The 237,500-nt window shown below is 43.8% G+C and overlaps 8 protein-coding genes and 1 pseudogene across 8 annotated transcripts; 4 read left to right on the top strand and 5 right to left on the bottom strand.

The window, feature by feature from the left end:
* The first annotated feature begins 4,510 nt into the window (after positions 1–4,510).
* Positions 4,511–10,669, top strand: arl9 (ADP-ribosylation factor-like 9). The gene is made up of 4 exons (XM_056600994.1): positions 4,511–4,909; positions 5,647–5,824; positions 6,511–6,686; positions 7,306–10,669. Exons 1-4 carry the CDS (start codon positions 4,682–4,684, stop codon positions 7,480–7,482), a joined length of 759 nt encoding a protein of 252 aa, XP_056456969.1. The 5' UTR covers positions 4,511–4,681; the 3' UTR covers positions 7,483–10,669.
* Positions 10,670–19,522: 8,853 nt separating this feature from the next.
* Positions 19,523–23,433, bottom strand: hopx (HOP homeobox). Its single transcript, XM_056600465.1, has 2 exons — positions 23,097–23,433; positions 19,523–19,752 (listed from the first exon to the last, which is right to left on the bottom strand). The coding sequence occupies exons 1-2, from the start codon at positions 23,244–23,246 to the stop codon at positions 19,675–19,677; spliced, it is 228 nt and encodes a 75-aa protein (XP_056456440.1). The 5' UTR covers positions 23,247–23,433; the 3' UTR covers positions 19,523–19,674.
* An 8,838-nt stretch (positions 23,434–32,271) lies between these two features.
* sec24b (SEC24 homolog B, COPII coat complex component) lies at positions 32,272–55,115 on the bottom strand (the record flags this gene model as incomplete). The annotated part of the gene is made up of 23 exons (XM_056601120.1): positions 32,272–33,572; positions 35,648–35,751; positions 36,376–36,468; positions 36,832–36,936; positions 37,237–37,374; positions 38,010–38,185; positions 38,639–38,749; positions 39,764–39,937; positions 41,773–41,931; positions 42,540–42,663; positions 43,012–43,218; positions 43,845–43,900; positions 44,499–44,617; positions 45,371–45,483; positions 46,462–46,571; positions 47,397–47,523; positions 48,761–48,863; positions 49,137–49,321; positions 50,449–50,612; positions 50,741–50,824; positions 52,549–52,677; positions 54,282–54,446; positions 54,812–55,115. Coding segments are annotated over 23 exons (3,165 nt in total), but the record flags the coding sequence as incomplete, so codon positions are not given.
* Positions 55,116–57,219: 2,104 nt separating this feature from the next.
* On the bottom strand, positions 57,220–62,454 carry LOC130390671 (thiosulfate sulfurtransferase/rhodanese-like domain-containing protein 2). Its single transcript, XM_056600753.1, has 9 exons — positions 62,051–62,454; positions 61,678–61,976; positions 61,483–61,591; positions 60,581–60,703; positions 59,906–60,011; positions 59,163–59,278; positions 58,716–58,874; positions 58,366–58,504; positions 57,220–57,659 (listed from the first exon to the last, which is right to left on the bottom strand). The coding sequence occupies exons 1-9, from the start codon at positions 62,171–62,173 to the stop codon at positions 57,421–57,423; spliced, it is 1,413 nt and encodes a 470-aa protein (XP_056456728.1). The 5' UTR covers positions 62,174–62,454; the 3' UTR covers positions 57,220–57,420.
* Positions 62,397–78,717, top strand: LOC130390669 (nuclear cap-binding protein subunit 1). Its single transcript, XM_056600751.1, has 23 exons — positions 62,397–62,642; positions 65,514–65,602; positions 66,483–66,583; positions 66,758–66,914; positions 67,226–67,333; positions 67,700–67,821; positions 67,978–68,047; positions 68,961–69,176; positions 70,438–70,535; positions 70,868–70,931; positions 71,097–71,207; positions 71,605–71,669; positions 71,777–71,839; positions 71,958–72,032; positions 73,347–73,450; positions 73,617–73,739; positions 74,063–74,165; positions 74,516–74,609; positions 74,709–74,812; positions 74,971–75,088; positions 75,816–75,956; positions 76,170–76,283; positions 77,783–78,717. Exons 1-23 carry the CDS (start codon positions 62,609–62,611, stop codon positions 77,894–77,896), a joined length of 2,388 nt encoding a protein of 795 aa, XP_056456726.1. The 5' UTR covers positions 62,397–62,608; the 3' UTR covers positions 77,897–78,717.
* Positions 78,718–79,051: 334 nt separating this feature from the next.
* On the bottom strand, positions 79,052–89,692 carry slc49a3 (solute carrier family 49 member 3). Its single transcript, XM_056600752.1, has 10 exons — positions 88,692–89,692; positions 86,720–86,878; positions 85,818–86,034; positions 85,068–85,144; positions 84,591–84,728; positions 83,845–83,961; positions 82,518–82,670; positions 82,019–82,176; positions 81,811–81,923; positions 79,052–81,299 (listed from the first exon to the last, which is right to left on the bottom strand). The coding sequence occupies exons 1-10, from the start codon at positions 88,848–88,850 to the stop codon at positions 81,067–81,069; spliced, it is 1,524 nt and encodes a 507-aa protein (XP_056456727.1). The 5' UTR covers positions 88,851–89,692; the 3' UTR covers positions 79,052–81,066.
* On the top strand, positions 89,627–128,306 carry LOC130390672 (polycomb group RING finger protein 3). Its single transcript, XM_056600754.1, has 10 exons — positions 89,627–89,831; positions 107,937–108,064; positions 109,776–109,893; positions 110,706–110,802; positions 111,211–111,266; positions 111,434–111,541; positions 115,249–115,337; positions 119,383–119,520; positions 120,791–120,871; positions 122,623–128,306. The coding sequence occupies exons 2-10, from the start codon at positions 108,050–108,052 to the stop codon at positions 122,668–122,670; spliced, it is 750 nt and encodes a 249-aa protein (XP_056456729.1). The 5' UTR covers positions 89,627–89,831; positions 107,937–108,049; the 3' UTR covers positions 122,671–128,306.
* Positions 128,307–164,483: 36,177 nt separating this feature from the next.
* LOC130391074 (5S ribosomal RNA) lies at positions 164,484–164,602 on the top strand (annotated as a pseudogene).
* Positions 164,603–196,976: 32,374 nt separating this feature from the next.
* LOC130390843 (complexin-1) lies at positions 196,977–234,782 on the bottom strand. The gene is made up of 4 exons (XM_056600995.1): positions 234,666–234,782; positions 233,642–233,749; positions 204,155–204,330; positions 196,977–200,609 (listed from the first exon to the last, which is right to left on the bottom strand). Exons 2-4 carry the CDS (start codon positions 233,670–233,672, stop codon positions 200,412–200,414), a joined length of 405 nt encoding a protein of 134 aa, XP_056456970.1. The 5' UTR covers positions 233,673–233,749; positions 234,666–234,782; the 3' UTR covers positions 196,977–200,411.
* Positions 234,783–237,500: the final 2,718 nt, after the last annotated feature.

Genomic DNA, 237,500 nt, shown 5'->3' with positions numbered 1-237,500 from the left:
TATAGGTGATTAACAGGGTCACTTGACCTCAACAATTAGTGCAGGACACCACCAAATCAACACTCCAATCTCACATACAATACAATCCAAGGCTCACACATCACAAATAACAATGTTCACATATAATACATAACACATCCAAGGTTCACATATCAATAAGAATGTTTAAAATTAAGCACATATACGTTGAAGCTTTCACAAGGATAGACTACACTTAAATATCATGCTCACATATCATAAATAACAATATGCAAATGAAGATGCTCGAACACCAAGAGATTTAAACTTACACAAGAATACACTTAAATCCTGTGATTCATTGAGGCCATTGGGTTCCACTGTGTTTAATTAATTTATCTAGTAGGCCTCTCTCCTTAAAACTTTTTTAATCAAGTTGCCCCCTTGTGGGCTGGGTAGCACTCACTCTATGCCAATGAATTATAGGGAGGTGGCTGGTCTATGGTTCTTTTTTTTTTGTCTGGCAATGGCATACTCCATATTGCCATTTCTTATTGCCCCTTATGTTTTGCAATTCTCAGTTTTAAATTCTGTTTGGTTTAACCGATGTATATCAACCCACACGGGCATTTAAGCAGGTATTACACATGTGTCGATAGACCATTAATGAATTATTGTGTGTGGGTGACTAAGTGTTTTTGTGTCAAATGTATGGGTACAATGTGCACATTTCCCAAATCTATCATTTCCGTACACTTGTTGAGCAAGCCAATTAGTCACTCCTTATATAGTAATTATTTGGTGTTTCCATGTATGTAGAGCTCACCACCATATTCCTAATATTGTTTCCTCTTTTAAAACATAAGAAAGGTTTCAGTGATGATAAATGATTAAGACTTGAGTCACATTTTAACTTTCCAATGCTTATTGACAATTAGTTTGACCTGCTTTGATGCAGTGGAGTATTGAGACACAAAAGTCACTCTACTTTCTGAGTGTTTAGGTGTAGGGTTTAGTAGTCATTTTCTGTCTCTTTTGTAGGCCTTTTCAACTGCAACAACAATTAGTGTTTTTTAAACGTTGGGACATTTCATGTACTCTAATTTCATGATCTTTTTCATTGCTACATATCCTTCTTAGTCTGACAAACTTACCATGAAAAAGAACATGAAATTAAAGTAGATGAAATGTCCCAACGTTTGAAACAAAGAGGGTATGATGAAACAGTAATTGATTGACATTTGACACACAACATTTATTTCACTCAGGTGCTTCTGTAAATGAACACAATTTTCAGCTGTTTGTTATTATTATTTTTAACTAATGATGACAAATTGTTAAACCCTGGTTCTTCAGCCACTCATCTTCGTTTAACGCCGAACAACACAACTCGTCCCTTCGTAGTGTTTTGATTGCTCAGCCCTTGTGTTCTGTCACTCGCCCCAACAATCACCTCCCTATGGAGTGTTGCTGAACCCTCGCCTGTACGCAGTGGCGAACTTAGCCCTTTGGGGGCTCCAGGCGAACAGTCATTTGGGGGCCCCTGCATCTACCGGTCTCAGTACCTTATATCGCATAATGAGATACTCCATACAAGGGATGAACAAAAGTCACTATCCTTCTTTCATGCAAATGTTAATTATCTATTTACAAATTGAGAATAACATACAAAACAATAAGATTAGTTATGTTGACACATTACACTGACTGTTAACCTTAAGTCCTCATTTACCTGAGGGTTTCCAGTAGCTCACAGCAGCTATCTGCTGTGAGCTACCACTACTGGAAACCCACTGATGATTTCCTGTGCTCTTCAGACCTTTCATGGTTGATTAGATGCATTGCAAGGTTATTCCAGTGTTTAAATCCTTCCTCACTCAGTTGTTTTTGTTTTCCAGAAAGGCAACAACAAAAGCAAAAAACACGGTCTGCACTTTCACTGTAGACTAACCAAGACCTGTTCACCCTCTCACCATTTTTCATTGCCGACCCCGCAAGTGGGCGGGGTCGGCTGCGCCAAAGGGCCGTGACGTATTTTTGTACGCGACGCAAACAACACCTACGTAACCCACACATGGACAGAACCCACATAACAACAATGGAGAACATCGATGCGATGGTATTCGTGTTCGTATTATTAGCTGGCATGTTGAAGAAGTGGAATATGTTGGCTGCGGCGCTGCTATGGCTGTTACCAGCATGGTTGCCATGTCGCTCTCGTGACTTCGTCACACTCTCTGGCCAATCAGTGGCCGGCCGTCTGCCGACGTCACCTTTTAGCATCGGCTCAGCCGCTTGGAACCTAGAGCGAGGCAGTACTAGAAAAAGCAGCCACTTCAGGTACCAGATACCATGTTTTCGCGGTGGAAACGCAAAAAAGGCGAGCTGAGTCGATTCGAGTCGAGTCGTGTCGAGCTGGTACCATGCAGTGGAAAAGCGGCATCATGCACCATAACCCTGAAGTGAAATGAGCCTGAAATAACAGGGCATTTCCTTTTAAATTGAATCCAAAATCATATGTAATATGTCTCATATTGGAAACTTTGGTTGGCTTTTACTTTGAAACTCCACATCAGAATGTTCTGAAACTTCTTGTGTGACCCCATGGGGTCTTGAACTATAACCCTGAAGTGAAATGAGCCTGAAATAACCGGGCATTTTCTTTTACATTGAATCCAAAATCATATGTAATATGTCTCATATTGGAAACTTTGGTTGGCTTTTACTTTGAAACTCCACATCAGAATGTTCTGAAACTTCTTGTGTGATCCCATGGGGTCTTGTTTAGAGTAAAGGCGCACGAAGATTTTGTGTGACGGCTGGCTTAACCGCGTATGAACGAATAGCGACTCACTTGACCGCAGTGATATAGGTCTCTATATAGAGACCCATAGGCCTGTCTCTGGTATAAATACTGATATTTTGTTTCTGATCCACCGGCCGGCTTAAACGGCCCACGAGTGCTGCCCGACTGCTTACTAACTCCCCCTCCAGAGAACACATTACTCCCATCCTCCGTCAACTTCATTGGCTTCCAATAAATCAACGCATCAATTTCAAGATTCTCCTCCCCACCTACAAAGCGCTAAACAACTTTGCACCCTCGTACATAACAGATCTCCTCCATCGCCACCCCCCCACTCGCCGCCTACGCTCCGCTGATGCCAACCTTCTCACCTCCACCACCAAGATAAGTAGGCCTATCGCACTCTGGGGGACAGAGCCTTCGCCATCGCCGCCCCTACCCTCTGGAACTCCCTCCCTCTGGCCATCCGAAACTGAAACACTCCGTTCAATCAAAGTCAATTTAAAACCTATCTCTTCAGGACCACCTACAACATTTGACTATCATCCTACGCCATCTTCCTCTCTCCCGCTCTCTTAATGTGTTGCCTATTGTTGTGGTGTTGTTTATTTATTTATTTTCCCTTTTGTTTGATTGTGTGACTGTCTTGGCTGATAAATTATTATTATTATTATTAACCCATCAACCCCGTATTGCTAAGTGACGTCAACGTCATTGGCGAACCTATTTCTCCTCTGATCAAGAAATACCAATGGTTACAAATAAATTGTGAAAAGACACACCTTGTGAAGTTATTTTTTCTATTTGGCAAGTACCGTGTAATAAGCGGGATAATGCCTCAGGTCCTGTCGGGGCTTATTTTCCCGATAATGACCGGCGTTCTATAGCCTACATTAGCCTATCCCTTACTTAACGTCAATATTACGCTGCATGTGGAAGGGAAAATAGCTTTATTTGTAATTAAAATATTATGCTGCTGTATTTTCAGAGACCCCGCAGATATTTGAGTTTGCTGCTTTCATGGGAGCCAGACCTCCCTCTATGGGAGCTTGACTCCCACCCAACTCGAACCCTGCTTCTGGGAATTTCAAGACCGAATCGACCGCGTCTGCGTGTTTGGGGATGTAAGTTGGAAGGTAGACCTACCACCTTCAGTGGCACAAAACATTCATGAGACTGAGAGAAATAAAATATATGTGCGTTCTATTTAGCAATTACCTTAACATGAAAAGGGTGCAAATTCTCACAATTGTGTAAGAAACCACGGCCTGTGCTTCAGGCAACTGCCATTAAAAATATTCCTCCTGAAACTGACGACATTTCGGTGTTTCTGGATGTGCCTTTTCACGGATTCTCCTTTCTCCTTGTCATATTTAAATCACTAATCCATGTTCTCGATTTTTTCTTTTGCCTATTTTCAGTTTAATTTTCTTTCTTTCAGGAGTACCCCCTGCAGTCAACGTCAAAGTAACCCCATTAGAGAACCACAGGTCTATCTTATCCATGTTTCACGAAGGAATCTTGAAGTCACTTGAAGTCTTTGGACTTACTTATGTTGAAATGGCAACCTCATCTCTTGCAGGAACATGCTTCTGGGCTGTCTGGCTTTGCAAAGGGATGAAGCTATGCGATGCGGGGGCACCATATCGCCATGGGAACTTAATATTGACTAACCAACCCAGCAACTCAGAAGAAGATCGCCCTCTGTCGGCTCCCTCTTTTATTACAGCACTTGTTACTTCTTTGTTTTCGCCCGGAAACATCGTGCGGACAAGTTGTGGCTAACTTCCTGTTTTCGTAATCCACTTGTGGAGCAGTGTAACAGATGGTGAGGCAAAGTCGGCAAGGGGTTAAAATGTGATCAACGGACGCGTGTGGAAACCAAATTAATCGTGTTTGCAAAAAAGAAAATATAACATGTCTGGGTTTAGGGAAGCGGTGTTTGTCGGCACATCTATCGCACTTACAGGCGGACTTGGTTATGTAATATGGACGTACCTGAGCTCGGGATGCAAGCAGCCGAGACAAAAGGAAGATCCCGGTCTTCAAACGTCAAAGCCTGAAGCAGTAGACCCCATTGCCAAAACAGAACCCTCCACTGTGACTGCAGAGGCAGGGCAAGCCCAGAAAGCTTCGGTAGCCGAGGTACAGTATGCATGTACTGTGGTGTTGTAGAATAGCACACCTCCTTGACTACGATTGACGCTCTCCTTTTCTGTGCGCCGACTTCTCTTGCTCCATTCTTATTGCAGCATTCTTTATTTTTTGTGCCCAATTCATTTTTGAAGTGAAAACAACATGCATGTTATTTGGACAACATACTTAAAGCAGGCATGAACAATATGCTCAATGTACATCAAATTAGGTGATACTTGGATGCATGATACATGCATACTTTCATCTGCTTATACTGTGTATGTCAAGTGGGCTACTGCTAAACAAATGCCTTTTTATCACAACCTCTATAAATTAAATCGTATTTCTACAGACCTTAATCACGGTTATTCTAAAACCCTCATATTGAGACCCATATGAGGGTTAATAACTGACTGAGTAATAAACAATGAATCATTTTTAAGTGATTTAGTTAAGAAAAATAAACGTTGTCAATGGTGATGATGTGCTGGCCGGTTAGCATTCTGGTAACCATGAGGGGAGTACAGTCACAGTCACCCCACAAAATCAGGTATCCTGTCAGTCACCGCAAAAGACCAGTCGCAGTCACCGCAACACGAAAAAAAATAAATAATCTGAATAGAAAAGATGCAAGATGGAACGAATGGCCAAAAAGAAAGGGAGTGAATAGCAAGAAAATAGTAAAGTAAATAATGCCGTACCATGCCTCCTTGAGTTCATCAGTGTTTTCTATTTCCCTCACTCAGTCCAAACCGGGCCAGAAGGCTAGTAATCAGGTCCTGGTACTGGGACTGGACGGGTCCGGGAAGACCAGCCTGCTCCACTGCTTCTCCACGGGCGGTCTGGAACAGGACGTGGTGCCCACCGAGGGCTTCAACGCCGTCTCCATCAACCGAGAAGACCTGCAGATCGAGTTCCTCGAGAGTAAAGCTCCACTATGAACTCATGAAATTATATACGTAAATAGATGGACTCTGACTTCCTTTATGATTGTATTGTCCTCCAGGGAGGAAGTTAGGAACAGCAGATCAAAATACACAACAAAGCATCAGTGCCTGTAGTTATCAGGAGTGGTATCATTATGTTCTCCTCATTCTTCTATGACTCCAATAAGTTGACAGCTCCAAGACGTTTTTGTTCAGAGAACGTATTGCTGCAAACATTTTATGAATTAATGCTTCCGATATGAAGCATTCATTTTTTACAAGGACCTTTCACCCCCGCTTTTCCTGCAAAAATATGCAGCCTAAAAATTAGCAAACTCTACAATTCTCATCTCTCCCTCTCTTCTAGCACTAGCATAAAGCACAGTTTATGGTGGTCGATATTGTTCTCCACACAATCCATTTCAGGCTGACTAGGCGCCTTAAGACGGTTCCCTCCCCCACATTTTGTCAACAGAACGATATATGGCATAGTTGGATAATTATATATATATATATATATGTGTGTGTGTGTGTGTGTGTGTATATATATGTATATATATATTACACACACACACATAAACACTTCTCAAAGAAGTCAACGACTTTATGAGTGATTAGTAGAATTGTTCCTGGGCATAAGTGCTTATGAGTCTTTTGTGACGCTGGGACATTTGCGTTGTGCAGTCGGAGGAAAGGAGAACTTGCGTCCCTACTGGCAGAAGTACCTGGGCAGGGCGGCGGTGCTGGTGTTCGTGGTGGACTCATCCCGGGCCGACCTCTTCCCCACGGCCAAGACACACCTGCACGAGCTGGTGGCCCGAGACCCGCTGCTGCCCCTAGTGGTGCTGGCCAACAAACAGGTGAGAGGAGGGGGGGTTCAAATAAAGGTCAGTAGGTGCGTTTCCATCCCCCTGATTTTATTCAAACTTTGATGTATCGAATCAGTAAACGGGGATGGAAACACCAAAATTCGCATAAAAATCCTCTAATTCGCAAAAAAGTTTATCCGCTCGCTTGAGGTGGTTTTTGAGAAATGCGAAAGAGTAAATTCGCAAAATGGGAGATGGAAACACACTTTTCGAATCAGCTGTGACGTAGCGAACTTTCAACACACAGGACTGACAGTCTTTCGAATTTCCGCATAACGACCGGCCATAGCAACCCTGCCGACATCAACGTGTAACGTCATCTCCCTATTCCGCTGCAACCACTTGATGTAAACGCACCTAATTCGAATTACTTTTTTGCGAACTTTCTAAAGATTCGCATCACTTTTTAGATGGAAACGCAGCTAGTGAAGAGTAGTTATGGTCAGGCTGATCTGTCCGTCATCTGGGTGGACGATGCCAGTGTGATGTCACTGTAGGGGTTGCTGATGTAACGGCCGATCGACTTCGCACCCGTTCTTCCTCATGTCCCCGAGCAAAACCCCTCGGCTCGGGTCTCTGACCGGCTGGTGGGGTCCCCTCTCGTGCGCAGGACCTGGCGGGGGCGTGCAGCATCACAGACCTCCACGAGGCCCTGGAGCTGAGCCGGGTCGGGGACCAGCGGAAGATGTTCCTCATCGGGACGTACGTCCAGAAGGGCGAGGCGGAGCTGAACTCCGGGGCCGAGGACGCGCGCGACCTCATCTTCCAGATGGTGTGTGGCGTGTGACGGCGCCGGTGGTTTGGTACCGGGATTTTGTCCTAAGGGCGCCGTTTACGATTGTGTGTTTCTTTTGTTGCTTTGTTATCCGCAGTTTATTTTGCACTGGTTAGTTGTCTTTTGTGTCATTTGTTTTTCGCCCAGGTGGCTCAGGCTGTGGCATTTCAGTTGAATACATGGAATCAGATGAGACACAATCAAAGACCGGCACATACAAACACCAATGTTTCTTGTTTTAAACTACTTGACTGTATTTGCGTTTGTTTTGTTTTTTACTAGTGTTTATGAAGGTAGTTCAGGGTTTGGCTTGGTAGATGTGTACTACTTCACCTCTTTGCGGTTTCTATGCTTTCCGGCAGACCGAACCAGGTGACATCACTTCACTATTGACCTTGTAAAGTAATTTTGCTCTGGGAAAAGTGTGTCATTGTCACCAGAGGTTTATTATTACTTTTTATTTATAAAAGGCATCGCAAATATTTTGGGGAAAATAATTTAACTGACTTCTTTATAATTTGAGCTGAACATGTGGATTGTGGATAAGAGAGCTTTTATTGTAAAACACTCAACACTAGCGGCGCCAAAGAATTATGATTGTGGGAGGTAATGGGGGGAGGGGGGTAGATTGTTTATAGCAGGTGCTAATATATTTTGCGGCAAACAAATAATACTAAAAACTACAATACGATACGAATCAACCAATCAAATCACAAGCAGCAACGGTCATCATTTACAAATGAAAAATATGACTTCATAGTCAGAATTGTTACATATAGGGCAGTCCGATATCTTCATGTATATATATTATATTATATAAGTGCCGCAACGGATCCTGGGAGTTGTGTGTGGTGTGTTTACATACAGGATACTCGCAGGGTCGTTCAGAGTGGGGGCCACGAGAGTTCAAACTCCTGTAACTTGGGCACCCGTCTGGTCATTCATGTGCTGCTCCCCACATTATTTAAAGACGTTCATATTTTCGTCACAAAATTACTGAGGTTTTTTGGAGGGGGGGGTTTGAGGGGTTCAGCCTTTATGAGGGGGAGCTTAAGCCCCCGCTAGCCCCCCCCCCTCCCACCGCGCTGCCGCTGAACACCAGCAAAGTCTTAAATTGAAAGTACAAACCATGAATACCTGATAATGATATACATATTATATGCATATCATAGACTGTATATTAATTTGAAATGAGAAACTACATTTTATGTATTTTTATAGCAAAACATAGTTGAGCCAAAGTTACAGACTTCATATGGTTTACTCACCAAATAGAAAAGGTCATATTGAGTGTCACGTTTTTAAACAGGTGTTTCTACTTATTGTGTCTTTTCAATTCTTATCATTGGCATTTGAAATGATCATATTTGTAAAATGAAAATGGCTTTTATTTTGGTAAGATTGAGGTTAAACACAAGTTCAGCCTTTTTAAACGCATATCTTCCTCATATACCAGCTTTGTAAATGTCAGGAGTTTGATTGTTGTGGTATAATTTCATTGAATATATATTAAAAAAAAGTGTAGACCCCAATGTTATGTATAATTCCCAAACAAACTTTAAAGAACAAATCAACTGTATAACTTAACGGGTTAAATTATCAACCCACAGTTTTAGCATATCAGTAATGTATTTTTTTACTAAAATAAAAGGCTGAAGACACTAGGTTGAATGTGTTGTATGTATTCTAACCTTACAGTATAGTCGCAACTCGTCCACCTCCGCCTGTTCCAACTGTCCAACTGTTAGGGCCTGTAAGTTTGAAGTTCAAGTAGGCCATTTTGAGTAACCAAACAAAGATATCCCAGCCCTGACTTCAGGTCTCCCTCCAATCAGTCCCCTTGTAGAGCGCATCAGTCACTATTTGAACAGCTCTGGTTACCTAAGTAAATGTCCCATTCATTTTCTCCATTGATATTTCAGAAAAATCGTTCTAAAGAGTTTTAAGCCTGTAACCAGGTCAATCATCAATCTGGTTAGTCATGACCATTCAACATTTGATCCGGGCAAAATAAAAAATGGAAAACGGAAAAAAGGCAAAGGTACAACTTGTACCTTTGTTCTTGTAGGCCTACAGTCTTTTACCATACAAAACTACGTTGGACACAGCTGGTCCCTACTGCAGGCAGTAATTTGGAGAAAAAAATCCATCTGTGTGTACTTCAACCTCTGCGAAACTGGCTGGAAGATAGTTGATGGATAAATGGTGAAATTCCCAGAATAACTTCAGTGTTAAAGGAACACAAAGGAAGGTGGAATTTTGTTGAAGAAGGGCTGGAGCAGCGAGCAAAGCTAATCACAGACATCCTCCCGGGAACGACATGCCTCTCTTCACTCCTCTCAAATTTCTATAGAAGAAATAACAATATAATCTGAATGATTGTTTATACATTTACAGTTCTTCTTTAATACGCAGGTGACTCAAAAGGCCAGACAAACTGTGTCTGATCCTGTTCATCCCCTTTTCAACAAATTCAGCCCCCTGAGACGCTACAGAGCAGCTAAAGCAACCCAGAACGTCTACAAAGTATTTTATACCAAATCCATTAACTTTTCCATGGCTGTTGTTGCTGTCTGTACTGTGGATGTGGAGTTATTATTCTATTGAATTAATTGTGATTTACTGTGATGTATTTTAACTAGCCTGAGAAAATACATTTCCACATTTGTAGATGTGGTGTGGAGTAGTAGTTATGTAGGACTTCTTGAAATATTAGTAGCCTATAATGATTCTAATAGGCCTACTATCATATAGCCTGATTTAATTAGACTAATATCTAGATGCTAATTGGCACGTTAGTCATATTTTTATCATAGAATCGCTCCCTTCTATAAAAACATCCACTTGTAAACCCAACCCGACATGGACGTGTAACTTGAGTTATCACTTCCCGTCCGACCAGTGGTGAGGGAATAGGTCGAGAGTCTGTGAGACGCAGCAAGTGGCTTGGGTTTCCGACTCTACTCACGGGTCCACGGCGAGGGATTAGTTACCTCAGGCCGACGTTACTGTGACGCTGACAGAAGTATCGGTTGTCGACACCAGTTTCTGTCAGCTCGCTTCTCCACTTGAGTCAACATGGTGTCTGCGTCTGGCAATGGTAAGTGTTTTCTTTAAGAGCCGATTGGTCACTTTTTTCTAAGAGGAAGCAACAAATGTTTCCATCTGTTTTTTTAGGGATGCAAGGCACATTCTCACCTTCAAACAGGTAAACATCTTTGTGTGTGTGTGTGTGGCTTTAACCTTTTTGTCTTTAACTGATTTGCAAATAAATAATCATGAACTTGTAAATAATCTGCGGTTCCATAGTTAGTGTTGTTTGTTTAATGGCTGTAGTATATTATTCTGTGTCCTAGAATCTTGGAGTTGGCCTGCCACAAATGTTCCAAAACAGTTTTTGTTACTACACCTTGGTACGTATAGCTAAAAAAGAAACTACTTATCTTGTCGGATAACAATGAATTTTGAATCATATTGGAAAAGAACAGGTAGACAATCAAATATGTCTTTGTTTGTTGTTTTTGCCAATTCTTATGACTCCCTAAAATATTACAAAATAAGTCTATATTGGAATGGTGTTTTGGTCTGAGTACTAGTAGTGGTAGAAATAATTATTTTTTTGAGCAATTGGGGTGAACCCCTTGTGTGAACAGATGTCTGGCGTCACGTACAAAGATTTCAGCAAAACAATCTAGTACGAGGGGAACAGAAGGACCATTCTTCTGATAAAGAAGAATTACCCTGTAAATTAAGAATTACCCTGTAAATATAAATGTTTTTATTTTTGTTTCTGTAATAAAAACGGTTCATTTTATTGGCCAGTGAGAAGCTAACCTGGGGAAACCAGGAGCCGATATGGCCTATCTGTCGCTCTGCCCTGACCGCGCTTCCTTCCAGAAGAACGCAACGCTTGGCCCGGCCGAAGAGAGATCTCACAGCAGGGGGCCCCGACCACAACAGGTAGCCCCCCCCCAGTGACACACACACTATTATTGATGAGCTATTAGCGAACCGTGACTCAGCACCTTTTTGTGGACCTCGGCCCGCTGGTCCAAGACCTCGGCCCGCTGGTCCAGCTACAGATCAGCTAAGGCTCCTACATTGTAACTACAAACAACAATAACATTTTGGTCGGGTGTTTGACTCCCAAATAAAAGGTGCGGGGTTCGATCCCCAGCGTCAACAGCTTAACCGGGAGGCGTTCCTGAGCAAGCTCACACATTCCTGCTCATATCTGACTTGTACCTGAATTCATCGTTAGTTGCTTTGTTTGGATTTAAAAAAAGTCAGTGGTTCAATTTTTTTTTAAATTTGGTCTCGGGTCACTGGTCACCATGTACATCCCCATCTCCTGTGCTTCCATCTGCACAGGAAGAGCCCTCGACTGATAGATGAGCCTATTCCTGGATGGAAAATTAAAAGCGCAGCAGCACACAACGTAATTGAATCAGAATGGCAAACCGGAAGCATTACTCCTTAAACAGTGCTTTAATTTGTGTCTCCATAATAATAATAATGATATTAATAAATATAACCGCAAGTGGTGATTAACGGGGTCCGAGCAAAATTAAAAGTCAAGAACACACTAATGGAAGATATATACATATAACCTAATTGTCATATTTAAGGAAAGATGTTCCACTTATAAACCTGAACTGCAGCCTCATTCACATGGTCAAAATGTCTATTGATAACCACACACCATCAAGAAAACTCCAAGCACACATTTCACAAGAGAATTAAGGGCGTTCTTAAAATAGCACAAATTTGAAAATTTGCACTGTTGATGGTATCCACCTAATGATAGCCATATGGTAGTTATACAATAACAAAATAAACGTTTGGCTTTTATATGAAATTGTGGGAAAAGTAAACATTTTTAGAGCAGAAGACCAGGGTGAAAAAGATGCATCTGATTTTAGAGATTAACATTCTGAAAGAATTCTAAGTCCAGGTCAATCTGTTGAAGAGAAATAAGACTAATTTATGATATTTTACAATAGCGCCACCTTTGGGTGCAGTACCACCAATTTGGTAACCATACCTGACGGTATACCCTTACGGCATAGGCTGCAGTTTGACTTTTACAGAATTTGAGGAAAAAAATAACGTTAGAGATACAATAGGGGACCAAGCAGGTTCGCTGCTCAGACCCCTAATAATGTCTAACTCCTCTCTCCCTCCTCCTGGATACATGAACGCCATCTTTACGGCAACTTCATCTCAGGCATGATGTCTTCTATTCCAATGCACACTCACACACGTGTCACTAACGCGTGCGTGTGTGTGTGTGTGTGTGTGTGTGTGTGTGTGTGTGTGTGTGTGTGTGTGTGTGTGTGTGTGTGTGTGTGTGTGTGTGTGTGTGTGTGTGTGTGTGTGTGTGTGTGTGTGTGTGTCCTGTAGAAGAGAGGAAGGGAGCTTCTGGAGGAAGACTCCCCCACTATGTCCTTCCTCCAAGAGGTCCCAGGCTGAGCTGGTCACCCGTCTGTCAGCCCGTCGCCCGCGGCTCAACACCTCAGAGGAGCCAGGGTAACCACGCGCTTACCAGTCCGGGACCCTAACCCAACCAGGCCTAGCAAACCATCAGGCCCAACTACAGCCAGATAACATCAAGCTATTGGATTATTTACAGAACCGTGGTCCGGTTCACTATTTTGTGACTTCATTGTGAGCTGGGTCCGGTTCATTGCAATAGATAGGTTGGTATTATATTCATGTAGTCAGCTAATTTATCATTTGGCAAAACAAGGGAAAACTCAAGGGAAAACTGGTCTGTGGGCAGCTGTGTGTGTGTGTGTGTGTGTGCGTGTGCGTGTGCGTGCGTGCGTATCCTGCTGTTGTGGACAGACGACAAGCTGTTCAAGCTGTTGAAAAAACCACCATGGGCTTGCTCTCTTCCTTTCCTTTATGTATGCACACAAAAATTCAGAGAAAAGGAAGTTAAAGTAGCACAGAAAACAAAAACCTCTTGTTAGGGCTGATAGGTTACAAAGTGTGGTCAATACAATATACAGGTACATGTTACATCTGAATGGTTAAATTCACAATCCGATGACCCCTTCAGGGGTGAGGGGGGTTGGGTTGTTGGTGATAGTGTTGCATGTATTGTCAAATGTATTGCTTCTGGTTTATGATTTTTTTCTTTAATCTGTGTTCTGATTGGTCCAGCACACTTTACGGCCACACCCCGGAATGCGGGCCCACCTGTCCTGTGTGGCACGTGGACCTCCGGATCAGAAACCCCAAACTGTCCCCCCGCCTCCTGGAACTCTCCAGGCCCAAGACCAGCCACCTTCACGTCCAGAGCAAGAGGCAGCTGGGGGCCCCAAACACACAGGTAGGCCCCTAGACCACAGGTAGGCCCCTAGAACACAGGTAGGCCCCTAGACCACAGGTAGGCCCCTAGACCACAGGTAGGCCCCTAGACCACAGGTAGGCCCCTAGAACATAGGTAGGCCCCTAGACCACAGGTAGGCCCCTAGACCACAGGTAGGCCCCTAGACCACAGGTAGGGGCCCTAGAACACTGGCAGGGGCCCCAAACTCACAGGTAGGCCCCTAGGCCACAGGTAGGCCCCTAGACCACAGGTAGGCCCCTAGACCACAGGTAGGGGCCCTAGACCACAGGTAGGGCCCCTAGACCACTGGCAGGGGCCCTTAGACACAGGTAGGCCCCTATGACACAGCTGGGCCCTCTAACACAGCTAAGGGCCCAAGTGCACAGGTTTGGACCCTAGGAGACAGATAGGGTTACATAAAACCAGCTGTAAGTTAGATCAGAGTTAGATCACAATCACTGAGTTATCGGACAAAGTAAGGAGTTAGTGAATGAAGGGAGCACTTAATTGCATCTCAGCTTTTCGGCTTAGCTCAGGAGGTAGAGCAGTTGTCTTGTAACCTATAGGTTGCTAGTTCGATCCCCGGCTCCTCCTAGCTGAGTGTTGATGTGTCCCTGAGCAAGACCCTTAATCCTAACTGCTCCTGACAAGCTGGCTGTCGCCTTGCATGGTTGACTCTGCCGTCAATGTGCGTATTAACCGATGTAAGTCGCTTTGGATAAAAGTGTCTGCTAAATGCCCTTATTGTAATTTTGGGTTTAAAGGTTTAAAATATTTGTTTTGAGGGTGACAATTTAATTTCTCCTTCCCACCCCATATTTGATTCTCCAAACAAACTGTTTTGCATTGATGGCCCTCGATGCATGAAGCTTGATTTGAGTGGACCCTTGTCCCCCAGGTCTTGGAGAAGGGGACCCCAAAGACCTCCAGAGCACGGACCAAGTCCCCCCGGCTGGAGCATCTGTCTCTCCCCCGGCTGAGGCTCAGCCAGGTCTGCTACCAGCCAGGCCCACCCGAGGAGCCCATCCGCACGGTAAGAGACCTGGTGTGGACGTTACTTATCTCTAGTCACTCGTTCATTTACCCAGAATACCTGGAATATATCTCTTTTTTTTGGGAGAGCTCTGTATGATTTTTGGCTGATGATTTTAATAATTTTACGTTATGGTTTTATGTATAGGCCTATACTTTTTTTTTAAACATACTTTTTGTTGTTATGGAGCCTTTCTGTTAAGCACTTTTAAATGTTGTGCAACTTTTTTTGTGTTAAAGGGGCTATATAACCTACTTACTAACAGTCACAAGATTAATTAGTAATATCAGTTAATTAATAATTTTAATTTATTATAGAACTCAGAGCATTATCTGTTATACTTTAGTATTATGTGTCTGTTCTGAACTATATATACTGCAGTATTGCGTGTAGTTATTGTAGTATGTGAATTTACAGGATTATCTGTATACACTGTATCATTATATCTTTAACATCTTCTGGGTATACTGTAGTATTATGTGTAATTGCTGCAGTATCTTTCTATACTGTAGTCCTTTGCATAATGCTTCAGTATAATCTTGATATACTGTAGTATTGTGTATATACTGTAGTATTATGTATAATGGATGGTGTTGTCTTCCAGGTTTCCATGGCAGCACGGAGGGCTAAAGCTTCCCCTCGCATCGAGCGGCTGGCGACGCCCAAGCAGCTCTCTGACGGGTACGCCCCCCCTAGGTGAACACCCCCAGATACCCCGCCTGACCCCCACGTACACAAACTGGCCCCAAGGCTACATGTCAAGTAGCTGATTAGTAAACCAAAATACAGTGTTTGTTATGCTGAGGCAACGTTTTTTTTGTCTTTGGGTTTGATGATTATCTTTCTGGTCACTTATATTGATTATCTGTGAACTGCAGACTGAAGCAATACAAATGATTCCTGTTCCTGTTCGAAAGACAGTTTTCAAGCATTAAGCTTCTACCGGGAGTAAACCGGATATGTAGCAAGCACTTAGTCTCTAGCCATAGAAACGGGGTTCCCCGCACTCAAACGGCCGATATATAACAATTAGGGCTTTTAAAATTAGTGCGATATTAACGCGGAACGCAATCTTAGTTTAATTTGATTTATAAGATGTATGCGTCAATGCACATTCTCTTTTCTTCCTTCTTTTTTGGTTCCACTTTAATTTGAATAACACGTAAGTGACTGCCTGATTACAATTTCCAAATTTGTGGTGTTATTTATTTGAATTTAACTACATTTGTAGTAACTGTTGGTTTACAATTCCCAAATCGGTGGTTTTCCGTCAATTTCATATTCAACCCACGCTGAGTGCGTCAATAAAACTCCCTGAGGATCACTTGGTCAACTTTTAGCTTATTAAATACATTTGGTATGAATGATAATAATCTAAGTTGACTGACCAATACTATGCGTTTATTCCCTATTTAAAACGCTAATAGACTGTGTGAAGTCATAAAAATCGGTGGGTGTGAGGCAGGTAAGAAATTAAACTGATACTGAAAAAAGTATAAATGCTATATAAATGCTTTTTGATTGAAGATACAAGTGTGTTCATTTGTTAAAAGTTTAATGAAGGTTAACAGTTAAAAAATGAAGTAACAAAGTCTGAAGTAGTTGAAATGGCGTGCACGTAGACCCAAGGTGATGCTACAGCACCTGCCCTTTGACCCCTGCTCCAATCAAGTGTCTGTCTCTATAGCTCTGGCCTGCATTAATGGAGACATTTTGTAGCTTTCATAGCTTTTAGCTTTTTATAGCTAAATAGTCAAAAAGTCGAAGTCAGCTTTAAGGTAAATTAAAACAAATGTACAAGACAAATAGAAGAACCAACACTGTGTTCGTGCATTAAGCATGAAATAAAATTGGTCAACGAATTAAAATAAGATAAGTAATATTTACAATAATAAATTCGAAATAGTGCAAAAAGGTCAGTTTAGTGCAGAAGAAGAGCAAAGGGTTCAGGGATCATGGGGGCAGATGGGAGGGGGTTTCACATCCCAGAGTTCGTGGGGGCAGAGGGGAAGGAAGGAGAGAAAGAGAGGGGAGAGAGTAGAGCTTCCGAACAGCCTGTTGGGAAAACAAATGGATCCCAGTCTGGTGGAGCCGGCGAGGAGGAGTGCTACCGTCTCCCAGATGGCTCGAGGCTCTGGTGGCGGTGTGCGGGCTGGCTGGGGTCACCCACAATGCTGGTGGCTTTGCGGACGAGCTGGGATCCGTCGATTTCCAGGAGGGAGGGGAGTTGGACACCGATGATCTGAACAGCAGGCTTCACTGTGCTCTGCAGGGTCTTGCCGTTGGATGCAGTGCAGTCCGTATTATTCAGTTTGCAGCAGTATTTCACAATCTGTCCGGTTTTCTTCCCACATAATTGGAAACCAAGCAGCAGGGCCACACTAAGTTTGCTCAAGGAATCATCAGGAGGTCTGTTCATATTTACAGGACCTTCACGAGACCTTTCAAAGATTACCATCTAAAAGGACGTGGAGGGGTTGGTAGAGCTCTGACCAATCTGTTCATGGCATACCAAGACGTAAGGCGAAACAGTACCCTGCTGATAAACCCAATCTGGGATTCAACCTAGTGATCAATGACCTGGGATTACCGAGTAGGGGAGACAGTTAGTCGAGGGAGGAAAGGAAAGAGAAAGGAAGGAAAGAGGAATGAAGGATGAATAGATTGATTGATGGGTGAATTGGCTCCTGGGAGGGAGATAAGGAAGGAAAGAAAAACACAGAAGGTTAGATGGAAGGGAATACTGCAGGAAGGAATGAGGGAGGGAAGTAAAGTAATGAATGGAACGGAGGGAAGAAGGTCAGGAATAAGGTTAATGAAGGAAAGGACTTGAGGGTTCCCTCGCATCTTTTTCAAACAGACGCCCAACGTATATCCTTAACTTCTCTGACTCTCAGGCATCATTAATTGAAATCAATGAATTCATTAAATATGAGTCACTTCGACCTCTCCCAAAGTTATGGGATAAGTTAACTTTATTCTTTCTTGCCAGGAACTGGTCCAGGACACATGGTCCGGGAAGTGGACCACCACAGGAGCTGTGAAACATCCAGAGGGACAGATTTCTCTCTGTCACACAGAGTCTGCCTAGCAACACACAATACAAGCCTCCATTCACAGTCCACACTTTGGCCCGGCGCTCTGATTGGCTCCAACACAGAGCGCACAGACGAGCCTTGTTCCTCACTTCAACCGGAGAGACGTTGAATGAAGACACTTGTAATTCACTGACTTCTGTCTGTGTGAGGCTCACATACACAGGCATGCAGGCAAGCATCACATTAACACACACACACACACACACACACACACACACACACACACACACACACACACACACACACACACACACACACACAAACAGAGACACACACACACACACACAGAGACACACACACACACACACACACACACACACACACACACACAAACACACCTACACACATAAACATACATACAATATTATTTCTAGAATGTGTACATACATTTGTGTGTGTGTGTGTGTGTGTGTGTGTGTGTGTGTGTGTGTGTGTGTGTGTGTGTGTGTGTGTGTGTGTGTGTGTGTGTGTGTGTGTGTGTGTGTGTGTGTGTGTGTGTGTGTGTGTGTGTGTGTGTAAATATATATATAGATATATGTAGGTGGGGGTGGTGACGGGGATAGTGACTATCATAGTGGGGGTTGTGCCGCTGCTGTTCAAAGAGCTGGGAGTTCCATTTAATGGACAGACAGGATGTTGAAACTATGGCAGGCATGAAAACAGCTTTCTGTGTCAACACGCTGGTGTACTGCGGGACCCAGCAGGGACCGGGCTATCATCCGCTCCCGACAGAGAGTTCGGTCACCGTGGGTGTGTGTTTGTGTTTGTGTGTGTGTTTCCCACTCTAAGCAAACGTTTATAGAACAATAAACAATTATTCTCATTTTCTCAGGGGAGGAGGAAAATGCCCATTGGCCCAGAAACCCAAGACTAGGAGTTCTGTTTATTATTCCTATTTATTCTGATAATGGAGCTTATCAATTTTCTTAATTTATTTCAATTAGTCAAGAAAATTGTATTAGTATAGCAATTAGTCAGTTACAGTCTCAACAAGCTTAACTTCATTATGGAACTCCCCCTGACCCTGAGTCCACCAGTGTAAGCCACCAGACACACAGATTTATATCTATGCACACAAAAAAACAAATACACAACCACAGGCATTCACACACACACACACACACACACACACACACACACACACACACACACACACACACACACACACACACACACACACACACACACACACACACACAGCATGTCCAACCCTTCCCGCCATTGTGACCAACGTCCGGTCTATATTTTTCGGCCCATTCAGACATATCTTCAGAGTAACAAGGCAAAAGACAGTCCTTTTCGACGTAGAATAATAAGAATAATATTAATCATGTTTATTAATTTCAGCAAATAAGGTATTTATGTGTTGGCAACGAAAAACAACTAAGACAACTAAAGCACACTTCACATTCCCGTAAGCTAAAATAGCTTCATAGATATGGAGACAGAGGAGGAGGAGGAGGAGCAGGAGGAAGAGGAGGAGTAGGAGGAGGAGGGGGGGAGTAGGACGAGGAGGAGGAGGAGGAGGAGTAGGGGAGGGGGGGGAGGAGGAGGAGGACGAGAAGATTAGGAGGAGGAGGAGGAGATTATGGAGGAGGGGGAGGGGGAGGGGGAGGGGGGACTGGTCTCAGAGCGTCGGTTCTCCTGCAGCAGGTCTACGAGGAGCTGATTGGTGCTGACCGGGTCCTCGCGGTTCTCTAACCCCGTCCCCTTCGGACAGCCACACCCTCGCCCCCTCAGTCGTTTACGGAGCCCAGCTCCGCCGGCAGTCCCTCGGCTTGGCGCCACAGAGCGTTACGCCACCGGAACCATTTCTACGATAGAGAGAACATTAGAATATGTTGATTCATAGCGATTCATCAAAGTAAAAGTGACAATTAAAAAAATATTAAAAATACATTGTAATCAGATGGGTTTATTCTTTGTAGACGGCGGTGACGAGGATTTTGTCTGCCAAATCATCCTACTAGTCTGAACCCGGGTGCACGGGGCGTGTCCCCATCGTTTGCTTCGTCTTTGTTTTGATCCGCTGGGGGCGGATCAAAGCGTGTGATTGGCCGACAGTGAAAACTAACTCAGTAAAGCCCGAGTAAAGGGCTTTACTAGTCTAGTAAAGCCCGAGTAAATTCAACTTCTGCTGCAGGCGGTGTGAAGAAAAGCCTTTATCAGAAAGAACCTCCTGTCCCGGACACCAATGTTCCTACAAAGTGTCATAAAGGTTTGAAATAAACACTTGGAAGACACTTTTTTAGCGAGGACAATGTATGAGGATATCTCTGAATTGTAGGACTGCTGAATGCCTGATTGGGTAATCTTAGTCCTGGCCCGGTTCACAGACAGATACCAAAACCTGAGTGAGGTCATTGTTTTTAGCAGCGACCATATCCGACGGCCGTGACATCTATATTCCTGAGAACCAGCTAAGGTGAGGCAGCTCAGCTGTTTTGTCAGCGCTGGACGTCTGTAAGCATCCATAGAGAGAGAGAGAGAGAGAGATACTACCAGACCTGGAGGCAGCAGAGAACTCGAGACCCACAAGGTTCTGTTTATTCATGATGTCACTGTGACCCGAACTCAGCAGAACATTGCAGCGGTCTAACATCATGCTACACAGCGACGTCTAAACGGAGGACACAAGCGTCTTGTTGTATTTTGTGGGTCCCTCCCTGAATCGCCACAACAACGGTAACAGAGATGACATCGTACCCCCAAACTGCCGGACTGCAGGTCCATCCACTGAATGACAGACTGACCGACTAGCCGGCTGACTGAATTGCTGATTGACTGACCGGCTGGCTGTCCAAATTACTGACAGTGGGGTTTTGGCAGGAGTATCAGAGCAGTCTGTGTTTTTAAGCAGTGGAAAATGAAGTGATTTCTTTCAGTGAAGAAACGGATTCTGAACTTTGGACCCCAGGATCAAAACACTGCGCCCCATTCTGTGGTTTATTCTGTGGTTCGGTCTGGTTCAGTATTGCCTCATATCTTCCCTGCATAATGCAGTTCTAAACACATTGCTCTTGTTAATCGGTTCTGCATAATGAGTTGATACATATCTTATTGCTGGAGATGGGAGAGAGAGAGAGAGAGAGAGAGAGAGAGAGAGAGAGAGAGAGAGAGAGAGAGAGAGAGAGAGAGAGAGAGAGAGAGAGAGAGAGAGAGAGAGAGAGAGAGAGAGAGAGAGAGAAGGAGAGAGAGAGAGAAGGAGAGAGAGAGAGAAGGAGAGAGAGAGAGAGAGAGAGATTTTCACTCTTTAACAAACAGTATCTATATGAAACATAACAAAACATGATGACAGCGGGTGTGTGTGTTTGTGTGTGTCACATAAACAAACGGATGTGAACCAATCCCTACTTCTCACGCACCGCAACATGGGTGACAAATGTGGGTAGGGAAAAGTGACAAAACCAATTTCGAGTTACACGAAATATTCTAATTTGATCGAGAGAGAGGGGTTTGAGGGCAGCCAAACCAATATTCTACATTCAGATTATGTTTTGAGTAAAACAACAACAATGATTGTGTTATCAATTTGCCTCATGTTTTTTTTTTTTTAAGATTTTTATTAACATTAGGATTCTATTGAGGTGAGGGAGAGAGAGCAGCAGGTATAACGGGTTTGTTGGTGAAACCAGCTTAGGGCCTATTGGGTTGTTATATTAATATTAATAATACGTCTCTCTCACGCTCTCTCTTGCCATTCCTTTCTGTCTGTGTGTCTCTCTCTCAGCAACCAGAAGATGAATTTGCAAGTCAAATGTTTAGCTTACTTTTCATGATGTAATCTCATCGCAACAGTTCAGGGATGCTTCTGGGCTAGTCCGGGCAGATAAAGCCGAACCAGCGATCAAGCTGAAAATGGCCAAAGGCCAACCAATCAGGAATTGGCTCTATAGGCCCTACTTTCTGTTTTTAAACCTAAGAAATATTACTATAAAATCACCATTCTTAAAGAAGCGCAAATAAGTCGTTTTTCCTCTGCATGTCGTTCACACATGACGAAAACAACACTGGTTCAATCCAACATAATTCACAATGTATGTCCAGGATAGACAATCTGGAAAAAAGTTTATTAATTTAATGAAGTAAAATTTGTTCCCTAACAAGTGGCTCCCCATTTCTAAGCGTTAATCATTTGTCTCGGGGCTGCCAGGGCATTCATGCAAGCTTGACTTCCTTCGACGTCTTGTCCCTTAACATTTACAGACATCTGCCACCTCTGTGCATCCAGTAGGGTCTTTTCGATATGCACGCTTCCGTTTAGTGCAGAACTGCAGAATGGGTCAAGTAGAGGTGGAGTGGTGATAAAGCGTGACAATTGTAGCTGCACATCTGCTTTCAAACAGGCGTCGTCTGTTTACAAAGGGCAAAAATAATTTCCAACTTTCCTACGATTCAGAATACCACAGATAAGGAGAGATGGTTTGGAGAGTTCATCACCAGAGCGAACAATTAACTTGTTAACCCATCATTTGTATAGTAGGGCCGACACTAAAACGAGGATGTGGTCCTGTCTCTAGTTTTAAAACGGCTCATTTCAGGATACAGCAGATAACTGCAACAGGTTTCGTCAGTTGAGACTTTGTAGCTTCACGTAAGAAGCTACAAAGTTATTGTCTCTGCTCACACATGGCCAAAGAATGCTCCTCTTGAATTGACAAAAATGGACATTTATCATCATGTGTGTGTAGATCTTTCGCAACATTGTTTCCCCTATTAGCATCATTTGGGATGAATAGTGCAGGCGGAAAACAGCCCAGCCTTGAAAACTATTGTAGGCTATTCCAAAAGTATGGACAATTAATTGTACGCACATTGATCCGTTCAATATTAGGCTCACCGCGAATCAAGTAGCCCACATCTGATGACCACATGGTGTGTTAATACACAGATGATCTCATTGTCTTATCTGGGTTCCAGCAGGTTAATGACGTGGAGATTCCAGTGGCAGGTCTGGTATAGGTTTAAAAAAGTTGAACTTGTGGGGGGGGGGGGTAATGAATAGCGGAGGCGCGTTAAGCCAGAATGAAACTGATATCGCACAGCAAGTGGCCAAAATCCACACACGCAGGATCGATCATGCGAGGACGTTTGATAAAGCTGTTTAGTGAGACCAAAGTCGGTGGTTAAAGCCGAGAGCATCCAATCAGATACTCACTTGCGTCTCCTCCTCCGTTAATCCACACTCGGCTGCGATCAACATGAACGTTGTCTCGTCGGGATGTCTACTGACTGTAGCAAAATTATGCTCCAAGATCCGGATCTGATCATCCGCCAACTGCATACTTTCAATCGTCCGAGAGGCCATGTCTATCTTCAAAATAATCGACCCGAGAAGAACGTTGGTCGCTGCTGTCAGGAGAGCGATGCACTGCTGGGCGGCGGAGTTCCCGAGTGAGAAAATAGTTTATAACATCAGCTGGTGAACTGAACTCTTACACGCCTGGGTGGGAATGAGAACCTCTCAGCTCCGTGTGAATGTTATCCTGCTGTCTACACAGAGAGGAGGAGGAGGAGAGAGAGAGAGAGAGAGCGAGAGAGAGCGAGAGAGAGAGAGAGAGAGAGAGAGAGAGAGAGAGAGAGAGAGAGAGAGAGAGAGAGAGAGAGAGAGAGAGAGAGAGAGAGAGAGAGAGAGAGAAGCCTTCCTCCTTCAAGTAGGCTTACACTCATACACGAGTTGACTTGGACAATTTAAACTTCTCGTCGGAGGAGATTAAGCCGACTTTATGCTCGAATTATAATATTTCGTGTAACTGGCAATTCGTTTTGTCACTTTTTCCTACACACTTTCATCACCCATGTTGCAGTGCGTGATAATAGGGAGGGGTTCACACCCATTTACGTGTGACACACGCGCACACACACACACACCCCCAGGTGTCATATCTCTCTCTCTCTCTCTCTCTCTCTCTCTCTCTCTCTCTCTCTCTCTCTCTCTCTCCTCTCTCTCTCTCTCTCTCTCTCTCTCTCTCTCTCTCTCTCTCTCTCTCTCTCTCTCTCTCTCTCTCTCGAACTGAAACTGTGTCACCATGACAACATCTAACCCCCCCACACACACCCTGAGTCGATGCCTCATTTTCCTTGACCTTGAACCCAACGCCTAGATATGAGTTGTACTTCCAAAACAAAGATTTTCTGTGTTTACTGTAGAAATAAACAATGATATAACATGCTTTATGTTTGTTAACTTCATGTAGAGGTTGACTGTAATCTACACCTAACATTTATTTTAGGTTAAAAGACAATAAAAGGGAATGTGTGATTCTAATAATAAAACATTTGAGTTAATTAGATGTAACCCATTAACAACATAATATATGTCTCATATATATCTTCTCTGCGTGTTATTGGTTCTTGTGCTGAATGACCAAGAGCATTTTATAATTAACACTTAGCCTTTAACGCTTCACTTCATAATCAAAGAGGCGTTTGTCTCCTAAAGTGTAGCTGATGAGCCAAAGTTGACCAGATTGAGTTCCTTTCAACCATAGGTGTATCCAGACGATCAGGTCATCTTTATCCCTCCAATGAGAATAGTTACTGAGGTGCTGCGGACCGGCAGGTTAATACTGCTACCAGTTTGGTGCAGGTGTTGTGTTCAAACCCTCTTTCACTGCTTTAATCTAGAATACTTTGTGTTGCTTCTACCTAAATCCACCAGCATAGCACCAGTGGTTAGGTGGCCAATTCTTTCAAGCAGGCGTTCTTCGTTGCAACTCGAGCTCATTACACTGTCGTTTTAACAATGACGTAAATGTACACTATGCATTTGCGTCCGCACCTTAGCTAGCCTTTTCTGTTATATGCGTCTGTTGTTTCAGGTTGTGGACGGTCCTGTCCTGTCTATTATTACTAAGTTCTTTAATGAAGCAGCTCGTCCATGTCCAACTCCTTTGTACCCGACCCGGGACTCCTGTTTGATTGTTTCTCTCATTCTGATGAATCAGGGGTCAGTTTGGAAGGCGAGCGTCCGTGGCCCGTAGCCACATACAGATGCTTTGTGTATCCAAAACTCCCAGAATCCTCTAGTAAACAAACAGAGAGACTGCTGAGTCAACACACGCACACACACATGCACGGATGCAGATACAAAGCATCTGTTTACATCAGACACAAAAAAACCAGCGAGGGAGAAGGAACACTATATTTAACAATGTTAGCATTATTATTTCCTTCTATGTCTGAATTACTTATCTGCTCTGGCATTGTAAATGCTTTTGTCCATGAAATTGTATTTGTTCATTAGTTCATTTTACTTTCTATTCCTTTCAATTCTTATTTTCTTTTCAATTCAATCTTATCTCTTATAATCCCTCGATCTAAACATAGAGTTGCTAAATGTGGATCTAGGTAGGAAGGATCCGACGGCATTACAACTGTACCTGACGGGTTGGTCATGTGACTTCCATCATTTCTTTACAAGCTGTATGAGGTTGACATTACGACACTCTGTAATGTGGAAAAACCAGTGTGGGTCGTTTCACACATAATTACAGACAGAGGGGACCCACAAGAGGACACACACACACACAAACACACACACACACACACACACACACACACACACACACACACACAAAGATCACCTGACCACTCCCTCCCACATACACATCGCATACACATAAACTTTGCTTGATTCTGTGTGTGTGTGTGTGTGTGTGTGTGTGTGTGTGTGTGTGTGTGTGTGTGTGTGTGTGTGTGTGTGTGTGTGTGTGTGTGTGTGTGTGTGTGTGTGTGTGTGTGTGTGTGTGTGTGAGAGAGTGAGTAAGACGCCAACGATGCCATAAGACACCAGCATATGTGTATGATTGTGTTGGTATCGTAGCTTGTTGAGCAACAGACAAGACCAACAAGACCTCAAAATACCATTTAAAGACCGGTTAATCTGTCAGAACATTCCAGGGTGGAATGCCAACATGTGGAGTGTTCAGAGGCATTGTCCTGGATCGTAGCTAAGAGAGAGTTTGGACGGAGGTGGACCATTCCTCGTCTAAGGCGATTCAGGCATCGGCAAGGAATGAAACTAACTGTGTTGAATTCAAAAAATGAAGAAACGTCTGAGCACTATAATTCACAAGCTGCAATATTGAGTAATCTAACGATCAAGCGCTTCTCAAGCAATTCTCGTCGGTCAAAGTACCTTTACATTTTGCCCCTGCATTGAAATTCCCATTCATATACACACACGGGCACAGGCACAGACACGCACACACCGACACACCCCAGCGGGAGTACAACCATACGAGGTAGCAACCAGCTTGACGGGACCAGATAGGAGGTTGTGTTCCTCGACCAAATCCTAAATTAGTTTTCCAAGGGTTCCTCTAGTCCTCGAGGGCCAATAGAGACACACCCCGACTGAGCTCCGTCCTCGCCCACAACACACTGAAGACAAAGCCTGGCATCTGAGTCACCCGGCCAGGGGCTATTCACTCAAACTTAGAGCCATCCTTCCTACCGCTGTACTCCTCTGAGCCTCAGCTTTCATACGGCATATCGTTTGTGCATGCCGTGACGGCCTGCCGTGAATAAGATTGTTTAAGCATTGTTGTTAGCATGTATCTTACCGGGAGTAAACCGCATATGTAGCAAGCACCTAGCCTCTAGCCATATAAACGGGGGTCACCACAGACAAACGCTCGTTATATAACAATCATATTTTCAATAGCTTAATCATTTTAGCGCCAGTAACAAGAAATAACGTAACCGTTTAAGCTTGACATTGTGTTTCTAGGTTAAATATTGACGTTGTTTGGGCTCTGAGACGTCCGCAATGGTTAGCTTTTGTGATAGCCATGCTCGGTGGCGAAAATATACGAAGCGGTCTTGTGTGTCGATTTGTTTTTTTTGTGTCGAGGTAGTGCAAGTGTCAGAGAATGGGACTTCTATTATAAAAAATATATATCAAAAAACTTGTTGCTTTGTTATTCTACAATGTTGTCAAGTGTGTTTCAAGATGGCGAGCTTGATATTATTAACTTTAGAACAGGTGCGTAGCCACATAAGGGCCAACGTGGGCCAGTGCTACTATGATTGACAGCTGGCCCACCCTATCAGAAGTGCCCAGCATTAACTTGAAATTCAAGGAACGAAAAAATAGCCCATATTATAATGTGATACAAAATTGTGCGAGATGATTTTTTTTCCAATTAAGTATCATTATCTTACCAATATTTACAGAAATGCTATTTTGTTGTGTCCACGATTCTGTTATAAATGATCGCCTGAGTCCGAAAGAGGCTTCCCCTTGTGACCGCCATGTTTCTGTTCTGCTGATTCATCCTCAACCATGGCCAGTCTCTACTTGTTGTGGAAGTACCGAGACGTCAGGGAAACCAACGCGGTCGTTTAGGATTTATAACATCATCCGTGTTCCCTCTGGGAGATCTCTTTCTCCTCCATGTCGCGGTACGATCAGGACATCAGGAAGTCAAGGCCAAAGTTCCTTTCCCCCAATTCCTTCTCAACCATGGATGCATGCATGTCGTGCCTTAAATTCCCCCCTGGGATCAATATTTATCATTTATCAATGAAGCCTATGATCATTTGCCATTAATCGTCTGATCTGCGATGTAATTACGTGTTGTTTAATCTTGGGACAATTGCTAAAAAATATATATTTAAAAAAATAGATTGAACCCCTTCCATGCTGGAACTGGATGACTACAGCCCTGTTTGGAGAACGTTTGCTGAACTTGCATATGCCTGAGCCAGACTGAAGTCTCGATTCCCATTTAAAGGTTAGACTCAGAATCTGGGGAATGAAACCAAGAACCTCATGGCTGGGAGTCGAACACCCAAGGCACAAGGCTGTCCTGCCCTTTGTGATGGAACCCTGTCTGTTGAAGTAAGCTTCTCGTCCTGGCTGTCTCGGAGCTGAAATGAAGGATTTGAGATGCTAGAAGCACAAACCCGCTGAGCGTCACTCCTAAAGTCTCCCTGGTCAGAGACCGCTGCTAACACTGAGCTATGGGCCTTGGCCACCCAGTGCTAGTCCTAGCTCTACAAACTAGCTTGGGGATGTATGCAATCACTCCCCCATCCAGCAATTTACTTTCTGGATGTGGGAAGTGAATGCATTCAGATTCCCACATGAATAGCCCCACTCTGCTAGTTCAGCTTGTATTAGTAAATGGCTTTGGTGTATTTCCTTGAACAGGAAATGCTAAAACGTGTACTTTGGCCAGCTACGGAAGTCTAGACTGAGAGCTAATGTCTATTTCCAGAAATACTTCAAGGACCCCACCAATCACAAGAATTTGAGGAGTTCTGTTGTGGGTAGTAGGAAAGGAAGGAAGCGTTAAGTAACCGTCCTTTTGCATCCGTATGACGTCAAACAATGGCATCCGCTCCAGAAGGGATGTACTCGGAACAGAGACCTCTTACAGGAGGGAGCGAGCCGCGGGCCTATCACAACAGTCCTTGCTGAAACGCCACCACTGTTTTGACAGACAGCCGTTAAAGGAGCAGGAAGCTCCGCTGGACTCCATAAACCAGACCTATGAAAGCCGGGCTTTGTCTTCCCTCAGCGGCGTCAAAAACAATCAACTGACTTTAACTGATTTATTTGTTGGATGTTTACGTGTCATGTTGGATGAAATCAATGGCTTGCCTTACAAACATGTGTTAACTGTATATCCCTTTATGTTATAAGAATAATTTCCAACTTAATCTTTAAAACCGATGAGGCTATGAGAGAACAAGGAAATATGCAGTGTAAGAGCTCAATTAAACAGCCTACTTTAAAACCCACAGGATAATACAATAACAGACTGACTACCGCGCAGCCATGGGAGTTAGCCAATAGGCTCATTGCCTGCAGTCTGTTTACCAGCTGTTCAGCCAATGGCAACACTTCATTTTCCCTCCCATTTGAAGTGGCTCCACATGTGTTTTAACTTCAGTGTTGCAGAGGCTGGAAGAGAGGCGCCCGACACACACACACACACACACACACACACACACACACACACACACACACACACACACACACACACACACACACACACACACACACACACACACACACACACACACACACACACACACATTCTCTCCCTCTGACGGTTGAAAACAGGAGTGGGTGGGTCGGATGGCAAACGTATTTACAGAAAGCAACACACTGTGTCTCTCCATGCCTTGCATGACGGAGGCATGCAAAGACAACCACAGAAAGCGCACATGAGGGAACAAAACAGCCTGATGTATTCATGCATTGTGTTAAGTGAGATTTACGTTTGCGGTAACACAGAAAAAAAGAAATAGAAAGGAGAGCTATTCACCATGGATATGTGAGGTAGAGTAGGGTTTTAAACCAGACACTGAGGTTTGAACCCCAATGCGTAATTAAAGTTCCTGGAAGAGGATAGGGGTCTGCTTTAGGAAGTCATAACACCACAACCACATGAAACCGAGCCTCGTCTGGCGCTTTTGTAGCGGGGTTAGAGGTTTCTGAATCTGGGCTGGTTTAGTCTGATCCCAGAAAGGGGAAACACAAGTTCCTTTTCTGGCAGGGAGCTAGATTCTTTCCCTTCACCAACTACAAGAGTAATTATTCCTCTGTTTTCACTGTCAACCCCAAAAATCTGTAGGATATCAATCGCAGGGGTTCAAAAAAAGTTTTGGTATGTATTTTTTTATTATCATGGAATGTATACTATATAGAGAGAACAAGGACTACTGAAACAAAGAATTTTCTCTACTGCAGTATAGTTCTTTGCTAGCCTGTAGCGCTATGCTGTTAGCCTAGCAAGCTTGAAGGCAGCGCTTCACCAACTAAATATAATATTTAGAAATATAAGATTTCTATGATACATAAAAAATTTCAACCCGGTATTATCACGCAATCTCATGCTCATGAAAATGACTCGATTGAATCGTGTCCCAGAGCATGATTGTCAGTCTTTTTTCGTGCTACACAGGACGAAATGTAAACCCATAGCAACCACGATAGCAACCTTGACAGTCACATGACAAGGACGCGGACCCATTGAAAAGAATTAGCCCAAAAAACGTAGGCATGTCACATGTTATACTACATTCTGGTGCGAGACTGGGTGCAAGGGACGCGGTTAGTTTCAGTTCTGCTACAAAAATCGGAAAAATCAGGTTGTGTGTGTGTGTGTGTGTTTCATAGTCTATTGAGGTGAGTGTGAGATTGTGAGATCAGTAAGTTGTGTTTGTGTGTTAGTCCAGTGTGTGCATGCATTGGGGTATGAGTTAAGGTGGGTTTGTATTGAGGAGCGTGTGTGTGGGGTCTGGTAACATTCTGCTAAATTCTGTTAACCTTGTCATTCTGATACCTATTGGCCACTCTGCACTCTGGCCAGCTGTACTTTACTAACTTGCTCAGGCAGCACTGTAGACCAATCTCTGCATGTCGATGATCAGAGGAGTGGAAGGTCAACCAAATGATATATAGCCTTACACAGTTTGGAGGGTGCAGCATATATATATCCCCTAGCGGTATTGCAGCAGACTGTATATATGCTTTATGCGAGAGACTGACTGAATAGTGGCTATGGTGTTCGAATCCCAGCCAAAAGGTATTGGTATGAATGCCAATGCGGTCTACCTGATGCCACCTACCAGTACCTTCTAAATTACATTTTAATTAAAAAAGCAATGCAAGTCACCTTGGATTAAAGCATCGGCTAAATGAATAAAATAGTAAAGATACTCACAGCCGGAGAGAGAGAGAGAGAGAGAGAGAGAGAGAGAGAGAGAGAGAGAGAGAGAGAGAGAGAGAGAGAGAGAGAGAGAGAGAGAGAGAGAGAGAGAGAGAGAGAGAGAGAGAGAGAGAGAGAGAGACCATTGGAGAACATCTTGCATACTTCTGTACACACAATTTTGGATATGTTGAAAGTGTGCAAAAGTTCACAGAACGAATCCCACATCCACACCCCACTACACCAGCATAGCCAACGATCGATTCACCTCAACCTTTACTATAAAGAGCAGACAACAAGCTGCTACTCTAGGCCCAGGCTTGTTGAGGGCGAGGCTACCAGAGACTAAACTAGGCACGTGCTACCAGAGACTAGTCTGTGCCCAGACTAGTAGAGGCTACTGTAGGCTTGTCTAGGCAAAGGCAACGTGAAGCTAGTCAAAGCAAACTAGTGCAGGTGACTAGAAGCTAGTATAGGCCAAGGATACCAGGGGCTAGTCTAGGCTAAGATTACCAGAGGATTATTCAGGCCCAGGCCAGTAGAAGTTAGTCTAGGCTCAGGCTACCCATGAATCTATTCGCACTGGGAGTAGAAGCTACTTATGGAGAATAGCCCTAGCACGGTAGCGTGGCAATATGTTTAAAGACTGCACACCTCAGTGCAGAGTAAAATGGCTACTCCTTTAAATAACTCAAGTGGGAGAACTACATGCATAAAGCCATACTGAAAGGTCAGAGGTATTTAAGTGACAGGGAATGAGGTTGAGACAACTATGCACCGGACATGTGTCATGCCATTAATGTTCATGTATGACTTCACTTTATTTGCAAACCCAACCCTTTTTCCAGCTTGTAAAGTTGAATTTGGAAAAACTCGAACTTGAAATTCCATTGCTTCTAAAATGTAATGCAGCAAAACAAATAGGCTTGACAACAAATCCCAAATATGACTAAAATAAACCCAAGACATCCCACAAACATGGGCCTAATATCTGCAAAAATGTCAGGAATGTGCTAATGTAACCCTCCTCCTCCTCCTCCTCCTCCTCCTCCTCCTCGCGGGGGCAGCAGCTCAAGCCGGGGGTCCCCAGACTTCCCTTCTTCCGGGAAACATTGACCAGCTCTGACGGGGGGATCCCGAAGCGTGCTCCGGCCAGTATTAAGATACTAATCTCTCCACCTAGTCCTGGGTCTTCCCCGGGTCTCCTCCCCCCCCCCCCCGAGGTACTTGAACTCCTTCACTTGGCCTAAGGACTCATTTCCTACCCGGAGTAGGCAATCCACTGGTTTCCTGCTAAGAGTAATGGCCTCGGAGTTAACCGTGCCGATCCTCATCCCAGCCGCTTCGCACCCGGCTGCTGCCATCATGACCACATCATCTGCAAGAAGCAGTGATGAGATCCTCCGACCAGCGGACTGCAAACCCCCCCCCCCCCCACCATGACGACTACGCCTCGAATTCCTGCCCATGAATATTACAAACAGGATAGGTGACAAAGCAACAGGCCAACACCCACCGGGAACCAAACGGACTTGCGTTGCGGAGAACACGAACACAGCTCTTGCTTTGGGAGTACAGAGATTGGATGGCCCTCAAGATCCACAAAACACCTGCAGACCTGATCGGCGTTCTCCAAGGCTCCCTCCAGGATCCTTGAAGAGCGAAAATCTGGTCCATATTTCAGGGACTATTTCTCTTTCTTGATTTTTCATTGGGGTCTTGGTGAACCATTCTGAGTCTGGCCCCTCACCTGACACCACTCCAGGCAACACAGCCCTTACGTTCACAGGAACACGCAAACCTCTCCACCACGATAAGGTGATGGTAACAGGAGAGCACTTCACTTAACAAGAAATGTTCCCACTGCAGACTCAATAAGTTTAAATTACAAATCAACAAAAATATAGAAAAGAAGTTTATAATTTTGTATACGGCCAATTAGGGCATCAATGAATGAATCCGTCAAGTAATTAATTTCTCTCTTTTATTTATTAAGCTTATTTCATAAATTATCTCACATAAAAGTTCCTTTTCAATAGTTACAAAGTTGGCTTCTTTATGTAGCGCCTGGAAAAATAAACAAAAGACAAAACAAACGAAGGTTGACTGAAGGTCGCGGGAAAAGCAGATTGATCCCAATAAAAAGTTAGCTTAGCAGCCGTGTGTCAACGTCATGCTAGCAGCAAATAAAAACAGTTACATAAACGGGGGTTGTTCTTAAAAGCACATGCTAAAAATATTACTGTAGAAGGAATGCTAACTTTAATTCTCCAGTGTATTCAAAACAACAAATTCAAACAAGGAAAAGGAGGAAAAAAGTACTTACAAATAAAAAGGTGAACAGTTCTAGCTACAAGGGAGGCTCAACAAAACAAAACAAAACTCAAATTGTTGGGAATGGCATTTCTTGTTGCTTGGCTCTCCCGGTTACTGCCGGGATTAGCGTGAATAGCTACATGAGGCTAACGATAGCTGAGAAACAGCAAACTGGTGGAGGAGTTTTGACACTGCGCCTAGGAAACAATCGGATCTAACTAGATCCAATCCGTTCTGGGCCAGGCGTACTGGTTCCTTGCCTGGTGTTCTACGTTTCCCTCTTCAGCATCGTCATGCCACCTCCTTGCTGACCACTTAAAGCAGAGGACATTATCCATCCATTTGTGATCCTCAAAAGGGGTAACCCACAGTGTTTCGATGCCACCCGCCGACAGCATTATTGGCCAGGGTTGTAACGTCGGTATGCATGGCTGCCTGTTCCGTCTCTCTGTGGTCCCAAGGAGGGGGCAAAATCTTGATCACATTCTTCGTCCTGTTCCAGGGGGCCGGGACTTCCTGTCTTCACCAGGAGGACCTACTTGGACATCTGCTGCAGGAGATTCTGGAGGAACTCGTGGTATGATAGGCCCATCTCCGAGCGGTCCTCGACCATGTTCTGGAAGAAGTCTAACTTAGCAGAGGCGTCCTCCCTAAAGAGACACAAACACGCCAGGCATTACAGGGAGATTAGCTCAGATTGGTCTCATTCATCATGGCAACATGGTCGGTCTGAACCAATGGTTCCCAAACTTCGTACCATCATATACTCCCCGTGACAATTTACATCCTACCGAGATCCCCCAGGTACATGGATAGCTCACAAACAAGTTTTTGTTCTTAATTCTGCTGCATAAACAAAAGCGAACACGCGTTACGTACTGTGGCGTCCGGCCCCCAGAACAATAGGGTTCAGTTATTGAAGGCTGGTACATTCCTAATCGCTATCGCTGGCCATGCCCATACATGGTCGTCTTCCTCTGCCACCAAGCGGCGAGGTTCCTGTTCCAGCTGCTCCTCATTTGGATAACGAGGGCGGTTAAAAGGCAACAGCACGCTGCTGAAGGCCTGTGCCACAACAGGGAACCCTACGGAGAGCACGCTGGCCTCGACCGACGACGTTGGAGGACAGGAGTACGTAGTAGGAGACGACGGGGGTATCCACTCGCTCGGGTTTCTTTTTGCCCCCTCATCAAGAGGAGGTTGGCTTTATCGTCTGGACCCTTTTCCGGGGAGGATTTACCTTCATACCGTTTCAACTTTATTTGAGCGCCACCACTTCCCGAGCCTATTAATAAAAGCTTGTGGCTTTCTTTCCTTTTGGTTCTGGAGCTTGTTAATTATCCGGTTTCGCCACGTGAGCATCGCCCGTCCTGGGGGTGTGCCACAGTACACATGTATCGGGAAAATAATTAGCTTGGTTTTGTTTATCAATGACCAAGAGCAAGCCGCGTAGATCTAGACCGAGTGCTGTTACACCGGATTGCATACTTTTATTTTTGGGTACTGAGCCTTCAGTCAGCCACAGCCCTGTCTGGGAAGGTAATCGCTGATTCATTTAGCGAACCCCCGAGATCAATCCACGTACCCCGCGGGGGAAAGGGTACCCCGCCTTGACAGCCGTTGGTCTAGACAAATTATCCCCATTCCGTAATGTACCAAGTTAACCAATAGATGGTTCTAAGTATTAGCATATTATTTATCAAAAATGTCCTGCTATTTGCTGCAATTTTAATCCAGATTAGCTACACACCAGGCAGCCATAATATTACACTGCTAGCATGCTAGTCAACGTTAGTAAATCCTGAGACTGTCAGAATGAAAGTCTGCAGCCCTGCAGTGCAGATTGCGGTATTGTTGTACAATAACAACAACAGCAGTTGAAATGCGGTCACCATCCGTCAAACCGAGTCCATCCTAACAATGTCACGCGACCCGACTGCAGATTTTCACATTCCACGTCCTGGCAGCTAAACGCTAATTGGGGGCACTTAGCTCCCCGTCTGTACACCAGTGCTCCACAAAGGCTGGGCTGTGTTTTCTCTCTCTCTAGCTTTGGGTCGGGACCTCAAGTGGGTTGTCCTGTCGTCATTTGGTTCTATATGTGCCTTCATCCAAAGCAATTACAAATTCTTTGTATTGTAAAAGCTCCCCAGGTATATGAACAGACCAATTATCACCTAAGGATTTGGGTACATTTGTATATTATCTAAGCTATAAATTAGGTAATTACAAGAAAGCTATGCTAAAAGTTTACCTTTTTAGTAACTCTAAATTAATCAAGACTTTAATTAATTTAGAAATGTAAAAGTATGGTCTCTTGGTCTGACAGGAAGGGATTATCGTCCCTAAACTAGATTATCCAAACATCTATTGATATCACTGGCAGCAGTGGACGAAGTCAAAACGATCCGTGGGTTTTTTTCTGACAAAACAGATCGGTTGGGGACGTCAGGTTTTGTTTTACAGTTCATTACATTTCAGACAGAGCGGACCGACATTTGTGACTCACTCCCAAATAAAACAGCCCCCACAGACAGGAAAGCCAACCGAGCTGCTCGAGGGACTCCTAGCCTAGAAGGTTCTGGGTCCCACTCCCACGTGCACCGTCCAACACCTCTTTCAGCAAGAGGCAAAGTGTAAGTCGTTCCGGATAAAGCGTATGATTGATGACCACAGAGAACCTTGCAGCGTAGAGGAGCGATGTCGAGGGGCACGCGGGTCTCACCTGACGACGTAGAACAGGCAGCTGAACGCCCGGTTGTCCTGAAGCCAATCGAGGAACGCTCTCACCCTCTCCGAGAGCTTGGTCTCCAGCTCCGGGATGTCCGTCTGAGATTCAGGAGAAACTAACTTTATTCACACAGCACTTGGCGTGCAAAATAGTACCGACAGAGAGCTTTACAAAGGAATTAACACAACTTAAACTGAAAATGGACAAGTAAGTGATTATAAGAAAGCTATAAATTAGGTAATTACAAGAAAGCTATGCTGAAAGGTTACCTTTTTAGTACCTCTAAATGAATCAAGACTTTAATTAATTTAGAAATGTACAAGTATCGTCTCTTGGTCTGACAGGAAGGGATTACAGTCCCTAAACGCTGTCTCAGTAGGATGAAGGAGGACAGCGCTAACCGTATCCTACTTATTGCTAGACCAAGAGGTCGGGATCCCTGGAGGAAACTCATCCGGAGCCAGGCTCTGGGCTCTGCGGTCGAAGGAGGAACAGGCACCAGGGCTGGCATGGGGACTACGGAGGAGGTTTAGGTTCCCAGCCCGTCGACCCAGATATGTTGTTACTATGTATGACCTTCTTACTTTCCCACCACGGTTAGGGGGGAGGGAGAGGGGGGGGTTAGGGTGGGGAAGAGGAGGCAGGGTGGAGAAGGAGGAGGAGAGATGTAGAGGCGGAGGCGTTATAGAGGCCCAGAGAGGTCAAAGTTTAGGGGTACTCACCATATTAGGAGGTATGGAGGCATAGTTGGGACACCCCAGGACATCTCTGATGAATATCTCATTCACACACTTCCCGACCCAAAGGTACAACACCTGCAGAGACAAGAGAGGGAGCGTCAGAATGAAGGCATGTGCTACAGAATGCCCCATCACCCGGGTTGAGCCATCAACTTAGGCCGAATCCTTTGGAGCCTGATGATGTTATGGTCAGTCTAACCTGGGATTCCAAAGCTGCTAATAACAGGTCACAGGTAACCTCTAACGGGCAATTTGAGTCACTATATACATCTTATCCTGCTTTCAATTGACTTTAAAGTCGAGATATGGAACCAGATCGATCTAAGCTACACTACATTACCCACTCCATCACTTTAAACAAAAAAAACATCAGAAAAACAGTTTTTGGGTTTGGCGTTGCTTTGACATCCGTTGGTGGGAGGGGGGGGGGGGTCTTACGCTGCCACAGTCCAATAGGAAGGCTCCGTCTCGGCTCAGCCTCTCCGCTGAGAGGTGGAGCAGGCGGGGCTGGGGGACCACCGTGTCGTTGAGGTGCAGGGACCCCTGCAGAGAGGGAGGGGGAACAGCGGCGTTAACCCCTGAGCACCACCAGGCTGACACTGTTCACCGTCTAGCTCCCGTCTGAACAGCGGGGGCTGACGGCGAGCGCCCAGACGGTGGCGCTAAGGAGCCGGTGGGGTTGGGGGGGCTGCTCACCGACGCCTAGAGGTAGACGAGGACATCAGGGAGCGAACTGAAACCAAACCCCCCCTAGATCTCCTAAGCTACAATCACTATAATAACCTTTATTGTGCATTAATCGTAGGGGTCTGCGGCGGTGGGGGTGTGGAGGGCGGGCGGTACCTGGTCAGAGATGGTGTCCATGCGGTACATGTCGGGGTAAACCATGCGCATCATCTGCTGCAGCGGCTGGGTCTTGAACTCACACATGGCGAAGACGCGCTCGTCCAGACGCGTGCTGGTGCCAGTCCGCAGCGCTTTCTGTTGGCAGACACAGACTCAGTCTCTCTCTCTCTCTCCCCCTCTCTCCCTCTCCCTCTCTCTCTCCCCCCTCCCTCTCTCTCTCTCTCCCTCCCTCTCTCCCCCTCCCTCTCTCCCTCCCTCCCCCCCTCCCTCTCTCTCTCCCCTTCTCTCTCCCCCCCCCCCCCCCCTCTCTCTCGCTCCGTCCCTCCCCCACTCGCTCTCTCTTCCCCCCCCCCTCCTCTCTCTCCCTCTCCCCCTCTCTCCCTCTCCCTCCCTCCTCCATCCCCCTCTCTCTCTCCCTCCCTCTCTCTCTCTCATAACGGCAGCTTTTAACGGCAGCTGTTTCAAAAAGGCAGAAGTGTGTTTTACTGAATCCACAGCAGTGAAGAAAAACGAGTCTGCCGTTAGAAAACACAGACACACCCTGAGTAAAGGAACTGAATACACACGTATGGACAACGCGGCTTATAGACCGTATGACTGAAACATAAATATGTGCGAGTTTCCAGTTATGGGTGTGGTGTACTTTGTGAGTGTGTGGTTAAGTTTAGGGTGCGGTTCATTGGCTTAAGAGGTACAAATGTCTAAAAATAAATACATTGTGGCTTATTGTGTGCAGATATATATCTAAACGGCCCGTGCAGCATCAGCACCTGTTTGAGCAGGGCCAGGATGTAGAGGGGGAAGAGGCGCAGGTTGTCGGGGGCGATGAGCCCGTGCTGCTGCAGGGTGGACACCGTGTTGCGGTACACGCCCAGGCCGTCCACCACCGCGTTGAGCAGGGCGTCGCGGGCGTCCCCCAGACTGGACGACACCGAGCGGTCGATGGCTGGAGGAAGACAATGACGCCAGAACACCGTCAAGACCAGGGTTAAAGGTATAGTTTAGTACAGATTATGAAATAGCCTTTGGGTTGGGAGACATTGCTGGCTTAGGAGTTGCAAATATTGATATATTTGATGCTCATGTCTTTGAAGGGTAAAGGGCCCTTAGATAGAATAAGAACGGACTGCCTAATGATTCGTATCAATGAGCAAACAAATACTAACTACGTGAATTTCAGATGGTATAGAAATAACCACGTCAAAACATCGATTTTTAAAACGGAGGATAACAAATGCTCCAATGAAAATGTTAACTATGTTCCAGGCGTCTGTAAATAATCAATTGAATCATTCAGTTTCACAGACTGTCACAACCAATTCCATTAAAACGTAGTTATTAAAATGAAGCAACATTTGCCATCTTCTTTGGCCTTTGGGGCAGTGGTGGTGTGACTGACCCATGTTGGCCAGCAGGCAGGTTATGGCCTGGACATCAGCCCCAGCGAAGACGTCACTCAGCTGGCTGACTACTGGCAGACACAGAGTGTGCACCCGGATTCGCCTCTTTCCTGCACACAGTAGGGGGAGAATCACATTGGTTTGCAGTTTGTACACGCATGAGTTTTAATTTATGTGGTTGTGTTAAATAATTAATGAATTCATTAATAAATGAATGAAATGAATGCATTTAGTATGCGTACATTGGTGTATGTATCTGTATATTTGTGTATGCATCTATGGGCGTTAGGGATTTGAATAACTCAATTTGTCATGGTTGAATAATCAGTGGGTGGTATGAACGGATAATTGATTATTCGATGTGTGCCAACATTCACAAAGGCAGCCATGGATCATCGGCAAGAAATCACAAAAAAAAAACTATCTGCTAAGAAGTTCCAGTCAAATTGTCTGTTCAGCCTTCAAAACGAGAGCAGGTAAATTGTGAAAAATTAATTAAACTGTAATCAGACAACGCGGTTACATGCTATAGACCCTAGAGTATCTATGGAATAAAGGCTGGGACGAATTACACATAACGTTAGTTCTCTGGCTCATAGCTGAGCGGACTAGAATACCTCCCGTTGCCAAGTCGTAGCTATGGTCCGTCCTATTTACTGGAGGAGTGAACAACGTTTCCGTTGCATAAGAACCTTACGGGAGGGTAGTGATTGTTCCAGGTATCAGTCAAACCCTCAGGCGTTACCAGGGTAACTAAGTTATGGCTTGTGAAGAACTTGAAAATATAAATGAATGGTCTTAATTTATTTTCTTTGGTAAGTGACAATGGTTTAAGCGGGATAATGCCCTTCAAGGTGACCATTATCAGGAATCAATGGACTTCGTGGAGGCAACCGTTATCGTCGTCCATTAATTCCTCATAATGGGCACCTCGTTAGTACCGTCAGTTAATTCTTGTTTATTTGAATGGGAAAAAAGGTTACCGGTCCAAATGTTCAAAATCGGCTTTGACCCTCGGGAACGAATAATCGTTGGTGGTGTACCTTTGCTGGAGGTGTACAGCAGGGCAGCCTGGGTATGTGTATCTAAACGTGTGTATCTAACATGGTGTGTCGGTGGTGTACCTTTGCTGGAGGTGTACAGCAGGGCAGCCTGGAAGCAGGCCAGCGAGGAGTCGACCAGGGAGTCGTCGATGGACATCTGGACGGCGAAGGCAGAGTCCGGGTTCACGTTGGCCAGGGAGAGCAGGTCTGTGGAGCGCACGAAGAAGTTCCCGTGGAACGTGTGGATGGACAAGCCTGAGGAGGAGAACGGTTGTTAGAGGTCGACGAGAGCTTTTAAACCTGTGCGTTTAGGCACAAACTAATGATCTATTTTAATCTGGTACATTCAGTCACATAAACAATAGGCCTATCCCCAACTGAGAATTTAAACTAGCGGAAATCCATCCAGACTATTAGATGTTTCCGCTATGCCGTCCCCACAATTTACACATTATACTTCTTATCTACAGTTTTAAAGTTACATTGATTGGAGACATTTTGAAACGCAAGACGTATGACGATCTATCGACAGAAGGGATGCAGCCTGATGGCTTTGCTAGGAAGCACACTCCTTCTCAGCAGGTGGACACCACAGAACACACTAGGAAGGCTGTTTGGGTCTTTACTTTGCAACGTCAGATCACTGTAATCGCTGAAACCCTTCACAGCCTCCAGTCTGAAACCTCATCTGTTCAGAATGCATCTTGGCCCGTGAAATGAAATGACTGAATATAGCAGATTGCCTAATTTATAAATGTTATATACTTGCATGATTCTAGCACTTTCTGGGTTTTATTTTTATGATTTAATGCACTTGTAAGCATTCAAAGTTGCTTTGGACAAAAGGATCAGCAAAATAAATGTAATACAGAGTGTTGGACATATCTGTTGATTGTCCAAATCTTTCAAATTACAAAAAAAAGATTTTCACACTAAATATTTTTTTTTTATTGAGGCTTATTTTAATTAAACACCACTGCAGTGCTATGTTGCTTTAAATTTCATCTAGATATTGACATCAAGGTGTTCCTGGCGGGCGCTCATAACTGTAAAAACACTGAGAAGCCAGCCGGTGAACGCTGGCAAACCAGCCGGTAAACGCTGGTAAACTAACCTATAATAGTTTCAATAACAATGAAACATCGGGAGACTATAATAAAGGTTAAACCTGGGGAGACTAATAATGGGGAGACTGAGGACAATGAAACCTGGGGCTGTGCCTTTGATCTCGAGTAAGTCCCACAGCTAATGTGAGGTGTTGCGGAAGGATCATATATTTATCTAATTTAGACAAATGTATCTGCAACACTATACATAGACGTCTTTAAAATAACGATTTCTTATGTTTCAAACAAATAACCGTACACGTTGCACATCTAAGGGAATCGGTTTATTCCCAGGGCATAATGTGGTAGAGAAGCGTATGGCGTTGCCTTCCAATCTACGGCCCAGCCCATGACCGTTCCGAGGGGATTTGCATTTTCAAAGCAGGTTAGCCAAGCAACAGCTTTTCAATGCCTCAATACATAATCAATAGGCAGCGTCAGACAGAAAGATAAACAGGCTTTATTTGTTTAAAAAAATACACTGAATCCAAACTACCCGCCTCCGACCTTTCACCCCTTGACCCCTGACCCTGGGTACCTTTGGTGCAGCGTATCCTCATGACGGCCTCGAAGCCGATCTTGACCCCTGACCCCGGGTACCTTTGGTGCAGCGTATCCTCATGACGGCCTCGAAGCCTCCGACCTTTCACCCCTTGACCCCTGACCCCGGGTACCTTTGGTGCAGCGTATCCTCATGACGGCCTCTGACCTTTCACCCCTTGACCCCTGACCCCGGGTACCTTTGGTGCAGCGTATCCTCATGACGGCCTCTGACCTTTCACCCCTTGACCCCTGACCCCGGGTACCTTTGGTGCAGCGTATCCTCATGACGGCCTCTGACCTTTCACCCCTTGACCCCTGACCCCGGGTACCTTTGGTGCAGCGTATCCTCATGACGGCCTCTGACCTTTCACCCCTTGACCCCTGACCCCGGGTACCTTTGGTGCAGCGTATCCTCATGACTTGACCCCTGACCCCGGGTACCTTTGGTGCAGCGTATCCTCATGACGGCCTCGAAGCCGATCTTGCGGCTGAGGTAGCGCTCCAGGTCCTTCCTGAACTTGTCCCGCTGGGCGGGGTTGTGCACGTGGTGGTAGGACGGGTAGTAGAAGATACTGCCCGCCGAGTACTTGGACACGCAGGCTGCGGAGGGCAAGAGAAGAGGAGATAACATTAGGACATGGTTTAGTTAAAGTTAAGGCTGCTTTCAGCCCATTCCAGTTATAAAAGATAGAAAAGAGTTCATAACAAGGGGTAACGCCTTTATTAAGGTCCTTGTATTAAACCTTCGTTAATAGGTAATAAGAACGTTATATGCTTATTAACATTGCTTTTTGTTAAGACTATCTATAAGTATTAATAACATAGTAAACATGTTTATCATGAGCTTATAAGACTCTTTTAAGCACGTTTAAGAAACTTGTAAACTACTTATTGATAATAAAAGTTAGGAAAAAAAAAAGGCAGCCCTTCAGATGACAGCGCCTCCTACAGGCCGATTGCGTCGCTCGGCGTTAACCGGAAATTACTTTCTAAAATATTGTCTGGAGGCTCCAAGACCCATTGAGTCGTAGTTCTTGCCATAATACATAAGGAGGCTCCTAAATCGTATTCAGAATAGTTCAGACCAAAGCTAAGCACGCAGAATGAAGCAGTACTCGTAGTGCGTCTGACGATGCACCCTTAAGACAGTAAGAACACACGTTGAGACGGTAAGAGATACACGGTGTGTGTGTGCGCGTGCGTCTCACCAAGGGTGGCCAGGTCAGCGTACTGGGAGCTGAGCAGGAAGAGGTCCACGGCGATCTGCTGCCCGGAGCAGTCCAGGGCCAACTTCTTATAGAAGTCAGTAGCTGGTCCGAGGTGCTGAACCCCCTGAACACACAGAGGTAAGACACTGAGGTGAACGCAGCATCTTAACCCTCTAAACTACGCTCAGCCAACTATCTGTATCTTGACACTGGAGAGCAAAGGGTATAGAGTGTGAAAAGCTGGCGGCTGTACGTGTTTACATCCCCTTTCACTCATGCAACACATGCCAGAAATCCAAACAGCCTAGGGGCAAGGCCGATACCGTAACGCCAGCGAACCCGTTCCGCTTATTTCCCAGTATAAGCCGCAACGTTACTGGGAAAATTGCCGGCACATTCGCGTGCGAACAAATGCTGCACGACGTGGGGTAGTCTGACGGACGGCGTGCGGACGGGGCCTATGTCGGGGTACCTTGCTGGAGGAGCGCTGGTTGGGGTCCTCTCTGGACGGCAGCAGCCCGGCCCCGAGGGAGGGCAGCTGGGTCTGGAAGACGGAGATGCGCCCCCCCGTGGGGGCCATGAGCTGGTGGGCCGCCTGCAGGGCGGGGCCCAGCGCGCTGTGGGTCACCCGGCTGTCCCTGAACATGGAGGGCAGGGCGCCCAGCAGGTCCTTCACCAGCTGGGGGGGGGGGGGGGAGGAAGAGGGGGAAATGAGGACCAATAGGAAGAGGTTGAGGAGAGAAAGGAGGAGGGGGGGGGAAGGATGAGGAGAGCTATGAGTAATGCATCAAAGCAAGCATGAAATAAGCGACTATGACAAGTATGTATACTTGTCATAAGTATACATAAGTATACTTTATAAGTGTGTATGCGCTCCGCGCGCACACACTTATAAAGTAGAAGCGCGTTTTCACCAAAATGACCCACAACTTTTGGTCCCAGATATTTTAAAGGGCCATAAAGGTTTGTCTGTGTTTCCACCGCTCTCTAAAGACCCGTGAAGATTGGGCAAATTAGGGTAATTTTACATCAGGCACATAACGGATAAAGGACATGGATAAGACAGACATGAGAGAAAAATCTGACCAACAAAAAAGAAATGGTCCCCCCCATTGAAACACATATCCAAAAATGTTGTAGTTCCTGGTTAAGTTTCTGTGGCGTAACATATAACCTTGCATTAATTACAAAACACCCATCTTAATACGTGTTGCGACAGTATGGTGCAGTGATCGTGATTGACAAAACGAATTGATACGGCATGTATTGACTCATAAACAAGTCGATTCTGTCCGCAGTCTGCACCTCCAAGCTGTCCTTCAGGTTCACCATCAGGCTGTCGTGAGACGGAATGAAGATATCTGCAACATTAAAAAACAAATAGACAAAATCAACACATGTCCAATCCGAGTTCCCTCACTGCGAATATAGTGGGTGGAACAGCCGCAGAGAAGGAAGGCATAACAGTGGCCATAACAAATAGGAAACAAGAGATTTTTAGGGTATTTGTGGTTCTGGGAGAGGCCCGAGATTTAGGGCTTTAATTCAATATAAGTTTTGACTTTGTTTTTGTTCTGCAGCAGACATCTGGTGTTCAACGCCCCCTGGCGTTGTAGAGGTGAAGGTTTGGCGTTAGAGGAAATATGGGATCAAGCAGTGCTACTAGGTTAGGGCAGATCGTCTAGGGGGAGACAGCATAGCGCCTGGGCCAGAAAGTAACGAATTAGCTGCGCCTGGTTACATTTAAGGAGATTTCTACCGAGGAGAAACTAATAACCTTGAGTGGCTGAGGCTTTGAGAAGTGGATTTAATACGTTTATTCCTGCAGCAGCCAGGCTTACAAGGGGTGATTTGAAACCTTTGACAAATTATCTTTGTTTTCTAGCAAAGATTTTAACCTAGATTTGGAGTTGGTCATTATTTATCTGAAGTTCGATTTTTGAGGTCATGTGGTCGTACCGTCAATGTCTGAGACCACCAGCATCTGGGGCTGGGAGAGCCCCAGCTGCAGGTTGTAGAAGTGGACCGTGCTGTCGAACGTCAGGAAGCCCACCCGCATGCGCGTGTCTCCTGGCAACCTGGCGCCAAACACACACAAAAATGTAACTCGCACCTAAAACATATTGGGAATAATGTCCTTTGAAAAACTCCAGCCAATGATTTCCAGAACCACCGAGTGGCATCGGACAGTAAGTACGTCAATCAAACGGTCGTACTGCACTCCCCCTCCCCCTCCCCCTCCCCCTCCCCCCCCCCCTCCCCGGCTTCCCGCGTGTGACCCCTTCGTGCACGTACTCAAAGCTCGTGACCCAGAGCAAGCTTCTGTTTGTTGTTATCCTGCGGTAGCTACTGGAGCTAGCTAACTAGCTGATCGACATTTGGACCTAGCACTAGAAGACAACCCTAAACTCCAACCTAGCTGGCCTGGCTCGCTCTCGTGTTCGCGCTCGTGCATGATTGCGCGTCCAACTACTGGGAATGGTAGGACCATTTGAGTTGTGTATTTTCAAAATCTGCTGGCGTTTCGCAAATCCCATACCCAACCTTTAAGTGTACACTGTGTTATTGAGTCTACACAGACACGAAGCAAAAGTAAGCAAAACACTCTGCCAACCACGATGAGAGCTCGCCTGCCCTCAGACTTTAGATATGATTCTAAAGACTGATTTGAGTGACTAGTCTATGGATGAATCTATAATGTTAAAATCAAAGCTATTGGATCGAGGTCACAGGAAACTCTTCTACATAGTGATGTCCCGATACCACTTTTTCACTTCTGATACGGCAGTTTTACTCTTGTCATCTTATCTGATCGTAAACTTGACACTCACTTATCCAGGTTGTCGAGCAGGGAGTCGCAGAAGTGCTGGAGGTAGCCGGCCTCCACGGCGTTGTGAGACACGTCCAGCACAAACAGGTAGACGGCAGGCTGGGGGGGGCGCAGCTGGGACACACAGAACCAGAGCAGCGTCACATTGGGCTGAACACATTAAACAAGATTGACCGCATTAGATGTGCACACAAAGAAACTGATGTGACGGCCCTGAGCAGTCCTGCTTCTGCTGGCCTCTGTTCTCCTTCCAGGGAAGCTGACTGCCTGGCCCCTCCAACCTCATTGAGGGGTCCAATGTGGGCTCGCTCTCTCCCACCTGATAGGCTTCTGCCTGCCTGGGGCCCAACTGGGTTTGTTTGGGCTTTGGGTTCCGTTCCTCTAGCTTTTGTTGTTTAGTCGTAGTTTGGCCTAACATTTTGTTTCATATCACTCAAACACCTCGGTACTACAGATTTATTGTTTTCAGTTGTTTAAAGTGAGTTATTAAATACATTTAGCTGCCATTTAACAGTCTGTGTGGACCTCCCTTCTTGGTTGTGCTCTTAAACGAGCGAAACACAACAGACTTTACGCAATGTGACATAACGTAACGTTGAAGAGCCAGTTCAACGTTAGCTTATTTTCTTAAATGGAAATTTGTCCGACATGATCGTCAACATAGTAATCTATGAAAAAGTCCCACATTTTTAGAAAATGTCTATTTTCGACGTGTGTAGCACCAAATTATGTGTCAACACCGGGTCACATTAAGATCTTATGAAATCTGACCACGTAGAATCACATAAAGACATGAAAACATGAAATCAGATTAAACCAATGCATGTCTCTGTGTATGCACAAACACTTTGGAATAAAACCAATGCACAAATGTAAGCATGTTTACTGGATGTTCACAATACGTACATGCTATCTACTGGACAACCTACACCTTGACACAATCACTCCAACACAGCTATTAAAAAGAGGAGAGGAAAGAGAGCAGAATCGGAGCGGTGAAGAGAACAGGAAAGAGGAAAGAGGAGCGCAAAGTGAGGTGACGAGAAAGGAGAAGAAGAGAGGAGAGGAGACAGGAGAGGAGAGGGTACCAACCATGTAGTCTGAAGAGGCGATGAACTCCACCGTGGCGTTCTGAACCTCTGGTCTCTTGTGGGGTTCACCGTAAGACCTGGTCACCGGGTTATACATGAACTCATCTGGGACTGGAGAGAGGGAGAGGGAGGTTTATCTTTAGAGATCATCCATTGCAGAATTTTTTATTATTAATATTTACAATATTAATAATCAATATGGAAAGCGAATGGGGCAAAAACGCTAAAAATCAACCACTCCAAAACATAACACCTGAGAGTTGTCTAATTAATTTTGCATACGAAAGGACGGAGGTGTGCAAAATGTTTGGTACCACTCTGACCACAGGGGGCACTATAACCCTGGTCTTACCGTCATTGACCCGGTAACAAAGGTTACCGGGTTACCGCTCTGACCACAGGGGGCACTATAACCCTGGTCTTACCGTCATTGACCTGGTAACAAAGGTTACCGGGTTACCACTCTGACCACAGGGGGCACTATAACCCTGGTCTTACCGTCATTGACCCGGTAACAAAGGTTACCGGGGTACCGCTCTGACCACAGGGGGCACTATAACCCTGGTCTTACCGTCATTGACCCGGTAACAAAGGTTACCGGGGTACCGCTCTGACCACAGGGGGCACTATAACCCTGGTCTTACCGTCATTGACCCGGTAACAAAGGTTACCGGGTTACCGCTCTGACCACAGGGGGCACTATAACCCTGGTCTTACCGTCATTGACCCGGTAACAAAGGTTACCGGGTTACCGCTCTGACCACAGGGGGCACTATAACCCTGGTCTTACCGTCATTGACCCGGTAACAAAGGTTACCGGGTTACCGCTCTGACCACAGGGGGCACTATAACCCTGGTCTTACCGTCATTGACCCGGTAACAAAGGTTACCGGGGTACCGCTCTGACCACAGGGGGCACTATAACCCTGGTCTTACCGTCATTGACCCGGTAACAAAGGTTACATTTCCAGCGCCGCTGGTCCAGAAACGACACAAAGGGATTGATGTACGTCCGACACGACCGGCAGCGCACGATGGTGTTGGACGTGATCACCGGCAACTGCTGCGAGAGAGAGCAAAGGTCATGCGAATCATGATTTTAAGATTCAGTTTTAACGCATTGCTCAATATATATTTATTCAGCATTTAGTATTTTCGTGGTTTAAATAGTTTTCCACCTCAAATAAAAGATACAGACAATTTGGTAGAACTCCAGGGAACATAGTCTTAGCCGTCTTCTTTGAAAAGAACAAACCCTAGGACATTTTCTCGTTAATGAGTGTGCCTTAAGCAACAATATATTAAATATTAAGCTGCATTATGACACAGCGAACAAAACCATTTCCAGAAGACCTGGAATTGTATAATGTTTTTTGTTGTTGTTATATTTGCAACATGGGATTACAAATTATAATTACATATGTCCCATCTTAAAACACCACTTTCAGAAACTCAATAAAAAACATATTTGCACTGTGAGAAAAGTAAAATACGAGGATATATGAGGATGTTGGAACCAACCAAATCATATCTTTAAGACATGTACAGCTTTGCAAAACCATGCATACAGGCCACTTGCAACAATATTTTAAATATCTTCTTCTCTATTACTCACAACATAGGTTTAGGCTACATACTATTAATTGATCCCATTTCAGAACACTGCTTTCAGTAACTCATTTAAACATATTTGCACTGGGAGTAAATGCCCCCATAAAGTGCAAAATAAAGTGCAAAAAACAGAATAAAGTGCAAAAAAAATAATAATCGGTAGAAACAACAATGCATTGGTTTTTTTTCTCAAGTGTGCCAATGATTATGCTGCCAGGTGCCGGTGGTGGCACGCGTGCCTAGGATTGCCGACCGTTGCTCCAGGGCAAACCTCACAGTGCGCTGCACCAGTTCGACTTTGACTGGCAGACTCGTGCAGGTGCACATTGTCTTTCTTTTTTACTTTCTGGAGAATCATATTTAATCCCTTGTTTACTAGGTATGCATATTTGTATACATTTGTCTACATTGTACCTTGATGCGTTTATATTTACTTTTTGTTCTATCCTTACATTGCACTTTTCATCAGAACACTCAGAGAACGACCCTCTTGGCCAGGTCATTCTTGTAAAAGAGATTTTAACCTCAATGAACTTCCACCTGGTTAAATAAAGGATTGACGATGATGAATTTCCCCCAGGGGTTAATAACGTGTCCAGAGTCTGAACCCAGTCTTAGGTGTAATGGGTTGGGTCTCCCCTGTGGCTCCGGGATGCACGGGGTGGGACCAGGTCCAGGTCCGGTCTTACCTGCAGGTCTCTGAAGGGGTGGAGCAGTAGACCCAGGGGGAGGCGGGCCTTGTTGAGCAGGGCCTGGGTCTGGGGGATGCTGCTCAGCGTGCAGCGGAAGGTCCTGGGAGTGGAGAGGAGGGTCAAGGGTTAAAGAACCCTTCAGGAGGTCATCGGGTACAATGTAATGCACTACAACGTATGTGTAAAATAGAAAAACTAAGGTAACACAATGTCCATTTCATATTTAGTAAGTGAACACATGGTAACGCCCTGGTAGTAGTCAGAAACAGCCCATGGACATCAAGTCAGGGATGTTTCAGACTAATGTCAGCCATCGCCTTTGAACCGTGCTGCTAAACGGCTCTGGCCGTCCCGCGGAGGGGGCAGTACTCACTGAGGGCTGCAGTTGACCTTCCTCAGGTCCGGGCTGAGGTTGGGCTCGGGGGCCTCCAGGGGCCGATCAGGAAGCAGGGAGCGCTCATGAAGCAGGTTGACCGGCATCAGAGCCTCCAGCTCCAGCTCCGGCACGCCGCTGAGGCCGCCCAGGGCCGCCGACAGCGTGGACATGTTGGGGAAGGGCTAGGGGACGAGAGGGACCCAACCAGGTCAGGGACTATCGTGGTGTACACACTAAAAACGAACACACACCAATATATGCTTTGTATCATGCGAAAAGAGTGCATTTTTATATTTAATTGTAATAAATAAGATAAACAACATATTAGCAGGGGAAAATACATCACTAATATACGCTTTGCAAGTGGCATTTAGTAATTTGAGGTTTCCCAAAGCTTGTAGTGAAACCATATACATATTGTCACGATCCTACTGTTGGGTAAGGTTAAGCTGGTTGGTAACTGGTGGTCATGGTAACGGTGGGAGTGGCTCCCTTGATTGGTTGATTGTGGTCACCTGGCGGATCCAAGATGGGGGATATACACAGCATGGTGGCCAGTGGTTACACCCCAGCAGGATAAGACTTTGTAAAGCCATTCACCCATATGCCGTTACACACCAGAGCTAAGGAGTCCAACGGGGGAACGTGACCGCCCCTTCACCGTCTTTGTTTGTCAAGTGTTGGTCTAAGTATGTAAAACCATAACTGAACGAGACAGCTACCGTTCACCCCAACGCTTGGGCTATCTCCATAGCAAGAGAGAGAAGGACCAGCGCTCACCAGGATCCCAGGTGAGTCACTACACACGTGCCCCGGAAGCTAGTTGCCTGCCAGCTGTGGTTATACCACTTATGTGTCTCGACTCCTGCCTAGACAGAGAGCCGTTTTCCCTAGATACCAGTGGGGTCGTGACAATATATACCTTCATGATTTACACATAGACCCGTCGCTCTGATCATCAGAACAGATACCATATTCAGCTAAGGGCCCTTGTCCACGCAGCGCAAGTGTCTTTTTTTTTTTTAATCGCTCCAAAAGACGAGCTTAGGGTGGAAACTATCTCAACTTTGAGCGCCGTGGGTGTCTTCACTGCCGCTCCTTTTCAGGCAGCCAATAATATATTAGGCGGGCTCGTCAGCCTTGTAAACAAGGAAATGAAGGATATGCAAAATATAGATTACAAAAAGGAAACTACACAACGCTAGTCTGTCATCCAACGGCGGCTAGAGTGATGTGATATTGTGTTCTCTCACGGCACAAGCTCTTCTGCGGAGCGCTCCACCAGCGCCCCGGGCGGGGGTCGACTCACCTGAGCGTATTGCTGGGGCTGCTGCTGCCCGTACAGATCATGGGAGGGGGAGGAGTCACCGTGGGAGGCTGGGCCCTGCTGATAGGCTGGCTGCATGCCAGGGTAACCGTAGTTATTGTAGGGGGGGCTGTGATTGGGCATGTCACCGGAGGGGGCTATCGAGTCTGGATGAGGAACCAAGAGAGAAACAACAGAAGAAATAATTGATATTTATTATGTGAATTTATGCGTAGAGAAACTGTAACAGTATGATGATAAGTAGTTTATATGAATGTAACAGTGGTGAGTGTACCTGGATAACTGCCCCCCTCCAGGCAGTCGAAGTTGTTGGGAACAGGAGAGGCACTGCCTGTAGTAGAGGAGGACGTATCGCCTCCTAAGGGAGCGAGAGAGATGGTCCATCAGAGAGGACGGCGAAACGGAAAGAAAAGAAGGAACTTGAACGACCTGAATAATTACATTGTGAAGATGAGGTTTTACAACACATTGACCGAGAATGACGGTAGATTAATGTAAGCATTTAGCACGAGGCTAACTAACTAGTGTGTGCCAGGCGAGAAATAACCTTTGACCTAGTGGAATAAAAAGCTTAAACGATGGTGCAAACACAGAGCAATAACTCAATGAACTAAGGCAGCGTAATCATCTCAGAGCGAATTGGCTGGGTCATGGTACAATCCTATCCTGCTAATCCCATTGGTACCTGGGTCCAGGATGATCTGGGAGGGACAAGGGGACGCAGAATTATCAAATCCTACCATGGCCACGCCAATATCCCGAAAACACACGCCTGCCACTATTTCTGATCACACGTCGCCCCTATCTTTGATTCTACTGTCTATAGACTACCACGCTTTTACTGGCTTGATATTAGCTGCTATGGTTGGGGTTAGGGTTAGGGTTGGGGTTAGGATGGTTTTGTGACGCTCTCGAAGGCTCACAGCGAGGGTACCGTAGAGTTCTAAAGCGTCCAGTTGAGTTGCATGCAAGCCGGCCAATCACAGAGTAGGGCGGGTCTTGGCGTGGCCACAGTAGGATTCGTATATACGCCGGGGAGACAGGGTTAAAGATGAGGGACCTACTTATCTCTTCCCCTTTTACCTCCCATTTTATGGAGACACAAACACACAAACAGTCTTGGGGCTTAAACAAACTTAATCTGAGATGTGAAAGGAACTGGGTACCGAGAGAAATCACCGGGGAACAATGGTATTTACAGCATAGCGCTTTGGGAGTTGGAAACAACATGCCAGCCCTGAACAGGATAGCCCCAACGGGACTCAGAGCATCTTGCTCTGGGGAGCGGGACAGGGCTAAGACGAGCACATCTATTGTTACATCAGATGCTAATTAAGAGTCAACTACCAAGGGGGGATTCTGTCATGGGTAACAAAAACAGCCTAAGGCTACGTTTACATGATGACGGTCTGAACAGAAGACGCAAAAGTGGTGTCGCGTCTTCACTTTTTATTCCGCGTTTAGACAAGCGTTTTTGGGGGGGGAAATCTGCCTGCATACGGTGACCCAAAAGTGTGTGGTTTTCGATAAGGTATGCATGTCAGGTGGCTAGGTGGTGCTGTGATACACTATCACACGACACCGCCATGTCTGAGCGCATGCGTAGAACCCTCCTTATCTGTGCCGCGAAAACCAAAACATGATTACAGATCCTTCTCTGTTCCGTAATACTATCTGTTCATATCCTGTACATTTCGTGGAAAGACTCCTGTAAGATTATTAGAGCTGCCAGAGCAGCTTGTCGGTCCGACGCATGGAAATAATCCAACATGTTAGAGTGTTTCCCTGCACTGGCGCTGTATGTGACGTAAACGCGTACGCAACGTGAGCAGATCTGAGCAGAGTTTTGCGTCTTGGCAGTGTAGACGGAAACGCTACGGCGGAGCGTATTCAAGTTTTCCACTCTGGAGGGTGGTTTCAGATTCTTGCGTTTTCAGGCCCAAAAACACCGTCACCGTCTAAACGAAAGGCTCTTCCAATAAAATATTTGGTAGTTTTTACCCGCAAGCGTCCTCGTGTAAACATGGCCTTAGTAGGATATGGAGGGGGAGGGGAGAAGGAGGTTTGAAAGCTACAGCAGACCTGCTTCCTCATCCTCATCTTCATCGTCGTCGTCCTCCTCCTCAGAGCTGGAATCTGAGGGACCTGTGGCAGGGCTGGGTTCACATGCCAGGCTCCCGCTTCTGTTAGCATCATAGCCATAGTGCACTCCTGTTGGGAGGAGGGGTACAACAGTCAAGGTTGGAGGGCAGGAGAGACGCGACCAGGTGTGTGTGTGTGTGTGTGTGTGTGTGTGTGTGTGTGTGTGTGTGTGTGTGTGTGTGTGTGTGTGTGTGTGTGTGTGTGTGTGTGTGTGTGTGTGTGTGTGTGTGTGTGTGTGTCGTTAGTCCCTTTGGTTCAAAGTGTCAGTCTAACGACTAAATCTATCTAATCCAGACTTTTTAATCACTTAAAGTAAAAAAGGTCTGTCCCACAGCCATCCACTAGCAAGTAAAAGCCGTCATTAGAACCAGACAATCATCACAACATCACTAAGGGTATGTGTCAAGGCCTCCCACTGCTATACTCAACACACCAACATTTGCATCTTGGTTGGTGGTGGAAGCAGGTTTCCCAGTCAACATCTTTTGCCAGAAGAGAAAGAAAATAATTAAAAAACTCTGTTTAAATGATACATAAAAGCCTGTCAGTGATATTCAGACCTACTATATGAAGCAGTGCTAACAGTAAGAAAAAACCCAATCGCAACCATTAGAATTTTGAATGTGAAATTACAATTAAAAAAAAAAAAAAGTAATGTACAATAATTTCAGTGTCAGGCGCATTTGTGGCACATCTCGCATTCAACTACGCTCATACACAACAGTACTTTTTTTTTTTAATTACAGTATTTAAAATTCCAGCTAAAAGAGCATTCACTGGCTCTTTAAATTGACAAGCTAACCTTATCTACCGCATAATTACTTCTATGAAACGGGCTGCTTGCAGAGTGGAAGTGGAGCTAGCAGTTTGCGCGAGCAAACGAGCGGCACGAGAAGGTCTAGCAGCATCAGCGGAGTTGAGCAGACAGAGGGCGAAGTCATGGCCCACTCTACTCTGCCTCACATCTGCTAGTACTCGTTGATACCTTGGATGACAGGTCATCAACAATAACGTCCGTCCGTCCGTTCCCCAAAAGTTTGATGGAAGATGAGTTCAAATCTGGGTGAACGTGGTGATTTAATTAATTTAGCTTTAAGTAATATCTAGCAATCATGTTGCTGGCGGTGTGGATTTGCATGGACCTGTAGAAGTGCGGTACATAGAAGGGGTCTCTACTGGAAACAACCTGACCAGTGGAACCACGACAAACGTGTATAGCTGACATTAATCTTTGATCAAGAAGAGGATTGATGACTAAAACGATAGCATCGTCTTCCCATCGTCAGTATCCCTCCTTGGCCAAAAGCAAACTCTGCCAGCACTTTCCCGTAGCCGGTGGGAAGACTGGCCAAAATATCCTGTCCAGACACCAACGTCCTTAGAATAAGTGTTTATAAAAGGTTTAAAATGTTTAGACTGGCCACTGCAAGAATAGATATGCTCAAACCCTTCTCCTGAATACTCTCGCACATGCAAATTAGTTCATCTTCACAAGAATATGTAACAAAACAAGAAATACTGCATTACTCTAACCGTCTGGTTTCAAGGCCAAGGCGCTGTGAAAGAAGTTCAGCTATACCATTTATTAACTTCTGGATCCACGATCAGAAATAGGCTAGCAATACCATTCAGTTTGACCTTACAGCGTTACAGAGTTTAACCTCTTGCTTTACCTTGCTGGTGCCTCGGGGAGGAGTGGACTGAGGTGGTGGTGGATCCCGACGGGGGTCTGTCTCCGTCTGCCGTCATGTTACCGTAGGGGACCCCTTGGTAGGGGTCATAGAGGGCAGCTGCGTGGTTGTTTTGGTCATAGTGACGTTGGTGCGACGTGGGTTGGTCTGCTAAAGACGTAGAATCACAAACTACCGTAAGTCAATCAAATTATTAGGTTACGAAATTGTTCCAAGTCTTAATTTAGTCTTAACTTTAACAAGACGCTTTTATTCAAAGTGAATTGCAAAGAATTTTGAAACACGTAAGCCAGTGCGGGTGAGGGTATCTGGTTCTAGCACACCTACAGATGCGGTTCATATACATCGGGCTTCAAACACAGAACCCGCTGTTCTAAGAGCCCTCCAACAGTCAAACACCCTTACCACTAAGAGTATCCAATATGACCCAAATCTAAATCAACACCATGGCTACCGTCAGAACAACCCCCCAGGATGCACCTGGGTTCAGGCGTTCAAGGGGTAGCATTCACCTGGGTGATGCGCCGTCCCGTTGTAAGCTGGGGACGTCTGATTTGTGGTCGGCGCCCCGCAGAACTGCTGCACTGCTGTCGTGGAGAACGCGGGGGGCAGCGAGCTAGTGTCGGCTGACGTCTGGGGATGCTGATGCAGCGGCGCCCCCACCAGCGTGGGCACAGCCCCGGGAGCCTGGCAGGGAGACTGGGACGACCGCAGGGTACCATACTGGCTGCTGCCCGGGGCCGAGGGGTACGATACAATCGGGTAGAGGGGAGCTCCCACGCCGTTGACTGGTGGCTGATGTTGTTGTTGTTGTTGATGGGGCAGTTGATGCTGCAGTTGCTGTGCTTGGGGGGCGTGGTACGTCTGCTGTCCGTAGTACGAGTCAGGCGTGCAGTACGTGGCCTGCTGAGGAGGTGGGTCGTACAGAGCGTTCGTAGGCAGGGCGGGGGTGTACTGCTGGGCAGCAGCCGCAGATGGATGGGGCGGTCGGACGGCTGGGGGTGCTACAGTTGGCGGTGGGTGGTGTTGAGGGAGGTGGGGTTGGAGGTGCTGGTTGTTTTGTTGGTGAAAGTAGTTGGTAGTGTGGCCAGTGTTAGTGAGGGCTTTGGAGGGAGGGGCTCCGCTGTGAGTTTGATGCAGGGGTGGGTGCGGATACGGACTGGTCGGTGGGTACATGGCCGGGTATGACTGCTCCGTACCTGAGGAATAACAAATGGAAAGACTCAGTTATCCTATGGGGGTCTACATACAAAACATATCCAAGGAAATCTAAAGCCCTCTAACTTTATTCACATTTCGCAAATGCAAACATGCATGGGAAACAAGATCTAAAAAAGTACATCAAATAACCGTAAACTGAACGACAGAAATGCAAATGAAGCAATCAAATGACAGAAGATGGCATCGTTATGTATTCCATCGGGTAGAAATTATAATGAGCTCAAATAATGACAATAGTATTACCATCACACTGAAGGCACGGGTTATGTCATAAATAAAACACATAAGCGGAGTGAAGGGATGCTAACTAACGCTACATTAAGATAAGCTATGTTAGTAATACTGTAATAAACGCAATAACAAAACAGACATAGAAAATGTCTGATGTGAGTGCTATGTTAACCAATATATAATGAGAACCATAATCGCATGATGCGCAGTGTGTGTCAAGGCACCTTGCAGGCTAACAATTAGGCTAGCTACATCATCTATGCCTGACCGGAGCTAGCACGCATTAAGCCCGCTAGCAAGCAATTAAGATGCTATCTGGCATTAGTTTATTTTAACGCTAAACAGAGCTTTAATGCTATGCTAACGTTAGCAAAGCTTTAAAGCTCCGTGTGAGTGTATACTTCTGCCAAAGGCTGTCTTCCTGAATTCATAACACAATATTGGATGTATTGAATTATATCAATGACCGTTATATCATACAACCAGGACTTGGAAACATATAGCAAGACAATTCACAAAGGAACAAAACAATATTTTTGGATGAAAAACTGGTCAATTTAAAGTTATTTAGCTTATCGGCTAATCGCTATCAAGGCGGCCTGGTTTACCATTCCGGTAAGCGGGCGCAGCGGCGGCTGAGCTCGGCGTTGAGTTCTGGTTGTAGCCGGCGGAGGTGGAGGTGTTCCGGTTCGTAAAACCCGGAGCAGACATAACGCTCGGTGCTCCTTTCCTTATGGCCGCAGGGGTGAATACGAATACATGAGAAACGGCTAAATAATTATTGATTCTCCACAAAAATAATCCGGTTGTCGAAGTGTGGGAGTCTTGATTCTGGGGCTATCCTCTTATCGGAAGCGGCTCCGGCTGTGGGCTTGCCCCGGTTGAGGATGATGGACTCTTCTTCTCGCTGGGATCCAAGTTGTTGTCACTCCCCCCTGCGGATCTTACAATAGCTTGCCAAATAGGGCTTTAAAGTACTTATTTTTGAGTTGTTTAAATGCCTTCAAAGGGTAAATTATCTTTTATTTGTACCCAAACTAAATGACCAAGTTATACAATAACTAAAGGGATGAGGATATAGAGTACATTGTCCATCTTTATTTTTCTTTTGGTTTATTAGTCACTAAATAATTAATTATTGTCTCATGTTGTGGGAATATCCTTTGAAGCGGTTTATGAAGTTAGCAGAACAGTTGTTCTCACCAAGCAGGTAGAACAAATGTTTATACATTTGTGTATTTTAGAATGTCACATATTGTACAATAAAGCTTTTATTTTGACTGCTATCATCACCAAACAGTATGGACGTCATCGCGATCCCCGAGCAGTAGATTGTGTCATTAATGATTTTTCCAAGAAAAAACTAAATTATGATTTAATGTTTATGTTCAAAGGAATAACAGTCAAAAAAAATAGGATTATGTTAGTTAAGTAAGATTTTCCAATTAACCACAAAGACAATTTTATAGTTTCATGAGTAAAGGTTGTTTATTAAACGTGTGTAGTCAATGTAATAACAATAATAATACATTTCTTCATAGGCCTCAAAAGAAATTATTATGCAGTTCTGATTTGTAATTTGGCATTTTCTTTTTCCATATGACCCACAGTCTCGGATCATTTCGCTCGCTCGCTGGTGAGCGATGCCCTGATGGTGACGACCTCTTCCTCATAGCGCATCCTGGGGAATTCTGGGCCGTCGGTCGGTGCACTCACACTTCTCCTTGAGCACGGCGGGACCAATTGCGCAAGACTCCTCCCCCTCTGGCGGGACCTTGCTCTGGCACGCGGAGCAGCAGGCCGTGCGCCCCACGCCCCTGCATGCTGGGCAGGACAAGACCAGCTGGCAGCAGAACCGGGTGGCACACAGCTGGTACTGGTCCCATGGAGCGCCGCAGTACCTGCACTCTGGACACGGGGCAAAACATGGAGGGAGGGGGGATTCATGTCACAACACTGGCCGAAAGGCCTGCTTTATGGAGAGACGGGATCAGAAACTTGCGATTGACGTTGATAAGGTTATACATACCAACATAAAGCTATGAATAAAGCTATCTATTTAAGATCCATCAAATAAATCTATACAAAATATCTATTGAAGGATATCAAACAGGTGCCAATACATTTATCTACTTATACATAATATCCCATTGTAAAGTACTTATCATTTCTTTCAAGAGAGGTTACGATAAAAAAATGTCCTTCCCTATACCGATTACGACACCTGAATTTGGGTATCGGCCGATACAGAGTCAAAAAAAAAGTGGGGATATACTGTACATTATTACAGCTGTATACTAACGTATGGATATACCGTAAGAGCATCTAGCATTGCAACTACTAATAGTTCTTATTGAAGTGTTCTCTTACGATGACAGGAATGTATAGTCGGTTCACTTACGGTCAATTTTTTTTACTAATTGTAAGTTGCTTTGGATAACAGCCGGAGTATCGGAGCCATTTACGATTCTGGAAGGTATTGGAACAAGTCTATTTCTTTCAAACTAGGTTTTTGGGATTGGTGATATAATGCAACATTGTAGCTTTTCAGATATTTTCCTCGACCCTACGAACACTACAGGGTTCTGAGTACAGCCCTCATGGCCTCACTGACCTGAGAGGATGTCTGCGTTGGAGGAAATAGCGTATCTTCCGTCGAAGACAAACAGCTTTCCTCGATAGAAGCCGTCCGGGAAGCGCTCCAGATACTTGTGGATGCCTCCCTTTAGCTGGTAAACCTCTTTACACACTTCCTGAACATACCACAAGACAAACAACATCTTCTGCTATAAACAGAAGCAGCCAGAATATATTTTCTCCAGCAGTAATAACAATTTGAATAATACTCAAATGAAAGCAAAAAAATTTAAAAACGTACATCTACATTTCAAATGAGCTTATAAAGGATAATAAACATCTCAGCTGCTCGTTAAAAGAGCGCCTTTTTAATACGAGTGCATGTACCTTGGAGAGGAGATATGCGGAAGCCCTCTCACAGCGGATACCCCCGGTGCAATACATCAGGACCTTCTTGTCCCGGAACAGGTCCAGGTTCTGGTCAACGTATTCTGGGAAGTAACTGAACTTCCGGATGTTGGGAGCCAGGCATTGACGGAACTGGCCCTAGGATCAGAAGGAAGTGACAAACAGATCATTTATCACTACTACTCCTATTATTAATCTTTTTTTCGATTCTGTAATTTGGGATCCATTTCTTTTCAATCTTTCCCTTCTTTTACCACTGGGAAACATAACTTTAGCCTATCTTTACTAATTCAGCTAATTGTTAAAGATTTGCAGAAAAAGGATGTGTACACAAAGATGTAACACACACACCATATCCAGTGGAGACAGAATAAACAGGAAAACGTTGTCATTAACAGAATATAAAAGAGCTGAGACGTTACGTACGATTTTGCTCTCATAGAAGTTTCGACAGTCGAGGAGCACGGTGTCCTGAGAGGACTCTCCTTCAGACTGGAGAGATTCTACTTCCTGGTGGAACTCCTCGGGGTTCAGATGAGTTCCTGACAGACACACAGAAACATCTACTCTGGGACACTTTATTTTAATCATAAAGGGTAGGTTTTTATTTAAGCCCATCTGAGAAAAACTATGTCTTGTTCAAATAATAATATACACATTAAGGAGACAAATAGACAAAAGATGATAGGAGTGCTTTTACCAATCAAACATCTACTATTACAGGTAAGACAATTAACTCTCAACACCCCTGACCTTAAAGTCACAATGTGGAACATTTAAACTAGCTCGTAACTTAAAATAACCTGGATATATCTGTCATCAATGCTGATCGATTGTTGTCAATGTCGATATTATCAATTAAATCACATCCTAAAACTTATATATTCTAAAAATAAAAAAAGCTGGCCTTGTGTATATCTCTTTATTTTCAGGAATCTTACTATTGTCACTCAAACAAATAGTAATAGTAAGATTCCAGTTAGAGTTGAACCCAGTTAGAGTGAACAAAACCAAACCATCAAGACTACTTGTATATAGGGCCTAGCATTTGTTGCTACACCCCTGCTTGGAATATTTGGATTTCTTAAATATAAAAGGACACACAACGATACTGTATGGTACCGTTATTTGCATAAGGATAGTTGCCAGTGATATTAGCATGAGGCTACCTGCCAGCTGATAGGAGATGACATCGGGGTGGACTCCCATGGGAACAATCTCCTCGTATACCCCCACCCTTAGGTCTGAGAAACACTCTGCTCCACCATCACTAGACTGGAGAGCCCACACACACACACACACACACACACACACACACACACACACACACACACACACACACACACACACACACACACACACACACACACACACACACACACACACACACACACACACACACTCTCTGTTTATCGTCCATATAAAAAGAGTGTTTCTAATGATTCCAGAATTGCTTTTAATATTAATAAACACTACTGGGAGAAAACACAAGACTCTTTGGATCAGAGATGCTCCGATATAAATATATATAAATTTAAATACACACACATACTGACAGTTTTCTTCAAATTAGATGAAAGCTTTTGGATCTTTAATCATAGTGAACGTTAAAGTATGATGGATCCAATCGATAATCATACGGTCATAGAAACCATAACTATCCTTTTTTAATATTTTATTACATTATTTGATTATTTGACAATTACGACATAACATCAGGCTAATCAATTATGATATGTTGTAAAGTGATTATAAATCAACGATCAGTCAATGTCTGATTGTGAACCAAGCCTCACCATGCTGTCTGAGCTGTGACTGCATTGGTTTTGGGATCTCCATCTCACCTTAAAGTCGTCCTCTTCCATTGAGTTGAAAAGCGCATGGGCGCACATGGTCTTAATGTAGATGTCAGTTGCCAAGACGCTCCCACCAACTGTTCCGTTAATGCCTTCCGTCGACACCCGTACCTGAAAAATAAAAATAAATTACAATACGATAAATATATACAGCCGTTACCTTGATGTATATCAATAAAGCTTCATTTTAATTGCAAATTGCAAAACTCCAAAACAAAGTGCTTAACAAGGGAAAACACATAATTATTATTGCAGTATTGACGGATTGGGGCTCAGCTCAATGTTCCAACATTTCTAAGGAATTTTTTTCACTTACATTTTTGACAATTAGGCCCCATTTTCCCACAGCCTGTGTTCCCACATTTCTGAGAAAGTTTTTTTCACTGAACATTTTGAAAAAATGAGGCCCTATGTTCCCACATTTCTAAGATTTCTTATTACTAAGATTTTCTCAAAATGAAACCCTATGGTCCCACATTTCTAGGACATTTTCAAAATTAGGTCTTGTGTTCCTTATATTTCCTTTCAATTTATGCCCTAACCTCCCACAAGATTTTTTGGATTATAGTAAATTAATGATTACTTTTTTTCCACAATATTTGGTGAAAAGCAAAGCAGACAGGGTTAGGGTTAGGGCTAACCCTAGCTCAATTCCGACAAGATGTTGTGGCTCAAGCGGGGCAGGATCCAACGGTGCCAGTGAAATGTGGGAACATAGAGCTGTGAGAATATAGGGGAGTGGGAACATAGGCACGCTCCCGACAGATTGTGATGTCGTCCATTCATCTGCCAAAAGAGAGGCCAAGAGACCCTAAACATTGCCAAGCTGTAGGTCTTGCTCCTCACCTGATAGGAACGATGAGGAGTAGGAAGTAGTGGTACGTATTTACCTTGCCAGTTAGATGAAGCTTCTCACACAGAGCCTTTTGCCAGGCGCAGATGGTGTACGGGTCGTCCACCCGAAAGTAACGGTAATAGAGAAGGACTTTACCTGGGCCCCTGACGAGCAGATGGATGTTACAACAACATACATACTCTAAATTGCACAACACAGAAAGAGAGTAAAGTAAAAGCATGATTGTTACTTTTGAAGCTCTTCCACTGTTAGGTAACTAGTATCAGGCAGCCATGAAGAGATTTCCACTGCTTCTTGATTGTGATCTCTGGGGAGCGGTCTTTCGCATTTTTTATCCTCCAGCTGGCTCAACAAACGCTGAAATGTTACCTCTGTGAGCTGTTGGACTTCGTTTTCGTGTGTTCTGGCCACATGCTTATGAACAGAAGATGGTTCCCAGAAGGTTTGATCACAACAGTACCAAACTGGTTGTGAGATCGAATCCCCAATACTGGCATTTCGTTTTGACGCCACATATGACGAAAAAGCCTGCAAAAAACACATACTTTATTAATCTGGAAGTATGGAAACCTGCGTCTCTGATTGCGTTTTGATTTACTCACTTGTCTTCTGCAGAAGGTGTTCAACTTTCTAAGTGTGGTAGGAAGTTGGGGCTTCTCTTGTTTTGATTCATTCCGTGTGAATGTTTCCAATTCTAAGTCAGCGAAAAATTCGTCTGAAGCCATCAGACACTTTTAATAGCGCTAAATCTCCTAAAAATACTATTGTTTACTGTAATACAGGTTCTGCAGCTTGGCAGGTTACGTGCTACATGTTGGATATATACACTTGTTTCAGAAGTATATTTTCTGTGATTCATAAAAATACTCATCAAGACAAAACTATGCGGAATCGGTAAATAAAATCTTGATATTTAGTTTTATAAAGCCAACAATCCCCTGCATCTGTATGAACATCGGAAGACAAAATACGAAGGACCGGCAGCTACAGCCGCCTGACCCCCCGCTACACCGGATGTGCATCACTTGAATTCGACCGCTATTATTTTCTGCAACGGCGACTGAAACATCTAGAAGCCTTAAAAGTTGGTTACGCATTTTGCAAATTATTCCCTTTTGCACCAGTCGCTCAAAATCTGTTAGCATAACGGCATTAGGAAAATGTCAAGGAGACGACATAGTGACGAGAGTGATGGTAAGTAGATGTTAGTACACCATTTGATTTGATGCTGGGCTAAACAGCGGTGGCTAGCTAGCGTGCAAACGCTAAGCATTGAATGGTAGCAGCGTAGCATGTGTGCTATATTTAGCAAATCCAAATATTGGAAGAAGCCGTGGAAATTTCAAATCGTCACTTATAATGCGCACGTGTTGGGTCTATTGCATGCTTCCTGTTATTGACTGAACTTGACTGACAGCATTTAGCCTTATCTCCAGTGACTTAGCCTAGCCGCTAGCCTGTGGCAAAGCCGTGTGGATAACCATGGGGGTGTGACTCAAACAATGATGCGAGTGGTACCGTTTTAATTAAAAGTTAATGTCATAGGCAAGTGGAATTTATATATCCATCGGCCTTATTTTGATCACTGAAAGCAACGAATATACATTTGAAGTAGAGACAAGCGGCTAAGAAGACATTCTTTCTTAGTCTTATCTGAATGTATTGAATGTTGATATTAGGGCTGCAACAACGAATCGATAAAAATCGATTACTATAAGCGTTGGCTACGAATTTGGTCATCGATTCGTTGAGTCGCGCGATTAATACGTCACTCGTAGGCGCGGCACTGTTTACAGCCAGCCGCCGACAGTTTCATGGTTCATGCACACCCACAGCGAGCTTTAGTCTGAGCGACCACAGCTTGTATTTTGGTCATATCTTAACATCAGACTGTAGGCCTATATACAAGTGTTGTACCTTCACTGTCTTTGGGTTAAAAAAAACTCCTTCAACTCAGTATCCGTCTAGTCCAAACAAAAACTCTTGACAGCTGCTGCTGCTGCAGACGGGCTCGGAGTCGGCACCGCTTGCATCAACAGTCATTCAAAGCAGCGGTAGTGAAAACACAACCGGACGGTGTAGAAAGTCCCGTCAGTTAAAAATAGTAATCCAGTTTTTAAATCCATGTTAAAATCGGCAGGATATAGAGCTAGTTAGCTTAAAAAAAAGTTGCAAATAGTGTCAAATGTGATGTGTTCAGGTCGGCTCAGTAATATGATTGATGTGTTCAAATGCAACACAAGAAAATTGAGATTTTGGCGAAAACTTGTTTTCCCAGCAATATAAAATATATAGTAAAGATGGAATTATGACCTGTTTAACGTCCTATCTTGAGCTATGATCATCTTATCAGCAATTAAAGCAATAATACCAGTTATATTTCAACAAAATAATGGATAAGGTTAAGGAGTCTCGAATATGGCATCAATATCAATAAAAATTAACGATCTCCTGTCGGAGAGAAACTAAGATGATTTAATTTATTTTTTAACCGTTAGTATTTACCAGTTAAAGATCTTATCGGTTAACCATGGACCTCCCTTATATACTGTGTGTATGTATGTATGTATGTATGTATGTATGTATGTATGTATGTATGTATGTATGTATGTATGTATGTATGTATGTATGTATGTATGTATGTATGTATGTGTGTATGTATGTATGTATGTATGTATGTATGTATGTATGTATATATTGTATTGTTTTTTTGTGTTATCCCAGTTATGTTTTTTATTTATTTTCATTTAATATTAGTTTTAATAGTTTCAGGACGATGGGCAATAACCTGGTGTTTTTACTCTTCAGTCTGCACTGTGAATTTGAAGTATTGTTCAGTTTTTGAATAAAGATGCGGCAATTACAAATGTATCTTTTTTTATCAGATTCATCGATTAATCGATTATTAAAATAATCGTTAGTTGCAGCCCTAGTTGATATAGCTTTCCCACCTCGTTTCTATATGGTATTACTCAAAGCAGTTTTCTTATTTTATACATTTTATGTGGTCAAACGATTCTTTCACCATTTTCGACAGGGATGTCCCGATGCCACTTTACATCTGACTGATACAGCAGCTTTGACTTATTATTTCCGATACGGATTGTTCTGCCCTCTCTACCCCCAGCGCCGTGCCAGGGTCGACAGATAGTTAAACTCCTTTCCAACAAACCACGCAGACGCCACTTTCCAGTTCACTCTGTGATGAAGTAGGGTAAAACGATGTTTTCAAAGGCTAACTTGTAGCTAGAGAAGTACCACAGAGAAGACGAGTGCGAAGCACCTTGCTTGATCCAGTGTATAACGGTAATGGATGGTAGATCAGATGGCATCAGTGGACCATTAAAAAATAAATAAAAATGTTCTACTACATTTATGAGCACAGGGGAAACATACATGTAACAGGACTCCCGAGCCGCGGTTCGGATCGGGACATCCTTAATTTTGGTTATATTTTTATTGTTCAATGCGCTGATGTATGTCACTTTGGACAAAAGTGTCAGTTAAATAAATCTAATGCAATGGCTATGAACAATATTGCACCCTCTACGGCCATTCTCCTTATGTTTGGATGTCTTTTGTTGCACAAAAAAAATCATGTTTGTCGTGCATGAACTTTCTGTCAACAATTCTGTGAAGTGTTCAATCACTTCAGAAAACGTTGAACATTGAAGGCCTTTGATTCTTTGACAGAATGTTGAAGTATCTTTTTGTACTGTCAACCAAAGGCATGCCGGTACAAAGAGGATTACCCAAGCTGTCCATAGAGGTGCAATATTGCTGAGTTAGCGCCATTAAATACAAACAATCTAACTTTATGGTTTATATTTTCAGGTATAGGGGACTCCATGGTGGGAATTGTGACTAAAATGTGTAATGTCTAGTAATGTGAATCAGTCTGTTGTTGATTGTTGCTGCATGCTGCAGGCTCCTCGTTCTCTCACATGGGAGAGTACATTTCACGTCAAGTTATGGCTCTCTCAAACGGATAATCCTGATAATGTCACCGTTCTAAGTTTGATTTGGTTCTGCTCTCATTATCCATCTCCTCACCCCTTCATGTAGGAGGCCAGGCCCACAAGAGGAGGAGAACATCGGAGCCCACTGAGATTGAAGACCGCCTGGAGTCGTTGATATGTCGTGTGGGAGAGAAGGTATTTCCCGATATGTGACCCAACGCTCTCTACAGTAATGCTGGGTCACTGGGTCACACAGTGATCCCATTCAAAACAGTGATTTACAATATGTTTTGCCTGATGCATCTTTTGCCCATCATCCTCGTTGCTGACCTTGCTTTGACACGCATGTTAGAGGCGAATTTTCCAATCCACAACAATACTGCTGGTGACATGTTTTACAGCACATGACGAACTAGAAACATGTATTTTACAGGTGTGTGCATCCCCTTTTATAGGACGATTCCATACGCATCTAGATACATGTGCTACGATACAGGGATGATGCATTTTAACATGGAACGATTCGATGTTCCTACGATCCGTTGCGTTTTGATCAGATATGATTTAATCCGATAGATGCGGTTAATATTCGTTCAATGTTTCTATTAATTAAAATAAGCCTTCTATGAAAGAGCCATTGCCTCCTTTCAAATGGATATATGGTATAGTAAGTAACATTTATTTAGAAGGCACATTTAAAAACAATTTTCACTGGCCAAAGTGCCGTACATGGTGCAAAAAAGGCATATAAAAGAACGCATACCACATACTGTACATAGACAGTACATGAAAACATAAAACTAACAGATCACAAAAGGGGAAGAAAGGCCAGGGAGAAGAGGTGTGTTTTGAGCCTAGAATTTAAGATGGTGACGGAAGGATTGAAGGCGGCAGTTCGTTCCAAAAAGATTTATTGACAGATGACAGATTATTCGATTCTCTTTAAGGCCATGCACATTCGGATAAGTGACACGGTGCGTTCGAGTAGCAAAACTGGTATGAATCCGATCTCGCTGTCCCATGTAACCGCACTGAAGGTTGCCGTGTCTGATGTCCGGGTTCCCCCCTCCCACAGAGCACCTCCTCCCTGGAGAGCAACCTGGAGGGCCTGGCGGGCGTCCTGGAAGCAGACCTCCCCAACTACAAGAACAAGATCCTGCGCATCTTGTGTGCTGTGTACGTTCCAATGAAATGGCTTTTTATGGGTGCATTGAATGCATCTCATTCATATTCCTTCCGTAGTTTAACTTGTAGTTCATTCATAAAAAAATTGTTTTGTCAATTCCGTCTTCCCTTTCCTTCAAAGTCGTAGTCCTTACATTGGACTGATCCTATATATTTGTGTTTCAGTGCTCGCACCCTACCAGAGAAGCTGTCCGTGTATACTACGCTAGTGGGCCTCCTCAACGCCAGGAACTACAACTTTGGCGGCGAGTTTGTGGAAGCCATGATCAGACAACTCAAGGAAACGTTGAAAAACAATTTCTACAATGAAGCACTTTACCTGGTCAGTTGTGTGTGTGAAACGGGGAGCATCACTGGTCACTCCCGAAAGTATCCAAGTACACGGAAACAACATGTCGGCACAATGTATTTCAGCATGCGAAACATCACATAAGGCAGAAAGATACTGTATTTGATTCCCAAAGCCAACGCCCTACCTGTGGGCATTATTCTGCTGAATTGCCCTAACCCCTTTCTTACACATACTAATGTATGTGTAATTGTTTGTATTCATATTTTGTAGCTACTTGATATTATCCTTTGATTGTAGCTTTGAATCCAATTGTCTGTTAAAATGTTAACGTCTATTCTCAGGTGCGTTTTCTGTCTGACTTGGTGAACTGTCATGTGATCGCGGCTCCCTCCATGGTGGCCATGTTTGAGAACTTCATCAGCGTGACGCAGGAGGAGGACGTCCCTCAGGTAGAGCAGCGGCGCACATACCGAGGACAGAGTGTTGGGGGCTGTGTTTAAGGAGCGGCAATCCAAAGCCATTTGAGACTTTATTTCACATTCTTTCATGTTAAAAGAATGTGTCTTGGATACTCTTCCAGAGTTAAACTTTATTTTGGCAGGATAGTCTAGTGTTGAGGGTGATTGACTCAAAGCCAAAATGTTCTGGGTTCAATCCTGATGTTTGCATTTTTATCCTGCCTTCTGTTGGCCTAAAACATCTCTGGCTGTTCAAAACGTAAGAACCTAAAGGTTGCCGACATAGACGTTAGTGCTTTAGGCTCCTCCCCTCCTGCAGTATAAAAGTCGTCCTGTTGGACCCTTTTGTGTTCTCAGGTGCGGTCGGATTGGTTCGTGCACGTTGTTCTTTCCTGTCTGCCCTGGGTGGGGAAGGAGCTCTACGAGAAGAAAGACGTCGAGATGGACCGCCTCCTCAGCCAGATCGAAGGATACCTCAAGTAAGGTCCTTCGAGTGTTTTTAAAAAGACCAACTTGAAATTAGAATGTAAAGATGACCTCACATGAAAGGCTTTGTTTCAAAGTGTGTCTGTAAGAAGTGATTTGAGGGAGGGTGTTGGAGCCTGGCCATGGCCTCATGGTTGTTTCCTCTGCAGGAGGCGGTCAAAGACCCACCTGCCCATGCTCCAGGTGTGGACGGCGGAGAAGCCCCACCCCCAGGAGGAGGTGAGGGAACACACCGCTCCTCCACCTGTCCCACGTCCATGTTGATCTGTCCCACGTCCATGTTGATCTGTCCCACGTCCATGTTGATCTGTCCCACGTCCATGTTGATCTGTCCCGTGTCCATGTTGATCTGTCCCGTGTCCATGTTGATCTGTCCCACGTCCATGTTGATCTGTACCGTGTCCATGTTGATCTGTCCCACGTCCATGTTGATCTGTCCCACGTCCATGTTGATCTGTCCCACGTCCATGTTGATCTGTCCCACGTCCATGTTGATCTGTCCCATGTCCATGTTGATCTGTCCCACGTCCGTGTTGATCTGTCCCACGTCCATGTTGATCTGTACCGTGTCCGTGTTGATCTGTCCCACGTCCGTGTTGATCTGTCCCACGTCCATGTTGATCTGTCCCACGTCCATGTTGATCTGTCCCACGTCCATGTTGATCTGTCCCACGTCCATGTTGATCTGTCCCACGTCCATGTTGATCTGTCCCACGTCCATGTTGATCTGTCCCACGTCCATGTTGATCTGTCCCACGTCCATGTTGATCTGTCCCACGTCCATGTTGATCTGTTCATTCTGAAAACACCCGATCAAGTGTCGTCCTCCTCTCTTTTGTTGAAATCATACCTTCTGTGATAAAGGTTTTTACTGTCATTTTAAGTAAATGTCCTGATGTGTTGCCCTAGTTAAGACGATAATTCAGGTGTAGAAGAAGATACATTTCCATACTTTATTAATCCCATGGGGAATTTAATGTTTATTAACACTCGGATTATGAACTCTGCATGTTATGATCCATCGTGCCAGGAGCAGCTGGCTGCCATGCAGTGCAGTGCCCCCTAGTGGTTTGATGATGAACCGTTTGGTTCACTGTATGACTGAAGTCTGATCTGACCCTGGCTCTTCCAGTACCTGGACTGTCTGTGGGCCCAGATCCAGAAGCTGAAGAAGGACCGCTGGCAGGAACGCCACATCCTGCGGCCCTACATCGCCTTCGACAGCGTCCTGTGTGAGGCGCTACAGCACAACCTGCCCCCCTTTACCCCGCCGGGGCACATGCCCGACACCCAGTACCCCATGCCCCGGGTCATCTTCCGCATGTTTGACTACACGGATGCCCCAGAGGTAGGAGACAATAGCCTCCCTCGGCTCAATGTTGCGTGTTTGCTTAGTGTCCTCGCTGTGCACGTGGAAAGGCCCTCCAAATACGGCCTTTCACATCCTCTTATATACACAAAGTATGTATAATATACATTAAATATCAAACCATATCACTGCCATCACATCTCCTCAAAGAGGCCAAATACCATCACCAGCTAACTTCTCTTCTAGTTACAACCAATTATGTCTTCCCTTTGTTATTCTTTTCATCAAAGTTGTGTTTGATTCCACGAAACCACTAGCAAGTGATGGTCTACTCTTGGAACCATTTAAAAAAAATTGCTTTAGCTAATGGAGGGTTTCACAGGAAATCTGTAAATTGCCTTAAATTAGGACGGGTCTTTATCTCCCTCTGGTGGCAGTATGGTGCAATGGTTTGATATAGGGGGCAACGTTAAACAATAGGTACTCGAGATATCCACTTGTTTGTGTCTCATCATGTTGATATTGTACTTTATGCATCGGCTTGGATCAGATTAATTGTTTTTATTTTTAGGCTTTAGGGCTTATGGTCAATTGTTTGGTTGCCGACCAGCACATTGGTCAAATCCATGGTGCTACTTTCATAAAGACGTTATCCATTATAGTCGATGGGCGAGGGACATTAGCAGACCAATTAGTTTGTATATGTGATTAATAGGCTATATTGTTTTAGAAATTAAATATGAATACAACTAATACTCAACGCTCCGCACCTTGTGTTATAATAATTGTGTGCTATAATGGTGGATACAGACTTGTAGGACTGGAGGTGAAACTCTGTCCGGCACGTTGCTCTGTGGCTCGTCTGGTGTGAACCGCTTAACATTGAAGCTCTGCTGTAACGGAGTCTAAGAGTGGATCTGAAACCCCACTGACCTCCTTCAAACAGTTCTTATTAAGAGTCGAGTAGGAAGTTAATCATGAGATAAGGGGACAAATGTTTTAAAAAGAAAATCCAATCGATAGGTCGTAGAGTTGGTTGTGTGAGTGTAATGATCAGAAACGCCTCGATACTGCCTCTGTGGTCTGTTAGTGAACAGGGCAGTGGAGTGAGAGCACTGTGGGTTGAGAAAATGAACTGATGCTAGACAGCAATCAATTCTACACTCACCATTTAAGCATGGGTGAAGTAAACCACAAGATCACATGTACTGTTCAATAGTTACGCTAGCTTTCTGAAACAAATGTCCTCAATGAAAGTGTTTACCTTTGACTCACTCCCTGAACCCGTCTCGGTGCCCAGGGTCCAGTGATGCCCGGGAGCCACTCCGTGGAGCGCTTTGTGATCGAGGAGAACCTGCACAACATCATCAAGTCTCACTGGAGGGAGAGGAAGTCATGGTGGGTCTGCCTGACTCGGTTGTATATATGCTCACAGAAATACCTTTTGTAGCGTGCCCAGTTCATTGATAACACGGTATACTTTTGGGGTTTTGAAGTACGATTATATGCCAGAGGTAGCTCCTCACATTTGTAATGGTTGCCAAAAATTGATTGTGGGTTTCTGGGGTATATTGACATTGGATATTATATTTAATGACCAAAACAGGTTTGGCTCTGTCCTAGCCAAACATAAATAAAATATAGTGGATGTTGAATATTAACTCAAATACTTTCCTGAGTTGTGATTGGTCAATGTAACTTCATAAACGTTGCCTCCTTTCTCCCCTCAGTGCGGCTCAGTTACTCAGCTACCCTGGGAAGAACAAGATCCCTCTGAACTACCACATCGTGGAGGTACGCTGGTCTCCATCACGGCCGTGACCCAAGAGAGACTGCGACCTTAAGATACAGATTGAATTATCCATCGCACAAAACTTTGGGCGGAATTACAGGAAGAATGATTAAGAATATACTAGTTGTGTCTGCTTTGCCTTTAATAAGTCACCACCCCTCCCTCAGGTGATCTTTGGAGAGCTGTTCCAGCTTCCCTGTGCCCCCCACCTGGACGTCATGTACACCACGCTGCTCATTGAGCTCTGCAAGCTGCAGCCTGGATCTCTGCCTCAAGTCGTATCCTCGCTCCATTCTGACGGGGAAGGGTTCGCACGGGGAGAGGGCTAGATAACGGCAGATGGGAATTCATTCACCCCAGACGGGAAACTTGGGAATCTTATTCAGTTAATGGTGGACAACTAGGGAACAACAAAGGAAAAGTTAGCATTGCTCAAATGAAATGCAAATGCAATCATTTATAAATGGCAAATTAAAGTAATCCCAAATGATGACTTGTGGAGTATATAGCTTTTGTAGGCAAGCAGATCAGATAAGCTTCAGCGTAACCTACCTAGTTGCTAGATAAATAGCCATTCAGTATTGTTATGTCTGATGTTATTATAAATGTAAGGTCCCCTATGGGTACTTCGGGGTGTCTTCTCTCTGACCTTTGACCTTGACAGTTTCCAACCAGCTGGCCCAAGCCACTGAGATGCTGTACATGAGACTGGACACCATGAACACCACCTGCATAGATAGGTGAGGCCTGGCTTTAAACATGAGGTTAAAAGGATTTCAAATTGGCTTTTTTTTTGCATGGAGGAAGCTGTGGGACCTTTGCTCATATCAATGAATTTGTTTTTCAGACTGATCAACTGGTTTTCGCACCATTTGAGTAACTTCCAATTCCGATGGAGCTGGGACGACTGGTAATCAATACGTTTAATTGATACCAGAGTTATAATATTTAGAACTCCACAGGCGTTGATAATCATGTAGTGTATACAAGGGCTGCTCTTGAATCTGCTCACCCATTCTCCTCTTTAGGGCAGACTGTTTGACGCTGGATGCAGAGAAACCCAAACCAAAGTTTGTCAAGGAAGTTCTTGAGAAGAGCATGAGGTAAGGAAGCATTAGGAGACTTTTTATTGCCTCTTCATTTAAATTGTTCTGGTATAACTAATCTTACTATTTAGTCATGTAGCAGACCCTTTTTACCAAATGCTACTTAAAGTGTAATTCAGACGAAAATGGAACCCAGGGTCTTTCGGCATGAAAACAGCTAAAATAAGAATTCAGGACCCTTGTTCTCGTTGATCAACCAGTGTAGGGCTTGCCCGGAGCAACGCTTGCAGCCGAAATGGCGTACATTGCTCTGGGGTCTGTGTCTTACTAGTAGCTCCATGTTTACAGGAAGTCCACACAAGTCAATTAGCGAATGCATCGGAGTTCAGTTAAAGGAGGAAAGTTGTGGAATTTATAATTCCATGGAAAAGCATGTTAAACTCCAATAATTGTTCTTACACAACTTGTTTATTACAAGCTCTCGACAGCATAACAATCCAGCTATACAACGGCTGGAAACAACGTATCACTATGCGATCCCACGTTAATGGCTTCCGTAAATCATATTATTTACGGAAGCCATTAACGTGGGAGTGCGCATAACAGAGGCGGCAACAAATGTAGCTTGAAATATATTTTGCCTGTAACTTGCACATGCAGCTCCATTCATTTCCGTGTCAACACTCGCTAGATTTTTTCACAAACAGCCAAGTATCAAGAGGGGAGATTGTTAAGTTAAATTGGTTGGTGCCTCTATTATATTATTATTATACGGTAGCCATTTTGGTCGAGCAGTGATGTGTTGTTTCCAGCCGTTTTGGCGAAGCTGGATTGTAATGCTGTCGAGAGTTTAGATTAAACAAATTAAATAAATTGTCTAAGAACAATTATTGGAGTTTAACAAGCATATCCCTGGAATAATAAATTCCAACACTTTCCCCCTCAAACTAAACTCCGGTGTATTCGGTAATCAACTTCCTGTGAACATGGACCGACCGGTAAGGCACAGACTTGTAAAACAGTACTTTTAAATAAACTCCCTGTACACTAACTAAGTCGTTGATGCATTGTTTTATGTGAAGGGACCTTAGGCTTATTTTATCTGTTTTCATGCCGAAAGAGACCCTGGGTTAAATTTTCGCTGGGATTACACCAAAGCTAATTCAGATGGAGGTCATTAAGGAGCAGCTATGGGGACAGACATGTACATCGTTCTCTAGTAGGACAGCAGGTATTCAGGGGATCTGGTGCATTGAACCCGTAACCTTTCAGCTGAGAGACAACACCCCGTAGCCGTCCAGCAGCTGCTAGTGACTAATAAAGCGTAAGGCGGTGTTCCGTGAGGTCCTCATATTGCTTTGTGTCGTGCAGGCTGTCCTACCACCAGAGGATAGTGGACATCGTCCCCGCGGGTTTCACCCCCCTTATCCCGGCCGAGCCATCCTTCTACTACAAATACGGAGAGGAGTCTGCCGGTAAGATGAGCGCACCCCTTGAATAGCAAACTAGCGCTTAAAGCCCAACTATATATTGAAATTAATGCAGAAAAAGGTGTGAGTTTGGTGTGTGTATTGAGATATCAAATCCAACGCCCAGACTCTTGTCTATGTCTCTCAATCTGTCTCTGTCTGTCTGGCGTAGCTTCGTTACCGGGATACCAAACCTCCGTCACCGTGGGCAACGCCATCAAGAACCGAGCGTCCAACGAGGAGATCCTGGCTATCCTGAAGGACATGCCCAAACCCAACCAGGAGGAGGACGACGGTGAGCCAGTTATATCAGATCTCTGCAAAGCCTTTCACTGATGGGGAACTCATGTTGACCTAGGCTACCTGTCACTTCCTCTCTTTTTAAACCCACGTTTTTACTGCCCAGTCTATCAATGCAGAAAAACACCCATGCAAATGTGCATTTATTCTAAGAGAATATCATGTTTTTGAGGTTTGTGGTCCTATCTTTTTCCGGAACCCCATCCACAAAGCGAAACAACGATTGCTGAAACGGCATATAATGGTCAATGGTCTGTTTGTCCTTCTGTGTACTGAGGTCTGTTTTCTTCTCCCTCTCTCTGCCGTGGTGGTTGGTAGACGAGGGTGAGAGCTTCAACCCTCTGAAAACGGAGGTGTTCCTGCAGACGCTGCTCCACTTGGCCGCCAAGTCCTTCAGCCACTCCTTCAGTGCCCTCGCCAAGTAGGTCGACCGTCGAGTGACCAAACTACTCAGAGACTAAAGTCGGATGCTAACAGCCTTCTTCAGAAAAAGTTTCAGTGCCACTCTCTAGACAAGCAATGAATCGATGTTTAATGAGAACATGAACACGGGAGGATTTACCGGGATTCTGTACAATTACTACAATTATGTTAGTTACACTGGTCATAGAGAGTTGGTGAATCCATTATATTTAAGTATGTTACTATGTATATATTGTAACTACGTTATTTCTTTCCGTGTCAAAACTACTCTTAGGTTGGGCCTGTTCTATGTTGGACATTGGTTCCACCAGGCTGTGGTCTAACGTGTGTTGTGGTTCTACCCTCCAGGTTCCATGAGATTCTGAAGGTGCTGACTGATAGCGATGAGGGGAAGTTACACATCCTCAGGGTGGTGTATGAGGTGTGGCGGAACCATCCCCAGGTACTGACCCGATGCGTGTCGTGTTTTACCTGCCATGTTCTCTTCAGTCTTCCCTCCCACTCCACATGGATGTGTTTTTCACTTCCTGCTCTGTTCCAGATGATCTCGGTGCTGGTAGACAAGATGATCCGCACCCAGATCGTGGACTGTGCTGCAGTCGCCAACTGGCTCTTCTCCCAAGACATGGCCCACGAATTCACCAGGTAGGTCACGTCATCTAACACTTTAACATGGAGAATATCTACAAGGTGTTATAGCAATAAAATATAATACAATGCATTACATTGGGTCTTCTTAAGGTGATATTTCTAAAACGTCATTTGCTTCAATGGCCTACCCTACGTTGTTGCTCTACCTCCAGGTTCTACATCTGGGAGATCCTGCACTCCACCATCCGCAAGATGAACAAACACGTCCAGAAGATCCAGAAGGAGCTTGAGGAGGTCAAAGCACGGCTGGACAAGCAGCAGAACAAGAAGGTTGGGATGGCAGCCATGTTGGTGGTTTATGTTGGTGGTTATCCTGGTTGAGTTACAGTGACATTCATGGTCGCATTGGTCTTCTGGATTTAAAAGTGGCCGTAGCTTCTGAAAAAATGTACAGTACACATCAGGAGGAAGCACGGCCTGCTTTGTCTTTCTGGCTGTTTTTTGGTTAATTTATGAAAGATTAGTTAAGGAGGTTTGCATATGTATGTGTATATATGTACATCTCACAAAACTGAGTACACCCCTCACATTTTTGTAAATATTTTATTATATCTATTCATGGGACAACACTGAAGAAATGACACTTTGATGCAATGTAAAGTAGTCAGTGTACAGCTTGTATAACAGTCTAAATGTACTGTCCCTTCAAAATATGGTGGATGTTGGAGACCTTCCGTTTGAGGACGCTCAATAGGGTTTAGGTCTGGAGCCATGCTCAGCCAGTCATCACCTTTACCCTCAGCTTCTTCAGCAAGGCAGGGATCGTCTTGGAGGTGTGTTTGGGGTCGTTATCTGCCTCTGATCGTGCTGAGCGTCACACCCGGAGGTTGTCTCTGTGGCGTGGAAGAGGGTTCCAGTGTGACGGGTGTACTCACGTTTGTGAGACGCTGTATATACAACGCGTGTCTATGCACTTGGAGTAACCGACAGAAGCGTTGATGTCGCTCCACGCGTCGTCATCCCTCTCAGAGCTCTAATGGTGCGTGTGTCTTACCAGCGGGACAGCGGGGATGAAGAGGACATGGAGAAGAACAGCGAGGACGAGGAGGGGCAGCTGGAGGAGCAGATCGAGAGGCTTCAGGAGAAGGTGGAGTCGGCCCAGAGCGAACAGAAGAACCTCTTCCTCGTCATATTCCAGGTAGCTAGCCCCACCCAAACACCCACGATCACCCTTACCACCCTGACGTCCCTCAGCCCTACCCCCACCAACCCAGTCAGACCCCCCGTGTTTAAAAGTATTTTAAAAGTGTGCTGATTTCAGTTGTTTGTTCAGAAAGTGCATTGATGCATATGGTCTCAAAGTGCGCTGATTTAAGCGCGCTGTGCTCCCTGTGTGCATGTCGTTGTGTAGCGCTTCATCATGATGCTGACGGAGCACCTGGTCAGATGTGAGACGGGCAGCGTGGACATCAACACGCCCTGGTACAAGACGTGCACCGAGAGACTGCAGCAGATCTTCCTGATGGTAACACCAACACACCACCACTATGTAGCTCGACAAAATGGAACGACACAGATGTACTTAGACTGGGGATGTGAATATCTACCTTTTTTTTTTCATGGTCAAATAATCGGAGGGTAGTACGAACGAATAATCAAATATTCGACATTCACAAAGGCATCCATGGATCATTGGCCATAAATCACTTAATATCTTATACGCGCCATGAACCATTTAGATTAAAAACGACTGCACATTTAGTTGAGTTTACTTGTATCAGGTCACTGGCGCTTTGAGGGGGATTGAGTTTCCCTCTCTGATTGGACCCGTCTATGTATAGTTGTTTACCTTGGAGCTGCGTTACTGTCTGCTGTTCAAGAAGTTGTGTGTAAATGACAGATGTTAGTATAAGTAGTATATCTATGTAGGTTGATGCTTGTTCGCTATGGCTACTTACCAGGGCTGGGCGATAGGGACCAATAATCATATCTCGATATTTTCAAGCAGAATGTCGATATAAGATATATATTAATTAGGGCTGGGCAAAGATTAAAAGTTTAATCGTGATTAATCGCATTGTATTGGTGAGTTAACTCGTGATTAATCACACTTTTAAAATTATATTTTAAATCCACTCCAATTGAGGTTAAATGAGATTATCAAATGGAATGACAGATAATCATTCATACCAAATGTACTTAATAAGCAAAAACTAGACCAAGTGATCTCGAGGGAGTATTATTGACTCACCCAGTGTGGGTTGAATATGAAACTTCAAGTCAATTTGTATTAATCGCGTTAAAATAAGATTGCGTTAACCCCTAATATTTTTGCTTGTTTATATAGGGTTTTTTTTGGGCATGATTTAGAATAAAAAAAATTAGAAAATGGATTTCCTGCAGAAAATGAGGCGTTGTAATGCAAAGTGAAGCTGAATGTTTTAATAAAGCCACAGTAAACGGTGTAAAGACATGTGGGATCGAATGGTTGAATCAAGTGAAATAATTGACCAGAAAAATTGTGTGTGTGTGTGTGTGTGTGTGTGTGTGTGTGTGTGTGTGTGTGTGTGTGTGTGTGTGTGTGTGTGTGTGTGTGTGTGTGTGTGTGTGTGTGTGTGTGTGTGTGTGTGTGTGTGTGTGTGTGTGTGTGTTCTTTCACATGTAGTTAATCGAGATAATCTCACAAAATCAGGAGGCTTATACCGTGGAGTCACAGCTTTCATATGACAATATATTTTCTGTAGATGGCATGATTTAAAAAGAGAAATGTTAAGCATTGTTGTTAGCATTAAGCTTCTAGCAGAAGTACCGGATATGTTGGTAGCCCTATAAACGGGGGTCCCTACACAAACAAACGGCCGATATATAACTATCATACTTCCAATCGATTTAATAATTTTAGTGCCAGTGAAACAAGAAATGTATTGCCAGTGGATAAAAGACTTTCACTGTGGATTCAGTTGGTTAATGGCTGAATCAGCTGATACGGGTCGAGTACTGATCTGTGGTCTCTCCCATCATCAGCACCACGTGACCATCCAGCCCTACGTGGGGACCCTGGAGAACCTGTTGTTCACAGCCGAGCTGGACCCCCACATCCTGGCCGTGTACCAGCAGTTCTGTGCCCTGCAGCTCTGAGACGCACCACACACACCAGCTCTTGCATCAAGATTCTCATCATAACATTTGATTTTTATTTTTATACTTTGTTTGCTATGGAGTAGCTGACTGCATAGTAGCCTGTTGTTTAGGACATTTTCTTTGAAAGAGCACAAACAGGAAATGTGAAAAAGCGATTTTTCTGTAGTGTTTTAGTTTTTGGTCCCTTTGTTTCTTTTTACCATATACTCTTAGTCCTGTGAGTGTTTTAACCCATCGCTCATCACTGTGAGCCTGACTGACAAAGGAGATGGCTTTAGATTGACTCAACCCTCTACTTTTTATATGTATTTTATGTAAACTGGGAAAATATTAAAGCTCTTTGGAGTCTTCACATGACTTTTTATGTGTTTGACTGCTATCGTGCACATTGCAGCACACACACTTTCTCTACTATACAGATTAATCCTGCTCCTCTGATAGGGAGATATTTTATCCAGTTCTTTCATAGCAGCATAAATTGCGGGAAAAAAATATATTTTTATAATGTTTACAGGTTCAAACGGAATTCATATTTTTATTCTGTGGTCCTAAATCCACAAGAAATCCTTATACATTGTGATTTGTCTTTAAGCATTGCTTCTTTGATGCAGCTGATTTTAGAGTTGTTAAGAGGGCAGGAAAGAGTGAAAGCAAGGAAAACATTTTCAGTAGAAATGGAAATAAACCAGGGGCCTCATTTATCAACCGGGAGTAGAAAAGGCTCTAAATTCTCTGAAATTTAGGATGTGCAATAGCAAGTACAAAATTATCATCAAACGTGTGCAAGGCAACCGTACGCACATCAGTAAGTAATCAGTCTTGATAAATTCCAACTGTTCCAACAGACATTGATTCGAACCAAGCCAGATATCTGCACTGGCTGCCGGCGCTACGGAATAGCTATAACGCTAACCTATGGGGGCAAGCTCTTTATCCACTTTTGGGGCTTCTAAACATTCAGAAAACCATTCCAAGACCTATGTAACACGAGTTGGTTCCTTACGAGACACGACCGTGTTTACATGCAAAAACAAAGTATATACTGTTAACGCACTGACTCATTGCGTTTACAATATGACACTCAAAATCAAATTGTCAGTGTATTAGTTTAAGCTATGGAATAGTCTTATGTGGAATTACAAGGTATGATAAGACATGGAACTGTATAAAAAAGTAGCATTGATGAAATGTTATCTTTCACAATATTTAGATTTTTTTATTCATTAAGATAATAAAAATAACATGGTATGACATTTAAAAGTATGATGGGATACTATTATTTGCTTCCCTATAAGGGCATGACACTCAATCAACCTTTAAGAGTACAAAGTTATCCAAGTATTTGTCCTACTACAGCCATCATAGGAGTACAGTATCGAGATTAGAAAGAGTTTTCATTTAACAATTTACAGAGTAGTAGTACAATGCCACATTAAACAACTTTCAATGTGAGGTTGAAACAGTTTGGTCCTAATTGCAGTATAGTGATGACACAAGAGGGAAGAGTTTTAAATGGCCTGTAACTAATCACACCTGGTGGAGGAATATGCTCTTTGATGATATATATGACATGACATTGATGGTACATGATCCATGGTAATATTTACTTCCAAGTGTACTTTTTCTTGTAATTATATTATTTTATTTATTTAGTTAGGGACAATCCTCATAAATAAATTAGCCAGAGTTAGCTGCAAATGCTAATTTCCATCTGTTGGCCCAAGCCAGGTCTTAAAAAGCACCCTAAAATACCAAAACAGATAAAAGATCAAATAGTAATTTAAATTAAAAATATAAACACACCCTCAAACAGACGCAGACACCTCACACTACTCCCTCCACATATTTATTGCAACACACATTAAGGATACAGTATGAATACAGAAAGAAAATATATACATTTATATTCATGGATTTAAGCCTTTGGTCTATGGTTTTATACCAACATTTTGGGTTTGTTTTTAAAAGTTGTATGGTCGTTGCATTCCCTTATTTCATTGGGCTGACTCTTCCAATAATTGTTGGGTCTGATTGAGAAGGCTTTGTGTCCAATCTGGCTTCGTCTTTACTGTACTATGCAGTCCCCTCTGATGGTTGCTCTGGTTACTCTTGCCCTTATCCGTCTGTTTTATGAACTGGCACAGTGGTGGTGGAGCAAGCTCACCAAGTACCTTAAAGATGAGACAGGCACCCGAGAAATGATATATGATATAAACAAAGGCCCTCCTGTCTGGTAAACAGGCAGATTTCACCATTCAATCTTTTAATATTAAGTGGTTTGAGACGTGTGAATTCTGCTATTAGCATAAAAAAAATAGAAAATTTGAATTCTTGATCTGTTAAAAGTTTCATAGAAAATAAGAAAAACACTTGAAATAACATTTTCATAGGAAAGAAGCAAACAACACATCATACAGTAGTTGTGCATAGAGCCAGAAGATGACATAACAGTAGATTATTACAAACAAATCTTCCTCTGCCATTGACCTTCATGTCACATTGCCTCATCCCAGATGTACCAAACTGTTCTGTACATGGGAAAACAGTTACACGTTCTTTCACTATACTTTCATTATTCAGAGACAGTTCAGATTATGTACCATTTAAGACTTCTTGGATTTCTGTTGTACATCATCTCATGTTCTGACAGTAGTTGAAGACGGGTGCAGGGATAAAGTCGTAATCCGAGGTAAGGATGAATTGTGCAAAATGTGCCTCAGGTGAAGAAGGAGAAGTCCAGACAACGCACCACAGGAACTGCACCTGGCTGATAAAAACAAGCTTCTGGCCACATGACCTCATTTTAGCGAATTATCCTCCTTGATGCAATTTGGTTGGTTCGGAACCCTAAAACTGAAAAGATTTAAACCAATACTCATACCCTTTGCAGGAAGTCAGTCCCCGAAGGCCCATTTAAAAGAACCATGTACTATCAGTTGAACAACTTCAAGTAAAATCAGATACAGTGTATTCATTTGGCTTTGGCGTTTCAAAGTGGCATGAGAGAAATAAACCTTCTTGGTCTGTGTTCTTGGTCTATGTTCCGTGTATTTTCTCCAGTCCTAGAACCTTTGTCCCTGTGCTGCTCATGGCTCAGACAGTCCACGGCCGTAGTTCTCTGATTCTTAAAGTTTCACTATGGCTCTTGGTGACAACGTTGGCTGGTTCTAGCAGTCTTTCCCTGGATCTAGTTCTTCATTTTCTTTGGTCCCAATGCTGGGTTCTAGTGTTCCCTGACACACGGCCTGGCTCACGGTGTCGATGCAGTCCGCCTTAAAGCTGGGCAGGCCACTCTGGGCTGCCTTGGCCTCAGCCAGGATCCTGCGGTACGGGGAGTTGAAGATGATGATGAAGAGGCAGCTCAGCGCTGCAAACACACCTGCCATCACCAGAACAGACACTGCCAAGAGAGAAAGACAGTGGGGTGTTGTCATAGCCTGGCATTGCTAGACGACTTGCAAACTGCAACTAGAAAATGCCTTTCCTGCAGAAAATGCAGTCAGTGCTGTTGTGCAAAGTGAGAGGGAAAATATGTTTTAGTAAAGCCACATAGTTTAAGACGTAAAATGTGGAATGGCTTAAATGAAGTGAAAAGATTGGAACAGAGTTCAAACATCTAAATGGAGTAAATGAATGGTTGGAAACACATTAAATGTTAGTGATAAAGTTTGAACACATTTTTGTGTGTGCGTGCGTGCGCGTGCGTGCGTGTACGGAAGTAAAGAACCCAGAAAGAGCTTCTGGGTTTAAACGCCCAGAATCTTTGGGCTGGACCAGTAGACAGCGTCCTAATCCCCATCGATGCAAGTGAATCGGATAAAAGGGCCTGCTAAATGACTGAACAGTAAACTAGTGAATGGATAACAGGGCCTGCTGAATGACTGAACAGTAAACTAGTGAACAGTCCGTACCCCTCCAGCTGAGTGCGGGGTCTCCCCCAATAGAGCAGGTGGAGAAGGGGGAGTCCGCCAGAGGCCTGGTCAACGCCTGCAGTGCCACCATCAGGACGACTGACTGCACCTGTCTGCAAACAGAATGAGGAGAGTGAGCCGATCGCTATTACAATCTTTCTTTTAGCTGCTTTTTATACATGGTAGAGTGGCCGTTTGTACACGGTACCCTGATACGAAGATGAGGCCCGTGGACGTGGCCTCGCCGACCGGATAGGTGCACTCCACACACAGCTCCATGGCAACGGGGTAGATGGCGAAACCAAACAGACCGAAGAGGGAGCAGGCAGCCGCCACGGCCACTTCCTGCTGACGCATCTGAGAGACCTGAGAGACGGAAAGGTAGAGAAAGACAGGTAGGACGGAGAGAGACAGACGGGGAGAGAGAGACAGAGACAGACTTAAAGCGCTTTGCTCTCTCCAATGACCTGAGATTAACCACTACTAACTTAATAAACCTAAATGTAACTATCTTCGGTTGAATATACCTGAGCTTAACCATCTCCAACTTAATAAACTTCAACCTAACCGCCTCTAATCGACTACCTAAACCCTTCCAATCCATCCGCTGACCACTGGAATACGCCACAAAACGTTGTTTGCATCCCACTTGTGTGACACGTCAATGCCCAGCAGTTGACACGCAGGGACAACAGAGACCGACTCACCACAGCGAAGGCGATGCAGGCCAGCGCGCTGAGGGCCATGTTGACCTTGGTGACCTCCGTGAACATCTTGGTCTTGTCCACAAAAAGGCCCAGGACCCCCGCGCCGACCACACCGAACACGATGAAGAGAGAACCGCACAGCCCTGCGAAGAACTGCCACACACACACACCACCGAGCGTCTACAGGTCAGGCTTCAAAATAAGAGCGCGCCTCCCTGGAATTAAAACATCTCCATTCATGCCCCACACATTGTGTTTTTATAGTTCAGACTTGGAAATAAGAGTTAGCCTCTTTGGGACTTCATCGTTTTCACGTTGGCAATTGGCAATTGGCTTGATTTGCATATCTGAAACAGTGTGGAAGTATCGTTGACGCAGGGCTTTGGAATAATGAATGCTGCCATCAAAACTGGCAGATAAAAAGGAAATCTAGCCTACGATATATTTAGAAGTGCTAGAATTGGTCTGTAACCTTGCACATCTTATTATAATTATCATTACGTCAACATTTTATGAATACAAAAAGAGGTGCATTTTCTGTTTATTTCAAGGTGTCATGACAAACATCATCTGGTAATGACATCCTGGTTAATGTCAAGTTGTCATCATAAGACAACCCAAACTATGTAAACTTGTCATAACAAAAACCGATTAACTCCATATAGTCCAACGGTCACTTGTTACATGTGTGACGAGGTAGCAGCTTTTACCACTTTCGGCATCAAAGCAGTTTATGCGTGGGTGTTTCGTCAAGTTGTAGCCAATGCATTAAGTCCAAATGGTCTGGCCGTATGGGTTGAGGTTTGAAAGTGGTTCATCACAAATGGTGCATGTATAACAAGTTCCATGCATATTGAGCCTTCCTAGTGGCAACGGCAGACTGATGAAATGCTGGACTTCCAGGCCTTGTTATAGCGCCGCCTGTGTGTTATTCTGTCCCATCTTTTGATTCCCTTACAAATTGCCCGAGTTCTACAAGCCTGCCCATTTTTATAACCATAAAGAGCCAAAAAGTCAGGTTAGAAATAATAATAATATAATATTAACGATTACAATAGGGTTCCTACGTTTTTCGTAGGACCCCTAATAATAATAACGAAATAATAATAATATATAATAATTATAATAATTATAATAATAATAACGAAATAATAATAATATATAATAATAAATAATAATAATAACGAAATAATAATAATATATAATAATAAATAATAATAATAATAATAATAGTAATAATAACAAAGTCTTAATCCGTTCTCGCCTTTTAAAAGGTCTTTTCCACATTCCTGACGACACATCATAATGGGCTTTGAAGCGTTCTTACGTTGCTGTAGCCACGCACGCACAGGATCTGTTCCAGCAGGGAGGAGAAGCAGGTAAAGACGGCGATACCACAGCCGAAGCACACCAACAGTACTAGGTAGGGCCGGTTTCTCAATAGCTGGGAGGAAACAGAGCAGACAGAGATCAGAGAACCACAGCAACCTCAAGGACATGTAGGGTCAGTTCCCTGGTCGTAGGGTCAGTTAAAGAACTACAATAAAGACTTTAAGTAGACTTACTGCCATATTCCTGTCTGCCTTCTTTTCGCTTGCTTCCGTCAATCTTTTTGTCCATAGGTTGTCTATATAACCTATAATCGCCTGCCTGCCTGCCTGCCTATGTTTAGGTCTTTGTTTTTCATTTGTCCCTCCATTTCTCTTCTGCTGTACCTCTCTGTTTCTCTCTTTACAAGTTTGAGGCTCTGCCTGTCTCTATACCTCTCTCTATCCATCCGTCCGTCTCGATACAAGTCTGTCTCTCTATCCGTCTATCTCTCTACTTACCTGTTTGAGGTTCTGTATGAGAGGTCCTGAGTAGTGTTTACCAGTTGGAGGTCCTTTCTGGAGGGTTCTGAGGTGTGTTTACCAGTTGGAGGTCCTGTCTGACAGGTTCTGAGGTGTTTACCAGTTTGAGGCACTGTTTGAAGGGTTCTGAGGTGTGTTTACCAGTTTGAGGCGCTGTTTGAAGGGTTCTGAGGTGTGTTTACCAGTTTGAGGCCCTGGAGGAATGGTTTGGAGGCATGCTTACCAGTTTGAGGCCCTGGATGAAAGGCTCAGAGGTGGAAGACTCTGCGCTGGCAGAGGGCGGCGTCGGGGGTCCACTACTCCTTAAACCCACAGTTGCCAGGAAACAGACCAGGCATGCTGGGATAGCATACACCAGCATCTAGGGGAGAAATAATAATGACTGTACGATGGCGAACGATGGTCATCATTGCATAGTTAATCATCATGCCCTGTCACTATGTCCAATATTTTTTTAATCCTTGCTAGAGTAAATTCTTAAACATCAGGAGTGTATTGCTTTAGGGTTTGTTGGCGCTTAAGTAAGAGAGGACCAGTTGTCGGTTTATTAGTTAAAAGTTAAATGTCTCCAACTTTATTGTCATCAAGTATTGTTCTCCACACTCTTATACACTAGAATTTGTACATGAGTGTACAACATATTGGTACCGGGTGTATTGGTACATACCTTGGTACCAATACTGTCAACTGGGTAACTCACCAGAAGAGGGATTCTGTCGTTGGTAGTGACAATCAAAGGTGAGAGAATGTTAGCAAACAGCAGCCCGACAGGATTGGCTGAAAAGGGAACCAGGGGGACAAGATTGGCGGAAATGGTGACTTTGTCTCAAAATATCTCTCACGTTCGGTCCGATTTCACTTCCCTTTTTTTTGTGCCGTAATAAAGATCTAAGTATTTTAGTACAACAGAGAGGAAATAGAAGTCCTTGTTATGGAAATTTGAGCTGCTACATTCTGCTGACTTAAGGGATGATTATGGTTCCACGTCGACGCAACGCAAGGGGGTTTAGGGACCCCTTACGTCCTTGTGGACCCTCCTTGCGTCCACTGCAAGGCCCTGACGTGCGCCTCCCAAATATTGTAACATTGTTGTTACAGCATGGGCTGTGATTGGTCTGCCACCTCACACCTGACGCAGAACCGAAACAGGTTCACGACTGCGTCAAAGCGTTTGTGTGATCCTTGCGTTGCGTTGAACTGGAACCATAATCACTCCTATAATCAAATGCATGTGAACACATAGTTGATTCTGTTATATAGTGGCATGGTAGGCCAAACCAGATAGTACACTTTACTTGAGATTCCCTTTCCATTTAATACACTAAATACTGTTATTTAAAAGGGATGGAATTGTTTTTTGCTATTGTGGTATCGGTCGATATATTTAGGATTGGCTATTTATTGGCTATTACAACATTCTTAAGAAAGAATAAAAGACATAATAATTTACACATGGAGGCGATCATGTTGGCAGTGGCGCGTTGGTTCTCCGAGAACCAAAGGGCGGCCATCTTGGTGGGCGCGAAGATGACCAGGGGCTGGGCGACGGCGCAGAGCGTCTGTCCCGACATCACCAGGGGGTACGGGTCGCTCAGACCCAGGCTCTCAAAGGTGCCGAACAACCTCAACAGCGCCCCCAGCATGTTGAGCCATGAGCCAAGGATCAGCTGTACACACAGTGGTAACATCACAGGCGTTACAAGCACTCATACTATTGATTCATCGAGACGAAAACCAACAGGTTTGTAAAGACCAACACCATAGGTCTGTCGGGACTCACACACTGCTTGGGTCGGCTAAGCTCAGGAGGTAGAGCAGTTGCCTTGTAACTGAAAGGTTGCTAGTTCGATCCCCAGCTCTTCCTATCTGATGTGTCCCTGAGCATGACACTTAACCCTAACTGCTCCTGACGAGCTGGCTGTCGCCTTGCATGGTTGACTCTGCCGTCGGCGAGTCAATGTGTGTATTAACCGATGTAAGTCGCTTTGGATAAAAGTGTCTGCTAAATGCCCTAATTGTAATTGTAATCACACAACAAGCTTGTAAGGATAACTCACACCAAGGTGGATCAAGCCTAAAACAACTGGTTTGTAAGGACTCACGCCACAGATTTAATATGACTCACACCACAGGTTGTTAAAGATTAACCTCCACAGGTGGAAGAAAGGGGAAAAGTGTAGCAGGTAGAGTGTTCAGTGTTCTCCCAGCCAAACCTGGGTTCCGGGTTTGATCCCCAATGTCCCATCCTTGAGCAAGGTGCCCTAACTACATGCTCTCTAAGGAGATGTTGGTGTTGAGGCCAGGTGGGCTCAGTCCAGCTACACATGCGTCGGAAATGCCCTTTGTTTTTACCGTGATGCGCAGGCCCAGGCTGTCTATCATCCAGGTGGTCCCGAAGCTGAGGGGGATGGCCACCACCATGTAGACCAGGGACAGCCAGTTGACCTGGTCCAGAGTGGCATGCAGGTACTGGGCGGACTGGTCGGCAACCGGGGCGAAGGTCAGCCATAGCTGGGAGAAAAGAGGAGAGTGTTTCAGTGAGTCAAACCGAGCGGTAAATGTTCTACTAATCAGTGTGTGAGTGTGGGTGTGTGTGTTGGTGCCTAAATGTTTCTCTCGGGATAAAGGCTTTAAAACTGTTGAATATTGCAACCGGCGTGCCACGCCGGTTGCAATATTCAACAGTTTTAAAGCCTTTATCCCGAGAGAAACATTTGAGAGTATTGTTGGAAAGGCTAGCGTGACCCGAACTGATGGCGACATACGAAGAATGTGTGTCACATGACTCTGGCTTGAAAACAGCATCCAGAGCTCCCCTACAATAGCTTCATACCCCAAAATAGATATATCCACACCACTTGAGATGCAGCGACATGGAACGGGGAGCAGCGTGTGAAAGAACAATGTGTGTGAAATAAAGAGTAGACGATGATATCATGAAGTAACCGTCTACAATGTAGCATGCCTTTGGAAGATACATTGATCTCAACACATCTTCAGAAGTAGGGTTTAGACATTCGAGTTGGCCTGGTTTAGGGATTCAATTCTACATTAAGATAATATTTAAAGAAGATTTTCTCATTTTGATCCCAAACTAACTAATAGAATAGTGGAGCTCTGAATAGATTCAAAATCAGGTTATGGGCGGTTGAACTGCACAATGTGTATGTTAAGTTTGGTTAAGGATAAATGAACCGATGGTGTCATAACTTTGAGCAAGATATTGTCAGCTTGATATATGACCAATACCTCCTCTCATAGACTCTGGTCAAAACCAATCAATCAATTGAATACAGCACCGGGCAACCAAACCACAATGGTAGTGATAGTGACACACACAGTGATTTTGCTGAAATTCGGGGGCCATATGAAAGAATTGATTGTGTACAGGAATAATTCTCCCTCGGCTTCGACGCCGAGACAGAATGCGACCACTGTCCGTACCCGGACGACGTTTTACCTCTGCTCCATCAGAAATAGACAAGCGAGGCTTTATTACTGTAAACCCTCAATCTTGTTAAACATTTACACTTCTTCGTGGTTTGTTCAAGTTTAACTTTTGTTCTGCATATGAAGCAGTCATATTTGATGTACTATAATTGCAATATAGGCTAAGACCCATCGAAGATTATTAAATGTTTTGACATATTGTGAAAGTCATGTCCAAGTTTTGGAGATGGATTTAAAGGACATCATATCATTGTATTCTACATAGTTGCATCACTTTGAATGTAAAATGCAACAAAATGTAGTAGTTTGATATACTTGGTTTAAACGCACTCGATGTTAACGCACACACCGCAGACTATTAACTTGTAATATATTTACAAAATAAGTACTACACCTTTAATTACACCTAAAGTGTTAACCAACGTGCCGTAGCCCTACAACGAGTTTACCTGTCAGAACAAGCGAGCAGAAACCTGTCAAGCGCAAGGATTCTTTGATAACCTTTTCTTTGAGCTTTGATAACCATGTAATACCTGCACTTTGTAGTTAAAAATAAAAACATGTCTAAACCCTTAAACAATTTACTAAATCTAAATCTTTCTTTATTGTAGTCTAGTACAGTAGCCTACATAGCCTATGCAAGTTGATCGTCCGTTCTAGGCCTATTCTATTGTATCGTATTGCATGGCATTGTATTGTATTGACTTGACTTTTCACATTAATTTTTCTAATACTCCCGGATTTAAAGTCGTGGATAAATAAAGAATTGTCATGTATTGTAGAATATAATATAGGCCTACATGCAGTTCTTGTCAAGCTTGGCAGATCCTTCGTTATTCTGATTCATTGCCATATCTTTCAAAGGCTTACTTACTGCAGCGTTGGAACTGTTGAGAAGACACAACACCAACAGAACGAACCATCGTCTCTTGTATACTTTAAATGTCGACCTTGTTATCAGCTCTCTTGTAGGCTTAATGCAACCAGAGACATTGTCGTTTGGGTCGTTCAGAAAATCTCCTTCATAGTCCATGATTCCGCTCCTTACATAGGAAAAAACAATAGCGAAGCAGTCGATCTTCAGGTAGCTAAAGACACAGTGGAAACTCGAAAGCGATCATTGCAAATGGGTTTTCTTTTTCACAGCACTGTTGGTTTTTGTTTTGGAGTCCGCCTCTGGACAACTTGTCGGGTGGGTATGGAAGAACTCGTTCGACCACAACATCCGAGGGGTAATTTTTCCCATCCAAGGGTCCGAAGGTACAGTGGGAGGTACGTCCATCCGCTGCTAACAAATCAGGGATCCAAACAGTACAGTGGGAGGTATCTCTCTCCATTACCAACCAATCCGGAACCCGCATAGTACGGTCGGCGGCGTCACTAAGACGTAGCCTGTACATTCGGACTCTTGGATGGTGTGTGAAGCTATGAAGCCGGTATGACGGCTTCCCAGATGGGAGAGGCATGGGTCTGTCCAGTAATATTAACCCCTTCCCCTTTAAGTTTTTTCAACTGTTGATCATTTTAGTCCTTAACAACTAACTCAGAACAAATTACTCGTGCGTTTCAAGCAAATCGATACTTTATTTTTCCTATAGGCCTATTATTTCCAATGATTTAGCTCGTCTGTATATACTAAATTGCCTTGGCCTAATGATATATCCCAGACACTGTGATATGCCACATTCTGGTCTGATTAGAACCTCTCTGGCTGTTTGGTTTAATCGTGGTTTTTAGAAACAATACATCCATCAAACTCATTTTTATCTCGCAGTGTGAACAGTCTCTCAGACGGATGAATGAATGAGACTCCATAAACACAGTCATGTTGGGCTGATGCACTCATTCACACACCTCCCCCTCCACCTCCAACGCGCATGCTCCGTACCGCTCCATGAGTGCTGTTTCGGCCTCTTTCGGGACTGGCCGTACATTTTCGCCTCTTTGTTTTACTGATAGTGGATTTAACTCGGATTCGACCCAATATCCAGCGGGCTGTACTGTACCCAAACAGGTTAGTTGCTTTAACTTACCACGGTATTTGTACGTGCCCGCTATATTTCTCTATTGGTGATTTATGGCCGTGTTAGGCATTGTTCCTCTTCATTTTGCGTGTGTTTTCCGCTGGCTGGTAGGAGCATGATATACGTGCTGGGTTATGTGCCCGAGTGGTGGGTGTATGGCGGCGCCGGGCCCTTCAGTTGTGCACCGGGATTCTTTTCGGAGGAAAAGTGCATTATAAGCGGCTTTGTTACTGGTCGTGATCCACGAGGCTCCACGGTACCAGAGAAACGGCTCCCATGGTCGTCTCGCCGCCTGTCTGTCATAAATAATGATTCTGTTCTTCTGGGGGCGACACAGCAGCTCCTTCCAGTCGTCTGGAAGGTTCTTGAGGGGGGGAGAGAAAAAACACGGTCCACCATTAGCATAACCCCATTCTTCTGGCGTGCAAAGTTCAGGGGCTTGCTTACTGCCAAGAGGGGGTCTTTGGTCTGCTCAAATCGGGAGGGGGAACACAAAGTTGGTGCATATTTTAGGGTGGATGTCGCCCTTCGGCAGACTGCAGCAAGCCGTGACACAGTAAGCAAGGGGAATGTAGGCTACATACCCAGCCAACAAGTATGTTCCTCTTTGATAAATGTGTTTGCGTTGGGAGACCGTAATTATGAGCGAGGTGCAGGACAACATTGCAACTGTATTTTAAACGATGGGCAATCAAATGTGGCACGAGTGTTGGAACAAGAGTGCGAAACATCCACTTCCATGTCTGCAGTCTGCCTGCACGCTTCTCAAGATGCATGCAACTTTTCTTTGTAAGCAGCACCTGGCTCCCGTCTGCAGACTTAAGATCACTTGATGGCAACTCGGATACTTTGTATTCGTGTTCTGTAAAATTTATTTCAAATCATAAACATTTTTACTCAAGTGGCATACACGGGCAGCATCCAGGTGAACCTAACAACAACAATGTCGGTGAATAAACGTATGCAATGTCTACTAGTCTGTATAAGTCCTCTTCCGAATATATTAATTTGTCTCGCATGGCTTTCTAACAACAGTCTGCCAAGCAGAGTTCCCTGTACTGTTTTAAATTAAGTGTGGAAAAAACTCCTTAGTTGGTCTCATCATCTGTGTGTTATGAGGTGCGTTATAAGGTGTAAAGGCTCTGTCAACATGAGGCTCAGGTTGTTCAATATAGGAGTGAAACTGTGGTTAATGATGTGAAAGGAACAACTTTCCCATCACCCCCCCCCCCCCCCCCCCCCCCCCCCTTATCTGTCTTTTCTTTTTTTTTCCTGTTTTCCACTTCACCAGCCTGGTAGGTTCATATTAAGGACAGAGTGGTCTGTAGCAACAGCTAGCTTGGTTTAGCTTAATTCAAGAAATCGTATGAATGCCACCAGGGAAATAATAACAAGTTAATGTTGTCGATATTTGTTTCTCTCTTCCAGCAAGTCGTTTGTTTCAAATTGGCTGGTAAGTTTAGCTGTTACAACACTTAAAACCAACCGCTTTGACTAAATGGAGATTAATATTGAAAGAGCGTGAATGATTCTGCAGAGAATCAGTTTGGCATCCAAGTCCAATTGGTGTTGTATATGTTTGTGACAAGCGTTTCCCTCCGGTTCACAAGCCCATTGTTTTCTCAGAAGTTTCAGAAGTTTTAATCAAGGCCATACCTTGGTTAATACCATAAGGCCATACCTTTTTTTTTTTTTTGTAAATGAGCTTTAAACTTTACATTTCTATTCTCAGGCCCCATTGTGGAAGCTGTTTATTCAATTCTATTCATTTCTTTCATACGAATACCTGGAAGACGTTTACAATTTGCTGCCGCCTGAACACCTCTTGTCAAAGTATTGACATTTAATAATGGATGGTTAAGGACATTATATATCGCTTCAACATACTGTAATGTTGGTGTAGGACTGCATTACACTACTGTAAGAAGTATTTCATTTCAGTCATGTTAGATTGGAAGTATTGTATACAGTACTGTTATGTAACAGATATGATATTTATCAATTATTGAATGCATCACACTTAAATTATATTATGCTAAAGAGTAGGCAATAGGCATATATCATTAAGCATGTAATATGTATCGCTTTTTGACTTTGGTTTCAGATACAGCCCCATTGTATTCCAAATATAAAGCATTGGCAGTATTAGATAGTTGCCCTACTATTGATCTACTCGACTATCGAGTCCATTGGCCTTATTCTCCTATAGCGGTCATCTGGGGAAGGAAACTTAATGTGTAAATTTTGCATTCAGTTCCCACCACCCAGTTAGTGTTTTGAAGCTAACTATTGTGTAGTAGTTTTTGTGTTTTCGGGCACCCAAAAACGCTGGATCATTCTGGACCGCCGGCCCAAACGCACAAGACTTATGCGTTTTCACAAAAAAATCGGTTCCGTTTGGACGGGACCTGATAGTCAGTTGAACCAAGCTTGCTCTCACTTCATGGCTGATACTCTGGGCTCTTTTAGTTCCGTCCCCTGCCAGTAAGGATATAAGGATATATTATTTTATTGCATGTATTCAGTTGTCACAGTATAAAGATTTTGACCGCGATAGGATACGTGCCTAAATCTCTATACCATGGCAAACTAAATCAGGAGCGCAGGCCTCCGCAATGGTGTATTGAGTAGTTTGTGTTCAGTCACTACTACTACTATTTAGAGCACTACTAGCTTCATCACCGTGAAGTGCAATACCATTTTAGTTTATGTGCTTTCTTGTTTTTTGATCATGAATGTTTTTTATAACATTTAATTAGATTATGTAAATAATAGGTAATAAGGCTTAACACGCTCATTCTTCTTAATTTACCGGTACTAATAAAATGGGGTACTTTCGAAAGGGCCGGGTATTGTGATATGGTTCCAGTATCGGAATACCTTGCACTAGGGATGCAAACAATTAATCGATTATCGATTAATTGTCGATAAGAGATTACTCGATTAAAATAAATTACTTGCAATTAATCGCATTTTTAACCCGTAATTCCCCAACCGTCCACGTGAGGGCGCGCTTGACGCCAGACGTACTTGACGCACACGCGGGAACACAAGCGGGATCACAAGCGAAGCAGAACAAGACAAACGAAAAGCGGGACACTACTAGCTGTGTTCGAAATCGTTCCCTATCATGGATGTAGTGCACTAAATAGGGTGCACGCCATTTTCTAGGGTGTTCGAATTCACAGTGGTCCACTATATAGTGGACTTAAAATAGGGTACATACGATGTTCCCTACATGTTACTCCCGTATACCACAATGCAATGCGGTTGTATTTTTCCAGGGGAGAAGAAGAAGCCGAATAACCGCGAAAACGAATACATTTAATGATGGAGTCTCCGGCTTTCGTTTAGAAATGTCAACAATTTATTTGGGATTTAACATAGAATATTAAACATTCAAAATTAATTAAACAAGGAAATGTAACATTCAACATCAATACAACCTCCAGCTTTCGTCGTGAGTGCCCGGTTTGTTTACTTGATGTCCCGGTTTGTTTACATGATGTCACACAAATACCCGGCGCATTTACTGACGCAAATGACGTTTAGAAATGTTCAGCGTAGTGTCTGAATTCTCGTTCCCTATTCCCTTTATAGTGCACTATATCATGTACACTATATAGGGAATAGGGAACGAGTGTATAGGGAACGATTACGAACACAGCGATGAAGAGGGCAAAACGGAGTGCAGTATGGAGCCACTTTAAGTTGGTTAATGACGACAAAGACGCCAATTGCACAATATGTGGAAGTATCTTGACAAATGTACTTATTGTAAGTCGCTTTGGATAAAAGCGTCTGCTAAATGCCCTAAATGTAAATGTATTTTAAAGTACAACAACTAAACGACTTTGTTGAATTACCACCTAAATGTGTCACATTCAGAAGGAAATTCAGCTTCTCAGAAGAATTGCCGCTTATCAATTAATCGATCATCGATCGATAAGATGAAACAACTATCGATTAATGAATTACTCGATAATTTGCATCCCTACCTTGCACCAATAATTGCATGGAATATCGAACTGGCGTGAACTTTTTTTGTGTTTCATCATCATCATCTTGTAAAAGAGCCTCATATATTTTGTAGAATGCAATATGCAAACTGCAAAGACAATTTTTTAATGTTATTTCTTTGGTGGATTTGTTAATAACTGGAGATCAGCAAGATTCGTATTTATTTTTCTTTTACAATTCAATAGTTAATTAAAGATGTTAAATCAATTCATGCATCAATTCATCTCGACATATAGGCCTGGCCTAAAAGAAAGAGCAGTTTATATGTTGACTGCTTCCAATGTTGTATTGGTCTTGGTCATAACATAGAATAATTTATTGCTTGTGTTTAGTGAATAATACAGAACATATGGAACTTTAAAAAACTTTGGAAAAATGTTATACTAAATCGCAATCACAATACTGAGCAAAATAATCGCAATATGATTATTTCCCCAATCTTTCAGCACTAATATGAACTTGTTTACTGTAATCCATCAAAATCAAAAGGTCACTTTTTTGTAGAGAACCCCAGATAGATCCTCAGGTATCGTGAACATCTAGCAGGGCTGGATAAGTGAATGTTAAGTTCCATTTTTAATAAAGTTTTCAGAATCTCTCGTTTCCACCCAGCGGTTCGGTTCGGTGGTGGCTCGGTCCGCATATATTGGCGTTACCCCTGCCAAAAGTCGGGCATGGTCCCCAAATAAGCGCGCTGAGCCACTCCTATTTTCGGTACCCCTCCGTTGGTTACCAAGCGGTCTGAAAGGGTGACGAAAAGGTGGACCTAACCACGGCGTCCTTTGACTGCTCGACAGAATCCTCACGTCCGTGCGACGGGGATTAAAAACAAACTGTATTTCTGGACAACGGCGAAAGCCTCATTTATTGAAGTAAATGTCCCGCAAACGTTTGGCGTTCTTCTTGGACGTCCTCCAATCGTTTCTCTTTGTTTAATTTGTCACGTTCTTCCTTTTCCTGGAACTTATTAGCAGGCTACACTGAAGAACTGCAGAAGTTACCTTTGCTGTTGGGAATTAATTACCATTGAGCTCTTTCAAAGGATTTTGTGTTAAGTGTGTGTGGGTGGGTGCGTGTGTGTGTGGGCGGGGGTGTGTGTGTGTGTGTGTGTACCTGTGGCTTGGAGGTGGTTCTTGCAGGTGGAAACGGGGGGAGGCTGAAGGCCGGACAGGGAAACCTCCTTCACCATGGGAGAGGGCGTGAGGGCCACAGTGGGCCAGGAGCTCAATAAGGATGACGCTCCTCTAGGAAAAGGGACATACCGTGTCAGATGTACTGTGTTAGGTACATATGTACTGTGTTTTAAGAGATAATGTATTACTAACTTGATATTATGAACATGATCGAGCACAGCAGTAAACATCTGATTCAGCTACAAGGTCAAACCAATAGTGTATTAGTCATGAGATGATATGGAATGTTCGGGCATCACAGCAGAAAGCACAGGACAGTGTAAAATGGCAATACGTAAATACGGAGCATATTAATATATATTTTAAATTGGATATATTTAGGACCCACGTTTTGGATGAGACATAACGCCAAGGTCCTGACTCCCTGTGGTCACAAACGATCCTGCTATGTCCCTCATCGGAAGAGCAAGGGTGCTCACCCCGGTGACGTGCTCCCGTTAGCACCCTATCCTCCCGCGGTCTCTAGTTTGACAGTTTGACTCCTCACCTCTCCACTGTGACAGCCAGTGAGTGATGAGCATGCATCGCCCAGGTGGGGGATACCCACTGGTCAGTGGATGGACAGTGGTGTCCCCCATCAGACACCGTTTCAATTGTAAAGTGCTTTGAGAACCTTGATTTATAATAATGATATCAGATGGGCCGTTGCTTCAGCTTCTGCTCTGTGGATGAACACTTCCTTTTTAAAAGGGAGCAGTGAGAGTGTAGAAGCTAAATTATTTAATGGATAAGGTTGAAGTGAATAAGTGGCCCAGAGATAGCAGTTAAAGAATCCTAAACTGACCCACGTACAGGAAGGGAAAACGTATGCAACCCAACACAGGTTGTTGAAGAATCAAAGCTCCACTTGAACTCGGGTCTTTACTAATTTCACCGTGGCAACCTTTTTGTACTGCCCATGAGCATGTCACCGAACTGCTCCGTACTCCAAACTCTTGATAGTTAGGTTAAAGGTCCTATCGCCACCAGGTGTGAGTGTGATTAGCCTTACAAGCCGTTTTGAAAATCTGGCCCTTATGACATCACAAGTGGGCGTGACCACCTAGATGAGTGCCGGATAACGGCTTGTAAGGCTAATCACACTCACACCTGGTGGCGTGTCATGGGAGCTTTTAAAATGAACCAGTGTTAGACTACCCAGTCCTGAAGTAAGGATATGCCTCTTTTCCACCGACAGTACCAGCTCAACTCGCCACGACTTAACGTGGCACGACTCGGTTTGGTTCCAGGTGTGTTTCCATCTAGAATAAAGTTCCTCCTCAACGTGGGCGGGTCGTCATAGCACGCATGCGCGAAACTGCAGTGACGTTAGGGCTGGGCTATTGATCAAAATTTTATCACGATTTTAGCGTCAAACAATCAGTAAAATTACCATCATCGACTTGGACACGATGTAGATAACAGCTGGACCGTTTGAATAATCGTGATTTCCATATTGACCAAAATAATCGTGATTATGATTTTCCCCATAATCGAGCAGCCCTAAGTGACTTATCCACGCGACACAGACAGGGCTACACACAGGAAAGTCTCCTCACTGTCACGGTCCACGGCGTGTTCTTGCTCGCTGATCCTGCCGTGTTCAATAAGCATTCACTATTGTTGACTGAAAGCTGATGCTAGTATTTAAAGATGCCAGGTGTCGGGTTAGGGTCAGGCTCATCATGTCTCGTCCGGTGGCGTCACTCTCTGGCCAATCAGTGGTCCCAGTTAACCCAGGCTTTGAGCGCAATATACCTTGGTGACTCACAAATCGAGGTTCGTAGTACAGGGCACTGGACTGTATGTTTGTATAGAGCACGGAGGCTTGATTTGCGTCCTCCGCCTCGTCCTCTTCTTGTTTTGGTGGAGAGACAGTGCCCCATATAGGCTTCAAATATATGCTACAGCGGTTATACAGCTATATGCGTTTTCCATCATTACGGAAAAATGCTGAAACGCTGCCAAGGAAAACGGGGGAAAAGATTGTTTTCATCAGTGTGGACAGGGCAACACATCCGGATGGTTTCGGATTTCAGGACTTTATAATGTGTCGAAATGCCCAGCATGTTGGGATGGCAACGCTTTCAAGCAGTACAATAACTCTAGTAGTTATTAGTAATTTCTAGTGAGTGAGTGAAGAGCATCTTTTTCCCCACTGAAGCACAATGACAGCTGTGGTATCTTTTCCTCATCCTCCTCATCGTCATCCGCTTATCCGGGGTCGGGTCGCGGGGGGAGCAGCTCAAGCAGGGGGCCCCAGACTTCCCTTTCCCGGGCCACATTGACCAGCTCTGACGGGGGGATCCCGAGGCGTTCCCAGGCCAGTGTTGAGATATAATCTCTCCACCTAGTCCTGGGTCTTCCCCGAGGCCTCCTCCCCACTGGACGTGCCTGAAACACCTCCTAAGGAAGGCGCCCAGTGGGCATCCTTACCAGATGCCCGAACCACCTCAGTTGACTCTTTTCTGGTATCTTTTATAAGCTGATTTTTTTTTAAGTTCTAATGGGCTCTGCCCTGTACACTAGAGTATTATCTGCATTGAGCAACATTTTCTAACAATTTGGAGAAGTGTGAGAGAGTCAGAAGATGCTAAGCAAATCTTGAATACAATTCTGCAGTGTTTGACCAAACAACGGCCAAGGCGCGTGGGAAGGTATATTGGCGCGGTGGGCTTCGGTCAGATGGCGAAGCAGGCAGTCTGCAATTAATATTTGCATTAATGTTTGTTCACTTAAGGGCTCTTTATGGTTCCAGGATGACGCAACTCAAGGGGGTTACGGACCCCTTACGTCCTTGCGGACCCTCCTAGCGTCCCCCACAAGGGCCGGACGTGCGCCTCCCCAAAAATTGTAAATTTGCGTCGAGGCCACAAAGCCGCAAGTGCCGTGATTGGTCCGCTAACCACATCATTTCCGGCAACACACTTTGTTTGTAAAAAATCAATGGCAAAACATGTAACTTTTGCCTTCATAGCCGTAACCATTAGAAGTCTTTACTTGCTAGTATCCATAAAAAAAGGTGTTTTGTTTTCGGTCATCATAGACTTGGACAGAATGGACAACGACGACCAACTAACAGCCTATCTTCTGTTTTTGTTGCACAATGTTTGAGTCGTAGTCAGCTGTTAAGTTGCTAGAATCCATACCATATCAAGATCAAAACTTCTAGTTGTAGACCATTTGTCAAGTAACGGCATGCACAGACAAAGACCAACTATTTGTTCTCTTTTCACCACGGACATGCATAGCCACACGTAAACCAGAGTCATAAAGGTTCACGACTACGTCGGAGCAACTGCGTGTTCATTGCGTTGCAAATAAACAAGGAGAGGATAACTTAAATAAAGTGAATTGATTTCATAAGAAATTCAGAACTTTGCCAAACATGGCACATCATGAACACAGTAGAGCTGTCAATCTTGTCAGACGTGAGAAAAGTATTTTGTTTTCACATGCGGGTAGGCCAAGGCGAGAAGGGTGAGATTTGCTTACGTAAGTGTATGTTTTGGAGGTAAATGTTGTCATAAATGCATGACAGCGATGAAAACATGGATTCCTTTGATATTTTGTCTGAATGTTCTGTGAAATACTAGATTCTTTATTCAAATCTCTTTCTGGTCCGACGACATTGGACCAGTGATCGTAAAGATGACAGCAGTATTTCCTGTAAACCATTAGTGTTTTATCGTTTCTTTTATAGATGTATTACTGTTGTGAAGAGAGTTAAGTAGCCAGGACTGAAACACAGGAAGATATTATCGAGCAGCATTGAGCTTGGCGAGGCTAGTATTTGCGTATCTATCTTTTCCCATTAATGGAGAACCACAAAACACTGCCAGGTGCCTGTAGTCCATCTTTGTAGTGGTTTATTGTCGTGTTGCAAGAAGGAGGCCCGTGGTTGAATGATAAGCAGTCTGTGTTGTAGTTTCCTTTAACGATAACTTGTTTCCTTTGAAGTGTTGTTCATGCCTGCTTTTGGCTAGTTTTCAAGGCCTGATATCACTGAGTTCTCGTGTGACTTCTGACCTCTACTGAGACCGAACCGTGTAACCATCAATCTTTCAGTTATTCTAATGTGTTCAAACCTCAATGTATTCAGTTTACCTGTGGGCATCCTTCTGCCAGAATTTCCTGTAAGGCCTAAAAAGGCCTTTTATTTTTTTATTTTATTTTTTCCAGCGGCAGCGAATGATGGGTAGGTTGTTTTCATTTAAAAACGAGAAAATTCGCTCATCCCGGTACAGAATGAAGAGGTGCTGTACCAAAACGTAATTATAGTTTGCATAAAAAAAAGCTCATAAAATAATTTGGGTCGCACATAAATTGACGGGGTCGGTCGGAATCCGGAACCAAACAAAACATTTTTTTAGCCTAAGCCGCTTGAAATACTTAAAAATCAATCTATTATGGGTGCAATCATTCTATAAGAGTCAATTCAAGAATCTCTTTAGTCTAACCTTTTTCCAACCGTTCTCATGAGTGATGCGAAGTTTGGATCTTTTTTCGTCTCAGATCTTCAAATCTTGGATCGCTCTTTCCGGGAGTAATTCCGAGAGAGTGACTGAATTGCATTGATTACATGTCGTGACCTCGACTGTCTGATTATCCCCAACCGCATACCGACCTGCTTTGGATGAGAACCCTTCTTGCGTTGCCCCCTGGATACTGGACAAAGTGACTGATTACGGTTTGTGGTCACTGAGGAGGTAGTCGACCTTCCCCCTCTCGATGTAAATACCCCTTAATGAATGACCATTGACTTTGAACTGCTCGGTGTTGTGTGGTTTCTTTTTCAACTTGGCTTGGAAACCCCACACCCATGAGCCTGCTACAACATGAAGTAACAATAGCTGCCTTCACACATGCGCGCAAGTCCTGATATTCTCAGGATGGGCCGTATGTTTGAACAACATATCCTGTCATCATTGGTATCCTGAAAATCTCCTGAAAAAGACTACCCTGGCCTGAGGGAGTATTTTCTCCGTTGGAAATTTATATGACCTTATATGTGATTGAGGAGTAGAAAGTCGTGAATTCTCACACCACTTGAGTTGGCATGTCGATGACGCTTCGGTCTGCTTTTGCATTTCATTGAGAGGCACACTAATTGATAATCAGTGTATTGCCTTGTGTTCACTGAAATGGTTAAAAAATATTTTAATAATAATGAAAGTACACATCTTACAATACATGAGTTCACAGCTGCACGTGTATCTAGATTTTTTTTAATTATTATTTACAACAGTTAGCTGAACATTATAGGGTCCCGGCCTTCCAGTCCCTGTTTTCTCAGTTAAACACAGAAATCGACTACATTTGTCCCAGTGTTTGGTATGGGAGATGAAGCAAAAAAGACAATCTCTTTCTCTGGTAACAAACTCGTTCGCGACGCCTTTCTTCTTTGTTTTTTCTTCTCTCTAACTCATGCTCCAATCTATCATCGATCGATGCTTCGGATGTTGTGAATGCAACGAAATATATGATGCATCGTTGCAGCAACATTTAAGATGATCAGGTAGCCTCCGTGCTATCTGCGGTCACAGCTAAATGAACTAGAGAGACGGCGTTGGACCTTGTCCTCCACCTTTTCGCCGCATTTGTTTATCAGGACGTTCGACCCTTAGGTTGATTCACACTTAATGCTTTATATGCGGACATCGATGTCGTTCCCACAGTGGAATCAACGGGGGGTGTAGGGGGCCGGGCTTGCAAGGGGAGGAATATGAAGTAGGGATGAGGTTCGCAAGAGGCGAACCTTATTATAATAATAATAAGGCAAACCTTATTATTATTAAAAAAATGCCTTTTCAGTTTTCAGAATCTCTCGTTTCCACCCAGCGGTTCGGTTCGGTGGTGGCTCGGTCCGCATATATTGGCGTTACAAAAGGCAGCATAATCATTACTACCGATTTTTCTTTTGTTTTGGGCATTTCCTCCCAGTGCAATTATGTTTCAATTAGTTACAGAAAGCATTTTTCTGAAATGGGATCAATTAATAGTTTATAAACCTATGTTGTGAGTAATGGAGAAGAAAATATTTAAAATATTGTTGCAAGTGGCCTGTATGCATCGCCTTCACATGGTTTTGCAAAGCTGTACATGCCTTAAAGATCTTGATGTGTATGGTTCCAATATTCTCGTTTATTACATTTCTCACAGTGCAAATATGTTTTTGAATGAGTTTCTGAAAATGGTGTTTTAAGATGGGACATATGTAATTATAATTTGTAAGCCCATGTTGCAAATATAAAAACAAAAAAAACATTTAAAATGTTGATGCATGATTCTGGACTATATGAAAATAGTACAATTCCAGGTCTTCTGGAAATGTTTTTAGACGCTTCGTCATAATTCAGCTTAATTTTTTATATATTGTTGCTTAGGGCACACTCATTAACGAGAAAATGTCAAACTGGCACTGCATGTTGAAAAGGTTGCTGACCACTGGGTTAGAGGATAGGGAGAGGGAGGAACCTTCAGTGACATGGGTTAAGAGGAGAGCGAGCGGGCACGTTCCTCAGTGACGTGGGTTAGAGGAGAGCGAGAGGGGGGGTATTCAGTAACATGGTTAAGCGACAAGTTCAAGAGACGGGGAGAGACTTCCGATAAAGGGATAGCCGATTCAGTTACATGTTGGAATTGCATTTGTCAAATTATTTGAAAAAAACTTTATGCTTGTCTTCGTTGTTCTTCTTTTGGTGTTCTTATTCTTCTAGCTCCTCACCCCTGTTTACTGGCGCACACAGCTCATAGAAAGTTAGATAACTGAAAATGCATTGCGGTATACCAGGATAAGCTACAAATCAATACCTACCTGACTGTTACCTGTTGAGAATGAATAAGAATAAAAAACTATAATTGTTCACACGTAATATGGGTATTTATAAAAACATAGGCTTTTCTCTGCGTGTTGGCCTCCTGTCCACAACCAAAAAGAGCTTGTTACACTGAAAACAAAACTTTTGAAAAAAGTATTTTCTGTGTATTCGTGTTTTTTTTTGATACACGCTTGGCAATCTTTGTTTCACACATTGATCATCCGCCAAAAACCTGCAAACAATGGTATCCTACTGGTGTGTTTACGTGTGACAAGTACTGTTTTATTTAATATTTTAGTCAATCTAGTAGGGCTGCACGATATGGGCAAAATATGATATCCCGATATTTTTTGGCTGAATGGCGATATACGATATATATCTCGATATTTTCTAGAGTGGGATAGATGTGTCAAAAGCCACATGTGAGATGTTGCAAGCACTTTTATTAAAACATAGGTCAGTATGACTGCAACATGTGATTTTGTATCGTTATTTTCAACAGAATTGAACGAACATGTAAAAAAAAAAAGGGACGTTTTTCACCTTCACAAAATAATCACCTATGCAAAACAATATATGGAGCCGTTGTTTCTCCTCTTTGAAACAATTTCGTCTCCCGCCGCCGTCTCGTTTTCTTTACGGGTATCATCCATGCTTGTTGTGTTGTGAGGGGGCGGCGGGGGCGGGAATGAGGCGTCTTTGCACACGGCACGTTCGGAAAGACAGAGTGGGAGGGGGAGGGGTCGCGCTCACAGTCTCCAAGGCAAGCGCTGCAGACGCTTGAGGGGGAAACTGACCATTTTAACGCATATCGATATAAACGATATTGTCAAATCTTGTATCCCCTTGGAAATTATATCGATATATCGTACATAGCCGATATATCCTGCAGCCCTACAATCTAGCATTACTTAATCATTACACCGCCATGTGGCGTTGTTGTATTCGCCACTCAAGTAGAAGCCCATCAATTTGCTTCTACCTATAAAGTGAGGAAACTCAGGCCCTGTCAACACGGACGAAAACAATATTTTCCCTTCCGTTTTTCTTGCCAGTGTTCCAGGAACTTCTCTAATGACTGACTCATTGCAAAAACGCATTGGCTGCAGAAACGCTGTGGTACATATTCAAGGCCTCTATGTGGCGCTGTTTCTCCTTCCAAAAAAAAGAAGGCAGAGCAGGCGCATCAAGCCTATGCGCCGTATACAAACATACAGTTGACTTGTTAACCTTTCAGATTGAGCAGAAAATACTTTTTAACGTACAGTTGGCAATTAAATTTACCAAAGGGCTGTATTTCAAGCTACAAAAATAATACAAAAAAAACAAATTAGACGGAAATCTAATGTTGCCAACCTGGTGGGTGGGCGATGACGTCATCGTTTGCCTATCTGGCGTCCACACGAATCCTAACACGAAAACGCAGGGGTGCATTTTTCTGTTTTTCACCGACAGACATTCAAACTGAGGCCCTATAAACCCACTGAGGGCCTCAGTCTGTATGTACGAATGTCCCTGCATATCTCTTGGACCGTTCATCTGATTTACTCCACACTTGGCGTGGGAATTGTTGGGGCAGTGAGGAGTGGGAAGTGTCAACTAATTTGGACACACAGAACCTTCAATATGAATGAACCATCAGCCAACAGCGTTCCATGCCGCAGTGGGGGCGGGGCTTCAGGGCTCTGCAGACAGTCTCGCAAGTCAACAACTACGTCGTCAAAGGGCCTCAGCAAGCCACGGTTCTTTGTCTGCAGTTCACTTGGTCACTTTACTTGGATGCTAAATACGTATACTATCGTTATACAACAACCAAACCACTTTCTTAACTTCCCTCGAGTCCACTAGTCAAAGATAGCCTTCAGGAACAGCTGCTAAATGCAGCGGTGGTTAACCTTAACCAAGCCACTAATACGCCTATTTGGACATTAATTCCTCCGCAAAAATTAAATCCATGCTTTAGGTATTACAAAGGAGATTAAATTGGGATTTTTCTCGTAAACTGTTTTACAAATTTACACTTGCCGGGTGACTTACTTGCGGTCCCCAGAAGCTGCAGTGTCGAGTGTGATGTTGTTTGGATGAATTGTTCTTGAGAAAGCTGCAAGCAGCTAGCCTGGCTACTGCCAGACCACGCTCAATCGTTGATTGCACATTGGTCTGCAAAATTCAATGTATGAATTTGTTGTTAGTGTTAACATCCTTCGCATCTTTCCCAGTCTTCGTTTCCTGCGACTGCATCAACTTCTCTCACATGATCAGCAGCTTGCGGTTTTCACTGTAGCTCCAGTTAGAACTAGTCATGTTTATCGCTGTGTTGTCTCTGTTGAGGAGACAACACAGCGACACCTCTACCCAAGTCCCGCCCCTGGAACTGCGGAGCCGTCTAATCACGTTTACATCAAAATGAAACCGCCAATATGTGTAGAGGGAGGGTAAATTGGGGTGCGAACTCAGGCTGGTATATTACCTCGGTCAGAAAACGAAAATGAAAAAATCTGCACAAACTCGTCTTCGAGATTGACGTGTTCTAACGCATTTTTAGTCAATGAAATGTAACACAACAGTATATATTTGACCATTTCCTTTTTGAAAAATGCCTAGAATCAGGTATCCAACGAGTGACACTAAGTAATTATTCCCGCTCGCTCTCCTTGCTTGACCGTGATGATTTTAATGTTAACACTGAATTTCCTACATTGAATTTTGCAGCTCAGGCATGTTGAATTTGGGGACGTTTAATTTTTTAAAGGTGAATTTTATACATTGAACATGGAAAATTAAAGGTGAAAATTATTAACTGAAAATTTAAAGAGTTAAATTCAGAGGCAAAATAACCTGATAAGTTATTTCAATGCTTAATTATTCTGTTTTTATGTGAGCATTAAAGGACCACTATGTTTTATTTTTTTCTTGAAACACTGGGAGTGTTTGCTGATGGCCGATTCAGATAAGGACGACGTTAAGAGAGGCAGCATAAAGCCTGCATGCATAATGCCTGCCTGAACATTGTCATCGGCCTAGATTTTAAAGGTCCCAGGCAATGAAAATGTCACTTTAGTAGGTTTTCTAACTTAAAGGTCCCATGACATGCCACCAGGTGTGGTGTGATTAGCAGCCACAAGCCGTTTTGGAAATCTGCCCCTTATGACATCACAGGTGGGCGTGTTTACCCTTGTACTTTTTACCCTTGATGGATGGGTTAGCTGTAAAACCGAATTGCTCCTCGGGGAATAATAGAGGAATCGGAATTGGGGGGGAAAGGAACTTTGGCTTTGACTCCCTGAATTCCAGATTGAACATGGAGGAGAAAGGGATTGTTGCCCAGGATGTCTCCCGGCTTTCTCCTCAATGTCGCGGTTCATTCTGGGTATGTATTAGATATAGAGCTCCAGGTTTCAAACCGGAGCATATTATGAATCCAAGCCATTGTGATACTAGAGCTGGCCCGAATCATTTGAAAATATTCTAATACTCGTTCGGAAAATTTAGATTCGAAGCTTGAATCAGTATTCGGAGCTCCGTTCTTTTTTTCACGTAGGTGACGTTACCAGAGCGAGGGAGGCAAACTATCAGCGACACCAAGCAAGAGAAGCAAGAGAGGTGGAGGAAGAATATATATCTTGTTTCCCTTTACTTTATAACGGAACATTAGCGGGATCTCGGGAGGAAAAGAAATGCTTAGCGAAATGCTAACCTTAGCTTTGTTGTTTGTTTACGTTTGCTGTACAGGGCCGCGCCAATCAACTGTGACTGGCTTGCTGCAGAGCGTGAGTGTCTTGGGAATACCCGGTCAATATAATGGATTACGGACACATAAGACAATCAATATTCGGTATTTGTTATGGATTTATTGTACAAATTCCCTGAAAAGATGCACGTTCCAGAATGAATTGAAAAGCTCCCGTAAGGGCTGAGATGGCAGAGGACAGCTGATTTGGAACGGAACAACAGATGTTCACTTCCACGGGGAAAAACTAAGGAACTCCAACTTAGGCCTACTAATTAAAGTTCAAAAGCTATTCAATCTTCTGGCACAATGAGCCAGTCCCCTCATTGTGGGACTGGCTTGTAGTGGCTTGTAGTGGCTGTATTTCTGCATAAAGGATGAATTTCTTGAACGTCTTCAAATGCTGTATTAGGGGCCCACTATCACCTATATAAAAGCATCCATAAAATAGCATGCCATTGACCTTTAAAAGGTCAACCTTTTGAGCAGGTATAGTTTAGCAGAAGACCAGATTTTCCCTGGACACAGCTTTTACTTTAAATTAACAATTCAACAATTCTCCGTTATAAAATACTACTTGACTTATTCATTTCTATTAATCGCTAAGATCTAAGACTAATAGTTTCTGTATTACAGAGAACATGCTGCTGTGTGTGTTTGTCTGTAGGCCTTTTTACACTGCCAAGGAGGTTTTGTTCGCAGCTTGGCATGCCCGGCAATTTCACAGTTTTCCCTGTGTGAAATCAAGGGGGTAAAATCCCTGTTAGTCACTGTGTGGGCTTTCTTGGTTCATTGGAGGAGGCGGGCTGTCGCGCGGAGTCTAGACGTCTTAATAATAATTTACATACCCCCAAATTTTTATTATTTTATGAATGAAGACACCATCATGCAGGAATAAGTTCACGTCTGAGTGCAGGCTTCAAACACGATTAACTATTTGCAAGTGCAGAAAACATTGTTTCCCACCGGAACCACGGAGCGTCTTATCGAATTTACATCAAATGAAACTGCCAATGTGTGTAGGGTCCGGGAGGGTAAATCGGGGTGCTAGCTCAAGCAGGCAATTTACCTCGGGCAGTGTAAACGCGCGGACCATGCCGGGAAAAAGGTGTGCATAAGACGGGCATATTTGGCAGTGTAAAAACATGTGCAATCCTAGCCAAACTTCCTCTTTCAATCAACCCTCTGTGTCTCCGCCGGCACTTCCCATTGTCATTGTGCATCTATGAGCTTCTGCTATACCAGAGTTAGTCTCATTATCTCTTTACTCTGTAGTTAGTCTAGTATGCGTCCATAAAGCATGCTGATAACATGCTAAGAACCCACAGTCTTTGCCTCCCCAAGACATCAACAGCAACAGCATCGGTGGTAGCATGTCTGCCCTGGCATGAGAAATATAGCTTCACGTTGAGATGAACATCATTACTCGCAGCACGCTGCTAAGAACCCAGACTTCCCATGTTCGGCGATAAGGGCATTCCTGTTCTGCTTTCTGATTGGCTCTTGCCGCGCGTGTCCTTAAAAGTCCCCCTCACACACCCTGCACACGAACAAGCTCATTTTACAGTCTGGTAGACGGCTTGGCTGACCCTGGTGTGTGTGTGTGTGTGTGTGTGTGTGTGTGTGTGTGTGTGTGTGTGTGTGTGTGTGTGTGTGTGTGTGTGTGTGTGTGTGTGTGTGTGTGTGTGTGTGTGTGTGTGTGTGTGTGTGTGTGTGTGTGTGTGTGGTAGTGAAGATGTCTGTACCCTATACACTGCAGAGTGTGTGTGCACTTGTGCATGCAGCCTCTATAACGTGTGTGTGTGTGAGAGACAGACAGACAGACACCACTGTTATTTTTTTCACTACTGTTGTTCCCATCATAACCTCGCACTCAGAGAGGCTGGCTGTTTCCACAAGTCATGGATTCTTCAGTCAAACAACACACACACTTCTCACAACAGAACCTTTGCCGTGACAGAATTCCTCTTAATCAACCCCACATTCGGGCGCCAGGTAACGGTAGTTACCACGTCGGGTTGTGCTAAAGCAGGACATACTGGGAGCTGTGGGAATGAGGTGAAGCTTTAGTTACTGGGAACAAGCAAGGGCAAAGCAAGATTCTATTCAGAATTGTTTACAGATCAGTTTGATGTAAGCAGCCTTTTCTATTCGTACAGTCCCAGAATACTTATTCTCCCCCAAAGAACTCTTCTTAATAATACAGATTATTCTAACAATGTTCCTTCCATCTTCTCTCCTTCTTCATCCCTCCTCTCCCCCTTCCCTCCCTCCCTCCCTCCCTCCCTCCCTCCCTCCCTCCCTTCCACCCCTTTCCTCACCTCTCTTCCTCCCCCCCCATTCTCTCTCCAGGTGCTGAGGAGGGGTATTCCATGATGAGGAGTTAGCGGTAAACGACGTTAGCCACGTCAGCGGTGCACATCAACAGGAACGCTAGTGGTCGCCACGACAACCGCAGTGTCCACATGGCGGCGCTAGGGGTGAGTGTGACCCCTGACCTTTTCCCGCCTTTCTCTTCGGTTGGTAATAGGTGTCGTTGAAACTTTTTGTCATTTTTTGTAAATTAATTAATTTGATCAACATAAATACATTTATTATTTTGATTGTTTTAATCAATGAATTAGGCAAATATACCCTTTTTGATACTTGGAGCTTCAGAAATTGAACCATTTGGGGGTTCCTCATTATTATACTAAATGCAAGCTCTTAGGGCTCTGGTGATCATTTAGATTTATTTTATCAAGTGATTAATCATAAACAACGGGCATAACCAGGGGTCGGCAACCTTTTGGCTGTCCGGCCACTTACCAATGTTTACAAAATATTCCTATACCCCGTAGCAGTTATTCTTTTCATAACATGCATTAACTTATTTATTTCATTAATGCTGCTGTTCGCTTACCGTCTAGTGCGCCAATACCAAAATATCTTCTGATTAAAGAGTCCTCTCTGCTTCCCTACCATTTGGGGGCTTCAGAGGTTGTAACGGCAAATATCTTGTTGATATCAACCCTCTCACCTCAAAATGATCAGTAAATATTGTTGCGACTTCCTCCACTTTTCGGCTTTAAACAAACTAGTTCCTTGCATATCACTGCGTTCTCTCAGCCTGATGGTATAATGCCTCGTTTCCACCGAGCGGTTCGGTACGGTTACGGCTGGCGTTCCCACTGCCGACAGTACCCTTATGGTAGGACGCGGTTTAAGCCGGATGGCGACAGCCGTGGCAGCTACGTAAGCATTGCGACATCATAGCAGCGTGACACAGTGTAGCCTGCTGCTATATTCAATGAGAAAGAAGAAAGCAACACATTAAACGAAGGGCAACATTGGAGTACGTCCAAGAAGGACGGCAAACTTTTGTGCGACATTTTCTTCAATAAACAAAGCTTTCGCCGTTGTCCAAAAATTACCTCGGGGGGAGCTCTGTGTTTTCTTTGTTTTTATCCCCCTGTCGCACAAAAGTGACTATTCTATTGACCAATCAACCGCCGGCGTGTGTAGCTCCACCTTTTCGGCGGCCTTTCAGACCGCTTGGTACCCCAACGAAGGAGTAGCGAAAAATAAGTACGGCTCAGCACGCTTATTTAGGGACCCCCCCCCCCCAACTTTTGGCGGTGTAGACGCCAACGTAAGTGAACCACCCCGCACCAAGGGAGGAAGTGATGGCGGTAGACTCACAAATTATGCACGGCTGTCTGTGTGATGTTATAAGTAATTATGTTGTTTGAGAATAGTGAATTATTTTAGCATTATTTCTAAATGTGTTATTATTTTGTCAACCATAATGCATTATCCAGGTTTGTAATTACTCAATTACGTAACGAATAGATTAATTTTGATATTGCTCATGCCCGTGTAATGGCATTGTTATGGCACCTCGCGTGCTCGTTTGGCAGCATTGCAATAGGGTGCCGACCCCGATAATCATGAGTTGTGGCCCTTGTGCGATGTGGTAACTGCGGTTGCTCTTTAGCTGGTGGTTAGTCATGACGTCGTCCATACCTTATTATTGTTATTTTGTCTGTCTATTTACCTGCTAACGGCACTCACTCACTCCCGTGTGTGTGTGTGTGTGTGTGTGTGTGTGTGTGTGTGTGTGTGTGTGTGTGTGTGTGTGTGTGTGTGTGTGTGTGTGTGTGTGTGTGTGTGTGTGTGTGTGTGTGTGTGTGTGTGTGTGTGTGTGTGTAGAACCCCGACATGCTGACCAGGAAGATCAAGTTGTGGGACATCAACGCCCACATCACCTGTCGGCTGTGTGAGGGATACCTGATCGATGCTACCACGGTTACGGAGTGTTTACACACCTGTGAGTCTGAGTCACATACGCACAATGCCAAAATCTATCCATCATGTTAAAATCTCTGTATACCAACACACTTGTGATACTACGGTGCATCCTCGCTCTAGCTTTCTCGCTTTTGCTTATTCTGTCTGTCCGTCTGTCTCTCTCTCTCTGCCAGTTTATTTCTCTTGATCTCTGCATAACGTCCCTCATTTTCTCTGCTGCTGCATGTTCCCCCACAACGTCATAAAATACGCGCTAATGCACAGCAGTGCCACAACATTCCACTAGAGAGCGCTGTAGGCCAACACCTTGTCTGGAGGAGATACCGCCAGATTATGTTTTTAGATGAAGAGATTCTCGTCACGTCGGTGCAGTTCCCATGATAGTTCAACTGAGCTCAACACACATAAGTATCTAGCGCTGCTCAGGCTAGCCAGACAAACGTCATGAATACTAAGTGTACAAGCACGCTAGCATACTATAATAACAATAATTTTAGGTGGCAAATCGAATGATTAACATTTTTATTGTAAAGCCATGATCTAAATATCTGGCTTGTGCCTGAAGAGTACTTTATTACATAGGAGGAGTACTTTATTAATCCCAGATGGTAAATAATAAAAGGTTTATTTGGTTATATTAAATCATGTGTATCAAAGTTGCTGTAAAAATATCTGTTTGGAGTTGACTGTGCCTGACTTGGGAGGGGTTGTGTGGTTTCCAAATCTGCACCATTCTGCTCTCACTGTTTACAACTCTCATACCGTCAGCAGATTAAAGACATATGCGACACAAACGTATGACATATGTTTGTGTGGTTATGCATGATGTAGTCTGCAGGAGCTGTCTCGTGAAGTACCTGGAGGAGAACAACACGTGTCCCACCTGTAGAATCGTGATTCACCAAAGTCACCCGCTGCAGTACATAGGGTACACACACACACACACACACACACACACACACACACACACACACACACACACACACACACACACACACACACACACACACACACACACACACACACACACACACACACACACACTGCCGAAACTCTTTGATCTCCAATCCCTAATATGTTTTTAATGAGATATAATTTCATAAGTAATATAAGTAAGAACCTATTAAAAACTCCACTTGTGATGGTTTTCTACTTCTGTACACTAGGGGGCTGTGTCTGACCACGAATTATCCATTTAGGCAGCATGATGGGTCTGCTTATGTTTACCTCTCTCTTTTTTTACCCACTTTATTTATCTTATTCACTGTGATGCATATGTTCTACATGTTCATAAACTAATAATCAGAAGCTTACCCCTGCTGTTATTCTCTTTCAGACATGACAGAACAATGCAAGACATTGTATACAAGCTCGTCCCAGGATTGCAAGAGGGTAGGGGACTCTCACTCACTCACTCACTCACTCACTCACTCACTCACTCACTCACTCACTCACTCACTCACTCACTCACTCACTCACTCACTCACTCACTCACTCAACTTTGCAAAGAGCCCTCTGACTATAGTTCAAAGGGGTCTTCTCTGTCTCTGTTTGTATAGCGGAGATGAAGAAGCAGAGAGACTTCTATCAGAAGTTGGGGATGGAGGTTCCTGGGGACATCAAAGGAGAGCTGTGCAACATGAAAACCCCCCTGGACCAACGGAATGGTAAAACCTGCCCCACTCACACCCTATCACAGCGCACGGCTAGCTGCGGCTGGTGGCTGCACGCTATTCATGCTACTACCAGCTAGCTCTGTGTGGTTACGTCATGCTACATCGGCTCAAATAAGTAAAGGCTAAAGTACACTACTCCGACTCTGTAACCACAGTGAGACCCCTCAAGCTTTCCAAGTTCTCTGTCGGGATGTTGGATACGCAATGCAATTCGCCGCCCGATCAGTAGAGGTTCCTACGCAGGACTGGCCTAATCCCATGACGGCAATGGTCGGTACGGTCGTTGATCGTTGTGCCCCCGGGTCACGGTGAACAATGACGACCGAGAGAGAAAGGCCCAATCCCATTTCTACCCCTTCCCCTTCCCCCTCCCCCTTGTTTTGAAGGGGTAAGGGGAAGGGGAAATGGGAGGGGGAAGGGGTAGAAATGGGATTGGGCCTAACACTGCTTTGCGAGTTGGAGCTGATAAATATTGAAAATATACGATACAACATTCAAAGTACAACCGGTCACAGAGCCAACTCTTCCGACAATGGCGGTACTGTTGTTGTGAGATGAGTCAAACCGGAAAAGTGATTCTGGTAATTAAGTTGTTAGAGGACCAATCACAGGCCATCTCCGTCCATCTCGGTTGCCTCGACGGATAGTTAAAATATATTGGGTGCGCACGTAGAGCTACGGAGAGGGTCTCGAACAGGGTCTCCGACGACGGAGAAGGCTCTCCGTGTCTACGGGCAGCACTTTGCGGAGCAGTAAAACCCAGCCTTAAGCATCACGCTATACCTGCTTAAGCTAAGCTATGTGCTACAGCTTGCTATGTGAGTTAGCGTCATGCTACAACCCCTAAACCAAGCTAGCTGTGGGACTTGGATGCGCTAAACTAATAATTGAGAAGAGCAGAGCTCAGCCAGACTGCTGAAGATAGCGTAGATACAGGAGGAGGAGGAGGAGATCAACCAATCAGAGAGGGGCTGGCCTGCTAGTGGTGCTTGATGGCCCGGCTGCTGTAGGGGTCCACCAGGGAGGGGGGGGCAGAATGTGTGCCCAGAGGTTGTTTACGCTGCCGGGGCCAATCGCTATTTGAACCCCCCCCCTCTTTAGCTCTGGTAATCAAGACTGGCGACTGGAAGCTCCGGGTTATTCTGTAGCCGACCGACACGCTCGCACGCTCACCAACACGCAGGAACGCTCACACGCATGCAGTTAGGCATGCACACATAACCAAGGGATGCACACGGATGAACAGACATTGTTGAACTCACAACCAAGGCATGCACATCGTGGAACTCAAATACCGTCGCGCTCTCTCTCATATGGCTCACCCCAGAAACTCCTGTTATGAGTCAACATCTGAAAGCGTGGAGAGAAGGGAGGGAGATAAACAGACCGTAAGGGGGAGACGGAGCCAGTATACACAGAGAGACGGAGGGAGCGTGTGAGGCAGTATACACAGAGAGCAGATGGCAGAGAGAAAGAGTACTGGCTGTTCCATACATCTCTGTCCTGCCAACTGGGCGACAGGTGCTTTCTTAACTGTAGCTCATTGGCGAACCAAACGAGCACAGAGGACTGAGCGAGGGAGTCAGAGTCTCGGGTGAGAGCGTTTTCACTCTCCACTTGAAGAGCCATGTTCCCATTCCATGTGCTGTAGCCCCGGGGTCTATTCCTGGAACCCGGGAGCCCTCAAGGTTGCTTTGAGGGGACCCAAAGCCCATCCTGTCCACTCCGGGTCAGCCATCAGCCGGCCACTCTCCGGGGACAATCAGCGCCGTGCTAATGGCAGAGAAGGCCTAGCCCCCTCTCTTCTCAATCCCCTCACAATCCGGGCCAGATTCTGTTTATATGTGTCTGTAGGGTTTGATATGTAGCCGTTTTTCCTCTGAGTTGCTTTTATTTCTTGTCTGTTATTTTAACCCTGACCTATTAAAAGAGTCCAAAAGTAAGACGATGGGTATCGTCTCTGGGGAAGGACGGGGTACTGCATGTCTTGTTGCTGATTGTCGAGGGTCGAGGACCTGAAAGGACTCTTTCGTCTGGTGATGATGGACGCCAATCAGAACACGTCAACTGCTTCTATAAGCCGTTATTGTTTCGTGCGTGTAAAAATTGCCCTTACTGCTAGACTTTAGAAACGTTAAGTGGTTCCTGTTGTCTCGAGAGTGGGACTAATGTTGCGTATCTAATTATAAAGAGCCACTGGAAAATTTGGTAAGAACAGCTCCTCTTAGGGTAGGTGCTACAAAAGCAAACCCTGACTAACTTATGTTTGGCCAGGATTGTAAACCAGCAGCAGTTTAATTTGAGTTTCTCCCTTATGGGGGATTGGCTTTGGTTCTTCCTCACACAAGCATCCCAAAAGGCAAACCAAATTATTCAAATGCATTGGAGTAATTGTTTCCAAAATGCTTTGCATGAACATTTGTTATTAACTTGCATCGTCAAGAAACCCAAATGGTTTGCCCAAAATAAATTACCTTTTCTTCGAGTCATCAAAGAAATGAAACACTAATTAATAGAACACGAAGAAATGAATCTAGATTTTGAAGAGGCACTTGTGGATTTGAACCACGAGGAAGGCAGAGTGTGCGAGTGTGTTTGTGTATGGGGTGACTACTTTGTTGGGTTTGATGGCTGTTGAAACCTTGAAATCTGTAGATCCCAAATCTCTAGAAAGCTCTTTTCATCACTTCAAAACCGGTTGAGATCTGTGCTTGAACGCTCTGTTTGGTGAAATGGGCGGTGTTCTGGTTATTTTGGAGACATCACTCCTCTCCTAGGTTGTTTTGATCAGTGACATGAGAGAGAAATACAAGCCGGTTCCTCTTTTAAGTTTAATGTTCGTCTGACTGTGATTATCTGTCTCGTGCTAGCTCTCTCCAAACCTCTCTCTCCCACCCTCTGTCCCGCCGTTCTCTCCATCTCCCTCTTTCTTTCTTTCTTTCTTTCTTTCTTTCTTTCTTTCTTTCTTTCTTTCTTTCTTTCTTTCTTTCTTTTCTTTATCTCCATCCGTCCATCCTCCTCATCTACCCTCTTCCCCGTCTGATGAATAGAGAGCTAGTGCTTTTGAAGTAAGGGAGAAAGAAGACACCAAGGAGGGAGGTAGAAGGACATATTTTCATGTCTTGCAGCAGGTATCCTCACCTTAGGAGGAGTGAGAGTAAAGATTTCTTTCAACACCCTTGCACGGTGAAATGCCCGTGGTGTGTGATTTCTGATGATCTTTGCTGGAATACAGACACCGGCTCTTAAATCACAGAGGGACGGACACTCTGTAACCGGCTATCAGAAGAACCTCGTACCCCCAGCATTTAATTGATTAGCCGCACAGAGTAATAACAGATGGCAGACCGCCTTTTTCTGTCAGAACAGAGCAGGATTTCTCCCCGCATTGGACCAATAAGCACCTCTTATAATGGCTCATGTTGTTTGGTCCATGTGGACTAGATGGCACCGAAAGACAATCACGTTGGATCACTGTTAGAGTTTTGGTCGAACAACATCTGAACAAGTCTTTGATCATGTATTGTGCATCGATTTATTAGAATGCATGATGGGTTAGTGTTGTCCATGCACTGAGTGAGTGTGTGTGTGTGTGTGGGGGTTTGTGTGTGTTGACATACATAATGTTCTCACACACTATCATCAACATCCCGTTAGCAGGCTAGGGCCCCTCATCTTATTCTTATTCTTTTAACCAGGTGACTCAAAATCTGAGGAGACGACAAATAAGGAGGCCGGGGAAGAGAAACCAGAGGAGGACAACGACTATCACCGTAGCGACGAACAGGTACGGCTCCACCAATCAGGTGCATTTAACCACGCTGGCAGCACACGGCAGGCCTTCTAGGGACGGGATGTTTGCAGGTTTAATCCCCATCAAAATGTGAGTCCTAACTTCTCCTGATAAACTATTATTTGCTTTGGGGGAAGCCAGTCATGTTTTTTCAACAATTTCTCTGTTCTCATTTAGGTAAATTCTCCTTTTTGAAAGTATCAGCTTGTGTTTCTTTATATTTGAATTGATGTCGAACAAAGCATCCCATCCATCAGTAAGCCCCGACCCCCAGCGCAGTTACTAAAAACAACGTTTTAAACCAATAGGAAGCAAGACAAGTTGACTTCAACTGACCAAACAGACTCTTTAAACCTTTCTTTTTGTTACATTTTATCACCTCATTTCCAAACCGAAGGTAAAGAACAAGATTGTTGTTATCTTTCGGTTGTTAAAATTGCGATGCGTCGTAGCTTTTGGTAATTGCATTGGAACAACCAGGTCTATAACGTAGATAAAATCTTATCTAGCAACTGTTAGCAATATTCTTATCAGGGGTAATCTGCGGATTAGATCTGAATTCAAATGTCGATGATCCTGCAGAGCTGTAGGCCAAATGGCTCTCTGGCCTTCCGACGTGCTTTTAGAATAAAAAGTGCTCCCTGAAAGAAGCTGTCAACAGCAGCCAATCGGCTCGCTTCCTGCCCTCAGGGAGAGACATCGGTGTCTGGTGTGGGTCGAAGGTCATTCAGCCGCCCTCTGAAACGGGTTCAGAATACATAATGGCACCACTGCCGCCGGAAGAATGACAGGGAGGGTGAAGGCGCGGGGAAGGCTGAGGCCTGGTGCATAGCGACGTGAGCGACGCACGTCGTCGACCACACTGAAGAACAATAAGAAGGAGAGGATCACAAGGTGGGAGAAGAAGAGGAAAAGTACTGAGATGAGTTAAAATCCTCGACGGGGAGAAGAATTGACTCGGATTAGACAGACTGGATGTAATAGATATGTGGAGGAGAGATGAGGTACTAAGGAGGAGATGGTGGGAGAGAGGAGGAGAGGGTGGGAGAGAGGGGGAGATGGTGGGAGAGAGGGGGAGATGGTGGGAGAGAGGAGGAGAGAGGAGGAGATGGTGGGAGAGAGGGGGAGATGGTGGGAGAGAGGAGGAGATGGTGGGAGAGAGGGGGAGATGGTGGGAGAGATGGTGGGAGAGAGGAGGTGATGGTGGGAGAGAGGAGGAGATGGTGGGAGAGAGGGGGAGATGGTGGGAGAGAGGGGGAGATGGTGGGAGAGAGGGGGAGATGGTGGGAGAGAGGAGGAGATGGTGGGAGAGAGGGGGAGATGGTGGGAGAGATGGTGGGAGAGAGGAGGTGATGGTGGGAGAGAGGAGGAGATGGTGGGAGAGAGGGGGAGATGGTGGGAGAGAGGAGGTGATGGTGGGAGAGAGGAGGAGATGGTGGGAGAGAGGGGGAGATGGAGAGAGAGAGGAGGTGATGGTGGGAGAGAGGAGGAGATGGTGGGAGAGAGGAGGAGATGGTGGGAGAGAGGGGGAGATGGTGGGAGAGAGGAGGTGATGAGGAGGTGATGGTGGGAGAGAGGGGGAGGTGGTGGGAGAGAGGAGGAGATGGTGGGAGAGAGGGGGAGATGGTGGGAGAGAGGAGGTGATGGTGGGAGAGAGGAGGAGATGGTGGGAGAGAGGAGGAGATGGTGGGAGAGAGGGGGAGATGGTGGGAGAGAGGAGGTGATGAGGAGGTGATGGTGGGAGAGAGGGGGAGGTGGTGGGAGAGAGGAGGAGATGGTGGGAGAGAGGGGGAGATGGTGGGAGAGAGGGGGAGATGGTGGGAGAGAGGGGGAGATGGTGGGAGAGAGGAGGAGATGGTGGGAGAGAGGGGGAGATGGAGAGAGAGAGGAGGTGATGGTGGGAGAGAGGAGGAGATGGTGGGAGAGAGGAGGAGATGGTGGGAGAGAGGAGGAGATGGTGGGAGAGAGGGGGAGATGGTGGGAGAGAGGAGGTGATGAGGAGGTGATGGTGGGAGAGAGGGGGAGGTGGTGGGAGAGAGGAGGAGATGGTGGGAGAGAGGGGGAGATGGTGGGAGAGAGGGGGAGATGGTGGGAGAGAGGGGGAGATGGTGGGAGAGAGGAGGAGATGAGGAGGTGATGGTGGGAGAGAGGGGGAGGTGGTGGGAGAGAGGAGGTGATGGTGGGAGAGAGGAGGAGATGGTGGGAGAGAGGGGGAGATGGAGGAGAGAGGGGGAGATGGTGGGAGAGAGGAGGAGATGGTGGGAGAGAGGAGGTGATGGTGGGAGAGAGGGGGAGATGGTGGGAGAGAGGAGGAGATGGTGGGAGAGAGGGGGAGATGGTGGGAGAGAGGAGGTGATGGTGGGAGAGAGGAGGTGATGGTGGGAGAGAGGAGGAGATGGTTTGGGAGAGAGGAGGAGATGGTGGGAGAGAGGAGGTGATGGTGGGAGAGAGGAGGTGATGGTGGGAGAGAGGGGGAGATGGTGGGAGAGAGGAGGTGATGGTGGGAGAGAGGAGGAGATGGTGGGAGAGAGGGGGAGATGGTGGGGGAGAGAGGGGGAGATGGTGGGAGAGAGGAGGTGATGGTGGGAGAGAGGAGGAGATGGTGGGAGAGAGGGGGAGATGGTGGGAGAGAGGAGGAGATGGTTGTGGCTGGTTGGTTAGACCATGGAGCCCACTCTACATGCATTCATGCTATGCAAGTTAGTGCACGTGCACTTCCCTTGGTAACGGATTGGGTAGTCTGCATATCTCTCTACCTACCCGGCTGCCTGCGCACACTGCCAGTGCGCTCATTGTGCATGACTGGGGTGTACCCACGACGCGCTCAGCAGACCTAGAAGGATGGCCCAATGGGAGAGGTTGGGTGTTTAAAGAAGTATAACTCACTCTGGCTGGTTTCTCCGAGTTGCCTACCCTAGCTTTGATTGCCATGTGTGAATGTGGGTGGTTATATGTTGCCGAGTATGCTGATGCAATTCACACACATCAAGTGAGCGAGAGCAAGTGAGAGAGAGAGGAACAAGGGCCTAGAGAGACAGACAGAGAAAGATGAGTGGTTGCGGGTGAGAGAAGGACAAATGGAGAGAGAGGGTGAATGGGAGAGGGTTGAGTGATAGACGGAGAAGGGTGAGACGGAGAGAGAGAAATACATGGGGGTGGGGGAGGAAGAGAGGAGGGGGGGTTTCAGAGAGATGGAGAGAAAGAGAGGGAAGCTGGAGAAGGTGAAAGACGCCAAGGTCATAGCAAAATCACCAACCTGCTCTGCCGTTTCCGTGGTAACGCATTCTGAAATACCCCAGAGATATGTGAATAGTTTTGTGTCACAGTCGTGTATAGGGAATACTTTACATTGGAATATTTCAATCCTTTATGATCACACACACACACACACACACACACACACACACACACACACACACACACACACACACACACACACACACACACACACACACACACACACACACACACACACACACACACACACACACACACACACACACACACACACACACACACATTAGGGCCTTTGTTGAGAGATCATACAATCAGACACACGTTCATGCTGTAATTTAACCTTGACCATCTTCCTGTGGTGTCTGGTACAACATTTCCATTTTGTAGTTATTTTCTCCAGTCTGGCAGTCCACAAACCCAGTGTGGTCCACTCGTTCTCCATGACTGGAGACCCCCACCGTTCTGCATTACGCTACAAAGCTTTTATCGACATTGAGACATTAATACACAGCAATCTACGGAGCGCTGGTGAATATACACATCGCCTGTGATGTCATGCTGTATGCATTCAAAGGGACGTGCGACTCAACATGCATGACTTCGATCAGGGTCCTAGAGAGTTTGCATTTGTCAATGCTTATTCGTCAAATAATGAGGTGTGTGTGTGTGTGTGTGTGTGTGTGTGTGTGTGTGTGTGTGTGTGTGTGTGTGTGTGTGTGTGTGTGTGTGTGTGTGTGTGTGTGTGTGTGTGTGTGTGTGTGTGTGTGTGTGTGTGTGTGTGTGTGTGTGTGTGTGTGTGCAGGTGAGCATCTGTCTGGAGTGCAACAGCAGTAAGCTGCGGGGGCTGAAGAGGAAGTGGATTCGCTGCTCGGCTCAGGCCACCGTCCTGCACCTCAAGAAGTTCATCGCCAAGAAGCTCAACCTCACCTCCTTCAACGAGGTACAGCGCCCCATGGTGGCCGCGCGGCACACCACACGCTTCAGGGGTTCCGTATGCTGCTTTCCCATTCGCTAGGGTCCACCTCGGTCACAATCGAGCTGCAGCAATGTGTCCTTACCCCTACCTGCTCCTTAACGACATGTGTTTTGGATACATGCGTCTGCTATGAAGGACAAATTAATCCAATTCTAAACGAAAAACAGAATCTTCCACTCATACAGACATCAAATTCAAGATCAGTTCACACACAAAGCACACACGGATACACCCCCTTAGAACCAACACCGGCACCACATACACTCAGGCCTCGGTAGTGTGTCGACCCAGTAACATTCCGTCATGTCTCCGTCAAAACGGCACATACTGCGTGTGAGCTTAAGTGTATGTATGCATGGGTAGCTCTCTGTGTTGTGTGTGTCTGTGTGTGTACCCCTCTGTCTGGTGTGGGTGTAAGGCTCTATATGTGTCAGTAGGTGTGTGTGTGTTCAGGCATTGTGTTGATTGATATTGTGTCAGCTGCATCCTAAGAGGGCGGAGCTAACCCATGCAGGGCTGATGTCTGCTATTCTCTTGCATCTGCCATCATTGAGAAGGGGTGGGGGACGTTGGTGGGTGGGTGGCTGGGGAGGGAGGGTGGGCTCCCATAACACGACTAAGACAGAATAAGCCATGGTGCGTTACCGGGACCATGGGTTCCGGTCTGGACCTGGCACTGCTCCAAACAGACTCACCAGGACACTTTCGCTTTCTCTTCCTGAGCCCACCCTTCTTTCTCTTCCTGAGCCCACCCTTCTTTCTCTTCCTGAGCCCACCCTTCTTTCTCTTCCTGAGCCCACCCTTCTTTCGTTCTTCCTCCGTCCTTCTCTTCCTCTCGTCCACCACTGTTTCCTTCCTTCTCTTTTAATCTGCCTCTGTTATTAATTCCTCTCTCCCCCTTTCTATTCACCCTCCGTCTTCACCTCAAGGTAGTGTTAGACCCCCTTTCTGTCTTTCTCTTAATTATTTAACCTCATCCAACTATAATTAACACGCCTAAATGCCCAACACTATCATGTCTTTATGTCTCTAATTGACTCATTTCCTCTGTTAGTCTTTAGCAGTCATTTTTGGATACTCTTGGATATTCTTACACATCTTTAAGGAGCAGGCAGGAATGAAGGGCATCTCTCTCAAGGACGTCTTCATGAAGACTGAGGACATCCGGGACTGAATCCAGAGCCTTTTCGGGCCCACTAATGGTTGAATAATGATGTTTTTGTGTCTCTCTCAGCTGGACATTTTATGCAACGAGGAGATCCTGGGCAAGGACCACACTTTGAAATTTGTTGTTGTGACAAGATGGAGATTTAAGGTACTGATCGATCACATGTTTTATTCATTGATCCGTCGCTCGAGAGCCAGGCCGCAGCGATAATGATTCACTTAGCCACTCCAGTGTGAGGGGAATATTGATCTGTTCAACACCGTGAGAAAGGGGTTCCAGTAAAATGTTAACAGTGAATATAAATTATTATTTTATGTCATAGATTTGAAATTACTATGCCAAATTATAATATGTGGTGTTTATTTACTTGCCTCTAGACTTCAAATAGCCTTGAGTTCTATACGATGCGTTTAAACGAGTGAAAAGCCCCTCGACATTTTGCTTGGTATTCTTGACCCCGTTAAAAACAATTTTATTCTATTTCTCTTTTGAGCTGAATTACAAACATGAGGTGAAGTTCGCACTTTGAGCTTTGTATGTACCGAAATACTTAGTTACTCTTGTATGTGTTTGTTGATCATTTTGTAGCAGTGTACCAAGACAAATTCCTTGTGTGTTCATTCCCAATGTTTTAACTTACTAACTACTGCTACGTTGTCTGTAGATGTTAGGCCTGCAGCGGATTCGAATTGTATCCGAATCCGTTCGGTTCGTTTACCACAGTTCGGAGCATTCTGGAGATCCGCGGATTTCGGTTTCATGAAGGCATTGCCTTATGTAGCGTATTTTGCCTACTGTAGCCTACGTCCGAAACAAAAGGGTGTTTAGGACCCAGCGGAATGCATTCTCTCCAGTGCTGCCCGAGCCAATGATACTTTTCCCGCCCCTCCCTTCAGCCTGTCAGCGTTCAAAACAAACTGGGCTTTTCAAGCGCACGATTCCTAAATTTAAAGAAAGTAATTGATACAATTATATTCTAAATATACGGGAGATAAATACAAACGGGTGATAAGCGGGATAACGGCCTTCGAGGTCGACCGGTTCGATGGAAATAATGGACAGGTAGAGGCAACTCTGGCTTCATGCTGCGCTCGTCGCCAGAGTTCTAAGCCTCGTCGGCCGTTATCCCTTACATGTTACACTCAGTGCACCATGTTTTCAAATGCATTTTTAGGGGAACATTTATTGCACAAAAAAGCCTTGCAAGTTGTCTGATTGCAGTCAATTAACACATTGCAAATAGCCTGTGGGTCTCATTCATTTTTGTGTTTCTCCCCCAAACCCTCCGTCAAAAAAAAGTCCGCCTATTTACTATCACGGACATGATCCTAATCCGAACCGTATCCGAAACCGAGGCCCAAAACGGTTATCTGAACCGAACCGTGGACACACTGATCCGTTTCACCCCTAGTAGATGTGTGTGTATAAATATGTGTTGACATTTATAAGCAGGGTGGTGTCAAACTTCATATATTATCTTTTAGCTAACAGACAACTTAAGCTAACAGACAAATCGGTGTAAAGTGTGTAAAAATATACCAGTACCTATATTTCGGCACTCCTCCATGCGGTTCTGAAAGTGTGCCGAAAAAAGTGGAGCTACACACACCGTCCGTTGATTGGTCTACAGAATCGTCACTTCCGTGCAACAGGCGATTTTTAATTAGCAGATGCAATATAATCTTTTTTAAATTAATTCAGAACACTTTGTTATATTTGTTTAGACTCCTCTGCTTTGCGTCAGGGTCCTGCATCACCATCCCAGGGTTTATTGTCCAATATTAATATTCAGAGAGAGATAACCAATTGTTTGTGACAATAACGCCCTAAACAAGTGGTATACTGGGATTGATCATTTCAGAGCCATGCTGACACTCCTTTTCCATTTATTTCCCCAGAAATCTCCGCTCCTTCTCCACTACAGACCGAAGATGGACCTCCTGTAGCCAGAACTCCCGACTCTTTGGTTTGGTTTCTGTTGTCTTTTTTACCGTGTTTTGTTTTGTGTCGGACAGCGGGGGTCTCGGTAGGACCGTTTTGCTCGCCCTCTGTGTCACGTGTCGCCGATGGGATAGTTTTTCTTTTTGTACTGAGAAACCCGCGGGGGGAGAGAGACCGACCGTGGTGCGAGAATCCACACCAGCAGAACTAGAGCTGAACGAGGCGGAGTCGACAGGACGAACTAACACACGACGCCCACCTCCAGCACACAATGCTCCCTGGAAGCTCCTGGAACTAAGATCAACCTTTTTTTTTTTTTATTATTGTGTGTTCGCTACGTCCTAAATATGTGAACGGAAAAAAAGAATTCCCGCTGGAAAAAGAGCATATATTTATACTTTTGTACAGACGAGAAACATGGAGCCGTGAATATATTGGTGCTCTGTTTACACACAAACCACAAACAAACAAACAAACAATGCGATGTCGTTGAGGGGGGTTTGGGGGAGTAACCCATGTTTTTTCTTTTTATTTGTACTATTCTTTTCGACCTACTTCCTGGTGAAACATTGGATGGGAAGGAGGATGTTTTTTGATACAAGGTAGGTTGCTTCCCAAATAACTGTAGTCACATCAGAGCATCGATGAAGTTATATCCAAGATGTAATTTTTCTTAAGTTGTTTATCAAACCATGTTTCTGTTTTCGTTTATTTTATTTACTTTTGGGTTCTTCAGATTGTCAAATTGTGAATAGGCTGACTTTTTTGTGTAGTAATTTATGTTCTATATATAGATATTGTACATAAAATGTCATTACAAGAGTGCGAGAGAGAGACAGACAGAGAGAGAGACTTTAGACTGTTAAAAGATGGGATTCCAGAAGTGCTATCTATATGTTGGGCCTCATGTATGTAGTCTGGCTTTACAAATAGGTTCACAAAGACCCGCTATCCGTATCAGAATATATAAATCTACATCTTTATTTTGTCTGAAGAAGGCACAAAAAATGTTTATCAAATCCTCCATTCTATGTGTATTCGGGGCCTTCGTATGCTTTTATTTGGTAAATTGCTGTTAAGTCTCGTTTTCAGCTAGAACCAGAAATCCAACCTTCAGTACCCCACATTCATCAATCCCTCCCAACTCAAATACAATTTCATTCAACATACTGTTATTTTTTAAATACGGTACAACAGAAAAGTGCATCAAACTGTCATAAAAAATTCCCCGGAAAACGCTTGGAGAAATGTCAGGGCCTTAGTCGAAGAATGGGATCATGTTCTTAGAAATTATTATTTTATTAATCTACATTTCTTAATAACTAATCCATCTGCTGTCAAACAATCAAAAACATCTCTGGGACACAGAAAATATATAGCTGACGCTATTGCTAGAAGCTTATTATTAGCTTGCTTCTTCTCGAAGATACTGGTCTTATCGCGACGGAAACTGGTTCCGTCCACCAACTTCCCACTTTGCAAATTTAAGGCAAAAATGATATATTGGGATTATTAGCATATTAGGTGTTAATGTGAAAAATATGATTCAAAGAAATTTATAATAACACTTCAAAATACCAATTTATGAACAAAATAAGATGTTTCACAGGGGACTGAGTAATTTTTCAATAGTTTTGATGCACAATTGTATAACAAAAATTATGGCTGTTTTGTCATTTGGTGCTGATGTGTGTATGTTGTACCCTGGAAAGATTCCTCAACTGTCGGACTTTAACTGTGACCTCAGCAAAGCCATTGAAGTAGATCTTGAGCTTTCTGAGTAATTTCCACCCTGTTTCCACACCAATGCCCAACTTCTCTGATAACCAACACTTCAACCTCTCTGATAACCAACACTTCAACTGGCCATTTTAACTTGTGTTATACAATGGCCATTCCCACCATTTCCCTTGCCATGATCTTAACCACCCTCCGATCATCGCTTTCTCATTCAAAACTGGAAGCATCACCATCCCCCACCATATCCCATAATGTGGTCAACCCCACCCTATTCCCTTCTGTGATCCCCGTCGACCCTCAGCCTATCTGATAATGTAGTCCTCCCCACCCGACTCTTCTATGATCACAACCACCCGACACACTATCCCTTAGTCTGGTTACTACCGCGCTATTCCTAATGGTCAGCACTACCCTGTTTACTACTCTGATCACCAACACCCACCACCCTAATCACTACTGTGATCACCATCGACCCCCAACCTATCCCATAATGTGGTCATCACCTCCCTATTCCCTATTGAGGTCCTCTCCAGCCTTAACCCTGGCCATTCAGATGGTGTTATTGTCGTTTCAACCAATTTATCGTTGGTGCCATGCCGTAATTCCGACGCCTCATTGTTCCGACGTCTCAATGGTCCGAAATATTTCCCATTAGATCGACATGCCGACGGTTCAATGTTACGAAAATGGAACCCATTGTTTTCCGAAGGGCTGTTTGTCCGATAAGTCAAACAAGAGGCGCATTAGGCCGACGGTTCAATATGCCGAATAGGCCTACATATAAAGAGATTTATACCTCTCTCTCTCTCTAAGCACCAAAATGCAACCTAGACCTACATATCACGTTCACGATGAATTTTGGAGAGCAAAGTGACAAGAGAGAGAGCGCGAGTGAGTCTTTATATGTAGGCCTATTCGGCATATTGAACCATCGGCCTAATGCGCCTCCTTTTTGAAAAGTCGGACAAACGGCCCTTCGGACCAATGGGTTCCGCTTTCGTAACATTGAACCGTCGGCATAGTGGCATGACGATCTAATGGGAAATATTTCGGACCATTGAGACGTCGGAACAACGAGGCGTCGGAATTACGGGCAGGCCCCATATTGATTCAGTGGAAGTTTCATTCATTTTTCCTTCTACAACAACCTACATGTTTGATTTGAGTGGGAACGGAAAGTTTTGCCTCGGTCACCAAGGCAACCGACCTGTTGTGGTAAAGCCCACATTCTCCATTGATTCACTGTGTCTTTGTTTGAGGTGCTTCTGTGAGGTGAACTAAGTTGTTTGATATGTTTCAGGTGCTAACGGTGTATTAACTCTCTACTGAGACGCAACAGAATCTATAACAGGAAGACTATGGAACATTATTGGCTGTTTGATCTTTATGAAAGAAAATTGTGTGAATCCTATCAAATACCTTGTGATTATTGTCATGACCAGCTTGACCAAAACGCTTTTTGTTTTTGTTCGTAGTATTTTCAGGAGAATAATAACCCTAACCATAATTATTAATTCATTATTGTTTATTATTCGCCTTATTTGGTTATCTTGAGATCCCGGCTTGCATATAATCTAATCCTAGGTTTCCAATTCTAAATTAGCAGGAAATGTGTTGGTTACACAGTTAAAACGGCCCATCTTATGACAATAAGGCAATCTCATGGTAGATTCACATAGTTCCCATGACAACCCCTTATTGTCCTGTCCACTATTCTCATTGTGTTAATTTTGGCAGCGTTTTTACCTACAATGTGTACAATACAGAATAATTTACCGGAAAATCCCCCCCCCCCCCCCCCCCACAGCGCTGGCGAATAATCCAACCAACCCAAAAGATCTCTCAAAGTCCTCGGACCTTTGTCTAAGCCATGCCATGGTTTGACAGTGATTCATCAGCTCCTTCTTATTTAAGACCTTGGGCATAACAGATTTCCCAAAGGCCTGCAGCAAACCATGATGCATTAAAACGTTTGGTACATGAACATCACACAGCATCATGGTCAGACATTGGGGTATTCGTTCAGAATACACCTGAACACACAAAAGCCCCCCCTGCAGCCGTTGAGATGGCGACCCTTACTCACCAACATCCCCAACACTCACGTTATGTGTTGGCATGACGCCGGAGTGCATATTCAGGTCACTTTTTTTTTTTTTGTATCATGTTTTTCTTTTCTTTTTTATGCGTTTTCAAGAGTCGTGTTTTTCGGGGGCGTTGCCACGGTGATCTTGAAGCTGGGCGACTGGGAGGAGCTTCTCGTCTGTTCCTTTCCCATGGTGCTTAACTATGGTGCTAACATCTTCTGAGCTGATACTTTTCTAAATACTCTAGTCAAATTTATTCAGGGAGAGAAAATGTGAGTCTTCGCTTTCTTTGTGAAGTAACTACATTAAAAGCAGGTACTGCACAAATGTTTTATTTAAAATGCATTGTGGAACCCGACTAAGTGGTCTTGAACAGTATGGGTGCTTTGAGGTGTAGGTGTGTGTTCAAGTAGTTCCTGTAGGCGCTAGGTCACAGCATTTCAAGTAGAAAGGCAGTGGCATGTGGGCCTCACGGGTTGCTGCCCGCGTGTGTGTGTGTGTGTGTGTGTGTGTGTGTGTGTGTGTGTGTGTGTGTGTGTGTGTGTGTGTGTGTGTGTGTGTGTGTGTGTGTGTGTGTGTGTGTGTGTGTGTGTGTGTGTGTGTGTGTGTGACAACAAAACAGAATTGTGTGTTAGCAGAGGTCAGCTCGACAGTACGACGGAACTAAAACTCCAGAAGTCCATCTTGGAGCATGCGCTTTAAAGAAATCTGCACTACTCTGCAATACAGTACATAACTATTGGCCTTCACAACAAACTGTGTTGCAGGCTAGCCTTTAGGCAATGTAAGCATGCAGACACATGTTCTCTGTAGAGAGGAAAGGACTAATCTGCGCAAACTTTCTAGTGTTTTGAGACTGATTTGCCCCCCTCCCCAGCGATCTATATTCTGGCACGCCCCCATGAGCCATAACGGACGACCTCTGTAAATTTGTCCACTTTAGTATTATTTATTGAGGCTGTAAAATATTCCGATATTGTGTTTTGTTTAAAAACATTTCTTTCCCATGTGTTTATTTTGTTGTATACTTTATTCTCTCCATCAACCTTCATTGTATTTTGAAACAGGCTACTGTACTCATGCACATGTTCTTTTGAAATTTTGGAATTTATAACAAAATACATCTCATGTTATTTTTCCTGATTTCTTCGTGCTCTCATCTACATTTTTCAGTGTAATAATCACACATAAAAGGTTTGCTAATATTTGAATCGAGGGAAAAGTGAAACACAAAATACTTCTCTTCAATCTGGCAGTGTTCATTTGTATTTACAAAGATTCTATTTTGAATAATGTGCAATATGTGTTTTTCAGACAGTTCCTGATTTCACTGTACAGCTCAAACTGTTTTATTTCCAGTCGATTCCTCAGGTCACACACACTGCCTTCAGTTAGGCAACCAGGGAATCTCAGAATTTACACTAATGCATCGCAAACACAAAACGACTGGACTTTACTACGCTTTCCGTCTCTTTCGGGTTCTTATGACAGTTTTTCCTTTCAGACTTTGTTTGTTTCCTGTTTTTGTTATCGTTCATTTTTCTTGGTGAATGCAGGCACTTATTCAGGTGTCCATTTTCCTTTCCCGCCTTTTTTTTATGAATGTTATTTATTGCACATGTAATGAAATGTTCCTTTCATTGCCACATATAAGTAAAGGAGTTTGGGTTCGAGACCGGGGTTGGAATTTCTTACGTAGAAAAATTTCTGAGGCTTTTGTCAAAACCTAAGTGTGTATTTCATCAATAAATGCCTTTTTAAAAGTGTTATCAGTGCTCTGCTGTTTCATGTTTGGTGTGTACTTTCAAAACTGAGTAACAAAGGCGATTTCTGTGGTTGCTGTATCCACATGCATTGTCGAATGGATACATATTAGCAGCGAATGTTGATTTTGTTTAAGTGTTATCTTATGGAATTATTCACAGCAGCAGTTGGCTCCATACTGGTAACAACGCTCAGTAACTGCATAACACGCGTAACGCTCCCTCAAAGTACCACCCGCCTGCTGTTGAGCAAGGCACTTTAATGTCACTCAAAGACAGTCGAAACCACGACACACTATACAAAAGGGGTCTGTGTTCATCTGGAAATTGACATTTGGTTGTTTGCATAGGCTGCTGAATACGCTTTTCTGAGTATATTCACTGCGATGCGTAGGCTTCTCGTTTAATGAAGCCGAGAGATCCCCTGGTCTGTGTAGTCCCTGCCTGAGCGGTCATGCAAATGCAAATAGCATTTCTGCAGGTCTTGCAACCAGTTTGTCAGGAAATATATAGAGCTAGACGCAATAGTTTACTTGCACCAAATGTGTAACACTGAGCATTTAAAGTGGTACGGCAATCCTAATTCACAATACTGGAGAGTTGTCTCCCCCTCCCCCACCCCCCCCTCCAACTTCTGTTGTGGCAGAACTACTACCATCAACTGGATTACAAGTTCTGCAATAACAGGACTGCTGGATCCCAGATGAACAGACCCCCGATGTGTCACCTGGATTTGGTCACAAACGGACCATATTGTCTCTGTGAACACACCCCTTAAGGGTGTGGTGGGTGTAAAGGATGGAGGGGGCTATGATGTGAAATGAGCCACAACATTGCCACATTCTCCATCGCAGGGCTCATTAATTACGGGAATGATGATGTATGCCAGAAGAATTTGGAGTCCTGCTGTTTCCTCTTTTCACAACACGACGACACTTTTTTCCTTCGTACCTGTGTTCCTCACATACTCGTGTGTGTGTGTGTCCGTGCGTGCGGGTGCCTATGTATCTGTTTTTACACTATGCATATTCCCAGAGCTTTACGATTCCATTATTTACCGCATGACTCTGACTGACAGGTTTAAGCTATGTGTAGGTATTTGTGAGTTTGGATAAAAGCATCCGTCAATAGAATCTAACCCTACCTTGAGCAAGATGCCAGAACCCACCTGCAGCTTAATGACATGTACCTGAATTCAATGTTGCATAGGGTGAAGGCATCTGATAAACGATTAAGAGTTAATAATTAAGGCTTGGAAGACCAACTCTGCATGATGTGACCCAGAAAGCACGATTCCATTCTCCTTGCGATTCCATGGTGGACACTCGTGTGTATGTGTGTTTGTCTGTGTGATAGGCAGCAGGGCTGCGTTTCCCAAAACAGTCATGAAGTTAGCATTTTGACAGCTTATTATTACTAATCCCAGTTGTACTATGCAGCAGCCGAAGTACGAGTGTTTCCCAAAAATCTCCACCATAGCAATACATAGCTGACCTCTTCGTTGATTAGCTGCATACTTATCATCTATAAATGGTGAACAGATGTTTTCTGTAGGTGGATTCGGAGTTGCTCTGAGGCATTCAATCATTCACAGGTGGAAGCCTCACAAACTTGGATATTTAGAATACATGCTTGTTATAAAGTTGTGGTTAATATTCGCCAACTTGATTGTGTCTAGCCTACCTATCCTTTGTATTAACATTAGAAACAATTTCGGAAATAATTGTTTGGAAAAAACATCACATGAAATTTAATTACACTGGTGGCTTCATCACCATAGGCTCTCTATGCAATACAATATAGGTGCTGCAAACGGTTGATACCTTTATGGACAAAGGATAATTCAAACAATGAATTCTACACTATTCTCTGGTAGTGTAAAGTAAGTTAAAAAAATACTTTTCTCCTCATTGCCGTGCAAGAGTCAAATGGCTGAGTGGTCAGGGCACTTGGCCTGAGAGTAACAGGTTTTGATGGTTCTTTTCCACCGTCTCAAGCCCTGCCAGATGCGTCTTGTTTCCTAAGTTCTAATCGATTTTTGATGCTTAAAGTCTGCCGATCCAACGGCGGTTGTAGCCGTCCCCAGATGACAGGAAACCTTGCTGCGCCCTGGTGTAGCGGCAGCGGCCAAAGGGCGTGATAAAGGTGGTCAGACGACGATCCGACACGCGCAGGGGCACACTATGGTAGCCGTTCCAGGCGTCCGGGACGGTTTTCCAGGTGTCCCCCTGGGATGCGAGGTGGAAGGGGGATTCAGTGGCGAAGGTTTCACGTTGGCAGAACTTGTTGAGCGGTGAGAGGTCCACGGCCCTGCGGGGGGAGCCATCGTGCCTCCTTGTGACTACGATGGCACCATGTCACTGGCTCGCCGCATGGCACACGTTCAATGACTCCAAGGGCTTCGACCCGAAGGAGGTCGTCGTGGACTCTTTGCTGCCAGTGCAGAGGCACAATGGCCGCAGTGTGGCATGCCTTCGGCGTGGCTGCTGGGTTCACGTACACCTCGACGGGTGGCCCCTCCATGCAAGGCAAAGCTTGATGAGGGCAAGTGTTGAATGTAGATGAGGCGTGTCTCTCTAGTAGCCAATCCCTCATCCGACCGTTGTTCTCCGGTGTGCAGGGGAACGGCATACCCTGAGGCCGTGGTGGAGGGCAGCCACTGTAGGCAGACCTTGTAGCATTCACATACAAGGGCCTGATCGGTGTGTTACGAGCGCCAGGGCCATTCTCGTCTCTGGTCCTTCTCCACTGTTACCCGATGGGGAGTCCGCAGGGAAGAGGCCGAGGCTAAGCAACGACTCGTAGGAGAGGTACATTGACCGAACCGAGCTGCTCACGTGCACCATCGAGCGGCAGGACGTATCACCACTGTCGCTGGGGGCTGTTGAGAGCCTAGCGAAGAATGCTCCCTCAATGGCTATGGGGGAGCGGTTGGCGGCCGACTAACAGGACGCAGGTCATCATGCGAGAATCCGCAGGCGAGGAACTCCTCTAGGGACCAAAGATCAGATTGTGCGCCAGTGTCTGCAATGGCGGATATGTTCACTTCATTGTCCGAGCCTCGGTGGCTGATGCTGTCCCGCGGTCTGACTGACCTGTCAACCGAGATGGTGATTAAGACTCGGGGGTGGTCTCTTAGCTTGGCCCGCCTCCATTCACCCCTGGAGTAATGGTGGTGCCCGAGCCTGATGGGTGTGGGACTACTGACATTGCTGTGCGTCGCACGAGTGCGGCGAAGGCCCCCGTTGGTTGACGGCTGTTGTCACCTCTTCTGTCGGCGGGCCCTATAGCAGCCGACACAAATCTGGTGCGGCTTGGTATTCCAACCGCCAGATCCCTCCGTGAAGACCTTAAAGGTGCTTTTAGAGCTCGGGCACGAGGCTTACCTAGCCCTGTCTGTTGGGGCTGGGGTCGTGGCGGAGCTCGGGCTCAGATTTTTCTGTAGGCACTGGAATGATGACATGGCTGACAGAGTGGACGACGGGAGAGCATTGCGGGCCACTTCCTTGCTTTCAACGACTGCAATTACATCGTTCACTGGTCTGCGTCAGAATGTCAGGCATCCCCAGTGTCTCACGACATATGTGTGAGTCATAAATCCCGTTGATTAGAACATCACGGATGATGTGGTCGGTATAGTCTACATCCTTGCCACACTCGCATACCGCAATATAGGCACATGTCTCCGCCTTCCCCCGCACCCTGGCGGTGAAGGCACGTTCCTGGTGCAACTGAAGCAGCTCTGTGCGCAGGACACATGTGGCAACCGGAATGACGGCTAGTGAACGCATGGCAGCGATCCGACGGGGGGGTTGGGATTGGCTTTCAACAGGCTGTCTCAGAGTTCAGGCCCAGTGCACTGAATCACGGACTTGTCCGTGAAATAACTGGAAAGGGGCGTGGGCAGCTCCGACGCCTGAGCCGGTGCGAAAGACATCCCAGCGATGGATGAACACGTTCCAGTCCTCTATTGATCAGCCTTAGGCCGATCAAGTTTCGGGATATGTGGAGTCGGGATTTGGGCAGGCGGGTTCAGATGGACAGGTCCGCGATTCGGAGCTTCCTATGTAGGTGAAAAGCTTTTTTGGGGGAACACTTTCCTATTAACTGTTGAGTCCCTAAGAGGTAGGTTTCTAAGGAAGTTGGCAACTATGCTTTTGTGAAACGAACACCAGAACTGGAGTTCATCTGAAGGAAATGACTCCTGTGAACGGGTGTGTTATACATTTAATGCTCAAATTAATCATTGCTCTTGACTTGAAAAGGGGTGTACTACAGCAGATTGATTTCTGTAGTACACCCCTTTTTGAGAACCTTTTGAGGGAAATTGTTATTCTTATTTCATTACTCACGCTTGGAAAGAAGGTCTAGAAAAAGTCAGGAGGATTTGGAAAATGTAAAGTGTTAATTATTGGTTATATTACCTAACATTGATAAGAACCATCTTCAATCGGTGTAAATTAGTGAATGTTAATAATGTTTTCTTTATCTCCATCCAATGTCTCTTAAATTAGATTAGAGTCCATAAATCAAAAATGTAACTCCAAGCCTAGAGAGGAATGGCGTTCGTCCCTGCTGGGTTCTCTGGTTGACTAACAAGATACTTTTTCCTCGTTAGTCCCTGGTAGTATAATACATGAACATAAATGCAGCTTGTTTTTCAGAGTTTGATGATGGTGTTCGAGTGCTAACATGTCTTTCTGAACGCCCACATGTTTCACACACTGCGTCCTTCTGGCAGTGTTAACTCTCTCACTACTACAGTTGTCCTGAGCAACATGTGCGTGGTATCTTTTATTTGGAATGGATAACTCAAACCTGTCAATGCAGTCCATTAACAAAATAAAAAGATGAACCAAACAGCCCTAGGTTTATGATTAATGTTTCCATCTGTGAATCCGTCTCTTAAATCACAGGCTAAACGGACCTATCTTTAAACATGCATGCATGCACGCACACACGTGCGCACATACATATTCCGACAGACTGCGGAAAACTAATATCACATGAAAGACCCTCATGCACACGCGCAGGTAAGCATCCACCCACACACACATACCTTGATGCCAAGGTGGAAAGATCCATTTGTTGTGGTGCCAATTTGCAGTGTGCTAGAGTGTCGTTGGAGCAGGGGACTAAAGATGTTCAACCTCCCTGTAGAGAGGAACCACTCTGGAGTTGGTTCTTTGGTTATCTTCCCTGCCTGGCGACATTAGCCCAGCGGTTGCTAGCATCAAGCTGCACAGGGCCCATAGAAGAATCACAGCTATTTTTCTTATTTACCATGTGTGCTCACTTGCTCGTTATTAAAAGTATGTTTTGAAATATTGACTTAATATAATGTTACGTTTTAATGACACACCTTTAAACTATAGGCTATCATGTTTATTTCTTTATTTTTATTGACTCATCGTTTTATTCGATTCTAAATGACACACTTAGTCATTTTGTAAGTTAACAAGACAATCATATCGAAATCTGATCCGAGTTACTCCTGTTCTGTTGTAATTTATTTAGAGAGAAAGCAGCTATTCACAAGCACAGCCCTCTTTTGTCAAAGATCTCACTTGTTTAGTTGTTGGTGTAGTTCTAGCTCTGCAGTTGCTGTGGTGCTGCTGCTATTAAAATAGACCCTGTGTGTCTGAATAGAAGATGATGATGTAATTACCTCCTTGCTTCCTGGGCGAGTAGACATTTCTGGAACAGCCTCCGGGAGCTTTTATTGTGAAATAATCCCATTAAATAAACAATCGGAGAACAGCGTGTGGTAAATGTACATTGATTATCAAAAGGAAAGGTAGGCCTAATTTGTTTGATTACCTCGTATTGTTGGGAGCGGTGCAGGTAGTTGGAGGGTCCTTTGTCCTCTTTAAGTGCCATAAAGCAAAGCAATTCCGTTCCCTAGAGTCTCTACCTGCTGGCAAATGCTAGAGCAAAACATTATTTCCATTGCACAAAGCAATACTAATAATAATTATAATCAATTATTGACGTGTTTGTGTTTTGCTCGTTCATGTATTGTGTCTTGTGGCGGCGTCTCTTGCGGCGGCGGCGGCGACTCTTGCGGCGGCGGCAACTCTTGCGGCAGCGGCGGCGGCGACTCTTGCGGCAGCGGCGGCGTCTCTGGCGGCCACGGTGGCGTCTCCGGCGGCAGCGGCGGCGGCGTCTCTTGCAGTAGCGGCAATGGCGTCTCTTGCGGCAGCGGCGGCATCTCTGGCGGCGTCGTCTCGGCTACGTCGTCTACGGCTATGTCATGGTCTAGTTTGGGAGTTGCCCGCATCCTCCACCAAATGTGGCAACCCGGCACGGTGAGCGAACCACCTCCTCCCAAACAGGACCCAACTTTGAGGAGAAAAGCCAAAAAAGGCCTGTTTAATCCAGAACATAACAAAGTCTCTCAAAACACAAATAACGTAAAAACCCGGGAGGCATCAACAGTCCCCTCCTTCGTGGGTGGACTCCCGTCACCCACGAGGACCGGTCTCTCCGTAGAGGAGCTCCAGGGCTGCGAGAGCCCCGAATAAGTGGAGAAGCAGGCTATTTAAGCCCTGCTTCTCCACCTGTTCCTCAGGTGCTCTTCATCTTCTTAATTGGCAACGGCCGGGTTGCCACAGTATGTGCATGCACGTTCTTGCATGTTACAACGATAACAATTCCCCTGCCTTTCTTTCTGTTTAATGCTAAGGTCCAGACCCCGAGGTATTGGTTGCCTTAAATAACTGAGCACTAGCTAACCGCTAATGAGACTGTAGCGTCTACATGAAGCACCTGGCGAGCGTTAGTCTCCACTCTGTCTGGTCTCCACTCTCGCTTCGATGGTATTGATTGTTGCATTCCGAACATTCAATACCAATATCATATTCTCTCGAGAATAGGGGGTTCCTTCGGAGTGAGGAGGGCTGGGCTCCTTTCGCGTGACCCCTCCCACTCCGCAGATAGTTCCTCTATGTTGAAGAGACCTCAATGTTAGGGTTCATCTCCGGTAGAGAATATCGATCCCTTTTGCCTAACAACTCCTCATCGACCTGCATCGCTCTCGCTCTCTCTCACCCTCTGTTGCTGTCTCTCTCCCTCTACTTCTCACTATCTCGCCGTCTCTCTCTCTCTCCCTTCATTTCTTTCTGTCTCCACTCCTCTCTCTCCATATCTCTCTCACTTTTGCTCTGCCTCTCTCCTTCCCTCCCGTCCTCTCTCGCTCTCTCCTTTGTCTCTCCCACCGCCCTTCTCCCTTTGTCTCACTGTCTCCCTCTCTTTCTGTCCCTCTTCCTCTCTCTCATACCTGGAGGCTGCCTGCTACTCCCTAGCTCTTTGGTTGTTTCCGCCTGGCAACAATATAGACATTTAGTTTTCTTCCTGAAAGCTAGCTGCCGATTGGCTGTGGAGTCCGGTGAAGTATCAGAACCTGATGGAAGACAATCTCCTCAGTGTCAGATTGTATCAGTTGGGATTGGTTTGACGCTGTACCAAACGGGGTGCTCTGCAGGACTTCATGTACTGGCTACCAGTGGTCTGTCTTTTTGTGGTTACACACTAAGCTAGATCAGCAATGAATAAAGCCTGTTATCCCGTTGCAATGATGATACAAAAACACTACACAAAAAAAAAGTCTTGCTAAATCACAGCAGGTTCCATCAGTTTTATCTAATGATTGGGTATTGATTGATTTATAAACATACATGACGTGTCCACTGCAGTAGGTTGAACGTATTTGTGGAAAACCTCATGTCTACATTATACACACAAAAAATGTGGTTTCAAATATTAATCTACAGTATGTACACAATTACATTCAAAAGTTTTTGTACACAATTCACTTAAGCCAGTTATCCTCTCAATGTTCTTCCACACTGATCAGCTGTACAGAGTGATTGATCACATGTCAGTGACTTGGTATGCTGATTGGACAGCTAGACAGGATTCAATCATTCCTCTTCCTTTCTAATCAAATGTCTCGTTGAGGGCTTTATCTCAGGAAACAGCTGTCAGACGCTCTAGCCAACCCCACATTCACCACTCAGGTTACATGGTTGAGCATTTGAGCGTTCATGTCGGGCATTAATATGCACTTGTCTGAGCAGAATGGTTAGAAAGTGCACTCAGGAAAGCATTCAAGAAAACACAAATGTACACACTATGAGCTGTTCAGGCTTATCAACACGCACACACACGTACACTTTTTTTTGCTTGGTTTGACAAGGATGCACATTTATAAATTAATAAAACGATTGTGTATTTAAATATTTACATTTACCAATTAACTGTAAATTACTAAAGCGAAGTTATAAAACAAAAGTCAAGAAGGCACGAAGATTTCACAGAACGTTTTCAGGATGCTCGCAGCCTCGAAGAGGTAACCAGTGAAGATGTTATGGCAGTTTATTACCTCCAAACACATTGAGATTTACAGTGTTGCTTTGTGTGTGTGCGTCTGTGTTTGAGGAGGGGGGGGGGGGGGGGGCGCATTAAAGTTCAAGTTCAAGTTGGCAGACACAACACTATGTTCAATATTCCTAATATTTAGTATTTTACAACATTCATAACAATGAACTCCATAGGATAGTAGTTCTATCCAAACAAAATGATCAAGGGTTGATTCAGGATCATTCATTCATTGAGTTGACGTGCTGCTTCCTGTTGTTGTTGATGTTCCTTCCTGTTGAGAGATTTGTAATTTTCTCTTAGACTTGATGTGTCTTCCCGTTCGGTGCATGGGAGCTCAAAGCTTGAAAGCAACAGTTAATCTCCTTCTTTGATACAATGAGAGCCCCCTCTGCCATCTCAATCAAGCCTCCTCCTCTTCCTCTTCTCCTCCATCTCTCCTTGATTCCTCCATTCCTCCTCTCCTACATTTATATTCCTCACCGCTATCTCTCCTCCACCATTTTTCCTTCTCCTCCCCCATCCCTCCTCCTCCTCCATCTTCGCTTCCTAAACATAGGAAGCGATGTAGAGTGAAGAGCGGCACGTTAGGGACAATTTAGATTTCTATCGGTGTGTTCCTGCAAACGGAAGCACCTCGCTATTTAGAGAAGGCAATGTCTGTCTCTAGCACCTGTGGGCATTCACACTTGAAGACATTCACATCTCTGAGATTGACTCAATGCTTTGCATCCAATAAACGATATACTACTATTTATTCTAAGTAAGGGCTTTCTCATAGATAAAGCTGTGAATGATTTGTGATTGAATTTGTTTTGTGGTTGTGCCGTTAAAGTCATCTGTATGTATGATATTGTTTTGAGACTAAACACAGCTTGCAAAGCTGTCAGGCGACCTCTGACCCCGACAGTGTAAACTCTGTATAGGTTGTATACTACAGTGTGGGTTTTACGAGACCATATACAGTAGGTTGTATAAACCAGTGCAATGTAAAACGATACAGTATATGTAGCACTAATAGACAGTTTATTTTGTACTATCCAGTATAAGTGTGTAGAGTGCTTTGACTTATACTAAGTTTGATAAGAAACATTACAAAATTTGTGTTATTTAAACATCTTTTTTGGAGAGAGCGGTGAGGTAAATAATAACTTAACTTTCGTTCCATGTTATTTTTTACTCTGATTCAGTTATCAGAGCTATAAACACCATTCGCTTTGCCAGAGTTGCATAGCAACTGATCTCAAACCGTCAAATACAGGTGGAACCATCTTCCTTTTTTTTCAGATTCCTTCACTTTCAACCGGACAAAAAAAACTCTGCTTCCTGTTTGATGTCCATTTCCTGAAGTCTAGCAGGCAGAATTAATAACAATGATGCAGACGCTACAGTCTCATTAGCGGTTAGCTAGTGCTCAGTTATTTAAGGCCACCGATACCTCAGGGTCCGAACCTTAGCATTAAACAGAAAGAAATGCAGGGGAATTGTTATTGACTGTGAGGGGATGGGTTTCTGTTCTACTGCAGACGTTGTGCAAATTTGTATAGTTAATGTGTATCGTTTTTGTTCACATACAACATACATTTAACAGACATTTAAAAACATTCCGGCTACCATCCCAAATTCTTTACTACGAACTCCAAAAAAAAGAATAAGATAAACTGATAAAAAAACACGGCTTCAATCTCTTATGTCCTCCTGTATCTCTCAATCTCTCAGACAGAGAGGGCCACCACAAACCAACCGACAAAAAACAAACGATAAACTGTACTCATTTATAAACTATTCACCTAACTGACCAACTTACTGATATGCTACATAAACAACCAACTGATTCGCTAACCGACCAACCAACTTTAGAGCAACCATCAAACGTTCCTAAAGATAACCTCTGCTTTGTCTCATGGCTGGCTGATGCCTGCAGTCTTGTTTTCTTGTATTACTGTAATTATGTGATCTGGGTCTTCTCTCAAGTCCATCTCTTTGTCACTTTGTTCCACCGGGATCTTTATACACTGATGGGGAACACACAGCAGACTTACAATTACACCACCATGATCACCACCACAGAGTCTGACAGTCAGTCTTAGCGGGCCCTATAATAGAACTGTTGCGTCCAGTGAATTAAGCTTTATCGACAGGATTAGTCACGTTAGATGAGACCAGCAGTTGAGAGAGCGAGAGAGAGAGAGAGCGAGAGAGAGAGAGAGAGAGAGAGAGAGAGAGAGAGAGAGAGAGAGAGAGAGAGAGAGAGAGAGAGAGAGAGAGAGAGAGAGAGAGAGAGAGAGAGAGAGAGAGAGAGAGAGAGAGAGAGAGAGAGAGAGAGAGAGAGAGAGAGAGAGAGAGAGAGAGCCGAGCGCAGCGCCCCGGTTGGAAGAAAACAGCCAGGAGAAGGTGAAAGACACCAAGGTCATAGCAAAATCCCATCAGCCAATCACCAACCTGCTCTGCCGTTTCCGTGGTAACACATTCTGAAATACCCCAGAGAGATGTGAATAGTTTTATGTCACAGTCGTGAATAGGGAATATTTTACATTTGAATATTTCAATCCTTAACATTCTAATTAAATTTGACTTGTTAATCACGTCTGGATTATGATCACACACACACACACACACACACACACACACACACACACACACACACACACACACACACACACACACACACACACACACATTAGGGCCTTTGTTGTGAGATCATACAATCACGTTCATGCTGTAATTTACCCCTGACCATCTTCCTGTGGTGTCTGGTACAACATTTCCATTTTGTAGTTATTTATTTTCTCCAGTCTGGCAGTCCACAAACCCAGTGTGGTCCACTCGTTCTCCATGACTGGAGACCCCCACCGCTCTGCATTACGCTACAAAGCTTTTATCGACATTGAGACATTAATACACAGCAATCTACGGAGTGAGAGAGAGAGAAAGAGAGAGGGAGAGAGAGAGAGAAAGGGAGGCTTCAGAAGGGGTGTGCGCAGATAGTAAAGTGCACCCTTGTTATGTATGTGTCAAAACAACAAATGCGTTAAACGGTAAATGTAGTGTATAAGGGATACTCTGATTTCCCAGTTTTTAACAGTAGACCTCAAAAATATTTTGTGCTCATGCTCACGTAGAAAGTAATCTATTGAGTCGTGTTCCAGAGCACGATTGTCCGACTTTATTCGTTCTGCACCGAATGAAATGTAAACCCATGCATTTTTCTTGTTAAGATTAATTTTTGTCTAAGTTTGGTGAACTTAAGTCTAAGTTTGGTACCAAATTAGTCTGGTGCGAAGTGGAACATCAGTCATTCGATTCATCAGATGCATCATTAACTTTTCAGATTCATCTTCTGGTGATTTATCACGCAATTTCGGTGTTTCACCTTCATTCACTTTAGAGAATTGAGTCCTTTGAACTAACCAAGAGTGTGAAAACCTTAATTAGAAAAAATGTGGGTGAGGGAAATCAAAGCTTGTCCGACTCCTCCTTGAGAAAAGTCTCTTGTGGAACACCAGACGTTATTTCCTGGGCTTTTGTGTCCAACGGGAGGCTAGAGGCGAGATGTTCTTCAAATGGTTCACTGAGAATGAGATGCTTTAAGTATCCTTGACAATATACCTCCGATGGACTTAACGTCACCACACTTTGCATTCTTAGCGTTTCTGCTGAATTACCCCAGTTTGCCTCTCGGGGGTTTCCTGTCACAAGAGGAATGGAGACGTACAAAGAGAGGAGAGCCAGTGTATGTAGAGAGGAAGAAAGGTTCTCATCTAAAATATGCTGAATAGTTTCCCCCGCAGGGAAGAGGGTCAGCTGCATATCTATTCACCCTGTTTTCTGGCCTGACAGAAATGCTAAATGGAATCCTGACGCATCTCGTCTCTTCTTTTTAAAAGGAAAAACAAGACAAAGCACAAAAATAATATGCTTGGCATGAAACAGTCCCAGTCAATCGGAGGTCTAGAGTTTGATTAAATGTTTTTCAGGAGATCATAATCGGGTCTCCATCGTTGGATATTGTCTGAGCAGAGATGAGATGCTCGGCTGGGTGTTGCAACGCTTCACAGGGACGAGCCAAAGGGTTTGCTGTGAGGTTGACGCCTGCTGAGGAGGCGTGCGTCAGCTCCTTCGCTCCCGCAGCTCGGTGCACGTCAAACACACCCGTGGACGCGTGCTCCTCTCCTCTCAACACCTTGATTTGGACGGGGTTCAGGGGTTGCTTCGGTAGCTGGAGGAGGGGAAGCAGGTGAAGATGTACAGCAGACACCGGAGGGCTCTGCATGCTGATTTGCATAAGTTAGAGGATCTTGGCGTTGAACCTTTGATGTGCCCCCCCCCCCCCCCCCCCCCCCCCCCCTCCTCCACTTGCCTTCCATAATTCCCCGCCTCTGCCTTTAATTCTGTTTCTGTAAGACTTGTTTGCATTTGCCCCCGTAAGAAACACAACCTTGGGTTGTGTCTGTGATTCCATACCTTAAAGCTGATGGCATACAATATGATAAGATATTAAATAAGATGAAAATTCGTAGAACTGTAGAATAGTAGTAGAAAAGTTAAGTTATAATTGAATTGAGTTGGGTAGATCAGAAACATTTGCCACATCGATCTCTCAGCATCTCGTAGGTAATCTGATGAATGTTGCCAACTAGCTTCCATGCTTATTCTACTGAATCTATGGTAATGGTGTGTGGTGGTTTCGGTCCTCGCCAAATAAAATGGAATGTATTAACACAATAGAAACAGATGCACAAGGCCTCTGTGTCTTCTCACTTATTTTGTCCCAAGTATAGCTTAATTAAACCGAGCTAGGAATTTCACAGCTTCAGGGCTGGTTTTCTAATTTGAACAGAAATAAGAGCGCAAGATTGCCGTAGAAATCGTTTTAATGACTTTAATGACGTCTACAATGGCCATTGTATCAAATCATTGACGTGAAGCAGGACATTTCTCCAGCGAGGGAAACCTGTTATTGTTGCGTTTTATGAGGGGCCGCCTGGGACATAATACCTACTTGGTCTTCCACACACTATTATAATCTCGCATATACGCCACTATACTCATACACACACACTATTATGCTCCTTTTGTTGGTCCGTAGTGTGTGAGGGAGCATATAGTTGGGTATGTGAGAAAGCATAGTAGTGTATGTGAGAGAGTATAGTATAGTCGTGTATGTGAGAGAGTATAGTAGTGTGTGAGAGAGCATATACAGTAGTTGGGTATGTGATATATTTTGGTAGTGTATCTGAGAGAGTATAGTAGTGTATGTGAGAGAGTATAGCCTTTTTATTTAAACAACACTTAAATAACTATTAACTTAATGTAACATTTAATAACAAATAATTGGAACTTTGTCAACAGATTTGAACAGAGTGAATAATATTTAAGTATAGCAAAATGAATAAATAAATAACCAAAGATTTCTCTATTTTCTGTTACAAAAGAATACTGTAGAAAATTAAATGGAATTGAACTCCATCGAACAAAGGATCAAAACACCATGTCAATGAAGTTATTCTAACACAAACTAAATTAAATAGCTCCCCTTTCCTTCTGAGCTAGCAGACTTGAACTTGTGCTGCAAACCAAAAAAAAAAATAAACAGCTTCCTTCACCAAACCTGAATGGTGGATTTAAGAGATTTTTTTTAAAAATAATGAAGCACAGCATCATGTCCACATTGTCTGGTGAGAGGCCTGCTCTGTGTGCTGTGACAATGTCCCCGCTCCCCGGCAGTGGAGAACACTCTCTCACTGGGGACAGGCGTGGCTGCGACTCCTAGAAAACGTTCAGCCCACTTGGCTAAACGTTGTCCTTGTCCTGCCACCACACGAGTGGGTCCGACTCCACTGAGGGGCTCTGCACCGATCGGTAATGTTGTACCTCCTCTTCCACCACCTGAGAGAAAGGCTTGGATGGTGTTCCATGTTCCGCTGGAAATAAGTCTCCAAACAGTGCAGCCGTTGGTGCTCTTTGGAGGAGGAGGACCATCTCTGGCTCTGGCTCTGGTACTGGTACTGGCACTGGTACTGGTACTGGTACTGGCACTGGTACTGCTGCTGGAGGCCGGCTCTGATTCCTCCTCTGTCTCCTCGCTGGAAGTCTGGGCCTGAGACAAACACACAATTGAAACATAATATTGTCCGATCAAATTAACATCAAAGTAAAATAAGGAATCCAGTAATGCAGGATAAGATTACAGTATAGCCAGTTTAATAAAGTCCCGCATTATCATATGACCATGTGCATTTCAATTATAGGCCTAGCCTAACTGATTTAAACAGCACTTTATTGAAATTAATTATATCAATATTAAAAGTTAACTAGATAATGCATTTCCTGCAGAAAATGCGGTGAGTGCTGAAGTACAAAGTGAGGTTGAAAATATTTTTTAATAAAGCTACATAGATTAAGACATGAAGGTTAAATGGCTTAAATCAAGCAAAGGTCAAAAGTCTAAATGGAGTAAACAATGTAAACATGCACACCATTCAAGAAAAAGTTAATGGTTGGCAACAAATAAAGTGACAGCGGAATGAAAAGCGCAAAGCATTGCTAAAAATGCAGAAATGTTAAAGGTCAAGTGTGTGTGTGTGTGTGTGTGTGTGTGTGTGTGTGTGTGTGTGTGTGTGTGTGTGTGTGTGTGTGTGTGTGTGTGTGTGTGTGTGTGTGTGTGTGTGTGTGTGTGTGTGTGTGTGTGTGTGTGTGTGTTTAAGAGAATAGCGAGCCGATGTGTGATTAAAAGTAGCCCAAGTAGTCCTTTATATTTTTCTTCACACTCCTGTCTGTGAAGGCTGAGAAAACAGCAGCCTGCTCGAGTTCCACCTAGTAGAAACATCCTGGACCAGCTTGTGTGAGGGCAACTTCAGCATCTTCTGTTTGTCCTTTAACACAGCTGCAGCTGTTGGGCTCTTGTGAAAAAAAGTGACAACTTTTCTGAGTATTCGGGACATCTGGTTAACGGCCATTCCTCTCTGCGCACCTAGATTGACAGTGTGGGCAAAGCACCGAATATGTGGGGAAAATCCGGCTGCTACGACAGCATTGGCTGACTGGTGATTTTCCATTCTGCCATAGCCTGTCTCAGGATTTCGGTCAAATGCTCACTTGTGTGACTCTCAAACACTGCCCGTGTTTGAAGGAAAGGGTTTGCCATTTGCCATTGGTCCGTGTTATAATGTGCAGTTATGGTTAAGTAACAGTCCGTGGCACGAGACGTCCACCCATCAGTGGTGATTGCGATGGGGTCAGTGCTTCTCAATTCTTCCTCTAACCTACATTTTGCTTCTTTGAGGAGTTGTGGAAGCACATTTTGAGAGAAATGTGCCCGGCTTGGCAGTTCATAAGGGGGCTCGAGCAGATTTAGTAAATTTCTGAATCCCTCGTTCTCGACCACAGAAAGGGGGCGCATATCCAGAGCCATAAATAGTCCAATTGCCCTTGTTATCTTTTGTGCTCGGTCCGAATAAATTGGCAACTTTGTTTGGAATAAATTTGTCAGAGTAGACTGCTGTTGCTGGGGTTTCTTGGCTCCACTTAAGTTAATTTCGGGATGGTGCCTTTGGATGTGCATTTGCATAGGAAGTGTTACCCGTCACTTGAAGCGTTTTAAAACACTTACGACAAATGGTACAGGTCTTGTCGAAAAGAAGATTGCCATCCTTTTTTTCAACCGGGTAGCTGAAATGCTGCCATACTGCTGACCTAAATGTGCTCGGAGGCAGTGGCAGACTCAGACTGTTTGAAGGGCAGGGGCGAAAAATAAAAAGGGCATATTCTGCACAACATGGGGCCAATCCAGCGTGCAAAAAGCTATGAAGCATCATGTATGGCACTTTCTCTCGTATTCAACACTCTAGAGGGCACTTTTTTTCAACCACGGAGGCACTGTAAGGGCATTAAGAGGGCACTCGTTGAGGCACGTTATCGAAGGCAGACCAGAGGGCACCCAATAATTTTTTTCAAATGTAAAGGGCCAACACAGTCTCACGGAAATATGTGACACTGTCACGTCATTTAATCTATTCATTCGTGATCTGGGACACGTAATTTCAATTTCTTCGTGCCAAAAGCACAAATTTCTAACAATATGACAGCTTTTGGCCATTTCTACTTTCACCTTTGATTCTGAGAAATTGTGACAATTCACGGATATATTTAATGCAGGTGCGCTGCTCTGTAGGCAAACCGAGACGGAAAAAAAGGCTGCTTCATCTCTTCTTTTTAGAATGAGTTTGATATTAGTGCTTTTGGCACGAAAAAATTGAAATTCCGTGTCCCAGATCACGAATATATAGACTAAATTACGTGACGTGATTCCATGAGACTGGGTTGAAAGGGCAGCCAATAAGGCACTTTCTCTCGTATTCGCCACTCTTGAGGGCGCGGTCGCCCGGTTGTTGAGCTAAAATGTTTGCAGGCAAGCGTCAACTGATGCAGTTAGAGGATAGTTGCAGGTAGGCAAAAAAATCATCAACTAGTTTTGTTGTTTAGGCTTACGTATTTAAAAATATTAATGTTGAATAAATAATAGTAATTTGAATAGTTTGGTAGCACTAACTAGAAAAAAGACAGTGCCGGTCAAAGTGACCTGCATAGGTTTCGTTTTCATGACATGCCGGTCAAATATCCTATTATCGCTTCTTAATAGGCTATGTAGCTTAAACAACAACATAATCAGGCCGTATAGAATGCAACATGTTTAATAGCCTAACTTTCAAATACATGGGAAAAAACGATGATGAATGTCTGATTCGCAATAACGAGGCATTGTAGTACGAGGTGTGTGTGTGTGTGTGTGTGTGTGTGTGTGTGTGTGTGTGTGTGTGTGTGTGTGTGTGTGTGTGTGTGTGTGTGTGTGTGTGTGTGTGTGTGTGTGTGTGTGTGTGTGTGTGTGTGTGTGTGTGTGACGTCAGCGAGTGAGTGGACAAGCGAGGAGAGTGAGCGGTAGCGTGTGTGCGTGTCATGGTCCGCTCCTGATTTTCCCGTTCACCTGCCTGCCACGCTGATCTCACCTCATTAGCTCAACCACCTTCACCTGTGCTTCCTCTATCAATCCTCTCTCTCTAATCAATCTCTGCCGGATCGTCTCTCGACACTCACAGAGCTTTCCTGCAACTCCAGAACTGTTTCTCCAACGCTGATCATCGGTGCAATCCATAAACCTTTGGACTGCCCTGTCACCATTGTCAGTCTGTGCACTTGGGTTCTGCCTAACCCTCCCGTTAAAGCGTGGTAGTCTTTTTTTATTACCGGACAACGGAAACCCTGCCACTAGCAGCTCATATCATGTGGCTGGATCTGGACTGGAAGGATAATGGGAGTTAGGAAGGGTCTGTCGCGCTTCTGCCTTCTGCCACCGCGAGACAGGTTCATGGCTCTGAATGTCGGGATTTCGGTTCGATACGCATATCGTTACCAAGTGTAACAGCTATGGCAGTTTCTTATCGAACTATAGTGAAATAAAGCACGGGCTTGTGTGGGGGACAGGGAGAGAAGGCGGGGTGTGAGGGCAAGATTGCTGATTGGCTACCTTACGTGAGAGTTTAAGATGTTTTATTTATTCATTTTTACCAGAAGAATACGTCATAGAGAATAAACCTCTCTTCAAGTTACCTGGCCAACTAAAACAGTCGGCAGGGTGGAGGGGGGATATTAATATCGAAAGTCATTTCGGGAGGCTCAAGGAGGAGAGATATATTATGTTTGAGCGTGTGTGTGTGTGTGCGTGTGCGTGCACACGCACGCACGCACAAGTGTGCAGTAACTTGTCCGAAAGGCCTACTACTATATAGTAGTAAGATTAGATGTCAATATTTCAGATTTTTGCAGAAGACCTCCTCAAAAACTCATTCAATTTGAACGGGAGCATTTCTTTACGTGCTCCACAGAACGAAACGTGAGAGAGAGAGAGAGAGAGAGAGAGACTTTTGACATTTATTTCATAACTCGGCCATGTGTTACCTCAAAAAACATACATCATCTTTTCCCTTTGTTACGTCAAACCAAAAGGAAGAAAAAATAAAAACATTGTCTTAAAACTGGAAAGAGATTCCATCAGTGGAGTCCACTGAGCATGTGACTCCACCAATATACCTCCGCTGGTTGAAGCACAAACACTCAGTCATTTTATAGTACGCAAAATCAGCTGCCACCCTGGTCCTGACCATCACTTTAAACACCCCCACTAAATCCTTCCCATTGCCCTCCTCCTTCTCCGGCTCGAGAAGGAAATTTGCCAGTGTACATTTTCCTTTCTCTCCCTTATGTACCGCAATGAAAATACGAGTTTCCCCAACCATGACTGCAGAAAAAATAGGGATTTGCTGCATATGTGATAGAGTGACTTTCTGTCTACTAAGGGCAAAAACTAAATCAGTAAGACCATTAAAGGTCAGCAGGTGTCCCTCTCCTCTAGATACACACTTAGGAGATATCAGAAGATCAGGGAAAACCACCCGTTCTTGTATTCCAGCTACCACGCTGCTTGCTGCAGCACTGAGACTGGTCGGGAGCGAGACTCTGAGCCTGTCCAACCGGTCAGCCACCCGCCGCAGTGTTACGCGGCTCAAACGTAACAAAGAAACGGGGCAGGAGACAGTGCGAACAATCAATGTTTCTTCATTTAATTGCGTGAAAAGCATGAATCAAAACAGATCTTGACAATCATAGTGCAAAGCACAAATCAAATCTCCCGCCCGCCGTCTCTCCAGGCCAGGTCCAGTCTCCTCGGTCCAGTCTGGGCACTGACCTCCACTGCCAACTTCCACCTTCCGTTCTCACAGCTTAGCAGGTGTCCCAACTTGGTCAAGCCTGCTCCCGTGAAAGCAGAGATCAAGCTATCCCCGACTCTCTCCTGGGTGGGCATGAGAAAATAAAAAAAGGGGGCTCTACTGTAACATAATGTTCATCTGGTTTTCTAGAGACAGTTAGTATATTGCATGCTTCCAGGACATATTTATAGAAAAAAGGGAGTTGAAACCCTTGTATCCATCGATTGTCTGTCCAGGGGAAAAGCCCCAAAGGAAACCCAAAGCACACTGTCGGGCGCATAGAGGAGACTATGGGCCGTCTGTAGTCTCATAGAAGCGACCTTACTTGCTTGGTGAATCAGTCCCTGCCCTCCTTCAGCAACTGGCAGGCACAAAACCCCCGGGGCCAGCCAATGATACCCATCCCAAAATAAATGTACAAAATCTTCTGGAGACTACAGAGGAGGGAGACAGGGGGGTCAACTACGAACGCTCTGTGCCACAACATCGACGGCGCCAGGTTATTGACCACCAGCACCCGCCCTGTACATGAGAGCTGTGGTAATATCCACCTCCACCGTTGCAACCGAACTGCTATTTTCTCTTTCATTCCCTCCCAGTTCTTATCCATATATGCAACAGTTCCTAGTTGTACCCCCAAAAACTTAAAACCATCCAAATTCCAGACACAACGTTGTGGCAATACCGGTGATGTTGAGTCCTGCCTGTCTCCAATTAAAAAAGGAAAAACATTTCTCCCAGTTGATCTTATCAGATGCAGCTCTTTGGTAGGTTTGTAAAACCTGAGAGAGCACCTTCACATCCTCCTGCGACTGCAGAATCACAGTTACATCATCCGCATAGGCTGTGAGCGACACGGTAGGGGCCTGTGGAATCCCTGGTGCAGCGACGCTGCCCAGGCGTGCCCTCAGCATCACAAGGAGAGGTTCAATAGAGATGGCATAAAGCAGCCCAGAGAGGCCCCACCCCTGCCGTATGCCTCTGGAAACAGAGAAAGGGCTAGTGAGTGAGCCGTTTATTTTAAGGATGCTAAAAATGTCTTTATATAGCAGCTTGATGAGGCCTAGGAAAACTGTACTAAACCCAAAAGCCTCTAAAGTCGTAACAGAAAGCCGTGGTCGAACCGATCAAAAGCCTTCTCCTGGTCTAAGGAGAGAAGGCTATGAAGGTTATGATGTCACGAGCCAGAAACAGGTTATCAAAAATCAATCGATTTGGAATGCATTATGTTTGATCACTATGGACCACTGAGCCTACTACAGCCTTTAACCTATTGGTGAGTGCTCTGGAGTAAACCCCGAAGCCGCCGCATGGCGCCGCCATTTGCGCCATTTCGAATTTCAGCCGCCACCAGCCAATAATTGTATGAGCCACAATAAGCCGCCATCTGATAAACTTTGGCTGAGCCCGCTAGAATTATTTGCATCAAGTAATAATTCCATCACGTAGTAGGGCTTTGACTCTGAATGTGAATGAAGTATTGATTAGACAGCGATTTATTAGAAACCTAATAAACCGTTGGAACATGCAAGACCGGTAACCATAGCAACGCCGGTAAACAAACCTCGAAAAGCCCAATCCAGGTCTTACTGAAGGCATTTAATGGTCAAAATATTATTAATAAATATTCGAATATATTTGAATATTAATAAACAAACGATCTTCGAATAGGATTTTTGGGAAAAAGCCAAAGCCCTATCACATAGAGTCATACACACGAAAAATGTCAGCCATTTGTAGCCATGAAAAATTTGGCGGCTGCAGCAGCCATTTAGGTTTTGGCTGAGCCGGCTAGCCAGCCCATAACTTCATCAGCCAGCCATTATTCTCAAAACACATGGCTTCGGGGTCTACTCTGGAGAAGATCTTTGTGTCCACGCATAGGAGAGAGACAGGGCGCCAATTTTTGAAGTATCCCAAATCCCCTTTTTTTTGGCAGCAAAGCCAGGACTGCCCTACGAAAACTTAAAGGTAGACTTCCCTGTCCAATAGACTCCTGGAGGACGGTATGCAGGTCTGGTCCTAAAGGAGACCAAAAAGCCTTGTAGAACTCCCCCAACAGGCCCACTCAGGGCCTCCTCCTCTCTTATCGTGGTAAATCTTGCAGGAGCTCACCCCCCGCTGATTCATCACAATCCTCAGCTCTAAACAGATCTTCATAAAACAACAATGAAAGTGACCTGATGTCTGCTGGGTCAGTTGTCTCTCTTCCACCAGGGAGCTTGAGACACTGCATGTGTTCAGTATTTGACGTCCACTTCTCTTGTCCAAAAAAAAAAATTCCTACCACTGGCCTTAGCAGATATAAATAAGATCTCTTGCTCTAGATCTTCAAGTTTTGTCTTTACAGCTCGGGTTGAATTTGCTGTGTATTGTTGACAATGTGATCTGGACTTTCCCAAGGTCCTACCACTGTGTTGGGGACTTGTGTTGTGCTTCCTCCACTCTTCAGGTCTCCTTAAAAAGGTGAAAGAACTCACAAACCCCTGACCTTGAAGTAGCCTAATGTTAAAACACCAGTATGGGCTTTTCGGCTTATATAGTGCTCGGGGTTCGTTTGGATCGCCTGACGTGGCCATCTTACCCCGCGGCAAATTGTTTGTTTGCAGCAAAACTGCTGCTGGCGATGCGCCAAAATGGTCAAAAGTTCCCTTTTTTTTAACAATGTTACACTTGGTTTTATACAGCTACTTTTTTATAGACTTCCACAATAATTTAAGACTGGCCATGGCCATCGCAAACTCAGGCGGCCACGCTAACAAGCGACCAAATTACTTTTTGGTGTGAACGCAGCATAACGGAATCGCTGGAAATTTCAGAGTGAAATGACAGCGCAGTATTTTGAGCGCCAGAAGCTACCGCTTCTTCTGTCAGCCAATCAGGAACTGATGAATCAAACTCACCTCTGTTTCAGTCAAACTCCCACACACACCTAACAATACTCTCACAAACAAGTCAAGTCAAGTTTTATTTATGTATCCCATTTCATACACAGAAAGGTTGCCCAATTTGCTTAACATAGGCATGAAAAAATCACATAGATTAAAATATCATATCATGAAAAAGATCAATAATTTAAATAAAACGAAAACATGGAAATTAATTAATAACAAAACACAATACACAAAATGAAAAAATAAAATACAACACACAACACAAGTAAGAAAAATATTCTAATGGAGCACAGGTGCAATAGTGGGTTAGTGAAATGCATCTCCAAACAGTTTGGTTTTTAATCTGGTTTTAACAATGGAGATGGTGGGAGAAATCTTGATATCTAGGGGTAGCAATATATTATTATTAAATTATTCTCTCTAGCACACACTACTATATTCTCTCACATAAACAACTATACTCTCTCTCACACACTACTATTCTCTCTCAAACACACTATTTTATTCTCTTGCATAAATAACTATACTCTCACATACTCTACTATACTCTCCCACGTACACTACTATACTCTCTCACATACCAAACTATATGCTCTCTCACATACTACTATACTCTCTCACATACCAAACTATATGATCTCTCACATACATGACTATAAACTATCTCATACATTCATATATAAGGAGTCTAATAGTCTGTGTGTATATGAGCATAGATGTGTATATGCAGGTTTACAATAGTGTGTGTAAGACCAAGCATGAATTATGTCCAAGGCGGCCCCTCATATAATTTCATTCCTTTCCTAGTTGCACAATTGACCTATTCAGAGATGGCAGGCGCATGATAAGGTACCGAGGTAGATTTGGCGCGCATTGCCTGTTGTTTCGGTGAGTGGCAGAGAATGTGCCTTCATCACATGTCATCCAGAGGGCTTCTGGGAGAGAGACTGCATGCTATTTATAGATCAAGATGCCATCTATTCAAGAAGGGAAAGAGGGCTGGAGGGATTGAAAGTGACACTCTCTGTTTTTTGCAACAAATAATCATATTCATTATGTAAATCGCAAAATATGTATTCAGTCACATTCAACTTTAATGTTAGCTTAAAATGTATTAAATATCAGTGCACATTTTGGGCACTTACCCTAAGTGAGCTTACTACCCCCAGAATAATGCACCCACATTTTCTTTATAGACGAAACTTGAAACCTGACCCTTCTGTGCTGACCACTAAGCCACCATGAAAGCAAGGCAAAATGTCATCGTTTGAAAATTGAGTTATCTTGTTTAAAGTTATTCGTGAATTGGAAGGATTTTGTCTTAGCAGCAAGTAATAGATCTGAGAAAATTATTGTTTTCCCCCGGGAACAGCGAAGCCAAAGTTTTGAGAGGAACAAGTTTCTCTTGATGGGAAAGAAATCTACACTTCAGAGAGAGAGAGAGAGAGAGAGAGGGAGGGGGGAAGAGGGAGAGAGAGAGAGAAATGTTGAGTTATTGGTTGTGTCATCTTGTTGATTGGGCATATGGTTTGGTAATTGCGCTCTCCTTTCATGTCGGCTGTTTGGATTGTAGACATACAGGAGGATTCCTCTGGCTGGAATGAACCCACCCACACTCACTGCCTCTCCCATTCGCCCTCTTTTTATCCTCACATTGCATCCTCTCCCCTGTCCTGTCTCCACCTAACCCTCCTAACCACTCATCTCTTTGTGCATAACCTCACTCCCCCCTACACCCACTTTCACCTCCTCTCCTCTCATGTCCTTCCCTTTTATCTCTTCCTCTCTCCCGCTCCTGTCTCCTCTCTCACCCTACATGTACAACAGACCTAAGATCCTTCCCCTGGCCACTCATAACGCCATTGGTTAAGATCAGTGCACAGGTATTATTGCAGATGTTTCTGTGATGTTGAGCTGATGTCTAGCATACAACTGCATCTGATTCAGGATCAGATGCAGTTGATGATGACATGGGAATTGTTTTTGAACTTGAGAATACTGCGGACCAGTGTAGCAATAACCTATATTTAATTATATGCTTATAGTAGTTAAAGTGGTTAGCTGTTGTTAGGGATACCAACAATTTTAGAACATAATAGAATTTCGGGTTTCATAATGGATGATCTGAAAATAATGGTAGTCTGTTTCATGGCGATTTGGGCAGAATTTCCATGATCTTTCTTTATGTTGCAGACCGCTTTTTTTGTGGCAACATGCGAAATGAGCAGGGCTCTCTGATATTAGATAGCCGAGTATGATGGTTACCCTTGAAAGACGCATGAGGCAGTGACACAGAGAAAATGACATATTTTGCTGTATTTAATATAAGTTTTTGTTGTATCTGGAGCTATCCGAAATTATAATGTGTTTCTCTTGTGGCTGCTAGGTTTCAAGCCAAGCACTATGTTGTGGTTTTTGTTTACAATTCAGAGATGGAGCTTCCATGATCCAGCCCACTCTGAGAAGGTGGTGGTTTAGTTATTTGATCACAGATTGTTGGTTTGAGGTTTGGAGATAACCATTTAAAAGCATAACCATTAAAAAATTTAAAAAAAGTGGTTCTGCAAATACATCTTCGACTGCATTGACGTCAAAACTTTTTGATAGGCATAGTCTTAAACATTCCATCCCCTGCAATCCATCTCCTGTAAAAAACAGAAACTCAGACGTATAAATAACCCTGTGTGGTATGTTTCATTTCTCATCTCTGACGCGAGACCTCCACGAATCATTACCCCTCGCACAGAAATAGGTCAGGGCTGTCATTTCACTTTCTCAGAGTTCACCTACATGTTAGCAGCAGCTATCATGAACACTGTCTTAGCAACAGTCATCATTAATGCCATCATGAAAGTTCTTGCTCCATCTGCCCCTGTCCGTCCTCCTGCTCCATTCGTCGGCTCTGGAAAGGGCCAGGTTGCAGATTGCCAGCTAAACATGTATCTGCGGAGTCCGTCATGAGAACCTGGGATGTCCTTGTTTCCCGATCCCTTTGCAGTCGTATACCTCATATGAACCCACCGCAACACTCCATGCCGCCAGATTGATGGGATCAAAGGGAATATTTACAACACTCTAGTGGTTACCATATGGACCTGAAGTGAATCTGATGGTTTGTGTGTTTTGCTTTCCTCCTCTTCTCCTCCCTCCCTCGGCGCACTCTGTTGTCGCCCAAAGACTGTTCTATGTGTCGAGTTCCAAGATGGTCAATGATATTAAAGGGGGAGGGGGGGGCATAAACGCACTACCGATTTTGGGAGATGGTTCTTCTTAAACAGAGAGTAGTAGCAGTAATGTAGTTATGAGATACATATAATTATGGAGCAGGAAGAGGTTAGAATTTTGCTCAGGGATGCTTTGGTCGTTTTGCCGTTGGTGGATGCCATTTGGAATTATAACTGCTCCTTTCACGAGCGTAGGGATAATTCCTAATCTCTTCTCTAGCTGATAGGGTCATTAGTGATGAAAGAGAAGCTGATGGTATTAATAACCTTTCAGAGCTCCCATTTTGCAGCGCAGATGTATTAGGAACCTCATCTGAACAGAAAGCACGTCTCACCAAAGTTCACCTCAGAGGTCTGTCTGCAAGCCAGCCGCTAACGAGAGCCCCCACAGGTCATCCGCATTGTCTTGTCAACAGGAGAAGCAACATCTATTCTCACTGTTTTTCTTTTTCTCCGCGTCTTCACTGGTCTCGGTCGCCGAACCGAGACCACCTCGCAGGCTGGCTCTCGTTCCGACTGTTTGGTCCGCACCAAAGTTCGATGGTTTGTATTCACACCAGCCCAAAATATCTGCGACAGCGATATTTTTGGTTTGGTTCGAACCAAGCAAGGCGGGTGTGAATACGCCCTTAAGAACGTTTACGCTACACACACACAGACATGCACGCGCACTCCGTCTGCCGGGACACAGCAGCAGAAAATGTATGTTTGGTACATGAGCTCAAAATAGTCATGCATAAAATGTTTGACTAATGTTCGACCATCATGAAACAAATCTCCACTGGCGCGGAGGTTTGAGTGACAGGTCTGATGGCCCTCCCTCGCCCCTAATTACTATTGGACAGGCAAGCATCGTTTTAGACCAAGCATTGAGACCATCAATGAGACCAACTGGAAATATACGAAGCGGGTATGAAATTCAACTTAAACTGTAATTCCGGTGAAAATTGAACCCAGGATCCTTTTGGGCATGTGAACCCATCAAATAAGCCCTCCAGATACTTTTTTCATTAAATTCAGGCATAGAGTTTGACCGGCGCAATGTTTGGCTTCCGTGTTATTAGCTAGGGGCACAGGGAACGCTTCCAAATCTGCATTTTTTAACGACTAATATAGCTCAAAATAGCACCAAGCCTCTGCAGTAGCATGATTAGGGTCCCTACACATCAAACAAAGCATCAACAACTTAGTTAGCGTAGCGGGTGTTTATTAAAAAATACTTTTCTCCAAGTCTGTGCCTCACCAGTTGGAAGTTGATGACCGGCTACCGTAAATTATTGGTTAAAAAATGCAGATTTTGAAGCGCTCGCTGTGCCCCTAGCCAATAACATGGAAGGCAAACATTGCGCCGGGCAAACTCTATACTCGATTTTCAATGAAAAATGTATCTTGAGGCTTATTTGATTGTTTTTTTACATGCCAAAACATAAGACCCTGGCTTAAATTTCCGCGGGAATTACACTTTAAACTGTGATTCTGAAAAAAGTATGAATGATATTGAAATTCTGTTTCGATAGAGTCGAAGATACAAGTAGATGAGCGCTTAGAAGAACAATAGGGTGAGCCTGAAACACAGTCAGACTTCTTGTAAAGATTTACTCTTGTTAAGGTTAGAGCTCATTAAGACTAATGCCGTAGTTAGTAAAGATTACCTGACCTGGGCAGCTACAACAATTGGTTTAGCATGTGTAAAACGCACAGGTATACACACACACACACACACACACACACACACACACACACACACACACACACACACACACACACACACACACACACACACACACACACACACACACACACACACACACACACACACACACACACACACACACACACACACACATTATTATTATTATTATTTGCACCATTATCCCATTATCTCATCTCTAATCTATTCGCCTTGACGCTAATCTATTCATCCCACAGAAAAATAAATCGACTCTCCAATTATATTTTTATAATTAAAGACATTATTCTTAAATCTGAAAATGTATGTGATGCAGGAATAATTTTTGCATTGATGAATTATTCTCAGGACAGGCAAATAAAATACAACATTTCTTCAGCTGAAGACGATAATTTTTTCTTTGACTTGAACTGGTCTCGAACGGTCTCTACATAGAGAGCTGCAACAGAGATCCTCATGTAGAAGTCTCACCTGGCCATTGGTCCAGTCAAGGTCCACACATGGCCTCAGGTATGTGCCTGGATCATGTGAACGGGAAGGGACATGTGATCGGACGATGAGGTCAGGGTAAATACCAGACGATAACCCTGATGTTGCCCTTGAGCAGGGCCGTTCCATCAACATGAAAAAGCATCGAGGGAAATATGAGAGAGTCAGAGAGCAACAGAGGAAGAGAGAAAGAGGCATCCAGGGAAATACAATAGGGAGAAAGGGACAGAGGCTTGATGAGAGAGAGGGATAAAGAGATATATTAATAGCCAAGCCGGTTTGACAGGGATTCAAAATGTACTTACAAGCTTAGCAACGCTTCACTATCTAATAAGATAATCTCACTTGATATGTCGAGCGTGTGTGGGTCGTGCACGCTAAAGGATAGACGTGTGGGTGACGGCAGCCGTGGCCACTCTGGGTGTTGCTATGATCAGTTCGCCTCATCTCATTCTTCTGCAATCAGTCTCTCACCAGCTGTGTGTGTGTGTGTGTGTGTGTTTGTGGGAGAGTGGTAAATGAACTGTCCCTGGGTCAGACACAGGGACACAATGACCTATTGTTGATCCTAGATGCCGGGACATGGTGGTTTGATGGTGTGTTATTAGCAAGAGAGAGGGTAGGGAAGGGAAGGCAAGGCAACTTTATTTATATACCACTTTTCATACATAAGGCAGACTCAAAGTGCTTCACATACAAACATTGTCATACAATCAAATAAAATAATAGATAAGTAAAAGAAAACATATGCAAAGAAATTAGTAAAATAGAAAGTTAAAAAGGCATGTTAGGATTAAAATAGAAAATAAAGGAAAAGTTAGAAAAGCTTTTTAGAAAGTGCAATGTATTTACGATTTAGCAGAAAGCTATAGCAAACATAAAAGTCTTCAGTCTTGTTTTAAAGGTGCTCAGAGTTGGGGCAAGTCTTAAATCCTCAGGGAGTTTATTCCAGCTATTTGTTGCATAGTAACTAAATCCTGCTTTCCCATGTTTCGTGTTTACTCTGGGGATAATTAACAGATTGGTCTCAGAGGATCTTAATGGTCTAGAAGGCTTATGTAGTGGAAGCATATCAGTTAAATATTTTGGGCCTAAACCATGTCGGGATTTATAGGTTAGCAACATGATAAAATCAATTCTCTGACATACAGGAAGCCAATGTAACGATTTAAGAATTGGTGTAGCCTAATATGTTCAAATTTTTTGGTCTTTGTTAGAACTCTAGCAGCAGCATTCTGAACAAGCTGAAGCTTCCTCAGAGTTTGTTTTGGGAGACCTGTTAGGAGACCATTGCAGTAATCAAGCTTACTATAGTGTCAAAGGCAGTTTTTGTAAGTCTTCGGTGGACATGAGCCCTCTAAGTCTTGCTACATTTTTAAGGTGATAATATGCAGATTTTGTAACTGATTTGATGCGACTGTCGAAATGTAAATCTGAATCCATGATAACCCCTAGATTTCCCCTAGATTTCAGGGAAAGAATTACGGAGCATGCTTTGGAGGGAGCGCCAGCTGTTTAGTTTAGTGGCCAGTGGAGAGAGAGGGAGGGGCCAGTGGAGAGAGAGGGAGGGGCCAGTGGAGAGAGAGGGAGGGGCTTAAGATAAAGTGAAAAAATTTGGAAGGAGAAAATCAATTAGCATACCGCAGACCCAGACCTAGCACTGAAGGGAAATCTAAATTGAGCGGAAGTACTTAGGTGGGCGGAGCCAGGCTAGTTGCATGTTACTACAGTTTGTCAAATAATTTTGAAAAAAAAAGCCATATATATTCTATCTGTCTATTGTTGTTGTTCTACTTCTTGCGTCGGGACTGTTAACCAATGTACACAGCTCACATGAAGTAAGGGATCAGAAATGGTGGAAGACAGTATAAAGTTCATTACACTCATTAGCCTCCTCCAGCCTTGATAATACCAGAGAAGGCTGGCAGCTGGTGTCACCGGGTATGGCAGATTATAATCCTGCTAAAATCCCCCTAATGTCTTGAATGTTTGACATGAACGCCAGCCAGAGAGGCTTACTCTTCCTCCGCTCAATAAGAAACACATCACGGCTTTGGGTGACAACGAGGAATATGCTGCACTATGAGTATCATTTATAATTGATGTCACCGTGCTTTTATCTTACAGCCGGTGTTCTTGACTCTCCTAAAAGAGGGAAATGTATGGTTTGATTTAAATTAGATTAACTAAGATTTAACTAAATAAGTCAAAAAGTTTTGAGCTTTGAAAGAATTTTGTCAAACACAACGGTTACCAGCTGCTTGTACAATTATAGAAATGCAGCACAACAATGATAGATACAAATTGATGCTGATAAAACAAAACTATTCGTCCCATCTGAAACTTTGGGCTTAGAAAAAATAAGATTGAAGGACACATTTAAGATGACATCACTTAAGATCTAGATTCTTCAAAATATTGTTCAAAGTATATGGTTTTTATCAAAAGTTTGACATCTGTCTATAGAGCTAGCTGGTAACGATCATTAGAGCACGAACAGTGTGAACTTTACGGGCACATTTTACACAGCACACTGCACGTATCATGCTCATAATTGCTGCAGACGTAGCAATTAGCAAGCACTTGCGACTTGTATTGCTGGCAAGGTGGTGATTATCGTATAGTCAGCAGTTCGTAGGAAATGATGCTTCAAACCACACACGGCCTCGCTTCTAATCAGGGAACAGAGACGGAGGGGTGAAGAGGGGGGCCATAGAGAGTCGGAGAGGGGTTTGGGATGCAGAGGGGACGAGAGACGGAGGGAGGGCTGTAGCCAAGGCTTAGAAATGTGTGAGGTCCAAATGTTTCTTATTTTAATGGAGCTTATTTACTTTATTTCTGGACGAGAAAAATTCATGCCAAAATGACACCTACTACCACAACCCAAGCTATACACTTGAAGATATGAGGACATGATAGGAGTTATGATGACACAAACTCATATCTATAATTATCTATAATTAAAATCATACAGAGGGACTTGTTGACAAACATACTTTTATTAAAACTGCAAAATTTGTGTGTGTGTGGTAAATTCCTCAGTTCTCCTCCGTTCTCTCTGTTCTCCTCCTCTCTGTTCTTCTGTCTCAACTGCTCTATTTTCTCCTCTCTGTCCTCATCCTCATGGTCCAAATTTTCCGTGGTTTCTTCTTGTTTAGGTTTTCTTTTTACAATAAATAAATCTAGCGTATTCTCCCGTTATCTTTTTGGCCTTCTTCTTCTCTTGCTGGCCTGTCTCTGAACGTGTTACTTTTGATGATACTTTTGATAATGTTAAGATACTTTACTAAGGGTTTGAATGAATTCATATTATTATGAAAAAATAGCAAGGGAGATGCAATGATAAATAAAACAAACTATAAGGAAAAACCACACGTCCAGGGTCTGCTATATACGCTATAGCCATATACAATTTTAAATAATCAAACATTTTAGAGGGTTTTTCATTTTTTATTTCCATGTATTTGATTTCTATAGTTATACGATTCATTTTTAATTCTGTGCCTTTGAAAATATGAAAGGACAGGCACTTCTTAAGCCAAATCCTTCCATCAATTTACAAATATTGATTACAGAATTTAATTGGAGAACACCAACCCGCAGCCTGGCCTGTCTCTTTGCTAGTTATCTAGTTAGTTAGCTCTCATAGCCTCGATCCAGCTACCCTTCCTTGAGTCTTGCACTCAGTTCAAATAAGTGAAATGCTGCTTACTTTATAAACATTGATGCTCTAGTCTCGTTAATGCTGGCTTTTAGAGGTAGGGGAGATAGGATAGACCGGACGTTTCAACTCCCGATTATATAGTTATATATAATTTCATTTATTTGATTTGTTTGTATAATTTTTTTTATTGTTATTCTTATTTTTGGGAAATAATTACAGAGGTCCCGACCTCGGTGACCTCATAGCTTGCTACGGCCATGGACGGAGGGAGTTGCAGAGATAGAGAAAGTAACTGAGTGAAGATGAGAAAGACAGGGAGGAGGAAACAGGGGAGGGGAGAGGATGTAGAAAGGAGAAACATGAGAGAGAAAGCAAAACAGAGGGAGTTTTAAAGATGGAGGGAGGAAGAGAAAGAGAGAGTTGAGATGAAAAAGTGAGCAATAGATAGTGCTAACTATTGAACATATTGTGCTGCATGGAAGCCATACCCAGTCCTAATGCTTTTCTTCAAATCCACTGAACTGGAATGCCCTATCTCTTCTCTGTATACAGGGGCTGTTAGAGTTAGGGAGACGAGTTGGAGTATATGAGATGGCACATGACGGTGAAATTATAGGCTTTCAACGTCCACACCATTCACATGTGACCTCCTGCTCGCTCTCCCATAATGCACCTGTGAGAAGAGAATGAGTAATGAAAACAGGATGCTTGCCTCTTCTCTTACATTAATTTGCAGACATCAAATTTCATACTCTATACTGACAAGCTATCTGTCTCTGTTTGTCTTGGGTTATGTGTGTGGGGATGTTTCTGTGTGTGTGTAGGTGGCATACAAATCGAAAGTGCTAAAGTTGTATATTGACATGGTGGCTAGTGGAGCTCTGTACACTCTCTCTGTTCACTGTTTATCATCTGAGCCGGGGACACTGGACGGGGAAACGGAGCCGGGGCCAACTGCAAAAACAAACTCACCGCTGTCATCGTAACGCTCCAGCGGTCCACCAGGACACAGTGAGAATTTAACACCAAAATAAAAGCAACAGCATCGTCACTCTTTCCCAGAGCACTCTCTCCCTAGAAGTATTTTTACGGACTAAGCAAAATAGGTCATAAGGTAATTTGAAGTCAATGTAGTAAATAGTTAAGTACATCTAAAGTTGTCGTATTGTAGAAGTTTAAAGCGTAAAACATACCAATAGGAAGCGTCACGCTGCAGTGTCAACAGGAAGACCCAGGCATGCAAACTTGTTACCTTGGCGAAAAAGCACTTTTATATGCTGTGCAATAGGACAGTGGAGCAAAGTTTCTTGTGCGATCATTAGGAGTTTAGCTGTTATTGATTTACTAGGCAGTAATCTTAGCTTTCTAGGATTATTCTGGGTTAGGGTTAAACATGAAATAAATACTAAGAATCAAAATGAGAGAGGGCATGTGCTTGTTGGCCTCTTGCGAAACAAACATTCAATATCTTAGTTTATTGTTGAAACGTTCTAAGCGATAATCTTCATATATAATGTCTAAATAGCAAATTAAATTGAAATACTTAAATTAGAAATTAATTAAAAGGTCTAGTTAATAAATGTAACAATGGAAAACTACGTCTAGGTCTAGAAAAAAATATTTTTATTATTAAAATACAAACAATAATAATTTCGAGCAAAGTATATCCCAGCCTTCCAAAACAAAATCTTGTTTTAGGGTAAATGATAACGTTGGTTAAATTATTTGGGAAAGAACAGCTGAACGATGCATCTGCAAACACCGTACAGCAAACACATATTTTCTTGACACAGACATCATGTACAAGCCCATAACTTTTAGGATTGATGAGTATTTGTTTGTGAGAATACATAGTGTTACCGCAAATGAGTGTTTAAAAGAATGAATGAATGCGGGTGATGTTTGGCGTGCAGTTCAACAATATGTGTGCACCCATCCGTTTAAACACACGCAAACTAAACAGGTAATGCATAATACAGTCCATGGCAATGTATATTAATGGAGGGACACATGCATATTATGAACACAAGTCGATAAAGTATACAATACTGGTAACAAATGACGTTTGTTAATGTATTGCCGCATATCATTAAATAGACTCACCTTTGTGGCAACAGGACTGCATATCATGGGCTATGTGTTAATTTCTCTTTCACTCAGTGTTTCTGAAGTTGTAAGAGAAAACGCTATTCCACGTGTGAATTAGGCCTATTATTTAGCCATAAACTGAGTCATCATCATGCATCTGTCTCAGCGGAGACTGAAAACGCGCTGTCAAAATATCAACTGGTTCAAATACGCTGGCTCCTAAAGGAGATGGGAGATGGCACTCTCATTGGTTTAATAATAATTGTGTAATCGTGGATCTCTCCGAAACTGATATTGAAACAAAATATTACAGGAAATGCTAAAATTATTTTAAACCCCATTGATTCCATGGTTAATTTATATATTATTATGTTTTAAATGATATTTATTTTTTTATTTTTTGGAAATCCCTTTGTGTAACACTCAATAGCAAATAACGTCCACAGTTTGAGAACCACTGCTCTAGAGAATGGCCCATAGAACAAGACAAGACAACATAAACCCCACAGGGTACCAGACAATAACCAATAAAACCAGAATGTACCAAATATATCCAGATAGAACCAATCGAACCCTTCAATAACTTTAATTATACCATGGTCTGGGGGAATACTGGATTCTCATTGGCTACAGGGTGTCCATTAATCCCTGAAACATGGGCACCTACTAAGTAGTTCCATTCAAATTGTCCGTTCAGCCGTCAAAACGTGAGCAGGTAAATTGTGATTGTCGGACACTTCTAGGGCCTCCGCGTGGTCCATTAATACCTGATAATGGACACCTCGTCGGGCATTATCCCATGCATATTGTGTTATCCAAAAACTTACTGCACACATAATTCTCAGGACTCTGTCTGACGTAAACCTCGCACAGCAGTCCGATTCTGAAACATTCCAATGGTGTGAAAGTGAAGGGGGCTGTTAGTAATACTTTGGCATTTCAACAGTGATAATTGTGGTGGTTGTAGGTATTTAGAACTTTGGTGAAAAGTGAATTGTTGTTATTGATTACTTTCCCCTAATCTGTCAACATTGAGCAGGGAGTCTGACCTTTCATTTGTTTTCCTTGGACAATAACACAATGGCTGATGTCAAAAGTGGGACAAAAGAATCTCGGGGCACGTTGTTGCTGGGAAGAATGTTATATGGAACAGGTTGGCTGAGACTAATTGTGTGTGACACATACTAATGGCCGCTCATTTTAGTCAGTGTTGTTCTGTGTTCAGCTGGACTAAGAGCTGTGAGATGAAGTGGATTCTGTTGGACAAGAGGAAGTCATTAAGCTGTTTGGTGAGCGCCACAGCCAGACTCTCTGTCGAGCCTGAGCCAAAATGGCTGCTTCTCTAATTACTCCCTCCCTTTTCTCCCCAACCCACTTTGTAATGAACCCCCAGAGAGAGAGGGGTTTATGTGTATCAATCTGCACGTTTGTACACTTACAACTGCTGGACTGCTCGTATGAATGTGTAGAAAGGACATTAAGATGTGAATCTAAAAAACATTGTTAGTTGAGACATGAGTTAGTTACACCATGGTGTTAAACAGAATTCTCCTAGAGATGTTTCAACGGCGCAGAACCCTGCAGAGCCAAACCAGCATGTATGTACAAATATTTCAATATGTTTCTTGGATAATTTCTCGAACTCCTTGCGTATTTCACTCTCTCAGCCTTGTAAAGGCGATAAACAAACAGGAACCGTATTGAGGTGAAAGAATTGGTGATTAATCCTCGGGTGGTCGAAGCCGTCTTTATCTCCCTTAAGGAAGCTCAGAGGAGGTGGATGAGTTTCCATCTGTTACCTCCTCTACCCTTCAGAGATCATAGGACCTCATTTAGGACTTAAAGACTAATAGTGCTGGAAGCAAAGTATGAGTGGTTAGGTTAAGGTGATATTCAGAATAAGATAGAGAAGGAGTTAAGGTAAGGCAAAGCTGGATGGAGTAATATAGGTAGCATAAGGTAGATAAGGTAAGCTAAAGTGAGGTAAGATTGGAAATTAGATTACGGTTATGTAAAATATATAATTTCAGTTAATGAGAAATGTCTAAATGTCCTGGTTCCTCCTAACGTTCTCATTATGAGAAAGGACATCTCTGTGTTGTTCCCCCACATGTTTGAACGAATAGTAGCTTTCAGATCACTTGAAGCATTTCGATGGCGAAGGGCTGACTTGGATGAACTTTCTAAATCTATCTTTGGCCCAGGACCTACTTTCTCAAAGTAAAAGCAATCCCAAAAGTAAAGCTTTTGCTCCTTGGTTGACCTTGTCATTCACAGGTATCACATACAACCCGATGCAACATGATTTCGTCAGATTGATTCTAGATTTCTTTGATAGATGCGGGACTGAGGAACATTGATGTACACAATGTAAGCACAGTTCACGTTGCAAACGAGTTCTGTGTAAAGTGTCCTTTACACAAACGTAGATGAAGATGTGTCACCTTAATACTGCACTTCAGTCATTTACTAATCTAAAGATAAATGATTTAGCCGGCTTTTACTCCAAACAACAACGGCTAAAAAACCATGCACCCTCGTTACCATAGCAACGTTAATTGTGGCAGCTGATATATCGTTTAGTTTTTGCAGTAAACTAGGTTCCGTTGGCTAGGAAATATACAGATATTCCAAGGTGCCTTTTGAAGGCCACCACCAGTTAACACATTTTAGTTGTAATAAATAAGTTACTTTCGTAATCAATATGACAAGTTTATTTTTTTTTTTATCCCTGTCTAGGGGCTAGTTTCATTACTCAGAGAGATGCGCACGGACAGACTTGGTAAAGACACATCCCATAACCTATTTGCAAAACACCAAGCTCATTGATTTAACGAGGCAGGTTTATTTGAAACAATTCATTAATTGATGATGTGTGAGGTCCTTCCTCATCCTAAGTGTGTATTGACTGCAAGCTTCCTATTTATGTCTGGTGTACCCCTGCTGTCCACAAGCACCCTCTCCCCATATGGATATGGAGAATTGTTGCCACGCCCCAGTTGTGTTGGTGTAATTTTTTCTACAATGATCAATTAGGAATTGCGGCCATACCATCCTGAACCCGCCCGATCTCGTCTGATCTCGGAAGCTAAGCATGGTCGGGCATGTTTGGTATTTGGATGGGAGACCGCCTGGGAATACCAGGTGCTGTAAGTGGTGTCGGGTGGTGGCCTATAGGGGGCACTCTTCCCTCTGGCCCCTTCACTCATCAATCCCGATGCCCAGGTGCGGTGACGGGGACACTGTGCTGTGGAAGGCGCCGTCCTTCGGAGGAGACGTTAAACCGAGGTCCTGACTCACTGAGGTCATAAAAGATCCCAGGACACTTATCGCAAAAGAGTAGGGGTTTCCCCGGTGTCCTGGCCCAACCAGGCTCATTCAATCTGGCCCCCCTAATAATCCTCCTGTACAATTGTCTGACTCATTAATTCCCTGACTCTCCACCTCAAGCTGGTGCGTGGTGAGCATTCTTGCGCAGATTGGCTGCCGTGCATCACCCAAGTGGGTGCTACACACTGGTGGTGGTGAGTTAGGTCCCCCCTTCACTGTAAGCGTCTTTGGGTCATTGAAAAGCGCTAAATAAATCGAATGAATTAATATTATTATTAGGAGGCTGAAGCCCTAAAGGAAGGAATGCAATTATTAGGTGACTTCTTAGTTAAGGACATTAAAGTAAGCTATAGACCTGGGGTCTAGATCTAGGGACTCAACAGTAAGATTCTGAGCAGCGGGTGGTAGAGAAGTGAATTCAGTGATAGCCTACAATTTCAAATAAAATAAAAAAATAAGCTAAGCCTGTATCAAGAAACATGCACCCACTGCAGCAACAACACAAGATGCTGCCCCCTGTCAAAAGGAGGATGGAAATATACAGCCTAGGTACTGCTAAGAGAATGTCAGAGAATAGTTTTTCCACAGAGAATAGTGTAGACAAGGCAAATTTCTCACCAATTCATTGTTTGAATTATCTTTTTTCCATCCGTATATTGTATTGCAAATGCCTATGTAATGCAGGATCGATATCAACTAATTGCATTTTCTGCTGAGAATGTGTCCGACATCTTGTTTTGCAGATCACGTGACGTGGAAGCAGGCCCATTGAAAAGAGTGTCAAAAAAGGTAGGCATGTCCCATTTTCAGAGCCGTTATTGTCAAACCACTACGTTTCCTGCTGTGGACCAATGTAGTTATGATACATTTTGGGACATGATTAGTTTCCGTTTTTTGTTTTTGAAGTCTGTTGCAAAAATCAGAAAAATCGTATTATTGTCTTGACGAATACATAACTAGAGGGTGCGCTAACCCCGCCCCCCCCCCCTGCCCCCCAAGAAGTTGTCAGGCCCTCAAACAGCCCCCCTGCTGCGAGGGCTTGGCGTCCGTCACAGCAGGCGACGATTGTCATAAAGTTAGATAACAAAGCCCACCCATTTAGAGGGAAGATATGATTGGTAAATTGCACTGTCATTGGAAATTAGTCTCATTGAAATACTATTACTCAAACCTCTGTGAAATTATGCCGGGAGCACCAATCACAGAGATGCATAGCATTTCCCTTTCCAACAACTGCAGAAACTCCAACAACATTCTGACAAAGGGATCTCTTTCATTTAACCCTTTGTAATCAAACACAAATTGAATAGGCAGGTTTGAAGGGTTTATTTCCTCAAACACTTTTGTTTGGATGTTGATTGCCAAATTATGAATTAATAAAATACAATTTGAATGCCTAGAATGTTTCAGGCACCTAGAGGGCCCTGACCGTTCCCCTGTGCCAAAAACATAAATGTAAGTACCAACGTAACGACCCTTGGAATAGCAATGGCACGTCACTTCTCACGCAGAAATCCAATTTAACTTTTAGTGTGCTATGTAATGGGAACTTGTTGTTGTGATTCAAAAGTTCACAACATCACTCCCAAACTTTAAGGTGTCTTTAAGGACTGAAGTTTGGCTGTTGGCTTTCAGAGGGCATTCCTCAGAGCCTTAGAGTTTGCTGAGACACAGTTTACATGGAATGTAGGAGTAAACAAACACACTCGCATATAGGGACACAGACATGAGAGAGAGAGGGAGAGAGGGAGAGAGGGAGAGAGGGAGAGAGGGAGAGAGAGAGAGAGAGAGAGAGAGAGGGAGAGAGGGAGAGAGAGAGAGAGAGAGAGAGAGAGAGAATTTTGTGGAGTTACCGGGTTTCTCTGGGTAGGGGATATGGGAAGGTATTTGATGAATTGCTTTTGTTATTTTGAGAATGCTGCAGAGCCTTAAAAATCCAGCAAATTGTTATATTCCTCCTTCACTGATTCCTACTCCTCCACCCATTCATTCCTTCTGCTTTACTCCTTGCCGAAGGCATGCTGTTGCGTTCTCTGTATCAACAGATAATTACACATCTTCGCTTAATGGAGACTGCGAGCGAGATACACGCTGGATTCATTCATATCAAAGTCTTCCTGTTGACACTGCTGCATTGGAACCAGAAAAGCAAAAGCTGTGCTTTTAATTGTTGAAACAAACAACTCGCTACAGCAGAAGCTGTGCATTAAGCTGCTCTCTCTTCTTTTAAATGTTAAGCAACACAATATTTGAGTTCCTTGAATATAGATCAAATGCTTTGATGGTTTTAAAGCTCACTTGGAAAACCGTTTTTAGATAAAAGCAAACTAGCTCTGTCGTACGTTACTGATGGGTGGTGAGGTGGAGGTAGACCCGAGGTCATAGGAGAGATCTTTAGAAACCTTGAGCCAGGCACAACTGCTAGTGTTTAGGAGTGTGCTAGTAGTGATGCTAGTCATTCTGTACTAGTGGTGATGCTAGTGTGTAGGGATGTACTAGCAGTAATGCTAGTGTTTAGGGGTGTACCATTAGTGATGCTAGTGTGTAGGGATGTACTAGTAGTGGTGCTAGCGGTGCTAGTCTGTACTAGTAGTGATGTTTGAGTGTACTTGGAGTGGTGCTTGTGTGTAAAAATGTGCTGGAAGTAATTCTAGTGTTAAGGGTTGTACTAGTAGAGGTACTTGTGTATAAGGATGAACTCCTTAATAGTGATGCTAGTGTGAAGGGAATGAAGGCAAATAGAGCGTGTCACTCTGTCTTCACAGCGTTGAATCATAGAAAGTTACACATGATGGGAGTTGAGGTGTGTGTGTGTGTGTGTGTGTGTGTGTGTGTGTGTGTTCGTGTTCCAGGTAATGGATGTTCCAGATGCTTGCTCTAGCACCTTATAAAGCCATCTGGGGCGTGTGTGTGTGTGTGTGTGTGTCTCTGTTTGTGTGTGAGCGTGTGTGTGTGTCTGTTTGTGTGTGGACCAATCAGGACAGAGCTGAGGGGCGGATGCTTGCACTAGGGAATACTAATGGAAAACTCCTCATGTGTTAAAAAGCAACACACACACACACACACACACACACACACACACACACACACACACACACACACACACACACACGCACAAAGTTTGTCACCGTGTAGCCGTGACGGGTACCAGCTGGACAGAGCCTCTGTCGCTTGAAACGTAACACTCACACAGATACGTACAAACACACATACATAAGGAAACTGTGTGTGTGTGTGTGTGTGTGTGTGTGTGTGTGTGTGTGTGTGTGTGTGTGTGTGTGTGTGTGTGTGTGTGTGTGTGTGTGTGTGTGTGTGTGTGTGTGTGTGTGTGTGTGTGTGTGTGTGTGATTGTTCCTCTCCTGACAGGTGCTTGGAGGAGTGTGATGAGAAACACTGTCCTCCAGCACCCATGGGTATGCGGCAGTCTGTGATGGATGGGAGGGACACCGGTCGTGGGTGCGAAGCCCAGCGAGGCTCTCCAAGCTGGGCATCATGATGGAGAGCTGGTGGTGGTGGTGGTGGTGGTGCTGCCGCACTGGAGGACAAAAGAGGAGTTTTAGATTCCTTAATAAAACATAAAAAAATGCATTTACTTTCCAGCTGGTCAGCAGTTTTCCTCTGAAGCTGGCACATACATTCCAGCCATTAAATTATATTGATCGCACCACTGGAGAGAACTCAATCACTTCCTGTACAGAAACCAAGACCTGAAAAATGTTATACCCCTCCCTCTTCAGTCCATCCTATGTTGGGGGCTTGTTAGTCTCATGAGTATCCTAATCCCAGCTTAAGTTTCTGAGTTAGTTCCCCATGTAAGTCTTCCTTTGTAGGTGTAACCGGCCTGGCCTCAGTACCGTTTACCTGAGTTGATCTAATGTGGCAAGCAGACGATGGGAGGTGCTGCCTTTGGCACTGGACATTATTGCTGTCTGTCGAGTGTTTTAGACAAAAAGAAAACAGTGTTGGTCATCGGCCATCAACGACGGCAAGTAGATTGTCATAACACTCTGAGATAAGCCTCTGACCAACTGTTCTAGCGAACGGGTCCCGGCTGAGAGTGTCAGCCACTATGTTCTTGACCCATGCAATGTGCTTCAGATTGAAGGTGTATGAGGCGAGCTTGGCGATCCAGCACTGCTCGCAGGCATCGAATTTGGGCTTGTTCATTATATATGAGTGGATTGTTGTCGGTCCATACTTTGAACGAGCTACCTTTTAGTCAATGGCTCAACCTTTCGCGCACACTCCACTTCAACGCCAAAATCTCAAGCCTGTGAGCCAAATACCTCTTTTGTGAACAGCTCAGGGTCTTGCTTGCAAAAGCAATGTGTCGTGCCTTACTTTCACCAATTGTCATCTGTGACAATACTGCACCGAGCCCATCCAAAGAAGCATCGATTGACAGGATCAGTGTGTGTGAGAAATCAGTGTGAGCAGAGTTCAGTAGACTCTCAGACTGACAAGGGCTTCGTCACATGCTGGATTCAAGTCATCAGATCTAAGTTTTCTGTATCTTAACTCTCACTTTTCCTTTTCTCTTCTGTCCAGCAGTGAGAGCAAAGAGTGGTTTAGCATAGAATATCATCCCCAAAAAGGATTGATCCTCCGCACTGAGGACATGGAAGACATCCATCATCTTCCATGAGATCAGTTTTGGACATTTTGGATACGACTTTGACCTTTGCCAGATTCACAGCCCCCCCACTGCCGTTGATGATATGGCCTAAAAACTTGACAGACACTTGCATCAAATTACAATTCTTAGGACTTTAAAGATTGTGGTCTCGCAGCCGTTGAAAAACATTCTCCAGCCTCTTAAAGGCCTCCTCCTCAGTTGGCGCAAAGACGAGTAGGTCATCCAAGTAGCATAACAAGCTGCTGAAGTTGAGATCCCCAAATATACTCAACATCATGAGCATAAATAATGCAGGACTATTGCACAGTCCCTGCGGCATCCAGTTGTACTCGTGTTGGCCCAGTGGCGTAGTGAAGGCAGTGTACTTCTTGTCCTCCTCAGCCATGGGGATGTTATAGAAACAAACCGGATGTCACATCCAGTGTGCTGAAAAAGGTATTTCCACCCAAAGCAGCCAGACAGTCTGATTGATGTGGGAGCGGGTGAGCAGCCTTTAGCGTGCTTGTTTTTCAGCCATCGGAAATCTGTGCAGATCCTCGAACTTCTATTATTTTTAACACCAATGAAGAAGCATAGTCACTCACCGACTTCCGTATTATCCCTTGTTCCTCCATCTCATCAACCTGAGGGTTGATGAGAATTGCATAAAGACCCTCATTGGCCTCCTTGAGCGTACACTTGCTAAAAAAAAATCAGGCAGCAGTGAGTTGTGGCACTCAACTCAACCTGAACAGGCGGCGCCGCTGAAGTTGATAGGTCAGCTGCAGCTGTTTGAACAATGAGCTGCCACAGGTCTAGCTGTAGTGAATCGACTTGGCTTGGAAAGTGACTCTTCCTTCAGCTCAATCTGAACAGTCGAAATGTTTTTGTATTTTACCAGCTGTCCACTTGTCTGGTGCTTTGAACCTTAACACTGCAGCGAGAGAGGGATCTGGACAATACTTCACAAACATCATGGTTACCTCTCGAGGGCGATCGTCATTGTGTCTGCCTTGTCTCGCTAAGCCCTACTCAGCTTCATCGACAGCCTTGTTAAGGCAGATCCAATCCTCGACTGGTCCTCGCTTGCTACAGGCACCATGCCATAGAAGTCGGGAAGGGACATACTTGAAAATGTTATTTCATCGAAAATTTGTTAAAAAATAACCGTTATCAATTTTAGGTTCTCATGGGGCTTCAGTGATAGGTTGCTACCGAGGCTTATCACTCAGAGCTGAGTCAGTAATGTCTGGAATTGCTGAAAGCATTTCAGTGGGTCTACTGTTAGGGAATATACTATTAGATAGCCTGGTGGAGCTTAAGGCAGGTGAGCCCACATTACCTGGAGCTCTAACTGGAGTATGCTCACTTATATATCTCCCCCTCCTGGAACTAAAACCAGAATCAAAATAGGGTACATTTTCCCCTTCCAATATTAAATGCCACTTTCTTCACTTAATACTTTATTCAGATCAAAAAAAAACCTGAAAATGTCCGTTTACATAAGGCAATGAAAAGAGTGAAAGAAAAGAAATTGCAATAAAAAAAAAAAAAAAAAAAAAATGTCACTTCAATGCAAACTCAAACAACAAAAGAATACCTTGCAATGGCGTTCAGCAACATCCGGTGACCAAGCTGGTTCTGATCCACGATGGATCCGGGTCACGGCCCGGATGTTACCGGCGTGGCCTCCTCACCGATAGTCTGCATTGTGTTTAACTTGTGAAGCAGACGATGGGAGACACTGGCTTTGGCACTGGACATTTATTGCTATCTGCCAAGTTTTTTGGACAAAAAGAAAACAGTGTTCGTCATCCGCCATCAACAACGCCACTCTCGGTCAGATCCAAAGTCACTCACAATAATTAAACAGAATTACAAAATACACTTCCAATCACAATAACTTCTGTGCAACAGACAACATACCTGTCCGGTGTTTGAGACAAAACGAAAACAGTGTTGGTCATTCGCCATCAACAACGCCGAACACAAAGAAAATATACATATAATTACACGGCGCAGAGCAGGATGCAACATGGCGAATGCCAACGCAGATTCACATGGAAAGATAGCATGTTAGCCTGCTCACTAAAACACAAAAAATAATTAACAAAAGTACACAGAAGAATATGAAGTCCAACTGCTAAAAAAGCCAAACTAACACAATTAACCCGTCTTAACACGAGTTGCAACTGTTTAGACCATTTAAACAGTTTTCTATCCTAATACATGAATCGTGGTCTCCAAGCCCTGATTGGACGCGTCCTAGGACAATCCTGTTTCCGACTCTTTTAGAGAACTGCAGCGCTCGTCTGACTAATTGAATGAGCCACTAACGAACTGATGCATCGTAATTTAAGAGACACAGCGGCTCACACCTGAAGGCTTGTTATTGCCAAGCAGGTGCCTGGCCAGGGCTGTCATTAAGACCCCACCACTAAGAGCCGGCAACCCCCGGCCACCCCCGGAAACTGGTCTGTCAGAATTCCATGGCAGCCAGATGGTTCTCCTGTGACAAAGAAGCTGTGGCGGGGTTGATTGCCCATAGAAACTTGATACTTGGAGGAGCCACAGCTGTTTTAATCTTAATGATCATTCACCCTTAAATTAATCTTGTTTTAGTTGACTGTTTTCAGAAAGACACAAGGCTGAAGGTCAATATAAGAGGGATTTAAATGTATAATTTGAACTCTGCTTGCTTGTGTTTCTAATGGAAATAAGACAATCTTTCTCGATTAAGCTTTCAACAATTCCTCTGCCTCATAGTGATCTGTTCCAGATGCCAAAATCTTAAGATGAGCGTTAGTCTTGAACGTGTTCACACCTGAACGTGTTCACACCTGAACCAAGCAGTGCATCTTCCCAGCATACATATCGGCTTTCTCAAACCACAAACCCTACCACTGGGTCATTTTTAGTTCTGCTTTCCATCTCCACACCTAGGTAGAATTTAAAATGCAAAGTTAAAAAATAATTTTAGTAATAAAATAGAAAATAAAGGCAAAGTTAAAATAGCATTTTAGATTTAACAGAAAGCTAAAGCAAACGTAAAAGTATTTAGTCTTGTTTTATAACTGGTTAGAGTTGGGGAAAGTCTTAAATCCTCTCCATCCTGCTATTTCAGCTATTTGTTGCATAGTAACTAAATCCTGCTTTCCCATGTTTCGTGTTTACTCTGGGGATAATTAACAGATTGGTCTCAGAAGATCTTAGTGGTCTAGAAGGCTTATGTAGTGGAAGCATATCAGTTAGATATTTTGGCCCTAAACCGCGAAGGGATTTATAAGTTAGGGAAGCCAATGTAACGATTTGAGAATTGGTGTAATATGTTCAAATAGTTTGTTCTTTGTTAGAACTCTAGCAGCAGCATTCTGAACAAGCTGCAGTTGGCTTAGATTATTTTTGGGGGACCATTGCAGTAATCAAGCTTACTAGTGATAAAGGCATGTACAGTCTTTGGTGGACATGAGCCCTCTAAGTCTCCTCTACGTTTTTCAGGTGATAATATGCAGATTCTGTTACTGATTTGATGTGACATGCAAATCTGAATCCATTTTCGGGTTGATATAACTAACCATTATATGTGGGAAGTAGCATGTCTTGATCTTCTTACCGGTTATATCCTTTATGGTTGAGTTTCCTACAACCAGAGTGTCTGGTTCATCTGCTTTCTGTGAGATGGGCCCTTGTTGGCTTGAGGGTGCGCAGCTCGCCTCCATGGCGACTGGTTCTTGCTCTGGCTCTGTCTGCACCCTCCATCCGGACGCATCCAGGGGTTCAGGGGTGAGCACAGGTGGCCGACGCATAAGCATCTTGCCTCTCTGGCGAGCTGCTTATAGCTATTATAATAGCTAACAGCATGATAAAGAATAGCATTGGCTGTAATTATTCAGAAAATTTGATATTTAATGAATGGCGGCGGCTAGTAAAATAACCATTGCCAAGAGATAGCAGAGGATCAAAACAGGACCGGCGAGTCGTTGGTCGCCATTCAGGATGAATGGTTCGAACTGAGGTTAAAGCTAGACACATTCATCCCACATGCCTCAATTATAGCCTTTTGTTTGCTGTCCTGCTAAATGTTTCATACAGCATTAAAAAAGAAAGTAATACTTGAATGGCAGGCCGCAGGCTGTTGGGGAAATAACATATTATTCTCTATGTGGCCGTCCATATTATAACAAATGCTGGCTTCCAGCTGACTGTGATAATATAATATAATATATGAGCTTGTTTGTACTTCATAAGTAGACACACTTTGGTTTTCTGTTCTGCTGCTAAATGTTTACTATGGCGTAGTGGGAATAAATAGTGAGATGGACAATACATTAATGGGCTGGTCATTGGAATAAAAATGGCCCTCTATATGTCTGCACTATATGCACTGTACTGCTGTTCTGGGAATAACAGCGACAACATAACGGTGAGAGCAACAAGTGAAATATGACTGTTCGGGCAATATTCCAGAATAAGTGCTTGTCGCGTTTTGATAATACCTGCTCCGGCTCACTTTGCTGCTGTAATCCCTTCCCTGGAGGAGGCTATCAGAGGCGATGGCCAGTTAGTGACAGAGTGGACTATCATTGTCTGTCGTATTGGGTTTTAATGACCCTCCTCACTTTGCATCTAGTAGTGCTCTCAGAAGGGTTCAGTGAGTGACATTGTCAAATTAACTTTATAAAGCACAGAATCAGCAGTAAGATAAAATAGATCAAAGGAGTTTGCATATCCTGTATAAGTCTCTGGGGGATTAATGGTACTTTTTGGAGAATCGCACACTTGCGTCTGAATGTGTCTTTGTGGGGAGTGTGGAGTGTCTGCTAGGGTGATGAGCGTCTATACGTGTGTGTCTGTATGTGTGACTCGTGTGGTGCATGTGTGTGACTTTGTATGTTTGGTGTGTGTGTGGAGGATGAGTCTGTGTGTATGTGTGTGCGAGTGTGTCAAGGATGGATGGGTGGGTGGATGGTTAGATTGACAGATGGATGGAAGGGTGTGTGTGTGGGTGGTAATGTCAGCAAGGGCACTAAAATCCCCCAGGAGAGAATGAGGCCCCACTGCTCCCCTTCTCCGTTGTGACTGTCACCAGAACTCTCATTAGATAGCAACACATTTCACCCGGTTGGATAGATTCAGCGTTGGCGCGAGGGGGGGCAAGCGGGGGCTTAATCTCCCCCTAAAAAAGGCTGAGCCACCTCAAAACCCCCGCTCCCAAATCCCCCAGCCATTTTTGTGATGAGAAATATTTAGAGAAAAAATATGGTTTTATAATAATGTGGTGAGCAGCTCTTGAATATATCTATATATATATTTATTTATTTTTTCTAATACATAATAATATACTTTATTTGTCCGACAGGTCTGAAATTTGTTTTGCATCCATTTAGTTGCTCCATTGTGACTTAACACATACATGTAGCATTATTTGTCCATAGTGTACATTTTAGGACATTATATCACACACCACAAACAGAAATGCACAAACACATAGAAGACACAAACATAAAACATCACAGTCCCTTAACCTTCTCTTTGATCTAGAGATTGATTCAGTGTTGAGCATGTGGATTGATTGATGCACAAAAGAGTGTTTCGGTTTGAGCTTGTTAAACTTGGGTACTCTGAATCTGCACTTTGATGGTAACAGTTTGTTTTCTTCATTTAAGACATGGCTACTGTTAGAGACGATGTTGTAAGCCAACCTTAACATGTTTTTATGATAGGCTGTTTCGTATATTGTCTGGAGGGGATGGCGAACAATCTTGGAGCAGATTTTTAATTGCAGTGACGATTTGGCTTTCAAGTTTGAAGACAGACTCTTATACCATACAATATTACAGTATTGTAAAATGCTCATTTTGACTGAGGTGAAGAATAAATGAAGAATTTGACTGCTCGCCCCAAAGGATCTGAGGCGGCAGAGAAAGTATATGCTCTGTTTTGTTCTCTTGCAGACAAAGTCTACCTGGTCTTTCCAGGGAAACAGGTGATCCAACCATACTCCCAAATACTTGTAGGAGGAAACCTGCTTGTGTGTTTCATTGTGGATTAGAATAGGGGTTCTGTCTAAATCAGGGGTTGACCCAAACACAAATTTTTCTGTTTTCTTTGCGTCAATCTTAAGAGCATTAAGGTCATTACATTTTACCATTTTATGCACCCCCTGTTGGTGTATCTTGGGGCAGATTTAATTATTCAGGAGAGACAGTACAACTCTGTCGTCAGAGTACTTTATAATAAAAAAATCCTTTCTTCTATTTTTCTCTTACTCATGCTCCAATCTTTCATCAATCTATGCTTCGGATTTTGTGGATGCACGGAATATATGATGCATCATTTGAGCGACGTTTAAGATGATCGCGATGAGTTCTGCCCGTTCTGCCTCCATTTTGTCAGTGATAGCGGCCGCACTTATCCCGCCTCTTGCGAACTTAAACCCTACGTCATATCTCGCCCCTTGCAAGCCCACCCCCCTAAACCCCACATTGATTCTACTTATGTCTAAACAAAATCGATGTCCGCATATAAAGCATGAATCACCATCAAGTGTGAATCACCCTCAGGGTTGAATCTCCTGATATACAAATGCGACAAAAGTGCGGAGGCCATGTGTGAAAACGGTTTATAAGGAGAAAATGATAACGTAAGGAGAAAATTATTACGCTTGCTTCATTATGTTATAGGTGAACCAAAATGTTACACGTAACATTATAGGCAAAATGTTATATTATATATTATGCGCTCAGAAATTTGTTACATTATCGACTGGGGTTTCCACATTATAGCTATGGGTTGAATTGCAACTAGAGGTTGAGCGTGCACAATGCACGGGCAGAAAGTCTAGTTAATATATATAGGAAGACATCCGACTGACTTATATGTAACAAAACTGAACTATAAATCATATTTTTCATTTGGGAAAGGGATGATGACCATTGCTGTTTGTTGTTTGATTCGATTGGTTGATTTGTATCATATTGTAGTGTGTAGCATTATTTGTGGCGTCAAAAATATATTTGCCCTGGATACAAACAATCATAATTCTTTGGCGCCGCTACTTGATAGGTGATGGAACCGGGTTTAATCTGTGATCTCTTGAAATCTATTTTAATGTGGTAAGCTGCCTGCTTTTATGTTGTAAGATATGTAATGATGCTGTTGCTATGGAGATGCTGGGCCCGCATGAATAAAATAAACATGTTAATCTGACATTCCAGAATTAATGCTAAGACGCTAACCGTGTTCCCGGTTAATCGCCTTACCTACCGATCAAAGAGAGAGGACAGAACAACGCTGCACACTTCCTGTCACGCCATCCTTAACAATCCTCCTTGTATTTCACAATCCTGGCTTCCACTATCTTACATATATTTTTTTACAATCTTTTTCATATTATTTCCCCCGAAAAAGTTTAAGAATTGATGTAAAAGACATGAAATACCGAGCAAAGTTGTTGTTCACTTTATATTCAGAGTGCCTTAGGCAGCAGTTTCCCCTCCTGAAGCCTGGAGACTACTTCTTAATACAACTATGTATACAAGTATATTCTATATAAATTTCTTCTTTCAATCTCAGAACTATTTCTAACTATATGTATAATTTGATGTGTTTAATAAGACAAGTTCAGCAACAATAACAACAGTATAACAGGGATAATATCATTGCACAATATCTATTCATTCATATTGTGCCTAATACAATAGATTCAAGCACCATTTTCAGAACAATTGCTTCAAATATTAAGATATACTATGTAAATGTATTCAGTAAGCACTCAGTAAGTACACCAGCATTTACATTTAGAATGTTGTTAGGTTGTAATAAAACAGGACAGCTGAGTTCAGTCCTTATTATGCAGATAGTCCTGGATCAAACAATAAGAGTACACTTTGATATGCACCTGTTTCCTTGATTCTGACCCAAGCTTTCCCCAGGAATAGCTTTAACCTCACCACCCCTCCCAGGGTCACAACACAGACATCATACTTTAGACTCATTATCTGAGTCAGATATCAGACAAGCGCAAATCTGGGTGAACAGGGCTGTTCATTTCTTTTCACTTCACATTTGCTTAGATCGATCATGTTGCTTGAGGCAGTGATCTGTAAGTGATTAATCTCAGAAATCCGATTTAGGATTAATATCTAAAGTCTGATGGCAGACAAGATCAAATGTCGGTGAATGGAGCAGGTGTGATCAAGGCTCCATTTGCTTTGGCTTTAAAGTTATTTCGACCAATCTGTTACTGGGGGCAGGAAACATGATATGACCATTTATCTCTGATCCAGAAGAGGACTGATAACTAAAAGTGGTGTCTTTTCTTCCCATTATCGGTTTATCTCCTTGAAAGACAGCTAACCAAAATTGGCCTGCATTAGTAAACAAAATGTATCCTTTAGCAGCTAAAAATATATTTCAGAAGAAGTGAATATATATATATATATATATATATATATATATGTGTGTATATCAGTGGCGGCTGATGGTTTTTAAAGTGAGGGAGCAAGGACTGTGTGCTTGGTTGCCATTGACCTGCTTGCTCTGTTAAATAGCATGGAGGAGGGATAGTTATGTGAATACGATTTAAACAAATCCACCAGTTGCTATGTTTGGCCATGTTTATTTTCAACTACAGTTGTTTTAAGAAAAATAAAGACCCAAGACCAAAAGTGATGCCATTTAAAATGCATAATTCACTGAATCATTCACTACCATCCTTTCCACAATATCAAACGTAACGGTCAGAGTAACAAACAATTAAAGATCAACGAGAACATTATTCACAACTATTAACCTGGACTGTAAGCCTAACATTGTTTGAGGCAAATGTGGATGTTAATGGATGTTTCAGAATGTTGGTCATGGTGTTAAGCCAATTAAGATTGAGGGACTTCATTTATAGATCAAGTCAATCCTCCTCGCTGTTTGTGTTGCAAAGATGTCAGTGACCTGGTCATACCAACCTGGATCTTTTAAGTGATTTCAGAATTACGGTGTGTGTAGCTCCACGTTTTAGGCACCCTTTCCGACGATTTGGTAACCCAACAGAGGAGTGCCGAAAAATAGGTTGGCTCAGCAAGGCGCCCATCGCGTTTATTTTGGGACCTTGCCTAACTTTTGGCGGTGGAAACGCCAATACACGCAAACCGATTCTGTTCTTTTTAGCATGAAAAAAGTCTGACAATCATGCTCTGGGACACGATTCAAGAGATACATTTTCGTGAGTGTGAGCACGAAATCGCGTGATACTGGGTTAGGTTTTAACCAGGTTTCACATAGGCCCAGAATATCTATATTATCATCCACAATTAGATCCTGGACCAAGAGCGCTTGAGTTGAAAGCAATCCGAAGTTCATTAATAATTTTGAGCTCTTCTGATTTATTAATGTTACAGGAGTCTGGTTGGAGCTTGGCATCGCAGCAACACAGTGAAAATGGCCTTTGCGAGATTCTGCAATTATGATTTCAATATTCAATATTCAATATTGTTTTGCATTGTATTTATTAAACCTTAAGTGTTTTCCTGTATCATCCAATAGGGCACACTGTGGTGCAAGATTAATTGTATTTCATTTATTATGCATAGTGCTGTGAATATGATGCTCTCTCAAGCATTAACACAGTAGTAGACATTTAAACACTTTGGGCATTTTCCTTCATGGTTATGTCATGGACATTCGGTTTAATGAATGTAATTGTGAAAAGCAATTATCAGGCATAGTTGAACTATAGAGATATCACATTAAGTAGATATAATGACCTAAATGGAGTGTCACGCCATCCGCCACGGCCGTCTAGCGGGGGCCTGAGTCTCTCTTCCTACGTTACCATTCATCTCCAGCGCTCTAGACACCTGCCGGCAATCTTCCTCAGCGCACAGTATTTCAACCGCGGTTTTCCGGACAATCATCGCTAGATTGTTGTTTACACGTAACTGTCAGTACCTTCTCGCTGGCCCTCGTGTCTAGATTGTTTTGGTCATTGTGTTCCATCCCTCACGCTAACAATCTTCTCCCTGTGTACAGTCTGCTGACCGTACTATTGCCGAACCCTCGCCTGTCCGACAACCCTCCTGTTGCTGAGACCTAGCCTGTATAACTACTCGCCTGTTGCCGAACCCTCGTCTGTCCGACTACCCGCCTTTTCTTATTTGTTGCCCTCAGTAAAACCTCTTATAATTGACTATATGTGTCTGTGTCTCTTGGTTTCGAGCATTTGGGTCCACTCGTTCTACTTCCCCATAACATTGAGACTGTGACATCCGGCTATAAGCATTTGAGTAGCTGTCGTTAATAATTGTTTTACCTGTTTTGTACTGAGTTTCCCCTCAACTCAACTGGTTGGTACGATTCACAATTCGCTAGCCTGCAGTTAGCTAACCCTGATTTTAGATTTATGTCAAAGTGCCAACACAGTATTTTCTGATTGTTTGTGACTTTACAAATGAGCATTGTCTTCTCAAGCGTCCAAAAGCTGTCATGCGTCTGTGTGCTGGCTATGAGTAAGTGGTGCATGGTGCATCTCAGCTTTGACAGTACTGGACAAGCTTGGTTGGATATCAACCGCCTTACTGGCCTTACTATGTGCTGTTCGCCCGGTCCTCTATAATACTGTGAGGCTTTAGCTTTCACTGGCAGAGCTTTTAAAGCCAGACATTGAGGTATTTACATGCAACCTTCAAAACCCTGCTCCCTTTCAGCCATACTGTTATATTTTCAAAATGAGGTTGTTCCTCCTTGAATTTGAAACAGTGGACACGTCAAGTGTTTTTAATTTATCTCTTCAGAGCGCCCTGGCTGTGACAGTGCTCTATGCATCTGAAGGTCTTTCATAAGAAAGATCACTTAATGGAAGGATCAGAAGAAAACTCCTTCGAAGACCTTATCAAAAGCCATGGTCCAGAAATAATACCAGCATCTTGGATCACAGTTGTTCTCAATAAGTGCCTTTCTTTAACAGTAGTAATGATGATCACAATGAAAGTGACATTGTGACAGTATATAAAACACGACATTACCAACAGCAGCCTTCTTCCATTCCTCAGGTTGCATCACTGAGTACTCGGAATGCTCTCGCTGACAACCATGCAGAACAACGGTGCAACGAAGAGGTGGAGAGACAGAAGAAATCATTTGGTCAATTAACATACAGACGTCGATGACTCGGTATGTGTGATTTACTCTACATCCACCTCCTACTTTGTTACGCCCCAGCTGTGATAGACATGTGGACATAACCAGTGTTAGGAACAAGTATTGAAAGATGATCCCCAATTTGTGCAGTCTAACCTGTAGGCCTGAGTAGGATGAAACACCTGCTCCTGAATGGCACATGTATCATAACCTTTTTTGGATAACAGAATCTGTAAGCGCGTGGTATTTCCCAGGCTAGGTCTGAGTAACTGTGCTGTTAGCTTATTCCCTCACACTGCGCTTCCTCTTTGTATAATGAATGTATTTCCCCGGAATAATCTCTTTTATCTTTTACAAACACGAGCAAGCTACAGACGGTATCCGCTCTCTCTCCCCCTTTGTCCCTCCCTCTCTCCCTTGGTCTCCCCCATCTCTTTTATCTGCCTTCTGCTGAGACTGTATATCTTTCATTCCTCTCACTCTCTTTGCGTGATCCTCTCCCGCTCTCTCTCTCTCTCTCTCTCTCTCTCTCTCTCTCTCTCTCTCTCTCTCTCTCTCTCTCTCTCTCTCTCTCTCTCTCTCTCTCTCTCCCCTCTTCTAGCCTTATGTCTGATCCACTCTCAATTCAAGCTCTGCCCCCCAGCTCCTTCCATTCATTCTCCATGTTTCTACCATGCTCCCATCGCTCCCTTTCTTGTCTGCCCTTCTTTCTCTCTCTCTCTCCTTACCCTACCCTCTTTCGCTCTCTCTCCATCTTACACAAAATCAACCTGTAAAATCAACCTGAAATCAACCTGTGTCTCCAACACCACATTCTCAGGGCTGGAATGTAAGAAAGGGAAAAAAGTGGAACGTGGTTCACTTAAGTGTGGAGAATAATTGCAGAATAAATGTAGCAGGGAGTGAAGTCCAATTTTGGCAAATGCATCGCGTCCATCGGAATGTGTGTGCGGGTGTGTGTGTGTTTTTTGTGAGGTTGTCCATATCATTCCTCTTCCTTGATACAGAACACTTTGACAATTTGTTTCGATTGTAACACAAAGCATCATGTCACTGCAGCTGTGTGTCAGCCTCCACCCGCAGTTATAGCCGACATATTGTAAATGTTAGATCACTCCCAATCCTGCCACTAGCCGCTGTTATGGAGACGTCGGCGGCGCCCTTGAGCGTTTCCGCCGCACGCAGGCTGACCTGCGCTCCGGGAGAGGCTGTTACCGGCAGACACTGAGCGACCACCAAACGGAAGGAACAGGGACCGTCTTGCTAGCCAACGGTTTGAAGCGGGGGCAATGGGCTGAGGGAGATGGCCCACGGATGGCTCCATTCACGAAGGAAAACCCATCTAGACCCCAATTACTGGGCTATATGCTCTGTGGGAGCTGGGGAGGATGCAGGGGAGAGCGGGGCGCTGATAAGCATGGGCCCCGAGGGGCCCCGAGGGGCCCCTCGGGGCCCCGACCAGCGGCGTCTCGGCTCAGAGGGGCGCACAAGGCTGTACTAGTGAGCCGTCAGTTACCAGAGTCTGTGTGTCGAGAATGCCCCAGTGTGTGTGTGTGTGTGTGTGTGTGTGCATAGGGGTGTGTGCGTGTGTGTGTGGGGGGTGTTTGTGCAAAGAGATTTGTGTGCTTACGTGCTTGACACTGAGTCACACATGCTTGCTCATAGCTTGTGCATTACCTATTTCTATGATTCTAGTTTCTTTAGAATCTTTATTTTAAGCAGAGCATCACGTGTGTTTAACTGTTTAACTTAAACAGGTTTGCAGAACCGGTTTGGAATAAAGCAAAACGTATTCTTGGAGAAAGCCTTCTGAAACGTCAAATGTTTCAACAATACTTTTGTAAAGAAAGATCTTGTGGCACCAAACCCACACTAGTTCAGTGTTAAACTTTAACACTGGAAGATAAACAGTTCTCAAATTCACATTTTTCTAGCTGGCAACATGGCTGTATTTCTTCTTCTAACTCAGACCTCAATCAATCAATCAATCGTTAAAATCGATCAATCGATCATTACATTTAAAGAACATTTTAATTGTATTATTTCTATCTTTTTTTCTTTCTTCTTTATTATTCTCTGTTACACCTTGTTGCTGAAGCCAGGCCCGTGGGACGTGTAGGAGACTTCGGCTGGAGGATCTGAGGGACCTGGGGGGAACATGGGGATGAATGATGCCAGCTATGTAGCTGAGGCCAGGGTGTGAAGAGCTATAAACAAAATGAGTAGTATTTTAAATTGTATAATAGACTGGACTCAAAGCCAGTGCAAGAAGGCTAGGACAGGTCGAATACGTTTTTTTGTGTGAGTTAGCAGCCTAGCCACTGCATGTAAAGTAGAGAGAGTTACAATAGTCTAGACGGGAGGAAAGTCAGAGAACTGTGGGTGGGAGTCCTCCATCCTTCCAGGTGGGGCAGACTCTTCTGCGGCGGTCACGGTGTCTTAGGGTCCCTGAGGGGTGTGGTGGAGGCTGGGTGTGGAGACCTACCCGTCAGGCAGGCCAGTACAGGCCCGGCCGCGTGGGGCCGGGCCAACCAGTGCCGTCGTCCTCTCTGGATCACCCTGCCAGAATCAGATATGCGTCACAATGCTTTATGGGAAATGCCCCCTCTATAGAACAAACCAAATCCGAGGAAATTTGAGAAAACCCTGCACTCAGATTCTGAATCAGAGAGCACAGTTTACAAATCCTTTCACGGATTTACACATCACTTTTTTTTTTTTCATTGTGTGATCCCAGAGGGGCTCAGTGCTTTACCAAACACTACTTGTGAGGCGCTGCTTGTGATGGCGTGTGGTTGTTTCCTGTAAGTTTCGATTTTCCCGGAAGGCGGAGAAATTAATTATTAAATTAATTAATTTTCTGATGATTAAGCTATAAATAGGCTACACTGTATTATTGGCTTTAAATCACTCCCCTTTCCATGAATTTGTTCATGAATTCACATTGGAATGCTAAACGCTAACTAGCAATTAGCATCTGTTTGGCAAGAGTTAATATAAAACATGTTTCTTGCTAGCTAGAGATTACCATGCCATTCAGCAGGTTGACTTTACTGCATGCTGTCTCTGGCCAGAGGACCGGGAACTTTATCTTGAATTCTTTGGTAATGATGGATGAGGAAGTAGGAGAGGTCTGCACAACTACTCCCCCCGTCCACATTGTTTGTGTAGTACCGGTCGGGACTCGATGGCCACCCTCCGGTTACCGCGCCAACTCCCAGTAGGCCACGGATGCCCCCCAATATGTGTAGGGTTCGAGAGGTGACATTTCGGTGCGACATTAAGACAGTATATGACCTCAGTCAGTGTACCCTCGTGGACCATGCAGAGGAAAAGTTTTAAATAAGACATGTTTGTCAATGTTAAAACACTTCATTCGTGTTTTATCTTTTAACAACTGCTACATATGAACGTGTAATATAGCCATGTTGGTGATACTAATAGACTGTTTTAATGCAATCCGTGTGGTGTAATGATCTGTTTTGAATGTGATTTTTAATTGGCCTACTTTCATCAATAGTTATTGTAGTGTGACATCTTCATACGGTGTATGCCTTGTCATGAGACAGTTACTAGAAACTCATATTTGTCTCTTTCCACTGCAGATTTTTTTTTTGCTTTGTTTGGTTCTATTTAAAACTATAACCCTGTCCCCTATCCCCCCTCATCCCCCTCCCCACGTCAAAATAAAACCATCCATCACAACACCCATGAGAACTGAGCAAGTGTTAGGAGAACCTGTTTCTTCTCCTGTCGGCTCTTTTCCAGTATCAGCAGCATTTGTACAAGATGCAAGAAGGTTTTTTTAATCCTTCAGGCTTCATTGATTGTTGACAGTAGATGTTCTTTCGTAAACAGTAATTGCTTGAGTGTCATTCTATTTTATGATCACAGAATCCTGACTGACAAAAGCAAAAAGATAATTACCCCTTCATGTCTTCAAATTTGCTCTGTGAAACTTTGTGAGAGGTTGTTTGTGAGTGGTTCTAGATTATTTGCCATAATCTAAAAGGGAGGCAATGAGCCTTATTTACACAAGATCAGTTTTGGTAACATTTAAAACCAAGATGGAGTCAAGATGGCTGTGAAGTGAATGCCCATAGTAAAACTACCCCTGCATGTTGTTCTTACATGTTACATGGCATAGTTTTACAAATATTGTCATTGTTGAAGGTGGGTAGTCGGCACTCATAATAAAAACCCCATTCATCACTTCCGCCAGCATCCAGGAAATAGACTTAAACTCCTGTACCCCCACTGATAAAAAATTGTTTTTACCTTTCAGCAGAATCCCTGACTTGGGTTTGAGAAAACAAACTCTCTGCTATAGATAATATATTTAGCTATATGTCTAACCCGTTTTTCCGGATTAAATAAACAGCATTATCAGATAACTAGAGTGATAATATCTCCTCTGCTCGTCACCTCATCCTTAAACATAATTAAGGTCGGTCACACTCTGACAGTCAGCCGTGCAGCCCTGTCCCCTTCATGGATTAATCCAGTGGAACTAACCCACGTACCATCCCTCAGAAAGATCGCATCCTGCAATTAATTGCTGAATTATAGTCTGAGGTTTCCATGGCTGTCAATCGGTTGTCCGGAAATTATTCCAGGCCATACAGAATAATTGGAATGCAAAACAGATGCCCTGTGAGACCAGAGTTTCCAGAGATCGAGAAAGAGAGTGAGTCTTGTCGTGGCAATTGTTAACCTTCACACGTCCATAGGTGATGCAAACTCCTCTGATGACCTTGATGTGTCAAGAGCGTTCACTGGGCGGGGAACCGGCAAATATCAATCCTCTACAGAGGAATTAAGGTCATGGCCCCGTTCAGCCCTGTGTCAGACTGATGGAACAATTGGAAGCGTTGAAGTGAGCAGGAGAAAAAGACTGGTTCATCAGGGTTTACTATCTTTCTCACTAGGATGAACCTCTCTGTCTGTTCCTCTCTGGTGGTATGGAATCTAGTGGAGGGATAGTTAGACGGTTGTCCTTCAACACTGATAAAGCAGCCATCAAAGACAGACCTGGACTGCAGGCCAGCCAGTTTAACAGTTGTGCTGTTGTTACACTTGGTCTTTGATGCCTGTTCGTTCCGAAATCAGAACTCAACTTAGCCTAGTGAATGTGATTGGTATTATGAGATAACCAACACTGGCTTGTTTATATTATTCTTTAGATTTTCCATACATATATTGTATATATATTCAGATAGATTTTTGCATGATTCATTATTTTGTGATTTATTGAATTTGCAGCATGTAGAGGTTGGTTCTCTCAGGGTGTCTGCAGTTAGAGGACAGACGTTGGGGTTCAAACTCTGAACCTTCCAGCTCTGACCCGAAAAACCCTGAGCACTAGACAATGTTCCGAAAAAGTACAGTTAGTATTCCAGGAGTAAATGTGAGTGGTAGATAAAGTCCCACTTGGCATTTGCAAAACACATCAATAAACCAGTGATCCTGAGGGCTGCGTGGGGATCAGAGTCTGCGAGAGTCCGCAAGTCCATAATAACGTTCATCTCCTTTCTGCATGGCGTCTTACAGAGCAATCTTCCTGTTCAAAGTATTTGCCATCCAACTTGGAGTGGACGTGTGTCTGGGTGTTGTAGAGGAGAAGTACAATCCGCCCGCCTATATGCAGAATTCCACTAATCCATCAGCTAGGACCTCAGAGCTCTTCTGTAATCAGATTTACACTATGACAAGACATTCAGTGGCAACTCCCAGGAATAAGGAGAGATTTGTGCACTGGTTCATGTCATCTTTCTTCATTTAAAAGAAGCTTTTGTCCAAACAGACTTCTAAGTCAGAATAAAAGCAGAAATCAACATTAGATTGAATGCTAGAGTGTTGGAGTACATTTGCTAAATAAACCAGATAGTCCTACAGATGAGCTGCTTTTTCCAATTTGCCTTTGACCTGGGCTGCAGCAGGCCGAGTCTCCGAGGGGGTTTAAATTATGCACAAATACAAATTGCAGCTAAGAGCTAAAGGGGCTATTGTCATTCCTCATCGTCCAAAGACCTCCATTTAATCAACCAGTTATTATATAATGGAATAATTAACATCCAATATCCTCAGAAGTCGCGCTGCTCGTCTCAGAGCATGTCGTTTGTTGAATAGAATGCAATAGGAGGATACAATTGAGGGGAAAAGCATTAGGTATGGAAAGAAAAACTTGTAATATATTATTTTTTAATTTCCAGTTGTCTGTCTTCTGGCACGGTTGTACCAGTCTTGACAGAGGACCTTGATGAAACGATGGAGGCTTTGATCCAGCAGATGAAGATGGACATGATCACGTCAAAAGCTTTCCTTCTCTCATGCAATCCTAGAACATAGTCGATCGTACGTGGGTTCCACCCACTCTCTTCTCTTAACATCATGTGAAGGGAACCTGGGAAGCACTGATACGATCAATACATCATGGTGGGCCAACTGGGGCTGATTCATTTCCACAGGTATCGGTCTGTACTGGAAGGCTTATTATTGGGTGAGGGGATCAGAGAGAAACAGAGAGATAGATAGATAGAGAAAGATGGAGAACAGAGGGGAAGAGAGGAATAGAGAGAGATAAAGATGTAAAGAGAAAGATGGAGAACAGAGGGGAAGAGAGGAATAGAGAGAGAGAAAGATGGAGAACAGAGGGGAAGAAAGAGACATTGAGCGATAAAGGGTTTGTTGAAGATGGAGAAAAAAAGAATTAAGAGAGACTTATGCAGAGAGAAATAAAGAGAAGACAACTAACAGAATGGAAGAGTGAAAAGCGCGATTAAGAGAGATGGAGAACAGGAGGAGAGCTGTTGCTCAGTGAGGGACCGGCGTTAAATGCGAAAATCCGTCATTCAACTTTTCCCGAGGCCACTCCGGGTGTACGAGTAGGTGGAAGCACTGAGATGGTTTGACTTTTGAGCATTTGAGTATCGACTTCTTTATAGACAACAGGCCACATTCCCTCTTCACCCAGCCCGATGCCCTGGGGAATAATGGATTAATTCTAGCAATGGATGAGCTTCACTTTACCTTGCTCTGCCTTCCAGATGGATCTCTGGTTCTACTCGGAAGCTTGGCTTGTGCTGCCTCCTGCTCTGCAGTGCTAATGCTGTGCTAACGCTATTCAGCGCTAATGCTTTGCAGCGCTAATGCTATTCAGTGGTAATGCTCTGCCGCGCGCTAAGGCTACACCATAGGAATGATAGGTCGTGTTAGAGCTATGGAGAGTAGTGATTCGTAGCGGTAATGCTAACGAGCTATAAGGCTTTACCATAGTAATGCTATGCTGGGGTAATGCTCTGTAGATATAGGCCTAAGCCATCACTCCTGACAAGCCTTGAGGAACCATTCAGGATGCAGGATGCTAGTCAGCTGCTAAAGGCCTGTTCTATTTCGTCAGGGTGCATTGCTCAATTCACCAGTTTGTGGTTGTTGACAGGAACATAAACAGAAGAGGAGAGAAACGGGGTCAGCCGTCGTCAGGGAGAAGAGTGACGGAGACGTACAACAGAGCCAGAATGAATCATGTGACACGCTCCCATAACACTACAAATGCTTCGGTCTCCATGCTTGGGAATTTGACCATTAAAAACGTGTTGGTTAATGCCCTGTGTTAGTTGAGTGTGGAAGGAAATTATTAATTATTGAAAAATATTAAGTATATTGTGAGATTTAATGTGGGGGGGAGGGGGTGTTGCGTTTGTTGTTAATGGTTCAGTGCAGGCCAGCATCCAAGGCATCACAATAAATTAAGATGAATAGTGACTATAAAACTATGATTTAGTGAAGTGGTGGAAGCAGACCCTGCCCTGACCATGTTTGCCAACACCAACAATGCTTAAATACTCACTCCTCTGGCCCTCAGGAGAGAGAGAGAGAGAGAGAGAGAGAGAGAGAGAGAGAGAGAGAGAGAGAGAGAGAGAGAGAGAGAGAGAGAGAGAGAGAGAGAGAGAGAGAGAGAGAGAGAGAGAGAGAGAGAGAGAGAGAGAGAGAGAGAGAGAGAGAGAGAGAGAGAGAGAGAGAGAGAGATCACATCTGTATTGCTACAAAGGCCTAGTTTGTTTGTGTGTTTCCTGGCTACGTAGCACGAATCGTCTGGGTATTGCTTGGTTTCTGAATCCGACTGGTGAGTCCACCTGGTGGGGGCTGTGATGAGGAGCTAATGTGATGAGGAGCTAATGTGATGAGGAGCTAATGTGATGGGCGTTCATCAGCTGTTGATGAGTATTGGCGTTCGGCTGGCGGCATGCTGGATAGGATCGCAGCACGGACGTCCCGTGGGGCGTCGCTACATATGAGTGTTTAACACTCCATTACAATCACAATCATTATGGATCACGAGCTGAACATTTTAAAGAGGCCTAAGAATAGGGCTGTTTGCCGGAAAGAGTGCTGGCGGTGGTATGAGGCCATCATGGCGAATTTGTTTTAAATAAGCTGGTTGAACAGATACCTGAGTCGCCAGGTCACTTAGGACACCTTGGGGGATAGTCATGTTTCATCTGAGTTGCTTATTACTGTACTTTTTGGTTGATTTAGTACCAGAGGTAGAGCTCAAAGTCTTGCTGGACCCAGTTAAACGTGCATTTAATCCTATGCAATTATACTTTATGAAAGGTATGCTAATACTGTTGCAATGTAAGGACAATACATTTTGGTTCACCAAACTGTGTGGTTATTAATTCCTTTCGACATGGTGCTGGTTCTGGGTTAAGAGAGATATATATATAAAATAATTATCATGCAAGTCAATAGTCAAGCTTTTTCGTGTCCTTTTCTGTGTCATTTTCACAACAAGCCTGTAAGCACCACTCTCTTTTATTAGAAAATACTCATGCATGAAGGCTCCCCTTTATGATTCAGCTTGAGAAGGTTAGTCTGCAGTAAATTCAAAGAGCCTCTTCAAAATATCCTTTTCAACTCCCCTTAATCACCGGGTCACCGCCAGCATGATTATGCCGCAAAGCCACCGACTCCCGTCACCTAACAAGAAATAGCCGAACACTTCTGAGGCACAAGCTAACAATTTCAAGGATGCGTGCCCTCAAAAGCACTCTTCTTTTCGAGCATAAACCACTTCTGTAGCCTGTAATCAATATCTGAACCTAATTAGGTCCAACGGACAAGTAATTGGCTTTCTGAACGCAAAGATCAAAACGACCCAACGCCGGTTTGGTGCGAGAGAGATGGTAAGAGAATTAGAAAGAGAGGGAGAGAGATACAGGGCAGGATAGAGACTAAGTTAGGAGGGATTGGGTTAGGAAGAAAGAAAATAGGAAGAAATAGAGCTTAAGGTGGGAGGGAAGGGGCAGAAAATGAGATGGATAATAGAAAAACATGGGAACTTAGGGTGAGTGGCCTAGTTTGATAAAAGATGGGGGGTTTCCTTGCTGCTGGTTCAATTAAGGGACTACAGTCTCTTATTTCAGAATAGCAGACTGCTCCTGTGCATAACAGAGCATTGCTATAGATCATATACACTGGAGGAACTAGATCATATCAATCCACAGAAGGTAAAGTAAATGTTGTTCTATTATCAATCAAATTGACATCGACAGCTTTCCCCACTCTTGGGCCAGAAAAGTTACTCCATCATAAAATACCTTGGAAGAATTTCTATGTTTTATTATTATTTATTACTTTTAGATTCATGGTTCATAACTGAACTGTCATCAGTAAAGAAAGGAAAAAGAGAACAAGGAAACATATATAATATAGGTAAAAGCAACAAAGAGCTGGACTACATAGAAATCGACAAAACCAAAGAAAAGCTGACATGAAATGATCACTAAAGCCTGACATGAATTATCAATGCCATAGGTAGGACCTGAAAGTGTTTTAAAACAGGTTAACCGAAAAACAAGCTAGAACATGTCACCAGACTTTGACAGTTACAGGGTAGGAAACCTCAATCAAGTGCTGCGGTCATTTTATGCATCAGTTAAAAACGGTAAAACTTACTAGATTGCCAGCTGTATAGCAATTTGGGTGGAAATATGTGGACACTGCCCGAAGCTTCACAGAATGAATCTGCTACCCTCAAATCAATCAACAGGGTATTTAAATCTGTAATTAGAAAACCTTCAAAACAGAAAAAAAAGAAAAAGTTCTTTACCAAGCACCAAATGCCCATCTCAGCTAAAGGTAAGATAAGATAAGAAGCTCAGTTAGGTTTTCCGAGGTGCTGTCTCCACCGATGCGAACGGACTGCAAAGTTTAGTTCGAGACACAGCTGCATCTGGTAAGAAGAGGCAGAGAGGGCAATCAAGACTTGACAAGAGACTCTTAATTTAAATAGGATGAGATCTCTCAAAGATCTTTTCAAAGATCAAAAAAAAAAGAATGTACAGGGGCTGCATCTTCACTGAGCCTGACAAACCAAACTGTATTTATCCCTTTGCCCTTTTTATGCTAACCCAATCAATACTTGAGGAGCACAGCTGTCCCACTCTTCTCTTGCCCTGGTCTTGACAGTAGAGAGATATTGCCTGTGATTGGGCACAGAGGTGAGGGCCGTATGAGGGGCAGCTGAGCTACAACTATACGGATATGAAATGTGGAGCAAGATCCTGTCCTCCGAACCAGGTAATGGCAAAGGATCTGGATAGCTCCTTTCCTAGTTGCTTATTGCTTAAGCGATAGTGATACCAGCTGTAACCAGTCTGGTACAAAAGGGGCGTCAACTGCAAAGCCCAGGCAAATAAGGGAACATAGAAATTAATGAAATGACAGAAAGGTCAACATCAATATTCCCAAAGAAGTCGTTATTGGAGTTATTGGAGTTATAATGCTAAGTAGGCCAATCCTTAAGGATTTAGCCGGTTTGCTATGACCCCAGGTTAATTGTTGACATTGTCTATGTCCAGATATAAATCCCCCATGTTTTTTTGTTCAACTCATCCCCTTGTGTAATGCTGAAATTAGGCAGTAGAGGAGACAATGACATCAATTGTGCTACAACGAATGGCCCCTCGCAATAGGGACGGAAACCATGGATGATTTACTTCTCGACATAGACAATGTCAACAATTAACCTGGGGTATTACCGCCAAGATCCTTTCAGAAGGCTAAAGAGTTTAAGCTGTTAAGGACGCAGGTCCAAACATAGAATGGAAAGTTTTTTTTTTAAGCGGACACAATATATATATTGTGTCCTTTTTAGTTATTTTTAGTGGTTATATATTTGGTCAAATTATTGTTGTTTCATGTCATCTTTAGTTAGTAACCATGTTATAAGCTACTCAGTATAATTCTAGACCCCTCTGCTTTGCTCAGGGGTCCTGCACACCTTCAACCTCGCCCCAACCTCCATGTGCCTCAATATGTGTGGCTTGGGGGTTATTTTCCATTAAAAGCAGATCAGGAGAGATGGAGCGAGGTGTAGACATTATAATGAGCTGGATAAAAAGACCTGGAGAGTATGGGTGTAAGAGAGAGAGAGTGAGGAAGCTGTGGTTTACAATTGCTTACGTTCTCTCTTTGGCAGTTAGCGGAGATAGTGAAACTGTGTTGTTTTGATTTCCCATGACGATAGGTGATGTTTAAACCCAAAAACGGTAATCAAACATGAAACTTGGCATTATGTCTGAGGCACATTTAAACTGGTTTATGAACTGGTTTATGTCCACTAGAAGACAGACAAAGCCTGCCATCAGTGGGGGATCCATCAGGAGTAAGGACTGTATTCATGCCTCAGAATGCTCTGTGATTACGGGTTGGTAGAGGACAGCTGCGTGGTTGTGACAGCCCTGGTGAGTGAAGATGATTTGTTATTGGAGAGCGGCGGTATTTTTAGAAAGCGTTGGGGACCGTCCCGCTCAACCCCAGCTCCTTCTTGCTGAGGCATAATGAAAACATACAATATTCATACGCCTCTCTGCATCGCCATCTTCCTCCTCCATTCCTGGAGAACGGGCTGCTTATGATATCAATGTCGTAGATAACACCCTTACTATAACTTATTCTCTGTTTTCACAATCGTCATTGTTCACACCGACCCAATAGGTAGTAGGCTAGTGAAGCATCCATATCAAGTTGCTAGAGCAGCTTCGGTTAAAGGATACATCAATGTATCCTACATAGTGAAGAAGTGCTTTGGCACGAACACCATGAACACTCCAAAAATAAACAAGATAACACTTTTCGCCTTGATTTATTGGTTTTTATTAGCGGTTTGTTTTTATTAGCGTGATGAGACGACCTTCAAGCAATATCCCGAGTTTGAGATCTCAATCATGGGATATTGCCCAATATCCCGAGATAGCGAACCAATCAAATTGCGCCATCTTAGGAAGTTCACATGTAGCATATACTAATTATTGATAAGCGGCAATACATTAACAAACATCGTTGGTTACCAGTATTGTATAAATTATCGTTATCGACTTGTGTTCATAATATGCATGTGTCCCCCCGTTAATATACATTGCCATGGACTGTATTGTGCGTTACGTGTTTAGTTTGCGCACGTTTAAACAGATGGGTGCACACACGTAACAAGCATCACCCGCATTCATTCATTCTTTTTAACACTCACTTGCGGTAAATCTATGTTTTCTCACAATCAAATACTCATCAATCCTAAAAATCATAGGCTTGTACACATGTTTCCGTCAAGAAAATATGTGTTTACAGTACGATGTTTGCAGATGCATTGTTTAAAAAGTACAACTTCTTACCACTGTATCAGCTGTTCTTTCCCAAACAATTTAACCAACGTTATAATTTACCGTAAAACAAACTTTTGTTTTGGAAGCCTGGGGTATAGCCTACTTCGCTCAAGTTCATTATTGATATTATTAATATTTTAACGCATGGCATAGCCTTCTACAGTGTTCATTCATGCAGACCCTATGGATATTTTTTTTTCCATTAGGTTAATCGTTTGCATGTTTGTGCTGTTCATAACCTACTGGTGTGTGAGCTTATGTTGCAGTTCCGACCTGCCATGGTACGTCAAAATAGCAACGGCAACTGCGCTATTCGCTAGTGCACTTAGCCCAGGTATTTTTCGGTCAGTTCCGCAGCTGCTTTTTTTACGCCGGAACATGCCACTTCTTTTCGCCGACATTCCTCTCAAGTTTAGTGGCACGAGTTGACTGCTGGGGAAAATCAGCTTTGCGCCGGGTGCAAACTAGCAACGATACATGCGTCGGTATAGAAAGTAAATTGCGCTGGGTGCAAGATAGGGCCCTGAGGGTTACACCCCTTGCCCACTGCATCCGTCCGTTGACAGATCTCACGGACTTTGTATGGGGCGATCCCGAAATGCATTGTGGGTCTGTCTGTTCCGTCGGCTCCGTATCTTGCGTTCCGAAGTTGAGAAAATTTTTACTTTTCAGGCTGCGACGGATCCGTTAGCCAATCAGATCGTATTATGCAAATATATGTCCTGTGACCTTACTTGGACTCTGCCCAATGAAATCACCTTTGTGGTACAACCCAGGAAAGCACATGGGTATGTTAAAAAAGCCGCCCACCAGCGGGAGATTTAAAAATGGAGGACAAACTGATCATCACTGTGGGTAATCGCCCTATACTTTACGACCAGTCGTTATACACATACACATGCACCAATCGCCGGGACCTGGCGTGGCGAGAGGTGTCACTGGAGGTGGGGGAAACTGGTAAAATAATGTTTCCGTTTATGAATGAAGAATGTATAGTTGCAATTGCTGAAACATGTTAAAACATATTTTACAAAGAAGGAAAAGAGTATGCCATGGGTATGCACTTTCTTTATACATACAAGGTTGGAAACAAAATCCCTGTAATTAATAACCATTCGATTTGGATCAATGCACGCAGGATCCAAAAACTTGCACCACCAGCTTTTAAGCTCCATGCTGGTCAGAGCTACATCGAGTATAGAGATTACATAGAGTAAAATAATAGATGTTATAGGGCATAGCACATGTACATGTCTTTTACAGAAAAGATAAGAATGAAGCAGATTGTATCGTTATCAATAATTTATTATCAAGAGTCTGATCTATCAATTAGCTCAGGTAGTCAAGCGTATGGGGCTCTTCTGATTGGTCGTATTATTATCCAATTGCGTGCAGTGATATTTTCAAATGCATGCTTGAGTTGGGCCATTTTCATTACTAATGCCAGAGCCTACAGCTTTATAGATGTGGGTCTGGATTTCCAGGCTATCTTTCCTGCTGCTCCGCCTACACTTTACAGCGCAGCACCCCTCCCATTACACCTCGCAGGTGGAGCGCTGGTTAATGAGGTAGAGGGGTCTGACTCTTCTAATCCTATCCAGGTCATGTTCCATGGCTCTTCCTTTAAAACACCAGGAAGCTGAAAGTGTCTCAGGGGAGGGTGGGGTTTATAATAGGCCTGGTCCCTTGGAATTAGAGCGGCAGGTCACTGGGTTGCATCCTACATTATAGCGTCCTCTACTCATCTGTCTGGAGCCGGTGAGGGTTTCCCAGGGCATAGGACCCCCAATTCAGTTATGTTCCACCCCCAACCTTTCCCACCACAGTCCCAGTCTTTGGACTGATGGCTCTGAGATGACGAAGCAGCTTCCCTCTCAACTTTTCATTGAAATATTGTATTATCAGCTCGTCTTGGTTTTGTCTGTCTAAAAGACAGACAAAACCTCTTTTTCCTCACGTTACCTCAGCATCCTCACGCATCCGCTGCGTCACCCAATCCTCCACACGTTCACATTCATACACCTAGCACACACTCCCATTCCCTCACCCCCCCCCCCCCCCTCCAAGTAAACACAGCAATGACAAATAAAGTAAATCACTTTAGACCTAAAAAACAAACAAAGCAATTAGTCTACTTTAAAATAAAATTTGACCGGTTTACTTCATTACTTCCACACTTTATACAAAAAAAGAAAAAAGGTCCAGAGTTGACTTATTAGCTTTTTACTTTAACCCACTATTGTCCTTTGAGTCATTTCTTCATCTTGTACTCTAATGAAAGAGACGGGTGTTTCTTGCGGAGCTCCAGCAGGCCTCCTGTGTTGTGGCATAGTTCATCGTAATCTCACGTCTTGCACTTGCGGAGCTGAAGGGAATCGGAGTTGGGTTTTAATATCCAGTTTGTGCAGTTCTCTCAGCGGCCAAAACGCCTCCCGTTTCTACCGTAGTTGTGTCGAGATATCCGCGATGATTCTGTAATTGGTGGTGTCATTAGGATTACTTTGTCTCCTTCCCCTCGCAGCTCTCAAGATCAGTATCTTCTTCTGAAGGTGAAGCAGTTTGAATATAATGGTGCGGAGGAAACGCGCATTCTCATTGAAGGGACCAAAGTGGTGTGCACTTTTGAAGTCTTCTTCCTTCAGTTTTACTTTTCCGCCCTGGGTCTATGAGTCTAACCAGGAAGGTGTTCATTCCCATGTTATCTTCCAGCTGTTCAGACACATTTAGCAGCCTCGCTGGCGATTTTCCAGTTGGTCAATGTAATCCATTGCGAGCTGCAGTTTGTTTTCAAGGTCTTTTTTGTTGCGCGCCCTGATTTCTGCATTTTTAGCAATGCTTTGCGCTTTTCGTTCAGCTGTCACTTTATTTGTTTCCAACCATTTACATTTTCTTAAATGGTGTGCATGTTTACATTGTTTACTCCATTTAGACTTTTGAACTTAATCTATGTGGCTTTATTAAAAACTATTTTCAACCTCACTTTGTACTACAGCACTCACCGCATTGTCTGAAGGAAATTAATTTTCTAGTTATTATTATTATTATTATAAAATACTTCTGCAGGCAAAGAAAGAGTCTGCATGGGGCTAAATCTGGACCGGTTTGGGCTCTGAACATGAAGGTTAATGAGATTGATTTCCGGCAGAAAGACCATTGTGCTTTATCTTCAACGAGAGTGAAGATAACAACAGGTTCCACGCCTGTTCTTATCTGTTCTCTCATTACTCCTTGGCAATAACAGGGCAGGAAGAAAACATAAAAAATTACATGATTCACCTTTCCAACAGGTTCAGGGTTTTAGGTTATTTAATTTTATCATCCACAGATTCAGCAGAAACGGTTAGAAAGTTGTAATTTCCCTAACCTCCATATTAAGCCTGATGTTTTTCTCATTTGCTGAAAAAAATATGATTTATTTTTGGCAATAAAAAGCTGAATCACATATCAGAAAAAATGACCTTCAAGAGTAAAAAAGGTTTAGCTCTCAGATAATTATTAAGAACTGCACCTCAGGCTCATGCTCGCAAGCTTTTATGGTGCAGTAGGGTAAACATATCAAGGCCAAGATTAAACTACACTGAGCTAATCAATATTAACGAATATACCTAAAACCAAGGAGGAGTCCATCCATGCAATCGCTAGTAGACATATTGTGAATCAGTTTGATGTGTCTGTTTTTTTAGATATGGATCAGACGGGAGGATTGGCATCACCCAGGACACTTAATGTTGGCCTGTTAAGAGTTATTTGTTCACGTTTTCATCAACACAATGCCAACTGTTCACAGCCCTTTCGCTTTATTGATGGTCAAAACTCTTTTGGAAGCAAAAAAACAGCATATGATACACATCAATACAACTTCCAAACTATTCATTTTTGTTTTAATGTTTAACAAGGGTTAAACAATGAAAGTGTTGAGTGTCCAAACAAAACAATTGACTGCAGAAAACGATGAGCAGTCATATGAAATCACTTTATTCTCAGAGATTGCAGTGATTCCATTTTGCAGAATTTTTATTTGACAGACTAGAGTCTTTCTTTCTAAAGTGGCATGCAGTGAAGGTGGGGGCACAGTAACACACAACAACAGGGTCTAGTCTGCGCACAGTAAGCATGCATACACTTGTTCAACAAACAGGGAGATAGAGAGGGACAAGGGGGAGAAGAGTTTTTACAGTTTTTACAGTAATACAATTAATTAATACAAAAAAATATTATATAATTTACCAGTAAAGTACCAACCACCAAAACACAGGAACAGGCATGACTGCATACAAGAGTAACAAACAAACAAACAAACAAACAAATAGACATAGAAGACAGATACGAGCTTCTTCTCAACGGGTACAGAACACAAAGAGACAGATGCAGGTAAGACGGTCACAATCTATTCACAGCAAGGAGCATCTCTTCAATGGTCAGGCAGTATAATCATTGTAACATCACTGGGGCGTGACCGGCACAAATTAAATGTCCTCCGACCAAACAGGCGACATGAACCTCACTAAAAACCACTTTACTAGAGCGGCCTCCTTTTATGGGGCGAGATATGGATCTCGTTTGACTTGGGCAGTATTTTTGTGCGATCAATAGGCGTTTAGCTATTGATTGACTAGGCAGTAATCTTAGCGTTCTAGGGTTATTCTGGGCAAAATAATGAACATAAAATTAATACTACAAATCAAAATGAGAGAGGGCATGTGTTTGTTGGCCTCTTGTGAAACAAACATTAAATATCTTAGAGCTTATTTTTAAAACGTTCTAAGCGATAATCTTCATATAGAATGTCTAAATAGCAAATTAAATTGAAATACCTGAGAATTAGAAATAAATTAAAAAGGTCTAGTTAATAAATGTAACAATGGAACACTACTTCTATGTCTAAAAAATCGATTCTTATCTTTGGCTTGATTGGATATATTATTCAGATTATTCATGGTTTGGATGCTGCTTATGCATGAATCAGATAAGATAAATTGTATTTGGTCAGAATAATTAGTGTGGTAGAAAATGTTGGCCATTTCTTTTAGCTAAATGTTAGCTAACACATCATCCTAGCACAGGTCGGAGGAAGGCAACAGTAACCAGCGACAAACTACTGCTTTTTAAACTGCCAATATTAACAAGGAAATATGTTTTTATGAGCAGTTTACCTACAGGTATAGCACATTTGTGGAACAACTACTTCTGTAAATGGCAAGTAAGACGTTCTAACACAGCTTTTTATCACATTACATAAGAATATAAGGTTATCTCTTTCATGTTAATAATGCAGTTTATATATGCTGATTAATTTATTTGAGCTTCGTACAGGAGTATCTTTCTATCGTTTCTCCGTTTCTCCAGGCATTGTAGCTATTGATATGACTGATTTACTCATGTACGGAATCTATGTATAAACTATTGGAATCCCACTAGTACTTCTTCATCTGAACAACAGGGCAGTTAGTGGCCCTTGGTGTGGAATGTCGTAGATATTAGGAATGTTTTAAAAGACACTGTGGAATGATCACAAGAAAATAAGCAGACGGAAATAAGGCAGAACAACTTTGTCCTTGTCTGACAGCGTTTGACACTTTGCTTGTTTTTCAAAAATGTTCATACCTCTACCCTATAAATAAGCACATTGCGTTTATACGACATAAGGACAACTACAATTGTCCTGTCATTTTCTTCTTCTCTATGTAAACAAACGACCACAATGTAGTTGTACTGTGCTGAACATCGATTGTGACTGTATTCTTATTTTTTTTTTACCGTGTGGCAAAAACATTTAAAACATTTGTTACGACATTCAACAAATCCCCCTCCATCATCCCTAAAAAAGCTGTTAATAAAACGTCACCATTGAGCGTTGGACGGCAACTCTGACATTGACTAACGCGCTGAGAAATCATTTAAAAACAGGTAACGATGAAGATTGTCTGTTATTGATTCAGGACTGCTGTCCCGTCAGTAAAACAATACACACAGAACAACTTCATGTCCTACAATATATTGCACCTTTGTCACTGTCTGTTTACATATAGTGTGTTGTGTTCACAACACAGTTGTGTTTCGTCCCAAAAATTAAAATCTTTGTAAATGTTTTTATAACAAAAAATGGAAAAACAAAGTCTTTTTACTGACAAATTTACTGAAAAATACGCATGTCTTCTTTAGCAAAAGCAGAGCTTTTAACATGTAAAACTGGACGTTTAAATTTTGTGTGGATTTTATATCAATAACAGATAAGTACAGCTATTTCATAGTCATTTTATACAAATTTTGTGAAAGTGCGGTTCACGTATGGAGGAGAGATTGGCCTGCTGAACACGGCCAGTGAGACGTCAAATAAATTTGAAAACCAAAAAGTTATTGCCTCACATTTCACAATGTTTCGCTTGAAGAAAAAGCAACAAATCAAAATGACTGTTTTGTACTGCATGTAGCGCACTGTACTTCACGAATTGTAACAAATGCATGCTTAACAAAAATCTATAAAAATAGCAATAACAAGCTGAATCCTTGTTGACCGTCTTGCTTTACAATTGTGATTTTCCGGTAGCGAAAGCACAATGTCACAGTAAACTTTGCGATCAGACAGTAAAACAAAAGATTCCTCACAATGGACTGAACTGATAAAAAAGTTGCGAGTGTTTATGTACATTAGATGTATCAAATATTAGCAAGAACACAAGAGGAAATTTCAGAAAGAAACATTGAAATGATATGATACGTTTTTCAAAGTCTAAAATATGGCTTATTCTCATAATAATTTAGTAATACATTATACTAGTTTAAAACGCACATATACTCCTTTCTTTAATTATTTATTCATGGATTAATCTATTTTTAGCTATTTACAAAAATAAATGTGGAATGGCAGTTAATATGTAAATTTTGGAACTCCAGTATCAGACATGGACCAATCAGAGATCGGGCCATGTGGTTTGTCATGAAAATTACATGGACTGTGCGGAACTTAGATCTTTTAGAAAGGCTTAGTTCAAGATCTTAGCGATATCGACAAAGATTCTCAGACAAAATTATACCAAAAAAAAAAATGAACACCACCACAGCCCAGATTACTATTTTGAACATTCAGGACAAAACTTGTTATGTCTCTCGATTTGGGGTCGCTAAGTACAGAGGTTAAGGGTCAGGGGTCAGGTGAGGTGCCATGGGTGTGGTCATCAGAAGGTAACAATCAGGTGTGTAACGCGGGGAACTCGTGGCGTTACTTCTTGTTGAACATATCCATGAGGGGCCCGGGGAGGAACTTCATGACCGTGTCCACGATGCTCTCCTCTTCCTCCTCTTCATCGCCACAACCGGTAGGCACGGCCTTTTTGGGCCGGGTTAGACTCCCCTCTGAGGCCTGCTCCATAGCAGCTGCTGCCTCCGCCTCCTTTTCCTCCTTCTTCTTGATGCCATACTGCACACACACACACACACACACACACACACACACACACACACACACACACACACACACACACACACACACACACACACACACACACACACATACATACAGGTTTTCATTTGCCCTAGGATTAGACCTATTATATACTGGAAGCTGTACTGCAGTAGACAAACACCCACCCATACACACACAGGTTTATATAAGGAGGAAGTGCTGCAACATTCTCACACTCATCGAAACAAAGCCATGTATGTGTATGTTTGTGTGTGTGTATAAGTCTCTGCTTTAGTGTGTACGTGTGTTTTGAGTGGCACCGGGGAGTGTGTTACCAGGGCTTGCTGTTATATTGAGCAGGTTATTATCCATACAGGGTTGACTACCATTGAGACGGCTTTCATCTGGCTTCAATGCAGACAAACGCTGGTTGTAGGATAATCAACTCTGAAGATTATCATTTGAGTCGTGCACTCACAGCTTGTGAAATTGTCCTGGTAGCGCCACATTGGAGCAAAGTGACATCATCTGGCACCAATTTAGGTCTATTAGAATACTAGCGACGGTAACCAGCAGGTGTTTCTCCACATCTGACACTAGAAATAGCAATAGCAGTGTAGCGAGCTAGAGCAACGATAAAACATTTTATAAAGCATATGAAGTAGCTATCAAATAGATGGTTGGATGGTCTGGTTGTTTGACTCCCAGACAAAAGGTTCTGAGCTTCATCTCCACTGTTCACAACTAACTGTAGGATCTAAAAATTCCCTTAAAACTCGCTTTGGGGGTTGATAGTCCATCTGAACCGATGTAAAACCGCTCTTTGGATGTTCCGCTGTAACGTCAACGCTCACTTGTTCACCTCTCATTAAGAAACCCACAGACTCTCGCTGTGGGAGCTAAGCCCTGTCTTTGTGGGGTTTTGATATGGTGAAACGTGCCTCTTAGTAAGTAGAGCTAGGTCAGTAGAGCTCGTGGAGAAGTGATTGACGCCTCACATCCTCTGTCAATCAAAGTCTGGCAAAAACAAAGATGAGTAAAAAGCAATTTTGAGATTTGGGAACGCACAATGGGAGCAAACACTATAGTGTTGTTGTGCCTCTGTTGGCTCGGCGAATCAAAGCTTACTGGTGGCGTCGATGAGATAAGCTACTGTCTGTTTTCAAAAGAGAACCTTGGGCTGACATCAAGGCGAGGCAGAGAGCCGCTGTGCAACAGGTCTTTGGCTATGAAGAATAATTACTACTGGCTCACATCCCGAAAGCTTTGCTCCAAAGTGACCTACAGTGAACTACATATACATGTCACTAAGGAGCAGATAGGAAGTAGGCATCACGCTCAAAAATAGCATGCTGTGTGTTTAGTCCCAATGTATTTGTGGCGTTCTCTTATTCCCCCTTTCGGTTTTTCCTTTCCCTGTCCTACATTTTAAGACTACAAATATGGTCATTCTTCAGTCGGGGCTCGATTGATTTGTGGAGGCTTGCCAACGAGGGCAAAGCCACCGGTTAAAAGGCCTCATCAGTTCAACCTGGTTTACCGGATGCTCCATCAAGCTCATGCTTGTTTTAAACATGGACTTTTGAGGCCCTGCCTGTTCGCTGTGTTTTGGTGCTGTTTGTTACCACTGTGGCAATTGGTCACTTTTTGCTTTATTAGGTGCCTCTACCTAATAATTTTTTTACCCAAATAACTTGTTTACAGGTCCCATGGCATGCTACTTTATGGATGCTTTTATATAGGTGTTAGTGGGCCCCTAATACAGTATTTGAAGACGTTCAATAATTTCAGTCTTGGTGCAGAATTACAGCCACTACGAGTCAGCCCCACAATGAGCTTTCCACAAACGTGCCGTTTTTTAAGAGGCGGTAGTGTTTACAGCGGATGGCTCGGATTCATAATATCATCCGGAGGCGCACACAGCTTTTGGCCGTGCTCTGTAAATATTCTAGAACACTCCGGGTGCTCCGGTGGGAGTCCTGGAACTCCATATCTAAATAATATAATTTATTACACAGCTCTTCTCAATGCCGTGGAACGCTCCGTTCACTTGCATTGGCCTTTCACAACTTCTGGCGGTGAATTATATTTGATAAACCACTGTTGCTAAGCATATAATGACCGCTGTCAAGGAAAGTGGATTTTTTGCCGTCTTGCGTATCACTCCGCAAATAGTCTGGTAACTTATCAACCCTAGCGCCTTATTTTCCGATAATGACAGGCGTTCGATACATTATCCCTTACATAATATATCGATATCTATATACTATATTATAATAATATAATATATAATACTTATAATAATATAAGTTTGTTGTTACCAGTTCGTCTTGAGGACCACGGGTAGGAATCACGTTCGCTGAGGACTGGGCCTTGATGATACACACTCTACCCACTTTGAACAGGGATTGTGCGGTTCCACTTTGTGAACCACTTTGGCGCCCCTTTTACAGAATTGAGGCTCTTTGATCAATATGAATGACAAATAATGGTAATGTAAGTGTAAGCTGGTAGCTAGCCTGTGAAGCTACACTGTATATACCTGCAGTGATTATTGTTAAAGAAGGAGAGAATCTCTTGCAATGGTGGTTACGTTTTAAGATATCTGCCCCTTTAATTGCAGAAGAAGAGGTCCTGTTTGATAACCAAGTGGAAAATCCTTTGCATCATTCTTCTCTCTCTGTACTCCCACTCTTGTCGTGTCGTTTAACTCGCCCCTAGCTCAACCCTGGGCCAATGCTACAGTAACAAGGAGAATTTGTATTAGAGAGAGACAGTCACGCTTCTTCAACTCCTCTCCAGTTGGAATAATTTCTGCTCCTCTCTTTTCCGGGGGATATTCTGTCATTCATCCATTGAAGCGCTACCAAAACAGTCCCAGAAAACCACTGGCGCGAGGAATTTGTGTCTGTGGATATCTTTGGGGCCTTTTTTTAAAGTGTTTTGCACCAATGAGATCTTTGGTCCTGTCCAACTATTCTGGTACTTCATGCAGTAAAACATGCAGTAAAACATTTTGATCCTGATTTTTGAAATTGAACACATGGCTCGACCCCCACTTGATTCCAAGTTTTAACACTTGAATGCAACTTAAATAAGTATTGATCCGGCAGATGGCAGGAAGATAGGGAGAAATGGGAAGGAGACACAGATACTTTCATATCAGTGAAAGCTTGACTGCCTCTGCTCTGTGCATAAACTAAGCCAAGCCCACGATTTAGAGTGGATGTCTGATCCACATTTATTCATAGGTCAAGTGAGCATGAACTAGCCGAAGGCAAGAAGAAATATTGTAGCCAAAAATGAAGGCCTTTCATTTTCAGTGTTGCTGTTGTTCCATAACTCACACTTTATATTTGTAAAGTAATCTCTTTTGGCAACCTAATACCTTGTAAGATATTCAAATGTCAATGGTTGGTGTTTTCTTCATCTGCATCTTCCCCACAAATAACCTTTCCTTGATGTAAACCAGGATTCATAATTTATTGTTTCATGTAAAAATGTATGTATCTCGGGGTTTTCTGTTTTTGTGTTCAGAGGTCTGGGTATGAGGGGCGTACCTTATCCCGGATCCCCTGTCGGACTCCCTCCCTCTCCGCCTCCATCTTGGAGTACTTGGCCTTCCTCTCCTCCTCCTGCTGTCTCAGTGCCTCCTGTCGCTCCTCTTCCTTCTTCTCCGCATCGGGGTCCTTCTCCTCCTCGCCCCCCAGCATCTTACCCATGTCCTTGGTGGCCCCTGTGGTCATAACACCAAACACAAGAGTGATTAATAGACAGGGTCTGAGCTAGGTCGAGCAGACGTTGTTGAACCGATGTGGTGAATCCAGTTAATTACACTTAAAGAACGTCAAAGATCAACAACATGTCAGGTGACTTCGGCTCGGCCTCCTTGTCCCCATTCCTGAAGGAGCCTGTACTGTGAGTGTTTGATGACCTTTAACCCGGGCCGGGGATAGAAGGGTCCAGCAACGGGGTACCAGAGATAACCACACAAGGCGTGACGTTAAGATGAACCCAGAAGAGATGGTTACATAAACCAAACAAACACTCCACGGATCTCAGCTGCTTTTGGAAACTGATAGCTTGTCAGTTTTACTCTTCATATGAATCTGCATACACATTACAAGCCCGCGTGCGATACTGATGCTTTGGTAGATTATGCCTGAATATAATACGCCCTAAGTTCACAATCACTCTTGTTGACGTTTTCCTTTGTTTGGTTCTCAACAAATGTACGTTTTAGTAAAAACAGATCCATGACGATATCGCAAAACAAAGCTTGTTCCAAACTCGGCCCGAATCTTAAAACAAGGCAGCGCATGGAAATAATATAATCCAAAAGATTTGGCGACTAAAAAGTAATCTGTGTGGTGTTGAACTGGTCCAATTATAGTGCCTGGCCTGACTGGGGAGGCTGGTGTATTCATCAACAACTGTGACATCCGCCCCAGAGGAATGAGCCCTCATCTTCCACCTCGTCAGCTGGAGCAGGGCAAGGGCTGGGGACTCTGTCTGAGGGGCCAGGGCCCAGAGACCCCCCCACTACTACCCTCCATTGCCCCCTTCTGCCTCTCCAGAAATTGATTTTTAATGAGAACTGGGACCCCAGACTGAATCAGACTACCCTCACAGACACACCCACGCAGGCACGCACACACGCACGCAAACACACATACACACTAACAGACACACGCACAAAAATAGATGAGTGCTTTCACATGCACCCAAACATGCACACAGACACACACACAAGACCGCGCGCACACACACACACACGCCAAATCCAAAGCACACACATATCAATGCATACACATGGACATATTTGAACACACATGAACACAAACACACAAATGCTGATCCACATATAATCCAGGTTTAGGAAAGAACTACTACTCACTGATCATCAGAGAGAGAGAGAGAGAGAGAGAGAGAGAGAGAGAGAGAGAGAGAGAGAGAGAGAGAGAGAGAGAGAGAGAGAGAGAGAGAGAGAGAGAGAGAGAGAGAGAGAGAGAGAGAGAGAGAGAGAGAGAGAGAGAGAGAGAGAGAGAGAGAGAGAGAGAGAGAGAGAGAGAGAGACCCGTCTTCGTTCCAGTACTTCCTGTGTGGATCAACCGCATCCAAATGATCACCCTAATACTGCACTGCACCGCGTCCACTTGCTGCTAATTAAACGGTGCGCATCTTTGTGTTTCCCCTGGACAGTGCATGTGGTTCTGTACATGTGATGTTAAAGGTTAAATCAAAGTGAGGTATTACTATACATTATGGTTAGTCATATCATGTTACCTGTACTTTGTACAGGTCACATGTCCTACTTTGTATTGTCTTCAAAGGGAATTATTATCAAATGTTTGGTACAACGTAACAATTGTGAACTGTGGTAGACCTGGGAGAACCATGTGGTACATTAACATCTGTGATACGGATAAGGATTTCAATTTCAGAATGGCTTGATGCTCCTCTCACTCATAAAATGTTTCACAAGGTTCCCCTATGGTCTACTGACTACTACGGTAATACCCCATCCTCTAGCTCATTCCATGTTGTGAGATGTTCTTACACTGTTATGGGTTTAGTGAATGGATCCAAATTATTTCCTTTATACTCCTTAACAGGAAGGACGGAAACAGGAAGCAGAGTGGTAAGGGCATTACGACGCTGGCATTTCTCTGGCAGTTGACTGTTCATGCCTATAAGTTAGCATTAGTCATTCTTTCAAACCATCATTGTGTTAAAAAATACCAATTAGCCCTGAAACCGACTTTTAGGAAAGAATCAGGAGAATCCCAAACATCCTTCTGTTGACTCAAGTCATAAGAGAGAACAGTAGAAACGTGCGTTTCTTACATGTCTCTGTCTGCCCGATAACTAATGAGCGTGTCGCTGTGGCTGGCTGGAATTTGTAGACCCAATTTGTAGACCCGATTATGTCTCAGAGCGGGTAGATGCTCGGCGCTAACCTCGTCATTAACCCTGTGCGCCGCAGACAATGGGGCGTCCATTTGAGCCGACGGGGGTTTAGCACACGCGCACACCCTGCCTGTGGAGTCGACACCGTTATCAGGCCGCCCAGCTACGCTCCCGCCGCCCACTCGATCAGAACAAAGACACGTAGACGGGCTCACGTCACGCACACGTACACACAGACACATGCGCACACGCCAGCGGGCTGGGATTATCACTGGATAGAATAGAGGTCGTTGGTTTAGGGTTTATGGCGAAATAAGCGGGAAAAATCCCCCCCAACCTTGGAGGGCTAATCCCGATGCTAACAGCTAACCCCAGCGCTCGCGGCTTATTAACTTGATTGTGACAAAGTTGCTGTTTAGCATAAAGGGACACCTGAGGTACTAAATCTTCATAGACAAGGATAGACTCTGAACCGTTTCAGCTCTTCAGAGGGTCTAAAGAGGTCTCTTCAGTAGGCCACGCTTGGGCTGGGGTCACGATGCAACCCGGTATCACGCGATTTCGTGCTCATGCGCACAAACGTTATCAATCTATTGAATCGTGTCCCAGATTACGATTGGCCGACTTTTTTAGTGCCACACAACGAAATGTAAACCAATGCATTCTGAATGGGAGCGTTCTCAGACAATTGACGTGCTCCACAAAACGAAACGAGAGAGAGAAAGAGAGAAAGGGAGGGACAGAGAGAGAGAAGCTTCAGAAGGGGTGAGCGCAGGTAGTACAGTGCCCCCTCTAGTTATATATCTGTATATATTATTATCTAGTTATATGTATGTCAACATTTCTGATTTGTAAGCAGACCTCCTCAAAAACGACGTTAATTGTCGGAGAACGCTCCCATTCAGAATGCATTGGTTTACATTTCGTTCTGTGCAGCACTAAAAAAGTCGGACAATCGTGATCTGGGACACGATGCGCACAGATTAACGTTTGTGCGCATGAGCACGAAATCGCGCGATACCGGGTTGCACGATGGGGAGGTAGAGAGGGATGGGATAACAGAGGAATGAAAGAAAATGGTAGAATGGAGGGACAGAGCAGAAAGATAGAATGTACGGCTAGAATAGTGAGATGGTACAGAGGGCTAGAGACAAAGGTGAAACAGGGAACAAGTCACAATAAGTTCAAAGTCCGAGATGTGCCTTTGAGAGTGTGTCTGTGTGTGACTTTGATCGTGTGTGCCCGCATGCATGTACATTAGAGCTGTGTGGGTGTGTATTAATGTATGTATGTATGCATGTACGTTTGTATGTATGTATGTAGGTGGGTGGGGTGTGTTTATGGCTCTGCGTGTGTACCTCTTGTTTACGTGTGTTTTGTTCGTGATGATATGTGTGAGTATGTGGTTGGGTCAGTGGGTGGATAGCAATGTGTTTTTGTTGCATTGCAAGTGGTGTGTGTGAAGTGAAGTGTGTTTGTTCAATGTGTATGTGTTTAGATTGGAGGTCGGGTGGTTGTGGTTGTTACTCTGTGGGTGTGTACAAAGTGTGTGTAGGGGGGGGGGACCTTAGGCTGAGAAGTCAGGTTGATGTTGTGTGTAGAAGCCTTCTGTTGCTCTCAATTTCTTTTTTTATTGTTTGAGTGGTCTGTGTGTAAGTGTATGAATAAACGATTTTGTGTGTGTGTGTGTGTGTGTGTGTGTGTGTGTGTGTGTGTGTGTGTGTGTGTGTGTGTGTGTGTCTGTGTCTGTGTCTGTGTCTGTGTCTGTGTCTGTGTCTGTGTTTGTGCTTGTGTGTGTGCTTGTGTGTGTGAGTAAGTGGATTGCAGCAATTGGTTGGGTTAATGTTTGTGTGTGTTTGAGTTGTCTCGAGAGGCAGACAGAGAGTAAAAGAGATGATAACAGAGAGAGAGGCTGTGGGAGGTGAAGGAGAGGCAGAGAGATGGACTATAAACCAGATGAATCTAAATCGAGATTGGAAGGGCACAAGAACAACGGCGACAGCAAACAGGAAGAGAAAGGGTTGAGACAGAGATGAAAAGAGATGAAGGGATTAAAAGAAGGAAAAAGAGGGAGGGAAGAGAATGAGGGAGGGAGGGAGAGAGGAATTCTTTGTTGGACCATCTCAGTAGCCCTAGGAATCCTTCGTATCTATTTCCTATATATCTGTCATCTGGCCTGCGTGCTGCACCACCCAACTCTTATCTCAACCTTCTCATTCAACTGCACCACTAACACCGACACCACCACAGGAGCACCTCTACCACCATCACCACCTCCATCCCCGCCACCTCATCGACATGACAACCGCCCACTTCACCACCACCACCACCTCTACCCCACCCTAGCAACCGTGAGAGAGCAGAGATGGACGGAACGGGGGGCGTCCCTAAACGATATCTGAGTAATGCAGTGAAGTGTATAGGTAATATTGTGCACCACAACCTTGACGATTTCACGGAGCCCTTTAGAAAAAAAAAGCAAAATGTTCCCTTCTCTGACATTCTGAGGTTATGAAAGTGAGGGCAATGTTTATTATTACACAGCTCTCCTCCCTCATCAAAGGTCGTCTCGGGGCTTGATTCATTCCTGCTCCTACACAGTCTGGATGAAATACAAAGGAACTTGGAGAGCCCTCCCTCCATTCGCCCACACGAGAGTTAACAAACATGAGAGTTAACAAACATGAGGGAGAGAGAGACAGAGAGAGAGACAGAAAGAGAGTGGAGGAGAGGGGGAGGGGGGAGAGGTAAATATATATAGAGGGACGGGTGGACGGACGGAGAGACCGAAAATAGATTCAGCAGCATGTATTCCCCGGATATTTCTCCCAGGTCGACCTTGTGGCAGAGGGAGCGAGTGGAGAATCTAAAGTGGATGAATGATTAATGTCTGAGATGAGCCTCATCTGCCCTCGCTTGATGGTGATACATGGCATCACGCATATGCATTGCAACTTCAACTCCCATTAATCATGGCAGGGTTGACTGGCCTCCCCGGCCCGTCACCGTGGCGATGTGTAAACAGCGGTGAGACACATCCATCACTCTAGAGGCTGGCAGCCGGGTACCACAGAGAAGACAGGATGTCGCAGCAAACGCCTCCTTTAGACTCGAACGATCCATTGACCTATCTGCCAATCCATCCTTCTTCTTCCCACGTTAAAATGTATCGAGGTGAGGATGAATAACTCGTTCACTCTCACTGCTGTAATGCAGGGGAATGATGTGTATGTTTTAAACAGGAGAATTCAGGTCAACTGGTTGTCTCTTTCCCAGCAGATTAACATCCCGTCCACTGGAGCTGAGCTAAAGGCAGCTAGAGGCAGCTAGAGGCAGCTAGCGGCAGCTAGAGGCAGCAAGCGGCAGCTAGAGGCAGCTAGAGGCAGCTAGCGGCAGCTAGAGGCAGCTAGAGGCAGCTAGCGGCAGCTAGAGGCAGCAAGAGGCAGCTAGAGGCAGCTAGAGGCAGCTAGCGGCGCTGGCTGCGTGGCTGACAGTCGCGTGCCAGCCATTTCAAAGCAGTGGCAGAGTTTCTTAAGCAATTACCTTCCAGCCACTGGGCTCCACGTCAGTGAGGCGATTGAGCGGCAGAAACTACTACCTCCCCCTAGGAGGACAGGAGGGGAGGGGAGGGGAGAAAAGGCAGAGGAGAGGAGACGAGAGGAAGGAGAGAGGAGGAGAGGGGAGAAGAGGGATAGGCTTTGGTGGAGGGGAAAGAGGAAGGGTGAGGAGACGGGATCACAGAAGAGGAATATGATAAATGAGAAGCGAGAAAAATAAAAGGAAGAGGATAGGAGATAAAGAAAGAGCAACTGGAGGCGGCGGAGAAGGCATGTAGTTTCGTTCAAATCGTTTTTCATCAAAGTGACGTCCAACGCTGTCGGCCCATTTGCTCCATGCGCCGTTCCTCCTGCGTGGAGTCACCACAGCGCGACCAACGGTTTAGGAGCAGGCAGGACGTGACTACACTGATGATACTCAGCAATATGACTCAAGTGACCTTTCCAGTGTTTGGTTGTGTTTTGAATACGTAAACTGTCAGGGTAGGTTTACTGGGCCGCTCAGATGCTTGACAACCACTTTTAACAAACCAACCAGGTCCGACAACCGGGTGGAAAGAGAGAGGAGGGACTACAGTCGCCTCCAAAAGTACTGGAACGGCAAGGCCAATTTCTTTGTTTTTGTTGTTCGCTAAAGACATTTAAATGTAAATACAAGCAAACAAAAAAAATAAAAGAGGTAAAATAAAAGAAATAGATGAAATTCTGAACTCGTGTCTCATACTCATCTTTTGATCTTAAACCCAAATGTCTTTAGTGAACATCAAAAACAAAGAAATTGGCCTTGCCTTTGCATTACTTTTGGAGGGGACTGTATGTGTTTTGTTATGATTCCTGTGACTCTGTTTCCTTGTCTGCAACAGAAGCATTTAATATGCAGAAAATGAGTAAGCTTATTGATTTGGTTAATGGTGAACTCAACTGTAAATTGTAATTAGCTAGTAAACAAAAGTTGGAAGAAAACAAACTTCCAATCTCTGAGAATAATTATCTATAATTTAGATTGGAGGTTTGTTATTAACTACCTAATGATTCCTAATTATCTTCGTAATATTTTTGCCAAAGGTTAATCTATCTCACCATATATAAGAATAATGCCATAGAAAACGTACAAAATATACATACAAAACAAAATAATTGAAACAGTAGTGCTTGTTGAAGAGACTTTGTGTAGGATTCTACATGCATTTATATATATATGTATTTATTAATAAACTCCTTTTAATAACTGAGAAGTCACAGCAATGCAAGTGACTCCCAGCACAATAGAAACAATTAACAAGCTCACACCGTTACCCCTGATATCTCCGTTTTTTCGAACAAGTCACTTGGAGGAAAAAAGTGTAGAAAGTGAAACACTTTCCCTTTTAGAATCAAATTCAATCTCAACAGGTCGGTTGTGTCACCTCGATCTACAAGTCAGTATGTGCTCAGACAGTGAAGGTGTGCTCGTGGAGAGCACGACCGTAGCAAAGGTGCAACACTGAGATTGCTCTCAGTCCTCGTTTACTTTAGTTTAGATTATCGTTTGTGTTCACCCTGAATCAATTAAAATGTTGATTTTGATTCGGTCCCAGCTCTGCAGCAGAACCTCCCACTGCATTTGCTTTCACGCCTCACGCCCGCCACCGGCTCCTCACAAACCCAGCAATCACATCCCTCTCTCTGCTGCTTTCTGAGCTTTCAGATCCTTAAAATGCAGCTGTGGCTTTCAGGTGATTTTTTTTTTTTTTTTGTGGATCGTCTTTGGCTGAAGCATGAGCAGGGGATTCAGCATATGTTGGATTAGAATATACTACACGTGAACCTCCTGAAATGGCGCATTTTGATTGGTTCGCTATCTCAGGATATTGGGCAATATCTAATGGGACTCGGGATATTGTTTACGCGGTGTATTGTCACGCTTATAAAATCAAATAAACCTCTTATAAAAACAAAAAAATACCGGCAGAAGGTGTTATCTTGTTTATTTTTGGAGCGTTCACGTGTAGTATATATTAAAACAATTATTCACCTCAGTGGGGAATAGCCTCTAGGCTATTTCCAACTATTCACTTCGCCTTCGGCAAATAATTGTTCAATATTGGTTGGAAATATGCATCTTACTCATCTAAAATTGTATTAACCCTTACACTGCTTGTAATGCTTTCGAGAACCCCATTCAAATAGACTCAAGATAGCTGAAAGGCATAGGGAGATCTTGTGGATGGTTGTGAAGATGTGAATGGCATCTTCACTGTGTTTAACATGTTTTAAAAGATTCCTGTTGTTAGCCCTGTAATAGTCTGCAGCTGTGGCTCATAGGTTAATTGAGCCACACCCATTCTGGTGCTCCTGAAGAGGGCCAGAGTTCTAGACTGGAGGGAGGCTTGAGTTGGGCAAGTGACTCGACTGTTGTGGTATTGTTTTTTAAGTAAAAATATGTTTTTACCAACAACATTGTGCGTCAAGGAAACTCTTTTTCACAATGGTGTTTATTACACAACTAACGTTGCAAATTACCTTGCTTCCATTAGTTAAGCAGGCCATTGCAGGGAAGGCTATAGGAGAAGTATGGTAATCTCTCCAACAAATCAGCTCCACGGGAAATGTAGATCATCATCCAAATCAAATCATAATCATCAAGCATCTTCAAAAATCAATTAGTCTGTGGTAACCCAAGGTAAATGGTAACCTGAATCAGATTCCAGAATGAAACAGGACCTTGGAAGATGCCGTCTTTCTATCTTTTAAGAAGATTGCAAGCACCAACACCACAGAACACTTACTGGTGCCTTCACAGAAAATGCATTTTCTTCAAGTAATCTCTTGTTCTGAGCTGTGCTGGGATCGGAGAAACCAGCAGAAACCTTTGCACAATGACAGTTAATCCCCTTGCTCATCCTAGCACTTCTGTTAGATCCTGGCGCTAGGCTATCATCATCCATTGGTAGAGAAATCTGCCCGGCCTCCTATTGGCGTCGGTTCGAGAGCGTCGCACAACGCATTAAGAATGTCCTTGCTGGCGCCGGCAAGGGTGACAGTGCGTGGGCGAGCGTATAATCACGGTGTCACTCAGCGCCAAGGTTGTACCCTCATCATCCGTCGCGTCAAGGACGGTCTGATGTGAAAATAAATAGCAACCAGCGCTATTCATATACTCGCACATGAACGTTAACCGTAGGCACCAACATCCCCAGCGGGGGTCTGGGTGGCACGGCGTATAAGAACGGATCGCCAAAAACAAAGACACACACAGACAGAAAGAACCACAGACCAACAGAGTGCATGTTTTGGGGCGTGTGTGAGAGCTTGTTTCCGCTTGTGTTCCTGGATAGGTGATTGTGTGTGAAGCGGTCTAAAAGCCCAGCCCAGACCACACAGTCCAACCAAAGCCCTGAGTCATGAGCGCTGCCGGCAGACAGCCGCAGAGTGACTGTGGGTCACTCTGCTGTGAATCATCCACTCCTGCTAAATAACCGTTCTCTCTCTGCTGCTAACCCATTCATTAGATCCATAAAACCCTTCCCAGAAGTTTACCCATAGAAATTGATAATGTATTGAATACATAGTTTATATTTGTTTTTTCATTTGATCTTTTTATTGCTTTTGATCCTTTATCGCGTCTCCTCTTAACCAACTGCAGTCAACTTGCTGCTACGCTAGGCCATTGCTATGGCAGGGGGGTGATTATGTGTGTAATTATAATATGATGTAGGTTTGTGTTCAAGTTATCCGATTTACGATTGATAATCCATAATGGTAAAAAATATTACAATGTTCTTCATCCACTGCACACTGGGTTCAAACACGGAATCTTACGGCTGGGAGTCGATAGTTACACCCTCACTCTTACAATATCCTCTCCCCGGCCTTCTAGTCCTACAATGTTCATCCGTCACAAATCCAGCCTCTCTCAGGTTTTTCGGATGTGTGTTTTTTGGGGTAATAAAAGTCAGTGGAAGCCCAAGAAGGGGTTAGCTAAGACTTTTGGTGACACTCAAGATATGCTCGAATGGTTGATAGGGTCTAATGCTTCTCTTGCTTCAGTCTCTTCCCTCAGCAAATAAGGAAAGAGAGGGAAGAATTCCATGAAATTAGTCGACATTTCTGAGGTAGGGTTAAATCGGGAAGGATGAAGCGATAGAGAAAGAGGAATAAAATCGAAATAGTTAAATGGAGCGTGGAAAGATTAAAGAGGGAGTAGGAAGAAAAGTCAGCAAAGACCCCTGAGATTCTGAAAGAGAAGAGAGGAAGCGAGGGAGTGTGATTGCAGACTTTAAAATGCTGAATCATTCATGAAAGTGTCCTGGCAGAAGGATGGGATACTTGCTGAATATCAATGGCATCCCTTTCCCCCTACTCTAAGAACCGAGACGGATCTCTCCGCCCAGAACATGCTTCAACTGACCTCCATCATGTTTGTGTCTTTTTTTTATCGGTCGCAGTGTGGTAGCCACTAACATCTCCCTAAATGCTTGGTAGCTTCAGAAAGTATTTTCTTAAGGTAAACCTTAGACTCTCCTACTACTTTCTGCAAACACTCACGCCTCCTTGCCCCTCCTATAAACCCCTAAGCCTAAGGATATCATATCTCAAGGATGTAATCTAATGAAGTATATACTTCCAAGGGACAATGGCACCTGGCTTGATCTAATTGAACAAAGGAATAAGCTTTGGCTTTGGTTTCAAACCCGAGGCGGCTACATCCTGTTTTAATGAAAGCCTGTGATTTGTAAACCCTACCTCAATACCCTTGAGCAAGGCATTGAATCTTACACAGCACTGGCACTCTTGCAGCAATGCCTGGGCTCAAATCTCCTCTAGCGGAGAGCGCAAACACACTTTGAAACACTTCAAGCACATTATCATAATTTGTTTAATCTACGATGGAGTCCGATGCTTTTATGCTGCCAAAGCATTGAAAGCGCATCTAATTCAATTGCTAATTTCAACCGAGCATGGTACATTGTCAGGGTAAATCTCTCCTTTACTTTAATCTTTTAAAGATTAAAGTTATAATATTGTAGCCTTCTCCAATGAGTCACCAACCAGCACTGGCGGCTGGTGATACAAATTGTTGGTGGGGCCTCCCTGAGAAAATTTTAAATTTGGTAGATTTGATTTCCTGTAATCTGGTGCTTTTTGGGGATGGCCACTACCTATTACCCATTACCTATTACCTACTATTCATTCAGATTCATAGCCTTCATCCTGACTTGCAGGGCCAGGACAAGCTTACACTGCATATACAGACCTACTTTATAGCCACCAGCAACTACTATTTGACCCTTTGTTGTTATTCTGATATCGAGGCAAATCATGATCAATGTCCTATAGCGTCCATTATTTGTGAGTCTCAATGTCTATTTCAAATGCAGTTAGAAATATGGAAACAGTTGCTTCATTCTGTTTATATGCTACAGGCCAAAAGACTAAATCAATATGTAACTTACTTGCTCCTTTTAAGTATAACATTGCTTGGGGAGTCCAACGCCTCCACTGAAAAGGGTGGAAAGTGCTTTTACAACTCTCTGCTAGTGAGCAATCTATCACTTCTCTGCATGTAGTTGTGTTGCGCGAATGCTGCTAAGGGAGGTAGCCTATTTGATTGATTCGCTGAATTGTCCAATCATGTACAAAATCCAAAACATGAAAAACAATGCCATTGCAAAAAATTGCAACCCAAAGTTGAATTTACATGCGCCAATGAAAAGCTGTCTCTGCATGATAGAGAGCAATTCTTTTTTGAATTTTTGAATTTGAATTTAACTACACTTGTAGTAACTGCCTGTTTACAATTCCCAAATCTGTGGCGAAAATGTGATATTCAACCCACACACAGTGATCATTTGTTCTAGCTTTTGCTTATTAAGCACATTTGGTAGGAACGATAATGTGTCATTGATTAGATAATCTCATTTAACTGAAATTTGAGTGGATTTAAAATATAATTAAAAAAATGCTATGCGATTCATCGTGATGAAACATTTTAATGGTTCGACAGCCCTAATATATATATGTATATATATATATATATATATATATATATATATATATATATATATACACACACAACACATTGGATCCATATATCCTGCCGTTCCTCGTAAGGCCTTCATTGGTCGGTGTGCTATGAGACATTGTATTAATGTAACTGACCTCCCATGTGGGCTCTTTGGTCAAGCTTAACCCAGTGGGCGTCTTATACTTGCATTGATTTTCTAGTTACACAATGGAAAAATCTTTGTGAAGCAGCACCGGCCAACAAGGGCTCTGCAAAGTCAGACGGCTTGATATATAGCGGTATTGACGCCCAGAAGGAAATTAACATTGCTGCTAATGTACATACATTCTAGATTGGACGAGATCAACTGACATGCTAACTGAAACAATAATGATTTCCAATATGGCGGGACTCTAGCTCTAGCAATTGAGCTAGAGTTGTTCATATTTTTTTTATTGTACATGGCAGTCAAAATATGTTTGAGCAATTCGTTAGAGTTTCACTTTTACTTGCCAATGTAAAAAAAGATTTGTTTGTTAAGTCTGTCTTTTAGGAAACAGGGAGGAATATTACCGTGACCATTTATTGCTGCTCTACAACAGAGTGGCTCGCATATCCATGTACGCCGTCCAAAGACCCTTTGTCTTGGTCGAGTGCTCGCAATTACAGGCCTCTGAGAACGGCGCCCTACAATTTCTTGGGCATCACAAATTGCTAATTATTTGGCGGGGGGCCCAATATAAGAAGACAAAAACCCTCCGTGCAGACCTGCTCGCTGAGCGCATTACGACCTTCACTTACACACACACACAAACACACACACACATACACACACACAAACACACACACAGAGCGAAGAATACACATGAAAAAAAATATTTTACATGTGCATTTAGCAGACACTTTTATCCAAAAAGACTGCTCTCGGGCAAAATCTGCTCTTACTGAGTCATGACCACAACGATGATCTTGCTTTCATAGGTTTGCACAACACACACACACACCCACACACACACACACACGCACACACCTGATGTGTGACTTAATGCACCTGACAGATGCTGCTCATTCGGAAAAACATCCTTTTGATCCTCTTGGCCTTGAGGGCTGGTTGGCAGCTATGCTAACAGTAACACCAGCCCAGCGAGAAGTGGCTGTTTTGTGCCAGGCTGAGCAGGCGGCAAGAGCTGGGGGAGCTGTCAGTTGAAGAAGGGGTGCTTGTGTCGAAGAACCTTAAGATCCTGACTAAAGATCCTTGATTTTTGCAGCAGACCTCTAAAATGTTTAACTAACCACTTAAACCATTAAACCCACTTAAATCCAGTCTCACACCAGAATGTAGTCTAACTACGTTGGTCAACAGCGGAAAACGTCGCAGTTTTATATCTCAACATGTGACATGCCTAAGTTTTTTTGGCCTGTTCTGCTCAATGGGTCTGCGTCCAGGTCACGTGACTGTCAAGGTTGCTATGGTGGTTGCTATGGAGATTTGGTAGTGACACGGGCAAAAACCTATTTGTGAAAGCACAACACGTGCAACTCATAGATTTAACGAGGTAGGTTCATTTGAAACAATTCATTAATTTATCGCGTGTGAGAGGTCATTCCTCATCCTGAGTGTGTATTGACTTTCTGTTCATTGCAAGCATCCTATTTGTGTCTGGTGTGTCTGGGATCTTTCTCAGACCTACACCCTAGCCATTCAACATGCACATCTAACCCTAACCACCATAGCAACCTTGACAGTCACGTGACGTGGACGCAGGTCCATTGAAAAAACGCTTAGGAATGCCACGTTTTTAGAGCCGTCATTGTACAACGACAACGTTTTACGCTATGGACCAACGTAGTTATGCTACATTCTGGCATGAGATTGGGTTTAAGGGACGTGGTTAGTTTAGGGTCTTTCTATTGACTGTATACATTAAGCAGGCATGACTGATCATCAACATAAGCTCTTGAGACCATATAGAACGATTGCCTATTCGAGTAGCCTACTTGGCTTGTTTCGGGCTGGTTTATGAAAGTTTAAATACACCAAAGGAAAATAGGCCAAACATTAGAACATTGGATATTTTGTTGATATGTCAGAAATATGGTGACCTTATGCTGGCTTTGTCATGGTTATCAGACCCCGTGACGAGGGTGTATTAGTCTTGGAATGCATAAACCCCTTCAGTATAAGCATATACATATACATTTTAAAATATATACGTGTTTAATAAATTGAATCTGATGTTTTCTGTATTTTCTAGTGTTTTAATAGTTTATTACACATGACTAAAAGGACCATGTCAGTTTAAACGTGGTTAATGCCGATCTGTATTATATATAATTGGGTTGTTAATCAGTAGCCTGTCCTTCTGCAAGTGGCCTACATTTGTCATGTCTTAATTCATTAATTCAGCAGGCTTCAAAAGGATTACATTTTGGTGAAAGATGAAAAGTGTAATAATTATAAATAAACTACACGAAGAATGTGAAAGGATCAAAGTTTTGACGCTAGGACAAAGACGTTGCACCCTATATTCTGGCAGACTGGTTTGACAGGCGACCATTTTGCATCTTACACCTTTAATCTACCAATCAAATTTCCTCTGTTCTCTGATTCTTACTATTTCTTACAATACTATATATCTTATTATTAAAACATTAATATATATAAATATATACACAGTATATATATATATTTATATACACATATGCCTATTATTATTATTATCATTATTATTTGAAGACCAACCGGTTGAAACATTACTAGACCAAGGCATTACTAATAGCTGACTTTGATTAAAGTCCATGATGTTACATTCAATTCATCCATTTTGAAAAACAGCTATCTATTATTTCTTAAATGTTTATTGACATAGTTTCCACTATATTCATAATGATTCCCTTCCTGGTATGGGTTTGTTGCACAGTTCGATAAGGACTTCGAGACCGGATTAGTGCTTCTACTGTTTCGATTTGGTGAATGAAGAAATACAGGAAGGTGTGTTGATAGAGGATAGGCAAGGTGTAATCACATGGTTCCTGTAGTTCCCCCATTGTTTTTGTTGTTTTTTGGTGATTGCATCCCGACCACAAACGTTATTGATGAGAATGTTAGGGTGTCCTCTGACTAATCCCCCTGCTGGTGGATCAATATACCATCCCCCTCACCCCTTCATTCAACTAGTTCCTTTAATCCTCATGTTTCACTTGGAGAAAAACCAACCCGCCAGGCTCTACTTTCAGTCCTTCTAATGAGGTGCTGGTGCTTATTTCGGTGGGTGGCGTCCATGATGTTATTCTGGGTGGTCCTCAGTGAATCGTGAACCGAGGCATTGTGGGATACGAGGACGCCTGGGCTGATTTAGCTTGCCGTCTCTTCTGATGCCAGTGACACACTTAACTGTCCTCAAATGTGGAGCAGGCGAGGCTGTTGCCTACACACTCACATCCGTAAACTAATTAGCTGGCTATTGTGCTTCTCCCCCATTGTCTGCGTTCCTCGGGAGAGATTCCACGCCTCCTCCGCCCCAATTTCCATAACTTGTCTTTCAGTGGTTTTGACATGCTGCTTGTTTCTACATTAGCCACACACAAGAGGCAGGACTTGCTTTGAGAAGAACAACTCTTCTCCAGACATAGAGAGGAGAGAAGCAAGCTGACTGGCCCCGATATCACAGGGAAGTGGCGGAGGACATCTGCCCTTTGTGTGTTAAAGGATATCAAACCGCCTAAACCAACGTGGTGTGGTTAAATCAGTGACGTATAATGCAGATTCTGTATACAATGTGACGTCACAAAGAGACGTCGCTACAGCTGGCCGGATGGAGTTTAATAAAGACAGTATATCGTCTCGTCGCCCTTGTTGCATCAGATTGTCAGATATTGGTTGCTTCATTCATTGGAACAGCCGATTGGAAAGGTCCATCTTTAGGTCTGGATCTGTTAGGCGTAGATCCAGTGCCAGAGGATATTTCTAGGTTTTGAGCAGCCACCACCCATAGTAGCCCACCTGTCTGCCCTTCAGATAATCCACCCCTCAGTTTACATTGTTCTAATCTCGAGAATGAGAGCAAATTCACCATTGTTCCATCTTTTTTTTTTTTTTAAACCTTTGCTGGCTTTCATTTTGGCCTCTGCATACATTTGTTTTACAAATTGACTCATTGTGGTTGTTATTATTTGTCGTCTGCCCGCTCCATTATTGTTTTTTTCCTCAGGTTCAGACAAACTACGGACTTTTGAAAATAGGTACATGCAACAAATATGATTGGTAGCTTTGAGTCCACGGACACAAAACCTGAAGCCATTGATCGGCTATCCCATCGCGGTATACCAGGGATTGACTATTAGATGGATGACTTATGCCACAAACGTTACACTCGGTGCAAAGCCAACATCAACTATGATTGAAGATAGATTGTTTCTGGTGTGTGTGCGTGCGCGAGCATCCTTGTTTGTGTGTGAGAGAGAGAAGTGACAGAAAATGTATTACACTGCGTAAGATATGTCGCTCTATACTATATTAAATAAATATAAATGACATTCGGAAACACTTAACAATATCGGTACATTAATAATTTATTTTTATTTATTGTTAATTACCAGTTAACTAATGGTCTAGTAATCATGGTAACTGTTAACAATGATGTTCATGTTAACTCAAATATTCATTTATAAATTATCTAATAGTTAGGGTAAGGATAAATCATTTCAAGAACCCCCTAACCTCTGCTAATGCTATATATTAATGCTTATTACTGCATTAACTAATGTTAATTATGGGTTATTACTGCATGTTGATCATTAATGGTTAATACAAAATGAATTAATGCTGTAAAGGGTTACTAAATATTCTCATTTCATATACATATTCCCATATTCCCAGATATTTTGTACACATGATGTGATCATGTAATCAACCTGATAAAGTGATGTAATTGCCTGTATCGTGAATATCGACACATAACTTCTGGGGGTGTCCAGTTCCCTCCTTTCTGGAATCTCCCAGTGGCAGATGGCGTATGAGGCAGGGCCAGACACCCAGCGGTCAGCTCAGGCCATCACAGTTTGCTCCCCTCCTGACCAAGCCAAACCCAAGCAAAGCTCCACACCCATGCCACGGGTCAACCTTGACTCGGTCCACATAGCGCGCCACCAATCCCCGTGCCATCACCTCTCCAACTGCTTCCACCGTCAACAACAAAATGTCCACTGGGTTTCAAGGGGGAAGTTTGGAGAAGAGTTGATTATCGCATATTTAATTCTAGCCAGAATCTAATCATAATCAACGATTTCGATCGCTGATTTCGATATATTTTTTTCCTAATGTCAAGGACATGGCTTGTCGCTCTGGGAAATATTCTTGAAACATTGTTCAATGGGTATAGAAGACAGCTCTCGATGAGCTATTGAGATTAGGAAGCAAAAAGGGGGGGATATGACCTCAAACCAAACTCATCATCGTGGCTATAATTCTGTCTGTCTGAAACAAGCCCCAAATATCAAATGTCTCTTAAACAAATCAAACAAATAATGCCTAACTGGAGAGAATGTGGTCAGTAGAAGATTGAATCAAACAGAGATTTTTTTTTCAGTGATAAGGTGAACCTCGCCGGAGTTGTGGTTTGAATTTGAGGACCCTACCATCGCTTACATGACGTCAACAGATCAGCGATGTTGCTTGGGCATCTTCCACCTTGGGCATGTCGTAGCTGGAGTCATAACTAGGTGCAGGCAGCCTGGGTCTTTTTTTCCCGCTATTTCTTGGTGCGACATATGAAGACCGTGCGACACCTTGTATGAACACCGTGCGACATATGAAGACACAGCAAGGTATTCCCCCGGCCTGCTGTCCGGAGACACAGGCCAAGGCCCCAACGCAGATCATACGGGGATACAAGCACAGCTTTGCTTCGTGTTCCTTTGTACTTGTGATGAATATTAAATAGCAACTTTAGTCATTTAGTTAGGAGACGCAAGTATACAAAGCAACTGACAGTAAATTCAGATGTAGGTCAGTATAAAGTATAAACACTCTTAAAGAATTTCATGTAAATAGATCTCAGATAATCTATCGCCTAATGAGGTAACAAAAGGTTATCGAGCCTTTTGCACACTGATGAAAGCCCTTGCAATTGCACTACTATGAATATTACAAACTGGTTTGTAGCATGGCTGCTGTTTGGCGAGAAGCGATAATTTTTAATCTCTGATAAAAATTATCACTTCTCGCCAAACTGCAGCCATGCTTGCTTTTCTGAGAGTGAAGCTGACTCTCAAGTTGTTGAAATACAGCCCTAAAAATGGTAATAACGTATCATATCGACTATCGACGATCGCTAGGGGGCGCAATCGGACGATGGAAGCCGGTAGACGATCGCCCAACCCTACTGTCCAGGTCTATCTCCAATAAGCAGAGCTTAACTACATGATGATGCTTACTCCACTTAATCCATCAGAGCCTTTCTGACACTCATTAGGCTGTGTTATATCTACGCTTAAGCTGCACTCTGATCACCACAGCAGAACAACCCTCTGTCTGTGGCCCGGAATCTTTTTTAAATAGTAAGACTACTATTTTGCTGTAATACAGACATTTTTATCCAAAGCAACATACAGATGCATAACATTGAAGAAAATTCACTTAGGATGTTGCTCAGGGATAGACGGTGGACATTGTTTGAACACAGTTCTGTTCTATTTGAACACAGAACATTTCAGCTGGGAGTCATACAACCTAATTAACTAGACTACCCTGCCCCAGAAAATATACATCAGATTACTAATGCAAGGTGATTTTAGTGTTTCGATTGCAAAAGGACTATTCTGGTCTGCAGTTAGATCCATTTGATGGGGGATTTGCGAGGGTTTGGTTGCTAAGATATTTAATCGAAATAGGAAAACTAAAATAGCGATTTTGCGTCATAAAATTCAATATCACTGCGGTTGTGATTTGAATTTGTTGCCCCAATTCTGAAATGATGATGAGGTACAATCAACTCGTTCCAAATCAGTATTCATAACATGACCAGGGCAATATGGCTGGGCGCATATCCTAGCCCATAGGCACTGGGCTGGCATCCCCAGTTGTCTGTGTTAGTTGGATGGCAGCAGGTGAAGGTGGAGAAGGGGAAACCATCCCCTGCTGGTTTCCCCTTCTCCACACACACACACACACACACACACACACACACACACACACACACACACACACACACACACACACACACACACACACACACACACACACACACACACACACACACACACACACACACGGTGGAGAAGGGGAAACCATCCCCTGCTGGTTTCCCCTTCTCCACCTTCTCTACCACAGAGAGGCTTTGATCTAGCAACTCAACCTTGGCCGTTCTTGACACACACACACACACACATATACAATTCCCTTCTGGTCCACACAAACACACAAATACACACACACACACGCAAACAAAAACATTTTGCTCTTCACACATACAAATGTATACACTACAAACACACACACACACACACACACACACACACACACACACACACACACACACACACACACACACACACACACACACACACACACACACACACACACACACACACACTTATACACACCCCATTCCCAATGCAAACGTCCCACCACCTAATGACATCGTACATCACATGGAGGAACTGGCTCTAATGAGACCACCTCCACCTGTGGCACAAAAATAATGGATGAGACTACAGCCACTGAGTATTGCAATTGCCAGACATAGTGTGTGTGTGTGTGTGTGTGTGTTTGTGTTTGTGTGTGTGTGGTTGGGTATGCGCTACGTACATAAATGTTCATGCTTGTGTTAGTCTGGCCGTGTGTGTATGTGTTTGTATGGAAGTATAGCCGTCTCATCGCATTTTGAAAAAAATCCATTGAAATCACGTATCTGAACTTTTTGCCTCTGAATTTAACTCTTTACATTTTCAACTAATAATTTTGACCTTTCATTTTCAATGTTCACAAATTCAAAATCAAATATTCAACTTTCAATTTGCAAAATTCTGATGCAAAATTCAATGCATAAAAATCAACTTAAATATATATTCAACGTCCCCAAATTCAACATGCCAAATTCAGCTGCAAAATTCAATGTATGAAATCCATTGTTAACTACCGGGGACCCAAGGAAGAGCAATCTATCCTAGATGCTAGATTCAAGCAGCCAGGAGAGCGAGCAGGAATAAGAGCGACACTCGATGGATACCCGACTGATGCGGGAAGGCATTTGCAACGCAGGTTTTAGCCATGTCCAACGGCAACGGCTGTGAATATGGGTCTTTCTTTCTTGATACAAACGTTTATTCTATACAACATTTTACACAGTAGCGTATAATAGGAAATTCTCAAAGGTAAATCAACGAAATAAAACACTGACTAGCTTTTTATGGGGAAAGAAGCAATGGTGGTGGACCGTACTATATTCCCTGTCCATTGTATGGGTCAGTAAAATCCTAATCAAATCAAATCAATTGTATTCATTAAGCACATTTAACAACAAGGTGAGGGGGGGGGGATCTTCTGTTTTATTAATTTTTTTGTTATAATGTACACCTTTCTTTTTAGTACATTAGTACACCCTTTATGAAATAAAGGGTGTACTAATGGCTGTATGTGAAGTGTGTGTTTGCATGCAGCGTAAGGGTAATTGTAGTGGGTTAAGAACCCCATTTATTAGGGCAACAATTTAGGGCGATCCGAGGTCCTTTTGCCTATATTTGGTGTGATGCTGGGGCGATCTGAAGCCCGCTACCCCCTGTGGAACGAGAGCGTTTCAACCGTCCTAACTGCTGGTTGAAACACGAGCCGTGACCGAGCTGGGCCAAAGCGCACCTTCACTACTGGGCCAGGGCGTGCTGGGCCAAAGTGCACCTTCACTACTGGGCCAGGGCGTGCTGGGCCAACGCGCACCTTCACTACTGGGCCAGGGCGTGCTGGGCCAAACCGCACCTTCACTACTGGGCCAGGGCGTGCTGGGCCAAAGCGCACCTTCACTACTGGGCCAGGGCGTGCTGGGCCAAACCGCACCTTCACTACTGGGCCAGGGCGTGCTGGGCCAAACCGCACCTTCACTACTGGGCCAGGGCGTGCTGGGCCAACGCGCACCTTCACTACTGGGCCAGGGCGTGCTGGGCCAAACCGCGCCTTCACTACTGGGCCAGGGCGTGCTGGGCCAAAGCGCACCTTCACTACTGGGCCAGGGCGTGCTGGGCCAAAGCGCACCTTCACTACTGGGCCAGGGCGTGCTGGGCCAAACCGCACCTTCACTACTGGGCCAGGGCGTGCTGGGCCAAAGCGCACCTTCACTACTGGGCCAGGGCGTGCTGGGCCAAAGCGCACCTTCACTACTGGGCCAGGGCGTGCTGGGCCAAAGCGCACCTTCACTACTGGGCCAGGGCGTGCTGGGCCAAAGCGCACCTTCACTACTGGGCCAGGGCGTGCTGGGCCAACGCGCACCGCCGGTGGAACCGCACCATTAGTCTTCATGCATGTGCGCATTTTGTGTTTGTGTGTATCTCTGTATATTTGTGTATGCATTTGTGTTTGGGATTCAGTTCATCTTATTCTTCCAATTTTATGTGCGCATCAGTGTTTGAGTGTGTGTGCCGTGCGTTCACGTCGGGAGTTTAAGGCAATTTGAGACTGTCAGGGAACCACCTCCACCTCACCTGGTGGAACAGGTGATGACGTCTGAAGCCATGATGAGAGGCCCGCGGCCTGCCAAAGTGGCATACTGAAGGGGGTGGCCACGTTGGCCAGCCATCAACAGAGTGCAGGGAGGATCGTCTGTTCCCTGGCAGACAGACCTTGGCCTCAGCTCAGAGGATGACACATGGCTTCCACCGAGCCTAGCGGGAGGGTACGATACAGCCAAGATGATCCAATACTGGGCCTCGCGTCACCAGGGTTATTTTAGGCAGCTGTGGTTCCGTCAAGTGATGCCAAAAAACTTTAAATCCACTTCACCCAGTTGGTTGGAGTGGTAAATGTTAAATGGTCCTAAGTTAAATCGAGATTTTCTATCCACTGTGGCCACTCAAAGCACTTTGAGAGTTAATGCCTCAAATTCGCCCACCCAACCACTCTTCCACGCAAGCTTTGCGCACGCACACACAGTTCAATACCGACAGTGTTGGCAATTTGACAGAAGGAAGGAGGTAGGGTTGACTGCTTGCCTTGAACTCATAAAAACAACAAGTAGAGCATGCCTCATATAAAAGACGGCAATGTTACCAATGTTACCAATGTTACCAATGTTACCAATGTTACCAATGTTACCGACGGCAGTGAGAACCAATACGTTGCTAGATCATCTTCAGTGCACGAGTCCTTGCACACCTAACATGGGATCAAGCAGTCCTATTATGTTACAGCAGAACTCCTGATCCATCAGCAAAAAAAAAAAGATTTAAGCCTTGTTTCTTGTTTTGTTAAGGAGAAAATGTCCTGAAGAGAACATTATCGGTGCAAGTATACGTAGCTTTCAGCAGGGTTTTTTTAACAAGTCTGTTCAAAGTGGCCAGTTTACATGTTGTTGATTTGGGACCTTAACAGACACTTTTTAACTGTTTAATTTGCTGGCTGAGTTGTAGGCTAAATAGCCAATTTCGCACTTTCATGTCCCTGTTTAGAGCAACACGATTGGTCGAAACAATATGAAGACATAAACGCCCCTTTCATCAAGATTTGAGTTTGTCTGCCATCTGATTTTAGATTAGTTACCTTAAACCTTATATCGTATTTGTGAGACTACTGCACACTAACCAGACAGGTAGAGTCACTGCATTATCAGAGTCCTATGTTTACCTTTCATCACTGAACAGTTGGAATGCTGCGCAGCTGTACATTTGGAGCGATAGTGGAGTCTTTGCAGAGCAATAGTCACTAAAGTGCTATTCACTGCTTAATCTGTGTCGAACCAAGCCTCTCTTAACTAGAAGTCGGTACTGGAACAACCAATGATGTTGCTAAAGTTTTGTATGTTTAGTATATATTGCTAAGGTTTGACTGAAGCCAGGAGAGACGGTAATGATGGTTGATCTCCCAGACAGGCATTGTCCTTTAAGTTTGGAGGCATATTGGTCTTTGAAATCCCGCAAGAATTTAGTTGCTGCAGGATGTGAATATGGACACGAGTGAAAGCTAGAGAGAGCAAGTTTATTCTGTTGGACAACAGAAAGCCTAGCTTGGTGTTATAGTAAAGATTCAGGGAGTTGAGACTGCATTGACAGAAGGGAAATATCTAGCAATAATGCAACAACAGGATTTCAGAGTGAAACAGTGACAAACAGACCTGGATCAAGCGAAAGGAAACAATCAAGTTTATTTCATTATAGTGATCATTTCCATAATAATCAGGGCCTGCCAGCAAGTAATATTAGAGAACGTACATTGACCGGCGTTATTGCCCCAAAAGATTACATTACAGCCCGTTTTTGCAGATTGTTGCTGCAGCGTTCTCATGCTGGTCCAATTTGTTTGTTTTTATTTAATTCAATGTATGACTTGAGTTGCTTAGGTTATCTTTTTGGTTGCCTGGATGTGTGTTATTTGTCATTACAGTGATGGCGGTTATTATAACACTGTTAGCCAAGGGCGTTGATTTGCATCGGGAACAGGGGACGTGTCCCCACCAATGTCAAATGACGACTGAAATGTCCCCACCAATATTCCGGTTAAAACAAAAAAAAAGCGCCTCATGCGGTAGACAAAGGGTTAAATTCCCCCTTCGGTACCGCCTCCCAACATACGTCTTAATTTTTACACTTCCCAGCCGGTACGGTCGCGGCTTCTCGTAAGGAAAGTTACTCTGCGTCTTTCTCGTATATTGCATCATCTCTCTCCTTCCGCGTTTAATGCGCCTGCATCACCTTCTCTCCCATGATGGTCAGCAGCTCGCGGTTATCACTGTCTTATCTGGTTATCACTGGTTATCACTTGCTTGCTACATCCTATATAATCCAGATAACCCAACAGACACACGCACGCACGCACGCACGCACAACCAGGTCACTATTCAGCGCATGAATTTGAGGAAAATAGTGTAATGGCAATTATAAGAACAACAATAGTAGGCTATACAATAGTATTGCGTAGACTTCAATAGAATGAACACATGCCCTTCTCCAGCTAGATCTACTCATGCTGACATCACTGCGTTGTCTCTGTCTAGACAACGCAGCGACACCTTCACCCAAGGTCAGGTTGGGGACAACTACATTTTATATTCTATTTAGACATAACATACAGTATTGTATAGAATGTATGCAGAATAAAACAAATCAGACATTTCCCCGGGGTGGTCTTTAAATGGATTTGCTCTTCTATTTGGAAGAAATTGTAAGGATTCATTCTTCTTACGAATATAATGTTCCATATCTTTGCTTCAGGGTGACCAGGAATTCTGGGAAATGGCAAAGAACTGTAATCTGCGCTTGCAACATGCATGATTGAACCCAGAGTGAGAGATTCCTCACTGGGAGAGCTGCAGGGACGGAGGCTTGGAGCTGGCTCTGTGTGTGTTTCTTCCCCTGGGCTGCCAGTGCATGCCGCTCATGCTCCACAGAGGATTTATTCACAATGCTCTCCCCTTCCTGCCCCCCTGTGCACCCTTTCATGCTGACAGTAGAAATGATTGACAGTCCATTTCCGCCACTTGGGGAGTCCCTCAGCAGTCACGGCTCTCCGACAGACGCGCACGCACACACGCACACGCACATGCGCACACACAACACAACCCAGCTGAAGTTGCACCACCTTTACTCCCAACCAAACTGCTGTTGCAAGGCAGAAAGGGGATGCTGGCGTGCCAATCTGCCATCATTGTTTCCCAATAGAGCGCAACAGCGTGGTTCTGGAAGTAAAAATCATAGAGGTTTTGATTAAAAGCCATTATGTCGTAACCATCCGAGGTATACTTACAACAAGAAGTTATATTGTTTTTAGAAAAAAGTGTTATGTAATTTAACACTACACTACCCACAATCCTAAAATTATCAATTTGTTAAGAGACTATCCTTGGGCCTATTTTGTGAGCGCAGTAGCCTATGAGCGGGTAGCTTGCTAAGATCACCTAGCTATGGATCCAAAGAAGAGAAAGATATCTAGGCTGAAAAACAACATCATACAGCCATGATATTCAGAACCAAACTCCCATTATACTGGATGAGAAAGGTAGGGTCTGTTTGATTATCTCATTATAGCAAGTTGTTGTCATTTTTCCTAGAAAAAACCCTGAGCTAACATTGATTTTTGCTCATGTACGCCCCAAGTGTTGCCTGGAATCAACAGAACAAGACTACTTAACACCGAACTGGACAGTCAAAATTCAATTGTTTGAAATGTTTACCAGTGTTGTCGTTTTAAAGAAATTTCATTTTCAAATTCAGGGTTAAGCTGATATTATCTGATGCAATCATATTCATTTAAATTGCACAATCATGGACTGAAATTACAGAGCTACGCCGACTCAATTTTGACTTGAAAACCTGTTAGTGGATTTTTCCTGCTTTCCTCCCTCATGTCTTGTTAGATGTAACATCCACTAAAAAAAGTTGCTTGTTTTGTAGCCTATGTTTTATTGCAATTGCATATATTCATTGCATGAACTCAAATTGTTGTTTATGCCTACGCAGGCTATTTAAATGCTAAAGTAGCTAAATAGCCTGTTACACAAGAATTATATGTGACCCCAGACAGCTATCCACACCCAAATTCTAACAAAAAATGGGCCTTTACAAAGAGAAGGTTGCCGCCTCCTGATATAGAATATTGGATCAAAATATAGGTAAAAATATATGATATAGCACCAGCAGTGATATTTAGTAATTTGGGTAGGATTAAAGATAGGAATACATGACGTTGAATAAAACGTAACGGGAATACGAGATTGAATTCACTTGTATTAAAACTTAATCTTGCAACCACACTGTTTGGGAATTGGTAGAACTGAAATTGATGGACCTCCCAAAGAGGTGATTGCAGTCAGGAACAAATGAACGTACCATGTCTGTGAAAGACTATACACACACACACACACACACACACACACACACACACACACACACACACACACACACACACACACACACACACACACACACACACACACACACACACACACACACACACACACGATGTGACAAAACCTTTATTAACAATATAAACAATATAATAATGACAAATATAATAATGAGGTTATAAGATGCAAGAAACGTGCTACACTATTGGGTTGTAAACACTGAGAAAAAGTTTGCAATGCTTTATGGGATGAGTAGTTCCTTCACTCGTTCAGTGGTATTCTGGATACGACTACCTTGAGGAATGATTGGCTTGGTTCCAGGCTTAAAACTCATATAACGATTTTACGAAAAGTGAATAGAGGAAAATAATTTATTTTTGTGGTGGCGAAGAAATGATTGGAAGCTTAAAGGACAATCTGGGTCTTGGCGGAACGTCATAACCCTCTCTCCTACAGCTTCACTAAAACTTCTGTTGCCAAGATTATTTGTCAAAAGGACTTTGTTGTGCCGATTTAGAGTGTAGTATTTAGAGTGATCGCACGATGAACGTAAAGATGGCAGTACCACTTTGGTCTCAGTGATAAATAATACACATCAATGTTTCTTCAAACCCCCCTTCATAAAGTTCTGACACATTGATTCCAACAGAGGAAAGGGCTAAAAAAAATTAATTCTAAATGCTTCAGCAGAATCGGCACAAGTCCTTCATAAATGACATTGGTAATGAGGCTTTAGGGAAGCCGATGGAGGCGGTTAGAATGCCTTCATTACCCATACTGCTTTTTCTTTTTTAAGCTGCCCGTCAGAGTCATCACTGCCACAAGGAAACGTCTAGACAAATACCCTGATTCCTCCAGAACAGCAAGACTGCAGATATCTAATATAAACAGCTGCATCCAGCTGTTTATTACACACACACACACACACACACACACACACACACACACACACACACACACACACACACACACACACACACACACACACACACACACACACACACACACACACACACACACACTCTCTATCTCTTCGCCCTTGGAAGAGAGAGAGAGAGTCTAAGAGATGGATGGAGATACAGCAAAGGTAGATAGATGATGGAGGGAGAGAAGAGATCAAGAGAGGAAAAAAAGACAGGAGATGGAGAGATGAGTACACCAAGATAGTAGAGAACGGATGCACTCAAATACCAAAACTAATGAACCCGCACATGAATACCAACACACCACACATACACACACACCAGGCATTTAAGGTAATATGAATGGAAGAAGGTATGTCGATTATTGCAGAGATGGTGGCGGTGTGTGGTTAGGCTTTGACCTTTCCATTTCAGGAGCTTCTATTTAGTTAATTTGTGATTATTTTAGGCGGACCCCTGAACAGCCCCCAGAGGGCTCCCAAGCCGCAGTTTGAGCACCCTAATTAGCAGCGCTGGGAAAGGTTGTTTGAGTCTCTATGTGAGTGTGTGTTTGTGTGTGTGTGTGTGTGTGTGTGTGTGTGTGTGTGTGTGTGTGTGTGTGTGTGTGTGTGTGTGTGTGTGTGTGTGTGTGTGTGTGTGTGTGTGTGTGTATGTCTTTGTGGGGGGGGGGGGGGGGGGGGGGGGGGGGGGTGTGAGTGTGCAGGAATTTATGTGTGAGTGACACCTGCTGACCTTTATGTCATGCTTAAATGATATAGTAAATCTATCTCCTGTGTAGCAGAAAGACCTAGACTTTGTCTATTTGACAGACTATCAACCACTGACTGGGGGGAGAGAGTCGTTCATCAGCAGAGCGAGGGAGAGCGGGAAGGAAAGGGAGAGAGGAAGGAGCGAGGAAAGAGTCTTTTATCAGAAGAGAACGAGATATGGGGCAAAAAGATGAGGAAGGAAAAGTGTGTGAGGGATGGAGGAAAGAGAGAGTTACAGGGCGGAAAGAGGGACAAATACAAGCAAAGGCGAATACTGAGAGAAAGGAAAAAGTCAGAAAGATTAAAATGAGGTGATGGATAGAAAGAACGGATAAGGGGAGGGAAATAGATTGAGACAATTACAGAGAGTAATAGATGGAAAGAGAGCAAAGAGAGCGAGCGCAAAGAGGGAGAAAAAGAGAGAGAGAGAGTGAGATAGAAAGAGAATGAGAGGGAAAAAGGAGAGAGAGGGAGAGGGAGAGAAAGAGAGAGCGGGCGAGAGAGAGAACGAGAAAAAAAATGAGAGAGAGAGAGAGAGAACACCCCAGAGCTAATCTAAAACACCAACTTATTACTCCTCGGAGAGGAAGAAAGAGAAGCAGCAGCGTTTGCCCGTAGTCTGAGAGTTATCTCCAGCCTCAGGTAGGAGGCAGGGCTCGCGCTGCCAACGCACCCTGCCTGGGCACGGTTCAGGTGAGTCAACCCCCGTCTGCATTGACACATTACTTCATGGGAGGGGGGGGGGGGGGGGGGGGGTACCACTTCATAGCACACCTGAATGCAACACAGAACACACACGCATACACGCAAACACACAGACACACGAGTCTGTGTTTTTATCCAGACAGATATAATGGTAAAAATGTGTGTGTGTGTGTGTGTGTGTGTGTGTGTGTGTGTGTGTGTGTGTGTGTGTGTGTGTGTGTGTGTGTGTGTGTGTGTGTGTGTGTGTGTGTGTGTGTGTGTGTGTGTGTGTGTGTGTGTGTGTGTGTGTGTGTGTGCGTAATGCAGCACGGCTGACATGATGATACAGATGATCAACCAGCCTTGTGAATAAAACCATAATCTCCATTTTATGCCAAATCCCCACTCACACCCCCAACACCCACGCCACCCACACCTTCCCCACATCCATTCGCCATAGACACCATCTGTATGTTATCAATCAACACATCCATGTATGCAGTTATCATCAGCTATGCGTCCCGTTTCCACGGCAAAATGCTGCATTTCTGAGGTTTCAATTCGATCCTCGATGATTATTTGTCGTGTTGTTTGGTGCAAAAGGTGCAGTATTGCTTGTTGTGGTAACTGCTATTCGCGGGACCACGGGGCTCCGGGGCTGCACGTAGCATTGCAGCAGAACGCAGCGTTACGTTCAACCCTATGTTACAACTCACCAACCTGTTACAGAAAGCCAGGGCCGGGTCTCCCCCGGGGCCTTTAATCATGTGTTTAAGTGTGTGCCTGTGCGTGCGTCAGTGTGTGTGTGCTCAGAGAACTCTGCAGATGCGTGTGCAACGCACGATGCGGAGAAGAAGAGAGGGACACGCACGCGCTCTACTGCAGCCCGTGTGTAGCCTATACTATCACGGGCGGGAGAGTGGCCAGACGCCCATAATTGGAAGAGAGAGGTGAATATGAAATTAGCAAGTTAGTTTGTTTTCGTCCGCTGCCTCCAGTTCTCGATTTCAGCAATCAAAAGGATTTGACAAAAGTCAGGTTTTTTGTCCTCAAGCAAAATGGAAAATCTTGACTTGAAAACTGCGCAAACCATTAACCATGCTCATTCAACACATGCTCTCCCCTCCCGTTTACTTTCTCTTTGTTCAAAACTCGCTCCGTCTCTGAGACCCAAACAAAGTGGAACTAGAACTCACCTCCCAGCGCTTGTTTCATCACGAAATTCATCTCGATGGCTTTTACTTCCTCGCCTCCTTTATCCGCTCGATGTTACATTCACTGCAGCCACAAGCCAAGAGTAGCACCTGTTAAGTACAGTGTAAAACAAACAATTACATTTACAATTGATTGTTTAATATCCGGAATCAAACTACAGTCCCACTGAAATGCATACAGCATTTGAACAATGGCGCATCTAGTGCCAACAACAACGCTACTGACTCTATAGTTAGTGTTAGTGTTAGTGTGGGGGGGCATGGGTCTCCAATGCGTCAAACAAAGGACGACAAGGTCAAATATTCATGCACAAGGCTCAAAGCAAGGTCGTGAAACACGCCCTTAACTCATAAATATACAATTCAACCAGTCATGAAAACAACAACAACAAAAAGAACTATTCTGCAAAGTACGTGTGATGACGTCTTCTTTCAGATTGACCCGATACGAGCGCGTGGCTCATCAGTCCACTTTAACCGTTTCTGGACAAAATATTGGTCCTATTTACACCAGCTTGAAACTATTTTATTAAAGTCCATTTAGACTTCTATAGGCCTATAGCCAAGTAGGATATTTATCATCTAGCAGCACAAAGCCAAACGGCAGAAAAAAGAACTATAATTCTGTTCATGTGGCGAAACTTTCCCTCGTACAAATCGAGACACTTGTTTCTTCCCACGTCCAGTGTTCTGAGATATGAGAGAAATCCATCGTTGTGCGTACACCACCAGCACATCCCGAAGAAAACGAAAAAACAAAGCATGCACACTTAAAGCACAGCCACACGCATGCAACAAATAGCATGCACGATTTCAAGCCAAGGACTATAAAGGTAATCCGATCGCTCATTGCGTGGTTAATTATAATAAAACTAGACCATGGGATACATAAGGCGAGCTACTTCCTTGTTCCATCCGAGGCTGTTTTCAGCACCACGGTTAGTGGACCGCCAGCTTGTCGAGGCTAAAGGCACAAAGCACGGCTCTGAAGGGGTCGTGTGATTACCTTTCTCCAGGGGATCCAGAGGTGGAAATATTCCTTCTCACAGTTAAAGGATTAACATTAACAATTGCCCGTAGCCAAGTTGAGTTCTTCAAGCTGTCCCTATCAAATATAGTGCTGGAGAAGGACGTCCTTGGAGCCTCTCTCTCGCGCGCGCCCCCTCTCTCTCTCTCTCTCTCTCTCTCTCTCTCTCTCTCTCTCTCTCTCTCTCTCTCTCTCTCTCTCTCTCTCTCTCTCTCTCTCGCGACGATCTCACACACGCGCCTCCTCTTCTTCTTGGACCAACGGAGTGTTTGGGACGTATCAAAACGACCCACGTTTCTCTCTGACCAAGAGGAGGAGGAGGAGGAAGAGAGAGAGGGAGAGAGAGAGAGAGAGAGAGAGAGAGAGAGAGAGAGAGAGAGAGAGAGAGAGAGAGAGAGAGAGAGAGAGAGAGAGATATCAATCATGTGGGCTCTGTCGTTGTTTAGCCTGCCCTTTCCGCTGCACCGGGGAAGATGCTCCACCGGCGGCACGCAAAGGGAACAACGGGGGGAAGACAAGCGCCAAGCTCGTCTAATTGTTGTCGTGCGGTGGCACCGACTCTTGTGGCATTATTTCCTTTCAAGGAAACATATGACACATGCAACTCACATGGGTACTGTAGTGTAGTATTATGAAAATATGCGAGGATCTGATTGATTTAAATACATCGACGATGAGGCAGTACCTACGTGGATTGTTGTCATTATACGGAATGTTTTTCCAGTTGTAACCGATTTCCTGAAAGGCGTTTCTGCTAGACGATTGTACACTGTAGGGTAGGCCCTACACATTCACCACCAATAATGCTCCTCTAATCCAAACTAAATTCAGCAAAACTCAACTAATATAATAAAGCATAATATCACAAAATACAATACAATAGAATGTAATTTAATGTATACTTTTTTGTGCAGGTCTGTCTCATTTAGGGTAAGCATCTTTTTGATTGAGACCTGATTGGGGCATCACAGAGTAATCAAATCAAATCAAATATAATCTATTATATAATATGATATGATATGATGTAACATTGTATAGGCTACAGCATAATGTCAAGTCGACCTAATGTAGGCCATTATAATATAATGTCATTGCTCTTCTTCCCCATACCCTAAAATGTAAAAAAATTATTGATTTATATTGATTATTGTGCAGTCATTTCAATCTGATGCATGCCCGCTTGCACACATACGCACAACGGACACAAACGAATGCACACAAACACATACACACACACACACACACACACACACACACACACACACACACACACACACACACACACACACACACACACACACACACACACACACACACACACACACTTCTTATTGCAGTCCATCAAAGTTTATCCACCTCTCTGTTACACTGTTCATAATATAAAACCATAGTCATATTCTCTCCCCCTCTCTTTCTTTCTTTCTCTTTTCTCTCTCTCTCTCCTTCCCTTCATTTCTGTCTCTCCCCTATGTCTTTATCTATCCAATAGTTCAGTTCCACATGCGCGCACACACACACACACACACACACACACACACACACACACACACACACACACACACACACACACACACACACACACACACACACACACACACACACACACACACACACACACACACACAATTCTTCATCTTCCATTAACTTGGAGGGTGTTTACTGAGTTTTGCCAAAGTGTGAGACATCTCACAACACACAACACAGGTCAGGGAATTTGTTCTCATAGAAAGGGTTGAACAGTAACCCTTAACATGATAAACCACCTCTTACCATTTATCAGTATGATTATTAGTTTATAATATTTCACAAGTTTTGTTAATGCACTGTAATACAAACATAATCACAAGCTGAACAGGCTGTGCACTTACCCCGGCTGTACCACCCTGTAACACACCAAGCGTGCCATGGCTAGCTCCACATACTTCGGTCAGGCGCTGATCCTTCAGCACAGACTCTCAGTGATGCTTCACTGCAAACTTATGACGAGGGAGCTAGGCAGATCAATGTTAACTGTTACGTTAACGCGCCGCCAACTTTGGCTGGCGCAATCGCCCCTGTCGGAGGTGCGTCGACGGACCCTCCGTTCTCTTCCAGTGGTCCCAGGCCAGAAGTTTGGGCCAGCTGCCCTTCAGGCCCTGGAGCGAAGTGTACAGGTTGGCCAGGCTAGCCAGCAGTTTGCTAGCTTACGGCGTGCACCTCTGTTTCATTCCAGGCCGGGGATCTCTGCGGTTCCCCGTGCCAATAGCTCTCAACCACGTTCAGGTGGACAATCGATGGCCAGCACTTCTCAGCGCAGGTTGACCCGCGCCGTAGCACTGCGCCACGGGCGGCATTTCAGGCGCCTCGAGGTCCGGCACCCAGCCGCAGCCCCCCCAGGGCCCCTAGGGGCAGGGGGTGTAGGTACTGAAGTTCTAGGGCCGGTTGTCAGACGCTTTTCTCAGCAGCACCTGAGCTACTGGGAAGAGCAGACCACAGACCCTTGGATAGTGTCCACGCTATCCAACGGGTACACACTCCAATTCCAACGCCGGCCACCAACTTACTCAATCTATCAGAAAGTAGATTGAGTAGAACCCATCCAGCAGTCCCCTAGGACAGGACGCTCTGGCTCATGCTTGGCCAGACAGCCTGCTTTATGCATTTCCTCCAATTCCCCTTTTACTGGTAACGCTGTACAGGGTCCAACGTGGCAGGCACAGCCTACTTCTGGTGGCTCCAGATTGGCCAGGAAGGCCATGATGGCTCCCACTATTGCTGAAACACCTCAACGGAGAGCCTTGGTGCCTCCCAGAGAGACAGGACCTTCTGTCTCAG

This window comes from Gadus chalcogrammus, chromosome 10 (genome assembly GCF_026213295.1).
Source record: "Gadus chalcogrammus isolate NIFS_2021 chromosome 10, NIFS_Gcha_1.0, whole genome shotgun sequence".
In the NCBI taxonomy this organism is placed as follows: domain Eukaryota; kingdom Metazoa; phylum Chordata; class Actinopteri; order Gadiformes; family Gadidae; genus Gadus; species Gadus chalcogrammus.
This window is presented reverse-complemented; position numbering and strand designations above follow the sequence as displayed.

Excerpts from the sequence above, each read along its gene's own strand:
- LOC130390669 (XM_056600751.1), top strand. The coding sequence starts at position 62,609 with ATGTCAAGGAGACGACATAGTGACGAGAGTGATG. Across the intron at positions 62,643-65,513 it reads ACATAGTGACGAGAGTGATG|GAGGCCAGGCCCACAAGAGG; the intron begins GTAAGTAGATGT and ends CCCTTCATGTAG. Across the intron at positions 68,048-68,960 it reads AGCCCCACCCCCAGGAGGAG|TACCTGGACTGTCTGTGGGC; the intron begins GTGAGGGAACAC and ends TGGCTCTTCCAG.
- arl9 (XM_056600994.1), top strand. The coding sequence starts at position 4,682 with ATGTCTGGGTTTAGGGAAGCGGTGTTTGTCGGCACATCTATCGCACTT. Across the intron at positions 4,910-5,646 it reads AGAAAGCTTCGGTAGCCGAG|TCCAAACCGGGCCAGAAGGC; the intron begins GTACAGTATGCA and ends TCCCTCACTCAG. Across the intron at positions 6,687-7,305 it reads TGGTGCTGGCCAACAAACAG|GACCTGGCGGGGGCGTGCAG; the intron begins GTGAGAGGAGGG and ends TCTCGTGCGCAG.
- LOC130390672 (XM_056600754.1), top strand. Across the intron at positions 109,894-110,705 it reads TACGGAGTGTTTACACACCT|TCTGCAGGAGCTGTCTCGTG; the intron begins GTGAGTCTGAGT and ends TGCATGATGTAG. Across the intron at positions 119,521-120,790 it reads ACCTCACCTCCTTCAACGAG|CTGGACATTTTATGCAACGA; the intron begins GTACAGCGCCCC and ends TGTCTCTCTCAG.
- LOC130390671 (XM_056600753.1), bottom strand. The coding sequence starts at position 62,173 with ATGGCTTCAGACGAATTTTTCGCTGACTTAGAATTGGAAACATTCACA. Across the intron at positions 58,875-59,162 it reads ACTTCTATGAGAGCAAAATC|GGCCAGTTCCGTCAATGCCT; the intron begins GTACGTAACGTC and ends TTCTGATCCTAG. Across the intron at positions 57,660-58,365 it reads CAACGCAGACATCCTCTCAG|AGTGCAGGTACTGCGGCGCT; the intron begins GTCAGTGAGGCC and ends CCCCGTGTCCAG.
- LOC130390843 (XM_056600995.1), bottom strand. The coding sequence starts at position 233,672 with ATGAATTTCGTGATGAAACAAGCGCTGGGAG. Across the intron at positions 204,331-233,641 it reads GATGAAACAAGCGCTGGGAG|GGGCCACCAAGGACATGGGT; the intron begins GTGAGTTCTAGT and ends TTATGACCACAG. Across the intron at positions 200,610-204,154 it reads GACAGGGGATCCGGGATAAG|TATGGCATCAAGAAGAAGGA; the intron begins GTACGCCCCTCA and ends GTGTGTGTGCAG.
- hopx (XM_056600465.1), bottom strand. The coding sequence starts at position 23,246 with ATGGCCTCTCGGACGATTGAAAGTATGCAGTTGGCGGATGATCAGATC. Across the intron at positions 19,753-23,096 it reads TAACGGAGGAGGAGACGCAA|AAATGGTTCCGGTGGCGTAA; the intron begins GTGAGTATCTGA and ends TCTCTATCGTAG.
- slc49a3 (XM_056600752.1), bottom strand. The coding sequence starts at position 88,850 with ATGGACTATGAAGGAGATTTTCTGAACGACCCAAACGACAATGTCTCT. Across the intron at positions 86,035-86,719 it reads GCCTGGGCCTGCGCATCACG|CTGATCCTTGGCTCATGGCT; the intron begins GTAAAAACAAAG and ends CTGTGTGTACAG. Across the intron at positions 81,924-82,018 it reads GGCCTCATCTTCGTATCAGG|ACAGGTGCAGTCAGTCGTCC; the intron begins GTACCGTGTACA and ends TTCTGTTTGCAG.